Source organism: Chanodichthys erythropterus, chromosome 4 (assembly GCF_024489055.1).
Source record: "Chanodichthys erythropterus isolate Z2021 chromosome 4, ASM2448905v1, whole genome shotgun sequence".
NCBI classification, from domain to species: Eukaryota; Metazoa; Chordata; class Actinopteri; order Cypriniformes; family Xenocyprididae; genus Chanodichthys; species Chanodichthys erythropterus.
The window spans coordinates 37,806,962-38,095,319 of record NC_090224.1 but is presented as its reverse complement, the minus strand read 5'-3'; the positions used below and the strand labels follow the sequence as shown (position 1 = coordinate 38,095,319).

General features: G+C 39.3%; 14 protein-coding genes and 1 pseudogene across 17 annotated transcripts; 9 read left to right on the top strand and 6 right to left on the bottom strand.

Moving 5' to 3' along the window:
* Positions 1-13,612: 13,612 nt before the first annotated feature.
* On the top strand, positions 13,613-14,749 carry LOC137019440 (5-hydroxytryptamine receptor 1E). Its single transcript, XM_067384900.1, has one exon. The coding sequence runs from the start codon at positions 13,613-13,615 to the stop codon at positions 14,747-14,749; it is 1,137 nt and encodes a 378-aa protein (XP_067241001.1).
* A 4,884-nt stretch (positions 14,750-19,633) lies between these two features.
* znf292b (zinc finger protein 292b) lies at positions 19,634-37,551 on the top strand. The gene is made up of 8 exons (XM_067384888.1): positions 19,634-19,801; positions 27,800-27,954; positions 28,051-28,129; positions 28,305-28,440; positions 28,576-28,778; positions 29,031-29,167; positions 29,333-29,474; positions 29,565-37,551. Exons 1-8 carry the CDS (start codon positions 19,640-19,642, stop codon positions 36,531-36,533), a joined length of 7,983 nt encoding a protein of 2,660 aa, XP_067240989.1. The 5' UTR covers positions 19,634-19,639; the 3' UTR covers positions 36,534-37,551.
* A 787-nt stretch (positions 37,552-38,338) lies between these two features.
* gjb7 (gap junction protein beta 7) lies at positions 38,339-39,808 on the bottom strand. Its single transcript, XM_067384903.1, has one exon. It carries the CDS (start codon positions 39,806-39,808, stop codon positions 39,029-39,031), a length of 780 nt encoding a protein of 259 aa, XP_067241004.1. The 3' UTR covers positions 38,339-39,028.
* A 5,669-nt stretch (positions 39,809-45,477) lies between these two features.
* smim8 (small integral membrane protein 8) lies at positions 45,478-47,667 on the top strand. Its single transcript, XM_067384907.1, has 2 exons — positions 45,478-45,712; positions 47,317-47,667. The coding sequence occupies exons 1-2, from the start codon at positions 45,557-45,559 to the stop codon at positions 47,473-47,475; spliced, it is 315 nt and encodes a 104-aa protein (XP_067241008.1). The 5' UTR covers positions 45,478-45,556; the 3' UTR covers positions 47,476-47,667.
* Positions 47,668-52,829: 5,162 nt separating this feature from the next.
* LOC137019431 (uncharacterized) lies at positions 52,830-77,365 on the top strand. Its single transcript, XM_067384889.1, has 23 exons — positions 52,830-52,956; positions 53,463-53,537; positions 53,613-53,736; positions 55,278-55,377; positions 57,022-57,144; positions 59,496-59,612; positions 60,388-60,548; positions 62,362-62,508; positions 62,586-62,688; positions 62,835-62,963; positions 64,247-64,432; positions 64,516-64,772; positions 65,499-66,416; positions 66,505-66,598; positions 67,204-67,311; positions 67,849-69,264; positions 71,296-71,418; positions 71,678-71,806; positions 72,957-73,149; positions 74,451-74,575; positions 74,899-75,089; positions 76,153-76,286; positions 76,363-77,365. The coding sequence occupies exons 1-23, from the start codon at positions 52,911-52,913 to the stop codon at positions 76,593-76,595; spliced, it is 5,232 nt and encodes a 1,743-aa protein (XP_067240990.1). The 5' UTR covers positions 52,830-52,910; the 3' UTR covers positions 76,596-77,365.
* Positions 77,366-78,737: 1,372 nt separating this feature from the next.
* On the top strand, positions 78,738-85,242 carry rpf2 (ribosome production factor 2 homolog). Its single transcript, XM_067384902.1, has 10 exons — positions 78,738-78,814; positions 79,126-79,258; positions 79,340-79,377; positions 81,811-81,850; positions 81,937-82,018; positions 82,104-82,180; positions 82,257-82,356; positions 83,319-83,421; positions 83,495-83,639; positions 84,876-85,242. The coding sequence occupies exons 1-10, from the start codon at positions 78,792-78,794 to the stop codon at positions 85,056-85,058; spliced, it is 924 nt and encodes a 307-aa protein (XP_067241003.1). The 5' UTR covers positions 78,738-78,791; the 3' UTR covers positions 85,059-85,242.
* A 1,365-nt stretch (positions 85,243-86,607) lies between these two features.
* On the bottom strand, positions 86,608-88,042 carry LOC137019446 (fatty acid-binding protein, brain-like). The gene is made up of 4 exons (XM_067384906.1): positions 87,970-88,042; positions 87,624-87,796; positions 87,338-87,439; positions 86,608-86,658 (listed from the first exon to the last, which is right to left on the bottom strand). The coding sequence occupies exons 1-4, from the start codon at positions 88,040-88,042 to the stop codon at positions 86,608-86,610; spliced, it is 399 nt and encodes a 132-aa protein (XP_067241007.1).
* A 5,003-nt stretch (positions 88,043-93,045) lies between these two features.
* Positions 93,046-126,018, top strand: LOC137019435 (NACHT, LRR and PYD domains-containing protein 3-like; annotated as a pseudogene).
* On the top strand, positions 93,049-168,078 carry LOC137019433 (NACHT, LRR and PYD domains-containing protein 3-like). Of its 3 annotated transcripts, none has more exons than XM_067384893.1 (9): positions 93,049-93,161; positions 144,913-145,070; positions 145,979-148,231; positions 157,964-158,137; positions 158,241-158,414; positions 158,513-158,680; positions 160,139-160,309; positions 160,389-160,435; positions 166,124-168,078. In XM_067384893.1, the coding sequence occupies exons 2-9, from the start codon at positions 144,934-144,936 to the stop codon at positions 166,660-166,662; spliced, it is 3,663 nt and encodes a 1,220-aa protein (XP_067240994.1). In that variant the 5' UTR covers positions 93,049-93,161; positions 144,913-144,933; the 3' UTR covers positions 166,663-168,078. The 3 variants fall into 3 exon arrangements, with proteins under 3 accessions (XP_067240994.1, XP_067240993.1, XP_067240995.1); XM_067384892.1 differs by lacking the exon at positions 93,049-93,161 and adding an exon at positions 135,680-135,784; XM_067384894.1 differs by lacking the exon at positions 93,049-93,161 and adding an exon at positions 135,680-135,784 and having other exon boundaries at positions 160,189-160,309; positions 166,124-166,264.
* A 1,125-nt stretch (positions 168,079-169,203) lies between these two features.
* Positions 169,204-206,224, top strand: slc16a10 (solute carrier family 16 member 10). Its single transcript, XM_067384899.1, has 6 exons — positions 169,204-169,681; positions 189,742-189,886; positions 192,011-192,440; positions 199,243-199,386; positions 200,173-200,401; positions 203,702-206,224. Exons 1-6 carry the CDS (start codon positions 169,396-169,398, stop codon positions 203,926-203,928), a joined length of 1,461 nt encoding a protein of 486 aa, XP_067241000.1. The 5' UTR covers positions 169,204-169,395; the 3' UTR covers positions 203,929-206,224.
* A 1,757-nt stretch (positions 206,225-207,981) lies between these two features.
* On the bottom strand, positions 207,982-219,316 carry LOC137019441 (serine/threonine-protein phosphatase PP1-beta catalytic subunit-like). Its single transcript, XM_067384901.1, has 8 exons — positions 219,176-219,316; positions 217,074-217,205; positions 215,768-215,998; positions 214,307-214,411; positions 214,146-214,217; positions 213,925-214,076; positions 213,616-213,750; positions 207,982-210,348 (listed from the first exon to the last, which is right to left on the bottom strand). The coding sequence occupies exons 1-8, from the start codon at positions 219,225-219,227 to the stop codon at positions 210,244-210,246; spliced, it is 984 nt and encodes a 327-aa protein (XP_067241002.1). The 5' UTR covers positions 219,228-219,316; the 3' UTR covers positions 207,982-210,243.
* ypel5 (yippee-like 5) lies at positions 218,269-225,001 on the top strand. 2 transcript variants are annotated; one of them, XM_067384905.1, is made up of 3 exons: positions 218,269-218,367; positions 223,319-223,475; positions 223,594-225,001. In XM_067384905.1, the coding sequence occupies exons 2-3, from the start codon at positions 223,335-223,337 to the stop codon at positions 223,816-223,818; spliced, it is 366 nt and encodes a 121-aa protein (XP_067241006.1). In that variant the 5' UTR covers positions 218,269-218,367; positions 223,319-223,334; the 3' UTR covers positions 223,819-225,001. The 2 variants fall into 2 exon arrangements, with proteins under 2 accessions (XP_067241006.1, XP_067241005.1); XM_067384904.1 differs by lacking the exon at positions 218,269-218,367 and adding an exon at positions 221,423-221,577.
* A 5,349-nt stretch (positions 225,002-230,350) lies between these two features.
* Positions 230,351-240,678, bottom strand: LOC137019438 (BTB/POZ domain-containing protein 9-like). The gene is made up of 11 exons (XM_067384898.1): positions 240,540-240,678; positions 240,206-240,400; positions 238,319-238,682; positions 236,975-237,242; positions 236,632-236,851; positions 236,394-236,513; positions 234,796-234,905; positions 234,517-234,706; positions 233,875-233,982; positions 231,114-231,192; positions 230,351-231,031 (listed from the first exon to the last, which is right to left on the bottom strand). Exons 2-11 carry the CDS (start codon positions 240,391-240,393, stop codon positions 230,978-230,980), a joined length of 1,701 nt encoding a protein of 566 aa, XP_067240999.1. The 5' UTR covers positions 240,394-240,400; positions 240,540-240,678; the 3' UTR covers positions 230,351-230,977.
* A 9,023-nt stretch (positions 240,679-249,701) lies between these two features.
* On the bottom strand, positions 249,702-257,265 carry olfcb1 (olfactory receptor C family, b1). The gene is made up of 6 exons (XM_067384896.1): positions 257,069-257,265; positions 256,492-256,783; positions 253,009-253,764; positions 252,405-252,608; positions 252,194-252,311; positions 249,702-250,848 (listed from the first exon to the last, which is right to left on the bottom strand). The coding sequence occupies exons 1-6, from the start codon at positions 257,263-257,265 to the stop codon at positions 249,710-249,712; spliced, it is 2,706 nt and encodes a 901-aa protein (XP_067240997.1). The 3' UTR covers positions 249,702-249,709.
* Positions 257,266-276,916: 19,651 nt separating this feature from the next.
* LOC137018318 (G-protein coupled receptor family C group 6 member A-like) lies at positions 276,917-286,104 on the bottom strand. The gene is made up of 8 exons (XM_067382921.1): positions 285,908-286,104; positions 285,328-285,619; positions 283,376-284,131; positions 282,767-282,970; positions 282,554-282,671; positions 280,431-281,444; positions 277,981-278,325; positions 276,917-277,896 (listed from the first exon to the last, which is right to left on the bottom strand). The coding sequence occupies exons 1-8, from the start codon at positions 286,102-286,104 to the stop codon at positions 276,917-276,919; spliced, it is 3,906 nt and encodes a 1,301-aa protein (XP_067239022.1).
* Positions 286,105-288,358: the final 2,254 nt, after the last annotated feature.

Here is a 288,358-nt window from a genome sequence, read left to right as displayed (position 1 = left end):
ACGTCTAGGGTTGCAAATTTCCTGGAATTTTCAAAGCTGGAAACTTTCCATGGGAATTAACGGGAATATATGGGAATTAATGGGAATATACGGGAATTAACGGGAATTAATGGGAATAAACAGAGAATTCGCAAAATTCCTGGTTAGCCTATGACAGGGTACTTAAATGTAGTTGAAAAGAACATCTTGCAGCATAATTTTGGTTAAAACAACCATATTTAATATAATTTTAGTTGAATTTTTACCCTGAGATTCACACAGCACACTACTTACTGCAGGGCCATTGAGGCCACGCCCCCTGCATGCACTGTGCATTCTCCCAGTCCATAGCATGCACATTTGATCAAAAATACAGAAACTGTAATATTGTCAAACATAACTACAATTTAAAATAATGGTTTTCTATTTTGATATACATAAAAATATAATTTATTTCTGTGATGCAAAGCTACAAGTTCAGCATTATTTCTCCAGTCTTCAATGATCCTTCAGAAATCTTTATGATATGATGATCTGATCCTTTGTTATCAATGTTGGAAACATTGGTGCTGCTTAATTCTTTTATAACCTGTGATACTTTTTTTTAGGATTCTTTGAATAAAAATTTAAAGAACAGCATTTATTTAAAATAGAAATCTTTTGTAACAATATACATTACCGTTCAAAATTTGGGGGACAGTAATTTTTTTTTTCTTTTTTTGAAAGAATTTAATACTTTTATTCAGCAAGGATGTGGGAAATGGTTAAATAAAAGTGATATTAAAGTGATATTGTTAGAAAAGATTTCTATTTTGAATAAATTCCATTCTTTTTAACTTTTTATTAAAAAGTGAATCCTGAAAATAGTATTACAGGCTCCAAAAAATATTCAGCAGCACAACTGTTTCCAACAATGATAATAACGGAGTATCAAATCAGCATATTAGAATGATTTCTGAAGGATCATGTGACATTGAAATAAATAACACACAGTTGTTGCAATAAAAATATATTTATTTTACATATTTACTGAATTAGAATTAATTGAATGCGAAAAATAAATAACTTATGTTATGACCAAACAAAATGTTTATATTTGTTTTTATATGATACTTTTTATGTAAATATTATACATTTATATAAATTTCCTAAAATTTCCAATTAATTCCCATAAATTCCCGTAAATTCCCATAAATTCCCATAAATTCCTGTTAAGTTTCCAAATTGGAATATTTCCAAAATTCCTCAGGTTAAGTTCCCTGTGGAAAGTTTCCGGAAATTTACCGGAAACTTTCCACCCCTTTGCAACCCTATATACGTCACTCTCAGTTGCTCCGGCTGCTTTGAAGCGTGTCTGGTGTGGGAGTGCCAGAGGTTAGTTGTCACAACGAGTGAGATGAGATTGACATGGAGCCGCTAAATCTCCAAACTCCGGAGAAAAATCAAATGCAGAACAGAGGAGAGTCTGCTGGAGAAAAGAAAACGCAACAGAGCTTGTAATAAAACAAGAATCAACATAAGCTTGGCTTTTCGGAGATGGCGAGAACTGAGGGATTTGAAATGCTGTAAAAGCGACATGGAGATGATGGTGTCTAGGTTAATGTTAGAGCAGGTATGTAAAGTGGCTAATGTTAGGCTACTTACATGTTTCAAATTATAAGCCATGTTTGAGGTTGATGAATGATAGGCAAACATTTGGCTTTCCTGCCCAACATAATTACCACATGGACCAGCTGTGGACCAGGAGTCGCTTTCTGTGGAGTTTTTTTCTTTTCTTTTTTTCGACTAAGTAAAATTTAGTTGACTAAGCCTTTTCTCATTGACTAATATTTGGTCAACTGTAGAGGCAGCCCTGGTAACAATCACAAGACTCGGACGTGCCTTGAGGTGTAAAGTACTTGACTTGCCAACTTTTACTCTCTACTTGACTACGTTTTTGAGCAAGTAAATGTACTTTTTACTCCAATACATTTGTGATAAGTAATGCAATTACAAATTACATTTTTCATGGCACCTAACTTTTTCTGCAGCAGTTTGTTACCAATATAAAGAAGCGATATCACCATCTAAGGTCATTGAAGCTACTATATCTTTTGCATTTTTCCTTTACTCACCCAAAACTTGTCAACAAGGATACTTTACGTGAATGTGAGCGCATTAGCAGGTAGTTGCTGATCGCAGTTGTTTGATTTATTAGATGAGGAATTGACTGCAGCTGCTGATGAGGCTCAAACCAACACATACAGTAGACTTTGACTTTTTAATTTTACTTAAAGGGTTAGTTCACCCAAAAATGAAAATTATGTCATTAATTACTCACCCTCATGCCGTTTTAAACCTGTAAGAACTTTGTTAATCTTCTGAACACAAATTAAGATATTTTTGATGAAATCCAAATGCTCAGTGAGGCCTGCATAGCCAGCAATGACATTTCCTCTCTCAAGATCCATTAATGTACTAAAAACACATTTAAATCAGTTCATGTGAGTACAGTGGTTCAATATTAATATTATAAAGTGACAAGAATATTTTTGGTGCGCCAAAAAAATAACCAAAATAATAACTTATTTAGTGATGGCCGATTTCAAAATACTGCTTCATAAAGCATCGGAGCGTTATGAATCAGCATGTCAAATCTGCTGTTCGGAGCACCAAAGTCACGTGATTTCAGTTGTTTGGCGGTTTGACACACGATCCGAATCATGATTCATACACTGATTCATTTATGGTCCGAAGCTTCCTGAAGCAGTGTTTTGGAATCGGCCATCACTAAATAAGTAGTTATTTAGTTTTTTTGGAGCACCAAAAATATTTTTGTCACTTTATAATATTAATATTGAACCACTGTACTCACATGACCTGATTTAAATGTGTTTTTAGTACATTAATGGATCTTGAGAGAGGAAATGTCATTGCTCCCTATGCAAGCCTCGTTGAGCCATCGGATTTCAACTAAAATATCTTAATTTGTGTTCCGAAGATTAACGAACGTCTTACGGGTGTGAAACCGCATGAGGGTAAGTGATAAATGACAGAATTTTCTTTTGGAAAATGGGTGAACTAACCCTTTAACATTGTTTTATTTATCCACTATATTGACAAGACCTTTTTGAAGGATATTGGTTTACTTATGGCCTTTCTGTGCACTTGACCTCAACTGAGACTTGAGAGTTTGTAAACGTTTAAAAGGTTGTTGTGTCGACCTTGATTTATTGCAACATTGAGGTGTTTCAGTTTTATTTTGATTTTAGAAAATAAACTTGATTTCTCATTTTACAAATCAATTGTTTCTTCTTTTCACTGGTATATTGGAATTGTGCACATCATTTTTGATGTAAGGTATCAGTACTTTTACTCAAGTATGGTTTTCAGCTACTCTTTACACCTCTGCTTCCTACCGCCACATATTTCAAATTTCCTGAGGGAAACTCATGCGGAGGACAGGAAGTTGTGATATGTTAGACCACAGGTCTTCAAACCTACTTTTTGGGGCTCGCTGCCCTGCAAAGTTTATATCCATCCTGCATTACCTTGTGATTTTCAAGCAATCCTGAAGAGCTTGATCAGCTGTTTCAGGTGTGTTTGATTAGGGTTGGCGCTCTGCAGGACGGTGAGCCTCCAGGAGCACGGCTGAAGACTCAGCATTCCCATTCATCTCAAGGCAGCAGGATGTTGATGTGAATCTTTGCTTCATGGCCACTCAGAACTGTAAATACCATTTCAGAACAAAAAGCTCAAAGTTATGATGGTTGTCATGGTGCAGTTCATGACCACGACATTGTAAGAACCCAGTTTGCTTTCATCACTTTGGGGTTGATACAGTCTATTAATATTAAAGTTTGATTGGTTTCTCTTCTTTAGAAACATCAATGAGGCTGAACATGGCTCGAGGTGAAGAGGTTTGTTGTTGGTTACAGCAAACAACAAGTATGACTCTTCCTCACACACAACTATCTAAATTAATTTAATGAGTCATACAGATAATTGATGAGATTATTTTAATTTGTTGGTGAACTTGTCGAACCACACACTCATTCTACTCTAAAGCTTTGACAAGGTCAAGAACAACCACCAATCCTAATTTACAGTTATACTTCTGAAACTGATGAACACAGTGAAGTTAATCATATCAAATAAAATGAAAAATACATTGATTTAAACATTTCAAGTATGATTCTTAAAGGGTTAGTTCACCCAAAAATGAAAATAATGGTATTTATTACTCACCCTCATGCCGTTCCACACCTGTAAGACCTTCGTTCATCTTCAGAACTCAAATTAAGATATTATAGTTGAAATTCGATGGCTCAGTAAAGGCTGCATAGCCAGCAATGACATTTCCTCTCTCAAGATCCATTAATGTACTAAAAACATATTTAAATCATATTTAAATTTTTGGTGCGCCAAAAAAAACAAAATAACAACTTGTAAAGTGATGACCGATTTCAAAACACTGTTTCAGGAAGCATTGGAGCACAAATTAATCAGTGTGTCGAATTAGCGGTTCGGAGTGCCAGAGTCACGTGATTTCAGCAGTTTGGCGGTTTGACACACGCGATCTGAATCATGATTCGACACAAAAGATTCATAACGCTCCGAAGCTTCATGAAGCAGTGTTTTGAAATCGGCCATCACTAAATAAGTCGTTTTTTTTTTTTTTTTCACTGTACTCACATGAACTGATTTAAAAATTTGTGTTCCGAAGATGAACGAAGGTCTTACGGGTGTGGAACAACATGAGGGTGAGTAATAAATGACATTATTTTCATTTTTGGGCAAACTAACCCTTTAAAACCTCTAAACTGAACACAACAGCAGAACTGAATAGAAGGAGAATCTGATCAGTCACAAACACTTTTACTTCAGATAAGTTTTGAGCTTCATCTGTTTCGTGAGAGATAAAAAAAAAAAAAATAGTGGTAACCTGCAATTGTTACCTTATAAAGAGATTTTTTGCTAAATAATGTTTTTGACTTGAATACAACCAGTTCATTTTAATGTTATCATTTTTAGGTTATCATTTTCATTCAGTGTAGTTTCCTGATGATCCCTGGAGGAGATTCACAATGTTATAATGACAGACCTAAAATCATCTAAAATCACTTTCTGTAAGTAAGTCTGTCCCGAATCATTTGAGATTTACATAAGTCATAGGGTGAGCTTCACAAATACCGTCAAGAACCTTGTCATTTTTTTACCCCAAAATGGAGAAAAAGATATGATAACTTATATTTTTCTAACAGAAAATGAATCATCATGATTTGTTGAACTGAATTTGAATTGTTCAATTAATTTAAATAAAAGAAAATTACCAGTAACCTGACATTCAATATATTATAGTAATTGCAATTTAATGAGAATCATCAATTTTCTATTGATTTTGAGGTGAAATATCACTCACACATGTTTTCAACTGGAATTAATTTCCCTTACAAACGGCTTACTTTATTAACATAAAATGAGTGGTGCTCATGAATGTATGATTGTGTTTCTGTCTTTGTCCCCACCAAGTGGATGAATGAAGAACCTCCAGTTATGGATCTTCTTCAGGAGCTTCAGGGGCCTTGACAATCTGAAAGATGTTGATTATCATGATGTTACGAGGTTATGACCCCAGCACGTCAGTGACACAACAGAGTTTCCAAAGCTCATTCCCACTGTCATCGCGCCACTGTGAAGCCAGACAAACACCATGCCGTTTGATAGACGAGTGCATGACAAATTAAGATGTTAGAGATGATGAAAAGGGGGGTCTAGTTTAATGTGTCTGGGAAAAAAAAGTTTCAAGAGCATAAGCCAAGGTCTTAGAAATGTACTCTTTGTATTCATGCCAGATTCTTTTATTTAGTATTTTTTGAGGGGAAAAAAAGATCTTGATCTCAGTCATTATTTCAAACATATTCTTCAAAGTTTTTTTTTTTTTAAATAAATATCATGATTCATAAATTCTTTAGACATTTTGGCTTCAAGCCCCACATATACTGTACCAAAACAGAAAACATATCAGTATTCAAGTCATTGTCTGTATGAATAGCATTTTAATATGTTTTAATAAATGTATTCAAATATTACAAATGCATTTAAATAGACAAATACAGACCCAAATACCAATCAACTTATGAAACTGCAGCTTCGGAATGTATGTTTGATCTATAGAGCCAAGCCCAAGTCTCTGTCCTGGACCCCCAAGGCCTCCCATGCTTTCCGACAACTCGGCAAAGCATTTATATCTGCCCCACTTCCCATCCATTCTGACCCCAACAAGCTTTTTGTGGTTGGAGTAGACGCTTCAACTAATCATGTCTTATCTCTGCAGCAGGGAAAACCCCATCCATATGCCTTTTTTCTCCTGAAAACTTTCCCCAACAGCAGGAAAGATCTATCGGCCAAAAAGCTCATTCTGAAAGAGTGGTGGCATTGCCTGGAGGGGCCCCATCATTCTTTCTTGGTATTGACAGACCATCAGAATCTCAAGAACATTCATGAAGCCCATGGACTTAATCCTCACCAAGCATTTTGGCGACTCTTTTTCACCCGCTTCAATTTCATCATCTTGTGTCCAGGGGCCAAGAACATCAAGGCTGATGTTTGTCTCGTCTCCATTCCTTCTGAAACCCAAGATGAGCCTATTCTGCCACCTAAAATCATCTTTAGTCTCATACAATGGTTCCTGGATGATCGTCTAACGCAGGCCAATGCCACCGAACCTGCCCAATTGGGCCATCCCGCCTATAAGACTTATGTCGTACTTTGCAACGACTTGTACACTTTTGAATCTGTTCCCCCCCTCAGTGGGCACATGCCACCCAGAAACCAATAGGACCCTTTGGCTTCTGCAGGATTGCTTCTGGTGGCCACAAATGGACAAGGATGTCACATGGTTCATCCAAGGATGCCAGGAGTGTGCCATGTCCAAGACCCAACAACACCTACCATCCAGGGCAGCATTTCCCAAAAGCATCGTAAGCCTAAGTTGATCGTAGCTCCATTGGTTTCAATGCAGCTACGATCAACTTAAGCTTACGATGCTTTTGGGAAACGCTGCCCAGGATGGTAGGTGGGTGTTGACTTTATCACAGATCTTCCACCCTCAGTGGGAGTCATTGTCAATTGATTTTCCAAAGCCTGCAAACTAATCCTTCTCAAAAGCTTACCCACCACTATGGAGACCACTGAACTATTGATCAATCATGTATCTCAGATAGGGGTTCCCAGTTCATCTCCCATGTCTGGAAAGCCTTCCTTAAACTCCTGGGTGTGACTGTCAGCCTCTTGTAGGGTTACCATCCACCAAGCAATGGGTAGATGGAACAAAAGATACAGGAAATCATCCACTTCCTACTAACCTCCTGCAATCACCACCAGAACCGATGGAGCTGATTCTTGTCCTTGTCCACTCCCAACACCTCTGCCCCGGTCTGCCAAGCCCATGCCTCCACCTCAGTCACACCCGCCTGCAGCTCCATTGAGACCCTCCAGGCCTTCTGCATTTCGGCTCCGCCTTAATCTCCAACTCCACTGTCTCCACCTTAGTCAGTCGTATTGCTGGCTCCGCCTGGCCTCTCTAGCATGGCTCCTCCCTCCCTCAGCTCCACTGTGGACCTTCATGTCCTACTCCTACCTGGAGGGTCTCTGGTCCCTCCTGTTTCTGCCCCAGCTCCTCCCACCTTCATCCCTGGTTGTTGTCTCCTTGGTGTCTTTCTCTTTCTCAGAGTCCCCTCTCTCCCTCGCTCTTCAGTTTGTACTGTTTTGGAGGATGTGCTTTCTCAGTCATGTTTAGTTTCTGTCTTAGTTTTAATCAGAGTTTTCATTGTCTCTGTTTTGCCTGAGTTCTAGTCTATGATTCGTTGTCATAGTCTCTAATTAGTCCACACCTAGTCTCAGCCTCAGACGTCACGTCCATGGATCGTTGGCTGAGCGTCTGATGCATATGGCACACTTAACTGGAAACACTTCAGGATTTCAGGTAGGAAGTTGTCATCTGGTTGATTGAGTTCTATAGGATGTCTGTGACACGTGTGTGTCACATTATTTAACTGTCCTCCTGGAAACAAATGCCTTGAAGCCAAACCCCCTTATGGAAAAAAAAAAAAATACCATCATGTTTACAGCTGTAACAATGAGCTCTTACCTGGATCAACTAAATGTTGAATTTTGATGTTGAGTATGTGACATTTGTAGCTCCACTGTTGCAGTAAACTTGCACAACGTTCTTAAATTAATAATTTATTAGATGCACGCCGGTCTGACTTTGACTTTACATTTCACGACCCTAAACATGACACGGAACAAAACGAACTGTGATTGGTTGGGTTACATGTCAGTCAAACATCCTCTTGGGTGGTGCTTGGCCAATGAAAGCTGTGATAGAGTCCAGAACTTCTGCCATCAGTCTGAAGGTCTGGCTAGGCGAGACTAGTCCACACCTGTTCCATGTTCTGTTGATTACCTTCCTCGTGTATTTAAGCCCTTAGTTCTCCTCTGTTCATTGCCTCTCTTTGAAGTTATGTTGGTATGTGTAGTGCCGTTCGAGTTCTCTGTTTATTTCACAAGTTCATTTGCCCATATAAACTTTAAGCTATTAAGATTAAATGTATTTGGTTTGCTGTCTGCAGTAGAGGGGCTCGGGGGAGCAGCTTCAACTCGAGCTTAGATTTAACCCCCAGTGGGACTACTAAAGCTTGGAAGTTGAGTCTGGTAGGAAGATGTGTAAATTATGTTGTGGAGTCGGGAAGGTGGATGGATGCCAAAACAGCTGATGACAGAGCAGCAGCCACTTATATGGTCTGGCAGGTAGTTGAAAGATTAGATGGGTTCACTCCTCCCAAAATTATGTTTAGGAACTTCACTAAAAGTAGCTTGTAATCTATCATTCTCCGTTATGCTTCGTTCTTTGGATTATATACACAGCCAGCCTATGACAGCAGCTATTTTTATTTTTCTGACTCCAGCAGTGGCCAGTTACGTGACTTACTTTAGCAGCACTTGCACAGGGATTCTAGTTTAGTCTATACAGGTCTTTTAATCCTTAATAAATATATAAGTTTGTTGTTGTTGGAGATAGGAAGTACATAATACTATAGCAAAATTGAGCTGGATTTTATAGCACAGTTACATGTAGCAAGATGGGAAATCTCCCTAATGTATATACTACTGCAGGGTCGACAAATTAGGGATAATCACTGACTCTGACTTCGATTTTCATGTGTGAAATCCAGTGAAACTAACCGAGTGCACATTTAAATCATTAAACCTTTAATGAAGCTTATTCTTTCACCAGTAATTCCCACTGCAGCATTTCCTGGGATCTGTAATTGTCTCACCTTGTTCACCCCTCGTGAGTTTGCATCCCTGGGCTTCACTTAGGGACGTGCAGACAGATGGGCTCTCAGGCCCGCGTGTGACGACAGCCTCTTTAGAAATATCCCAACAACTGCATGTAATGAGTCAGCCTACGCAAACACGCCTCGCACGTATAAGGTGGATGAACGCTGCTCATGAAGAGCGTCAGAAGTGATTGTGTTATTGTGATGCTTGAACCTTTTCTGAATGATTTCAGAGCTGCCTCTGACCTCTAGGGACTGGCCAAACTGTCAATCAAACCTGTGCAATTACAGGCTGCTGTTGTGTGATTGCACATTCATGTCTTTATCATTAGTGTGATTGCACTGGAACCTGGAGGAGACACGAAACCTGTAGAAAGACTCAGTCTTCTAAAAACACTTGTGTGTTTGTGTGTGAGAGTGAACATGTAAACTGTCTTGGGGGAGAGGAAGGGAATGGCAGGACTGGGTGAGTTTATTAACACCACGTTTAACACTCTCTTAGTTTTTAATTCTTTAGTACTGCTGATTCTCCAGATGGGGGGGAAGTCATGTACAATAGCAGAGGATGATTTGCTAATTAACTATTTTATTTGTTGCACACTTTGACAAGACTAAGAAATGTAAATAATTTCAATTTGTTGGTGTGATTACAATGAGTTAACAGTAGTTTTATTAAGGTCAATGGATCCCAATTAGCATCTTCTGTGATTATGTGTCTGTTTGAGAGATGATTGATGAAGATTCAGTCATGAAGCAGGGATTGGTACTTGGTCCAGTGTTGCTTTTCTTCTGGTATCTATCTTTGATAAATTCGGAGTGTCTTAACACTTAGATTCTGATGCCATCCAAACTTTATTTCCATTAACCCTTCAGAACCTGAAGCTAAAATAGGTTTAGTTTTTTTTTTTACTGTAAAATTCGAACACAATATGCTATGTTCAAGTGCATGGTGTCACTCAGGAGACTTTTTTTCATACACATATACACATGCACACACGCATGCTAAGATGCGTGAAAGAGTCGTGCTCAGCCTCCTTCCAAGTCTCATGAAAAATCATCCTTCTGCTGCGTAGTCCTTCTTCAGAATGTTTATTATTATTATTATTTTATGCAATCTAAAACTCTAATCTATATCTCTCAGTTTAAAACCTTCCTTCCTGTTCCCCCCGAAGCTGCTGTCATTTGCGGATGGAAAGAATGAAATCATAAGCAATTGCTGAAAAGTGCATTCTGAAATTTGAAACTGTGATTCATATATTCGTAACATTTGGCCTAGATTACTGTAATTCACTTTATTACAGTGTCTCTCACTCATTCCTCTCTCACTTACAGTTGGTACCAACACTGTTGGAGGTTAACATGAGTTACGTAATCAGATTACTTTTTCAAGCAACGAGTAAAATAATGCAGTAATGCAAATATGCAATAATTAAATGTTTGGCATTTCTAAGGATTTTTAGAAGGCAGACTGAAATGGTGAAAGGGTTTGTTTAACATTAGCAACACATTATTAGCTGTTGATAACGTAGTCAAGCAAAAGACTAATCATATTAATTACTGTTATGTGTCCGACATACATAAAACACATTACCATTCTGATACATCGTACAAGCCTGTATAATTTGTTCTTCTTCTTCTTCTTCTTCTACAAAATCAAACCAATATTTCCACTTGCCATTTTGTAGCATTTACTACATTTGACTGTGTGAATCAGGTGATCCGACCTGCTGTGATTGAGTGGAGGCAGAGACTAATTTGCATGTTCATGTATCGGCGCATACCAAATCAAGCAAGGGTGTAGTGTTAGAATCAAGCTATTTTAAGGCATGAAGGGGAAAAAAATGTTAAAATATGTCATTTTGATCATCAAAGATTAGTTTTAAGGGATAGAAGTGGGACTTTAAGAGAAAGAATAACTATCATGTTACACCTGTTTTAATTTCCCTGGCTCCCTGGTAAGTATAGAATTGTATAATAAATATTTGAGACAGACAGTTGTGGCTGAGACAAAGAAAATACAACAATAACAAAAACTGTTTTAAAATTATTAATAACACTCACAAATTGAAACCATCATTGTTCAGTCAAAAAATTATGGGGCAAAGCTGCTTATGTTTAGTTTTCAAAAACTTAAAAGAGTCTCTGTTATGTGTGTAAGCTTTTGCGGTCATCATTGTGCGAAAGAGTAGAAACTATTGTGTATGTTGCTTCTCTCAGTGAGTAATAGCTCTGCTAATACCAGTGACCAATAGTGGCCTACTTGTTCATTAAATTCACATCTTAAAATGGTCATATTTAGCATATGAGCATGTGCTGTGTTTTATCAGAGGCAGATTAATTGGTTCCCTCTTTGATCTGAATATGAACCAATTTGCACAAATGTGTTATGTTGATGCATGAGTTTGATTGTGTGTATGTGCTCTGTGGAAAATGTCTTTTTCCTCTAAATAACCGCATTAAAATAAATGCGTTCTCCATGGCTGACTTTGCCCTTGAGACACAAAACCTGCATTAAATTCACTTCATTCTGTTCTGTTTGTACCCGTGGGGCTGCAGGTCAGAACGGCTGTGACTAGAGAAAAGAAAGACCAAGCAGAGGCATAAATTCTTTTGCCATCAATGCTGAACACTATAGAGGACATGGACAAACGCCATCATCAATATTTCTTTCACAAAATCACTTCATCATTATTCAGATCACTGCTGGAATGGTTTGTGTTTGTTAATTGTCATTAGTATAACATGCTGGGGTGTTTCCCAAAAGCATCATTAGCCAACAATGATCGCAAGTTCCATTGAATTGTGTTTGTAACGACGGACCATAGTTGGCTTTGGGAAATGTACCCCTGATAGTTAATGTGATGAACTACACCTGTGGTTGATATCTTATTGTCTAATGTAATGAAGTTCAGACAAATGTGACATAAGTTCACTGATTTTCAACCAGCTTTGTATTTTTAGAAAATCAATAATATGGGTATGTAGACAAACAATATGTACTCTTTCTCCATGTTACGTGCAACCAGATAACCCCATTTATTTTTCAGCAAAACTCTGGCGGATGACGTAAAACGCATCATTTTGCATCATTCAGTGGACTTTTGACAGCTCCAGAGCTTTTAAGGGGCGTTACGTTGCATTCACATGGGGCGTCTGACGGAGGGCATGTCTGACAGCCAATCACATTACTTTCCGGTGTTGGCTAGCATCAGCGCTATGGTATTTGCATAAGGGGATCTGATTGGCTGACGCTTGAAAAGTTGAACATTTTCAACTTCTGCCACGAGCAACACCAGTGACACAAAACCCACGATTCAGTTTGGTAACGCATGACGTCACCCATTCAAAGTAAATGAGAAGCGCTAATGCCGTCACCCATGTGAATACACTGTTATGGGTATTGAAGTTTCTGGCCAAAGGCAGTACCTCAGCCCTTTTTTCTTATGCTAAAAATTCACATTTCGACTGCATAAACTCACATTTCGATTTGCATAAACAGCCAAATTTTAGTAAAAGCCCATCTTGCCAGTGGTCTCCCTATAAGTGAACAATTTCAGAGGCCACTGTGTATGTGTAACCCCTCTACCCAGGATCTACTCGCCCCGCTCTGCGTGGGCCTCGGACGCTCTAACAAGGAGGCTAAAGGCTGCAACCCCTAATGTCAGTCACTAGAGCATCTCTTGAGATCAGAGAAGTGAGGTTTAGGGGGGTGGGTGTAATGGAGGCCAGCTATTAGTCGCTGTGCGAGGAAACCTCACTCCTCTGACATCAAGAGATGCTCTAGTGACTGACGTTAGGGGTTGCAGCCTTTAGCCTCTTTGTTAGAGCATCCAACTCCAACGCCGGAGTCCCAGGTTTGAGGCCCACACACAGCAGGGCAAGTAGGACCTGGGTGAGGGGTTACATTGGTGCCGTGACCCGGATAGGAGTGAGATTTGGGTGGTAGGTGTAATGGAGGCCAGCCAGTAGTCGCTGTGCAAGTAAACCTCACTCCTTTGATCTCAAGAGATGCTCTAGTGACTGACATTAGGGGTTGCGACCTTAGAGCATCCGACTCCCATGCCGGAGACCCAGGTTCGAGGCCCACGCCGAGTGGGGCGATTAGGACCTCGTGAGGGGTTACACATGCTCTGGAAATGTTTAAGCCATTATTTATTAAAAAAATGTCAAGCAACTGAAAAAAGCCATGTGAACTCATCATCTGCTTGTGTGTTTGACAGGACGCCACTGATCCAGCGCAGAAGTCTTCGGTGCTTTAGTCCTGGAGTGGGGATTCTCCGGTCTGACGGAGTGACTCCAGCTGCAGGATGGAAATGGAGCGCTACCTGGGAGAAAGCGCCGGTGCTCTGGCCAACAGCACCAACACCACTGCCACACCAAGAGCGGCATTTAGCATCGAGGTGTTGTCGGAGCGACTAGCCGTGGTGGCTCTGCTGGCGTTGCTGACGCTGCTGACGGCCGTGGTGAACGGCGCAGTCATCGCCGCCATCTGCACCACAAAGAAGCTCCACCTGCCAGCAAACTACCTCATCTGCTCACTGGCTATCACTGACTTCCTGGTGGCCGTGCTAGTCATGCCCATCAGCATCCTGTACATCACCACCGAGACGTGGTTGCTGGGGCCGTTCGTGTGCGAGGCGTGGCTGAGCGTCGACATGACCTGCTGCACCTGCTCCATCCTGCACCTGTGCGTGATCGCACTGGACCGCTACTGGGCCATCACTAAAGCCATCGAGTACGCCCGCAAGAGGACAGCCCGGCGCGCCGCCGTCATGGTGGTCATCGTGTGGGTGATTTCCATCTTCATCTCCATACCGCCTCTGTTCTGGAGGCAACGCGGGGATGGCAGCGGCCCGCAGCAGTGCATCATCGAGCATGACCACGTGGGCTACACCATCTACTCCACGTTTGGTGCTTTCTACATCCCCATGACTCTGATACTCATCCTGTACTCACGCATCTACAGCGCCGCCAAGACGCTGTACCAGAAGCGTGGCTCTTCGCGGCACCTCAGCAGCCGCAGCACTGACAGCCAGAACTCTGTGAACCACTGCCGGGTCACGCACGCCTTCTGCCTCTCGGATGTGTCCACCTCTGACCCCACTGTGGAATTCGACCGGAACAACATAGCCGTTCGCGTACCACCGTTCGATATGGACGCGGCGGAGCAGGACGAGAGAAATCAGATCTGTACGTCTCGGGAGAGGAAGGCGGCGCGGATTTTGGGCCTCATCCTGGGAGCCTTCATCCTGTGCTGGCTGCCGTTCTTCATGAAAGAGCTGCTGGTGGGCTTGATGTTGCTGAACCCCTCGCCTCACGTGTCGGATGCGCTCACCTGGCTGGGCTACGTCAACTCACTCATTAATCCGCTACTGTACACCAGCTTCAACGAGGACTTTAAACAAGCTTTCAAGAGACTGATCAGGCGTAAGGAGCACACATAGACAGGCGGCTGCTTCAATGTGATCGAAACATTCTGGATTCGTACGTCTAACATTCTAGCAGGAATACGGAAAGCACACATGATGCAGTGTCCTTGGGAAGAGCTGATTACATTGTTTTAATAAAATCCAATGAAAAACCACTGTCTGCTTTTCTAGCACATCATCATTTGATTAATGAGCAACAGCATGGAATGGTTTGACAAGCACAGTGGTCTTTCCTGTACACCGTACTAACAGGGAGTAAGGATGGGGCACATCCAAAGGGCTCATTTTGTGTGTGCGTTTTTTATGTATCCAATAATCTCTAGGTCATTTTTTCATGGTCATTTCATTGTCTCAGTCTTGGAAGCTTTTGATTGGTCAAATCTGTGTAGTGTAACATGAGACATCAACATTACAATCTCTTTTCCAGGAAGAGAGAGACAAATAATAGTACTGTCATATACTGCTCTGAGACTTTAGGTTGAAGATCCAAGCTTTATTGAGGATAATCCATAATCGCAATCAATAAAACATGCATAAGGTCAAAACCACGAGCAAACAGTCCAAACATAAAACAAGGTCCTAGACACAGGCAAATCCAGGGAGACAAGCAGAAGATAAAAACCAAGACACGTGGAACCAGGACAACACTCAGAAATGCAGTAGTGACCCATACAAGACTTCGCAATGAGTGAATGAACACAGGGTTAACAAGATGATGAGACACAAATGGATGTAATCAGGCATAATGAGTCCGGGCAATGGGTTGTGGGAAAAATAGTCCATGGTGAGATAGCCAAGACAGAAGGAGTGCCCTCTGGTGGAAATCAAGGGCACTCCAGTTGGTGGATGTAACAAGTAAACTTGAAACCCCTATGGAGCCTCACACAAGACATGCAGACAAAAATCTGTATATCATGGCCACAAATTAGCAATTCGTTCCCACAAATTACTAACACATCAACTTGTCTTACTAATTTGTTTCCTTGTTTTAAGTAAATCGTGCGCATGATGTAATAATTCTGTCCCTTGTTTTACCCACACAGCAGGAGACTCCTAGGCAGATCCGCATTTAAGTCGCATGACTGTCACATTCGTTTTGGCGCCGCCCAGAGGATCAGCTCCGCCTCCGGGCGGCGCCGTAAATTCTACTGTCAATCAACGAATCCTGAGCGGACCCATGTTGGATCTGCAGACACGCACGCACATTTACTGTAATGGTTGTATCAATTTGCAGGTCCGCCTTTGTTGCGGATCCATCACTGCGCGCATTACGGGTCCGTTCGCGGATACGTTCCGGAAGCCGCGATACCTCCGCGACCAATCCGCCATGGAATTCTTTTGCTGGAGGGTAGTTAAATTAAAATGACAGAACAAATTAGTTCAATGTGGCCACGATTTACTAACAATTAAGTTGTGGGAACGAATTCTTAATTCGTGGCCACAATTTGACTAAAACTATTGAACAAATTGTGGCCAAGATTGGCTAAAACGAGAGAACAAATTTGTGGCTGTGATATATTTGTCTGCATGTTATGTGCGAGGCTCTGAAAACCCAAGTATGTTAACCAAATTGATTTTTTTTAAGTTGATGAACTTTGACTTTAACTATTTGAGTTGCATGCAGATTTACTGTGTCTGTGTAACAAAACTAGACCAATGACCAATCAAAAATTGCCCAAAACTAGCACAATGACCCTGTCTTAATTATCAAGTCTCAAAATATGCCACTCCCACACCTGAAACACATATATTACAGCCACTTATACACAATTTAAACTCAAAAATCGCTATATAGTAGTAATTATAAAATATAATTTATTCAAAACGTCAAACCTTTAACCCACAGGAAAACAATCAACAATCTCGAAACGCATCGCCTCAGATACATTTCAAGACAGATCGAGTAATGTCTTCAACTGAAGGGGTGTTCAGTTCCCATCATGCACCACAGCTGAAATCAATATTTTTATATTATTGCAATGGTGTTGTCTGCTTTTGAGATGCTGTGCAGTGAAATTGGTCTGTTGGTTGATCTGCTGAGGCAAAGTCAGTAGTTTATGCACGTGTAAAAAAATTATCCACCTCAATTCAGTTGTTTTTTATATGCACATTTTTAGGATTTATGCACATCTTTGACATTTTTTTTATGCAATATGCAAAAATTCACATAAAAACAGGCGGAGAGAAACAAAGTCATTGTGGTTTGAGATTTGAAGGTCCTGAACACTACACTACAGGAAAAAAATGCAATTTTATGTCATCATCTCTTTTTTGTAGGGAGGTGGTACACTCAAAACAACATTCCTGTACCTGTCTATTGGTAGATAGATTTAATCAACTCAACAATAGATGGAAGATCACAGCCCTTCCCAACACTGAATTGTCATGACCTTAACACACTACAGACTTCAGTGTGCAACAGGATTGTTTGTGGACTGCAGTGTTCTTGACCTCCAACACATAAACCACAATGTCTTAGACAGCAGGCCACATAGTTACAACATGCTCGCTAAATTTGCATCCCATAACTCACAGAAACAACAACACCATTTCAATAACAGAAGCAATATAGCAGTCAATCAGTCATTCTCATTGTCCGTTTGAGCCGTGGTGCATGATGGGAATCGAGCTCTGCTCCCAAGACCATGTCAAGTGCAATCAAATTGTATGAGTTTGCTTATTCAGTATTTCAAGTTAAGTGCAGTTAACATGCTACAAGTTACAACATCTAAATCTAAAGATCTACTACTTAAAAGTTGAGTTTGTTAAATTAAAGAACTGGCTCTGTGATCCTGTGATCATCATCACAGAGAAAGCTGAGTTCATGGAAATTTAAAGAAACACTCTCATTAAACTCCAAATCAATAGAAATATCTAATGCTCATCAAGATTAATTGTTTTCAATCATTTGTATAATTTACACTAGTGTTTACAGTATACAGAGCAAGTAGTCCACAATATAAATTTACAAAACAAACATCCTGAAAAGCATCTCGTCCTGTTGATGAGACGCTGCCCCCCTGAGGCCCAGCGCTGTGGGGTCATCTGGTTTCTTAGAAAGCAGAGCTGAAGCATGGATATTTAAAGTTTGGAAGAATAAAGATTTTTAATGCAAAAAAATACTACACTAAAAATGTGAAATATTATTACAATTTAAAATATCCATTTTCTGTTGTACTATATTTTAAAATGTTTTTATTATAATGTTGAAAACAGTTTTTGCTGCATAATATTTTTGTGGAATGCATTTTGTTTCAGGAAATGTTTATGAATAGAAAGTTTAAAGAACTGCATATTAAATGGAATCTTTTGTAACATTATAAATGTCTTTACTGTCACTTTTGATTTAATGCATCCTTGCTGAATACAAGTATTAATTTCATTCTTATTTATTTAATCTTTTGAATGGTAGCCTCCTCAAAAATCTGAAGCAGCACAACTGTTTTCAACACTGATAATAATCATAAATGTTTCTTGAGCATCAAATCATCATATTAGAATGATTTCTGAAGGATCATGTGACACTGAAGACAAATGACAAATTATATTTTACAATATATTCACATAGAAATCAGCTGTTTTACATTGTAATAATATCTCACTGATTTTTACTTTAGTTTTGATCAAATAAATGCAGTCTTGGTGAGCAGAAGAGAGTTATTTCAAAAACATTAAAGAATCTACATGTTCAAAGCACACAGAGACGAAGCCACAACACTATAATTTTGATTTTTATGATTTCTTTAAAGATCTCTATTTACTGCGTTCTGCATATCTAAACACTTTAGCTGAAATATTAAGTATTACTGCATATTTAGACATTTTGATAAAACACAGCATTTCATAAGCAAAAGTCAAAGATAAGCTGGTCATTCTGACTATGCAGAATATGTTCATGATATGTCTTAATATATTGAATAAAGATAGAAATCACATTAGTTAAGTTTTCAAAAATGGACATAGAGGTGAATTTGAAATCATTTCTCTACTCGTGTTCATTTTTGTCAGCTACTAACCCAATGAAACGGATCATTTAGGTGTTTCTTCATTTTCCTTTTCTCTTAAATGTTTCAAAATAAAACATGTTGGGAATATTGTTTTCACTGATAATAATCCATCCTGTTAGTCTTTGTTAAAATCACTTTAAAACAGGTCCATAATGCCATCATCTTCCAAGAAGTCGCATCATTTTCATAGAAAATAGTCACACAGACATCAGTAAGTAATCTCAATGTATTTTATGAATTTTGTGCTTCGTGGTTTCAGTTGGTTTGTATCAAATGCTTCATCTTATTTGATTAAAATAAATCAAATCAGTTTGATCTTATCAAAATGCCATAACCCCATGACCGGGATACACTAATAAAGATACTTAAAAGTGTTTTCAGTTGTCATTGAGTGATTAATGTCCTATTTTAACATCATACAAGAGCTCAAATGATGTGGTTGAAATGGAAATAGGGACTTTTATCAGTTATAAAGGAAGTTTTTACACCTTCACAGCTACATAGACTTACAGCTATGAAGAACTGCTTTCTTCTTACATGATATGCATTTTTAAAATCACATATTATGGTGGGGAAAAACAATATAAAATATAAAATATAAAATCACCAGTGCCTAGTGGTTACACTAGTTTTCTCTCATTTTCCCAACTATTCAGTTTCAGATATTCTACTAAATTAATTCAGATGCATTCAACACAATAATGGACGGATCTAAGTCTAGACAACTTATTAAAATCGATTATTTTCCTGAAATGTGTCTGTACATTAATTAACTTGTAAGAAAAATGCTTGACCCGACTCGAGCGCAAGGTCATGTGACTTGCCCAGTACGTCAGCACGCACGGTGAAATGGCGTCACGTGACGCGCTGTGCGTACGCGGCGGAATTGGAAGTGAAGATGGCGGACGAGGAGGCCGAGCAGGACCGCAGCGAGCGGAGCGACCCTTCCAGCGCTTTAAACGCGCTCACAACGCGACTGGAGGACATAGCAGCGGCTCTGAAAAACAGCCAGGAGTCTCCCGACGAGCGTGCGTCACAGTACTGCTATGAGTTCTGTCAGGTGAGCGCAGATTGTCCCGTAATTCTGCGTGTGGCACAACAATGTTTAGCTGCACTCATAAACACTCACACACACCGACAGTAGTGCAGTAATCCCGCTGCTGACTATGCTCGACGAATTTAGACACAGCTTTGCTATCCTAACGTGTTCATAGAGGGTCTGTTAGTTATTCGGCGTCGTTTTTGTGGCTCAATCAGTGCCTGTGTGCATCAGGCGCAGGACTGTAAACAAGCACGCAGCGCGCGCACAACTGCAGAACCAGAGCCTGATCTTCATCGCCATCATCTGTAGCCACTGCACATCATCATCAATAACCCTGAACAGTATTATAAATCACTGCACATCATTATCAATAACCCAGAACAGCATTATAATCAACTTCTCATAATCCTACACTGTTCCTGCACAACATCATGTCACACCCAGGACATCATCATTATCATTATAATGTATTATTAACAGCACATATCACCAAAATATGTAATTAATGCCAATCACTGCATTATTAAATGAACTGCAGTAAGATTATGGTGATGTGCAGTGAGTGTCAGATTACAGTGACAGACCCTCTATAATCTTGCAGCATTTCATTGTCATCATGATCTATAATGATGTGCATTGATGATTATAATGTGCAGCGGCATTTTAATCTGTCACTCACCATAATCTGTCAATGTATAATTATATGCAGATTATGCATCATCATGTGACCAACATAAACAATTAATTACTAGCTGCACATCACCATCTACCTTGTCACCATAACTTAAAGGATTAGTTCACTTCAGAATTAAAATTTCCTGATAATTTACTCATATCGTCCAAGATGTTTGTCTTTCTAAAGTGGAAAAGAAATGAAGGTTTTTGATGAAAACATTCCAGGATTGTTCTCCTTATAGTGGACTTCACTGGGGTTCAACGGGTTGAAGGTCCAAATGTCAGTTTCAGTGCAGCTTCAAAGAGCTCTACATGATCCCAGACGAGGAATAAGAGTCTAATCTAGAGAAACCATCACTCATTTTATAGCAAAAATAAAAATTATATACTTTTTAACCACAAATGCTCATCTTGCACTGTTCTGTGATGCGCCACACATGACGTAATCACGTTGGTAGGGTCAGGCGTGACGTAGGCGGACGTACCGATAGTCTTTGACATTCACTTTGTAAACACTAAGTCAAATGGCCTTTACTAAAAAAAGGTAAAACAACGATGTCGGACAATTTTGAAGTTGAGTTTTTCACCCTTTCCAACATGATTACGTCATGTGTGGCGCATCACAGAACAGTGCAAGATGAGCATTTGTGGTTAAAAAGTATATAATTTTTATTTTTGCTATTAAATGTCCGATGGTTTCTCTAGATAAGACTCTTATTCCTCGTCTGGGATCATGTCGAGCTCTTTGAAGCTGCACTGAAACTGACATTTGGACCTTCAACCCGTTGAACCCCAGTGAAGTCCACTATATGGAGAAAAATCCTGAAATGTTTTCCTCAAAAACCTTCATTTCTTTTCCACTGAAGAAAGAAAGACATGAACATCTTGGATGACACGGGGGTGAGTAAATATCAGGAAATTTTAATTCTGAACTAATCCTTTGACAAAAGAAGTTAAGTTCACTTACTGTTTGCCTGTAAAGCTCTTCCTGAGTCGTAAGTTATATTCTGGTTTTCCTGCGTTCAGTGTGTCTCAGCCTCTGCAGTGAGTCGTTGCTCCTGTTTTTGCTCTGAAGGTCCACTGACCTATATTTCTGTTTCCCGATGATATATAGATGTCAGTGTGTTGAAAGACCGTAATGTGGCTCATGTTCTCTTAACTCGGGGTAAGCGTGTAAAGTGCTGATTAAGCTGCTGTTGAAGAAGCTGAACTGTTACAGCAGATGCTTTCTAGACTAACACAAGTCTACTAACACATAACCTCTGTTTGCACTCATTCATTTACCGATCCGATCCCAGATTTTGCATATCGGCCAGTATTGATCGCGTTTCATTGCTGTTTTGTGTCTTGATCAGTGTATTATATCTCCCTGTGTGGAACTGATGATCACTCGTTAGGTGTTTAACAAAGACTACTGCATTATATATAAGGTTGAACACATTATGATAAATATACAATATAGTCATACTCTAATTGTGATTTATGGTGTAATTGTCTTTTATTATTCAGTACTCATTTCACTTACTGTATAAACTCAAGCATCTTTTATTCATGCTTAACTTGTAATCACAGTGAAATGGGTCTGTATGATGTCCTTAAAGGCTTTGAAAGCATTAATATTTGAATGCTTAAAATACTGTATATATACACAGTACAGTCCAAAAGTTTGGAACCACTAAGATTTTTAATGTTTTTAAAAGAAGTTTTGTCTGCTCACCAAGGCTACATTTATTTAATTAAAAATACAGTAAAAAACAGTAATATTGTGAAATATTATTACAATTTAAAATAACTGTGTACTATTTAAATATATTTGACAAAGTAATTTATTCCTGTGATCAAAGCTGAATTTTCAGCATCGTTACTCCAGTCTTCAGTGTCACATGATCCTTCAGAAATCATTCTAATATGCTGATCTGCTGCTCAATAAACATTTATGATTATTTTCAATGTTGAAAACAGTGTACTTTTTTTTTTTCAGGATTCCTTGATGAATAGAAAGTTCAAAAGAACAGCATTTATCTGAAACACAAAGCTTCTGTAGCATTATACACTACCGTTCAAAAGTTTGGGGTCAGGAAGAATTTTAATTTTTATTTTTTTGAAAAGAAATTAAAGAAATGAATACTATTATTCAGCAAGGATGCATTAAATCAATCAAAAGTGGCAGTAAAGACATTTATAATGTTACAAAAGATTAGATTTCAGATAAACACTGTTCTTTTGAACTTTCTATTCATCAAATAATCCTGAAAAAAAATATTGAACACACAAATTTTGTACAATTGTACACATTAAATGTTTCTTGAGCAGCAGATCAGCATATTAAAATGATTTCTGAAGGATCATGTGACACTGAAGACTGGAGTAACGATGCTGAAAATTCAGCTTTGCATCACAGGAATAAATTACTTTGTCAAATATATTCAAATAGAAAAGTTATTTTAAATTGTAGTAATATTTCACAATATTACTGTTTTTTACTGTATTTTTAATTAAATAAATGTAGCCTTGGTGAGCAGACGAAACTTCTTTTAAAAACATTAAAAATCTTAGTGGTTCCAAACTTTTGGACTGGACTGTATATATTATAGTTATTAGTTGTTCTCTTTGCGGTCAGCTTTAGTATTGGTCCATTGTGGATTCATTAGTGTTTGCTGTTGGTGTTTTTAACACTTGATACTCCAGGTGAATAGGGTTTTAAAAAAGTTAATACCATATTCCCTAGTTGATTTTTACATATTACATTAAGCATTGCATACATTATGCATTTTCTAATTAAATATGCACAAATATACAATTGCAGAAGTTATCTGAATCACTCCATAAATCAGAAAATAGTCAATAGACAGAAAAAAAAACATTTCACCATGTTTTTAGGAATAAAATGCAAATAGATAAAGAGCATTCAAACTAACACTTAAGTGTATTTTTTTTCAAGTCTGAAACAACACATAATAAAAAGCCAAATAGCCCAAAATCTCAATATTGACCAGTGCATAAAACAGTGTTTTTAGCTGTAGTGCCTTAACTCAAACACCTCGCGGCCATTACATCTCTGATTTCAAAACAGGCAGGATTGATTGTGTTTCAGAAATAAATGCAGCAGTGTCTGCTTGGGTCTTACTAAGATCTCCAACCCCTGATGATGACCTTTGACCTTTAGAGTCAGATCACACTCTTGATGAGACGTGTGTATATGTACTAGAGAAAGACACTGGGGTTTAGGCATGTTTGTGTAGTTTTAAAGCGTAGCAGCAGTGGTTTAATGCTCTCAGAACCAGAGCCTAAAACTAACTTTCTGCCACACCAGCCAGTGACTTAAAGGATTAGTTCACTTTCAGATGAAAATTAGCCCAAGCTTTACTCACCCTCAAGCCATCCTATGTGTATATGACTTTCTTCTTTCTGACAAAGACAATCGGAGAAATATTAATAAATATCCTGACGCATCCGAGCTTTATAATGGCAGTATGCTTTACCAAATGAGTATGAGCTGAAGAAAGTGTCTCCATCCACATCCATCCATCATAAACATATCCCACACGGCTCCGGGGGGTTAATAAAGGCCTTCTGAAGTGAAGCGATGCACTTGTGTTAAAAAAAAAAAAAAAAAAAAAAAAAAAATGGGGGATATGTTTATGATGGATGGAGACACTTTCTTCAGCTCATACTCATTTGGTAACGCATTACTGCCATTATAAAGCTTGAATCCGTCAGGATATTAATATTTCTTCCATTGTCTTCGTCAGAAAGAAGAAAGTCATATACACCTAGGATGGCTTGAGGGTGAGTAAAGATTGGGCTAATTTTCACTTCAAAGTGAACTAATCCTTTAAGAAAGTTTACCAGCCAAAACTATTTTTTACCAGTCATGAAACATTTTAGATACTAAAATTCTAAATCCTCTTCTCCAATTTCGATACCAAGGCTAAAACTGCTAGCTTTACTTGTATAATTTTAGTAACTAGGGCTGTCAAACGATTAATCGCATACAAAATAAAAGTTTGAGTTTGCATAATATGTGTGAGTAATGTGTGTAAATATGTATATATAAATACACACAAATTAATGTATATATTTAAGAGAAATATGTTATTTATGTAAAAAGTATTTATATATAATTATATAAAAATATAAATGATACATATACTTGTGTAATATTCCTCAAATATATACATGGATGTGTTTGTATTTATATATACATAATAATTACACGCAGTACACCCACATATATTAGACAAACATTTAATCGTGATTAATCGTTTGACAACCCTAATTAGTAATCTACATTTTTAAAGACAAGTAAACAATCAGTAATAAAATAAAAACAAATAATCAAATTATTGCACAAATAAATATAATACAATAAAGATATAATGTAAATAAAGTGCTTTTCAGGCAGGTCTAACAGTAGTTTTCAGGTACAGAAATGTAAAGTACTTTTCACTATTCTTGCAGATTGTGTAACTTTAATCATCATGTCTTTTAGTTCTGGTGACATTTTCTAATCTTCTATTCACTCTTCAAGACAGCATAATGCAATAAGTACATAAGCATGTAACATTTTTACAATTTCAGTATGAACTTGATACGAAAGTACTGGTACCTGTGACAGCACTAGACATAAAAACATTTGTCTGATGAATGTTTACTAAAATAAAAAGAGTGCAGAAAGAACGACGCAAATTACCCTAATGCACGTTATAAGTTGGTTGTGAATTTAATTAACGTTAATGACAGACAGCAGCAGGTTTATTAGGCTTTAAGAGCCAGATGTGACACATCCTATTTTCTCACAACTCTTTACATTTAACTTTTTAACTCATTTAAGATTGCTTGTGAGGATACTCGCCATTAACAATATCGCTTTGGCACATTTTCAAAACAGTCTAAACATTCTCTAAACTGTAAGCTCAATTGTCACAACTGTTCGCTGGAACATCAGAACTCCATCACATGTGGGCAAAATGTAGTTGCTCACCAAAACATTTCATTTATGCTTTTAAACCTAGTTTTTGTGTCAGTAAATTGGCCGATGCCACCAAAATACAGAGTTTTTGTTATTGTGTGAGGCACACCGGTCAAACATTTTGTTATATACAAATTGCATGCATTTTCTACTTTTTAGTTGACACTGTCTGTTTTCTGCACTATACAAGAATGTCAGTTTTGTCTGGCCGAATGCTCTTGTGTCTCACACAAGATACAGATTTCAGCAGCAAGTAAAAAATTACTAGGAAAAGTCAATACTGTAGTACTCAAAATGAAACTGGACATTTGGTCACACTTTATATTAGGTGTCCATAACTACTTATTGTATTCATATTGCATTGGAAAATAGTTGTGCTGCTATTGAGGTGGATACAGGTAAGGTTAGGGACCGGTTTGGTGGTATGGGTAGGTTTAAGGGAAGATCAACAGTGTAATTCTAGATTTAATTAGTTGTAATTGCATGTTTTTTTTTAAAATATAAGTACAATGTAAAACGTATGTAGTGAATTGTATTAAATTATTCAGTTAAATGTTAGTAAATAAAGACACCTAATATAAAGTGGAACCAAATGTTTTTATTTATATAGCACATATTTGTAGAAATGTGTTGCATGTAAACTGAAAATTCAGTTGCTTGTTCATTTTTACATATTTAATTGTGTCTTCCCCCTAACACCACACATTCTTACATATCTTGCTTTTCCACAACAAGCAACTGTGTATTTTTAGTTTATATGTATCCCATTTCTACTAAAAATAAACTGCTGTTGCTCTTTAGAGATTTAGACATTCCTGCATGTTCAAAGATGGTAGTGATTTTGCTGGACAAACTCCTTATAACCTACTGTATGCTTCCAAACTTTTGATTGATTGGTAAGATGGTGCGATTCATATTTCATTACAATGGCAGACCATTTGCCAATTTAGCAGACATTATAAACTTTCCATGGTATGAAAGACGTATACATGGATGTCTGTCAGATTTTGATAACTGAATGGATCATTTTGCATGTGGAGGCTCACACGATGAAACTTTTTAGAAAGTTGTGAAGAGTTTCCCAGTTTCACTGAGAATCAGTTTTGATTAACAAGTCATGTGCATTTAGATATTGTGCAAATTGTTGAAACACATGCAATTGCTTAAATTGGTAAGAATTTCAAATCTGATGTGAACAAGAAACTAACTGTTCAGAGATCTTATTGTTTTGAGAAAAAAAAAATTGGCACAAAGCGATTGAGAGAAACTATATTAAATATTTTTAATGCGCTAAACTGAAAATTAATTGCATTAACGTGATTTTAAGCTTTAAGTTTTAGAAAGGTCATGGAAATTTGTTTCACGGAAAGCCAGAAAATCCATCAATGGTGGGGAAAGGGTTAATTTACAGTGAATTTACGGTGAAGACTATTCAATTTCTGTACTGAAATACTACTGTTAAACCTATTTTAAAACTTTAATTTATATTTTTATTGTACTGTATTTATTTGTGAGACTGATTGTGATTTGATTGTTTATTGGCTGTTTGTAAATTCAATTCAAATTTTGAAATCAAACTTCCTTGTGCTGCGTTTTAAGAAATAAAAAAATAAAATTACACATTGTAAAGACACAAACATAGATTGAGCAAACATTGAGCAAACCTACAAGGGTGTAGGTGAGAGAATTGTAATTTTAAAAAAATCTTTAAAAAAAAATACATATTTTACATGCATCTATAGACTTTCATGTAACATTAGGTCATGAATATTTGCCTCAGAATTCATGGAAATTTATTGGTAAAAATGTGTATAAATCCTAAATTACACTTCCAAACAAGAAGAGTCATTGTGATAGTACTTGGTATCGAACCTTGAGAAATAATAAATGATGATAATGAATAAATAATAGTATTTTCATAGTTTAAACATTTGTTAATATTTTTTTATACACTTACAAATGCCTACAAATGACTGGTGAACAAAGAAGCAAATTTCAAACAATTGAAAGAGGATGCAAATAAAACTTTTGTGGTGCAATACTTTTATTTAACATGTAACATGTAGTAAGAAATACTACAGAAATTGAATAATCATTACGATAATAAAACTTTTATCAATGTTTTTGAAAAATAAACCTATAAAATGAATCTGATTGTTTCAAATAACCCAGTAAGAGTCAGTGTTTGCCGTATGCACAGCGTGAGTGAATGTACACCAATAAACAGAAGTGCTTGGGTATGCGTTACCCAAGCATATGAGATCAATCCGATACATGTAACATCAATGTAATATTGCATTTCGCATCAGCCAAAAGTGAACTTGACCATCCTAGTCAGAATGCATAAATCACTTTTGTGCTCTTTTCAGACATTGGTGGAGTATGCCAGTCTGTGGAGGATTGAGGAGGAGCCGTTACCAGTACTGGAGGTTTATATCAAGGCACTGCTGAGCTTTGCACAGGCGTCCCCGTACCTCTCTGCCCAGTGTGAAAAGGTGCCGGTTGTGCTTGAAAGGCTCTCACTGTGAGTATGCACTTAAGTGACTTTTTCTTCTCTTTCTCTTTTTCTGTTCGTTTTTACTTAAGTTTATTATGAGTATTTGTTGCCTTTCTTCTCTAGGAGTTGTGCAGAGCTGCTGATTTCTATGCCCCAGAATATCCCAGATGCATTGTGGGACAGGTTTAGGTCATCTGTCCAGGTATATTTAACAGGCTAAAGTTCTTAGTTACTAGTGTTTGCATTAATCAGCTTTGTTGTCTTCTACAGTAAAGTATCCAACTTGATAGTCAACAACAAATAAGACGCTTGCTGTTTGCAATGTAGGTTTTTTCTAAACTGTTAAGTTTATTTTGTGGGCTGTCATGTCTGTGTAGATCGCCCATCCTCTTCTGCAAGAGAAGGGAATCAGTCATCTCCTCATTCTAGCCACCATCGCACGAGAGCAAGGGGTCTGGACCAATCCTACATTGACGGGCATTCTCATAAATGACATGCCACCGCAAGAGAAAGGTTCTCCTCTTTACCCCATAAATTAATGTTTCTCTCTTTGTCAAGTATGACCTGACAACAGAACCAACGGTTTGGTAGAGTTAACCTGTTGACCTGTATTACACAAGCATTGTAAACTTTTTGTTTTCTCTCTAGTCCATGAGTTCCTCACCCTGGAAGGGCCAACACTTCTGAGGATGCGAGTGAAGCACCTGATCAAAGAGAGCTGTGTAGATCAGGCTGCATCGTTGGCCAAGGCCTGTGCTGAGTTCTCTGAATTTCAGGAGAAAGGACACTTTAAGCAGATGTACCTGGTTTGTTTGTGCACTGTTGCTCCACAGGAACTTGTAATGGAAGAGGTAAGATAGTGGACTGTTTACTGAAATTATACTTCTGTTTCTGCATTTTACCATTCCTGTTCAGATTTAACTTATGATAGTATTCAAGGATCATAAACCAAAGCTTAAATGACAGTTCAAATTTGTTAAAAAAAAGTGTGAAGTCGAACTTGAACTTGATTATTGTTGTCATAAGGCCTTTGGAGTAGATTTTAATAATTCCAAAGACAAATATAAAGTTTACATCTGCAATTTCTTTCCCTTCCCTTTCAGCTGTCAAAAGTGGACTGTCGTGATGCTTTAGAGATGATTTGTAACCTTGAGGCTGATGGTGATGAGAAAGCTGCATTTACATTGTGTTCTGGGTTTTTAACACGTCAAATTCTACAGGAGGATACCTACTGTGCTTGGTAAGTCACAAATGTGACCAATGCTAGTAAAATCAATGTAGAATTGGGAAATGACAAATAAGAATTTGCTTTAACCATGATAAATATGTTTTTTTTTTAAGAAGGACTTTTAATTTAAAGTGTTCTGTTTCTAAATAATTTGAGAAATATTGTGTTTTCTGGCAGGGAGTTGACTCTGTTCTGGGGAAAACTGCTCAAACGATTAGAGCCTTCAGATCAAGGCTTTTTGGACAGATGCCGTCAGATGTCATTTCTGTCTAAAACTGTGTTCCACCTACTCTTTTTCATCAAAGTCATCCAGTCAGAAGTGAGCCTTTTCTGTTTCTCACTTCATGCTGTTAATTTTAAACATGATCAAATGTTTTAAATACTAAATACTCATTTTCCAAATCCATAGATGGACAAAGTTGGACTTTCGACTTGTGTTGAGATCTGCATACGAGCTCTGCGATTGGAATCGTGCGAAGGAAGCACCAAGGCCACTGTCTGCAAAACCATTTCCTGCCTCTTACCCTCTGACCTGGAGGTCAAAAGGGCCTGCCAATTGACAGAGTTTCTTCTGGAGCCAACCGTGGACTCTTACTATGCAGTGGAAACTCTTTACAATGAGCCAGACCAGAAGCTAGACGAGGAAGACCTACCGGTACCAAACTCACTGCGCTGTGAGCTCCTTTTAGTCCTCAAAACCCAGTGGCCTTTTGATCCTGAGTTCTGGAACTGGAAGGCATTAAAACGCCACTGTTTAGGTCTTATGGGGGAGGAGGCCTCAATTGTGTCCTCCATTGATGAACTGAACGATGGTGACCTTGAGGGCTTAGGGGAAGACATCAGCATATTTAGTGAGGAGTTCAAGGATGTCTCACAGCGTTTTTTGGATACCACTAATGAACTAAATGAAATAGAAGATCAGAAGCAGAAAAACAGAGAGATGAAAAAGTTGAGAGAAAAAGGGTTTGTCTCAGCTAGGTTTAGAAACTGGCAGGCTTACATGCAATACTGTGTTTTATGTGATAAGGAGTTTCTTGGTCACCGAATTGTGCGTCATGCACAGACTCACTTCAAAGATGGACATTACAGCTGCCCGATATGTTTAGAGACATTTGAAACAAAAGAGACTCTTGAACCACATGTCGCATCACATGTTAAACTTTCTTGCAAAGAGCGCCTCGCTGCAATGAAGACTAGTAAGCAGTTAGCCAACCCCAAAACAGCTGCTCCTGTCATAGCTGCCCTGAAAGCTAAAAGCAGTGAAAATCAGGTGCGTAAGACCAAGACAAAAAATAACAGTGGTGGGCAATCCAACAAACTTAGTAATGGAGCTGCCAATGATTCTGATGGCTTAGACTTCAAAAATGGTTGTGAAGGGAATATTTGTCCAGTCCAGAGCTGCAGGAGGGGATTTAAATATTTCCGAAATCTTGTTGCCCATGTGAAAGATCATGGCGACAATGAGGAAGCGAAGTGCTTCCTTGAAATGCAGAACTCAAAAGTGGTGTGCCAGTATTGCCGTCGTCAGTTTGTCAGTGTTGATCACCTAAATGATCACCTCCAGGTGCACTGTGGCACCAAACCCTACATTTGCATACAGCTTAATTGCAAAGCCAGCTTTGACTCCAATGCCGAACTTATCGTACATAAGAAAGACCACCCAGTCTTCAAGGCTAAGTGTATGTTTCCGGGTTGCGGCAAGATTTTTTATGAAGCCTACAAACTGTATGACCATGAGGCACAGCATTATAAAACATTTACCTGCAAAGCACCAGACTGTGGTAAAGTGTTTCATTCGCAGTCTGAGTTAGACCTCCATGCAGAGGTCCATGTTGCAAAAGAGGAAGGCCAAGGCACTGACAGTCAAATTATTCAACCAGCAGAACCTCATCCAGACCACTCTGATCAAATGGATCAAGGCTCTGCTCAGCCTGGCTCTCTCTCAGTCACCCATTTGAATGACAACGGCACAGGGTCTCAAGTGGATCATCCATCTGGCATGCCGACTATAAAGCATTCTGTTGAAAAGATGCTAAATAGCGCTTTTACACTTTCTGCTCAAGAGTGTGCCCAATCTGGGACAAGTAAACCTGAACAACATCCCATCCATCAGCATATCCCTCAGATCAATAACCACCTGGGCCAGTCAGCTGTGGGCACTCACACGCCTCACTTAATTCAGCATAGACCGGAGGAATCTCTTTTGGAGGCCTTGATGAGTGATTCAGATCCTATGCCATCTACATCTTCATACCAGAGTGTATTAGAGGACTTTCTGCCTGTCCCACCAGCTGATGGTCAGCCGCAGACAGCTGATCCAGGTACTACTCCATTATACAACAATAACAATGGAGTATTTCGGCAGTACAGTCCTAATCCTTTAGCTCCGGTTCAAACATCATATCAGAACCTGTGTAGTAGCAACATGACCTCTCCAGCACAGACTTCCCACAGTACAACACCACTTGTCTCATTGGGTCAGATGCTTCCTCCTGTTTCTCAGACACTTCCTCTACAAATGGCTTCTGTACCAAATAATGGACAAGTATTGGAGAACAAATCTGTGAAAGCAGTAGATATGAATGTGAAAAACAAAGAGAGACACAAATGTCACTTTGAAACATGTACTCGAGACTATAGCTCTTACAGAAGTGTTACTAAGCACATGAGGGCTGTTCATCCTGAATTTTACACACAGTGGAAGCTAGCAAAGAAGAACAATGTTGCAATCCAATCCACACTCAGATCTGTTCCTGTAAACGGAACCCTCAATACAGTTGTGAATCCACAAGACCAGCTGGGCCAAAGAGTCACTGGCCCTGGTGTTCAGACACCGAATCCCCTTAGCCAGCCTTCTTCCTATCCAACCAACTGTGCAAACCCCAACTATCCTTCTGTCTCTTCTCAAGTCAATGCTTCCCCAAGGCATATCCGTACCAATGAAATGGACAATATATTAGATCCTATTGTTCTCTCTCAGCTTGGAAATGGTACAAATCAGCCTCAAATGGCAGCAGACCATGTGTGGGGCCCCAGGAACAATTCAGTACTCCAACAGCAAATATGTAATTCTCAATCAATAACCCAAAATATGAACACACTTCCTAGCAACCATTTTACTCGCATGAATGCAGCTTCTAGTGAGGATGGACAGCAGAGAGGTATGAGCTATACTACTCTACAACCGCAGAATAATACAGTTTACCCAGCACCAGCTCAAGCGGAATGCGTTCAAAAACTCAATGGCACCTCAGAAGAAAGTCTACATTCAGTTGGCAGTCTCAATCCACCCCAACAAGTCATGGGTCCTAATGTAGTGTTAGCCGTTAATTCTGTAGTAGAAACAAATTTGGGATCTGCTCAAATGTCCATGTTGCCCTCTTTCACTGACAGTTTGAACAATTCAGTTTCCAAAGAGTCTTCAGCAGATTACACGCAGCAAACAAAAGATAAATTCTCTGCAGTAACCAACACTCAGTGTGCGGTGAAGTCGGAGAGAGCTTTAGGTTTACCACTCCCTAACAATGAAACTCCCCCATCAAACACCAGTTCTCAAAGTTGTCAGAATAACAATGGAAATGTGTCCAGTGATAAAGGCAAAAAAAGAGTTAAACGAAGCAGCAGAACAAAATGGCCTGCAATTGTTAAAGATGGCAAGTTCATTTGCTGCAGATGTTATAGAGAATTCCCGAGTCCTAAATCTCTGGGAGGGCATTTGTCAAAACGGGCTCATTGCAAACCATTTGATGAAGCTGACCTGACAGCAGACCTCCCCAGCTCATTTCTTGATCTTCTTAACTCTCCTCATCCAACATCATCCTCATATTTCAACCTGCCACAGAATAAGGGCCCTCTTGATCCAAAACTATTCCCAAATGTCACTTATCCCCAAGCCAATGGCACCTACAATAGCAAAGACTCACAGTCGGGGGAAGTGTTAAAGCAAAGCACGTCAAATCTGTGTATGAGCTCTGGACAAGAACAGCAGACGGTTCCAAACCCCTGTGCTCCATATGCTCAGAGCAGTCGTATGTCAGAAACTAGTGTCATACAGCATACTGGTAGTGTCAAACATCAGCTACCAGCGAGTTATTCTGAGATGTCGAACACCCTGTTTAATGATGATGTCAGTGATCCTCTTCTTACTCAATTATTGGCTGATGACCAGTCTACATCCAGCCTGAATAGCGGTTCATCAGATCATGTCAATCAAATTCTTCAAGCTGAAACTTTAAACAAAATTAAAGAGCTCAAGGAAAAAACAACCGACAGTGCAAGTGACTTATCAAATGATGGACTTCTGGCAGCCATGGCAAGTCTTACTCAAAACCTTGTGTCTGAAAAGAGTGTCAAAGAAAGACTACGTGAGCAGATATTGGCTGGAGACCTTTACAAAAAAAGCAGTTTGCCTCGTGGATCAAGTGTTGACAGTTCCTACTCACAAATGTCTGTTGCAAGTCCTGACATTGGGGATTCACAGCATACCTCAAACTTGATTGAGAATGCACCTCAAAGTGAGCAACAACCTGTGGGAAATGCAGACAAGGTCCCTGTCGAGGCAGTTTCACAATTGAGTGACGTGAGGCCAGATGATGGTTTAATGCACACTGTTTCTTCTGTGTCTTCGGGAAGTGCCGTCAACGATCAGTCCAACAGTATGCCCATAACCGAGATGGATGAAGTGTTGGAACTCCAAAAAGCTCTTGAGAATCTTGACCTTGACAGAGAAATCAGTGAGGTTATCAAAACTGTAGCTTGCATCAATGAGGTTCCCAAAACTGTTACTGATCCTGCAATGAGTGTTGCACAGCCTAATAAGCCAGAGTCCAATGATTTACCCAAGGAGATACCAATTTATGTGAAGCCATTTGCATGCGAGACAAATGGTTGTAATTACAGTGCCATGACGAAAGATGCTCTTTTTAAACACCTTGTCAAGCTCCACAATTACACAGATAAAATGCTTAATCAAATGAAAGACCAGTTTAATGTCGCCCCTTTCAGGTGTCAAAAATGTTCCAAGGCCTTCACACGCAACTCCAATCTCAAAGCCCATTATATGTCAGTTCATAACTTTTCACAGGAAGAAATAAAGAGGATGAAAATCAGGCCTAAGCCCAATCCTAGGCTCCTGGATAGTGATGGAGGAAGCCCTTGTCCAGTGCCAGAATTCCCCAGTCCAGTTAAAATCACTCCATGCGTGGATGCACGTAAACAGCAGAGAGTTATTAAATGTACGTCAGTCTCCAAAACAGAAGGAAATGTCAAAATATTACATTGCATCACTCCATCGCTTGTCAAGCAATCTGTATTTGTACCTCAAGGCAAAAGTCCTGCACTGGGAACACAGACAGTAACTCCGATGCCTGTTCAGCCATCAGTGATTGTGTCTGGTCGTTCTTCAGTGACTCCAAGAATGGATCAGAACACGAATGGGTTTTCCCCAAAGTCCTCTGTTTTTGGTCAAACCCATGTGTCACCACTAAAAGAGATTCTGCCCATAGCCCCTTTTACCCAGAATCCTACAGCAGCAGTACAGACATTAAATCAGTCATTGGACAAAAAGCCGAAACCTACCAAGCCTCGAGTGGCAAAGCCAAAAGAATCTCCCAAAAAAACAAAAGAGAAAAAAGCAGAGGTGGATGACGCTTTTAGTCCTTATAGACCTTATCGTTGTGTTCACCAGGGCTGTGTGGCAGCTTTTACAATCCAACACAATTTGATCCTACATTATAAAGCTGTGCATCAGTCTGCTTTGCCTAAATTTGAGGTCAACATTCAAGATGAACAAAACGAAGAGGAGGTCGAGGACAAGGATAGAAATGAGGAGGGGGAAGACAAATTAGATGCAGACATAACGGAAGTGGATGAGTTCAGGTGTCAAGTCAAAGACTGTTCTTGCATTTTTCAGTCAGTTCCAGACTTACTCCAGCACTACCTTCAGCTCCACAAATTAACCCTTGAGAAAGCAGGAGCAATGATGTGCAGTATCAACCTGGGCAGGTTTCAATGTGATCAGCCAGACTGCTCAGAGACCTTCACTGCTTTCTGGAAATATATCAGCCATGTTGACAAAGAGCATAAAGAAACCAATCTCTCAAAAGTTGTCCCCGTGGAAGGGATGTTCAGATGTCCAGTGGATGGATGCGAATGCGCTTATAGCACACGGTCAAATCTACTGCGGCACACCATGAAGAAACACCAAGACCGGTACAAACGGCTGCTCATAAACCCACGAGAAGGTGGGAGTGGGGTTAAACTTGGTCGTCCCAGGAAGTATGAAATTGATGTTGTCGAGAAGGAAAACCGAGAGACTAACAAGAAACCCATTAAGAAGGTAGCTCTTAAGAAAGTAGGTCTTAAGAAGGAAGCTCTTAAGAAGGTAGCTCTTAAAAAGAGAAAAGCTAAAAAAAACAATTGGACCAAATATGGGAAACCCATTTTGAAAACGCAAGAAGAAGCCTCTGCCATGTGCACCAAACGGTTACAGCTGCAGTATGCTTGTATGATAAAGGGTTGCGAAACGGTGACCAGTTCTGAGCGAAATATCATGAAGCATTATCTTCAGCACGGGCTCCCAAAACAGTACCTTGAAGAACAGAGGAGCAACTTTATATACTGTAAAAAGATACCCCGGTCCAGATATAAGCGCATCGCTTCCAGAAGCGATGACACTGATAAGTCAGAGGAGAGCTCCATTGAGACGACTGAGAATGATGAAGTCGCTGAGCCCAGCCAGAGTGAATCAGAGTTCTCAAAGCCCACCTCTGAGAAAGAAAGCACAGAGGACGTTGATCTGTCTGATGCCAAGCCTTCTACAGACACATGCTCGGAGATATCAGTGGTGGTTAAACGACGGAGGGGACGTCCACGCAAGGGCCAGGGTGTAAAGAAGTGCTTCGGACCTAAAAGGATAACGAGATTGAGGACTGCAAGGAGTTCTGAAGTAAATTATGTGGACATGAACACCGATTCCATGTCCTCCACCACTACCATGACACAGGAAGATGTGTCTGGTCAAAATACACCACTAAGTTCGTTCAAGCCCATGGGTTTTGAGGTGTCCTTTCTTCAGTTTCTCCAGCAATCGAATACTTCCCAGAAGAGAAAGGCAACGGTACCTCTGAACGGAAATGCACATAAAAGATTGCAGACTGCTTTCCACCTAAAAACCGCGACAGTTGTGTGCAAAAGAGCTGATGCGCAATTGCACTCGAGAGAGGTCCTGAAACTTGTTGAATTTAAAAATCCCCAAAAGTTGACCTCACTAGGCAATGTCACTTTTGAGGTGCAAAAAGTTTTTTCTGGTGTCCTTGAAATTCTTCTTAAGCAGCTTCATGAATTGCGTCCCACAGTGATCCTTGAAAAACATAACTAGTGCACAGACCCTTGTGTCATGTTGTCTGAACTCAGGATAAGGTTGGTGAACTTGCTGCAAACCCGTGCCCAATCATTAGTTTTAACTGGAAGTTTGTCTATTCAGACATGAATGCTGAATGAATTGTTGCTTGTTAAGGAGCTGTGGGGATGTTCTATGATCTGAAAACACTACAGCCACTATCTTAAAGGTCCCTAGTGCGATGTTTATTACTTAACAGAACTGTGTATGTTAAGCTCACTTTATAGTTGCAGTAGATGATGAAATACCTCTAAAGCATGTATGTCCTTATGAAGCTGTTCAGCACATTTCTGTTGCCTTTGGAGTTGAATTTTTTTTTTTTCTTTTTGAGTATTGTATAGACTCGTACTTTTTAATATTCCATTGGACTCTTTTTCTATCCAGCTGAAAGTGAATCATTATCAATTCTGATGTTATGTAGTGCTGTGTATAATTCGTAACTGTTTTGGTCCTGTTTACCTTGTAAATCTGAAATTTGTCAATAATGTTGTGTGTGGCTCTTTGATCAACTACTGCCACCAGCAGTCTGTATGTTAATCAATAGCAACCAATTTAATACAGCTTGCGTTTTGTTACTCGGTGTTGGACTCGTCCTTAAAGGCACACTAACGGGATTTTGAGCTGTGATAATCTTATGTACAGATTAGGGTGGCCGATAATATAATGCTGTGTTCTTGTATACATGGTTGTGCTTAGAATTACAGGGACATTGTTGTAAACATGGTTTTTAAATTATGAATTTTTTAAATTTAAATTGTCTCATTATACAAGATTTAAGTCTCAGGTGTCCCCAGAATGTGTCTGCGAAGTTTCAGCTCAAAATAGCTCACACATCATTATTTATACCATGTTGTAAAGACCCGTTTATGAGTGCAAGCAAAGTTTTTTATGCATGTGCCTTTAAATGCAAATAAGCTGCTGCTCCCTGCCCTCTTTCTAACAAGACATCTGCTTGGTTTTGATTATTTATATTACGATCATGCTCACAGACAGTGCAGTTCTTCATCATGAATGTTTATTATTTCCATGCGTTTTAAAGCTATATCAGTTTAAACTTCTAATTTATAATTTTCTGAGTGCATGCATTTGAAGCACACGAACAGAAAGCTGGCTGTCAGTCGGCACATCTCATGAGTATTAAACTAACTTGTCTTTCACATTTTATTGTGCTTGTCAAATACACACTAAGTTATGTCAAAACACAAAGTTTACATAAACAGTCGGTTATGTCTGTGAATGTAAACAGTAGGGACAGAAATTGCATGTGTATATTAGATCTGTGGCGAATTCCCTTCAAAACTAATCCGGTGCATCTGCAGTGGCCCATATGACAAATAAATGAAGACCGTTTTGTTCACTCTTACATCCAACAACAAAACACCTCAATCGCTTACAAGACAATCTTGTTGCTACAGCTGCTCCAGTGTCAAGACAAAGGCGGACACTGTACAACTCGCTCAGGGCGGAAACTATGTTATGTCAGCATTCGTGGGTGGGACCTGCACAATGTGACATCAGATACAGAAAATGAAAATGGCTTGTTCAATGAGACTGTTGAGGTTTTATGGGGATTAAAAGAAAGGAATGGGTGGATTTTTATCATTATAGGGTGGTTATGTACACACTGCTGACCCATATTAAAACACCATCTAAAAGTGAATTTTGCATAATAGGTTTAAGTTGAACAGTTTAAACATACTCAACAGCGTTCTATATAAATTCTAAAAATGCCATGAGGGTTGTTTAGGGGATAGAAAATACAGTATGATTCGCTCCGTATAAAAGCAATGATATCATATAAAAACATAAATTGTTTATAATACATTGATAGATGAATATATTTTATAATCACACAGGGGTGAATGAGACTCTTCTGTATCAATCAGTCCATGTCTAATGGTTGTTTTTAGACTTTTTCCTAGTGACACACTTATCCACCATGATTATCCGACAAGGATGTTTATTTTAGACATATTAAATGAAACAGTACTTGTAAGTAAAGTCTAACCCAGTGCTTTTCATCTGGTATTGCATTAGACAGTACCACAATTGTTTATCATGCCAAAATATATTAACATTACCATGAGCTTTACAGGTCCAACAATATGCTAAATGAAAATAATAAATTATTTGATTCTCAGCACAAAACACTTGTTAAGAAACACACTTTTGCTTCAAATGAACTTGTATTTAATGCCTTCTGGCTTGTATGTTCTTTGACCTTGAGTAGCTTTGTTGATGGTTTGCGAGAATGAGGGCATGATGACGTCTGTCTAATTTGCCTAGATTCTACTCAAATGACAAGAAAGGTATATATAGTACAACAAAAGTATGGGAAGTGTTTTCTCATCCTCTTTAAAAGTTCATTCTATCATAGCTATACACATGACTATATGATAAGTTATTTGCATTTGTGCCTTCAGTGGGAAGTAACAGGTTTGGTAAGCATGAACAAGTCAAACAGTCCCAAGAGTTCATGCAGCAGCAAGCGTGAGGCTTTCCTTCCCAGCCGGAGCAGAATGAAGCCCTTCCTCCTTCGACACGGACAGCGGCTGTGGTGAGCCGAGAGTGAACGTGGAGGGAGGCCGGCTACATCTGTCGTGCACAGGAACGTACCTCTTACTGAAGCACTTCCAGCACTGTTTAGATATGATATACACCATCTCCACCACATTCAGCATAATACACAGTATAGACGTGCAGCCCATAATGTAAAGGAAGATTTTCTTTTCCGTGGCTTTTGCGATGTAGCAGTCCACGGTGTTGGGACAGGGGCTCTCTTCACACTGGAGCAACCGGGGAACGTGGAAGCCACTGTACAGAAAGTAGAAAGCCAGTAGAGTAGCCACCTCAAAGGTTGTTTTGAGGACCAGGCTCATGATGTAGGTGAAGAGCAGCCCTCCGTCGATGCTGCCTTTGTCCTGGTACAGCCTCCTCTTGTGCTTGCTCTCTCTGTGCTCCCTGTAAGCCACGTGCAGAGCCACGAGGAGTGAGGGAGTGGACACCATGATGAGCTGAATGGCCCATAAGCGCACTTGAGAGATAGGGAAGAAGTGGTCGAAGCAAACCTGCTCACAGCCCGGCTGCTGCGTGTTGCAGATGAAGTCTTTGAACTCGTCCTTCCACACCTGCTCTGCGGCGGCCACGAACACCAGGATGCGGAACACGAAGAGGATGGAGAGCCAAACCCGTCCGACGACAGTCGAGTACTTGTTTACCCCACTTAACACATTCTCCAGGAATCCCCAGTTCATGTTTCATCGGGCTGCTGCGGAATCAGAAGGAAACTAGGAGTTAAATCCCTTCCACTCACCATATACGGTTCTTTATTGGCATTGATGGTTTCATGAAGAACATCCATTGCACAAAAGGTTATTTATAGTGGAAAAAGATTATTAAAATGGCAATTTTAAGAACTGATAACTGAAAGGATTTTGGGGAACCCAAAAAAATGGTTCTTTAATGGGGGCTTTTGCACTGGAGGAACCTTTTCATAGTTCATTGGCTTAAGTTCTCTGATTTTGCCGTGTTCGCACTGCAGGAACTAGGAACGATTTTATTACTAGGAACTCCATTTGGGGGAACTAAATTAGCTCCTAATTCAGAGTAGGGTCTAAACCAGCACTATAGGAACTATCAATGACGTGACTGTAAGTTGATTGGACAAACGCATGTCAAACACCGGCACCCGGCATTTTAAAAAGTCGGTTTTTAGCATATGTAAATGACGCCACTGTTGGCGGCTTCAGAGTTCCTATTTCCGGTGTGAATGTAACCAGGAACATGGCCTGGGTGAGAAGTTAGTTCTCTGGGAACTATCCTTGTGGCTAGTTCCTTAAACTGAGTTAAATAGCCAGTGCGAAAGCCCCTAATGGCAAATCAGGAAAAAATTCATTCTAACTACATTTTCAAAAATTAAGGATCTTTAGTGACATTGATGGTTCCATGAACAACCCATCCATGGAAACTTTCCATTGCACAAAAGGATCTTTAAAGTGTAAAAAGATCATTCAAATGTTATTTTAAGAACTGATAACTGAAAGGATTTTGGGGATTATTGGCTGAAGTACCCTGATTTTGCCGTGTTCGTACCGCAGGAACTAGAAACAATTTTAGCTCTAGGAACTCCATTTGGATTAACTAAATTAGCTTCTAATTCAGAGTAGGGTCTAAACCAGCACTATAGGAACTATCAGTGTAAGTTGATTGGACAAACGCATGTCAAACACCGGTACCCGGTATTTTAAAAAGTCAGTTTTTAGCATATGTAAATGACGCCACTGTTGGCGGCTTCAGAGTTCCTATATCCGGTGCGAATGAAACCAGGAACATAGCCCAGGGGAGAAATTAATTCTCTGGGAACTATCCTAGTGGCTAGTTCCTTAAACTGAGTTAACTAGCCAGTGCGAAATCCCCTAATGGCAAATCAGGAAAAAAACTCAATCTAACTACATTTTCAAAAATAAAGGATCTTTAAACTTTCCATTGCAAAAATGTTCTTAATAGTGGAAAAAAAAAAATTAAATGTTATTTCAAGAACTAAGAACTGAAAGGTTCTTTGGGGAACCAAAAAATAATAATAATATTTTTTTTAATAGTAAACATTCTAACTACACTTTTAAATAAATGTTCATTATTCACATTGATGGTTTATAGAAAATATAAAAAATTAACATAGTATATATTTGATAGAAAATTTAACATTCTTGGAACATTGCACAAAAGGTTCTTTGGATTATTAAAATGTTTTTAAAATTTTTCCTTTACCAAAATGTTCACTGAAAGATTCTTTGGGGAACCAAAGACAGTTCTCTTCTATGGCATTGTTGCAAAAAAACCCTTTTAAACCTTTATTTTAGTGAATCATTAACTCGCAGTATGTTTAATGTCACATTTGCTTATGAGAGCAACTCTTCGACAGTTATCAAGTTATTCATGTTGCACACACTTTTTCAGAGGATCGTCAACCCAGCTGACAGGGAACGTTCTCAGATCTTTGGCTAACTTTCTGGCAAGGTTCTCTCAAAGTTATGAACAAAAATTCTCCCAGTAATGTTTATATATTTAAAAAAATGTTTCAGACAACATTCAAAAGTAACGTTCCTGTTTAAAGAATGATAAAATAGAATGTTCTCATAACCAAGAAAAAAAACATATTACATTTTAATACATAACATTAAAAGAAATGTTAGCAAAACAATCAATTTCAGAATCAGAATGAGCTTCTTTCACCAAGTATGCACAAGCATGTAAAATACTTACATTTTTAATATAATACGGAAGTACTTGCCTTTCATGTAGTCTGATTCCCTCGTACTACCCGTCGTCTCTGGCTCTGTGAATGCGAGAGCAGCTTCTCTATGCTATTTGATAGTCAAATACACCTGCCGTAGGTGCCCCACCTGTTTGGTTTCTATGGCAGGACTCTGAAGTCAGTGGAAACGCTCTGCCCAAACCAGCTGATAACCGTCCAATCAGAAGGCTTTGCTGCTGTTAGGTGTTGTGAGCCTCATAAGCTGTAGTGTTACCAGTGTAAACAGTCTCTGCAGGTTGAGTTCAGTGGAAACTGCTCAGGCTCTCCCACTCGTGTCCTTGACTGGCGCTCACAGTCTCCATGGGCACCGCGGCCTCTCCACGCTCCAAAGAGCAGCAAACGTTGGGTAACACTTCGATGGTCCAATTTAGACATTCTACTGACTATAAGTAACTTTGCAACTACATGTCAACTTATTCTAAACCTAAACCTAGTTGCAAATGTACTTATTGAGGAGCATCAAAATAAAGTCTTAGCAGATATTAAGCAGACAGTCTAATACTCTTATTATTAATAGTTGACATGTCGTAAGTTACTTATAGTTAGTATAATGTCTAAAGTGGACCATCAAAACAAAGTGTTACCAAACTTAAAGAATAGAGGTCAAAATCACTGTTTTCTCATTGTTCTGACTTTGTAAATCTGGACACAGCAGATGTTGAAATGAAACCAGGTAACACTTTAGTTTATGGTCCAATTCTCAATATTAATTAGTTGCTTATTAGCTTGCATATTGATATTGGCTGTTTATTAGTACTTACTTATAAAGCAGATATTAATGCATGAACATACCTATAACAACTACCTTACTATTAATACGCAGTAATTAGGAGTTTATTGAAGAAAAAGTCATATTTCAAATTTCTATATATCCTAATTATTGTTGATGTATTTCATTTTTCCAGGAGCTCATTGCTTCTACCTTAAAGTTAAATGCTAACAGTGTTTGTAAATTAATTGCACAAATTATTACATTATTTGCTAACTGCATTCTTCTTATATTTTAATTTTGACATGCATTCTCTGTAAAGCTGCTTTGAAACGATATGTATTGTGAAAAGCGCTATACAAATAAATGTGAATTGAATTAAATGTGAATCATAGTTAATAGTGAGAATTGGACCCTAATCTAAAGTGTGACCTCAAACCAATACCTGTTACCTGAATATTTTCAGCTAAAAATTGCCAGCAGATGATTTTACAGTGATTTGACAATTGGGTATAATGGTTTTTAGACTAATAATGAAGACTGATGATGAACCGTGTTCACACTTAAGCTCATCCATCTTCAGTGATGAATATTATAAAAACACATTAGCTACTATCGTTCACCCGAAATGAAGATCATCAATTACCTTCTCAAGTACTTGAGAAATGATTTGTCATATGACTACTTTGTACTTTTAAGTCTACACAATGTTGTAATGTCAATGTAACTAAGTAAAAGTACAGCTTTTAACAGAACGGATCCCCTTTAGTAGCTTGACTCAAATACTGTACATCTGTCATTGGTCTTATGATGGTCCTGTCGCAGCTCGAGTGAAGGTGTGTCTCTTGCTGTAGTTTATCTTTAACAGCTTGCACTGATGCAGACTGCAGATATCTGAGTAACACAATAGGTAACAGATGCAGTTTTAATGACAAACTGCAGGCATGAATTACTGATGAGCTCCGCAGCACGGATAGTGTTACCAGCGGAGAGACGAAATAACCTGTTTCGTGTGTGATTGTTACAGGTGTCAGAACAAGAACTGCCTGTTTACACTCCTAACTCATGTTCCTGCTTTAATTGTGAATGATTCATCAGCACACATTAATAGTGTTTGTCTTCATAATCCTTCATCAGATGCTGCAGACGTCATCAGTCTGTTTTTTTTTTATTTTTTATTCAGATTTATTTATTAGGATAAAAATCTTGAGAGGATATATATCACAATCATAAGGAATTGCAGTTATCAATTCATCAGTATACACAAACAATAAGAAAAAAGTGGAAGAAACGCACAGACATGAATGAAAACACTGCAGTAGTGTCTAAATAAACATTAATAATGATTGCTCAATACAATATAAACCTGAAGAATAAACAGTGACGCTTCACTGAAGAAGCTCAAACACACGCCTGATGAAATGGATCTAATGTCAACAAGAAAAATAATCAAGTCTATATGAGGTGTTAAACATAAAAGCTCTTTTGTCACTTGATATCTTGTCACAAGGGACAAATAAATGTAGAGCTGAGCAGACTTTATTATTTAAAGTGCAATGCTGTAAATAAATCTAATTAATGCATTGAAATATAAACTGAAACCAATTAGTGTGTCTTAAAAGCAGAGACGGCCATTTTAAGTCAAGACACATTCATTTATATATCAGATTAGAGCTGGATGATAATATAGTTTACATTTTGTGATGATAAACAATCAAGCAGTTCAGATTTGCTATATGTTATATATCAGCCTACATGAGAATACTGTATGTATGCAGATAAAGTTGAACATACATATCCTGGGAGATAATTATGTTAATATTTTACGACAAAAAAACAAAAAACAAATTGCTATACACAGTATATATTTCTTTATCTTAGTCTGCTGTATGTATGTGGATAAAGTTAATTATATATAATAAACAAATTATGCATATATATATATGCATATGCGTATGTATGCACAACTTTATATATAGAGATATTTAATAGTGCATTGCTTCTTTGTCAGACTATTGATGAAATGTCCAATAAAATGACAATATAAATATTTTTCTTAAGGGCATTTTCACAGTTGAACTCCATTTATTATTAAGTATTTATATTTATATAAATATATACATTTACACTGTTCAAAATTTATGCTGTGAAAAAATAACATTATAAATATGTGTAAAATACATTACGGTATTTTATTATTATTTCTTTCCTACTCACTATATTACTGTACTGTTTGATGTATTATGCATTTACATCAAGTTTATATTACTTTATTTTAGTATTTTTTTCCTTATTTATTTAATTACATTTTTTATTATTATTATTTTACTTTTTCTCTCTTTTTTTTTTTTTACATGTTTTTCTGTAAACTTTTTCACTGTTCTCTGAGAATGTGCGTGTGCTGAACACCAGAGGGCGCATCACTTCACACTCTCAAGTCTCAAAATATATTCTATACATGCTGCACATACTTTGTATTACACTCTATAATTGTGTACTGAATATTTGTTTTATTATTTATTTTATTTTAATTTAACTCATTTATTTCTGTTTTGGGGTTTGGGTGGAGTGAGTACAATACTTTCCCTAATATTCTTCTCCTGTATGTTTATCCTGTGAAAAATATCACTTCACACTCTTCGACACTAGAGGGCGCTGTGGTCCTCCTGCAGGTCAACCTGACCCACACGACTGACCCTCAGTGTCATGTGAAAAAATTCATTCATGAAAGACGTGTTCATTAATTTCAAATACAGGAAATAAAAAGAGTCGAGGCAACATGAAAGCCATATTATAATGTGCAGATAGTGTTCAAATGAGGACAGGCGACTCTAAAATAAAGTGACTTTAATACAGAACAGAAGGTGGCAGTAATGCAACAATTTGGATGGCAGCTCTCGTAAACCCTCAAAGAAGAAGAAGAAGTGTTTATGTTCAGCGTGTGTTTGACTGTAGATGGTCTGATTCTGTGAGGAGATCATGAGCCCCGCGCAGGACAGCAGCAGCAGCGGTAAAGGAGGCGCGCAGCAGCCGGCCAGCAGCTCCGCGGACTCGGGCTACAGGAGTCCCGGTCTCCGGGGGGTCACGACCACCTCACTGTTCCGAGCCGTCAACCCGGAGCTCTTCATCAAACCGGCGAGTGCTGCTCACACTCTTCTTCTTCTGCTCACACTCTTCTTCTGCATACAGTCGACAGTCATAATTATGAGGTTAAAGGGTTAGTTCACTCAAAAATTAAAATTTTGTCATCATTTACTCACCCTCATGTTGTTCCACACCTGTATACATTCCTTTCTCCTGCTGAACATAAAGGAAGATATTTTGAAGAATGTGGGAAACTGCACAGTTTTGGGACACCAATGACTTTCATAGCATTATTTTTCCTGCATTGGAAGTCAGTGGTGCCCCAAAGCAGCCTCTTTACAAACTTTATTCAAAATATCTTCCTTTATGTTCAGCAGAAGAAAGAAAGAAAGAATCATTAGTAAATGATGACACAATTTTCATTTTTGGGTGAACTATCCCTTTAAGAAGTCAAAATGATGACACTAAGTCAAAATTATCCCTTAAAAGACCAAATTATGATATTAAATGATGACTAAAAAAGTATGACAGTAATAATTTTGACTTTACCATAATTATGACTGAATTAATATGTCATAACTTCGGCTTTTGTCATAATTTATATAAAACTCATAATTATGACTTAGTATGTCATAACTTTGACTTTTTATCATTTCACACAATAAATATTAAAATGGTTTACTTTGTGTTTTGTTTTGTTTTAAAAAAATATGCTTTTTACAATAATAACAATGACATCAAAAGTTGAAATTATGATATTTTTAGGAGATGAAACGTTGAAATCATGATAGTAAATCGAAATTATAACTTAAACGCAATTAGGTTATTAAAAGTATTTTAATCTCTTAAAGGTGCCCTAGAATTAAAAATTGAATTTATCTTGGCATAGTTGAATAACAAGAGTTCAGTACATGGAAATGACGTACAGAGAGTCTCAAACTCCATTGTTTCCTCCTCCTTATGTAAATCTCATTTGTTTAAAAGACCTCTGAAGAACAGGCGAATCTCAACATAACACTGACTGTTACGTAACAGTCGGGATCATTAATATGTACGCCCCCAATATTTGCATATGCCAGCCCATGTTCAAGGCATTAGACAAGGGCAGCCAGTATTAACGTCTGGATCTGTGCACAGCTGAATCATCAGACTAGGCAAGCAAGCAAGAAGCCTTAGACACCTTAGACTTCTTTTGAAAAGACGTTCTACGGCACCTTTAATTATGATTTAGTTTGTCATAACTTTGACTTATGTTATAATTTAGATTTTTTAAATTCATAACTTTGTCTTAGTATGCCATAATAACTTCGACTTTTTATCATAATTTAGATTTTTGTCATGATTTACATTTTTTAAATCTTTTTTTATTGTGAAAATGACACTACAGCTCATGGACAAGAATAACTAAATTAATTTTCACACAAATACTGAAATGTTTTGCTCATTTTACCTTTTGTTTTTGTTTTAAAAACGTAATTAAACTCCCTGCTGAATTTTCATATTTCACGATTGTAAGGCTGAGATGAAAACATGATCAATACAGAAAAGACATCAGCATGAAACAAAAGTTTCCAGGAGAGATCCAGTGTCCCCGGATATAATCTCCGTGGACAGCGCTGCATCATTGATCAGTGACGCTCTTCTCGCTCCTGCAGAATAAAGCGGTGATGGCCGTGGGTCTGCTGAGCCTCACGCTGTGTGTGGGGTATCTGGGATATCTGCACGCCATCAGAGAGAGCGACCAGCAGCTGTACGAGGCCGTGGACAGTGACGGAGAGAGATACATGAGGAGGAAGACCTCCAGATGGGACTGACTTCATCATCATCATCATCATCATCATCACTGCACCTCAGATTAATCATCCAGGAATAATCATCATAGACATGAACTGAACATGTAGTGGAAGTCTTGCTGTGTGTGTGTGTGTGTGTGTGTGTGTGTGTGTGTGTGTGTGTGTGTGTGTGTGTGTGTGTGTGTGTGTGTGTGTGTGTGTGTGTGTTTTAAACATGCAATGTCATTTAATTAGTTTCATATTCTGCTTTATATTGCACAGTATAGTAATCTATCCATAATTACCAGACCAACACACAGTTACTGATTCCTGTTTGGGCAGGGCTGAAGCATACAGCTGGGTTAATATGCCACATTATGAGTTAAATTACATTCAGCTGATAAATGGGTCATATTAGTTGCAATCTTTCCTTAGTGAAACTTAAAACATGATTTTCAAATATTCACATATGTAAAAGCAGGGAGTAAAATAATATTTATGTATGAGAAAGTTAAACTTGACTAGTAATTATTTTAAAATCCATTGCTATCAGCTGCTGATTGTGTTGAACACTGAAGATTGAAGATTGTTCAATAAAATATTTTGTGAGACTGTTAATGTCAGTCATCTGATGTGAGTGAGTGATCAGCCTGATTTCCTTCATGACTCGATCTGACGTTCCTCCTCGTCTCTGCAAACACTGTCATGGTGGATGATGATCATCAGTGCTGTTAGTAAAGTCAGTCATCACTAGTTCTGACGCTCTTCGTGACGTGATCAAACCTCCTGCAGTAAGAGTTAAAGATCAGTTTGTGATTCTTCAGATCATGTTTGTTGTTGAGGAGAGAGTTGTTACTAAAGCCTTGTTCAGACTGTCCGTCCAAATAGAGTCTTTGTGCATATCCATTTACAATCCAATCATATTTAGCAAAAAAATGTTTTACCCATTTGTTTCATATGGAAGTTGTTTCTGCCAAAAAAAAAAAGAGTAATTGTGACATTTTATTTTAATTTTAGTTTATATCTCACAAAAAAGCTTTTTCTCACAATTCAGTTCATAACTGATTTATTCCTCAGAATTACCTTTTTATTTTTTATTCTGCATTTAAGATCAGATTCCAGTTGGATACACATACATGTGGATTTGTGTACTTAAATGTGCTCAGAGGATGTTTTGTTTTATACATTTTTGCAATATTACTTGAAACTGTCTTTAGTAACTGATAAAAGACTATATATTAGATGCACTGAAAGGAATATTATTAATATACATCATCTGTGCACGAGGTAGGGCCTTAAAAACATCAGCCAATCGGTTACGCGATGATTGGCCCTCTGGCTTGTCAATCACTGCCGTTCCTTGAGAGACGTGCGCTCCAGTAACTTTCCACACTCCACAGGCGCCGCATGCAATGTTTTATGTCAGGAGACAGGAGTAACAACTGCAGATTATGAGTTACCTGCGGTGAGTCCACTAACACGACACAGCGAATGCCGGTGGTAAACAAACACTCGTGCGCGAGTTTTGGGAGGCGTTCCTTTGAAACGAGCTGTGAAGGAGGGGGCTGTTCTTACGCATGCGCTCATTTCAAAAGCTCAGTAACAGTCGACAAAAACATCCTCTGTAATCACCTTTAAGTATCTTTTTTGGCTACTTTGTATTTGTACTGAGTATCAAAGATATTGGCAACTTTTACTCTCTACTTGACTACATTTTTGAACAAGTAAATGTACTTTTCACTCCAATACATTTGTGATGAGTAATGCAATTGCACATTACATTTTTCATGGCACCTAACTTTTTCTGCAGCACTTTATTTCTGCTATTGTGCATTTTGCCTTTACTCACCCAAAACTTGTCAACAAGGATACTTTATGTGAATGTGAGCGCATTAGCAGGTAGTTGCTGATCGCAGATGTTTGATTTATTAGATGAGGCACAAACCAGCACGTACAGTAGACTTTGACTATTTAATTTTACTTAACATTGTTTTATTTTTCCACTATATTGACAAGACCTTTTTGAAGGATATTGGTTTACTCATGGCCTTTCTGTGCACTTGAGCTCAACTGAGACTTGAGAGTTTGTAGACGTTTAAAAGGTTGTTGTGTCAACTTTGATTTATTGCAATATTGAGGTGTTCGGTTTTATTTTGATTTTAGAAAATAAACTTGATTTCTCATCTTACAAATCAATTGTTTCTTATTTTCACTGGAAGTCTCTGAGGACTTGTGCATCTCTGAGCGTACATTCAGCATGAGTAAAATACTTAGGTACTGTTAAAATCAGATACTTTAGGACTTTTACTCAAGTCGTTTTGGAACTACGTCATTTTCGATGTAAGGTATGCACCTAGATGCACCATTTAACAGCTGAAACCCTTCAGAGCAGTAAATCACAGAAGGACTCTTGTGAGTTTAGCACATTTCTTCATGAAACAAAAAAGTCCAAATCTTCATTCCAGAAGGAGGTGACTGACTGAAGTTATCTATTGTTTGTCTCTTGTAGCCAATGTCTCTCCAGAGGGAGGCAGTGTTGATCCTCACTCACTTCACTTTCAGATTTGGTCTCCATCTGGTCAACATCACAGAGATACAGATACACTTTTGACCACAGTGATGAGCACAGCCTTCATTATCAGTTTGTGATGCTGATTTTATTATTAATCATAATGTATTATTATTATTATTATCAGCAGCAGGCCAGAGGAAACCTGCAATTTGTGTTTGCAAAAAAACTTTTCAACTAACAGTTCTTGCAAGAAACATTTTTTCTTAGTGTGAAGAGCCCTTTTCACTGTAAATAATCTTTTGTGCAATGAAAGTTTACATGAATGTTGTAGTAGTAAAAACAAGGTTATATGTATCTGATTTTCTCTCTTGTTTCTCATCCACCATGGGAGAAGTTGATGCAATATGTTTGTCCTGATGTGTGATTAAATGCATAAATATATCCACAGGCTGATCAATGATGAACACGAATTGCAGCTTAAAACAAACTGATCCACCATCACAAGCACAACTGGAGCAGGACGTTTCTAAGTGGTGCATTTTTGCCTCAGATACAATTACAGTGTTTGAGGGCGGAGCAAAGCAGACACTGTTCACCAGCAGCCAATGAAGACCAGAGGATGACATTATGCAAATTAGCTACAAACCTATGTTGGTTTAGCAGGAACCATTACTGACGACTCGTTTCAGAATCACTTCTGCAGAACTCTGTTTATCTGCACTTTAATCTGTGAAACTGCAGAGCTTTTACATTCACAGGCAGCTCAGTTACTCACTGCATGAGAGGAATATTGTGAGAGCGCATTTCTGGTTTTGTGGAATGGATTTAAAATAATGTTTCTTTTTTATTGATTTTCACTTATTAACAAACAGACATATAATAACCACCACAGTTAGTCTCTCCAGCAAAGATCTGAAGATCTCTCAGTATCAGACTGACAGTGATGGAAGTCTAGAGTGAATCCACTCAATTAAATTGCATTTTCTTGAAGCTTATCACAGAGTAAAAACCTGTTAGCAGTTAAAACAGTGTCTTTTGGGGCATAAAATAATGTTTTAAGTTGAGACCATACATTACAGAAGTATCTCTGTTCTGTGAGGTTTGTCCATCTATCAGTCTGTGTTTCTCCATCTGAACAATGTCTGAACCGAATAATGGAAGTCGTCTTATTTGAGCTCATGGTCTCAGGAGGACAGCACAGGTCATGTGATTCTCACGTGATGCGGGAAGAACTTGTGGATGTCAGATCAACACATGATCGTCTGCAGATCCTTCTGAAGAACATTAGAAACCTTTAAACAGTTCAGCACTGACTGACGATTTATGATCAATTTCTAACCCCTTTGACACTAAGTTAAACTAATCATTCAAATATATATATATATGTACTATACCATTCAAAAGTTTGGTGTCAGTAAGAATTTTTATTTTTATTTTTTATTTTTTTTAAAGAAATTAATACTTTTATTCAGCAAGGATGCATTAAATCAACCAAAAGAGACATTACAAAATATTATATTTCAAATAAATGCTGTTTTTTTATCAATGAAACCTGAAAAAAAAAAAATATTGTAAGCAATAAATGTTTCTTGAGCAGCAGATCAGCATATTAGAATGATTTCTGAAGGATCATGTGACACTGAAGACTGGAGTAATGATGCTGAAAATTCAGCTTTGATCACAGTAACACATTGAATTTTACTATATATTCAAATAGAAAACAGCTGTTTTAAATTGTAATATATATATATATATATATATATATATATATATATACACACAATAGTAAGATATAAATACCTTTATATTTTTCATATAGGCCTACATACATTCAAATACACATACATCATTTAAACATATACACATTTACACATTGTTTACAATAATACTGAAACATAATCATTTAAAATGAAGTCATAGAAATCCTTTAAGAGCGAATTCTTCATTAATCCTGGTAGGAAATAAAACTTTGAATGTTCTGATGCTTTCAGAAACTCTAATGCTAAAATGTTCTGAATCTCGTCATACACCTGATATACTCTCAACACTTTATACTGACACGTTTAATGACACTTTAGTCACTTTATCATTGCCTGCACTAACTGTGAAATTGTTTTTATTATTCATATTGTGTGTTGTTTTTTTCTTATTTCATATGTATTGACTGTGCATTGTCTATTAGGTATTATTGTTATTGTTTATTTGTTATTGCTTTTGACGACTGCAGCATGAAACTGACACACTTCTGTGTGTTTTGACATGGTTTGTTCCCTGTAACAGGATCTGATGTGTTTCTGAAGAGCTGATTTTCCTGTTCTGTCTGATGCCTGTGACATGATGTGGTTATGAAGCCATCTTTCTGAACATTGTTGGGTCAAGTGTAAACATGAATTAGTTTTACCAAGAGGAAAGACACGCTTTTCTTCTTCACTAATCTTCTGTTTTAGGTCTGATGATAATTAAATGTTCAGTATGTTTCTTCAACAGTGTGTGTTTTAAGCACATACATGTCAATAAAGTTTGTTTGTAGTAAATGTTTTACTTGCTAATTTATTGCCCAATCTGTAAGATCAGAAAAAAAAATAATTTTGCCAACTTATGTACACACCTGTTTGGAAGATTAAGACAAGGAAATGTTCAAACACTTTTATTCAAAATTATATAATTTGTAAATAAATTAAGTATGCCAGATTTTTTTTGTTACAATTATAATAACAATGTTTCATTCATGTGTTTGTGGGCGTGTCTTCCCATCGCCCCGCCCACCAGCTGTACATTATAAATGAGGTCGGCTCGCGCCGGTTGCGCGGCTCCGGGTCACTCAGGCGTGTGATGCGCGCTGAATGGGCTCAACATGGCGGAAACTCTCGCACCTTCTCCGGCTCTTGCTGTCCCTCTATCCCGCTGCAGAATAACTTTGTTATAAAGTTTCCTGAAGGAGTTTTTTTGGAAACACTGGCGTCAGATGAGAGACCGTGAGACTCCGGTGAAGATGAACGGCGCACGCGCAGGTAACAACAAGTGCCGCGGCTCCTGTCGCGCTGATGAAGGCGGACTTCACGGTTTTCTCGCTGGATTGTAGTAATTAGAGCGCGTAATAAGCGTTTGTGTTAATTTGTGCCGCTAAACACAGTGTTTCGGCTCGTGTGCAGATCACCAGACCATCAGGATGGACAGAGTTATGTGGAAGAGCAATATAAACAATCATGCTTTGGTCAATAATAACGATAGAAGTCATATTTATGACATACTAAGTCATAATTGAGATTAAAACGTCGAAATTGAGACAAAGTTTGCATTATGACATTGCAAGTCATTAAAAAGTTGATATAATGGCTTTTTATGTGATTGCTTTTTGTTAATTTTATTATTTTTTATAAATTTCTCATAAATATGACTTGGCATGTCAACTTTTTGTCATAATTATGATTTACAAAAGCATGTTTTTTCATTCCTGTGTGGTGGGAATGGGATCATTGGGTATCGTCTGTGTGTCTGAAGTCAGCTGTTGTTTCAGGGGTCCCGGGCCCTCCTTCATCCCCGTCCCGGCCCGCAGAGCACGTGCTGGACTCCGGAGCGGTCGTGTTCCCCGGTAAGAGCCGGTGCGGTCCGTCTGTCCCTGTGGATCCACCGTGTGTCGTCTCATGATGGATGTGTGTGTCCACAGGTGTGTTTGACCAGCACGGCTGTCCTCTGGTCCTGTTCCCAGCGGAGGCGCAGAGTAAACTCTCAGAGGAGCTCAGCAGAGAGGAGGTGTCGCACTTCATACACTACTGTCTGCGTCTGCACAAGTACGAAACGCTCTCGAATGTTTACTCAATCCTGACATGTGACTCTCCTAGAAGTTTTTAAGAGTGTCCGAGCTGCTCTTTTCCATAAAACAAATGTATAATGATTTGTTCCGCCAAGCTCCATAAATGTCAAGTTCATTTGTCCCATTTAACCCTTGTGCGGTCTTTGTTTGGGAAGTCACATTCAGGGTCTTTGGGGTCTCCAGAGACCCCAGGCAACAAAATGTAATTTTGTAACAAAATTGTAATTTTACTGTTTATTAATGTTTTTATTCCACATTTGTGCAGTTTTTGGAGGATTTTTTCATATTTTTTACATTTATATAAATTAAGGTTTAAAATTTAGGTTTTTATACAAAAACGGATTATGTAAAATTCACTTTATAAAAGACCCACATTTCTAACTTTCATTCATGGGGATAACATGGATAATTGGACATGGTTTAGTGTAAGATTTTTGCCCATCTTTTGGAAAATTCAGTTTTAATAGTGAAATAAAATCACTTTTACCAGTAGATGGCAGCAGAGCTCCACTATGTGCTCTTTGACTGACTGAAAGACATCTTTTCACAAGTTTTTTTCCAGTTGGATTCATATCTAAAATATTATGAAATCACAATTATAACAGAAAACTTTTTTTGTAATAAAAAAATCAGTTTTTCAATATTGTTACATTAAGATGAGACCCCAGAATTCATCCTCAATCAACATTTTTGAAAAACTTATTTGTTTCAGTACAAAAAATGCCAAACTTTGGCAAAAAGTAATTTGTATTGTCGTAATTGTGATTTCATAATATTTAGATATGAATCCAACTGGAAAAAAAAACTTGTGAAAAGATGTCTTTCAGTCAGTCAAAGAGCACATAGTGGAGCTCTACTGCCATCTACTGGTAAAAGTGATTTTATTTCACTATTAAAACTGAATTTTCCAAAAGATGGGCAAAAATCTTACACTAAACCATGTCAAATTATCCATGTTATCTCCATGAATGAAAGTTAGAAATGTGGGTCTTTTATAAAGTGAATTTTACATAAGCTGTTTTTGTATAAAAACCTACTCAAATATTTTATTTATATAAATTTAGAAGGTATGATATATCCTCCAAAAACTGCACCAATATGAAGTAAAAACATTAAAAAACAGTAAATTTACATTTTGTTTTTAAAAAAAATATATTGTTACAAAATTACATTTTGTTGCCTGGGGTCTCTGGAGACCCAAAAGACCCTGAGTGTGTGTAGTCGAGTCAAAATGCTTTCCACAAAACACATTTTCAAAGCATCTTTACAAAAAATCATGATTATAGTGTTTATAATATCTTAATATATTCATGCCTTATTGTTGCATTTGGCAGGTTAGAGCTGTGCGATTTAAAATAAGTTTGAGCCAATATCCAAGCAGGATGGCACATGAGTTATACTAAAATTGATGCTTTTTTTTTCAGTGATTTGATCACTTTGACCTTTTGTGTTTGTGTCTCTTGATCTCCTCACACAGTGTTGTTTGTACATAAATGCTTATGTTGTTTCCTCTGACAGTATCCGAGGCGAGGACAGTCTGCTGTCTGTGGTGGTTGATCTGAGACAAGCCAGCCTCACCATCGCACGGTTTATCGCTGAAACGCTTCTGTTGTTGGAGGTATTCATTGCACTATTACGCATTCTGACTTTCCTATAATTAGTTTCATCTCTTCATGTCTGCAGGAGAAAATGACATTTTGTTGTTGCATTGGCAAGTGTCCTGTTATCAACCAGTTAAACCAGCTTCTTGCATTAACGTACTTCAATCTTTAATGCACATCAATCAGTCTGATGTGTTTGACAGTCACTAGATGTTTATTTAAAAGTGCAATATGTAAGATATTTGCAGTAAAATATCCAACAACACTAGGCCAGTGTTATATATTTTGTTCACTTGAGTACTTACAATATCCCAAATGTTTACATCTATTTGTAAATCGTGAGGAAAATTGCAATTTTAACCAAGGCTCCGGGACGTGTGAGGAGTCGCCTGTCAATGGAGTCATTCATTAACGGTGATTAATCGTTTGCAAAATAAAAGTCTGTTTACGTAATATATGTGTGTGTTCTGTGTATAATAATTATGTATATATAAATACACGCATACCTGTATATATTTAAGAAATATATGCATGTTTAAATAAATATATTAAATATTTATATATAATATATGTATTTATTTATATATATTTTATATTACATATATATAAATCTAACACTTTTCTTAAATGTATACATGTGTCTGTATTTATATATACATAATTATTATACACAGAACACATATTACGTAAACAGACTTTTATTTTGCAAACGATTAATCGCGATTAATCGTTGCACATCCCTGTTCCCGCGTTACCCTCGGTTTCCGGTTTTATTTTGTAGAAACCATGGAAACGCCAAAGAGGCTTAACTATATTACATGTTTTAATAGACAAGGGAACAACTGTTCGGTTATGTTTATAGACCGAAAACTAGTCGTTATATAGCTCAACACATTTAGTCTTTGTTGATAATGTCACGATTCAGTGCAGTTCAGTCCACAGTATCAGTCTCTTTTCTGCTGTCTGCACTACTGTAATCAAACACCTCTACTATACAACTTCTTTACTACATCTGCTATACTGAAATATTGAAGTGTTTGCAAAAAAAGGCAATTCACAGATCTTGTTGAATGGCTGTCGGTGAAGAAAGAAGCTTATTGTAACCAGATGTAGTTACTGCATCTGCCAGCAGGGCTGAACTGGTTTCTCCAGTGGTGTTCGTGTGTCATGAGACTGTGGAGTCCGTGATTTGTTTTGAAACATGACTGTAAATGAATCTTTTTAGCTCCGGGAGACGGAAAGATCATCTGTGAATAGTGTTTCCATCATTGACGTCAAACCTGGCGTGACACATCTTCTTGTGCCAAGATTTAACATGCAAGCATTATTGGAGCTACAGCGAAGAGCAAGAAGTTCAGTGAACTTAATTTCAGATTGACTTTGTTAGTCTAGGAGATCTGCTTTTGTGGAGGATTTATACGGATCCTCTTATTTGATTAAATGCTGGATTTTTTTTTTTTTGGTTAAACTCTTCCTCTGTGAGTGAAGCTGTAGTTTTGCCCTGGCGTTGAGCTGAAGATCACATGCCCGCTGTCGGTCACATGTCTGCTCTTATCTCATAATGGACACGGGATACTCACAACTCTGCTTTGAGACACAACACTGGTGAAAGGGACCAGAGAAACAGTGATTTCTGACATCTGTAATGTCTTGTGTTGTAGTTGGACAGGAGGATCATCCATTCTCTGTATGTTGTTCAACCGAAGAAGAAAGATGTGCAGAAGCAGCTGGGGAAACTCCTGACGCAGAGCGGGTCCAAGCAGCACAAACCCGTCCTCTTCAAAGTGAGTTCTGTGAGCTAGTGACCTTTACTCAAGGGTCAGTTCACTGAAATCACCTTCACACATACAGCAGTGATGAGGTGTTTCTGTAGGCTCCCATCACCCCGTTTCCCTCAAACACCCAATAGGATTTTTTCCATTTGGAAATAATCTGTGATATTCTTATTCTTATGCACATTTTGTTCTTTGGGACAATCTAAAAATAGGCTATAAACAAACTACACCACTGTCACATGACTTCAATGTCACTATCATTAAACTCTTTCAGTCTTTATTTAAAAATATTTTCCCTAAAAGCTTGAGTTAGTTTATGGACACAATGAGGCAAGATGAGTTTTCTTGTTCTGCGTGACGTTTAATGGTGTTTATAACCTCTACTTCCTTTTAGACGCTTGTTAACCACATTCTTCAAGATGAGTAAAAGCTTTTATTTTATGTCATGGAATAAAACATGAATTTTCGGTCCCACTTTATATTAGGTGCCCTTATCTACCATGTACTTGCATCAAAAAATAAGTACAATGTGGGTTAAGGTGTAAGGAATGGGTCAATAGTGTAATTATAAATGTAATTACAGAAATTAATTACAGATGTAATTACATGCAGGTGTTTTTTAAAATATTGTGTACATGCATGTTTTTACATTGTACTTATAAGTGCATTGTATCAAATGATTAATTTAAATGTAAGTACATAGTAGTTAAGGCCACTTAATATAAAGTGGGACCAAATTTTCTTTAAGCAACGACTTTATTTCAGGCATTAAAACACATTAAAAACTTTGACTTTGTGATGATTGAACCAAATGCTGCTGCTTTCTGGGTTTCCATCATCCATCATCATCATCCCTGCAGTGTTGTATGAACATAACTTATCAGTTAGGTGGAAAATAACTCTAGAGGAGAGCATATTTGAATAAATCTGTCATCAGTGAACAATCATATTTTGATGATCTTATTTACTTGAGTTCATGAATTGTTTATTTGCTAGAGTTCATTAATGTGAGTCATAGTTGAGTTTATACATGTGGTTGCCTTATGTGTGGTTTAAATGTTTGTATACATTTTGAGTTTTGAATGTTTATGAAAATCAGTATCATGTAACAGTTTGATCCCTGGTGTTATACAGATTGGGATTGTTTGCGGTGTAGTTTACAGCTGTGCTTCTCAACCTTTGACTCGAGGGCTCCTGTCCAACAAGACATAATTTTTATTAACTAATCATGATTTCTGAAGTCACAAGAACTGCACTGTTTTTGAGGGAGAAAATTCTTAAAGGATTAGTTCAGTTCAGAATTAAAATTTCCTGATAGTTTACTCACCCTCATGTCATCCAAGATGTTAATGTCTTTCTTTCTTCAGTCGAAAAGAAATGAAGGTTTTTGAGGAAAACATTCCAGGATTTTTCTCCATAGAGTGGACTTCACTGGGGTTCAACGGGTTGAAGGTCCAAATGTCAGTTTCAGTGCAGCTTCAAAGAGCTCGACATGATCCCAGACGAGGAATAAGAGTCTCATCTGGAGAAACCATCGGACATTTTCTAAAAAAAAATAAACATTTATATACTTTTTAACCACAAATGCTCATCTTGCACTGCTCTGTGATGCGCCACACATGACGAAATCATTTTGGAAAGGTCATGTGACGTAGGTGGAAGTACCGATCCAGTGTTTACAAAGCGAATGTCAACGACTAAGTCAAACGGCCTTTACAAAAAAATGAGAACTACATCGGGCGATTTTGAGGAGAAAATTATTATATATTTTTTTATTTCTGCCTACCTTTCCAACATGATTACATCATGCGTGGAGCATCACAGATCAGTGCAAGACGAGCATTTGTTTAAAAAGTGTATAATTTTTATTTTTGCTATAAAATGGCTGATGGTTTCTCTAGATAAGACTCTTACTCCTCGTCTGGGATCATGTAGAGCTCTTTGAAGCTGCACTGAAACTGACATTTGGACCTTCAACCCGTTGAACCCCAGTGAAGTCCACTATATGGAGAACAATCCTGGAATGTTTTCCTCAAAAACCTTCATTTCTTTTCCACTGAAGAAAGAAAGACATGAACATCTTGGATGACCTGAGGGTGAGTTAATTATCAGGAAATTAATTCTGAAGTGAACTAATCTATTAACTGTTCAAGCATTTTAGATTTTAGTTTACATGCAACATATTCATATATTAAAATAATGAACTATTACCAGATGAATCTATATTGAATCAAGAGCTTGTGAATCTGAATCATTATGAAATCTGCATCATTTCCCAGCCCTAAAGTCATAACTGTTTGTTTCTGCATTGCTACAGTTGGTTTTAACTCGAATGTCTTTGTTTTCTTGCATGTAAACAGCGCATTTTCCTCAAAGAGGTTTTTGAACTGTCCAACTACATCGACAGAAGCCAGTTACCGTCCAGTTTGGGTGGATACCTCATCTACTGCCATAAGAGCTGGGCCGCCTTCGTGAAGGTGTGTGTGTGTACACTGTATATGCAGAAATTTGCACATGAAATGCAGAAAGGGTTTTTATTAGAATCAGAAGATCATTAGCTCAACAAAAAAAACGAGTCTAATGAAAAGACCCCACCATCATAAGTGTGTGTGTGGCTAAAGGACTGTGAGGACTGATATCTGAATTCATGTGATGGCCTGTTTTTGTCCTCCTAGCCTTTTCAAATCTGAAACACCCAGACGTTGCATAATTGAGTTGTGTTTGTTCGTCATGTTTGATTCTCTGGCTCCGTCTTCAGCAGGATAGATCAGTCACGCCACAGCAAGGTCTCATGATCGGCCACGATGGCCTTAGATAACAGATGACCTACTCTTCACTTTCCCCAGATCCTCAGAGCTTCAGCTGTGTTTAGTATGTGCATGTTTAATGTGTGTGTGTGTGCGGTGACTCAGATGTGTTTCATTAGTCAGTGTATTCATGATTATCTCTATTGTGTGTCGCCCTGGAGAAGCTTCAGAGGACAATCATCTGAAGTCATTAGCAAGTGAAAGAGCTGCACACAGTGTCTCACGTGCTCGTCGCACAGCCGCTCTCATCCGCTCGTTCAGGGTTTGATAACTCCTTATAGATCTGATCCAGGCTTATTTGAGCCTTAACTTGACCTGAGAGCCGACATGCGCTCTTATATTTAAAGTTAATTGAGTAATATTACTAACAGTACTGTGAGATGAATCTCTGTATTAGATGAATCTGGTTTAGCAGCTTGATCTTGTTCTTGTCTCGTTTGTGCAGGAGATTGACACATTTGTGCAGGAGTTCCTGTTGGTGGTGAACAGACTGCCGTCCTGCATCTCGACTCTACAGTCGCTCTCAAAACTTCCTGTTCCTGCAGACTTTGAGCGGCTCCGAGAGTTTTGCTCCGTGAACGAGGGCCGTTTCCAGCAGCTGAGGAGGTACTGCTGTGTTTGGGCGTTTCAGTGGCTGAAGTTATAAATCTCCTGTACATACTGTTCGTTAAATCAGATTAGTGGTCAGTAGTTCTTGTAAATCCCTTAAAGATTGGATTTAAAAAAAAAAAAATCTCTAAGGAAATATCACCTGTTTTAAGGTCTATTCACCAAGAACGATAACTATAAAGATAAAGATATAGCTCTAAAAATCGCTCTCAATATAGCAGAAACGGCAGAATTCACATCACAGCTAAAACGATAACGACACATTTATCCAGCTGATAAAAACATTGACAGCCAATCAGAATCCATCCTGCATTTAAAATGACAGAGGCGCTTATAATAAACCAAACAAGATCATCCATTGGTGTGGACGCTAATATAGTTAACTTTATAGTGACCGTTCTTGGTGTGTACGAGCGTTTAGACCAGATGATTTCTGTGACAATCAAGGAATTTACTGTATAACATAGAATGTCACATAATTTGGCAATTTAATGAGATGCAAACATCTGGATGAATAAATCAAAAGTAGGAATGTACATGTAATTAAATGGGATTATGGACTGCAGTTTTTCCCAAACCGCGCAGTTATAAAAAGGGGGTCACGGCGAGGCTAACGCCAGCTTTACACACGCTCTGTTTGCAGTATGGAAACGCTTACTCATTATCTTGATTTCAAACCCAAAAGTTCATAAATGTTTTTCAGATTGACGATTCTCTTTGCACACAGTGCACTTACAAACTTTCATAGACATATTCATGTTTAAATGCATTCATTTTAAACAAAATATTCAATGCATTACTTCTAAATAGATTAAATGCAATTAATTTAAATCACAAACATTTTAAATTAAAACTTGACAAGCAGAGCTGACTTTTCGTTTGCATTTAAATCTTTATAAAAGAAATCCTGCGGGTCATAACGGTTTTTCAGCCTTTTTCACAAATGTATATTTATCTAAAGGTAATGCAAGTTGTGGTTTCCTTGCTTTACCCTGGGAAAAAATCCATATGTTGACTGTGAACCACAGTTTAATTGTGCATTTATGGTGAAATTTACTACATTTTTATGGTCAATCCATGTTTATTTATGCAAACAATGCTCTGTCACTAATTCAAACCATCGCTGCACTGCTGCAGATGCACCGCTCCTGGAATGCATTGCCGGATCATGTCTGTGTGCATGCTCTGACCTGATAACATAGGAATAATACGCACCTCATGCACGCTGCAAACAGAGTATGTGTGAGCCTGGTGTAAGGTATAGTGTACAGTCAGCAGATTATGCAAAAGAAACCTCTTCAGGGTGATACGAGACCCAACTGCATAACTATCCCGCTTGGTAAATAATTGAAGACAAAATATTATATATATATATAAGTTAAAATCACAAATATTTTAAATTAAAACTTAAAATTGACCAACTTTTTCTTTTGCTTTTAAATCTTTGTTTGTACAAGAATTGTTGTTACACCTTTCTCACAAATGTATGTTGTTTATCTAAATGTGATGCAAGTTGTAGTTTTCCTTGCTTTATCCTGGCTAAAAACCCATATGTTGACTGTAAAACGGTTTAATTATATGCATTTATGGTGAAATAAGTTTAGTGTCAATCCAAAAATTCAGCTTTGATCACATTTCTCTTTTTAATGGGAGGCCCGGGCAGAAGAAGTTTTGGGAGCCACTGCTATACTGCATCCAAAACCACAGACCCGTTTACTCCCAATACACGGCCTGTCTTTACACCATAATCCATCTCCAGTAGATGTTATAGCAGCATGTGTCTGCTGCTAATGTGTGCGTTTGTGTTTAGGGATCTTGGTTTAGATGACTTGTTGAAACATTGTGAGTGTTTGTTGGAGAAGCTGCGTTTCCCGGAGAATGAGCCCTGCTTTCATGCCATGGCTGGAACGGTCTTCTACACACACACCGCACTAGAGATGCTCCGCAACTACAACCGGTACATGTTCATGTAGCCTTTAGTGCTCCGAGATCTCCAGAAACACTCTCCATGTGCTGATGTTGTCTTTCTCTCAGGATAACAGCAGCGGTGGAGAAGGTGGAGTTGTTGTGGCAACAGGCCTTTTCCAAAGCCCACATCCAGCTGCAGGTGCTCCGTCTACAGCGAGAGGCTCAACAGGTCAGGAACACAGCCTATCATCACCTTCACTATCACTATCAAATCGGTCTTATTTTTGTTAATCTGTGTACAGATTTATTTAATTGCTCTGAGTCCGATTGTTTTGGGTCTTGTGAGGTTTTTGTCAGCTCGCGCTCTTCTCTCAGATCCAGGAGCAGATGGTGGCGCTGCACAGGCAGAAGGTGCAGCCGTACAGGACTGAAGTGGCTAAAGACGCCCACAGGGCTGAAGAGCTCCGGCTGCAGTTTGAGGCGTCAGTTTACACTCATGCCATGGTACGTAAAGGGATGTTAACGATTAATCCGCAATCAAACAGCAATGCATGACTAATAACTATGACTGGGATTGTCATATTAAATCTGGTTATAGTGAGAACTCCATTTTAATAAATCTTTGTGAATTCATTGGGGGTTTTTGCTGTTTTCAGCGCTTTGTTCCAGCAAGAGCATTCTGACAAGCATTGGTGACACGTTGGATTAGTCGTTATATTTGGTTAATTAATATAAGTGATCAATCACATCGACTCATTTTACAATCCCTTTATTTAGACCAATCCCTTCTCATTCATTTGGTGAGGAACATGGCATTTTGAGCAGCATTTGCACATCTTGTCATGCTGTTGACTTTAAGTCACTGCAGTAGATGCATATTGCAGTATTAAGGCTAATGATTAATCGATTAATTGATCGTTAATTTAAATGACGACAAAGTCCCTTTAAGGCAAGTCATTTCACTCTGCGACCATCTTTGAAACGCCTCTCGGGCATCCAAGTGCAGCTCCTATCTCTTTGAATGGGAAAACATCAAATTCTCCAAAGCTGCTTGCCAAGCTTTTGATTAAATTTCATATTTGAAATCAATGAAATCTGACAACTGTCTCAGAAATGTTTCTAAACACTTGAATAATGTATTTTTTCAGGCTGGATCAAGCTCATGCGCAGTCCTAAATGCCCGTCTCTTTTGGCTCACTTCGGAGGCTCTTTCTATAGGAACGGATCTTCTAATGGCCGCTGAAGTGACGTGATGGCTTTACCAATCGGCGATTGGCTCTTATTTAGAAGGCGGGACTTATTCCGCCATATTGCGTTGCACTTTTTCCCCATTCAAAACAATAGGAGTGATGTGTCTTGTTACTGCTATAGTCTTTGTTGACGATTTACAAATATTTATCCTTTTTTTTTTTTTTTTTTTTTTTTCCTTTTTGGTGCAAAAAACTTAATCTCCAGAAGCATGATATAAAATATCTGAAAATACATTTCATGACCTCTTTGAGATGAACGATTCATGTGGTCAGAGCTGAAGTCCCACTTCAATATCTGATGTATTCAATGAAATGACCGGCTAACCAGGCAGATGCAACAAGTTTCCATTGACACAAAGTTTGAAACGGCGGTCACATCTAATCAGAAGATTTGTTTAGTGACTGTTATGTAATTCTCTGTGGATAGGCTACCCAACACAGCAGCAAAGGGACAATCTATTAGTTTCAGTCTCGGTGGGATGGTGTTTGACTCCACATTTCTGTCTGACCAAATGTGTCAACTCCTCTTGTGAACAGGCACTAGTTCGTCGTGCTGAGGACATCATCCACACATTAGCAGAGACTGTTCCGATAACTGAGAGAAAGCCTGCGGAGCCGTGGCTGGATGATTTGGCAAGATTAAAGGAGAACCTCTTCTCTGCTGTTCAGCATCCATACCAGATCCTGAGGAGCGTGTCTGACTTCCATCACACCTGTAACAGAGTATGTGCTGTGCTGCCAGAGTCAAACAGCTGTAAATCAGTGGTTCTCAACATCTAAGTCAAATGTGTGGCTTTGCTTCTCAGTGCAAGAGCTGGTACGAGCGAGTGCTTGGCGAGAGCCTCCTGCAGGAGCTGCTGTGGACCGAACACTGTGAGGGGGTGAGCGAGGGCGGATCTTCCTCTGACCTGCGTTCAGGCTCGTCCACCTGGAGACGAGGAGTCCAGACCTTCCTCAGGAGAAATCCCTGTCCGGAGGTGCAGGAGCTGGTGAAGCTGGCACGTCTCTCTAACACTATAACTGACCCCAACCTTCAGCAGACGGGCACACAGCTGTCTCACAGGTGTGTACAAACAAAACGGTGTGCAACTTATTTTGCACAAAATTGGTTCTGTGGTATTGTTAGAACATTTGTTAGTACACGTGAATTGCTTGACAGGTCATTGTGGGCATGTGGCCTTGTTGAATGTGTGCTCTTGGGTTTCTGTGGTGGTAGCAAACCTTAGTGCTTAAGGGGGTGATGGTTACCCTTATTTCTGTGCTATTAAATCATGAAATTGATCATGAAAATGGCCAAATTACACTGTACACTTTCTCTTGCGAAAATGAGAGAAACCGCCTAAGGGCAGTTTAAGGGGAGGTAATACAAGATCCCCTTTCTGCGTCACAAGGGGAGTGAAACCGGAGCGGCTTGTTTTTTTACGTTTGCAGAGAAAGGCTTGCCAAAACAAAGTTACTGGGTTTTTTGGGTTTGTTACGTTCTGGGTTACTAGGTTTGCTGGGTTTGTAGATGCACCGGGGACCCGATTATAGCACTTAAACACAGAAAAGTCAGATTTTCATGATAGGTCCCCTTTAAAAGTGAGAATAGTTCCCCATACTTAAATGTTACCATAACTTCTTTTCAACACTGTAGTTCAGAGGACCCCAGAAATGCAAAAATGGTCCATTGTTTGAACCCTGTACCTGTATATTGACCCAGAAACTCATCCTACTTGGCAAAATCACAGCCACAGACTTGTTGAATGTGGATCTTCTGTTTGCATGATGTGTTCATGACTGTCCACAGATGCATGACTCTGAGGAGACTCTTGACCTCACCGGGTGCTGTTCCCCTTCATGACCTTCATCTTGCCCTCCAGTGGCAGTACGAGTACCTCAAGGGTCACCACAAGACCTCTGACATCACTTCCCTTGATGATCAGCACAATACCTGTAGTCTGCCTCCAGACTCTGTCCAACCGGCACTTGTTGTTTCTCCTTGTGATAGCTTGTGTGATTTGTCCAAGTGGCCTTCAGTTGGGGACTGTCATCAGCAGGCCTCGCCCAGCGGAGCCGCAGCCAAACCTCCGTCTCTCAGCTCCTTCGACTCTGGCTTTGATGGAGCAGGTAACAGTCATCTGGATAGCAGGAGCAGAAGGGATATTCTCCCTAGGTTTCTGGGAAACGGAGACTCTGCTTTCAAATCGAAACCCCTTCACGGTCAAATTCACGAGGAGAACATAGTGAGCGTGTCTGACTCTGAGGACCAGCGTGAAGAACTAGGGTTCGGCTTACAGCGGGACGCCACCCGGGCCAGTATTCAGATCGTTCCCAAAATAACCTCAGACTCTGTGAACCTGGAGATCAAAGTGAAGCGGTCGGCCACGCTACCCAAGAACCCCTGGCTGAGCCTCCCGATAGATGATCTGGAAAGCTCTTATACGGTTACCATTACGCCCAACTCCTCCAACCTGCGGAGGGACCCAAGGAGCCCCAGTCCCTCTCAACGCTCAGACTGGGCACGAGACCAGCCTACGCAGACGGACGGCAAACACCAGCAGAGTCACCAGAGCTTTGAGGAGTCGGAGCTGAATCCCCTAGGCAACGTCCTGTCCAGTACTTTAACGGATAATGAAGAGAAACCCAGCAGCACTGTGGATGGAGATCCTTCTCTTCTCTGGGACTCATTCGATCTGCACAACCTCAGACGGGACTCTTTTGAACGGTACGTTTTTTTTTTTTTTTTTTTTCTTCTAAAACGGTTTAATTGTAGTGTGGTTTCTATTAAGGACTTGTGTCCTCCTCTTGAGTAGGTTGGATGTGTCTCTCGGCGACTGGGTTCAGAGAGAGCAACAAGAGCTGAAGGAGGTGGAGGAGACGTTAGAGCGAACCGCTGAGATATTAGAGGTCAGTGTCTGTTCTGTGGAGTTCAGTACTCATGTCTCAAGGGCTCATTTACACGAAAATGAAAGTGTTTTACCGTTGCATTTTTCATGTACAGACTAAAACGCTGTCAGAACGATCCACGTTCACAAGGATCCACGAAAACGAGACAAACGCTGTATTCTGCTGCCAGGCCAGTAGATGGCGAAGTCACTTTGTAAAGAGAAACTACACGCCTATAGACTGAATACGTAATCGCATACGTATTACGTCACTGATACAGTTGTCGTCTCAGTGTAAACTACAAAAACGCAAACATGTGAAAACGATATAAAAAAACTTTGAAACCTGTTTTCGAAAGATTGCTTTTTCAGGCCCCCAAAACACTGTTGACGTGTAAATGAAAGGCCAAAATGCATATGTTTTTAGTTGAAAACGTCATATAAATGACCCCTTTGTACAAAAATGCTTTCTGATTTCAGCTTGATAACCTGAGATGTAAATTTTCTCAGTGCTTTGTGGTTAACAGCAAAAATCGGTGCTTTTCAACTTGCCCCACACTTCTCTGCTAATAAAACTGTGATATTGCAGGTGAAACTATTGACATGATTATAATATCTTGTTTTCAGGAGGAAGAGAATGTGCTTGCACAGGAAGTGGTCCTGGATGAGTTGTTGAGGTCAGAGGACCTACACAAACACTGGCCCTCATGGACTGAAGGACACCAGCACAGTATGGTGAGTCAAAAACGGTGTCATTTTGAAGGCTGCATCCTCATTTGTCGGCCACATACGTTATCGAGGCAATCTCATTTAAGAAAAGTTAGATTGCAAAGCAAGAAAGAAATTACAGTATTTTACACCTCATGAGGAATAAGTCAATTTTATTATGGTTACTTGTCTTAAGACATCACTGATGTATGCAGCCTTCAAATGTGACCTCCAGAGAATGCAGCATTCCAAATGAGACGCAGCTTGAGTCTCTCAGGGAGTTCAGGAGCAGGTGACCATTTGATTTCTGCATGTTGACTCCAAAGATTTATTCTAAAGAGAATGTTATTGCCTGAGAAGGACCAAACTTGGTCTGACTGACGGCAAATTTAGAACAGTTATAGGAAGGTGCTGTCAAAATAAGAGTCCCACTCATGACACATAAAAAAAACATGGGAATATGTTGATATATCGGCCAACCACAATTAATATGGAATATGACAGGACATTTGTGTGTGAGTAACTACGAAGTATGAATATTTGAAAATTTACTTCTTGTTCCAGATGTCCCCAAGAGATCTGGCTGAATCTGGCGTGATCGGATTGGATGATGTCCTTCAGAGTGAACTTGCTGCTTTGGACTCTGAGACTCTGAAAACCGGTGAAAGCGACACGGACACTCCAGGATTAGCCAATGAAAGTCCATCAATGAGTGCAAGGCCTGTGCAGCTGGACACTAGATGTCCTGAGGTAGACAACATGGGGATCCTTCAAGAGCTTAGAGATCTTCAAGTTCTTGAGGAGCAAATTAAGGAGGAGCAATTGAAACTGGAAGCACTACGCTGCACTGAGCCTGAGAGGCTTCAGTCGGAAGAACAGACGCTGGGTCATGTCACAACACGCAGCTCCTGTAGGGAGAGGAGGATGTTCCTGGCACAGCTAGAGAAGGAGAAACTGGAAGTGGAGATGATGGAGAGAAGCCTGAGCAGAGAGATGGAGAAAGCAGGAAAGGTGAGGAAGAGGTCAAGCAAAGGCCACAGAGTTGTCAAATGTTCAGTCTTGGAGAGAAACTCGAAGCTGAAAGATCTGGACGGCGAGTTGTTGAGGAACTGTAGGCTCCAGCAGCAGAGTCCTGAATCTGTTCATCATGATCCTCACCATACAGATGTGGAGAAGCCAGGTTCTTTTGTTTTAAACACAGAGGAGTGTAGCAGTGCAGTGCCTCCAAATCCAGCTGAAGAAGCCAGTCTTACAGACTCGAGTGTGACTCCTGAGCCTTTGAGTTCAACAAGCCAGTCTGTTCCTACCACAAGCTTGAGTGAGATTGAGATCGGAGCTCCTGCAGTGCCTGACTCTGTTCCCTGTGCTGAATCCCTTCAGGATGTCCAGTCTGGTCATGGAGAGCCATTTGTGTTGAGCAGTTTGTCTGGTACTCCTGATCAGAAACTGGAAGCCTCTGAAGGCCCAAACGTCCATCTTGAGCATCCAAAGGCTGAAACGTCTTCCTGCGACTGTCCAGACGGTGGTGATTCTGCTGCGGATCAAGTTGAGCTGGAGACTAGTGAAGCGCCCTCGACCCAGAAGAGCAGCGTCGTGAGAGATGCGTTTGATCCCGGAGGCGTCGTGATCGCTCCAGTGCCTGCACCGCGGAGGGCCTTTCCTCTCGACGACCAGCAGACACAACCATCAGCTTCTGAACAGGTGGAATCAGAGCTCTCCGCTGCTACCTTGCTATCTCAAGGCCAGCACATGCAGAACAATAACAACAACACCGCACTGGTGTGCATTGAAGAGACCCGAGAGATCTCCGGCTCCTCCAAGACCGCCCCAGAGACACGGGTGCTACCCTACCATGATGACAACTCCACGACTGGGCCGTATGTGGGCTGTGATGGTGTTTCCGATGACTGTGGAGGCTCCATGAGAACAGTCTGCAGATCTCCAATCAGCCAGCTGCAGCTGAACGCCTCCACTAGACAGGTGCAGAACAGAGTCTTGACTAAGGAAGCACTCTGCATTGGTTGATTGTAGGGGTGTGAAATTGTAATGTCTAATGTCAACTTCCCCAAATCAGTATATCATAGAGTATGTCACTCACTTTGAAAACACATTTTGACGGTGCAATTTTGCTGCGTGATGTAATCTAGTAGAATGCAGTTAGTATCAGCCGGAATTCAAGATATGGGGGCACAAATACCCTAAATGAGTTTTTGTCTTATTTATATTTGATATTGTTAAGGCATATCACACAAGCAAGAGTTTTTTTTTTTTTTCCCCAACATCAGCATTATTGCAAATAATCTTGATCTTGTTTTCAATTGACTCTTCGCCTGGAGTTTGTCGGACAAAATGGCAGATTCGGCGTTATGATTGGTTAGATCGCTTGTCAATCAAAGCAGTCAGGAGTTAGATTAACCTCTGTGGACTTGAACTTGAAAAATGGTGTGTATTTGTCTTTCTGCGTTTGAAACAACATTCCTTCTGATGTTCATTCATGTTTATTTGATGCTGTAAATGAACTAGTAGGAAGAGATGATCGGTTTACAAGCCGCTTGAGGTGAGGCGCTACAGCGATCTGTCACGACACATTAAAGGGCCACAAAACCGTTTTTATTGTTTGAATTTCTTAAATTACACAGTTTGAAAACTGGGACTTTGTTTAATATCATAAGTACGCTGCTCTGTCTTTTCTGTCGATGTGTTGTCAGTGTCCTCTTTGCTCCATGATGTATTTTACGCTGTGTGTGGTAAGGGGGGGCGGGTCTTTGCGAAGGGTCAATTGTTGTATAAAATCAAGTTAATATCTTAAGTTACACTTTAGACAATATTGTCAATATTGCCTTTTTCGCCAACATCTTTTCGAAATACAGCTGTGCATCTCCGAGCACCACACAGTGGTGTTTCATTTCTGAATCAGTGTTTTTGAACAAATTGATTCAATGATCCATTCATAAAGACAGTCGCTGCATCTGAAGTCACGTTCTGTATAGTAGGAGCTGCATTTTGTTTGAAACTTACTTTGCGACTGTTAAAGTATGTTATATTTGTTGTGAATATGGGTAGTATGGATAATATTTGGGCGTACTAAATCTGCCATATCACTGTCATGTGGCCTACGGGGTCAGTTGTGCAGTTTCACTGTCATCCACACAAATCTCCGCAGAAGTAGAAGGTCATCTGGCTACTTTGCACCTACTTTTTCAGAATATTATGTATTTAGACAAAACTACTCTGGCATACTGTTTTGGCTGCTATATTTGCAGCGAGTCACTTGCTTTAAATATTTTTAAATATTATCATTGCATTTTTTTTATGCAATTGTAATTGCAGTGTATATGCATCTAAATGCCACTTCGGATGCAGCGTCTGTGCCACTCCTGCAGTGCAAAAATGGATTTTGTTGATGCTCATTGGAAAGAGTGACGTATTTTTCTAATTAAATTTGATTAAATGTACGAATTTGACACAAGGATGATGCATGAATCTAATAAGGTTAGGAAAAAATGCCTTGTAAACCTCACCCCTTAATGGGAAAAGTTAATTTGTGACTGCAGTAACCAAAACACTGCACTGGATATGAAGAGTTTTGGGAGTTATCTGTTCATGTCAGTCCTAAAGCCTCAAGATACCAGCACAAAAGCACTTGCCAAAATATCTAATGACAATCCCAGAAAATATCCAGATATAATTTGTCAGTAACACACACCCCTATCTGACAGTGTAGTTGCACTCATTTACAGTAGAGCGTCATCAATATTTGAGGCTTTGAGGCTCCAGGCTCTAGTGAGCTGCTTAGTTAGAGGACGACAAAGCATTTGAGTAATGTAAGCCCACAATGCATTGGGACTTGCTGAGTATAGTTTAAAGATGCCAGGTATATATGTATTTGATGCTTCAGTTCAGTGAAGGTTCTCTGCGGTCACGGAGTATTTTGATCAGGCACAACTGCGTTTTCTCTTGATGCACTGAGTCTGTAGCAGTTGTTCTGGTTTCTTCCCCATTCTGAATTAGATGAGCGACTATAAGATGCCCATCGTGCTGGACACAGGGTCTGGTTTGATGAAGGCAGGGTTTGCAGACCAGGATCTTCCAACCACGGTGTTCCCGACGGTCATCGGCCATCCCAAATATGAGGTAGACTCTTTCTCTTACATACTTTGGTATATCCATACAATATAGCAAATCTCAGCTGCGTGATTGTTTGCATCACCGCAGAATTGAACTATATTATCATTCAGATCTAATCTGCTAAGATATTATAAACTTTAACATGATTTTTTTTTTAAGATGCTCTGAAATATTGTGTATTGTGGAAAACACTATACAAGTAAAACAGACTTTGACTAATTCGGCCTGTGTTCATGTTTCCTGTTCTGATGATCTTGTATTACAGGAAATAATGAACGGTAGTGTGGAGAGAGAGGTGTACATTGGACATGATGCGCAGCACATGAGAGGAGTGCTGACACTGAAATATCCCATCAGGAACGGCGTTGTACGCAACTGGGATGAGATGGAGATGGTAAGTACTCAAGGAGCTCCTCTGTGCTTGCCTTATGTAGGTGTTCCTGATGTCCTGCATGTTCATTTGGCCGTGAGGGCGAGAAGTTTAATGCACAGCAGGAACTTGGCTTGATTTTTAGTTTAAGTGCAGCTTCAACAAAGTTGCATTGGTCCTTCGACCAATGCATCAGAATGAAGCAAAGCCAGGGTCAGAAAAAGGGTGGAAAACTGGTCACATTACCAAAATTTAGTCAATTTTACAGATAAAAAAATCTGTCAATAGTGTATTGATGTATGAAGCACAGCTCAAGTCACTTTCAAACGAAGCAGCGCTGCGAAGTCACATGAAATTTTGCATTTGGGAATTTCACATCAGGTTCAGTTGGTCATTTGAAGGCTGCTTGGTTTGAACCTAACTTGAGCTGGGATTTATACATATCTACAGTGTTGAGAATGGGCAGTGGCGTTCACTCAAATGTGCGGCTTTCACTCTCTAACACCCTCTAGTGTGTTTGAAGGACGTTTACTGCTGTAGTTCACGTTAGCTGTATACATGCACATGGATAATCGGTTTATAATCAGACTGAAGCCTTTATGTAAACAACTAAACCAATCCCAGTTACACTTTGATCAGTTTGAAATGGTTGTAGACCTGAAATAATCCAATCAACAGGAAAAGCATGCAAATGCTTGAACAGTAATACCTTGTGCACATGTGCAGTGCCGTGATGTGCTTATGTTTTACATCACACAATGATTATTTACACCTCTCATCTTCTGAGCTGGTCAGTGAATGTGTTGTGCTGACGCACTCTGGTGAAGGTTTGTTTGTTTGTTTGTTTGTTTGTGAATCGGATTGCAGAGTTTAGGATTTTATAAACAGAACTTTCAGAATCTGAACTCAGATTGGATGCATTATGATTGAAAATTAGTGCATGTAAACATTAGAGCAGGTCAGATTGACTGAAGACTGGTCTGGTGTTTAAGTAAACATACAGGAAGTTGTTTCTGCCATTTAGTTTCCGTACAAGTTCCTCTCCTGTTGATCCAGAAGATTGACTGTGATGTACTGAAACATTCACAGCGCAAACGGTGCTCGTTTGAGAGAGAACATTCATTTTGGACTTGGATCCTGCTGTTTTCTAGTGTTTGTTGCTCTGTCTCTGTAGATCTGGCATCATGCGTTCCAGCAGCTGTCCGTGTGTCCCGAGGATCATCCGGTGCTGCTGACTGAAGCCGCCATGAACCCAGTGCAGAACCGGCAGCGGATGGTGGAGCTGATGTTCGAGGCCTTCAGCGTCCCGCTCACATTTGTGGCTCTGCAGGCTGTGCTGGCGCTCTACGCCTCGGGACGGACCACCGGTCAGTCAGTTCTGTCGCCTTTAGAGTGGCTTATTACTGTCATTTATGATGTAAAGGTTTTTCTTTTTTTGTTGTTGCACTCATTAGGATTTTTTTACTTTTTTTATACATTTTTATGCATTTGGCAGATGCTTTTATCCAAAGCGACTTACATTGCATTATACTATACATTTGTATTGGATTTCTCCTTTCCCCAGACATACAAACAAACACAGATACACAAGAATAAAACCACCAGTCATCCTTTAAGTGTAATCCAAGATCACTTTACATGAACGCTGCTTTCTCTCCATGTCACTGTTAATTTAAACTAAAATGTAAAAATTTCCTGCAAAGATTTTCAGCATTTTATTTCCAGTTGGCCAACACTGTATAAGGACATGCAGTTTGATGGGATTTGATGCTCCAGGTCTCCGAGAGTAGCGTAGAAATTATTCTTAACATGGTAAAACCTGACATTAAATAATAGTCAGGAAAATCAAGTTTCAGAAATTTTAATTAATACAAAATATTTGAAATATGCATGTTTTTGTTTACACTCATATTTGATGCATCAAGCTTTTGTGGCTCATGATATAGTGAGAATATGGAGGAAAAAATATAGCTCAGTTTTATTTGGAGGCCCAAACAGAGGAAAAATATGCAATTTTCTGCCAATTCTGATATTTATATGGGCAAAAAGTAAGATGAAATTCTGATGCTTGTAATGTAAATCAATTAAATCTTTATAACAATATAGCAGATACTTACATAAAATGCATATCAATCTCTGCTAATAATGTAAGATGATATTTAAATGCTTAGTTTTGATTAAAGCTCTAGTTTTAAAACGCATAATGCAATGCAATACAATGATTGAGAGATGAACAAAATAAACCTTCCTCAAAACCATGATGACCTTTTGATACTCCATTTTTCTTAAAAAAAAAAAAGTTAATTCAGTCCAGCTGAAATATTGCTGACAATATCAAAGTTATTCTTGCGTCTACTTGATAAAATCAGTGCAGATTTGACATCAGAAAGACATGTGAAGCATTGGCTGAAGGATGTTTGTACAATTATACTAAAAGACTTTTACTTGCCAAGTCTAAATGATCAGTCAGACAGAAGGACTGTGAGATTGCGTGACTGGTTTATCTGATCATGTTGATCTTTTAGAGCCCTTAGAAATTTTCTTAACCCTATAAAGCTAGTGTATCATATTTGAAAAGTCGTCTGAACCCTAATGAAGCATCATCTCTTGAAGTTCTTTTGATCGTCACACAGTAATATTGCAGTGATTGAGGCGTGTTTGTGTTCAGGTGTGGTGCTGGACTCCGGAGACGGTGTCAGTCACAGTGTTCCCGTGTTCGAGGGTTACTGTCTGCCTCACGCCGTTCAGCGCTTCAGCCTCGCCGGCGCCGACGTCACCCTGCAGCTGCAGAAGGTGCTCACGACACAAGACACATGAATATTAGTGTGTAATCACACTCCGACACCGTGCCAAAATCACTGACCGTGTTTAATTAGCTCTGCTTGGTGGCTTATTGTGATAATAGAATGAACATTTAAAAGATGTATATAAACATTTAAGTAAATTTGATTGTTAGAGGATCCATCTGTTTTTTTTTTTTCCAAATGTTCATCCGTCTTTAGTGTGTGGTGTTGCTGTTTGAGCATGAAAAAGGTTTCCAAAGTCCCTCCAGCAGGATTTCTTGGACTTAGAGGGTTTTAGTGTTTCAGGATGACTAAAGTGTGATTGTGTTGTAGCTGCTGCTGGAGCAGGGCGTGTGTATGCGGACGTCAGCGGAGCTGGAGATCGTGCGAGAGATGAAGGAGAGATGCTGCTGTGTGGCTCTGGATTATGAAGCCGAGCTGAAGAGCGCAGGAACGGCCTCCTCAGAAGTGCACTACACGCTCCCTGACGGACGGGTCGTCTCGCTGTCCTCCGAACACTTCCGGTAACTGATCCCACTTCTGCTGCAGGCTAAGTTCATGTTATCAGGGTTGTGTTGTGGTCAGGTGCTCTTATAATGACTACAGTTCACAGTCTGCCCAGAATCAAGAGTAACATAAGATTAAACTGGGAGTGAAAGTGCTTTTTTTATTTTTTTGACAATTTTTAGCACATTTACATATTAAAAATGCTGCTGTGAGTATATTGGGGGGCCTTATGCACATGTACGTCACATGACTTTAAAGGGTTAGTTCACCCAAAAATGAAAATTGTCATTAATTACTCACCCTCATGTCGTTCCACACCCGTAAAACCTTCATTCATCTTCAGAACACAAATTAAGATATTTTTGATGAAATTCGATGGCTCAGTGAGGCTTCCATAGGAAGCAATGACATTTCCTCTTTCAAGATCCATTAATGTACTAAAAACATATTTAAATCAGCTCATGTGAGTACAGTGGTTCAATATTAATATTATAAAGCCTCGAGAATATTTTTGGTGCACCAAAAAAACAAAATAACGACTTATTTAGTGATGGCCGATTCCAAAACACTGCTTCAGGAAGCTTCGGAGCGTTATGAATCTTTTGTGTCGAATCATGATTCAGATCGCATGTCAGACTGCTGAAATCACGTGACTTTGGCGCTCCGAACTGCTGATTCGACATGCCGATTCATAACGCTCCGAAGCTTCCTGAAGCAGTGTTTTGGAATCGGCCATCACTAAATAAGTCGTTATTTTGTTTTTTTGGTGCACCAAAAATATTCTCGTCACTTTATAATATTAATATTGAACCACTGTACTCACATGAGCTGATTTAAATGTTTTTAGTACATTAATGGATCTTGAGAGAGGAAATGTCATTGCTCCCTATGCAGGCCTCACTGAGCCATTGGATTTCATCAAAAATATCTTAATTTGTGTTCTGAAGATGAATGAAGGTTTTACGGGTGTGGAACGACATGAGGGTGAGTAATAAATGACAGAATTTTCATTTCTGGGTGAACTAACCCTTTAAATCTTTAGATTGACCCCCTCACGGTCTCGTATCATCACATATGCAGGGCTCCTGAAATCCTCTTCAGGCCGGAGCTGATTGGACGAGATCATTACGGGATGCACGAGAGCATCTTCAAGTCCGTTCTGCGGTCAGACATCGACCTCCGCCGCAGTTTTGTGGGAAACATCCTTCTGTCAGGTATGTGTTGGATGGATCACGGCTGCACTATCCAATCAGAACACAGGCATTCTAACATGTGACTGTGCTTGTGCAGGCGGGAACACGCTGCTGCCGGGCCTCCCTGAGCGTCTGCAGCAGGAGATCCGGCGCATGGTCCCTGCGGATCTGAGCGCGTGCGTGCGGGTCATCAGCCCGCTGGAGCGAGACTTCTCCGTGTGGAGCGGCGGAGCGGCGCTGGCCCTCATGCCCGACTTCGGCAGCGCCTGGATCAGTGCGGAGGAGTACGAGGAGTTCGGCCCACAGATCGTCTTCAGGAAGTGCTTCTGAGCTGATCTTAATGTGTTTTTAACTCTTTTAGACAGGGTTTTTGTTGTTTTTGGTGCTGTAGAGTCCACTGATAGTGCCAAGTGTTCATCCGAGACTCAATGTGTGAGTCCGTGTTTTAATATCTGCAGGTTTCCAAGAGGAAAAACAACTTTTTAAGCTCTTCACACTTATACTGGTTGTATCAATCAGACTGTATGTCTCTTCAACGCATTAATTATAATATAATCAATCATATCTAATATGTAAATTTATATGTGTGTGTGTGTTTAACATATGAGATATTAATATGACCTTTTCAGTGTTCTGGTGCTTTTCATGAGGCTGATGGTGCAACTTTTACATGTATGGATCCGGTTCCCATCGGGTCGGGCTGGACGTGATGAGCTTCAGTGACGCATCATTTCCTCCATATGCAGTTTCTCAACTTTTCTTCTGACACCTGTGTGTGTTTGTGTGTTTTTCTGAGCAGGATTGATTGCATGAATTTCACTTCACATCTTTTCTTTTATATTTTCACATGGTTTTGTTTGATCTGAGAGATGCATATGGATGGATTGTGCGTCCTGAAGGCTTCCCGTCAGTCTCTGGCTTCGTGGTGATTCTCGTCTGCAGTGTGCTGTTAATCTCTGTGAGGTTTGCTCTTGTTTACATGTTCATGAGCTGATCCAAATCCTGTCATGTGTTCAGCGTTTAATGCGCTGAATGTTGCTCAATGTATTTGTCTTGAATGCACATGATCCCTAGCCCTCGTTTGGCACCAGCGTCTGTTAACTGGGTAATGTCTGGACCTTTTTACAATAAATATTGCTTCTAAACAAGCTGCTTGTTTGTGTTTTGAATGTTTGTTGGTCTTTACTGCTGGCAAGTGATGGTAAAGCTCTAGATCTGATTCAAATGTCTGGAACATGTATGACTGGTTTGATGCTCAATGTCTTTTGGTGAATAAGCGCTGCAGTGCTGCCCTCTAGTGACTGAAGAATGCAACAATATCTGTGCCTGAAAATGACATATCTTTAGGAAAGTGTATGGAGTCAGATTAATGCCTAAATAAAGTTTTGCAAAACACAAAGAATTGAGCAATACATTTTTTTTCCTTTTGCAATTCTTTATTTTTGTTTGCAAAACATTTTTTTTATTGCTCAAACTTTATATTTGTGCAAAACTTTAAGGCATTAATTTGATTCCATAGTAAAGCATTAAAAAAAGGTTTAAAGGTACACTATGCAAGTTTAGCGCTCTAGCGGTCGTGGAAGAACATTACAGCCGGAGCTACTGCTTTCTTTGTCTGTGTTATGCAGGTGCTACTGTATTCATCCCACTCAGTCTAAAATAGTCAATATAAATATTTATTATAGGCGTACTGATTCAGGATAAGAGAAAAACATTGTTTGGAAGATGGATTCATAATGTACTTGCTCAAACTGAACAAAAGTTACATGGTGTACCTTGAACTAAATATTGGCCTGTATTCTGATTTGATGGTCTCAAATTTAAGTTTAAAATGGACCAAGATTTAAGGTAAACAAAAAATCAATTTAACTTATTATAAGCCCATATGAAAAAATGTTGTAAAAATATTTCCAAGTAAAATTTAAAAAATAATGCTGGCTTATACACTGTAGAATTTAAGTGAATGATCATGTAGGTAATTGCAATTAACAATTTATTTTTCGGTTTTACTCAGTGACACGTGATAGCCGGCATTTGAGGTAAAAGTTAAAATTAAGAAATTGCAAAATATACGTTTTCTGGTGATTATTGAGTAGCATCACTAAATAGCTTTACAAACAAAGTTTACATTCGTGTAATGACGTATTTCCTTTTAAAATATTACTATTGTGTTGTGTAAATTGTAAATGTAGCCTATACATCTGCTAACACTTGGTTTCAGTGTCAGTGTTTACTTTAGCGCACTAGAATATCGATGATTTCAAAGATAATAAATGGACTAAACGTTCAAGACTCGGATATTGATTTCATGGAGTCTACAGATAAGATAAGCCAACGTATCGGAGTTATTTCAACCTGAAAAGACCAATAAATGACGCTTTGTTTGATATGAAGATCAGAGCCATTAATGAAAAGCATAATAGAGACCTGTATTATGAAACTTCCTGCTTCACCGGAAGTTAGTATTGTTTGGCTGCTGGCTTCCCAGTTTCACGTGTTCCCATCACTGCAGACAGAGTTTTAACCATGACACATTCAGACGGGATCGTGTAAGTAATTTTATCAACACTTCACATTTACTGTTGTCGCTTTATTTAACCTCTTGTTTAGTCGCTGTTAGTGTGAGATCAGTATTGGTTGGACCTTTCGCTGGAGACACGTGAAACTAATATCGGACCGCAGTGCTTCAGCAGTTGAATGTTTTCTCACGGTTTCATATGGATATACATTATGTGGATGTGTGTTTGTGGATGGATGGTTGAGAGAGAAACCGTAGAAAAACAGAAGTCAATGGAAAGACCCAATAAACATATAAACACTAGACACACGTGACAGTGAGTTTGTGTGGATTGTTCCTCAGTAAGCCCAAGACGAGGCGCTCCAAACGCTTCCTGCAGAGCCGAGAGCCCAAACTGATCGAGAACCTGAAGAACAGCATGATCATTAAAGGAGGAAACACCAGCGAGACTCTCTCTCAGGCTCTGAAGGACGTGGTGAGTCAGTTAAGATCAGATCTTCCTCCTCCATCATCAGATGGATGAATGTTTCTCATCTGGTCTGTCTGTTGTTTTCAGTACGCGCTGAAGAAACCCAATGCTGTGCTGTACAAGAAGTAAGTAGAGTTTCAGTGTATTAAAGTGCAATTTTAATAGTTCCTAATGTTGTTTTGGAGTCTCCTAGAACAAGTTTACATTGATATATAAGCTTAAAAACACTTTATTCACTGCAGCATCAGCTCTTTTCTCTCAGTGTCTGAAACGCTTCGATCAAGGATTCGGTCTCTCTAAACCCCGCCTTTCTGAGAGCTGCTCTGCTCTGATTGGTCAGATGACCCAGTCTGTTATGATTGTTCTCCAACCATACTCCCATTACCTTGTCTTTGAGGGCGGGGCAAAGCTGTTCAGCAAATGGAAACCAGAGACTGACATTATGCAAATTAGTTACAGACTAACAGTTTCAGCAGGAAGTGAGACTGAATTACTGATGACTCAGAATAACTTCTTTTAGGAGACAAAAAGTAATTTTTTCTGCATTTTTAAACTCTGCAGAGCTTTTACAGTCACAATCAGCTACATTAAAGGTCATATCCAGTGGTGTAGTCTAGTTTTTTGTAGTGAGTATACTGTGATTTTCACAACCTCATACACCACCACACCCGCTAATGCATATAGTATGTATCTGATCTAGGCTACATGAAATTGAGGGCATTTTGAAAGACTATGTGTGTGTTATCAACATGTCAATTTATTATAATCAACATAAGACTTTAACAGCCAATGACATTAACAGCTCTGGACTGATTTTCTACTGTTTAGTGTCAATCCCCAAAATTCAAATTCAATTTACTTTATTGGCATGACATATTTCCAATGTCAATCACCATCTAACTCAGCCAGTTAAGATCTACATTTAGTCTTAGATGGTATATGAATATGGTCTCTGAATCATGAGTTTTATCAGCTGGCAAGTTTCAATGCACATTTAAGAGTTAAAGTTGCAACTATTATTACAAAATGCTGGATTAAAAACAACCCAAGTTGGGTTGAAAATGGACAAACTCAGCGATTGGGTTAAATGCTGGGTAGTTTTTATTTAACCCAACTATTGTGTAAAAATTGCTTTAATGCTTGCTTAAAATGGACCCAAAATATGTTGGGAATATAAGAAATTATTTAAAATATAATAATTAAACAAACATTTATTAAATAGTTTATTATTAAATGATCACCTTTTGATTATTATTGTTGCCTCTAGTAATTGTCTGATTTTTAATTTCCAACCAATTTTGGGTTCATTTTGGCCAGCCACAGTCATTTTTAAACAATAGTTGAGTTAAATAAAACTGCCCAGCACGTTGGGCAAACAACCCAAGTGCTGGGTTAAAACAACCCAATCGTTGGGTTTGTCCATTCTCAACCCAACTTGCTTTTAACCCAGCATTTTTAGAGTGTAACAATAATGGAAAGATGAGGATTATCAGTATGTCACAATATCACCCTGTTTGGACTGTTTTGCACCATTTCCTGCCAGTCTGTCATCATAGTTATGCATTTCAATTCACTAACTTGAAATTGGATTCAATATCAGTTATTTTGGATAGGCTATACTGTATATCAGGTCAGTATATGGCAAATTTCCAAAATATCTCAACTAATGCTGTAAAATATACATGGAAATCCGTTACTACATTAATATTGAAGGTTAAAATTAACTGATTTGCATACAAACTTAAACTACACTTAAGGATTTTTTTTTGTAATAATAAAGTTATAATAGCTTACTTTAAATTAATTTCTACTCCATTTCGTTTTTTGAAATATAAAACATTTAAATGGTGGCTGTCAACTTGACAGATTTATTCAAACATGCATTAGGCTATATATGCTTTTTAAGAATATTAAAAATTATAATGTAATATGGTGCATATATTTAGCTAAATGCTCCTCTCTAGAGTTCATTTTTCTAGCTGACTAATGAGTTTATGGTCACTGAATAAGTTTGTTCTGAGGTAATGTTAGCCTAAATGTGACATTACGTAACATTGTTTACAAGCTGTAACGTTTTTCCGCGGTTGAAACACTGATTACTCGAATACACTAAACATGATATGGATTTCATTAAGTTGTTCTGTATCTTTTATCATACCTTCAGAAGTTTATTCATGTTTATTTCGCGCTGTAACTGGTATTAAAGCGGAAGAGAGAACCAGTTCACGTGTGCTTCACGCTGCCACGTCTGTTGAACTGATGAGGCGATACAGCGGTCACGACATATTAAAGAGCGCCAAAACGGTATTTGTTTTTTTATTGCGTAGTAAAATGGGCAGAATTTGAAATATGAGACTTTGTTTCATGTCAAAAGCAACAAACCACAAATCTTATTGTGATTTATTGGATGGTTACGTATCCTCGTGCTTTTTAAGTGGGTATACGGAAATCCTTAACCTTTCCTAGTGGGTATACGGCGTATACCTGCGTATCACGTAGACTACACCACTGGTCATATCTGAAAAAGCATAAGTCTGATGATGATGTTGTCTCGACAGGAAGAACATGGTGCGGCCCTTCGAGGACTCCACGGCTCTGGTGAGCTCATGATTCACTCGTGTGACCGAAGTGTGTCTCGTATCGAAGCTTTCGCACGTAACATTCATATGTTTGCTTTCCTTCAGGAATTCTTCTCCAAGAAATCAGACTGTTCCCTGTTTCTGTTCGGCTCACACAACAAGAAGAGACCCAACAACCTCATATTTGGTGCGTGGCTTCAGTTAAACCTGAGATGTCAGTTTTCTTCATTAAAGGAAGTGTTTGTGTTGATGTTTGCTTGTGTCCTTCACAGGACGCATGTTTGACTTCCACGTGCTGGACATGTTTGAGCTGGGCATCGAGAAGTTTGTGTCTCTGAAAGACGTGAAGGTGAGCAGCAGTGGTGATGCGAGCGCCGTGTGACTCTAATCTGACTCTAAACTGAGCGTTTGTGTCCCATGTGCAGAATGACACGTGTCCTGTGGGCACCAAACCCATGCTGGTGTTTGCTGGAGAGCTGTTCGACACGGACCGTGAGCATCAGCGCTTGAAGAACGTGCTGACAGGTGATTCCCCCTCCAAACACACTATAGATCCAGCAGCATCATGACACTAAGATCAACAGATGGTGGCGCCAGATTTAGTAGCGCTGGAGGGATTTTTAATCTTAAAGTTAACTTAAATGGTTAGTTTACCTAATAATGGCATTTCTGTCATTAATTACTCCACACCCGTGGACCTCAAGACCTTTGTTCATCTTCAGAGCACAAAATAAGATATTTTTGATGAAATCTGAGATGTTTTTTTTTTTTATCCTTCATTGTAATGAAAGTACCACATTCAGGTTCCAGAAAAAGTCACGTGACTGCAGTGGTTCAACCTTGATGTTATGAAGAGACAATTTTTAACTTTTCATTCTAAAAAGTTCCTTTTACATTGCAGAGCTTACGTGTTTACGTCCAAATGCCGGCTCAGTATTGGCCAAAGCTGATCACGTGATCAGCACGATGCATGCATGTGATGCTGACGCAGGAGCCGGCCAATAATGAGTCGGCGTTCTGGTGATGAAGCTGGACGTAAACAACGTATGAGAATGACACAAAAGAGAAGAGATTGTTGAATAAAGTCATTATTTTTGAGTACAAAAAGTATTCTCGTCTCTTCATAACATGAAGGTTGAACCACTGCAGTCACATGACCGTTTTAACAATGTCTTTAGTTCCTTTCTGGACCTTGAAAGTGTTGATTTATAGATATTGAGTCATATAGTTCTCAGATTTCATCAAAAATATCTTAATTTGTGTTCTGAAGATGAACGAAGGTCTTACAGGTGTGGAACAACATGAGGGAGAGTAATTAATGACAGAAACTCATTTTGGGTTTAAAAACGTAATATAATCTAATTACAAGTATTGTTTGGAATCTAAGTTCTTGGGTTTTTAACGACATTAATGACAGAAGTTTCACGTGTGTTGTTGAGGAGAGTGAAGTGTGTCGTAACCGTCCTCTCTCTCTCTCTGTGTGTCAGATTTCTTCTGTGGACCCCGTGTGTCTGCGGTGCGTCTGGCCGGACTGGAGCACGTGCTTCACTTCACGGCGCTGGAGGGAAAGATCTACATGCGCAGCTACAGGTGAAACACACGACGCCTGCGGATCACTGCAGCGCACCAACCAAACACACGCTTCATATCAGTGTTTTTACAGAGTGTTGCTGAAGAAGTCCGGCTGCCGGACGCCCCGGATCGAGCTGGAGGAAATGGGACCTTCCTTTGACTTTGTGATGAGGAGAAGTCACATGGCCTCAGACGACCTGTACAGAACCGCTCACAAAAAGCCCAAAGGAGTGAAGGTACAACACACACACACACACGTTTGTTTTTGTGAATTGTGGGGACTTTCCATAGGCGTAATGGTTTTTATACTGTACAAACCGTATTTTCTCTCCCCCTACACCAACCCTACCCATAAACCTAAACATCACAGGAAACACGTTTACTTTCTCACAAAAACTCATTCTGTATGATTTATAAGCCTTTTGAAAAGTGGAGACATGGGTAATGTCCTCATAAATCACCCTCTCCTTGTAATACCTCTGTCATACCCATGTCATTATACACATTATACACAAAAACATGCCTACACACACACACTATCATCAGATCACCTCATAGATGAGCACTGCTTTTCTGTCTTGTGTCCCACCCGACCTCTGACCCCCAAACTGACCCTCACACAAACCTGTGCACATCTTTTGGTTAAAAACAATGACAATGATCTGGACCATTTATGAGGCGTTTTAACTAGAAAAGACACAAGTCCTTATGAGTCACTTATGAAATTTATGGTCATATCATTTTCACAATATTTAAAATGCAAAATCACTGAATCCTAAAATAATCATAAAAATATGGAATTTTGAATACAGTATAACAGAATGTGATGAAATGTGCACATTTTGGATTAATAAATCAAAAGTAGGGCTGTACACTTCAAATTATACAGAAGATTGTATTTCTCAAAAGTAATAATAATAAAATAAACTTTGTTTTTCAAGTAAAATTTTTAATTTTAACAGTAAACATCTGTGCAGCACTTTGTTTGACTAAAAATATAAGGAATTGTTCAATTTTAATTTGATTGCATTTTAAAATATTAAATTGTTACTGTTTTATGGCTTCATGTAATTACAATTTTTGATAATAAATTTGTATTAAATCCTAAATCTAGAACTTAAATTGAAACGGACACACAGCATTCTTGAAAAAAAAAAAAAAAACATTTCATATTAAAAAAATTAATAAATTGATTAGACATGCTTTTGATGACTAATATCATTATTAACATAAAATTAAATTAAATGTTAAATTATGCAAGTTTCATGATTTCAGTTAATTAATTTTTTTTTTTTTTTTTTTTTTTTTGGATTACTAAAATTTAAATTAACTGTTGAGATAGAATCCAGAATTAAAACAGAATCCAGAAGTTAATCAGATATGTGTCTGTATTAGTGCTGATCTGAGTACAGTACGAGCTCCAGATGTTTCTCCTGTGATAATCATGTGCTTCACCTCCATTTCACCTGCAGCCCAAGAAGAAGAAGAACATTTCCCATGATGCCTTCGGCACCAGGTTTGGCCGCTTACACATGCAGAAGCAGGACCTGAACAAACTACAGACACGCAAGATGAAGGGCCTGAGGAAGAGGAGAGGAGAGGAGCCGGCAGAGAGCGCGTCACCCAAAACACCCCGAACAGAGAGTGACGTCTGACACACTGACAGGACTGTGTTTGATACGAGACTTCAGACGCTTCAGACTTTCTCTACAGACCGTGTTTGTGTAGCATCAGTCTGCGTCAGACGGTCCATCATCCCGCACAAACACAATCACATGACCAGCTGCCGCTTCAACAGGAAATATAATGGAAATGTGATGCAATAAACAGATTTCTCCAGATCGTGTGTGTGTGTGTGTGTGTGTGTGTGTGTGTGTGTGTGTGTGTGTGTGTGTGTGTGTGTGTGTGTGTGTGTGTGTGTGTGTGTGTGTGTGTGTGTGTGTGTGTGTGTGTGTGTGTGTGTGTGTGTGTGTGTGTGTGTGTGTGTGTGTGTGTGTGTGTGTGTGTGTGTGTGTGTGTGTGTGTGTGTGTGTGGACTGTAACTCTGAGGTCCGATGTGAAGCACGACACATTCAAAAGCTTTGAAATATAAATTTTTCCATCACCTAGTCACAAAACATTCCCATGAGAAACTTTGCATTTGCTCAAAAAAGCGCTGAGCAAGAGTTTTATTTTCGTATGAAAATATCACACTGGTTTTGCAAGTGACTGCAGAGTTTCTTGGGGGAATGCAAATGTTTGAAATCATTGAAATATAGTTTTCTTCCATACATCATTTCCATTACATTAGTTTTGTGAATGGAAAGTTTCAATGCAGTGAACCACATTAATATTGAGTGACTTTGATATTAATGTATATTAACATTAATCAGACTGGATTATGTGTAATGAAACTACATGTAAACAAAGGTCTGTACAGTACCATACAGTTATAGAGCAAAAATTCAATAAATATTTGTTTGCTTTCTAAAGTTTCATGAGTTTATGGCACTAAATCAGAAAGTGTAAACTGACACTGATGGATGATGATAAATGATGTGAAACATCAGAACAGCTGCTGTGTAGAAATATTATCAGTGAAAGGAAAAACATGAATATCACATAGACTGATTACTTTGATTTGAATTATGTGCATTTATTAGCACTGCATGGAAGTGATGTCATTTATAAAAGAGCAATATAATCTTGAGTTAAGAAAAATTCAAGCAAACTGGGGATTGTTCAGAAATGACAGAAAATAATTTAAATATTCATGTCTCTATTTTTGTTTAAATGTATACAGTTTGTTTTAATCTAATGTAGTTTGATGTAGTTTTAAAATATAGTAGTCAACATTTGAAGTGGATCAAAAAATTCTTCAAAGTTGTCCTAAAACCTTCTTCTTCAGACAACTTTGATTAACTTTTTTGATCCACTTCAAATGCTGACTACTGTAGTTTAATATCGAAGGTTGCATTTCTGAATTATGTTTCAGAAATTGTGTGTGTGTAGCATACATATAATGCTATATGGTCTTGACTGAATAACAAAAATTAGGATGATGGAAACCTCAACAGCATAAGACAGAAGAATCCAGAATTAGTTTTGATCAAGTGTTTATTTCATTCAGTTTGACAGAAAGGCAGGCCTCAGAGACATTCTGCAACATTCAGATAAATCACAGCCACAGCGCCAAAGTAACAGTGAAACATCATCAGTTTGACATTATGCCTTTTCATATGTGCGGACAGACTGAACGCCCTCAAAGGTCAAGGTCTGGAAACAGCAAGATCAGGAGAGGAAATTTAGGAACATAAAATGTCATATATGTATATCATACACTGATCAGGCATAACATTTAACCACCTTCCTAATATTGTGTTGGTCCCTTTTTGCTGCCAAAACACCCCTGACCCGTCGATGTTGGCTCTTTCGGTGGTGGACAGGGGTCAGCATGGGCACCCTGACTGAACTGTGGCTATGCAGCTCCATACGTAACAAACTGATGTATTCTGACACCTTTCTATCAGAACCAGCATTAAATTCTTGAGCAATTTGAGCTACAGGAGCTCTTCTGTTGGATCGGACCACACGGGCCAGCCTTCAGTGAGCCTTGGCCGCCCATGATCCTGTCACCGGTGCACCACTGTTCCTTCCTACTGTTACTGACCACTGCAGACTGGGAACACCCCACAAGAGCTGCAGTTTTGGAGATGCTCTGATCCATTTGTCTAACCTTCACAATTTGGTCCTTGTCAAACTCGCTCAAATCCTTACGCTTGCCCATTTTTCCTGCTTCTAACATCAACTTTGAGAACAAAATGTTCACTTGCTGCCTAATATATCCACCCACTAACAGGTGCTGTGATGAAGAGATGATCAGTGTTATTCACTTCCTGTCATAATGTTATGCCTGATCGGTGTATAAATAAAATATAATAATAATGCTGCTTACAGTAATCATTTTACCATCCTTGATTTCTCTAACAATCTTTGTCTCCTTGTCGTCCCACCTCTGAATGTGAACAAGACTTTCTCCTTCCAAGGTTACAATGGACTGAAATGAGATGAAAATATGTGAGTCTGTTTTTTAGAAGTTTTATCATGATATACACACAAATTGTCATGTATGATCAAATTCATGCAGTGAAAACGAGACCTAACCTGCCAAAGTACCTTACATTACTTCATTAAACTGATGTCAGATATGCTGTAGACTCAGTAAATGAATAAACACAAACCTTTGCTTGTCTGTTATCTGCTGTGGTTTCATCAAACTCCTCTCCCAGTTTGAAAGAAATCTCAGTTTTTATGACGGAGCCCAGCGTCTTCAAGACAACTGTGTCACCTTCATGACTGATGACAATTGTGGGTTTGGCATCTTTGCCCATTTGCCTAATGGCAGAATCAATACCTGTAGGAACCAATATACCAAAAAAATCTGAAGCTATTACAGACAGAACAAAAGTGTTATTATTATAGCCTATAAATATCACAGAAATTTGACAAACACTATATGCACTACTGCACCTCACACATGCAAATATGTTACGAGGAATTCTGTCTTTCTGCAAAAAAATAACTTACCCAGTGCTTTCATGTATTCATCAAGGTTCTGGCTGTCAACCAGTGTCCAAGTTGCACAAAATGCATCAACCATGTTGAGAGTTTAAAGATCAAACACACAGTGGTTCTTGTACAGTCACAGAGTTCACTGTCTCCTAACTGTCTGTGGACGGCTAATTAATTCTGTCAGGGAGGCGGGGCTTTAGGGGAAGTTTGTGCCGATTGGATAGATTTTATTTACTGAATCTGTGATTTGTACATGGCGAGAAGTGACACTGTAATTTCCATAGTCAAATCCAATAAGTGGTCTGGGATTTTGCATTTGAGCAAATATTAAAATGTTAATAATGTCACAGATTAGTATTTTATTCATAGATTACCTTCTAACTAAACTAGATTATCATCTTGATTGCATCCGGAATAAGAAATAAAAAGGTAACACTTTCAGTAGTCCATATGTGTATAGTAGAATATAACATTTAATAAACAGCTCTGTAAAATGTTTTTATGTTTGAATGACATGATGCGTAACTATTTCTGAGCTGGCCATCTCTGTGGCATTTTTTGTAAGCAGATGCAATCATTTATTTTAGATACATACATTTACAAAGTTTTTTATCATTGCACACAAAAAAATTATGACTAAAACATAAACTCATTCAACATCACATCACAGTTCATTATGAGTACAGAGACATGCAAGAATTAATCTTGAGCCTCTGCCCCATTAATCTTAAATAGTAAAGTGCCCTTTCGGTCATATTGCAGTGCCCCAGAACTTGATTTTTGAGATGCGTTTTTTTATCTTGAGCGCTACATTTTTAGAGCGCTGTGTCATGTGCGAGATGCTACAAAAGACGCAAGATAGGAGCGCAATGGTTAAACACATCCGTCTAGCGCATTCACATAGAAAAAAACATTGGAAAAGTAGCATATTGTAATGGAAAAACACTTTCTGTGGCCCCTAATGCTGATGAATGCTTTAATCAAGACCTCTATATTTAGTTTTGAACATGAATAAGTGTCAAATGAGTTCTGAGACATGATGGTCCTCAACCAGTGAAATAGCCTATTTTCATTTCTCAAAGTCATAAAACTATTTTCGACAACATATAAAAATGTAGTAGAGTAACTTTATGAATAAAGGTCCTGAAAAACATTTAAAAGTCGTATCATCAAGTCGTCAGCACCCCTAGTTCCCACAGCAATGCTTTCTTGTGAGGTTGCTGCTTCAAACCCCCACTCCTCTGAGGCGGGGTACGGGCAGCCACACTGACCTTCTGACCCTCTCTCCAGCTAGGGCCGGTTACAGGGTCAGAAGAGGGGGATGAAGGACATTGACCACGGTGGGGGATGTATCGCTCAAATACTGCTGACTTCTTCTGAAACACCGTCTCAACAGCGGTAAAAATAGTCTGAAAGGCAAAACCGTGACATCAAGGAGAAATGCTTTTTCCTTCTCTTTAAACCCCAAAAAGTTAAGCCATAGATATCACTCCATGGAAACCATGGCCACCATAGTGGCCGATGACACGGGCCGCTTGCTTGGTGTAATGGTGGGCACGGAGGGCAAAGTCTGCAAGCTCCAGGGCTCTGTAAAAAGTGTTGCATTCCCACAAGAAACTTTGCATTTGGTTACAAAAGCACTTGAAAAACAGTGTTCCCCCCACCTCATATTATTTTCATATGAAAATATCACAGTGGTTTTGCAAGTGACTGCACATTTTCTTGGAGGAATGTAAGTGTTTTGTCAAAGAATGCAAAAGCATTGAAATTGTAACGAACCGCATGGAGACACGAAGGTTCAGGATGCAAATGCAGTATTTATTAAAAGGAATAATCCACAATCAAGTCCAAAAACAGGCAAATGGTCAAACACAGATGGGCAATCCAAACAAAGATATCCAGAACACAGGCAAACCGAACAAGGGAAAACACAATGAAATGCTTCCACCAAAACCACACTTCTGTATTCTTCAAAAAGCTTACGCTGGATGTCCTACACCTTCCCTATTCAATTTATGGAAAAAAACGAAACTGTCGCTGCATTCGTTCCATAAGTTGAATAGGGAAGGTGTAGGACATACAGCGTAAGCCTTTTGAAGAATACAGAAATGCGGTTTGGGCAGAAGTACGTTCAAGGCGATCATTTGTTTATATAAAGCATATACAGTTGAATTTTTTAGAAAATGAGACTCTTATTCCTCATCTGGTATCATTTAAAGCTCTTTGAAGCTGCACTGAAACTGTAATTTTGACCTTCAATCGTCTGGAGGCCAGTGAAGTCCACTATAAGGAGAATAATCCTGGAATGTTTTCATCAAAAACCTTAATTTCTTTTCAACTGAAGAAAGAAAGACATGAACATCTCGGATGACATGGGGGTGAGTAAATTATCAGGGAAATTTTTTTTGAAAGTGAACTAATCCTTTACATCTTTTCTGATTAATGAAACTCTTCCACAGACCCAGTTAGCTGGAGAGCATAGTCCAGGAACTCACTCATAAGATAAGCTTTGACTGCAGCGTGTTAGTCCTGGATGTGGTCCTCAAGTAAGCAGAGGAACAGAGGGGATATTTGCACAATATTTGCTTTTAAAGGGTTAGTTCACCCAAAAATGAATGTTCTGTCATTAATTACTCACCCTCATTCGTTCCACACCCGTAAAACTTTTGTTCATCTTTGGAACACAAAGAAGGTATTTTTGATGAAATTTGAGAGAATTCTGTTCCTCCATTGACAGCCTATGCAACTACCACTTTCAAGCCCCAGTAAGGAAGTAAAAACATCATTACAGTACTCCATGTGACTCCAGTGATTTAACCTCAGTTTTGAAGTGACGCAAGTGCTTTGTTTGTACAAAAAACATAATTTACCACTTTAATTACAAAATATTAATCTCCAACACACGTTCATGAGAGCACCACAACGCATGCGATGTCAGAGATGTTACACACACTCTATCATCAGATCATCTCATAGACTATCATTACTTTTCTGTCTTGTGTTAACCTGACCTCTGACCCTCAAACTGACCCTCACAGAAACCTTCGATTAAAGACAAACATCATCTGGACCTTAGTATCTTAGGAGTTACTTGTCATGATATTTATGGCCAAATGATTTCACAATATAAAAAAATGCAGACAGAATCACTGAATCCAGTGATGAAAATATGGAATTTGAATACAGTATAACACAGAATTAGATAGAATTTGTTCCTTTTGCAATATTAAAGGTGCCGTAGATCGTGTTTTCACAAGATGTAATATAAGTCTAAGGTGTCTCCTGAATGTGTCTGTGAAGTTTCAGCTCAAAATACCCCATAGATTTTTTTAATTCATTTTTTTAACTGCCTATTTTGGGGCATCATTAAATATGCGCCGATTCAGGCTGCGGCCCCTTTAAATCCTCGTGCTCCCTGCCCCCGGAGCTCGTGCTTGCCTTAAACATCATAGACAAAGTTCACACAGCTAATATAACCCTCAAAATGGATCTTTACAAAGTGTTTGTCATGCAGCATGTCTAATTGCATAAGTACAGTATTTATATGGATGTTTACATTTGATTCTGAATGAGTTTGATAGTGCTCCGTGGCTAAAGCTAACATTACACACTGTTGGAGAGATTTATAAAGAATGAAGTTGTGTTTATGAATTATACAGACTGCAAGTGTTTAAAAATGAAAACAGCGACGGCTCTTGTCTCCGTGAATACAGTAAGAAACTATGGTAACTGTAACCACATTTAACAGTACATTAGCAACATGTTAACTAAACATTTAGAAAGACAATTTACAAATATCACTAAAAATATCATGTTATCATGGATCATGTCAGTTATTATTGCTCCATCTGCCATTTTTCACTATTGTTCTTGCTTGCTTACCTAGTCTGATGATTCAGCTGTGCACAGATCCAGACGTTAATACTGGCTGCCCTTGTCTAATGCCTTGAACATGAGCTGGCATATGCAAATATTGGGAGTGTACATATTAATGATCCCGATAGTTACGTAACAGTCTGTGTTATGTTGAGAGTCACCTGTTCTTCGAGGGTCTTTTAAACAAATGAGATTTATATAAGAAGGAGGAAACAATGGAGTTTGAGACTCACTGTATGTCATTTCCATGTACTGAACTCTTGATATTCAACTATGCCAAGGTAAATTCAATTTTCCATTCTAGGGCACCTTTAAATCAAAAGCGGGTTTGTGTGACAGAGATATATTACTATTGTACAATAGAATACAAACCCGATTACAAAAATGTTGGGACACTATACAAATTGTGAATAAAAAGGAATGCAATAATTTACAAATCTCATAAACTTATATTTTATTCACAATAAAATATAGATAACATATCAAATGTTGAAAGTGAGACATTTTGAAATGTCTTGCCAAATATTGGCTCATTTTGGATTTCATGAGAGCTACACATTCCAAAAATGTTGGGACAGGTAGCAATAAGAGGCCGGGAAAGTTAAATGTACATATAGACCTTGATTAGCTGTTTCAGGAGTGTGTAATTGGGGTTGGAGCTAAACTTTGCAGGACAGTGGCCCTCCAGAAGCAGTTTTGGACACTCCTGCTCTAAATGTTTCGGGAAAAGTACATTTTTTACAGTCTATGTTCCAAAGCATCAAGTGTCGCAAAACAGCGCCATCTTGTGGTGGGTACATTTACAGCAGCCATAAACCTGAATGTTATCCATTAAACCCAAACAAAAGCCTGATGACGCTAAATGTGTTTAGTTTCTGATAACATTATTCACATATTAAAGTGTGAATTTACAAATAAAGATAAATGTAAGGTATGTAAATGTAAAAAATTATTGCTAAACCTTTAATTTAGACCATTGAATTGAAAGAAATTACAACAAAATGGAAGGAAGTGTAAAGAATTGAACAGAAATAGGGAATAAGCAGCTATAAGGCTTTAATGAAGTTTCTGCACTAACCAGTAGAATGTAATTAGAGATTTAGGAAGTCATTATGTCACACACTCCAGTACAGTAGGTGGCGCTAAACACACTTAACGATAGACTGAAACCCGACAGAAAACTAAAAGAAGAAGAAGGTTAATTTGTTGTTGTGAGGCCTCCTGCGCATGCGCGTTCTGCATTCTGAGGAAACGCCTGTGTGTCCAAACCAAACCGAAAGTAAAGACTTGATCCTTAAGAATGTGAAATCTGTCGTAAATATCACATTACGGTAAGTTTATCTATCTGCTTCTGATATCATGTCACATTATTGTTTTCTGCGTGCTATGCTAAATTTGAAGCTCAATATATGGAGTTATTATGTAAAGTGTCAAGTTCATCTTCAGAGGCCAGTTTCTTAAACAACCGCTAATTTAAGACCAGACTGATCAACTATCAGTTATTTAGGGCTAATCAGTCTTACTTTTCGGATTCAAGTGTCTCTGCACCGGCCTTGTTTATTTTCTCATATTAGTTGTGACATAAACCTAAAGTCTGTAAGCCTCCTGAAGTTTATTTCCAGGCCAGAAATGTTTATTTGAGAAGCTGTTTAGAGTATAATATCTCTAGAATTATTGCTGGACTCATTAGAATTTATATATTTTAGACTGAGAGCCTGCGTCTCAATATGCAACCTTTCCATCCTATTAGTAATTGATAACATTAGTAACGTTAATAATTTTCAGTATTTAGGGCGGGTAGGGTGGATAGTATGCACATTGGGATGCAGGGATTGATATAATATAATATCCAAAGTACTGACACCTGTTTCCCACATGAATACACTGAAACTACAGGGAGAACAACTATTAAACATTTGAAAAATTTAATACTGTAACTTGTTTACTAGTGCTTATGGATAAATACACAATGGATGGATGGAAACGCCAAGATGCACATAAATTCTAAAAATGTGCATAAAAAATGTATGTGTTCAACTGAATCTGATAAATGCTATATGAAAAAACGTGCATAAACTATGATGGAAACACTTTTACTGAATGAATTCCCATTTACAACACCCAATGTAAGTAATCGAACTGTCTGACACCCTCATGTCCCGGGTAACTTTAGAGGTTTAGTACAAATATGATATACAAATATAGGCTACAGGTCCATATATGCACAATTAATTATTTAAATATTGCAATCTCCATTCAACCACACACATGATCTTATTCATATATTACAAAGATTCTGCTGTCTGTTAAACCTTTAAAGTTACGATCATGCTGGAATATAATTTAAACCTGCTTTAACGCTGCCACTGATCCAGAGAGCACAGCGCTCATGTAAGCTATATGTCTGAAACAGCTTCACAAACAGTGTTTTCAGCTGACAGTATTGCTATTACTTCTGTTACAAACATACACAAAAAAATTATAGTCCGGATATAAACAGAGATGTTGCAGCAACTGCAATCAAAATGAGTAAATGACCTTTGAAACTAATGTTATGCAATGTTAAGCCTGTAGGTGGCGACCAGTGACTGTTAAAATGTATATGATGAAATTCTATCAAAAACTCTGAATGTAACAAGTTTATTTATCTCGTGTCACGAGATCTCGCGAGACTAAAATGTGACGAGATTTCTTGTCAAGGCGAAAAGTAGTCTTGTGATATTGCCATGACAGAGTGTTAGGATGATTAGGAAAGAATATGCCACCGCTACGTTTACATTACGCCTCCACTGTCGTTTTGCTTTGTATTTAAATAAAAAACATTTAATTCAGTTGGATAACGGTCACCGCCGCTCCATATTCACAGAGTTATGCGCGATCGCTGAAAGTGAAAGTAAACGCGAGCGCGCATTCAAACGCGATTTCAATACCCCGCATTTTGAAAGCGGCTCCCTGATGCATGCAAATATCTCCCAATATGAAAGCTATTTTAGGCTGGGCAGTGTAGTTGTAACCATCTCTTAGCTCTGTATCAAAGAAAAATGTTGGTTTTATTTGCACTTTGAATATTGAGAGAGTGCGATTATGGTTGCACTTATCGTAAAGTGTTACCATAAAAATGAATAACAGTTTTCTCTTAATCTTATTAAGCACAAACAATAAGGTTTCATTTGTTAACATTAGTTAATGCACTGTGAACTATCATGAACTAACAATGAATGACTATTTTTATTAACTAACATAAACAAAGATTAATAAATACTGTAGCAAATCTATTGCTCATTGTTAGTAGATGTTGATTAATGTTAATAAATGAAACCTTATTGTAAAGTGTTACCATTTTTATTTATACTGTTTTATTTCTATGATCAGTTTGTGGAAAGGAGTTCAGTTAGGAGGTCAAACATTGTAGAAGCTCATAAATCATGTACAGTAAGATCTGAAGAGACTGAAATCATACAGAAGAGAAGTCAGTCAGTTGAGTTTGTGGCAAAACCTTTTACAGTGCTTGAGTATTGTTGTCTTTTACTGCATATGATAATTCATACTCAGAAAGTAGAACTGAAATGACATTCATTATAAGATTAGTTAAAACATTTCAAATACACCTGCAGAATATTTTTTCTAATCATGTATATGCCATTGAGGATTGCTTAAAAATAGTGTGTAAAAATCTTGTCTCGTGAACTCAATCTCGAGTCTCGTCTCGTCTCGTCTCATGAGATACCTGTCTCGTCACACCCCTATTCATTTCAAATGATTTTTTTTACAAAATGAATTCATTTAAATAATTATAAAATTATTGTTTTATAAATATTTAAATATGCATCATAACATTTATACATTTATAAATCGACTCATTTATTACATTAAATAGAACATTTTGTTTGATTGTCTGTTTTGTATTCAGAATCATTGGATAACCGTGATCTCTATATATCTAAAAAATAGTAATATACAGAAAGTCATAAATTAAGCTTAAAAGAAAATATAAACTTAATAGGCTACTATTATCACTAATATTAAAATGTACAGTCTACAGTCTTTATGTAGCCTACATTATCAAGGATGTGGAGCAGTTATAATGCATTATAATGGAGGTTTCTGAAATGTTGTTTTATTTTAAATGTGGTGCTTCTCATCCAGTGTGTGAAGATCTGCAAACCATGTCCCTCTATCATAAAGTCTGTCGTTAAAATGATTCGGTATAATTCCCTCCCAGAAGCGCCTCAGACGATTTTGTTCACAAACACCAGGAATCTGAATGCAAGAGAACATGACAGTGTTTATTATTATGTTTGCACGCTCTGAGGCGCAAGTTATTTATTACACTGCGTTCCAAATTATTATGCAAGAGACAAATCAGTAAGATTTCTGTACAATAAACATTCAGATTTTAGTTTTTCTAAGAAAATGTTTGTTCGTTTATTTATCCATGTGTTTTTAGATACCCAGCTAACCAAAATACGTGACTGTTACGTAACTGCAACGTAATTTGGTGACCAAACTTTCGTCGTGGCGACGTAACTAGTTACGTCGTGGCAACCGGAAAAGTGAAAGGTGCCTATACGTCGCCACAACGTAACTTTGTGACGTTGCCAGTTAGTAACTGCGACGTCGTGGCAACGTTGTGTATCAATAGTTGTGTGTTGGTCATCAGTTGGTAATTCTTATATTTATTTATTTTTCTATGGGCGGACATGCAGTAGTTTAACCTAATTTATGTCCTCATTTGCCCAAACTAATGTAAAGGCTATTCCAACAGCTGTGAACGATGAATGCAGACTCGAAATGAATTCAATTCATTTATTTTGAAAAACACACAGAACATGAACAAAACTCCAAATAAAAATAATGAAATACACTCAAACTATAAATAAAAACATATAGCCTACAACGAAACATAAAATAAAAGCATTCAAGACGTTTTGCTCTCAGTATCATTAAAAACATATGCTATGCTAACGTAACATTTTGCTAACATATATTTCAGACGATCAAGGAAATCACAAAGGTAAAAATATTAACAAAAGTACTTAAAGTAGACTGTGGGTAATGTTACTTAACCAATCTGACGCAGTTGTTGAACTTTATTGCTATAAAACTGACGAGAAACACGGAGAAACGTCGACGCTGTCCTCTCCAGCAGCTTGAATGTTTTCCCGGTTGCCATGGCAACTCTAACGGCCACCTGCACTAACGTAAACATAACAATAAAAAAAGGTTTTGCGTCTTTCCAAAGTTAACTTTATACATTTTTATAAAAGCCATTTATTCGTTGTCACCTCGGAAAAATAAATTCTTCTCTCAGAAAAATTAACTTTACACTCTTATTAACATACTGTGGGCACGCGCGCACTACATTTGTGGAGGCGCGCGCTGTATGTCACGTCACTATATATAAAAAGCAGTCATCCATACTCTGATTTGGTGAAAAGAAACATTTTTTTTCTTAAGGGGACATTTCAGTCTTGTGTCTGACATTTAATTACACGTTTTATATTGCAAATTCTGGTAATAATAACATATAAAGAATGTGTAAATGATGGTAATGAAATTACGAGCACATGACGTTGCTGCTACGTTGCCAGTAAGTCATGGAATGACCATTATATTACGAATAGAGGACGTATCTGGAACGTCCTTGGTAATCTTGTAACGTTTGGAGAACGTACTGACGACGTTGTGATATGGTAATTTGATGGTAATATTATTACGGGCATACAACGTTGTAGTTACGTTACTAGTAAGTCATGGAATTACCAATATATCACGAATAGAGGACGTATCTGGAACGTTCTTGGTAATCTTATAACGTTAGGAGAACGTACTGACAACGTTGTGAGATGGTAATCTGAAGGTAATGAAATTACTGGCATGCGACGTCGTAGTTACGTTGTCAGTTAGTAAGTCATGACATTACCAAAAAGTACGAATACATTACGTAACTGTTACGTCGTGTGTTAGCTGGGTAACTGGTATCAATCTCAGACAAAATAATTCGCCAGATCTATGGAAATCCTACTTAGAGGTTGTTCCACATTATTAAGCAAGTCACAGTTCTCATGCAATATGGGGAGGAAGAAAGATTTTTCTGAAGATGAAAAGCATGAAATGGTGCAATGTTGTGCAAAAGGCATGAAAACAACTAATACTGTGTGAAACTGAATGGAGATTATCAAATTATCATAAGATTTGTGAGTGATTTAGAGCACAGCAGAACTCGGTCAGATAAAGGCTTATTGAGGAAAGTTCCTGTCAAAAACATTAATTGTATTAAAAGAGCGGCTATAAAAAAAGCCAGTGTTGAGCAGCAAACAGGTATTTTAAGCTGCTGGTGTCTCTGGAGTCTCAAGAAGCTCTCCATGCTGGCTGGCAGTTGTGCGTAAAGATGCATTTCAGCCACTCCAAACTAAACCTCACAAAGAGAAACATTTACAGTGGGTTTAGAAATACATGAAGACTCATTTTTAAATAGTTTTATTCACTGACTAATGCCGTACTACAATGGATGGTCTAAATGGATGGATTTCTGGATGGTTGGTGAATGCCACCACGTTCCAACAAGACTGTGACGTCAGCAAGGAGCTGGTGGGTGATGATTTGGGCTGGAATACTGGGAAGTGAGATGGAGGGTATTTAAATGACTTTTGCAAGATATGTGGAGTTCATAACTGGCCCTTTTCAGCTATGGTATAAAAACGAGGATAGTGCATAGTACACTGCACTATTTGTACAATGCACTATGCACTATCCCATTCTGCAAAAAAAACACCACAGCAGTAAAACTGTTTGAAAATGTATTTCTAAACCCACTGTAAATGTTTCTCTTTGTTAGATTTGGTTAGTGGTGTCTAAAATGCATCTTTACGCACAACTGCCAGCCAGCATGGTGAAGTTCTCAAGACTCCAGAGACACCAGCAGCTTCAAATACCTGTTTGCTGCTCAACACTGGCTTTTTTAATAGCTGCCCTTTTAATACAATACATTTTTTTGATAGGAACTTTCATTAATAAGCCTTTATCTGACCGAGTTCTGCTGTGCTCTAATCACTCACAAATCTTATGATAATTTGATAATCTCCATTCAGTTTCACACAATATTAGTTGTTATTATGTCAATTGCATAATAATTTGGAACGCAGTGTATATAAGAAAGTTATTTTTTACAGTGGACTATACTGCAGCTACTTCCATTTTTCTTAGAGATATTTAGTGTTTATCAGGAAGTGAGGATTTTGCTCTCTTCGACTCACTGGATGGAAACGCTGCTTTATTCGTAAATGTTTTATGCAATATTCCAAATTTGTGCAGAAGTTAAATTTGAAACTTTGGATGGAAACAGCCAGTGAGGTCAGACAGTGACGTTGGTTAATGGGGTCTGGATCACTGATCCAGTTCATGTCAGAGTGGTTCAGTGGGTTCAGATCTGGTTCTTCCACAGTCAGTAAACCATTACTTTATGGACATCATAAGAAAATGATCCTCCAGAAACTGAAGCTACAAAGTCTGAAGCATTAAATTCTCCAGAATGTCACTGTTTGTGTAGAATTAAGATTTGTTTTCACTGGAATTACTGGAATAGTTCAAACATTATGTGTGATTTGTTCTCTGTGTTTCAATATGCAGGTCTGAAGTCAGTTTCTCATTATGGAGAACAAGAGATCTTCATCTCCAGAACCCAGCTGTGTGTCTATGAAGAGTGACGGATCAATGTTTCTGCCTCCGGTATTCAGTGATGGAGCAGTGACCTCTGACCCCAGGTGAGACACAAAATTACAGATTAATTTGTTAATCCAGGAATGTAATAATTTATAAACGATTGGACAGATTTCTTAGTGTGATTAAAAATAAGTATAGTATGCATGTGCAGCACACATGGTGCTCATGATAGTGTTTTCAGAACAGCTTAATATCATATTATGAAACAGTAAAGTATCATGAAAACGTCTCGGGTTACAGATGTAACCCTGGTTCCCTGAGTAAGGGAACGAGACGCTGCGTGAAACGCATTGGGAACCTTCTGTGTGATATCGTCATTGAAGCACTCCTGTATCCAACCAATCGTGTAACGAGACGTCAGAGACGGGTGACGTCACGGACCAGGAAACTATAAAGCATGCCCGGATGCAGAGAACACTAGCTTCTGTGGTAAATCTGAAGCAAGCACTCGCAAGCATGCAGGGGTACGGCAAGAGACGCAGCGTCTCGTTCCCTTACTCAGGGAACCAGGGTTACATCTGTAACCCGAGACGTTCCCTTTCGTGGGAACTATCGACGCTGCGTGAAACGCATTGGGAACGCAATCCCAACTGTGCCGTACTTCAAGTGCTTGTTCATGTTAGCTCGAAAGTACGGAGGAGCCCGGAGTGGAGCCCACATCAAGGTTAGAATATCTGATAAATGTATGCTGGCTTGACCATCCAGCTGCGTCACAAACGTCACTCATAGGGACGCCAGACATCAAAGCTCTTGACGCTGCCATACCCCTTGTGGAATGAGCACGGACATTAAATGGAGAGGCCTGTCCGGACGCTTTGTATGCTAGTGAGATGGCCTCGACCACCCACTTACTCATTCTCTGCTTGGACGCCGGTCCGCCTTTATTAGGGGAGCCGTAACAGACAAACAGTTGCTCTGTTTTCCGCCACAGGGCAGCTCTGTGGACGTATGCATCCAAAGCCCTAACTGGGCAGAGCAGATTCAGTTTTTCCTGATCCGAGGATGTAAATGGAGGAGGATGGAAGGCTTGAAGCACAATAGGACCCGGGACATTGGTGGGGACCTTTGGCACATAGCCCGGTCTAGCATGAAGAAATGCTCTCACCATTCCAGGAGCGAACTCCAGATACGAGGGGGCCACTGAAAGGGCCTGAAGATCTCCAATTCTTCTCAGAGAAGTAATAGCAAGCAAAAATATAGTCTTTAAAGTTAGAAACTTTATAGACACCTCCTCCAGTGGTTCAAAGGGAGCCTCGGCTAACCCTTGTAGAACCACTGATAAGTCCCAAGCCGGGGTCCTTGTGCACACTGGAGGCCTCAACCTCAGTGTACCACGGAGGAAGCGTGACACGAGGGGGTCTCGACCCACCGAGGAATCCCCCCCAACATGGTAGGCTGATATAGCCGCAACATAAACCTTCAAGGTTGAGTAAGATAGGCCTTCCGAGAATTTTTCTTGGAGAAAGCATAGCACAGAGCTTATAAGAGCATGAACAGGGTCTATTTCATGTTGTCTACACCAAGTAGAGAATAGATTCCATTTGTAGGAATAAAGCTTCCTCGTGGAGGGAGCCCTGGAGCTAAGTATGGTCTCAACAACCTCAGTTGAGAGACCAGCCTCTATGAACCTGGCCCCCTCAGAGGCCAGGCCCACCGTTTCCATAGTTCTGGACGGGGATGTATTATCGTGCCGCCCGCCTGAGATAGAAGATCTGGCCTTAAGGGAAGCTCCATTGGAGAGCCCTCTATCATGGACACCAAGTCCGAGAACCATATTCGGGTCGGCCAGTACGGGGCCACCAGTATTAGGCTGACCCCTTCCTGGCGTACTTTCTCCAGGACTCGTGGGAGCAGAGCGAACGGGGGAAAAGCATACAGACGTAGCTTCGGCCACGTCTGTACCATGGCATCCAGACCCAGGGGTGCTGGATGCGTGAGGGAGTACCAGAGCGGACACTGGGTTGACTCTCCCGAAGCAAACAGGTCTACTTGTGCCTGACCAAAGTTTTTCCAAATGAGATCCACCACTTCTGGATGGAGTCTCCACTCCCCGGGCCTCGGCCCCTGCCTCGACAGGGCGTCTGCCCCCACATTCTGACTCCCGGGGATATAAGCTGCCTTCAACAAAAGCAGCTTCCCCTGAGACCACAGGAGGATCCGACGGGCCAAGTAATTTAGTTGGCGAGACCGTAGACCCCCCATATGATTTATATAAGAGACCACTGACATATTGTCTGTGTGGACCAGGACATGGTGGTCTCTCAGGTCTGGGAGAAAGTGTTTTAGTGCTAGAAACACCGCCATCATCTCCAGCCGATTTATATGCCAGGAAAGATGATGGTCTTCCCAAAGACCTTGGGCTGAGCGACCGTTCATGAAGCGTCTGTCGTAAGCATTGCGCGACGACCAGAGGCTCCCAACGCGGGACCCTGGGACAGGAACCAGGGGTCTTTCCACACGGTTAGAGCACGAAGGCATCGCCGTGTGACTTTGATCATTCGAAAAGGGTTCCCCCTCGGGGAAAACCCCCTGGTCCTGAGCCACCACTGTAGGGGTCTCATGTGCAGGAGGCCAAAGGGAATTATGTTGGACGCAGCTGCCATTAGACCCAACAGTTTCTGAAACTGTTTCACAGTGAGAGACTGGCCTAACTTCACCCCTTTTACGGTTGACAGAACAGAGCTCACACGGGCAGGAGTCAGACGTGCCTGCATTGTTGTGGAGTCCCACATAACACCTAGATAATTGGTGGTCTGAGCCGGTATCAGTACACTCTTCTTGGCATTAAGCCTCAGCCCAAGCCTTTTCATGTGAGACAGAACAACATCTCGATGTTGAACTGCTTGTTGCTCTGAGCGAGCTAGAATCAACCAATCGTCGATGTAATTCAGTATGCGAATGCCCTGGAGTCTCAAGGGAGCCAGGGCTGCATCCACGCACTTCGTGAATGTGCGGGGTGATAATGATAGGCCAAACGGAAGAACCTTGTATTGGTAAGCTTCGCCCCCGAAAGCAAACCTGAGGAACTTCCAGTGAGAAGGATGGATGGACACATGAAAGTATGCATCTTTCAAGTCTATCGTCACAAACCAGTCCTCGGACCTGATTTGGGGAATGATCTGTTTGAGTGTAAGCATCTTGAATTTTAGTTTTTGTACAGACCGATTTAGCACACGTAAATCTATGATAGGACGAAGTCCTCCATCCTTCTTTGGAACTATGAAGTAACGGCTGTAAAAGCCTGACAGCTTGCTGGGAGGAGGAACCCTTTCTATAGCTCCTTTCTGCAAAAGTGTCATGACTTCCTGTTCCATAACCAGAGACTGCTCGGGGGTCACCACTGTGGGAAGGACCCCGTTGAATCTGGGCGGGCGAGACCCGAACTGTATTTTGTAACCTTTTTCTATCATGAGCAGCACCCAATTTGATATATTCGGTAGAGTTTTCCATTCTTCTAGAAAATCTACTAAGGGAACCAGCCTCTCGAGACTGGTCTCTGGTGTTTTTTGAGCACTTGGCTCGGCGCTCTGAAACGGCACGCCGGCAGAGGTCAGCCGAATCAAGTGACAACTGTCCTTCCTCGGAAGGTCGGCGGGGACCTGACGCACACTGGATGATAGATATGGCGAGGTCCCCGGAGGGCGCTGGAGGGAAGCGGGTGTCAGATGTGTTAACACCAGGCTTCCTCCAGACGGGGGCCGCCCTCCTGGGTCCTGACCCACAGATATCAGGACCGCTTTTTAGAAGCCTTCCGCGCCACAATGACGGCCCGCAGGTCCGTCTTGCAGTGGGAAGGCTTCTGTTGTGCGGCTCGCCCCTGTCCCCAGAATGTACGTGGGGGAGCACGGGCGGCCACACTTATTTTCTGTTGCGCTCTGTGGTGCGCTGAGGAGCTCGTTGCGGGCCGAGACTGCTCCCGTTCAACAGTCTCGGCGGGGACTTTAGACCGGCAGGGGAAGAACCTCTGAAACGCCGCAGATTGTTTCCTGGTCTCCTGGAACCTCTCGAAGAGGCCCGCAGGAGACAGCGGCGCATCCATAAGGGCAGCTGTGTCTCTGTCCCTTATGTCAGATAGGTTCAGCCACAAGTGCCTCTCCGTGGCCACCAGGGCTGCCATAGAACGGCCCACCTCTTTGGCCGTCTCCTTAGTGGCACAGAGAGCCAGGTCTGTCGCCGTGCGCAGTTCCTGGATGCACTCAAATGTGGCCTCCCCGCTGGTATCAATTTCCCCCAGCAGGTCGGCTTGGTAAGCCTGCAGCAGCGCCATGGTATGGAGACACGCTGCTGCCTGACCTGCCGCCGCATAAGCTTTGCCCACCAAGTTAGATGTAGTTTTAAGGGGCTTGGTGGGCAGCGTCGGTGCTTTCAGGGACGATGCCGACTCAGGCGAGAGATAGCCCGCGAGCGTCTCTTCAACCCGGGGCATCGCCGCATAACCATGCTGTTTCAGCCCCACGATGTTACTGTAGACCGAAGTCTGGGGGCTGAACACTCAATGTTGTACTGGTCTATTCCAGGATCTAGACACCTCGGTGTGTAGATCCGGGAAGAACGGTAAGCACCGACGTTGGGGTAGTGAATGCGCGGGGAGAAAGCGGTCATCAAGCTTGCTTTTCTGTTTTAAGTCTCCCCGCTCTGCTTCCGGCCAGCTGATATTTAATTTGGCTACAGCTCTGGTCACTACCCCTAAGAGCTCCTCATGTGCGGGGGAAGAGGATGGCGGTCCCTCTTCCCCTGCGTCGACGCTCATCACATCAACATCCTCAGATGAAGATAGATGAAGCACCGATGTCTCTCCCTGAGGGGAAGAAACCGCTGGGCGTGCTTCCACCGCGGCAGGAGAGACATTGGGTCTGGCAGCTAAAGGGAGAGATAGGGCGGAGCCCGTCTCAGCCCCCGCTCCGGGTGACCCGATCCGCGGGGAACACCGACCGAGGCACCCTCTTTCTTATCAAAGAGTGCCCGGCGAGATCTCAACACTCTAAGGGTGAGCTTTTCACAGTGCACGCAGACAGCTCCCTCGAGAGCTGCCTGCGCGTGCTCAACCCCCAGGCAAACTGTGTGTCCCCGTCAGGAATGAACCGAGTGCAGGGAGACGCACACTTCCTGAACCGTTTGCCTTCCGCCATTTTATATATATATATATATATATATATATATATATATATATATATATATATATATATATATATATATATATATATATAATCGTGTCTTTTATTGTGTATATGTATAGTGTTGTGGAACTCTTGTCCTCAGACAAAGAGACAACAAACAAACACTAAATCAAACACTACATAGGACGCACAAACAGCGGTAACAATATACACTAGTGTTGCTGAAACTCTTGTCCTCAGACAAAGAGTGAAATCAGAGATGATAATAAGACAGACAAACACTAAATAAGACACACGGGATAACATGGAGCGCTTGCTGAAGATAGCAGAAGCTAGTGTTCTCTGCATCCGGGCATGCTTTATAGTTTCCTGGTCCGTGACGTCACCCGTCTCTGACGTCTCGTTACACGATTGGTTGGATACAGGAGTGCTTCAATGACAATATCACGCAGAAGGTTCCCAATGCGTTTCACGCAGCGTCGATAGTTCCCACGAAAGGGAACCTTGTTTTGTAGTAAATGCTGCTTATGGATGGCTCGATACCACAATTGCGGCTTCAGTATGGTATCAAAATCTAATAATGTAATATCGTTATAAAATCAATACCATGTGTGGTCTGAATTTCTGTGCAGGATTGTGAGTATTGCGCATAGTTTTACTCATTCAGCAGGTTTCACATTTATAATGCGGGAAATTACTGCAAACATTAATTAGTAAATTAATCAACGTAGATGATCACATCAAATCAGCCATTTGAAAACTTTTTGTGAGAAATAATTTCACAAGCAGAGTGAATGAATCAGAAGAGCTGAATCTCCTCTCTCACTCTCTCTCTCTCTCTCTCTCTCTCTCTCTCTCTCTCTCTCACAATGAGCAAATGGCTTCTGTCTTCAAATGACATCACGTCTGAACTATAAGAGAGCTGCACGCTGTGCTACAACACTTTCACTTGTGAATCGGCAGCTGAGGGGAATGTTGCCCACATCTTTTTAAGCCATGCCAATATATACATGCAAGCGATTATATATCATTCAATTAACTTGTAAACTGAGACTGAAATGTAAGACATTAATTATACAGAAAATACAAGATTGACATCTGTATTGACTTACTATGTGAGTAAATACTATTCTATTTATACATTTAAATCCTTTACTTTACATACTTTTTAATCTGTTCTTTTTGTCATTTTTGTAGTTTCAGCAGAGAGGATAGAGATGATCAGACTGGAGATTCTCCTCAACCAATGAATGATGAACTACAGAGAGTCAAAGACCGACACAAAACCAGCATGAAGAACAAGTATGAGAGATTATTTGAGGGAATGAAACTCCCAAGAGAATGAAACCCTCCTGAACAGGATCTACACACAGCTCTACATCATAGAAGGAGAGAGTGAAGGAGTGAATGAAGAACATGAGGTTTTACAGATGGAGAAAACAGCCAGAACACAACACTCACAAGACACTCCAATCTACTGCAATGACATCTTTAAAGCCTCATCTGAACAAGGATGTGAGGAGAAACACCACATCAAGAATGTTCTTACTAAAGGAATCGCTGGAATCGGAAAAACTGTCTCTGTGCAGAAGTTCATTCTGGACTGGGCCGAGGGAAAAGCCAATCAGGATGTAGATTTCATGTTTGTGCTTCCATTTCGAGAGCTGAACTTGATCCAAGATCATCAGTACAGTCTTCACAGACTTCTGCTGGACTTTCATCCTGAACTTCAAGATCTGGACTCAAAGATTTATGAGCAGTGTAAAGTTGTGTTCATCTTTGATGGTCTGGATGAAAGCAGAATCACACTGTTTTCAGATGATCAGGAAGTTTCTGATGTGACTGAGACTTCATCAGTAGGTATGTTGATGTCAAACCTCATGAAGGGAGAGTTGCTTCCCTCTGCTCTCATCTGGATCACCTCCAGACCAGCAGCAGCCAATCAGATCCCCTCCAAATACATCAACCGTCTGACAGAGATTCAGGGATTCAATGAGCCTCAGAAGGGGGAATATTTCAGGAAGAGAATTTGTGATGAACATCGAGCCAGCAGAATCATCTCACACATCAGAAGAGCAAGAAGCCTCCACATCATGTGCCACATACCCGTCTTCTGCTGGATCTCATCCACTGTGCTTCAGAAGCTCCTGAAAGAAGATCTGAGTGCAGAAATCCCTCAAACTCTGACTGAAATGTACATCCACTTCCTGTTGATTCAGATCAACATGAGGAATCAGAAGTATGAAGAGAGAGATCCAGAGAAACTCCAGCGGTCCAACAGAGAAGTGATTGTGAAACTTGCTAAAGTGGCTTTCAATCAGCTGATGAAAGGCAATGTGATGTTCTATGAGGAGGACCTGAGAGATAGCGGCATAGACATCACTGACGCCTCAGTGTATTCTGGGATTTGCACTGAGATCTTTAAGGAGGAATCTGTGATTCATCAGAAGAAAGTCTACAGCTTCATTCATCTGAGCGTTCAGGAGTTTCTTGCTGCTTTCTATGTGTTTTACTCACATATGGTCAAGAACAAGAAACCACTGTATAAATTCAGATTTTACAGATCTGATAAAAAGTCTCTGCATTGGTTACTAACAGCAGCAGCAAATAAAGAGTCTCTGTATGATCCACAAACATCAGCAGTTGTTAAAGACCCTCTGTATGATCTACTAACATCAGCAGTAGATAAAGCTCTTGAGAGCAAGAATGGACAGCTGGATCTGTTCCTGCGGTTCCTGCTGGGCGTCTCACTGGAGTCCAATCAGAGACTCTTACAGGATCTACTGACACACAGAGAGAAAAGCTCAGAGAACATCAGGAGAACCACACAGCACATTCAAAAGAAGATCAAAGATAAGGAGGATTTTCTTAATCTCTCAGCTGATCAATCCATCAATCTGTTCCTCTGTCTGCTGGAAGTGAAAGATCAGACTCTGTCCAGAGAGATTCAGGAGTTTGTGAAATCAGATAAACACTCAAAGAAGAAACTCTCTCCGTCTCACTGCTCAACACTCGCCTACATGCTTCAGATATCAGAGGAGCCACTGGATGAGCTGAACCCCATGAAATTCAACACATCAGATGAGGGGAGAAGAAGACTGATACAAGCTGTGATCAACTGCAGAAAAGCTCTGTGAGTGTTAATTATTATCAAATGAACAATCATGTTTAATAGTTAGTCTAGCACCATTTCCTAAATAAGAGATTTTCTCCTAAATAACAAGCGTACCCCCGGTTTCACAGACAAGGCTTAAACTAGTCCTAGACTAAAATGCATGTTTGAGTTGTTTTAACTGAAAGTAATTTGCCCTGATATATCTTGATATATGTCCATGCCGTTGTTTTGTCTCAAGACGCACACCAGTAATTAGGGATACACCGACAGGATTTTTGGGGCCAATACTGATTTTAACAAACATTTACTGGCCGATTCCAATACAGATATTTGTCACTTCCTCTCTTATTTGAAATTTTGTCATCAAAATAGATAGTATTTTGATCATGTTTTAAATCAGCAAAGTTAAAAACACCTGCATTAAATTATATTTGCAGGTTTATTGCTGCATCATCAAATAATTTCTAATGAACATGGATTGGATCTATTTAACATTCAGCAGGCTTACATAAATACAACAGAACAGAGATACATATGAAATAAACAGTGTTTTTAGGTAGGTTTAACAGTTTTCAGGTACATTAAGGAAAACAAATGTAAAATATAACTGCATTATCTCCTTTACTAAGACTGTTATTTTGATGGGTGTTCTAGTCTACGGAGCTATAAGTGTAATGGAGAGCATACAGTTCTTCAGAGATATTTTGCAGATTTAAAGTTTGTCAGTTTATTTAGCACCCCCCAAAAAGGCATAAGATCTGTTTTTGTTTACTGTTAGTTGTAATAAATGTTTTGTGTAATTTGCTGTATGTTGATGATAATGCAATGGAGAGAGAGAGAGTTTCATGTGCACTTCTTGTGCTCTGTGTTGTTTAGCTCTTGTGGTGATGGTTTTTAAAGGTTCATATTTTATAGTATAGGCCCAAATAAGTATCAACAGATATTTAAAATTTATTAACCCCCACATTGTGTTAATCTGTGTAATTGCGAGTGAAAATAGGTTCAAATTAAGACTCACTGTGTGTGTGTATATATATATATATATATATATATATATATATATATATACCAAGCAGAGAAGTGAACATTCATTGCTTAAATTGAGCACATAAATAATAGATCAACATAACATCTGTTTTAGTAAAAATAAATAAATAATCTTGCATATACAATAAATGCAAATATGTATTTTTTCAGCATTGCAAGGTTTCTATTGTACACACAAAAAATATGGCCAGGGAGTGTAGGCTAAACACACTTTTGGGTTTATCTGATGTTTTACTGAAATACAGTGAATTATCACTTGTGTAAAAAATCCAGTTTGTGCTTATCCACTGATCCTAATAGAAATATGAAAAAACCTAACTACTAGAAAATATATGAGCCTATAGAAAATATCTCTCCTTTGCAATGTCATAATTCCATGCAGTCCTAAAAGTGGCACTGCTGGATAAAATAATAAATATAATAGCCTATTGTATTTATTATTTTATCCAGCAGCGGATTAACCGTTATAGTAATTTTGACTTCTCTTGATGTAATCCTGGATCTATATATATCGTGGCCACGAATTTAGAATTCGTTCCCCAGATTTAGCAGTATATTACACGGCTACTGGAGACGCTGTACCAAGCATAAAGTAACTTCATCTAACGTCTTAAGTTCATCAAAACATTAGCTCGTAACTGAAATTGCCATGTTAGCACTTAATATTTATGCAGTACAGTCAAACAGCGTAGATCATTCATAAAATCGTATCTAAAGGAATGCGCATGTTCATGCCTCAAGCGTCTACATCAATAAGCAGGGGTGTATAAAGTACTCGAAAACCATACTTGAGTAAAAGTATAGATATCTGACCAGAAAATGACTTTGGTAGAAGTTAAAGTCACTGTTTAGAATGTTACTTGAGTAAAAGTTTTAAAGTATGTGATATTTTTGTACTTGAAGGTGCCCTAGAACTTTTTTTAAAAAGATGTAATATAACTCTAAGGTGTCCCCTGAATATGTCTGTGAAGTTTCAGCTTAAAATACCCCATAGATTTTTTTTAATTCATTTTTTTTAACTGCCTATTTTGGGGCATCATTATAAATGAGCCGATTCAGGGCTACTGGCCCTTTAATTCTCGTGCTCCACGCCCACAGAGCTCGCGCTTGCCTTGAACAGGGCATAAACAAAGTTTACACAGCTAATATAACCCTCAAATGGATCTTTACAAAGTGTTTGTCATGCATGCGGCATGCATGCTTCGGATTATGTGAGTATTGTATACTGTTATATTGTTTACATTTGATTCTGAATTAATTTGAGGCTGTGCTCCGTGGCTAACGGCTAATGCTACACTGTTGGAGAGATTTATAAAGAATGAAGTTGTGTTTATGCATCATACAGACTGCAAGTGTTTATAAATGAAAATAGCGACGGCTCTTGTCTCCGTGAATACAGTAAGAAGCGATGGTAACTTTAACCACATTTAACAGTACTTTAGCAACATGCTAACGAAACATTTAGAAAGACAACTTACAAATATCACTAAAAATATCATAATATCATGGATCATGTCAGTTATTATTGCTCCATCTGCCATTTTTCGCTATTGTTCTTGCTTGCTTACCTAGTCTGATGATTCAGCTGTGCAGATCCAGACGTTACTGGCTGCCCTTGTGTAATGCCTTTCATAATGTTGGGAACATGGGCTGGCATATGCAAATATTGGGGCGTACACCCCGACTGTTACGTAACAGTCGGTGTTATGTTGAGATTCGCCTGTTCTTCGGAGGTCTTTTAAACAAATGAGATTTATATAAGAAGGAGGAAACAATGGAGTTTGAGACTCACTGTATGTCATTTCCATGTACTGAACTCTTGTTATTTGACTATGCCAAGATAAATTCAAATTTTCATTCGAGGGCACCTTTAAGTACAAAAAGTATTTTTCTGATATTAAACGTACTTAAGTATTGAAAGTAAAGTACAAGTAAATGTAAAATACAAAAGGAGCAAAAAAAATTTATTAAAAATTGTTCTATACACTGTTTGAGCAGCAAGATTTTTTTCATTTTTAACTTTCTTACATTTTGTTTCGTTGAATTAAAAAAAATGGCTAAATTTTTATTGTAAATTTTAAATATAAAAAATACTAACATATTAATTATACATTGATCGTTCATGTTAATTTATAGTGCATTATAACTAATGTAAGATACAACTTTAAAATGTTAAAATGTAAATTATGAAATTAAAATGAACAGTACTTTTATTAACCTTATTTAATGTTACAAATGGACTCTTATTGTAAAGTGTTACCATTTCATATAAATCCAAACCGCCATGCTTAAAAATTGCCATCTTTACACACAAAGGCATAGCATGGGTCTATTATATGTATACTCTCACACATTATTTGCCTCTATTTTACAAAACTTGATGATTATCTAATCAAAATATGTGTTACGGTGCCGATAAAAAAAGAATTGAAATTGAATACATTTCTGATTTGTTATGTTTCTGTCGCTGCATGATGAGAATATAGTTTAAACATACAACTTCGATGGATAATGAAAGCATAACAGCAAACAAATGGATATAAACTGATGCAAATGAATGGTACAATCGTGACATTAAACAGTTGGTGTTTTTGTCACATTGTTTTAACCGCTTGAGGTACTTCTAATGTTAGCATCCTCTCAGCCTCAACGGCAAACATACTGCTGTTTTCCACTAATGCAGCATCTACTTAACAAACTAATTACTTTGTAATGATATTAAAACGTGTACTGTAGTGTACACTGTATAACATACCGTTTGGTTGTCCCAGTTTTTGAAGTGTCCCGGTCTGTGCAGCACACAACCTCATGTCACATGTCAAAACAAAATCTAGGGGGCATCAGTGATAGTTTTTATTCCACCTCTAGAGGTCGCTCTCGTACTGTATAATGACAGCGCACTCTTATGAAAGTAAATCAGTAGCAAAACCCGAGAGTTTGCTGATTTGAATGTGAGAACTTGTTGGATTAATATTTGTAAATTGAAATTTACACTCACAGCCCTGATATGAAAAGCTGAATGTTTCGATTTGCACACGCAGACAACAATCAAAACACCCGTGTAGTGTTGTAGTACTCGAGATCAGTCTTGGTCTCGAGACCACTTTTTAAAGGTCTTGGTCTAGTCTCGGAATCGACCGTATTTTTACTCGGTCTCGTCTCGGTCTCGGACGAAGAGGACTCGGGATTTCATTTCAAGACCTGTCAAGACCAAAACGTACGGCATATCACGAAATTATTTGTTAACATCGTTACTGTGATTAGACATTAATCTTCTGACTAAGAGCTTGACTCGTGTCTAATTTTAAATGTTTTTAGTTTTTACTCCCCTCCCCGCGCCGCGTCGTGCTGCCAACCCCCACATCGCATCACACACACACGCGCGCGCTCCACACGTGAATGCGGGAGACAGCATGGGATGGATCCATCTAGGGCTTTTTTCTTTTTCATTTATCATCGCCAGACAGCAGTTGTCTTTTCCCGGGCATAGTTGTCACAAGTTCTCAGCCAGCAGCGCGTGCGGGAATGAATGGCGTGTCGTGGAAGGAGGGCTGCTGAACTCGTATAAAATAGTATTTATTTATTTATTTTTTATTCAGTAAATATATTTTTGATAGGGAAGCTGTGCACAAACAGGAATATTTATTCATTTATTAAAAAAAAAAAAAAAAAAACTCTGGGAAAAAAAGGTGCTTTCTCTCGAGGAAGAAAAAGGGCAGAGGTTCAAGCCCCCTTTTATGTCTATGTGTGCACGTGCCTGCACATATGTAACTATTAATCTGCAACTACAACTTCGTAACACGGGTGTTTTGATTGTTGTCTGCGTGTGCAAATCGAAACATTCAGCTTTTCACATCAGGGCTGTGAGTGTAAATTTCAATTTACAAATACAAATATTAATCCAACAAGTTCTCACATTCAAATCAGCAACCTCTCGGGTTTCACTACTGATTTACTTTCATACACTCTTCTCAGCTGGTCTAGCAACGGACTAAACCAATAAAATGAAATTAACCGCGGTTGTGCGAGCACTTGTTTGCACATGCTTGCTTGCAGTCTGTGTTCTTCTGACTTTATTTTGTAGTAAGTAACGAAAATTACAGATTCTCCTCAAAAAATACTTAAGTACTGTAACGAAGTATTATTACTTCGTTACATTACACCACTGCCAATAAGCTCTGCTGTATTAACCAGTGAAATTGGGTGTAGGTGGAGCGACACGTGTCACCCCACCCCAGTCATCCAGACTGCACTCTGGGGTTACTCCTCAGATGGGGTTCGTACTTTTTCGGCCTTCACTGCACGCCAGGGACCACTCCGCCATTGTTGAGAGTAGGGCTGGGCGATATGATCAAAATCTTATATTGTGATATATCACGATAACGATATGTATCACGATAGTTATTTTTGCTTTAAATAAGATTTTTTTTATCAAAATGTTCCATTAAAAAAGCTTACTGAAGACAAATTAATTGTGATAAAGAAAGAGCAAAGAAAACAAACTACAATAGAACAAAGACGAAATAGACATGAAAAAACTTAAAGTACTAGAAAATGTATAAAGTAATCAAAGATATAAAAACAATGCATAGTCTTTACTGTGTAAATTAAATATACATTTATTCTTATTAAAGTTACAAAAGCAAGCAGTGAGAGAAATACTTTTGTTGTTTGATTAGCATTAGGGCTAGTTCACCCAAAAAGGAAAATTTTGTCATTATTTACTCACCCTCAAGTTATTCCAAATCTGTATACATTTCTTTCTTCTGATGAACAGAAAGGAAGATATTGTAAAGATTAGGGGAATCTGAACAGTTCTGGGGCACCATTGACTTCCATAGTATTTTTTTTTTTCCTACTATGGTGGTCAATGGTGCCCCAAAGCAGCCTTGTTACAAACTTTCTTCCAAATATCTTCCTTTGTGTTCAGCAGAAGAAAGAATCTCATATAGGTTTGGAATAACTTGAGGGTGGATAAATGATGACAGAATTTTTTTATTTTTGGGTGAACTATCCCTTTAATAATGACAGCAGGCAAATTTGGATGCTGTCCCTTTAAGACTGACTGCATCGATCCATTAACTCAAGCCTTCTCTTTCTCAACTGTACCTTCACTTAAGACATAAATGGCTCTGTTTACTTATAAATACGTGGTCACTTTGGCACGTAGGTATGTGTATTTAACCATTCAAGACCAACTAGGCGTCAAAAAGCACTCAGTTCAGTCCTCACACGCTCTATGAGTCTCTTAGGCTGCGTTTGCACTGACACAAAATCCGATTTTTTGCTCACATCTGACACAGATCGGAATTAGTTGCACACTTGTAAACACAAAAATACGCACGAGATCTGTTCCTCATTGATGTCACTACACAGTTCTGAGCGAGTCTCTGCAGGGGTTCGAATTAACCTGAACTAGTGCAAAGCTTAACCTCTGCTACAAGATCTGTTTTTTTTCCGCATCAGATCTAAGCCATTTCCAAATGTGGTTTTAAATCAGATATATATCCGATATCTGGACATGCAACCTACGTCTAAACACACATAGCCTATCTGATTCTCATTGGAATTCTAAGCCACCACAAGGCGAGGGCGGCACGTTTGCTCACTAAAAGGTAGCTTTAATGTTGTATTATCCAGCAGACGTGTCTGTATGCACTCGCACTAAAATTCGCAGCTGTATTATTGGGGGGGGGGACTTTTTATTTCTATCTATGTTTTCCTTGAAAGAAATTGCATGCCCACACATTCAGCAGCTGAATTTCAACCTCTGCCCGGTAAATTTAAAAGAGACTGCTGTGTTTTTTTTTTTTGTTTTTTTTTTTAATAAACCAAAGCTTTACTGGGTAGGCTGCTCTCTCTCTCTTGTGTGCGCTCTTTCCTTTGCTCGCTCTCTTATTATCATTCAGTCAAATAAATGTAATCTTACCTGCTATTTTATTTCCCTTCAGAATTCTAGATTTGTAGATAGATCTGCGAATGTAGATAGCCTAAAATAACAAACACAAATGACCTTTCTTTTCCAGTCTATATTTGTTCAGTCAGATTTCTTCTGAAGTGAATGTAAACACATTGGATATGGTCAAAAGATCAGATCTGTGTATTAAAACTTGCAATGCAAATGCAGTCTCAGACAGCGCTGGGAAACAGTCTCTCGGAGAGCGCTTGCATATGATGAATTGAGTTGTCTTTCGTTGCTTATTGCACTTAAATGGTTAAAAACCACTTGATTTTTAAACTGCAGTGCTTAAAAACCCATGCAAATTATAAGTTTCGTGACTGCACAGCATAGCAACCACACGCAACGATCGTCCAAAATCTCTTTCAGTTGACAAATTTCCACCAGCTAATCATGTCTACCAGTATATTGGCCACCCTTACTTATTGTGCTTAAGTTACACTTTAACATCGAGCATGTCTCTAATTCGCGATTGCCTTCTGAGAGAGGCAGGTTTCATGCACGCACTTTGGCAGTGTGCCTTTTCAGAATATATTGCGCTTATAACTCTTTTAACATCAAGCACTCCCGCTCTTTAAATTCTCATTCATGCATTTCATCACTCTAAAGTGTCAATAGTGCAATATATTTACATACTACGATATATGCAATATAGCAAAATCTCTAACGATAGACATTTTATTTCGTGGTAACTAGCCCTAGACGAGAGCCAGACAAGCAAGTTTGTGAGGCCTGGAACACTGTTAAAATTATACTTTTCTTCAGTTAAATTAAATAAACCTTTACATTTACATAACAGTCTACATTACACGTGAAAGTTTCAAAAGTTATTTTGTCAAGAATAGTGTACAATCTTTTGTTATTTACTTTTGTTATTAACATTAAAGTGCAGACAGCAGCACTAGGATTATGCAACAAGACTGTGGCGACCAGGGCGGGCGAGAGCCGTGAGGGAACGGCGCGAGGCTGGTGGCGCGAGAGTTAACGAGCTACACCTGGGAGGCGCACCGGCCTTGAGTCTCTCACGGAGGAGCTCCGGGAGCATAAAAGGAGGAGCGACGACCGTGGAGGACGAGAGAGGACCAGGCCTGGACTTTATGTTATGTTTTATTATGTTTGTGTGGCCGGCAGACGTCCGCGAGGGTCTGTCGGCATTACTTTCGTTTTGTTCTTTGATATTATTGAATTAAATTTTTGTTGAACGTTCGCCGGTTCCCGCCTCCTTCTTCCCACATCTACTGACCTCGTTACATTGGTGCCGAAATCCGGGAGGAAGGAGGGACATGCTGTCGAAGAGCCCTCGCTGCTGAGGGGGATCGCGGTGCTGCGGAGTTCGGGCAGCGCGGGAGTGTGTGTAGACCGCGAGAGGCTGCCCGAGGCGGTGGTGCTGGAGCCTTGTGAAAGGTGGGACGGAGACCCGGATGCCGTGCTCCTGGGACGAGGTGGGGTGGCTGCCGTCCTGGACCTGGAGGGAGCGGAGGAGTCGCCGCCGTCCGCTGTGGGCCGGAGCCTGCTGCCGTCCGCCATGAAGGGGAGGAGCAGGGGACGGGGGACTCGCTGCCGGCTGCCCTCAGCCGGAGGAGCCATCGCCGGCCGCCAGGAGGCGGTCGAGGATCGGGCAATCCACCGAGCATCCAGTGCCACCGCATGGCACCGCGAGAAAGAGCCTCTTGGCAGGCTGAGGACCGAGCGGCAGTGTGTCGGGGAACCGGACCAAGAATTTTTTTTTTTTTTTTTTAACGTTCAACAAAAGTTTAATTCAAAATAAACAAAGAACAAAACGAAAGTAATGCCGACAGACCCTCGCGGACGTCTGCCGGCCACACAAACATAATAAAACATAACATAAAGTCCAGGCCTGGTCCTCTCTCGTCCTCCACGGTCGTCGCTCCTCCTTTTATGCTCCCGGAGCTCCTCCGTGAGAGACTCAAGGCCGGTGCGCCTCCCAGGTGTAGCTCGTTAACTCTCGTGCCACCGGTCTCGCGCCGTTCCCTCACAGCTCTCGCCCGCCCTGGTTGCCACAAAGACATTATACAGCTAATCAATAGATCATTGCGGTTAATCGATAAACCATCGGTTTGTTATATCTGCCTTTTTCCTGCTATAGCCGATATGCCAATGGTTGTAAATTGAGCAAAAAAACGGCCGATAAATAGCAGCGACCGATGCATCTTGTTACATAACTACCCATCTAGGGCTGGGGAGCCAGTAACAAAATAAGAAAAAAAAATAAGTGAAAATAACTAAAGAAAGAAAATCTTGGAGAGAGAACCAGGGCAATCCAACCTCCCGTCCCACAATCAACACAAACACCAATTCAAATTAGGTTCTCAAAATATTAACAAAGGTATTGGAAATAAAACTTCGGTGGAGGGCTAGGCCAAAATAACAAACAAAACGCAAACTAACTAACCCAATAATTTTATAAATTACCTAGACAAAGATAATCCACAAATAAAATACATAAAACTTCCCTCTCTCCCTACCTAGCCATAACCAGGAGAAAAAGAGAAGTACAAACAAAAATGGCACCCTCCCCCTACATTACCTTAAAGCAAAAAGAACGTAAAAGGTTAACAAACCTAGACAACGTAAAACATAAACAGAATCAAAAGATATTAAACAATTTTAATTCTCTCTCTATTAAAGAGCACACCTGAATTATAATACTGAGTTCACTTACTCATATACAATAAATCAGAAATCTAACAACAAATGAGTCTGGGCAACAGGAAGAAGTATTTGCCCTGGCAGAAGGAAGTCTCTCTCTCTTCTCCACAAATCCACCACATCTTAAATTCCCACTCCTTCCCGTCAACATCCAGTCACATACACATACACATTGAATACGTCTTTGGACATAACAATCCCTACCAGTAATGTTTTTTTTTTTTTTCTAAGGCACGTTCATAAAAGCTACTTAGATGCCCTAATTGAACTAAGATCTGATCCTGGCTTAGTCTAAGACCTGTCTGTGAAACCAGCTGCCAGTTGCATAAACCACTTAGACTAGTCTTAAAAGTAGTTCAAACTAGTTCTTAAGACACAGTCTTAATATAGTGACTAAGTTTATGCAACTGGCCCCAGGGCTTAGAGTCTTAAAGGGGTCTTGACATGCTTTTTCATTATTTTATTGTGTTCTTTGAGGCTCACTTATTATGCTTTGAGCAAAAACTTTACTAAAAACAGTCATATATTTGCACAACATGATGATTTTCCAGTCTCAGTCTGATTATTGTCAGTAAATGTCTGCTGTTGTGATCCTCTAACATCATTGTATCTATCTTTGTCTCCTCACTACTCACCGCTGCTGGACACTTACAAAACTGATCAGGTACAGTACTGCAGGCATTCAGATGCAGTCAGTGAATCTCAGAGGAGTCTCTCAGATTCATAATCCAAAACTCAGATTTTTATATCTTCAGAAAAGCATTGCTACATTTTTCAGTGTTTAAATATCTGAAGCACAGCAGTAAGGCTGCCTTCTAATAGTTGACCAAACCTTAATCGATGAAAAGAGCCTCGGTCAACCAAATTTTAATTGGTCGGTTAGTTGCAAAGAAAACTCTGCATGAAGTAGCAAAGTCACACAGACTGTGACGGACAGATTGTTAACACAGCTGGTCTTTGTGGTATATTACTATTAGGGCTGGAACAATAAATCGTTGAATTTTTTTTGATCGTTATGAGATTTTCTGAATCCAACTGCAATTCTCTCTCAAATTGATTCTGAACTTAGTTTTTAACAGCAGATGGAACTATGCGCTTTAGAAACAGCTGTAGTCTGCTCTCTTCCAATTCATTACACACACCACTTGAACCTTCTATAAAATAATCATTCATAAAGTTTGAAGAGAATTACAAGGTTGTTTGCAGTGGGCTGTTTACATTAATATCGTGTCATAAAAGCATTCTGAGGTGCAAGTACTTTATTCTCAGACTCAGCCAAACGCATGAGCGATCATCTTCGTCAGCATTTAAGCGTGTGGTTAAAAAGTAGCCTAGAGAAAAGAAAATGTGATTCGATTCATCAGACCAGGCCACCTTCTTCCATTGCTCCATGGTCTAGTTCTGATATTCACGTGTCCACTGTTGACTTTTTCGGCGGTGGGCAGGGGTCAGCATGGGCACCCTGACTGGTCTGCAGATATGCAGCCCCATACGCAACAAACTGATGCACTGTGTATTCTGACACCTTTCTATCAGAACCAGCATTAACTTGAGCAATTTGAGCTACAGGAGCTCTTCTGTTGGATCGGATCACACGGGCCAGCCTTCGCTCCCCATTTCTATCAAATCCTCACTCAAATCCTTACGCTTGCCCATTTTTCCTGCTTCTAACACAATGTGAAAAGACAAAATATTCACTTGCTACCTAATATATCCCACCCACTAACAGGTGCGTGATGAAGAGATAATCAGTGTTATTCACTTCACCTGTCAGTGCTCATAATAATATGCCTGATCGGTGTATATAGTCTGTAGTACAATCTCTGGCGTTCAACGCTGTACCACAGACTCACTTGCAGAGCACATGTGAAGGATGTATTGTTGGAACTCAAGGAAAGTTCAAAGCCTATAATTTATATATAATAGTTTATCATTCAAATACATTGTGAATACAGAAACATTTGGATTTGTGCAGAATTGGGGAGGTTGGAAGGTGACGTGTTATTATTTTTCGTTACAGTTCTGTTCTGAATAGGCTACTGTTTGTAGGATTTATTGTCTATTGCTATGAGTTTATAGTTTATTTACATTTTGAACAAAATTCTTGGTTAACGGTTAACCAGTCAATTATGAGCATCCCTAATTAAAACTTTCCCATGCAGATGCTGTGCCTTTTCTCCACAATTCTCTCTCTATATGAGAGTGCTCTTCTGGCTGTAGCATGTTGTCTTGTCTTTTGTTTGAAAATAATAGTGGCCATGTTCTCTGGTGAAGCCTTGATTTTTGATGCATAGCTAGGTGTAAGGTAAAACAACCTGCATGTTTTTTTAATGTATAGCCCATTTTGATGTTGTTTTTTAGCAGCCCGTCTTAGCTTGTCAAAAATGTCTTTTTACTGTGGTAGTGCTAATAAACATTTAAACTAACATTGTTATATGCCTATATTAGTGTTTTATATATATGGATTGTATTGTAGACAAGTCAAGTGTTGATCTCAGATTGTAAATCGGTCAGACATGGCCAACTCATTGTCGGCTGCTGTGTCGTCACTTTAAAAAAACAGAAACTTTAATTTAACAAACAAAGTGCATAATGTTCATGTGTTTGTAGATGACCTGACTGTTGATGCGTGTGTTCTGCTCTCTTTCAGACTTGTTGGCTGTAATCTCTCTGTTCAGTGTTGTGAGAGTTTGTCATCAGCTCTTCAATCCTCAAACTGTGTTCTGAGAGAGCTGGACCTGAGTAACAGTGACCTGCAGGATTCAGGAATGAAGCTTCTTTCTGATGCACTGAAGAGTCCAAACTGTCAGCTGGAGATACTAAGGTATTTAAGAACATATAAGAGATCATTTACAGTGAGACGTCATAATGTTCATGTGTTTGTAGATGACCTGACTGTTGATGCGTGTGTTCTGCTCTCTTTCAGACTTGTTGGCTGTAATCTCTCTGTTCAGTGTTGTGTGAGTTTGTCATCAGCTCTTCAATCCTCAAACTGTGTTCTGAGAGAGCTGGACCTGAGTAACAGTGACCTGCAGGATTCAGGAATGAAGCTTCTTTCTGATGCACTGAAGAGTCCAAACTGTCAGCTGGAGATACTAAGGTATTTAAGAACATATAAGAGATAATTTACAGTGAGACGTCATAATGTTCATGTGTTTGTAGATGACCTGACTATTGATGCGTGTGTTCTGCTCTCTTTCAGACTTGTTGGCTGTAATCTCTCTGTTCAGTGTTGTGAGAGTTTGTCATCAGCTCTTCAATCCTCAAACTGTGTTCTGAGAGAGATGGACCTGAGTAACAATGACCTGCAGGATTCAGGAGTGAAGCTTCTTTCTGATGCACTGAAGAGTCCAAACTGTCAGCTGCAAATACTGAGGTGATTAAGAACATATAAAATCAAATTTACAGTCAGACTCTCATAATGTTGGTGTGTTTGTAGATGATCTGATTGTTGATGTGTGTGTTCTGCTCTCTTTCAGACTTGCTCTCTGTAATCTCACTGTTTATTGTTGTGAGAGTTTGTCATCAGCTCTTCAATCCTCAAACTGTGTCCTGAGAGAGCTGGACCTGAGTAACAATGACCTGCAGGATTCAGGAGTGAAGCTTCTTTCTGATGCACTGAAAAGTCCAAACTGTCAGCTGCAGATACTGAGGTATTTAAGAATATTTAAATGTCATAGTGGGTTGTAGTATTCAATCACATGACAAAGGAGATCTCCTCAGGAATCTTTAATGGAGTAATCCGAACAAGGAACAGGAGTATGTAGCTACTTCTCCCACACAAAATCATGTCAGAGGAGAGGACAGATGAAAGGGAGACACTTACAAAAATTTAGCTCATCAGTTTGACAGTTGTCTGTATTCTGTAAAAAACACTGTCTACACTGGAGGTGTAGACAGTGAAATTGTTTTTATAAATTATTTTTTTATAAATTATTTTTTAACAAAAAATTAAAAAAAAAAAATTAATTTGACTGATAGCATTATTTATTTTCAAAAAATTCTCCAGTTATTGTGGTAATACTGTTATTGTTTTTTTTTTTTATTATTATTATTTTAACCATGATAATCGTGTAGTGAAAATCTGACAGTTCTGCTGTGGCTTTGTTTGGAACTATTTTCATTGGTGAAATAAAGCAAAACCAGACAATATTGTGTCTAAAGCTCACAATATAAACTATTATTTATTGAACTGTTTAAAATATCATCTTATTTGCAATCATGCTTACATTCAGGAAAACCGCACTCTGCCCCTGTGATATTGCTCAACTATATCATGTGATAAAAATCACAAACATAACACACATCACAAATATAACAAAAACAAGAAATGCCCCTGTGTAACTTTTTTTTTCTAACTGCTTTCCATTAGGCAGCATAACATAGTGAATTCTTGGACTCTCAAGGCATGTTTTTGTTTGGTTAAATAATATACTTGATAACGTCAGATCGCACATTGTTAAAAAAAAAAAAAAAACACACACAGACAAACACAGTCCTAGCAGGGCACTCTTTATCAGTAGATTAATCAAAGCACATTTAAAACCTCAGCAAATTAAATATCACAGTTGCAGTTTCCAACCACCTATTTTTATGTGCATTTTAGGATATTGCATACAAAACTACTGGATGGAAATGCCAGTATGCACATAAATTTTAAAAATGTGCATAAAAAGCAAGCTCGTTTGAGTCAGAATTTTTTTATCTTACAAGAAAACATACATAAACTATGATGGAAACACATTTACTGAATACATTTCTTGATGCGCCTCAAAAAAAAAATCATGTGACTTTGCACAATGGGATGGCATAATTAGACTAACCAGCCGGCCGATCTTGTCATCAGAATCTGAAATGCTGTTTTGGTCATTCTGAAATGCTCAAGAAAAGTCTGTTGTTAAAGTGGTTTGGTATAATTACCTTTCAAAAGTGTCTTACATAACTGCATACTCAAAAAGCAGCAAGATAACACATTTAATATGTTTTTTTTCTGCACACACTAAGACGCAAGTAATTTATTATATATGAAAATTATTATATACAGTTATTGTTATCCTCATTAGTGATAAGATGCTATTTTAGCTGCATCTGAAAACCTAGGGCAGCAGGGTAACCAGTCAGCTACATATCAGGCATTGACTTGTAAGGCAGCATTTGTGCATGAAGGCACCTCACGAAACTGATTTCAGACAGACTTCTGAGGCAGCGTAATGCTGCGTTCACACCGAACGCGTCTGGGGCGCCAAATTCATGTCAGACGCGTCTAGTTGGACGCTTGAACATTTTGAAGTCAGACGCTTCAGACGCGCATCAAATTCGCTCTATTCGCGCGTCTAAACAAAGTGTGTTCAGAATTCGCGTCATGGGAGGGGCTTCCATCTCTTTCTGCACAGATCCTCTGAATAGAGTACCTCAGGGATGACGCATTTTTGTAGGCAAAACCCGGAAGTTAGCATTTTAGAGCTTCCTGTTCCAACGCCGTAAAGTCTATGGGTTTTTTGAATGGGTTTTTGCTAAATCGCCTGAAATAAGGTCTGTGGTTAACAAAGCCTCTAAATATATTCACGTTTTGATCTATGACATAAAACACACCAGTTATAACCCGCTTGTGATTTATTTTTAAACCTTTATTGTGTCTTAAAAACGGTGGTTGCTAACAAATTGCTAAAAGGGACTACTTCCTTTGGCGGGGACTTTAGACGTTTGGACAGCATTTCTCATGAAAAAGTGTATAAGTATTCATACACAGCACAGATCATAATCAGCGAGCATGTTTTTAAATAACGCTGTTTTTTAAATACAGTTTGAGGAAGCTTGGTGGTGACCGTTGATCCGCGACCATGGTGTGCTGTAGTCCATTTATAGCTTACTGTTAGCCTTTTATATCTGACAACTTTATTTAGGCTTCAAAATGTTGTATTAACTTGTAAAGATTATCTTGATAGACAAAACTTGTAAGTGTCATAACTCTTTGTTAAACAGAGCTTATTTTCTGCGATTTTCCAAAAGTCTATGGGAAAAATGCATAGGCTTTCAACCGAGGGAACCCGTGCGCCGCTAACTTCCAGGTTGGCCTACAAAAACGTGTCATCCCTGAGGTACTCTATAACATACACATCATACACATCATCTTGTCAGTTGGAAACTAGTAGCGAGCAGGTGGGCTATGATCAACGGCTAAAATCATGCAAAGCGTTTTACAACTAACCAGATTTTCCGATTTCTTCGCTTATCCTCTTCCAGGCAAGGTCCTTTTTATTCCTGTCTCGATAAAAAAATGATGACACATCATAGGTGGCCACACACAGACTATTATCTTTGTTCTGGTCTCCACCGCTGATCACGTAATAAACACGTTACCAAAGCAGAGTCCCTGATTGGTTAACGCGCCGTGAATTTTCGCCAAAGTTCAGATTTTTCAACTCGGGCGTCTAGGGCGTCAGACGCTCAATTCGCGCGTCAGACGTGTCAGGCGCGTGAATGCTCAATTCACGCCGCGCAATGCATTTACATTGACTGAACATGTAAATCAGACGCCCCAGATGTGTTTGGTGTGAAAGCAGCATAAGAGTTTAATGATCTACCGCAAACCAGCACAAGCTTTGGTGAGAACTAAACAATAATTTAATTACTATAGTAGGAATTTCTCACTAGAAATGACATCAAAAGTGGAAAATGTTGTTCAAAAATATTTATTTGTTATTATTTATTTGTTTGAGTGAGACAATTAAACAGCAATAACACAATTAGTGACAATAAATTCACAATATGAATGATATTCACTCTACTGTTGTGTGTTTTGTGGACGATGAGGCTGATTTGATCCATCTGTAGGTTGTCTGGCTGTATGGTGACAGAGGAAGGCTGTGGTTTTGTGTCTTCAGCTCTGAGTTCAAACCCCTCACACCTGAGAGAGCTGGATCTGAGCTACAATCACCCAGAAGATTCAGGAGTCAAACTGATGGACAAACTGAAGGATCCAAACTGCTCACTACAGATACTCAAGTGTGTCAAACACTGATACTGACATACTGAATGTGTGCATGATTCATATCTGCATTAATGTGTGCTTTTGTGTTTATAGTGTGGATCATGGAGGAGAGATCAGGATCATAGCAGTACTCCGAAAGTGTAGGTCTACACACACACACACACACACACACACACACACACATAAAACACACACACACGTTCGTTTTTGTGAATTGTGGGGACATTCCATAGGCGTAATGGTTTTTATACTGTACAAACTTTATTTTCTCTCCCCCTACACTACCCCTACCCCTAAACCTAACCATCACAGGAAACTGTGCACACTTTTACTTTCTCACAAAAACTCATTCTGTATGATTTATAAGCCTTTTGAGAAGTGGGGACATGGGGTAATGTCCTCATAAGTCACCTCTTTTTGTAATACCTATGTCATACTCATGTCATTATACACATTTGTGTCCTGATATGTCACAAAAACGAGCACACACACATTCTCACACACACATACACACGCATTCTCACACACATACAACACACACACACACACTTGAGTACACTACACACTAACACTCTCTCTCTCTCTCTCTTTCTCTCTCACACACAGAGACACACACACTTGTCTAGTGACTGTTGTTTTGATGTTATAGATGTTTCTCTCTTCTTGTGTACAGATGCCTGTGATCTCACATTGGATTCAAACACAGCAAACACTCGTCTCATTCTGTCTGGGAAGAACAGGAAGGTGACGTGTGTGAAAGAGAAGCAGCCGTATCCTGATCATCCAGAGAGATTTGATGGATTTATTCCTCAGGTTCTGTGTGGAGAGAGTCTGACTGGACGCTGTTACTGGGAGGCTGAATGGAGCGGAAGTGCTGAAATATCAGTGACATATAAAGGAATCAGGAGAAAAGGATGGAGTCGTGACTGTGAGTTTGGATCCAATGACAAATCCTGGAGTCTGTTCTTTTCTGAAAACAGATTCAGTGTCTGTCACAATAAGAACAGCACTAATATACCTGTCGTCCGTTCATCCTCTAATAGAGTAGGAGTGTATGTGGACGTGTCGGCCGGCACTCTTTCCTTCTACAGTGTCTCTGACACACACACACTCACACACTTACACACATTCAACACCACATTCACTGAACCCCTCTATGCTGGATTTAGGGTTTATGATCATTCTTCAGTGTCTCTGTGTCACGATCACCTGTGAGAGTGCCCTTCAGCCTCTAGAGGGCACTCCTTCCCGGACTCTCTGTTTCACCCATTTCATGAACTACATTTCCCATACATACTCCCCGGACTAATCACCATTTGTCATTGCACTCAGCTGTTTGTTATTTTGTCATTAGTGTCTGTGTATTTAATCTGAGTTGTTTCTGTCTGTTCTTGTGGTTCATTGTTTGATGTCACCCTTGGTCTGTTCCCTGGATTTTTTCCCTTGTTCTCCCGTTTTGGTTTGTAGTTTTCTCGTTTCTTGTTTTATTTTTGGACTGTTGTTTGGATGCTGACCCCTGCCTGTACTCTGGATTACGCCTTTTGGAATTGCCCTTAATAAACACCCTTTGCTGCACTTGGATCTACCTTTTGCCTTTCTGTTCCGTGACACTCTGTGTCAGATTAAATAACACACACACACACACACACACACACACACACACACACACACACACACACACACACTTGTAAATCCTCTTTCATGTGTAGTTGTTTATCTTCATCTAATTGTTTTGATAGTAATTCATTTTTTAGATTCAGAGCTAACCGTTCAGCTGCTGGTGGGGCTTAATAATTACCCGTCTGATGCTGCGAAATCAATCAATCGTTCAAGCTTTCGCAAATACTGTCTCATGCCCTTTACTTTTTAGGGTGTTAATTTCATATCGTTTTCTGGCTTCTGTCCTGTGCTTACTTTTTACTTAAATACATAATATTTGATATAATGTGTGGAATAATATTATTTTGCGGAGCGGGTCAGGATCGGGTGGACTGTGGGCAGAGGTGTCAAGTAACGAAGTACAAATACTTCGTTGCCTTACTTAAGTAGAAATTTCGGGTATCTATACTTTACTGGAGTAATTATTTTTCAGCTTACTTTTTACTTCTACTCCTTACATTTTCACGCAATTATCTGTACTTTCTACTCCTTACATTTTAAAAATAGCCTCGTTACTCTTCATTTCGGCTTGTTTTCATTCCGGCTTTAAAAAAAAATAAAATAAAAAAAAAATAAAATATCCAGATAAATCGCGCCATCCGGATAGAGTGAATTTGATTGTGGTTGGATGAGAAGATAAAACATATAACGTACCATTCTGACACCCTATTGGTTTGTACGTAATCCATCACACCTGCACATCAAATCACGTCACACTCCAGCAAGGAGGACTAAAATGTGCGTTCACGCGGCCTTGTAATTCCTGTAGTTACGAGATTCGAGCTTGTAAAACGCGTTCACGTCCTCGTAGAGATCGTAATTACAGCTTGTAAGCTGGGAGTTTTCTGAGAGCTCCCACATGTTCCACCTGACCGCTGTAGATTCATTTAGGTGTTGATAGTGGTGTCATGGAAACGCATAATTCCTAGTCCAAGGACCAAAAGGACGTGAACAGCTCCGAATATAACGTCACGTGTTGTCATGTCAAGATTCCGGTAAATACGAGGTGACGTGAACGCAGTCAGTGTTGGGGGCATTACTCATAAAAGATGATTTCTTATAAGTTATTATTTCTACACTACTGGCTCATTTAGGCTATCAAACGGGTGCTTTCTCTTCGTCCTCTGCAAATTAAGCTAGGTAACGTTAGTTCGATAGAGAGACGTTTAAATTGTATACCGGTTTTTAAAAATTTTTTTTTTTTTTTTTTTTTTTTTTTTTTTTAAGCGCGACCCTTTTATTTATGTGACACATAGTCATATACAACCATGTAACTAAACAAGCCAAAACGAATTAATTTAAAACGAAACTTAAGGTAAACCTGCATTGCTCTCATGGTATACCTCTCTCTTTCAGTGAAGTGGAGCAGTGCTCTTGCTGAATGGCACGGATTGCACTACAGACTATTGTACCTTTTATATGTTTTTTTTTTTTTAAACTGTATTTTATTTTTCATAACGAACAAGCTGCGATGTCACGTTTCCAGTGCTTTGTTGTGTGCGCGTGAGGCGCAGGCGCGATCAAACAGCTGTCTTTAAAGGGGACTTGCCTCGTCGTCATGGCAACGGTTCGTGAACAGGTCAGATTACGTCAGAGTTTGTTGGATGCTCAGACGACCAAACAAACGCCGATTAAAGGTGCCCTAGATTCAAAAATTGAATTTATCTTGGCATAGTTAAATAACAAGAGTTCAGTACATGGAAATGACATACAGTGAGTCTCAAAATCCATTGTTTCCTCCTTCTTATATAAATCTCATTTGTTTAAAAGACCTCCGAAGAACAGGCGAAGCTCAACATAACACCCACTGTCACGTAACAGTCGGGGTGTACGCCCCAATATTTGCATATGCCCGCCCATGTTCCCAACATTATGAAAGGCATTAGACAAGGGCAGGCATTAACGTCTGGAGCAGCACAACCGAACCATCAGACTAGGTAAGCGCGCAAGAACAACAGTGAAAAATGGCAGATGGAACAATAATAACTGACATGATTCATGATAACATCATATTTTTAGCGATATTTGTAAACTGTATTTCTAAATGTTTCGTTAGCATGTTGCTTATGTACTGTTAAATGTGGTTAAAGTTACCATCGTTTCTTACTGTATTCACGGAGACAAGAGCCGTCGTTATTTTAATTTTTAAACACTTGCAGTCTGTATGATGCATAAACACAACTTCATTCTTTATAAATCTCTCCAACAGTGTAGCATTAGCTGTTAGCCACGGAGCACAGCCTCAAATTCATTCAGAATGTAAACAATATAACAGTATACAATACTCACATAATCCGACGCATACATGCCGCATGCATGACGAACACTTTGTAAAGATCCATTTGAGGGTGTAAACTTTGTTTATGTACTGTTTAAGGCAAGCGCAAGCTTGGGGGCAGAGAGCATGAGAATTAAAGGGGCAGTAGCATAAATCGGCTCATATTTAATGATGCCCCAAAATAGGTAGTTACAAAAATTAATTAAAAAAAATCTGAGTATTTTGAGCTGAAACTTCACAGACACATTCAGGGGACACCTTAGACTTATATTACATCTTGTAAAAAAACATTTGATGGCACCTTTAAACATGTTCAGTCGGGTAAACAGACTCCGACCAACGCCAACACCTATCCAACAAACGCCAACAGAGAGTTTGCTGGCGTTTGTTGGTGCGGTGTGAACTGAAACAGCTGAAAACAGCTGGCAGGTGTTAATGTCAAGCCCTGATTGTTACTAAGCCTGCCCTGGGTACACCAAAACTACCCGCATTTTTCTTGTCCGTTGCCCTCACAAATTTCTGCAGTTAAGCTTGGATGTACATTTACATTCCAATAAAGGTTATTAATGCCTCTGAATTTTGACTTTTTGCACCATTAGAATACTTATAGGCAACTAGTCATGATATCTTCCACTCCATGAAACCCATGTTAATGGTCAGTAGTACACATATATGGTGCTTTAATGTATTTGCATTGTACTAAAATGCGTTCATTTTCAATGGACATATATGCGGCTGAAACGGGTAGCCTAGTGCATCCCAAATTTTTCAACATTAACATTTTAATATAACATTATGGTCATTATGGCCTTTAGAAAAATGTTTTTTTGAGGAGGTGGAGTACACAATAGGCCCCTGTGGCGCGGCCTAAGCTTTTGTCCTTAATGGCATTTTTTCCCCTACATTACTTTTACTTTTATACTTTAAGTAGTTTTGAAACCAGTACTTTTATACTTTTACTTGAGTAAAACGCTTGAGTTGATACTTCAACTTCTACAGAAGTATTTTTAAACCCTAGTATCTATACTTCTACTTGAGTAATGAATGTGAATACTTTTGACACCAGTGACTGTGGGTAAAACAGCCAAGACTATTGTGACTCATTTTGGTCCCCGCTGATAATCAGCTGCCAAATTCAGAGTGAATCCACTAAAATATATATTATATGACATTAAGGCTCATATTGGGCTATATGTTCTTTTAATTTATGGAGATCTCTAAGTGTCTGTGGCCGTGGTGTGATTTACACACATTTGGTCAAAATAGCCTGTACGGGCAGATCGTTCACATGATGTAGGCGAATGTTTTGTATTGTTACATGATGGATGTTCTCATCTTTTTTTCTGTTAATTATTATCACGTTGGGCCACGTGTCTTTTCTTGAATGCATCAAGTCAGAATGTCTAATGTTGGTTTGATTGCTTATATTACATGAGAAAATAAAGTTTCTGTCTACTTGATGTATGTTTTAAAAACATAATTCCACATACTGTATAAACACTTTTATAATAGCACACTTATCACAGGTTTTGTGAGTGGATAATGCAAATAAAAATCTTACACTGCTGAAAACATATGCCTTTGCATTTATTTTGGATGCTGTAGGTCAAAAACTATTAAGTCTGATTCATATAAAATATTTGTGTGATCTGGGGCCGTATTCACAAAACATCTTAAGGCTAAAAGTAGCTCCTAACTTGCTGATTTAGGAGAAACTCTTAAAAATAATGGGTGTGTCATCCTAATTTTAGGGCTCCTAAATTTTCACAAAGCATTTTTGCACTAAAACTAGCTCCTAAATCTGTGAAAGGTTAGGAGTAGTCAAGAGGACTCCTAAGTCACTAAAACCAAATCACAAACAGTCCTAATCCACCCAAAGACACTGTACACCATGAGACATAAACACAATACATATTTTGATTTATACATTTTAATCTAAGATAAGATGCCAAAAATAAATCTTTAATAAATAAATAATGTCCGATTACCTGTGGTGATTGTTTTCATGAGTTCACACAAAACAATCATTTATTTAGCATATTTGGCATGCTGTCTAAGGGGATCGAGGGCTCCAATCTTGGAATTTAGCCCAAACCCAGACTTCTGAGAGTGAGGAGCGGGGTGGCGGAGGGATGCATAAAACTGCCGAGGTAACTATAGGTGAGTCGGCTCTCGTCTGTGTATATATTCCTCCTCCTCGTGCTGATAAGATAGAGTGTTTCAATGTGTTCCTCCCAAACTTTGTTTATAAAACAATTTGTTGCTTGAAATGTGCAATCTCTCGAGATGCAAACATGTAAGAGGCTGACAATTAACTGAACATATACTTTTATTAATTAGTTATACTTTTATTTAATTAGTGACACTTAGCCTATTTTAAAACCTTTATTTGAATATGACATTTTTATTAAAAACCCTTTATTTTAAATATGGAAACATGATACCTCATTCTACAATATTTCTATGATTAATTTGAGAGAGACTCCTCCCCCATCAGCCAATCACTGTGGTCATAGTTAGTAAGAGTGATGATATCATCCATAGCAACGAGGTCAACCCCGCCCTTACTCTTAGCTTAAGACTTCTCTCTGTTCCTTAGTAAAAGTTGGTCTCAGCAGCTTTGTGAATAGGTTTTAAGAGAAAACTCTTAGCTAAGAACTTTTACTGCCATTTAGGAGAACTCTTAGTGGTAAGATAAAATATTTTGTGAATACGGCCCCATAAATAAATATGCATGTTGCTTCCCTGCTGGGGCATTTAACTTTTAAACACATGATATGATCTCTTTATTTAATGTTTAGAATATTTACAATGTTCTGTAGATTGTTAGATCCTCAAAGCTGCTCATATCATCATTAAACTGCTGGAGCATTGTTTCCATAACAGAGATATAGGGCCAGATTTACTAACCAGTTTGTGCCAGTGCAAACCCTCTTTTGCCATTAAAGGTGCTATAGAGGATGTTTTGTCTTATACATTTTTTCAATATTACTTGAAACTGTCTTTACTAACTGACAAAAGACTATTTATTAGGTGCACTGAAGGGAATAATATTAATATACATCATCTGTGCACGAGGTAGGGCCTTAAAAACATCAGCCACTCTCTGGCTTGTCAATCACTGCCGTGACGTTCCTTGTGAGAGACGAGCGCGGCTGCACACTCCAGTAACTTTCCACACTCCACAGGCGCTGCATGCAATGTTTTTGTCAGGAGACAGGAATAACAACTGCAGATTATGAGTTACCTGCGGTGAGTCCGACATAATGAATCCACGAACATGACACAGCGAATGCCGGTGGTAAACACTCATGTTCCAATACTCGTGCACGAGTTTTGGGAGGCGTTCCCTTGAAATGAGCTGTGAACGAGGAGGGTTGTTCTTACGCATGCGCTCATTTCAAAAACTCAGTAACAGTCTTTGGTTTCTCAGTCGACGAAAAGATCCTCTTTAGCACCTTTAATATACATCATCTGTGCACGAGGTAGGGCATTAAAACATTAAGCCAATCATTTACGCGATCATCGCATAAACGATTGGCCCTCTGGCTTGTCAATCACTGCCATTACGTTCCTTGTGAGAGACGTGCACGCTCCAGTAACTTTCCACACTCCACAGGCGCCGCATGCAGTGTTTTTGTCAGGAGACAGGAGTAACAACTGCAGATTATGAGTTACCTGCGGTGAGTCCAACATAATGAATCCACTAACACGACACAGCGAATGCCGGTGTTAAAAAAACACTCGTGTTCCAATACTCGTGCAAGAGTTTTTTGGAGGCATTCCCTCAAAATGAGTTGTGAAGGAGGGGGGTTGTTCTTACGCTCATTTTAAAAAACTCACTAACAGTCTTTGGTTTCTAACAGTCTTTGGAAAACATCCTCTATAGCACCTTTAAAAAACAAATTTATTTTATTTATTTGTGAATTTGATTAATTTTTGTGATTCTCTTTACATTTATTTCTGCATAAAAATCTATCACTACTCAACTACTCAACCTACTACTCAATACTACTAATACTACTCAAACGCATCTCAGGCTGTCAGTAGAGATCCAGACAGGAGCAGCATGACTGAGACTCACTCCGAGCCAACTCAAGACACCGCGCCGACGGACGCGCTGAATGCCGCGGACGCGCTGGAGGAGAAGCAGGAGAACAGTGGCTGTAAACTCTCGGAGAGCGAGGACAAAGCGCTGGTGGAGTTCAAGCCCCAGGAGGGCGGCTGGAGGTGGGTGGTGATGCTGGCCTCCATGTGGTGCAACGGCTCGGTGATCGGCATCCAGAATGCTGTGAACCTGACTAACGAACCAGGCTATAGCCAAGGATGTTATACAGTGCTCCTGGTGACCAAGAGCTTAAGTGCCTGAGGTGATAGGTGACGTCTGTGATGTCCACAGATCTTTACTCGACTCATTCAGCATAGCTGACCCGGGCAGAGCTGGCTAGAGAGACTGCAGCTCCACTGTGTCTACCAACAACTTCAAATAGGAAAAACTTTCAAAGCAAAAGCACAAGACGCAGCCAGTGGAATGGGGAAAAAAGCACAAGGTCTCAAGACGCGTTTTTTTAGAAATTGAACTTTTATTTTGAGCTCCACGTCACTGCAAAAGACGCGAGACACAACCCCAATGGTTAAACACATCCGTCTAGTGCATTCACAAAGAAAGACAATGGAAAAGTTGCACAGTAGAATGGAAAACTGGTTCTGTGTGAACGGCCCCTAATTCAGATGAATGCTTTTATCAAGACCTCTATGCTCAGTTTTTCACCGATGTCTGCGTTAACATGAATAAGTGTCAAATGAGTCCTCAACCAGCGTAGTCACATCACTCCATGTGGGCTTTTGAAAACGCCTATATTAATTTCTCAGTCATAAAACCATATTCATCAACATATATATATACAAAATAATAATCTTTAGAGTAATTTTAAGAACAAAGGTGGAAAATTAAAAAACATTTTGAAAAACGAAAACTGATTTTAAGTTGTGTCATCTTAAATTCCAATGTAGTGAATCAGCTGTCAGTAGGGGGAACTGCAGCATCCTCAGCTTCACTAGTTCTCTCAGCCATGCCTTATTAGGGGCCGTTCACATATTGTGTCTTTTGCACGCTCAAATTTGTTATTTCAAATGTAGGTGTGTTACAGGCACGCTCATAATGGAAGCGATACAGTCGCAACACGCATGTGGTGCGTTTTCCAGGTGCATCAAGATGAAAAATTCTCAACTTTTCAGAATGCTACAAGTGCACCGCAGGTCATATGACAAGAACCAACCAATCAGCTTCGGCCTTTCTGTAACCAAACATTGAAAGCTCAGCCGAACATCTGATCATAGCTGTACAGGGTGTTTTTTTTATCTCATCTCCATAAATATACCTAGTAGTAAAGCTAATGCAAGGACTATAAATCAATTTATCCTTTGCTGAAACTTCCTACTCCTCGTGGAGAGCGCAGTTCATGGTTGCATAGCAATGACAGATGCAACAGGAGCGCAAGCACTTTGGAAAGAAGGAGAAAGCGGCACTGTTGTGCTTTCCACGCGTTTTTAGACGCAACTTGGCTTAATTTTCGCCTCCCTAAACTTTTGAAACTCAACAGCGGTACCAAAAAGTCCAGAAGGCGTAACCGGGACATCAAGGAGAAATGCTTTTTACTTCTCCTTGAGTCCTGAAAGGTTAAGACATAGATATCACTCTGTGCCATAGAGTGGCTGAAGGTGTAACAGGGGGAACAGAGGGCAAAGTCTGCAAGCTCCAGGACTGCATCTGGAGACAGCTCCTCACCCTGATCAAGATCCTTCAATAAATTAGTTTGGGAAGCTTGCAACAAGGACATGGTGTGCAAAGAGCCTTGCCAAAAAGCTGAGATGTGGTCTGGCAGGGCTTTGATGGCAAGAACTGAGTCTTCCATGAGGATGTTTCACCAGGAGAGAGATATCTTCAATCTGGGTCATCTTCACATAACTGTGTTCATCCAGCCCCTTCACATTCAAATAATTCACTGCAGAACATGAGCCGAATACAGTTTCTCCCACAATCTCAACACCTCATCATGGAGATTGGGGAGAAACAGAAGGCTCACTGGAGTGGGACGTTTATGACCCGAGAGGAATCACTCATCCAATCAGCCTGAGATTCCTCCTTCTCTGCTGACCAATCCAGTTGAAGTCTTTCAGTAGCATGGGTCATAACGTGGACCAATTCCTCGTACAGTACATGGGGGTGAGGGAAGACACGGGCTCACTTAAAACTTCCATCTCAGCTCCCATCACATCAAGCTCCTCAGAACTACATCAGGCAAACAACATACTCTCTGCCAAATCAGAAGAAGTGTCAGAGCGGGCTTGTGGATTTGGCATGAGAGAAGCAGATCTAGCGAGTGAAGCTTGAGAAAGATCAAACTCATCTGTTAAATCCCACACAGACAGAGACGTTCACATGAACAACAGACAAACAGCTTCCTGAAGACAGAGAAGCTGATGACATGTTCTTCATGTGGCCTTATATAGCGTGTGGCATCACCTGACTGCAGTAGCACCACGCTTCAGAGGACTCATTTATAAAGTGTGCATACGCACAAATTCGATCTTAGAGTGTGTGTACGCTTAAATGCCAACGCTCATATTTATAGAAACGGTCTTTGATGTGGAAAAGTGCTCAGAACCACATCAGGGTCTGAGCAAACGTTCACACATTCAAACAGATTTCATAGGGCCCTAGATTTGACTCTGAAACATTTGCAAAAAGGCCTAATACTATTGAGTAGTACTAAGGGTTAAAGCTTTTCTCTAGAATGTCGCAAAACAGCGTCATCTTGTTGTGGGTAAATTTACAGCAGCCATAAACCTGAGTACGCAGCTCCGTTTATCCATTAAACAAACAAAAGCCTGATGACGCTAAATGTGTTTAGTTTCTGATCATATAATTCACATATTAAAGTGTGAATTTACAAATAAAGATAAATGTGAGGTATGTCAATGTAAAGAATTATTGCAAAAACCTTTAATTTATACAGAATTGATTTGAAGAAATTACAACAAAATGGAAGGAAGTGGAAAGAAATGAACAGAAATAGGGAATAAGCAGATGGAAGCAGCTATAAGACTTTAATGATGTTTCTGCACTAACCAGTAGAATGTAATTAGAGATTGAGGAAGTCATTATGTTACGCACTCCAGTACAGTAGGTGGCGCTAAACACACTTAATGATAGACTGAAACCCGCCAGAAAACTAAAAGAAGAAGAAAAGAGATGGACGGGGTTTATTTGTTGTTGACACCTGAGGCCTCCTGCGCATGCGCGTGCAGCATTATGAGGAAACGCCTGTGTCCAAACCGAAAGTAAAGACTCGATTTTTAAGAATGTAAAAACTGTCGTAAATACCACATTACGGTAAGTTTATCTATCTGCTTCTGATATCATGTTACATTATTGTTTTCTGCGTGCTATGCTAAATTTAAAGCTCAATATATGGAGTTATTATGTAAAGTGACAAGTTCATCTTCAGAAGCCATTTTCATAAATAACCGCACATTTAAGACTGATCAGCTGTCAATTACTTAAGGTTAATCAGTCTTACTTTTCGGATTCAAGTGTGTCTCTGCACCGGCCTTGTTTATATTTTATCAAACCTAAAGTCTGTAAGCCTCCTGAAGTCTTCTTTATTTGCAGGCCAGAAATGTTTTATCTGAGAAGCTGTTTAGAGTATGATATCTCTAGAATTATGATTGCTGGACTCATTAAAATTGATATATTTTAGACTGAGAGCCTGCATCTCAATATGCACACTATCCATCCTAAATAGTATGTGGCATAAGTAATTTTCAATACTTTTTAGGGCGGATAGGGTGGATAGTATGCACATTGGGATGCAGGGATTGATATAATATAATATTCAAAGTGCTGACACCTGTTTTCCACATAAAAATAAGAATGTGTTGAAATAATATGATTGAAGTGAAATTTGAGTCAGTGTGATTTAATTTTTTAATGAACTTGTTTGTTTAATGAATACATTGAAACTAGAGGGAGAGCAACTATTAAACATTTGAAAAATTTAATACTGTAATAACTTGTTTACTAGTGCTTCAACAACTAAAAATCAATAATGGATAAATAATCTTCAACAAATTTCAATAAGACACAAGAGCATATGTAGAGATGATTCTATTCACTTATGCGTATTTTGGTGTATCGCACAAAAACGATGGATGGAAACGCCAAGATGCACATAAATTCTAAAAATGTGCATAAAAAATGTATGTGTTCAACTGAATCTGATAAATGCTATATGAAAAAACGTGCATAAACTATGATGGAAACACTTTTACTGAAAGAATTCCCATTTACAACTCACAATCTAATAAGTAATCAAACTATCCGACACCATCATGCCGTTCCACACCCGTAAGACCTTCGTTCATCTTCAAACACAAATTAAGATATTTTTGATGAAATCCGAGAGGTTTCTGTCCTTCCATAGACAGCATACGCAACTGAAACTTTGACGCTTCAAAAAGTTCATAAAGAGATCAGAAAACTAATCCATGGATCACAGAAGTGGCGGGGCTGGTCCCGGGTAACTTTAGAGGTTTAGTACAAATATGATATACAAATATTGGCTACAGGTCCATATATGCACAATTAATTATTTAAATATTGCAATCTCCATTCAACCAGACACATGATCTTATTCATAAATTACAAAGATTCTGCTGTCTGTTAAACCTTTAAAGTTACGATCATGCTGGGATATAATTTAAACCTGCTTTAACGCTGCCACTGATCCAGAGAGCGCAGCGCTCATGTAAGCTATATGTCTGAAACAGCTTCACAAACAGTGTTTTCAGCTGACAGTATTGCTATTACTTCTGTTACAAACATACAAAAAAATGTTTGTAGTCCGGATATAAACAGAGATGTTGCAGCAACTGCAATCAAAAATATAGCTGCGAGCAGCGATGGCGGGCCCAAGCCCGGTGGCACCGCCACCCCGGTGGCTTCAGGGCAACTGTGCACAGCGGGCAATAGGCACTTAAAACGGTTAAACATCAAAGGACTATGTCAAATTCACTCCACATTTACTGCACCACAAGGTGCCGTTATAGAGCCCCTCCTCCCTGCCTATTTTCAAAGGATTACATGTGCCAAGTTTTAACATTATTCTGATGAATTTTGAAGCAAATCAGGTAAAAATAAGAGGGTGATCTCAATGTATGCTGAAAGTGACACATTTTCTGCTTCCAGTTGGTGGCGCTATGACTTTGAATCACAATAGTCAAATCCATGTGATCAGCCTTGTACAACGAAGACTAAGCCAAAGTTTCATCAAAATCAATTAATGTATGCAGAAGTTATAATACTTTGTTTCCCTTTTCTTGCCATAAATTCGTTGCCTCGCCACGGCCAAACCGTTTGAGATATCCAAAATCCGTTTGAAATTAAACAACTTCAATGTGTTCGCAACAAGTTAAAAAAAGCTTGGTTTAAATTTTATAAACCCTGTAGGAGTAGTAGTATAAAATTCATAGCCTGTTTTTTCAAAAAATTAACATTCAAACCAAAATAGCTGACTTCCTGTTGGTCGGAGCTAATGAATGTAAATTAGAAAATTGTCCGGCTTGATGAGAATAATATGTGTACCGAGTTTGGTGACTGTAGGAAAAACTAACCCCCCACTTTTGTCAAAAGGTGGCGCTACTGAGCCCCTCCACCACGCCCATTTCTATGGCTTTGTCCATGTCTACTGGTTGACAATATTGATGTGTGTGTCGAGTTTCATGCAATTTGAAGCATGTTAAGAGCCTCAAAAACACTCAAGAATATTATTACAGTTTGACCTGTTGCCATGGCAACAATATTTCAAATATCAAAAATCCTGTCATAGGTCTACATCTGCTGTGTATTGACATTACACTGATGAAGTTTGAAGCAAATCAGGTAAAAATAAGAGGGTGATCTCAAAACATTTCAAAAAGTGATACACTTCCTGCTGCCAGTTGGTGGCGCTATAACTTTGACTCACAATAGTCACATCCATGTGATCAGACTCCTATAACGAACGCACTCGTGAAGTTTCATAAAGATCAATATATGTATTAAGACGTTATAACACATTTCCTGTTTCCTTTTTCTCGCCATAAATTCCGTTGCCTCGCCACGGCCAAACCGTTCGAGATATCAAAAATCCCCTGGCAATTTTTAATCATCAGTGTCTTGACTTCATGCTGACCGAGTTTGGTGGCGATCGGATTAATCGTCTAGGAGGAGTATATCAAATTCCAGAGCATGCGTTTTTCAAACAACCCTTAATAGCTGACTTCCTGTTGGCGTGGCGATTAACTTAGAGCGCGAAAGTTGTTCGGCCCGATGAGGTCTATATGTGTACCGAGTTTCATACTAATACGTGCAAGCATGTTTAATATATGGACCAAATTTTCAGACTTTTTTCAAAGGGGCGCTGTCGAGCCCCCCTGCCACGCCCGGGTACCAGCCTCTCCGGCGTCCTAATGGCCGCGGATTCCAATGTGTGTGCCAATTTTCAAGAGTTTTTGAGCATGTTAAGGCCCCCAAAAAGCCCCGGAAGACGGAAAAAAAAAAAAAAAAAAAAATAATAATAATAACGAGCAGCGATGGCGGGCCCAAGCCCGGTGGCACCGCCACCCCGGTGGCTTCAGGGCAACTGTGCACAGCGGGCAATAGGCACTTAAAACGGTTAAACATCAAAGGACTATGTCAAATTCACTCCACATTTACTGCACTACAAGGTGCCGTTATAGAGCCCCTCCTCCCTGCCCATTTTCAAAGGATTACATGTGCCAAGTTTTAACATTATTCTGATGAATTTTGAAGCAAATCAGGTAAAAATAAGAGGGTGATCTCAATGTATGCTGAAAGTGACACATTTTCTGCTTCCAGTTGGTGGCGCTATGACTTTGAATCACAATACTCAAATCCATGTGATCAGCCTTGTACAACGAAGACTAAGCCAAAGTTTCATCAAAATCAATTAATGTATGCAGAAGTTATAACACTTTGTTTCCCTTTTCTTGCCATAAATTCGTTGCCTCGCCACGGCCAAACCGTTTGAGATATCCAAAATCCGTTTGCAATTAAACAACTTCAATGTGTTAGCAACAAGTTAAAAAAGCTTGGTGTAAATTGGATAAACCCTGTAGGAGTAGTAGTATAAAATTCATAGCCTGTTTTTTCAAAAAATTAACATTCAAACCAAAATAGCTGACTTCCTGTTGGTCGGAGCTAATGAATGTAAATTAGAAAATTGTCCGGCTTGATGAGAATAATATGTGTACCGAGTTTGGTGACTGTAGGAAAAACTAACACACCCACTTTTGTCAAAAGGTGGCGCTACTGAGCCCCTCCACCACGCCCATTTCTATGGCTTTGTCCATGTCTACTGGTTGACAATATTGATGTGTGTGTCGAGTTTCATGCAATTTGAAGCATGTTAAGAGCCTCAAAAACACTCAAGAATATTATTACAGTTTGACCTGTTGCCATGGCAACAATATTTCAAATATCAAAAATCCTGTCATAGGTCTACATCTGCTGTGTATTGACATTACACTGATGAAGTTTGAAGCAAATCAGGTAAAAATAAGAGGGTGATCTCAAAGCATTTTAAAAGTGATACACTTCTTGCTGCCATTTGGTTGCGCTATAACTTTGACTCACAATAGTTACATCCATGTGATCAGACTACTACAACCAACACACTCCTGAAGTTTCATAAACATCAATCAATGTATGCAGAAGTTATAACACATTTCCTGTTTCCCTTTTCTCGCCATAAATTAAGCAGTTGCCTCGCCACGGCCAAACCGTTTGAGATATCCAAAATCCGTTTGCAATTAAACAACTTCAATGTGTTCGCAACAAGTTAAAAAAAGCTTGGTGTAAATTGGATAAACCCTGTAGGAGTAGTAGTATAAAATTCATAGCCTGTTTTTTCAAAAAATTAACATTCAAACCAAAATAGCTGACTTCCTGTTGGTCGGAGCTAATGAATGTAAATTAGAAAATTGTCCGGCTTGATGAGAATAATATGTGTACCGAGTTTGGTGACTGTAGGAAAACTAACCCCCCCACTTTTGTCAAAAGGTGGCGCTACTGAGCCCCTCCACCACGCCCATTTCTATGGCTTTGTCCATGTCTACTGGTTGACAATATTGATGTGTGTGTCGAGTTTCATGCAATTTGAAGCATGTTAAGAGCCTCAAAAACACTCAAGAATATTATTACAGTTTGACCTGTTGCCATGGCAACAATATTTCAAATATCAAAAATCCTGTCATAGGTCTACATCTGCTGTGTATTGACATTACACTGATGAAGTTTGAAGCAAATCAGGTAAAAATAAGAGGGTGATCTCAAAACATTTCAAAAAGTGATACACTTCCTGCTGCCAGTTGGTGGCGCTATAACTTTGACTCACAATAGTCACATCCATGTGATCAGACTCCTATAACGAACACACTCGTGAAGTTTCATAAAGATCAATATATGTATTAAGACGTTATAACACATTTCCTGTTTCCTTTTCTCGCCATAAATTCGTTGCCTCGCCACGGCCAAACCGTTCGAGATATCAAAAATCCCCTGGCAATTTTTAATCATCAGTGTCTTGACTTCATGCTGACCGAGTTTGGTGGCGATCGGATTAATCGTCTAGGAGGAGTATATCAAATTCCAGAGCATGCGTTTTTCAAACAACCCTTAATAGCTGACTTCCTGTTGGCGTGGCGATTAACTTAGAGCGCGAAAGTTGTTCGGCCCGATGAGGTCTATATGTGTACCGAGTTTCATACTAATACGTGCAAGCATGTTTAATATATGGACCAAATTTTCAGACTTTTTTCAAGGGGGCGCTGTCGAGCCCCTGCCACGCCCGGGTACCAGTTTCTCCGGCGTCCTAATGGCCGCGGATTCCAATGTGTGTGCCAATTTTCAAGAGTTTTTGAGCATGTTAAGGCCCCCAAAAAGCCCCGGAAGACGGAAAAAAAAAAATAAAAAATAAAAAAATAAAATAAAAAATAAATAAATATAGCTGCGAGCAGCGATGGCGGGCCCAAGCCCGGTGGCACCGCCACCCCGGTGGCTTCAGGGCAACTGTGCACAGCGGGCAATAGGCACTTAAAACGGTTAAACATCAAAGGACTATGTCAAATTCACTCCACATTTACTGCACTACAAGGTGCCGCTATAGAGCCCCTCCTCCCTGCCCATTTTCAAAGGATTACATGTGCCAAGTTTTAACATTATTCTGATGAATTTTGAAGCAAATCAGGTAAAAATAAGAGGGTGATCTCAATGTATGCTGAAAGTGACACATTTTCTGCTTCCAGTTGGTGGCGCTATGACTTTGAATCACAATAGTCAAATCCATGTGATCAGCCTTGTACAACGAAGACTAAGCCAAAGTTTCATCAAAATCAATTAATGTATGCAGAAGTTATAACACTTTGTTTCCCTTTTCTTGCCATAAATTCGTTGCCCTCGCCACGGCCAAACCGTTTGAGATATCCAAAATCCGTTTGCAATTAAACAACTTCAATGTGTTAGCAACAAGTTAAAAAAAGCTTGGTGTAAATTGGATAAACCCTGTAGGAGTAGTAGTATAAAATTCATAGCCTGTTTTTTCAAATAATTAACATTCAAACCAAAATAGCTGACTTCCTGTTGGTCGGAGCTAATGAATGTAAATTAGAAAATTGTCCGGCTTGATGAGAATAATATGTGTACCGAGTTTGGTGACTGTAGGAAAAACTAACCCCCCCACTTTTGTCAAAAGGTGGCGCTACTGAGCCCCTCCACCACGCCCATTTCTATGGCTTTGTCCATGTCTACTGGTTGACAATATTGATGTGTGTGTCGAGTTTCATGCAATTTGAAGCATGTTAAGAGCCTCAAAAACACTCAAGAATATTATTACAGTTTGACCTGTTGCCATGGCAACAATATTTCAAATATCAAAAATCCTGTCATAGGTCTACATCTGCTGTGTATTGACATTACACTGATGAAGTTTGAAGCAAATCAGGTAAAAATAAGAGGGTGATCTCAAAGCATTTTAAATGTGATACACTTCTTGCTGCCATTTGGTGGCGCTATAACTTTGACTCACAATAGTTACATCCATGTGATCAGACTACTACAACCAACACACTCCTGAAGTTTCATAAACATCAATCAATGTATGCAGAAGTTATAACACATTTCCTGTTTCCCTTTTCTCGCCATAAATTCCAAGGTTCTCGCCACGGCCAAACCGTTTGAGATATCCAAAATCCGTTTGCAATTAAACAACTTCAATGTGTTCGCAACAAGTTAAAAAAGCTTGGTGTAAATTGGATAAACCCTGTAGGAGTAGTAGTATAAAATTCATAGCCTGTTTTTTCAAAAAATTAACATTCAAACCAAAATAGCTGACTTCCTGTTGGTCGGAGCTAATGAATGTAAATTAGAAAATTGTCCGGCTTGATGAGAATAATATGTGTACCGAGTTTGGTGACTGTAGGAAAAACTAACCCCCCACTTTTGTCAAAAGGTGGCGCTACTGAGCCCCTCCACCACGCCCATTTCTATGGCTTTGTCCATGTCTACTGGTTGACAATATTGATGTGTGTGTCGAGTTTCATGCAATTTGAAGCATGTTAAGAGCCTCAAAAACACTCAAGAATATTATTACAGTTTGACCTGTTGCCATGGCAACAATATTTCAAATATCAAAAATCCTGTCATAGGTCTACATCTGCTGTGTATTGACATTACACTGATGAAGTTTGAAGCAAATCAGGTAAAAATAAGAGGGTGATCTCAAAACATTTCAAAAAGTGATACACTTCCTGCTGCCAGTTGGTGGCGCTATAACTTTGACTCACAATAGTCACATCCATGTGATCAGACTCCTATAACGAACACACTCGTGAAGTTTCATAAAGATCAATATATGTATTAAGACGTTATAACACATTTCCTGTTTCCTTTTTCTCGCCATAAATTCGTTGCCCTCGCCACGGCCAAACCGTTCGAGATATCAAAAATCCCCTGGCAATTTTTAATCATCAGTGTCTTGACTTCATGCTGACCGAGTTTGGTGGCGATCGGATTAATCGTCTAGGAGGAGTATATCAAATTCCAGAGCATGCGTTTTTCAAACAACCCTTAATAGCTGACTTCCTGTTGGCGTGGCGATTAACTTAGAGCGCGAAAGTTGTTCGGCCCGATGAGGTCTATATGTGTACCGAGTTTCATACTAATACGTGCAAGCATGTTTAATATATGGACCAAATTTTCAGACTTTTTTTAAGGGGGCGCTGTCGAGCCCCCCTGCCACGCCCGGGTACCAGCCTCTCCGGCGTCCTAATGGCCGCGGATTCCAATGTGTGTGCCAATTTTCAAGAGTTTTTGAGCATGTTAAGGCCCCCAAAAAGCCCCGGAAGACGGAAAAAAAAAAAAAAAAAAAAAAAAAAAAAAAAATAATAATCCTTAGAAGAACAAGAGGGCCCTGCGCGAATTTTCGCTTGGGCCCTAATAATCCTTAGAAGAACAAGAGGGCCCTGCGCGAATTTTCGCTTGGGCCCTAATAATCCTTAGAAGAACAAGAGGGCCCTGCGCGAATTTTCGCTTGGGCCCTAATAATCCTTAGAAGAACAAGAGGGCCCTGCGCGCTTAATTCGCTTGGGCCCTAATGAGTAAATGACCTTTGAAACTAATGTTATGCAATGTTAAGCCTGTAGGTGGCGACCAGTGACTGTTAAAATGTAATGATGAAATTCTATCAAAAACTCTGAATGTAACAAGTTTATTAATTTCAAATGATTTTTTTTTACATAATGAATTCATTTAAATAATTATAAAATAATTGTTTTATAAATATTTAAATATGCATCATAACATTTATACATTTATAAATCGACTCATTTATAACATTAAATAGAAAATTTTGTTTGATTGTCTGTTTTGTATTCAGAATCATTATCGCAAGTTATTAATAAATAATCGCAAGTTATTTATTATATACAAAAATGATTAGATACAGTGGCTTCTACTGCAGCAACTTCCATTTTTCATAGAGATATTTAGCACCAGTTTATCAGGAAGTGAGGATTTTGCTCTCTTCGACTCACTGGATGGAAACGCTGCTTTATTTGTAAATGTTTTATACGACATTCCAAATTTGTGCAGAAGTTAAATTTGCAACTCTGGATGGAAACAGCCTGTGAGATCAGACAGTGATGTTGGGTAATGGGGTCTGAATCACTGATCAGTTCATCTCAGAGCGGTTCAGTGGGTTCAGATCTGGTTCTTCCACAGTCAGTAAACCATTACTTTATGGACATCATAAGAAAAAGATCCTCCAGAAACTGAAGCTACAACGTCTGAAGCATTAAATTCTCCAGAATGTCACTGTCTGTGTAGAATTAAGATTTAAATTCACTGGAATTACTGGAATAGTTCAAAAATTATGAATGATTTGATCTCTGTGTTTCCATATGCAGGTCTGAAGTCAGTTTCTCATTATGGAGAACAGAGAGAAGAGGAAGAGAAAGAGGAAGAGATCTTCATCTCCAGAACCCAGCTGTGTGTCTATGAAGAGTGACGGATCAATGTTTCTGCCTCCGGTATTCAGTGATGGAGCAGTGACCTCTGACCCCAGGTGAGACACAAAATTACAGATTAATTTGTTATTCCAGGAATGTAATAATTTATAAACGATTGGACAGATTTCTTAGTGTGATCATAAATAAATATAGTATGCATGTGCAGCACACATGGTGCTCATGAGTGTTTTCAGAACAGCTTAATATCATATTATGAAACAGTAAAGTATCATCAACCTTGTTTTGTAGTAAATGCTGCTTATGGATGGCTCAATACCACAATTGCGGCTTCAGTATGGTATCAAAATCTAATATTGTAGTATCGTTATAAAATCAATACCATATGTGGTCTGAATTTCTGTGCAGGATTGTGAGTATTGCGCATAATTTTACTCATTCAGCAGGTTTCACATTTATAATGCGGGAAATTACTGCAAACATTAATTAGTAAATTAATCAACGTAGATGATCACATTAAATCAGCTATTTGAAAACTTTTTGTGAGAAATAATTTCACAAGCAGAGTGAATGAATCAGAAGAGCTGCATCTCCTCTCTTTCTCTCACAATGAGCAAATGGCTTCTGGCTTCAAATGACATCATGTCTGAACTATAAGAGAGCTGTGCTACAACACTTTCACTTGTGTATCGGCAGCTGAGGGGAATGTTGGCCACATCTTTTTAAGCCATGCCAATTTAAACATGCAAGCGATTATATGTCATTCAATTAACTTGTAAACTGAGACTGAACTTGAATTTAGCGGTAATCAGGGAACCGGCTTTACTGACGAAATGCGCGTGAAAATCGCATGCGATATATCGCCCAGCCCTAACATTAATTATACAGAAAATACAAGATTGACATCTGTATTGACTTACTATGTGAGTAAATACTATTCCATTTATACATATAAATCCTTTACTTTACATACTTTTTTAATCTGTTCTTTTTGTCATTTTTGTAGTTTCATCAGAGTGGATAGAGATGATCAGACTGGAGATTCTCCTCAACCAATGAATGATGAACTACAGAGAGTCAAAGACCGACACAAAACCAGCATGAAGAACAAGTATGAGAGATTATTTGAGGGACTGAAGCTCCAAGAGAATGAAATCCTCCTGAACAGGATCTACACACAGCTCTACATCATAGAGGGAGAGAGTAAAGGAGTGAATAAACAACATGAGATTTTACAGATGGAGAAAACAGCCAGAACACAACACTCACAAGACACTCCAATCTACTGCAATGACATCTTTAAAGCCTCACCTGAACCAGGATGTGAGGAGAAACACCAGATCAAGACTGTTCTTACTAAAGGAATCGCTGGAATCGGAAAAACCGTCTCTGTGCAGAAGTTCATTCTGGACTGGGCCGAGGGAAAAGCCAATCAGGATGTAGATTTCATGTTTGTGCTTCCATTTCGAGAGCTGAACTTGATCCGAAATCATCAGTACAGTCTTCACAGTCTTCTGCTGGACTTTCATCCTGAATTTCAAGATCTGGACTCAAAGATTTATGAGCAGTGTAAAGTTGTGTTCATCTTTGATGGTCTGGATGAAAGCAGAATCACACTGTTTTCAGATGATGAGAAAGTTTCTGATGTGAGCGAGACTTCATCAGTGGGTGTGTTGATCTCAAAGCTCATGAAAGGAGATCTGCTTCCCTCTGCTCTCATCTGGATCACCTCCAGACCAGCAGCAGCCAATCAGATCCCCTCTGAATACATCAACCGTCTGACAGAGATTCAGGGATTCAATGAGCCTCAGAAGGGGGAATATTTCAGGAAGAGAATCAGTGACGAGCATCAAGCCAGCAGAATCATCTCACACATCAGGAGAGCACGAAGCCTCCACATCATGTGCCACATACCCGTCTTCTGCTGGATCTCATCCACTGTGCTTCAGAAGCTCCTGAATGAAGATCTGAGTGCAGAAATCCCTCAAACTCTGACTGAAATGTACATCCACTTCCTGCTGATTCAGATCAACATGAGGAATCAGAAGTATGAAGAGAGAGATCCAGAGAAACTCCTGCAGTCCAACAGAGAAGTGATTGTGAAACTTGCTGAAGTGGCTTTCAGTCAGCTGATGAAGGGCAATGTGATGTTCTATGAGGAGGACCTGAGAGAGAGCGGCATTGACATCACTGACGCCTCAGTGTATTCTGGGATTTGCACTGAGATCTTTAAGGAGGAATCTGTGATTCATCAGAAGAAAGTCTACAGCTTCATTCATCTGAGCGTTCATGAGTTTCTCGCTGCTTTCTATGTGTTTCACTGCTATTTAACGAAGAACATGAACCCACTTCAGCTTCTGGATACAAAATATAAACATTACCAGGAATATGACCCTGATTTAGATGAAATTGATTTTAACAATGAAAATAATAAAGACTCTCTGTATGATCTACTAACATCAGCAGTAGATAAAGACCCTCTGTATGATCCACAAACATCAGCAGTAGATAAAGACCCTCTGTATGATCTACTAACATCAGCAGTAGATAAAGACCCTCTGTATGATCCACAAACATCAGCAGTAGATAAAGACCCTCTGTATGATCCACAAACATCAACAGTAGATAAAGACCCTCTGTATGATCCACAAACATCAGCAGTTGTTAAAGACTCTCTGTATGATCTACTAACATCAGCAGTAGATAAAGACCCTCTGTATGATCCACAAACATCAACAGTAGATAAAGACCCTCTGTATGATCCACAAACATCAGCAGTTGTTAAAGACTCTCTGTATGATCTACTAACATCAGCAGTAGATAAAGCCCTTGAGAGCAAGAATGGACAGCTGGATCTGTTCCTGCGGTTCCTGCTGGGCGTCTCACTGGAGTCCAATCAGAGACTCTTACAGGATCTACTGACACGCACAGAGAAAAGCTCAGAGAACATCAGGAGAACCACAGAGTACATTCAAAAGAAGATCAAAGATGGACATGGACTCTCCGCTGATCAATCCATCAATCTGTTCCTCTGTCTGCTGGAAGTGAAAGATCAGACTCTGTCCAGAGAGATTCAGGAGTTTGTGAAATCAGATAAACACTCAAAGAAGAAACTCTCTCCTGCTCACTGCTCAACAATCGCCTACATGCTTCAGATATCAGAGGAGCCGCTGGATGAGCTGAACACCATGAAATTCAACACATCAGATGAGGGGAGAAGAAGACTGATACCAGCTGTGATCAACTGCAGAAAAGCTCTGTGAGTGTTAATCATTAACAAGTCAAGAATCATGTTTAATAATCAATCTAGTACCATTTCCTAAATTATTGATTTTCTCCTAAATAACAAGCGTACCCCCGGTTTCACAGACAAGGCTTAAGCTAGTCCTGGACTAAAATGCCTGTTTGAGCTATTTTAACTGAAAGTAACTTGCCTTATTTGATATTTCTAAAAATATATCAGTGTCATTGTTTTGTTTTAAGATGCACACCAGTAATTAGGGATACACCGATAGGATTTTTTGGGGCCAATTCTGATACAGATACGATATTTGTCACTTCCTCTCTTATTTGATTATTGTCATCAAAATAGATAGTATTTTAAATTATTTTAAATCAGCAAAGTTAAAAACATCTGCATTAAATTATACTTGCAGGTTTATTGCTGCATCATCAAATAATTTCTAATGAACATGGATTGGATCTATTTAACATTCAGCAGGCTTACATAAATACAACAGAACAGAGATAGATATGAAGTAAACAGTGTTTTTTAGGTAGGTTTAACAGTTGTCAGGTACATTGATAAGGAAAACAATGTAAAATCAAAGTCCCTTTAAGACAAGTCATTTCACTCGGCGGCCATCTTTGAAACGCCTCTCGGGCATCCTGGGCATCATGCAATCTCTTTGAATGGGGAAACATCAAATTCTCTAAAACTGTTGATTAAATTTCATATTTGAAATCACCAATGAAAACTAACAACAACCGGCTCATAAATTTAGTTTCTAAACGCTCGAATCATGACAAAAAAAAAAAAAATTTCAGGCTGGATCAAGCTAATGCGCATGCGCAGACCTAAATGTGCGTCTCTTTGGAGGCACGCGTCTGACTGTTTCTATAGAAACCGGTGATTCTAAAGACCGCTGAAGTGACGCAATGACTTTACCAGTAGGCGATTGGCTCATATTTAGAAGGCGCCGTATTGCGCGTTTCACTTTCTCCCATTCAGAACAATACGAGTGACACGTCTTGTGTTATTCTATAGTCTTTGGTAAAATAACTGCATATTCTTCACTGTATTAATTAAATACATATTAATCATTCTTTATTATAACAGACTTTATTATGATTAATCTTCTTTAATAATTAATCTCTTTTTGTATACATTTTAATATTTTTGTAAGTTTAAATATGATCTGCATTATCTCCTTTACTAAGACTCTTATTTTGACAGGTGTTCTATTCTAAGGTGTTATTCTATACGGTTTAATGAAAAGCAGAGCACGCAGTTATATATTAGATATTTTGCAGATTTAAAGTTGTCAGTTTATTAAGCACCCCCGAAAAGGCATAAGATCTGCATTTGTTTACTGTTAGTTGTAATAAGTGTTTTGTGTAATTCACTGTGTGTTGATGATAATCACTGTTGGGCAGTAACTGCGTTACTGTAACGCAGTTACTTTTGACAGTAACTAATACTGTAACGCATTACTTTTTAAATAAATCAACTTCGTTACCGTTACCAAATGGTGCATTGTCCGTTACTTTTTAAAATTAATTTTTGCCAACCACTGTAAACACGAAGACGCACTGTGGGCGTGTTTCCATTTATTCAAGTATGTGCGGCAGTCATGGCGAGTCAAGGCGAGAGCAAGACAAGTTTCTCAAAGTGGAAATATGCTCATTATTTCACTTTAAATGAGCATAAAGACAAAAACCTTTTAGTCAAATGTATGCTGTGTCTTGGTTCGACTTCAAAGGTCTTATCTACTGCGATAAACAGCCAGTGCTGCGTTAAGCCTTAGCGGGGCCCTGGGCTAACGAACACAATTGCTTCTTATTTATTAAATCCAGGCAATTGGTTGATGAAACATTAATTAAAATTAAGATACAATTTTTACAAAACGAAATTCACTTTAAAGAAAGGCTTTCCACAACACAAAACTTAATGAAGTGGTCAAATTCATGTCTGACTCACTCCACGTCTCCCGATATATTGCGCATCTTATGATGCATCTTACTCATGCTGTTCACTTTTCATAATCAAATAAATGAATTTAAAACATAACATAGGACTATTTAAACATAAACATGAAACTAAATTTTCTTTAATGGCTACCAACACGTATTGTACAGTACAGAGAAATGTCATTAGCAAGAGCGGATCATGAGTCACGAGTTGGATCAAGAATAATTTATTCTTAGACTTATATTTAATATTGGGGGCATTCAAGTTATTTGACACATTTTTTTTTTTTTTTTAAGGTAAAGCAGTAGTTACTTTCCCTGGTAATTAGTTACTTTTATAATGATGTAACTCAGTTACTAACTCCGTTACTATTTGTGAGAAGTTACTAGTAACTATAACTAATTACTTTTTTAAAGTAACGTGGCCAACACTGATGATAATGCAATGGAGAGAGAGGGAGTGAGTTTCACATGCACTTCTTGTGCTCTGTATTGTTTAGCTCTTATAGTGACTTTTTTGGAGTGAAAATGGACACATCAGTAAAGTTTTGGTCATCACTCAGATGGTTGTACCCCAGAGTGCAGTCTGGACGATGCGACACATTGTACCCACCCCAATTTCATTGGTTTGTAATACAGAAAATGGTATTGGTAGACACTTCGAGCGAGCCTGAGCATTGGCTTATACAGAAATATTAAGTGATAACTCTAACCGTATCTTATTATCCATTTAGTATTTTAGTTAGGATGTATTGGCTAATGTTTTTTGTACTTAAGACACAGAATAGATGAAGTTATTGTTTACAAACGAATGCTGACGGCACCTCCGGGCACTTCCTGCTGAATAGAGCCGTTTTACATTTAGCACTTCATTCATTTGACCTCTTCATGTTTCCTTATGTATTTAAATCAAGCGGCAACCTCCCACAGTTCCCTTTCGATACTTCACTCGTACTGCGTATGGGGAAAGGTCTCCTTTTTCCCCGTTACTGAAGCCTTTTTCAATAACGCAGTGTAACTGCAAGGGCTTTATTCGCGCGCTCTGTCGCCATAGGTCGTGCAGCTATGCCGCGCCGTCATTGGTTCAACAACTTGTCTATGAGTGAACCAATGACGGCGCGGCATAGCTGCACGACCTATGGCGACAGAGCGCGCGAATATTCCCGCCGAAATGGGCGAGGTTTAGGGCTATATAAGTGGGCGTTTCGCCATAGGATTTCAGTTCTCTCTCCTTCAGCGACGACTTCACATCGCTCCTCGCCGATCTCCGGCTGAAGGCTTCGCCGCCTCGAAGAAGCTCGCCTGGAAAGAAGCTCTCGCCGCCGTCGTAGAGGCTCCCACAGCGGACTTGCTGAGCTCGCCGAGGATAAAGCGCCGGTGCCCTCGTCGACTGCCGCCTCGAGTGCCGTCTCGAGCCGCCCGCCTCCCGCTTCCGGCCGCCTGCCAGCCCGTCTCCTGCCGCCATCCGGCGCGCCTAAAAGAGCGATTTTCCCGCGGTTTATTGCCACTCTAAAAGAGCTTCCAACAGCGGTTTTCACCTCTCTAGCGGCCCTCGCCGCTCTAAAAGAGCCCCTCAAACGCCGTTTTCACAGCGGCGGCGTTGTTACAAATGCCGCGCCACTCGTGTGGCACATGCAGAGCCCCTCTGCATGACGACGACGGACACGGTGAGTGCGTCGGCTGCCTGGGCAGACCCCATGCAGAGGCAGCGCTCACTGGGACCTCGTGTTCTCACTGTGAGAACATGAGTCTCGCCTCTCTGCGCTCATGAATCGCCTTCTTCAGTGAAGGCGATCTCGCCACTCGCACCCTCCCGTCTTCTTCCTCCCGCGAGCCGGCTAGGAAGAGACAGCGGGGCAGAGCGGCCCAGCGCACGGAGTTGGATGACGTCACGCCGGCTTCCCCGCGTGCCTCATCCTCTCCCCCGAGAGAGCAGTCCCCTGTCCTGTTGTCCCACCCTGAGCTGCGTCCCTCGGCAGATGCGAGCGACCTCATCTCTTTTGGTGGTTCTGAGGACGAGCCGCTTGATGACTTCATGTCTCTCGCGGCTTCTGAAACCGAAGGTTGGGCCGGTGATTCTGACCCACCCGCCTTTCCTCGCTGGAGCCAATTGACTGCAAGCCGGGTATGGATGCCGAGCTCTTCTGCATCCTCTCGAAAGCGGTAGAGGTTTTGGACCTCGAATGGGCTCCGCCAGAGGAGCCATCACGGAGCAGGCTCGATGAGTGGTTCCTGCCGGGTTCCCGCCAGGCCCCTCGTCAACGCGCCACACCGTTTTTCCCAGAGGTTCACAACGAGCTGACGAAGTCGTGGCGCGCCCCGTATTCTGCCGAAATAATCATTTGGTTTAAGCCATGTTTCAGTAAGGCAAATTACATCAAGACTATTATCTGTGATCATTTCATTTATAATAACCGCCTTAGGTGTCAGTGATCTAATGCTTAGTAGCCCTAGCTTTAGAAATAGTTTTTGTTCAGTAATTTTGCGAATTTCTGGTTTGATCATGATCAGGTTTTTTCCTAGATCCTTTATTTTTATTGTTAAACCTCACTATTCGGGGAATAGACACAGTTTCTATAGACTGTACTACACTCACATTTCTATCAATTAAGTGTGCAGAACACAGACTGTGATTTGAGGTTTGACTTACTAGTCATACGGTGCGAAGCGTCTTGGAGATGTTCTCCAACAGAAGATCAGCTCCGATGCTGCTGGGGTGCAGGCCATCAGCACGGAAGAGGCTAGGTTGCTCCCAGAAAAGATTCCAATTATTCATAAAGAGCAGCTTCTGTTCATTACACCAAGACATCAACCATTCATTTAAAGCAAATAATCTACTGAACCTTTCATGTCCTCGTCGGTACGTCGGAAGCGGTCCGGACACGATGATCCTCGTCGCGGGCGATGTGGCTCTTACTGTCTCGATCAGGCTCCTGAAGTCCTGCTTCAGCACCTCCGTCTGCCGCAGCCTGGTGTCGTTCACCCCCGCGTGCAGCACTACAGCTCCGATGGTCTCAGCACCATTGAGGATCGCAGGAACCTGTGTAGCAACATCAAGAACACGAGCACCAGGAAAACTGACTATCATAAAGTGACTATGCACCTTACCTTATGGCTGTGATAGCGTGTACGTTGCGGACGATGGAGTCTCCGATGACCACGGCTTCGCGTTCCGCCTCGCGAAGAGGGGAGAAGCGGTTCCGCGTCGAGACCTCGAAGACCGGGGGCGGCGGAGGAGGAGAGGTCCTGGTCCGAGGCCTGGCTCCCGCCTTCCGCTGCTGAAGCACCCAAGGTCACAGGTGAGACGGCGCCAGAGTGAATGAGGGCTGGGATGCACGCGTTCTGGGTGCTCGGGTCCTGCGCAGAGAAACACACGGCGTAGAGGAAGCAGGAGGGTTAATATCGCACTGCAGACTTACCGAGGGTTGGTGAGCGTCAGCACGGGATGATTCGAGTTCTGTCTGCCGCTCGTGTAGCTCGGCCTGCTTCTCGAGAAGGGTCCGGATCTGTCGCTCCATGTCCTCCAGTTCCAACTGCACCGCATGCAGCTCAAACGTATCCTCACCTGCACACAAAAGGTAGAGAAGCATCCGATACACTCGCCATTAGAATAGATGAACAATAATATAGTGAGAGAAGAGTACAAACGCTAGTGTGCCACGCCGCTATTGCTAACGGGCTAAAGGTAATAGCGAATGTTCGGGAAGTCGGATAAAACTACCGATATCAAGGCAATCCGAGTGTTTTTTTATATAAAATAATGTTGGGGATGTGTTCCCCTGCCGAAAAAGAAAGAGTGATAGGTTATAAGTTTGATTTTAAGAGACAAAATCAAGCAATTAGGAATCAGCTCGACGGAGCTCTAGCTCAAACAGCGTGGCAGCAACAAACAGGAAGTGACGTCTCATTCGACGTCATTGGACTAAGGCCCAATCCTGGCTTAGTCTAAGCCCTGTCTGTGAAACCAGTCCTAAAGGGGTCTTGACATGCCTTTTCATTATTTTAATGTGTTCTTTGAGGCTCACTTATTATGTTGGTAAAGTTTTTGCTCAAAAAACAGTCATATATTTGCACAAGATTATTTTCCAGTCTCAGTCTGATTCTTGTCAGTAAATGTCTGCTGTTGTGATTGTCTAACATCATTGCCTCTCTCCTCATCTTCTCACTACTCATCGCTGCTGGATGCTTATGAAACTGATCAGGTAAAGTAGGTGTTGAAGTGCTGTTCTGCAGGTGTTCAGATGCAATCAGTGAATCTCAGAGGAGTCTCTCAGATTCATAATTCAAAACTCAGATTTTTATATCTTCAGAAATGCATTGCTACATTTTTCAGTGTTTAAATATCTGAAACACAGCAGTAGGGCTGCCGCCTAATAGTCGACAAAACCTTAGTCGATGAAAAGAGCCTCGGTCAACCAAATTTGAATTGGTTGGTTAGTTGCAAAAAAACTAAAAAATCTGCATGAAGTGGCAAAGTCACACAGACTGACAGACAGATCGTTAACACAGCTGGTCTATGTGGTATATGATTATTAGGGCTGGGACAATAAATCATTGAATTGTGAATCAAAAAATGATTCTTGGTAGATTCTGAGATTTTCAGAATCCATTGCGATTCTCTCTCAGCTTCTGCTTTAGAAACAGCTGTAGTCTACTCTCTTCCAATTCATTACACACACCACTTGAACCTTCAATAAAATAATCATTCATAAAGTTCAAAAAGGTTGAAGAGAATTACAAGGGTGTTTGCAGTGGGCTGTTTGTTAATATTGCGTCATAAAAGCATTCTGGGGTGCAAGTACTTTATTCTCAGACTCAGACAAACGCACACGCATGTGGTTAAAAACTAGCCTAGAGAAATGAAAATGTGATTCATCAGACCAGGCCACCTTCTTCCATTGCACTGTGGTCCAGTTCTGATTCTCACATGTCCACTGTTGGCTCTTTCGGTGGTGGACAGGGGTCAGCATGAGCACCCTAACTAGTCTGCAGCTATGCAGCTCCGTACGCAACAAACTGATACACTGTGTATTCTGACACCTTTCTATCAGAACCAGCATTAACTTCTTGAGCAGTTTGAGCTACAGTAGCTCATCTGTTGGATCAGATCACACAGGCCAGTTTTCACTCACCACGTGCATCAAATCCTCACTGAAATCCTTACGCTTGCCCTTTTTTCCTGCTTCTGACACATCAACTTTGAGGACAAAAACATTCACTTGCTGCCTAATATATCCCACCCACTAACACAGTGTTTCCCAACCACATTCCTGGAGGCACACCAACACTGCACATTTTGCGTGTCTCCTTTGTCTGACACACCCATTTTAGGTCTTTGAGTCACTACTAATGAGCTGATAACCCTAATCAGGTGTGTTTAATTGAGGAGACATGCAAAATGTGCAGTGTTGTGCTGCGTCCCCAATTCGCATACTTCTACTACGCCCTAAAAGTATGTATTCTCTTTGTGAATAAAAAGTACATACTTTTGAGTGTGTAGCAAAATAGTAGACAAGCTTTGGGACATACTATCACATCGTACAATTGCGTCTTTGCTCTCTGTCACATCCTGTCACCATAAACTGGCCTGTCAATCATTTTACATACTCCACATTTCATTTAGTTAATTACCTACCGTATCGGAGAGAAATGCAGTAGCACATTGATCTGCAGTCGTGGGTCTTTCATGTGGAGAACTGTCCTCCATATTAAAGCATAATGATGCATTTAAAAGTTAATGGCCAATCGGTTCTTTATATAAAAGTCTACATTGGTATTGCAGATGAAATATAACACGGATAACATTAAATAAATATTTTCTATCAGGTTAAACTGATTATTAGTCACTCAAACCTCTCAGCGTCGATCGCGCATATCCGCCATGTTTTGTAGTTTAACACTTTTACTCGTGTTTGTAGTTCTGAACTGAATGTGGGCAATATTAGCCTCTATAGTGTGCAAGGATCCACACTTTGAAAATCTACTAGAAATAGTAGACCATCCGGGGACTTTTGGCATACTCTTTTCAACATACTATGCTTTGGGACACACTTATTTTAATCTCACATACTATTTAGGATGGATAGTATGGACATTGGGACACAGGGTAGGTGTGCCTCCAGGAACGTGGTTGGGAAACATTGCACTAACGGGTGCATGATGAAGAGATAATCAGTGTTATTCACTTCACCTGTCAGTGCTCATAGTGTTATATGCTGTGCTTTTTATCCACGATTCTGTAAGTGTTCTTCTGGCTGTAGCATGTTGTCTCACTTTTTGTTTGAAAATAATAATGGCCATGTTCTGTGGTGAAGCCTTGATTTTTGATACATAGCTAGGTGTAAGGTAAGACAACCTCCATGTTTTTTTTTTTATATATTTATTATTTTTTTAGCAGCCCACCTCAGCTTGTCAAAAATGGGCTTTTACTGTGGTAGTGCTAATAAATATTTAAACTAACATTGTTATATCCTTATATTAGTGTTTTATATATATGGATTTTAGGCAAGTCAAGTGTTGATCTGAGAGTCTAAATCGATCAGACGTGGTCAACTCATTGTCAGCCGCTGTGGTCGTCACTTTAAGAAAACAGAAACTTTAATTTAACAAACGAAGTGCTCAAAACAATTTTCTAAATCAACCTAATAAAGAATTGAAAATAATTACAACTACTTTGCCATTAAAAAGGAAACTGAACTATTTTATTGGCTGCAACAAAGGCTGTGTTGGGGGAGGATTAATAAAAACACAAGGGCTCCAGTCGGGGTTGGGCCAAGAATTCTGACAAGCTGTCAGACTCGGGCTGGGCTCGGGCCTGAGTGTTTCAGGCCAGGGCTGGGCTAAGGCCTAGATTTAAAGGTGCCATAGAATTGAAAATTGAATTTACCTTGGCATAGTTGAATAACAAGAGTTCAGTACACGGAAATGACATACAGCGAGTCTCAAATACCATTGTTTCCTCCTTATGTAAATCTCATTTGTTTAAAAGACCTCAGAAGAACAGGCAAATCTCAACATAACACCGACTGTTAAGCAACAGTCGGTGCACAGCTGAATCATCAGACGTTATACAGGTAAGTAAGCAAGGACAACAGCGAAAAATGGCAGATGGAGCAATAATAACTGACATGATCCATGATAACATAATATTTTTAGTGATATTTGTAAATTGTCTTTCTAAATGTTTTGTTAGCATGTTGCTAATGTACTGTTAAATGTGGTTAAAGTTACCATCGTTTCTTACTGTATTCACGGAGACTAGAGCTGTCTTTATTTTCATTATTAAACACTTGCGGTCTGTATAATTCATAAACACAACTTCATTCTTTATAAATCTCTCCAACAGTGTGTAATGTTAGCTTTAGCCCATTAGCCATGGCGCACAGCCTCAAACTCTTTCAGAATCAAATGTAAACATCCAAATAAATACTATACTTACATAATCGGTTATGCTGCATGACGAACACTTTGTAAAGATCCATTTTGAGGGTAATATTAGCTGTGTAAACTTTGTTTATGCAATGTATTATAGAGTCGCGAGCTTGGGGCAGGGAGCGCGAGCATTTAAAGAGGAAGCATGATGAATCGGCGCATATTTAATGATGCCCCAAAATAGGCAGTTAAAAAAATGAATTAAAAAAAACCTATGGGGTATTTTGAGCTGAAACTTCACAGACACATTCAGGGGACACCTTAGACTTATATTACATCTTGTGAAAAAGCATTCTATGGCACCTTTAAGGCCTGTGCAGAGTTCTATAGATGATCTGACTATTGATGTGTGTGTTCTGCTCTCTTTCAGTCTTTATCACTGTAATCTCAGTGTTCATTGCTGTGAGAGTTTGCCATCAGCTCTTCAATCCTCAAACTGTGTCCTGAGAGAGCTGGACCTGAGTTACAATGACCTGCAGGATTCAGCAATGAAGCTTGTTTCTGATGGACTGAAGAGTCCAAACTGTCAGCTGGAGATACTGAGGTATTTAAGAACATATAAGAGATCATTTACAGTGAGACGGTCGTAATGTTCATATGTTTGTAGATGATCTGACTGTTGATGTGTGTGTTCTGCTCTCTTCCAGACTTGCTCTCTGTAATCTCAGTGTTCATTGCTGTGAGAGTTTGTCATCAGCTCTTCAATCCTCAAACTGTGTTCTGAGAGAGCTGGACCTGAGTAACAATGACCTGCAGGATTCAGGAGTGAAGCTTCTTTCTGATGGACTAAAGAGTCCAAAATGTCAGTTGCAGATACTGAGGTAATTAAGAACATATAAAATCAAATTTACAGACAGACTCTCATAATGCTGATGTGTTTGTGGATCGTATTGTTGATGTGTTTTCTGCTCTCTTTCAGACTTGCTCTCTGTAATCTCACTGTTCATTGTTGTGAGAGTTTATCATCAGTACTTCAATCCTCAAACTGTGTCCTGAGAGAGCTGGACCTGAGTAACAATGACCTGCAGGATTCAGGAGTGAAGCCTCTTTCTGATGTACTGAAGAACTGTCAGCTGGAGATACTGAGGTATTTAAGAATATATAAGTGTCACGGTGGGTTGTAGTATTCAATTACGCAACAAAGGAGATCTCCTCAGGAATCTTTAATGCAGTAATCCGAACAAGAAACAGGAGTATGTAGTTACTTTCCACACAAAATCATGTCAGAGGAGAGGACAGATGAAAGGGAGACACTTACAAAAGTTAGCTCATCAGTGTGACAGTTGTCTGCATTCTGTAAAAAAACACTGTCTACACTGGACGTGGGCAGCACGACATGTCATGATCAAATAGAACCCATGTGATAAGTTGACAACAGTAACCCGAGCCCCCGTTTTATGTCTGACATACTCCACGCGCTTGCTCTGACAACAGGGCAAATAGGTTTTGAATGTTCACTTTGACATGTCCAATGTAGACAGAAGGACTGATAATAACAGGTTCTGTTTGCATTTGATGTGCATTTACACTCATTAAAATAATAATAATAATAATTTGACTGATAGCTTTATTTATTTTCAAAATATCTCCAGTTATTTATTTTGACCATGATAATCTTGCAGTCAAAATCTGATAAATGCACAACAGTTATGCTGTGGCTTTGTTTGAAACTATTTTTATTGGTGAAATGAAGCAAAACCAGAGAATATTGTGTCTAAAGCTCACAATATAAACTATTATTTATTGAACTGTTTAAAATAACATCTTATTTGCAATCATTTTTACATTCAGGAAAACCACACTCTGTCCATGTGATGTTGCTCAACTAGATCACATTATAAATATCACAAATATAACCCATATCACAAATATAACAAAAATAAGAAATTTCTCTGTATGACATTTTTTTCTAACTGCTTTCCATTAGGCAGCATAACGCAGTGAATGCTTGGACTCTCAAGGCATGTTTTTGTAAAGTAAATGATATACTTGATAATGTCAGATTGCACACTGTTAAAAAACACAGACAAACAGAGTCCTAGGAGAGAACTCTTTATCAGTAGATTAATCAAAGCACATTTAAAACCTCAGCAAATGAAATATCACAGTTGCTGTTTCCATCCACCTAATTTTATCTGCATTTTAGGATATTGCATATAAAACTGCTGGATGGAAATGCCAAGATGCACATAAATTCTAAAAATTTGCATAAAAAGCAAACTTGTTTGAGTCAGAATTTTTTATCTGACAAGAAAACATATAGTGCATAAACCTAACTTCCTACATTGAAATGTGTCCTCTGAAGGCAGCATTTTCCAGTTTTCGGACACAGCCTACATTTCTAAAGTGTGTTTAGAAATCACTGCTGATATATTTGATTGAGTTGATGATGTTTGAAAATCCAATGTGTTTAGATGTGGTTAATAGAAAATAAAGAACATATAAAGAACTAGTGTATAAGTTTACACTACATATGATATTCACTCAACTGTTGAGTGTGGATGTGTGTTTTGTGGATGATGAGGCTGATTTGATCCATCTGTAGGTTGTCTGGCTGTATGGTGACAGAGGAAGGCTGTTGTTTTGTGTCTTCAGCTCTGAGTTCAAACCCCTCACACCTGAGAGAGCTGGATCTGAGCTACAATCACCCAGGAGATTCAGGAGTCAAGCTGATGGACAAACTGAAGGATCCAAACTGTTCACTGCAGATACTCAAGTGTGTCAAACACTTATAGTGACATATTTAATGTGTGCATGATGCATCTCTACATTAATGTGTGCTTCTGTGTTTATAGTGTGGATCATGGAGGAGAGATGAGGATCACAGCAGGACTACTAAAGTGTAGGTCTACACTAGGGGTGCAACTGTTCAAATTGCTCATGGTTCAGTATGTATCACGGTTTTAGGGTCACAGTTTCGGTACGGTTCGGTATGTGCTATGTTCCGGGAAAATAGGACTATATTCTAAAAATAAAGAAAATAAGAACAAATAATCAAACTACAAGCAACATCACAAATAAATACAATAGAGCAAATATTCAAATAAAATAAGCGGTGCTTTTCAGGTTTTTCAGGTATCTTACAGTAGTTTTCAGGTACAGAAAATGGATAAAGTAAGCAAATATAAAATAACACTGCATATTATTTTCACCGTATTCAATAAATAAAGATTAATCATTATTGAAGTTACAAAAACTATTCAATCAAGAGCAGTAAGTGATTTATTTGTCATTTGTAGTTTGATTTAACATTAAAAATGCAGGCAGCAGGAATAGTTTTTTTTCTCCTTTAAAGGTACCCTTTTCAAAAGATGTAATATAAGTCTAAGGTGTCCCCTGAACGTGTCTGTGAAGATTCAGCTCAAAATACCCCATAGATTTTTTTTTAATTCATTTTTTTAACTGCCTATTTTGGGGCATCATTAGAAATGAGCCGATTAAGGGTGTGTGGCCCTTTAAATCTCGTGCTCAATGCCCACGAAGCTCGCGCTTGCCTTAAACAACATAAAAAAAAGTTCACACAGCTAATATAACCCTCAAAATGGATCTTTACAAAGTGTTCGTCATGCAGCATGTCTAATCGCGTAAGGACAGTGTTTATTTTGATGTTTACATTGATACTGAATGAGTTTGAGGCTATGTTCTGTGGCTAACGGCTAATGCTACTCTGTTGGAGAGATTTATAAAGAATGAAGTTGTGTTTATGAATTATACAGACTGCAAGTGTTTAAAATTGAAAATAGCGACGGCTCTTGTCTCCGTGAATACAGTAAGAAACAATGTAACTTTAACCACATTTAACAGTACATTAGCAACATGCTAACGAAACATTTAGAAAGACAATTTACAAATATCACTAAAAATATGTTATCATGAATCATGTCAGTTATTATTGGTCCATCTGCCATTTTTTGCTATTGTCCTTGCTTGCTTACCTAGTCTGTTGATTCAGCTGTGCACAGATCCAGATGTTCTGCCCTTGTCTAATGCCTTTCATAATGTTGGGAACATGGGCTGGCATATGCAAATATTGGGGTGTACACCCCGACTGTTACGCCTAGAAGGGCATGTTGACATGAATTTGTTCGCTGAAGTGCAAAACTTGAAAGAGAACTCAGTATTCGCACGCTGTCTGAAATAAGCGTGTGCACGCTTCGGATGAGCGTACACACAAATCTCCTCACAGCGCACGCGAATTCTCTTTCGCGTCTTGTTCTTAAATGTTTAAATCAGAAAGGCTTAAATGAGTTTAGTTTAAACACAGATAGCAATGTGTGCTGTTCAGGTTGTGCCTGCGCCCGCGCACTATCAACACCCGGGTGATGACAGTATAAGTGACTGGAGATTAGAGCATACGGCACTCGCATTGAATCAAGTTCACAAAGAGTGACTGTTTTGTTCATCCTTTTTGATGATCGCTGTTGTAATGTCTTGGGAATCCAGAATGCACATCCATCGACTGAAACTAGGGATGCTCATTTCGGTTAAATTTCTCGACCGACAACCGACGCTCGTTATCCGATTATTAACCGTTAGCTGATAAGATTATAATATTGTATAGCCTATATGATGATAATATGACATATATAGGCTATGACATTAAATAAAAAATACAATTGACGAGTGTCTGTGTGTTCCACGGGTTTATTTTAACATGCAAACAGCAGCATAGAACAGATAAACAACAGAACCTGGATTCACATTATCAAATTGTCACGCACCTGCAGTGTTTCTGACAACAGAAAAAAATAATTTAAATAAAAGGCATAAAATAAATAGGCCTACACTAAAATTATTTTTCACTTAAATGTTTAACAAATTAAGATGACAAACAACCGGTATTTTAGACATTTTTTCCATCAAATATAAATAGCAGGCCTACTGTACCTCAAGCATTGTTATTGTTATGACCACGGACGGTGCACGTGTGCACACCGAACGCATCTTTCCGCACTCATGGGCAATGGATTTTCTTTGAAAGGCTCGCACACGAGACTAAGCGGAATGCGGGAAATGAAGTATACCATGGCCCTAAATTGTAATGGACTGGAGCTCACGGTTCACATCGAGAGAAATGGGAACGCGGGGGCACCGCGATGCGACCGCAAAAGGCACTTTCACTTTCGTTATCAAAGTGCATGCCACTGATAAGCTTTGTATTATGCAGTATTACAGTAGCATACACATACCAATTAAACGCGCAGGTCTCCTCTCGTGCGTCCTCCCCACTGTGTCGCCGGTCGAAGCAATAATTTTCATTTCGCTTTTAGATATCTCTTTTATACATGCCATCAATGCTTTTAACTCAAAACAGTCCATAAACTACAAATCCTCACGAAAACTTCTGTCAAGCCAGCTCGCGCGTCAATCTGAGAGATCAGCCTCTTACCTTAAAGTGTCAAATTTCTCGGTTTCTGAATGGACGGTTTTGCTTGATTGACAAAAGCTAACGTTCGGGCACGATTTATATACCATCGACCTGTCCTAAAACATTAGCACGCTGTGATCGATTGCTTGGAGATCGCGTGTTTCTCTGTTCGAGAGCGCATTTCCTCTTCTTCACATCTGCAACAAAACAGTTGATTATTTAAGAACGAAAGCTCACAGAAACGTGAAAATGGTCTCATTTGAAAGAAAATATCCTAAGCTAAAAGATGATATATTGTGACTGATTGAAGCAGCCCTTATCAAAAGTGCGGGGGTCGATTTCTGTCTTTTCAAAACTGTCCCCCGTGCCAACGGCGCGACCCTTTCTATCGAAATGGTCAGTACTTATTTTCGCTCGCTTCATTTTGCTTGTTGCTTAGCGAAATATGTCTGGCACGTGTGAAACGCCCTGCGAGTTAACAAATAAGCATATATGTATATATAGCATATTTTTCTTTAACCATGCATCAAAAAAAAATTAAAAAAAAATTACCTGATTGTATTAATCGGTTAAAATTCTTACTTTCGGTTAACGGTTAAGCGGTCAATGTGAGCATCCCTAACTGAAACATACATTATCTGAATTCTGTATGTCTGTTTTCCACGTTGCCTTTTTAAACAAACTATAGTGGACTATAGATGCTTCGTCATTCGAGATGAACCGCGGTGCAAATGTTTCCTCATTAATGTACACACACCACCCCATATTGACAGAAAAACACAGAATTGTTGACATTTTTGCAGATTTATTAAAAAAGAAAAAACTGAAATATTACATGGTCCTAAGTATTCAGACCCTTTGCTGTGACACTCATATATTTAACTCAGGTGCTGTCCATTTCTTCTAATAATCCTTAAGATGGTTCTACACCTTCATTTGAGTCCAGCTGTGTTTGATTATACTGATTGGACTTGATTAGGAAAGCCACACACCTGTCTATATAAGACCTTACAGCTCACAGTGCATGTCAGAGCAAATGAGAATCATGAGGTCAAAGGAACTGCCTGAAGAGCTCAGAGACAGAATTGTGGCAAGGCACAGATCTGGCCAAGGTTACAAAAAAAAATTCTACGGCACTTAAGGTTCCTAAGAGCACATTGGCCTCCATAATCCTTAAATGGAAGACGTTTGGAACGACCAGAACCCTCCCTACAGCGGGAGATGGGAGAAAGTTGTAGAAAGTCAACCATCACTGCAGCCCTCCACCAGTCGGGGCTTTATGGCAGAGTGGCCCGACGGAAGCCTCTCCTCAGTGCAAGACACATGAAGGACAAGACACCATCTTGGAGTCCTTCAGGTGTCTTTTAGGTGTCCATGCAGGCTTTCATGTGTCTTGCACTGAGGAGAGGCTTCCGTCGGGCCACTCTGCCATAAAGCCCCGACTGGTGGAGCTCGAGGGCTGGGAGGAAAGCTCCGCCCACAATGCCACCACAAGGTTGAAACTGACTGACACTGGTAAATATTCTGAGGAACTAAAAGACATTTTTATAGCTGATTTAATAGATTTTTTCGGAGAGGTGACTTCCCATTCCCCTGATCTTCCTGTTTTTAATGAATCTCCTGAGCTCCCTGAGGACCATTCTCCAGCGTTCTCCAGTTCTCTTACGTCTCCTGAGTTCCCTGTCTGCCCACCCACCCAGCCTCCCTCTCCCGCCTCCTCCGTCACCCAGTTTGTCAGCCAGTTCCTCAGCCCCCACCATTTCTGCCCTTCAGCCGCTTGACATCTCCCTTATGCCAGGTGGGGATGTCAAGCATCTTCAGGTCCTCCACTCCATCTATTCAAGAGGATTCCCTGCCTCCACTTCCAGCCTCCATGCCCCCTGCTTCACCTCAGCCCGTCAACGCTTCGGTGTCGCCCTGGCTCCTCCCTCCCTCGGCTCCACCGGACACCATCGGCCATACGGCTTCTCCGGACTCCCTCGTCTTTCTGGCTCCGCCTTGGTCAGTCGTCCACCTGCCTGCACCTACGGCTCCGTCTGGCTCCTCCTTCCCTCCAGCTCCGCCTACATCCTCAGTCCCACCGGCTCAGCCTCTGGCCTCTGGATGTCCGCCTCCTCCTCGGACGTTCGTCACCATGGCTCCTCCTCGGTCTCGTCGGCTCTTCAGTTCCATCTGGGTCTCCAGCTGAATCTCCGTTGGTCGTCCCCAGGGTTTCATCTGCCCTCAAGCTGACTCCACCATGGCTCCTCCCACCTGCGACTTTACCCTGGGGCCTCGTCCTGGCTGGCTTCTGGGGTACCATCTGGCTCTTCCTGCTCCTGGCTTTCCCCTGGCTCCTCCCACCCTCCACTCCCCCTTGGACTTTTTCTCTGGACTTTGTTTTGTTTTACCGCCCCTCTTCTCCTCACCCTGCTCCAGAGCCCCCGCCCCCTCCTCCTCTGTTGGACTCCATACGGCGCGAGCACGCGCCTTCCCGGGAGGGGGCGAAATGTTACATGTCGTGTTTCTGTGACCTAGTTTTCCCCAGTCTGTTTCATTAGTTCATTTGTTCCACCTTTGTCTTGTTAATTATCCCATCACCTTGTTTAGCTCCCTTTGTTAGTCACATGTGTATGTATACCCTGTGTTCTTCTTCACTCCTTGTCCATTCTCATTGTTGTCTACACGTGTGAATGCTGTCGTAACCCTGTTTGGAATCTCCTGTCTCATTAAAGTATTGTTAATCGTCATCTTCGTCTTCGTCGTGCTTTGGTACACAGCACATGTAACAATAGCCATGGTCAATGCATATATTGCAGTATATTGAAAAATATAAGCACTAGTTTCCCATATATGGAAATGTATTATGTAATTTATCGCATTATATTTTACAGTATATTCCCATATAATTTTGTTACGTAAGGACACACACACACACACACACACACACACACACACACACACACACGGTTAGTTTGACGATTGACCGAACACCATTAAGACTATATATTACTATATTTAAAAAGTAATGTCTGTGCTCTCTTTAGCACAGTGATGGCCTCTTTGCTAAATACTCACACACACTCAAGTATACAGACACACAAACATGCTCACACACTCACACACACGTCTAGTGACTGTTGTTTTGTTGTGATAGTTTTTTTTCTCTGTTCTTGTGTTCAGATGCCTGTGATCTCACACTGGATCCAAACACAGCAAACACTCGTCTCATTCTGTCTGAGGAGAACAGGAAGTTGACGTTTGTGAAAGAGAAGCAGCTGTATCCTGATAATCCAGAGAGATTTGATGTAATTATTCCTCAGGTTCTGTGTGGAGAGAGTCTGACTGAACGCTGTTACTGGGAGGCTGAATGGAGCGGACGTGCTGAAATATCAGTGACATATAAAGGAATCAGCAGGAAAGGAGGGAGTCGTGACTGTGTGTTTGGATTCAATGACAAATCCTGGAGTCTGATCTGCTTTGAAAAAAGATTCACTGTTCTTCACAATAATAACAGGACTGATTTAGATTTTGTCCGTTCATCCTCTAATAGAGCAGGAGTGTATGTGGACGTGTCGGCCGGCACTCTGTCCTTCTACAGTGTCTCTGACACACACACACTCACACACTTACACACATTCAACACCACATTCACTGAACCCCTCTATGCTGGATTTAAGGTTTATGATGATTCTTCAGTGTCTCTGTGTCAGATTAAATAACAGACACACACAATTGTAAATCATCTTTCATGTGTAGTTGTTTAGCTTCACCTAATTGTTTTGATAGTAATTAATTTTTTAGATTCAGAGCTAGCCGTTCAGCTGCTGGTGGGGCTTATTAATTACCCGTCTGATGCTGCGAAAACCCTTCTGGTCAATCGTTCATGCTTGGTTTGGCAAATACTGTCTCATACCTTTACTTTTTAGGGTGTTACTTTCATATCATTTTCTTACTGCTGCCCCGTGCTTACTTAGCTTTTTACTTAAATACATAATATTTGATATAATGTGTGGAATAATATTAATTTGCGGAGTGGGTCTGAATCAATAGGCACGGGTGGACTGTGAGTCCAACAGCCAAGACTATTGTGACTCAGTTTGGTCCCCGCTGATAATCATCTGTTTTCAAACAGCCTCGAGCTTATTTGTGTTCACGCTCTGTAGTCTGAAGACTGTCAAAGGTTTCTAATTACTATGTGATTTGCAGCGTTGAGCACAGGGTTTGAGCTCTGCATCTGAAGTGATAGACAGCTTTAGTCTTCATAAAGAGAGCACTCTTTGCCTGCTTTCTGTATAGGCATTTTAAATAAAAGTTTTATTTTTCATGCTGCCAAAAGGACCAACGGCCACATATACACTGCAGATTTTCAGGAGAGAAAACCAAATGCATAGTGAATCAACTAAAATGTATATTATATGACATTAAGGCTCATATTGGGCTATATGTTCTTTTAATTTATGGAAAACTCTAAGTGTCTGTGGTTGTGATGTGATTTACACACATTTGTTCAAAATAGCCTGTATGGGCAGATCGTTCACATGATGTAGGAGAATGCTTTGTATTGTTTTTTTCTATTTATTATCATGTTGGACGTGTCTTTTTTCTTAAATGCATCAACTCAGAATGCCTAATGTTGGTTTGATTGCTTGTATACATGAGAAAATAAAGTTTGTCTACCTGATGTAGATTTGTGGGTGCATATGTTTTAAAAAAGCATAAGTATACACATACTGTATAAACAACGCTTTTTTAATAGCACTCTTAAACTGTTTATTACAAATAACATACTAAATGCTAAAAATGAATAAATGTAAATGGGGGAAAAAACTGTGTTTCATTTACAATCCTGTGAAAACCCCTTCTTCCTACTCTGTATAATCCCAAATCTGAGCCCAAATGTCCATCAGTGATGTAACTGTACGAGTCTCAGCATCACTGCAGCATCACAGGTTTTGTGAGTGGATAATGAAAATAAAAATCTTACAGTGCTGAAAAATACACCTTTGCATTTATTTTGGATTCTGTAGGTAAAACTATTAAGTCTGATTCATATAAAATATCATTTGTGTGATCATGTGTTTTAACCAATAAATAAATATGCATATTGCTTATCTGCTGGGCATTTCACTTTTAAATGCATTATATGATCTGATCTCTTTGGAATACAACCCCATCTATATCTTCTCTACAAACAAAGGAAATCATTTTGTAATACAGTTTATTTAATGTTTAAAGTATTTATAATGTTCTGTAGATTGTTAGATCCACAAAGCTGCTCATATCATAATTAAACTGCTGGAGCGTTGTTCCCATAACAGAGATATAGGGCCAGATTTACTAACAGTTTGCGCCAGTGCAAACCCTCTTTTGACATTAAAAAACTTTTGCAAATTTCTTTTTATTTATTTGTAAATCTAATACATTTTGAAGCTGCATTTATTTGTTGATCGCATTTTATTTATTTGTGAATTTGTTTAATTTTTGTGCATTTTGTTTACATTTATTTGTGCATAAAGATATATTTATCTGGAAATATACAACAGTTCCAACCCCATATTGGATGGTTGTGGTTTGCTATTGGTGGATCTCATGTGAGTGACAGGTCGCCCCGCCCTCGTCAAGAGGGAGGGGAAGTTATTACAAAATTACTCTTCATTTTTATTTCACTGTGACTTTGGAAAAAAGAAAAAAAAAATCATGGAGTGATACAAACAGTGAAAAGTGCTTCTATCAGTACACATGACTCAGCCAATCACATTAGAGACCTGGAACCAGTTGCATTTTTAATGAGCGTCAATAGAGAAAGATGATTTTGCAGCCTGATAGTTTATTTACAGCAGATGTTACCTGGACCAGGATAAGCAGCCAAACCCAGACCTCTTGATCATGATATCTGAGACATTGTTATTGTGCGATTTAATTATCTAACAGTGTGAATGCCAGTATTTTATTTTATTAATTGCTATCAGAACTCATTTGCATTTGTCAGTGTGAGTGTGCAGCACTTTAACAACACTAGAGCGCGCGCGAGTGACGCAGACTGATGTGCTCCAGCTGCAGGAGTTACTGGAGTCTGTTCAACACATTCAGTCTGAGTTCACAAACACACTCCTGTTGTTGTGCTGCAGATGATCATCAGCTCGATCTCTGTATTCAACACTGTGAATAAAGCATGTTCAGGAGAGTCACTGCGGCCAGATGCAGATGTTGCATTACTGCAGGTCCGTCATGCGCGTGTCAGTGCAGGACAGATGTGCTTCATCACAGCTTCTCCAGGAGGAGTCTTCATCTGATCGCTCTCGGGCGGTGGGTCTGTAGCCCCGCCTCCTGCAGCTCATCTATATTTATAGGTTATTGCTACAGTAGTCAGTCAGCCAGTGTAACAGTCATCTGCTTTCACACCGGACTCAAACGCATCTCAGGCTGTCAGTGGACATCCAGACAGGAGCAGCATGACTGAGACTCACTCCGAGCCGACTCAAGACGCCGCGCCGACGGACGCGCTGAACGCCGCGGACGCGCTGGAGGAGAAGCAGGAGAACGGCGGCTGTAAACTCTCGGAGAAAGCGCCGGAGGAGTTCGAGCCCCCGGAGGGCGGCTGGGGGTGGGTGGTGATGCTGGCCTCCATGTGGTGCAACGGCTCGGTGTTCGGCATCCAGAACGCGTTCGGGATCTTGTTCGTGGCGCTGCTGAAAGAGTTCGGCTCCGAGCACGACGACGACCTCCGCTTCAAAACAGGTAACAAAGCCATTTCCGTGATAGTAGCGCGAGCGCGTGCAGTTGTGCTGGAGATTCAGAAACTCCACGTGTTGGTGAAGAGACTCGAGCGCGCGCGGCGGAGCGCGTCACTGTGAAGTTCCCCTGACTCTGCTGAGACTGAGTGAAGCAGTCCATAAACAGACAGCTTTGACTGATTCACAAACAAACACTCAGACCGAAAGTGCAGTGTTTGGAAGCAAACCGGGGCTAGTTGTCACACTTTTACTGCAGTGAATGTTTCTCAGTTTTTGATAGTTCAGTTTTTGGTTACACTTCATTTTATAGTGTCATTATAACATATGTTACATGTAGTTACTATTGTAATAGCTATAAATTATGCATAATTACATGCAACCAAATCCTAAATCTATAAATACATGTAGTTAATTAATATTACTCAATACTTAAATGTATAATTACAGTGCCACAAAGACACCTTAAAATATAGAGTGTAACCCATTATTTTAAGGTGACTTTTATACATTGTAATTAATCAAATAAGTACTGAGTAATATTAACTACATGTATTTACTATAGGTTTAGGGTTACTTGTAATCATGCATAATGTATTGTTATTACAATAGTAAGTATGTGTAGTAACATGTAACTACGTCACCATAAAATAAAATGTTACCCAGTTTTTATATAAACACATAAACCTGGAAAAATACACTGTTTATTAAACACACACAATGTGACAACATGTCAAACAATAGGCCTGTATGATGATCTGTTATAGTCTGAACAGTAAAGCATTATGAAACATAAAACAACCCATGAAACTCATAAATGGTAATTTATGTTAAATGATTGTTTTGGCCACATCTGAAAATTTGGTCTGACTTGACATTATCTCTCGACACAACAGTCCAGCTATTCATTACAAATGTGCCTTCTTGTATTAATGTTTGTTAACTCTGAAAACACTGGAAAGCTGTGATGATATTGGTGATTTAGTTTGGAGGACAGATTCACAAACACTAGTTTTGACCAACATTTCGAAACCACTGCCAGAGAAACTTTAACAACAACGATTAGAGAACCTGTGTAACTGCTATTGAGAGATCGTTATTGAGGTGAATATAGTGAAATGAATCAAACTGCATCTAAATTGATGTGATTTGTTTGATCAAAGCTCGTTTGGCGGATCCTAGCAGAAGACATTGAGGTGGACGTGTCACTTTTCTCGATCACGTCACATCAGTGTTTCTGTCAATGATTTATCTCCCCTGCAGATCACTCATTTACTGCCGCTCTTCAGAGCTAAAGCGAACATATTCTCAGTTCTCAGGAAAGTGTTTAAAAGCATCTGCAGTGTGAAGGTTAACAGATGTCATATTATCCCCTACATCTGCACATATAGGGATGTTGTCATGTGTTTAAAGCAGTTATGTGCCTTCAAAGACTTTCAGATGATCCTGTATGAAAGTCTGTTTATAAGACGCATGAGTGCTGCAGTGCTGAAGCTCATCTACATCTGAACACTTACTACGCTCTCGACAGCTCAGCCCAAACAGATGCTGAGATGAAGAGCTGATGATGCTCTGAGAGCTCTACAGTCTTCATACGAACATTGAGATTATAATGAAGCTTGTTGTGGTCACAGAGCTCTCAGCTGAAGTGTGTGAAAGTCATTAACACAACAATAAGGTAAAGTTAGCTGTGAATCGTTCCTGTCATTGTGATCTTCTTTCACATTAGCAGTTGATTTGAACACTGCAGTCAGGAGTTTTGTCAGTCATACGGGTCGTCTCAGGACCATCTCAAGGTGTCATTAAAGGTTTCCTTCGTAATGCCGGGTACAGATTGCATCATCAGGTCCAGCTGTCCCTCGTCGCTCCACACACACATGCCAGCGCCGGTCAGAGGTCAGCTTCCACATCTGTTGTCTGACACAACGGTTGTTTGTACAAACTGTAAAATCATCAACTTTAAAGCTACATCCAACAAACCATAATGGTAACTCTCCAAAAACCCACATCATTAACAGAAACTTCTAAATTAACATAACAAAACATTAATCACTACTAAATCTCCCACTTAACATTAATTTAAAACATGTTTTATCATTTTCTCTCCCTTTCAAGTGCCATGATCAAAGCATGCTGGGAAATGGAAATCCCAGCCCAGTTTCAGTTAAACTTGTTCGTCTAAAATAAATAAGTTCATAAAACTCAAAACAATGAAACAGTTTGGTTTACTTAAAATATATAAATTCTGTGAACTCGAAAGAAAAAGTGCTAAATACTCATAAAAGTTAATTTAACTGAACTAATTTGTTTAATATAAGTTTGTCCTACTTAAACCAATTAATTATTTTGAGTGTTAGGGTTTACAGTGTTGGTAATATGAACGTTAAGGGAACATTCCATTTTCAAAGATTATGGGAACGTTACATTTGAATGTTCTTTGAACGTTCTAAAACAGCAACATTAAGTATTAGTGACATTTTAAAAGAACGTTTCAGAAACAAAACATTCCATGAACAATCTATAATGTTTTTGTGCTAACATTATTAAAGACCAGATAACTGAACAAATGTTGTAATAATGTTACTGCAAGAATGTTTGTTCATAACTGTTTACAGTGTCCTCATTACACATTACATGTAGTTACTATATTAATAACTGCATAATTATTACATGCTGCTAACCCTAAACCAAACCTAAACCCATCGTAAGTATATGCGGTTAATTATTATTACTCAGTACTATTACAATGTATAATTACACTGTAACAAGGACACCATAAAATAAAGCGTTACCCTGTTTTTTAGAATGAACTTTCAGCGAAAGTTCCATTTTATCATTTTGCAAACATTATGGCAGTGTTACTTTTGAATGTTCTCTGAACGTTCTGAAACTAGTTGTAACATTTAAAAAAAGTTTCAGAAATAAAATTTTCCATGAACGATGTATAAATGTGACCCATGCTGTCGCATGAGTCATGAGTTAGTAAAAATTAGTTAATTTTTTTTAAAACCTTCAAAATGATGTATTATATGTTGGAATTGGACAAAAAATAACTGAGCTACACCTGAAAAAGTCAATTTTGAGAAAAATGGAGTTCTGAGCGTTCCAAAACAACATAACCAAACGACCATATCTTAAAACCCCTATAGTGATAACACCAAATTTGATACACACAAAGTCAAAACCAAATATCTATAGGATACCACAGTTGTTTGATTAACATTAATGAAAGAAACAGCCTATATATTATCTAATATGTTATACATCAGATGTTTTTCTCCAACAGTTAACCAAACATCCACTTAAGACATAACAGATAAGCTAATGTTTGCATGAATACTCGCCAAGATATTTTGAAAAACTGTAATTCTGTGTACATCAGGATCACACGCTGTCTGAGGCGTCTTTGTGCATGCGCTTCGGATCTGTCAGTCAGCGCGAGTAAGATCGTTTTGTTTACATCAGCATGAGTTTTAAAATCACGTTTCATTGGTTCAGACTCATACCATTGAGAATTCGCTATGAATATTCACAAAGTTGGACTGCTGCGCTTTAATAACAAACTTGTGCTGAGAGGAAGCGCCAGTTGTCAAGAAGTGAGCAGAGAAAAATCACATTTTTCATGAACAAAGGATAATTGCTAGACGAGGTCTTAATTAACTAATTTTCTTGTGAAAACCTCAAATTAGACAAAAATCAACATTTTTCACTTGATCTGCCTGTGTGCTTTCCGATTCATTTTGCCAGCATGGGTCACAAATGGTTTTGTGCTAATGTTTTGCGAACATAAAGAACAGATAACTGCATGAATGTTCTTTAAACGTTACTGAAAGAACGTTTGTTCATAACTTGCCAGAACGTTCCCTGTTAGCTGGAATAAAGCAAATCTAAGCTGCGTTCTCCGCTCTAAGTGTGAATTTAAGATATTACAAACATCACAATTTTCTGCAAAGCTGCTTTGAAAAAGCTCTGTATGAATAAATTTGACCTTATTAGTCCCACTGATATACCTGAATGTTCAGAGTATTTCAAACTAAAACACTTACAAGACCTGCCGGAAACTTACTCTAGCGACCAGTCAGAAGACCTTAGCAACCACTCAGAGCACCTATCAATCTCGACATCCATTTAATCGCCTTCAAATCTACTGAAACTGCATGAGGCCTGTGTAAGCAGTGCAAGCAAGTCTTTGTTGATCCAGCGTTCAGCGTTTGTTTGTCTGGGCGAATGTTTCTTTTCTGAATGATCCTGATTTGACTGTGCATGTCCAGTAGAGCAGCTTTTCCTGCCGACATGTTCAATTATCCTAACGTTTGCAAACCCTGTTATGGGTTTCTCTGGGAAGCGTGTGCTGGGATTTGACCTACAGATGACTCGTGTAATGATGTTAGACATGCGCGACTGTTTCCTCCGTCTACCTGATTTGTGTCTCACTGTTTCGCAGGAGCTGCGGGACGTTCATTAGCAGGACAATCAGTGAGTCTAGTTGACCTGAGAGAACGTGACACGCCAGGTAGAGCAAGACAGACTTAGACTAATTAGTGCTGGTCATGTGACAGTGATCATTCTCACTCATCATGATTAGTTCTGGTGTGTGCGTGATTGATTCAGCCGGTTCAGTCTCAGTGCTAGTTGAGTGTGTTTTAAGGGCTGCACTCTCACTCATTTATAGTCAATTTACTATGAACTATGACTTTTGCCTCAATAATCTCCTAATTTACTGTTTATTAATAGTTAGTAATGTAGTTGTTATGTTTAGGTTATTGGGTAGGATTATGGGATGTAGAATTATGCTGAATAAGGCATTAAAATGTGCTTTATAAGTACTAATTAACAGCCAATATACTAGTTATATGCAAGCAAATAATCAACTAGTTAAAAGTTAGTATTGTTCCCCATACTAAAGTGTTACCGTACATTCTATAAAAAATAATTTAGAACAAGTATGCATAATAATAATTGTAACATATTCAAGACATTAGCGCAGACCAACTGAGAATGATTGCTTACCTGGAATAAACGATTATAAAGTATATGAAAAAAGAAGTAAAAATGCTTTATTTTAGTTAGCTTACAAGTTTAGTGCCCTATTTTAAAGTTTGGAATCATCTTTTAATGCCAAAGTTCAGGTGTCAAATTTTAAGTTTCATTTTCAGAAAGCATTCAGAGTTATAGTTTTAAACTTTCAGATTAACTTTTGTCTCATTTTTGTCTGTGAGGATATGGAAATTGGGCATGGCAACTGTGAATCTGCCATGTTCACTTATTATAAAGTCCCCCTGTAGTAAATACTTGTATCCCTTAAAACTCATCAGTTGCACTTTATTTTACAGTGTCATTGTTATACATGTTACATGTAGTTACTGTAACTATAATAACAATAAATTATGCATAATTGCATGCAACTAACCCTGAACCAAATCAAATCCTAATCCTAACCCTATAGTAAGTACATGTAGTTACTTAATATTACTCAGTAATTAAATATATAATTACAGTGTAACAAGGGCACCTTAAAATAAAGTGTAACCCTTTATTTTAAGGTGTCCATGTTACAGTGTAACTATACATTTAATACTGAGTAATAATAATTAACTACATGTACTTAATATACGTTTAGGGTTAGGATGAGGGCTTGGTTTAGGGTTAATTGCATGTACTGTAATTATGCATAATTTATAGTTAATACTAGAGTAACTACATGTAACATGTGTAACAATGACACTGTAAAATAAAGTGTTACTAACTCATATTTGATCCGCAAAATGGCATATTTAAATGTTTATTTTCTTTGAAAAAAAATCGTTATGCCTCAAAATAGCTTGAATGTAACTCTACACCCTTGCCTCATTTAGTATACAGGGATCTATGAATATGCAAATTAGCCCCTTCTCCAGTCACTCGCACAAGCTCAGAGATCCACTCGGTCAACTTACCATCTCAGTCTGCCTTTTAAAAATCAGTATCCTTAGAAACGCTTTGAACAACTCAGTGAATAAAGTTCATCATAACATCATAATATACACTTTTTTTTTTTTTTTTATATCAACAGAAAAATAAGGAAAAGCTGGCTTCTTGAGATCCGATCTCCTGCTTCAGAGCGGTCATAGTTAATGATATGCTAAACCCCGCCTACACGTTGACGTGATTGGTTACGAGGTAGTTTGTGACATCACAAACACCAGTGATTTTTCTTTTTTCATTGCAGATTTAAAGAGAAAATACTCTGCAATGGTGTTGACTGATGAATTTGAACATGATTTGTCTTAAAGTATATTAAAAACACCACATAGACATATAAACAACACTAAAAACTTGATTTTCACCTCAGGGAGACTTAATGTAATTAACTTATTATAAGTAGCTTATTAATATATCATAAATGAACAGTCACATGTTGCCGTTGTCTTAAGCAGAATACAGTACAGGCGTATTTGGGCTTGTTAGTTCCTGGCACTCATTGCGCAATAACATATGAGCGATCAATATCATTATTAGTGATGATTATGTTGTTCTGTGTGCTAGTGTTTCTAGATCTGTCACTGTAATCACACAGATGACATCATCACAGCATTCACCGGAAGAGAAAGTGATCGAGTATATGAGCGGTTGTGTGAACGGATGGTGTGAAATACAGTTATCAGTGCAGATGTGTTCATGTCTTGTGGTTTCTCCCTTCAGCCCTGTTGAGCGCAGATAAGAGCCTGTGCTGCTCAGTCGCTCTACTTAGAAGTGAAAACTGTCACAGCCTTCGAAGAAAGTGTCAGTAGACTGATATTGCTCACTTCATTCGCAGTCTGTCAAACATGAGTCATTTAATGTTTCCGAAGCCCTTTCTCTAGAAAGTCATGGATTTGCCGTAAAGTACAATGATGTCATTAATGGCAGTGGCCAACAGTAAGACTATAGATGATATCAACTAGTCTAGTACTAAAATCTTTCTTTTTTTGCATTACATTCAGTTTATTTGTTGAAGTTCAATCCAAATGGATAGTAAATTTATATGCAATTCATAAATTTGTAACATTTTACAACAAGGTTTTATTTATTATGTTTTAACTAACATGATCTAACAATGAGCAATACATTTGTTACAATATTTTATTAATCTTTGTTAATGTTACTTAAAGTCCCCCTGTGGTGAAAATCAAGTTTTTAATGTTGTTTATATGTCTATGTGGTGTTTTTAATATGCTTTAAGACAAACCATGTGTAAATTCATCATCAACACCATTGCAGAGTATTTTCTCTTTAAAACGGCAGTGAACTAAAGACGTGGTTTGATATCGCTGGTGTTTCTGACGTCACAAACTACTTTGTAACCAATCATGTCAATGTGTGGACGGGCTTTAGCATATCATTAACTATGACCGATCTGAAGCAGGAGCGTCTCAGTCATCCTGGTATATTTTTCTGTTGATTATGAAAAATCGGGTAGATTTAGCAATATAGCGGGTGTATGATGTATATTACGTTGTTACATGGTTTGTGTAACATTAGCAGCTAGTGTTGCACGATATACTGGTACTAGAAAGGTATCGCGATACCCTGCTTTTAAAAACAGTCCGGTTCTTCATTTTATTAGTACCGGCACTTTAAGTGCCAGCTGTATTTCCTAATGTACCACAGCAGGGGGCAGTGTGCGTGCAGCGCGCTGCTTCTAAAGCACATTATTGAGTGCGTGTTTATTTTTCTTAACTGCGCAACGGCTTTTACGGTGACGAAACGAGAGGTGTGGTTGCAAATACAGGTGCTCTTGCAGACCGTCCACAAAGTGTTGAGAAAGCAGATGCACGAAGCGAAATATGGCATTATTTTGCTTACAATGCCGACAGTCAGGGCAAGCCCACGGACACCACAAAGCCCGTCTGCAAAAGATGTTACAAAATAACGTAAGCGAAGGGAGCCAACGCATCCAACTTGGCAAAGCATCTTGCCGACAAACATCCCGATTTGTACAAACAAGATGCTTTGCCAAGTTGGATGCGTTGGCTCCCTTCGCTTGCGTTATTTTGTAACATCTTTTGCAGACGGGCTTTGTTTAAAGAGCAACAGGTTAGTGAATGTGATACCAGCATTATGTTTATGCTCTCAAACATTAAATGAGTGTAACAGCAAATAATTTACAATTTTATCGAGCATGAAAATAATAAACATTAAAAATAGTAAATCTAACTATCTTTACGGCAATGAAGCTCAAATCCAGAAGTATCAGCTGCACACTGGTGAAGAAAGAAGTTCTATCATATGTTATTTCCTGCTGTTTTAGGTTTTTGCCATAGTATCGTTTAAGTTTCGGTATCGTGATATTTAAGTTGGTTATCGTATCGAAGTCAAAATTTTGGTATCGTGACAACACTATTAGCAGCACATTATTAGCTGTTTGATAATGTAATCAAACAAAACGCTAATCATATTAATTACGTTATGTCTCCGATGTTGTAAAGAGCGATACCATTGTGCAGCATTGCGAGTGATTGGAGACGGGGCTAATTTGCATATTAATAGATCTCTGTATACAAAATGAGGCAAGGGTGTAGAGTTACATTCACTCTATTTAAAGGCATGACGATTTTTCTTAGGAAAAAACATTTAAATATGTCATTTTGATGAGCAAAGATGAGTTTAAAGGGATAAAATGATTGACTACAGGCAGACTTTAATAAAAATCCAGCTGTTCATTGTTTGTTCATGTTAGTTCACAGTGCATTACATATTGTTTTGAATTGTGTGTGATGGATAATTGTTGCATCTGTTTAAGAAAACAGTGCAACAGTGTTTTATCTCGAACAACTGCACAGATTGTTCATTATCTAGTTTATTATCTCGTTCGCCATTACTTTTTGAGATATTTTACGGTCAGCCCAAGAGTTGACCTTCACATCCTACTAAGGAAACTAGGTGTTTCAATCTAATCTCAAAGATGATCATTATTATTGAACTGCAATAGATTAACTTTCAGTAACTCCTGATATGTGTCAGAAACATCTGCTCTCTGTGCTGTGTGTGTTGTGCTCCACAGCAGTGACTGTTTGAGATGGATTGTTGTCAGGACTCTGACTGGACGTCTTTCTATTGACATTACCTTGAGAGACGTCCGTCTTTATGACTCTCAGCCTCATTTTATGCCGTGAACTCAATGCTTGCTCAGCGAACAAAAAATATGTTCTAAGAACACTTGAAAACAATGCTATTTCTTAAAGTTGTCTGAATGTTCCTTGGTTAGGAAACATTATATAATTTTGCAAACATTATTGGAATGTTGCTTTTGAATGTTCTGAAACAATTAACATTTAAAAACATTGGATAAACTTCCAACAAAAAAGTTCCATGAACACAGTTTTTGTGCTGACATTTTGAGAACATTATTATAGACCAGAAAAAATGTTCCAGCAACGGTCCTGGAGCAATGTTTATTCATAAACATTAACTAAAGTTCTGAGAAGGTTCCCTCTTAGATGGGTGGTCTTCTGAAATGTTTTCTTTTATCGAATTAGACAGCGTTTAGTTCTTCAGCACGTCACATCACACACTATCACCTCCTTCATAAACAGCGGCCTGTCATTCACGGGACTGGCCTTGGTGATATCGCAGTGAAGCAGGTGGAGTTAGTGATAGACGACACGTGCAGCTCTGCTCGATGCCGCACATGTGAGTTAATAGTCAACAGAGCATTTGATCTGTGTTGACACATGGTTTAGGTGAAGGTTCCTGACTGATAAACAGGTAGGGTAAACACAGGAACCGCGAGGAACGTCCTGTAGGAGCACCAATCGCTGCGACTCTAGAGAATGGCAACATCACCCTATAACTTCTGCGCTCTGTGGGAAAGTAGATCTGGCCAATGGCCTGCTGGAGCCCCACATCAGCTGCTCAGGGTGTTGATAAGGGCGAGGAAATGAGTTCAGCCAGATGTGTTTGAGGCCTGGATGAGATTCAGTGAGAAGGTTTACTCAAAATTCAGTGTCGAGTAAAGAAGCAGAGAACCTTAATTGTAGCTTGTCAAACACTGAAATATGACATACATGGGAAATTATGAAACTCAAGACTCGAAGTCTATTCAAAATTGCAGGCTTGTCTTCTAAATCATCCAAGGAGAATTCACTGTTTCATCATCTAGTTGAGTTTCATAATCAATCAGAATGTGAGAAAGAATGTTTTCGGCTGATAAAGCACTGAAAATAATTGTGAGAAACACATTTTATCCTCACAAGAGTTTGAGAACCAGACAACAAAAAGCCAGAGGCTATTCACACCAACTACAACATGCTTACATACAGTAGAGTCCAAAAGTTTGGAACCACTAAGATTATTAATGTTTTTAAAAGAAGTTTTGTCTGCTCACCAAGGCTACATTTATTTAATTAAAAATACAGTAAAAACAGTAATATTGTGAAATATTATTACAATTTAAAATAACTGTGTACTATTTAAATATATTTGACAAAGTAATTTATTCCTGTGATCAAAGCTGAATTTTCAGCATCATTACTCCAGTCTTCAGTGTCACATGATCCTTCAGAAATCATTCTAATATGCTGATCTGCTGCTCAATAAACATTTATGATTATTTTCAATGTTGAAAACAGTTGTGTACTTTTTTTTTTTCAGGATTCCTTGATGAATAGAAAGTTCAAAAGAACAGTGTTTATCTGAAATACAAAGCTTCTGTAGCATTATACACTACCGTTCAAAAGTTTGGGGTCAGGAAGAATTTTAATTATTTTTTTGAAAAGAAATTAAAGAAATGAATACTTTTATTCAGCAAGGATGCATTAAATCAATCAAAAGTGGCAGTAAAGACATTTATAATGTTACAAAAGATTAGATTTCAGATAAACACTGTTCTTTACAACTTTCTATTCATCAAATAATCCTGAAAAAAAAATTGTACACAAATATTTTGTACAATTGTACACATTAAATGTTTCTTGAGCAGCAGATCAGCATATTAGAATGATTTCTGAAGGATCATGTGACACTGAAGACTGGAGTAATGATGCTGAAAATTCAGCTTTGATCACAGGAATAAATTACTTTGTCAAATATATTCAAATAGAAAACAGTTATTTTAAATTGTAATAAAATTTCACAATATTACAGTTTTTTTTACTGTATTTTTGATTAAATAAATGTAGCGTTGGTGAGCAGATGAAACTTCTTTTAAAAACATTAAAAATCTCAGTGGTTCCAAACTTTTGGACTGTACAACAACATGCTTTTAATGGTTAGTTTTAGTAATTTGCACCTCAAATAGTCACTACAAGTCATGGGAAAAAAAATCAAAATTTTGTCTGCAGCTAAGTTTGAACATAAAAATATGTGGCTTGACCACTGACACAATAGAACTGATGGAAAGATTACACGTCTCACATATTTTATATGTTTTAGTCTCTGACAAGCAAGGTTCTCGGTTTCTACTAGAATCTTGAAATTGTTTTCGTAATTTTTGGTGAATTGCAAGGAAACCAATGGTGGTCAATTTGACCCCCAATTTTCAACACAACAGGATGGTAAATCACGACCAGAATGTATTATAGCAACAGCAGCCTGAGTATGAGCTCCTCGCTTTAGTGCGTTACAGCCAACTTCCTTGGCAAATGCGTAGATGACTGTAGCATGTACTGAAAACAGGGGACATGGAAACATAAGTTTTCTATATTATCTGTAAATCTTATGCCTCTTTGTAAATAAAGAACAGGTAGAGCGAGAATCCTTTCAAACCAGCAGCATTCCTGTCCCCACAATCACTTCCCTCTTTGCGCAACTGAAGCCACAGACTTCTCGTCTGAATGCCTCGAGGACTCAGAGTTTCAGAAGAACTGTACCTTGTGATGGGAATACATCTTCAGAGCCTGATATCATTTTTCATTCTTTTCTTTAGGGGTAAAAAAAAGTTAATGATAGCCAATGATAGTTCGAACACATTTTGCTTTGGCCTGATCTTGTTCAAAAATTTGCTTGTATATGTGAGCCTTTCCTCTGCTAGTGGCTCTTCATGTGGCCCATGCTAAACCCTCCAGCGCTGAAATTACCCATAATATTTCCCAGCTGTCTGCAGCAGTTTCCTTAAAGAATCCCACATAAGTCCTGCCAGTGCCGTCCTGCAGATGTACAGCAAATGTTCTAGTCAATTTTGCTAAGTCATCATGAGGAAAGTATCAGAACTGTCCAGGCAGCGTCCCGGAGCTCCTGAGGAAGAGGTTAGGAAGTGACCTGGAAAAATGGCAGACGGAAGGCTTCAGTAATGAGCATAAACCCCTCTGTGATCTTCAGGAAAAGCCTGAGGGCCAGCGGGATAAAGCCTGAGCCGCTCTGAAGCCCAGATGAGAGGATGAAACGGCATCATAAACCAGACTGATAGTGAGTCCACATGTCTGGCTTCTGTTAAAGCTTCACGCCGCTCTGTCTGTGTGTGTCGGTGCAATGAAACACCAGCACTGTGGTAAAAGTTTCTTCATGCTCTCCGAGAACCAGGACTTTCAGAAACTTGAGTTATACGGCCTGTAGATGTTTCTGTAAGTACAAACAGATGTGTTTATGCCAGTCTTTACTCGTTTCGTCAGGCTCGCTGAAGCTGAAACACTGCTTTGGCTGCAAATCTGCAGATACAATTTCCACCAGTTCCTACAGGAAGTTGAATTGGAATAACAGGCAGTGGAATGAACTGACATGGAGTGCAATGTTGCCCATTGTAATTTTAAAAACATCTTTGTTAAAGCTTGGTTAAAATTTTGAAGCAAAAAAAGTACAAAAAGACAAAATTACAAGATTGTATTCTAGAACTGCAATCCCATGAAGCATTGCAGATGACATAATCAAATTAAAAACAGAGATCTTCAAAACTATTGATTTATAGATGCTGAGTATATAAAGAGAAACAATATATTTACATATTATGCATTCAAACATTTAATTAGTTATAGAATAATTTCCACTATGGAGAAAATTAATGGGATTTTTACTCGAATATTGCACTCTGTACAGGTTATTCTGAGAATTCTAGGAAATTAAGTGTTCTTCCAACCTGGTCCAATAATTTTTTAAATATAAAGAAATTAAGTAGAATGTCTATATGTGATATATTTTATACAGATCTTTGGGTCTGTCTGTCTGTAAGAACTATAAAACCTTCGAATGTCAAACTTTAAACGGCTTTGTCAGTCCATCATTCACCATTTTGTCATGATGAATCTTCCGTTTCTAGTAATTAAGGACACATTTCATGTTAATTCTACTTCCTTAATTCAAAATTGAGAGTCAGTTGTGCACCAGTGTTTCTCGGGAGGCTCAGCAGGCAGGGCTCTCAAGATGTGTCTTTAAAAGTTGGACTATTTTTAACTTGAACATGCCATCTTAAAAACAGGATGCTCAAAATATCAAGGCGAGACGCAGCACAATGGTCAGAGTAGTCTGGCTGATAATTTTAGTGGATGAATTTTAAAGGAGCCTCAGCGCAGCAACACCACTACTATATCTAAACATTTATATTTAAGAAAAGCTCACTAATGAAGCTATTCGAAATTATATTCATTTTAGCTTGGTGTAACTGTAGGTCATAAACTATACAAGTACTAGGGCTCTAAGACAGAATCACAGAATTCAGCCACAAAAATGGGATATAATGAATAATGTGGAATGTCATGGAATTTGGCCAGATTTTGATGAATAAATCAAATAGACTTAATCAAATGGCAATATGGACTAATGTGTATGAATATTAAAGGGGATCTATAATGCCCCTTTTCACAAGATGTAATATAAGTCTCTGGTGTCTCCAGAATGTGTGTGTGTGAAGTTTCAGCTCAAAATCCCCCACAGATCATTTATTATAGCTTGTCAAATTTTCCCCTATTTGGGCGTGAGCAAAAACATGCCGTTTTTGTGTGTGTCCCTTTAAATGCAAATGAGCTGCTGCTCCCGCCCCCTTTCCACAAGAGGGTGGAGCTTTAACAGCTCAACAACAACAAAGCTGGAGAATCTCACACAGCCAAAATGAGGATTGTCAGTAACGGTGTTCAGCCTTACATTGTTCAAACCGGAGTCGACACTGATGGAGAGACTCAGGAAGAAGTTACAACTTTTAGACGTTTCTGAATGGTTAGTGGATAAATTGATGTAGTTGCTGTGGAGTTGATTCAACTCATCCACTAGCATGTGCCATCTTGTTAATATTTTGTGCAAAACCCGTATGGACGCCCACTATAGTGTACCTGTTTGCTAAACAGAGCCATACACACTTTATGATTGCTATCAAATGCTGTTAATGGTCTAATATTTTTTCCAAAATATTGCTTGGACAGAAACGCTCCTTTTTTAGCAATCGAGCTGGCCAGGGTCAACTTACAGGCTATCCAAGCTAAAGATACTCTAAATAGTGTTCAGTGCTCGTCTGTGCAGCCAATGACAGAGCAGTTAGCATGCTTTGCTTGAACTTTTGCCATGGCGTTAGAACTAGTACACTGTTTTAGCTTGTGAAACAAAATGGCATTTTGTTTTTTCACATGCTTGCAAAAATAGACTTGCCAAAAGAAAGTAACTGCGTTTTCACGTTTTCTGGGTTGGTAGATGCACAAGGGACTCAATTATAGCACTTAAACATGGAAAAAGTCAGATTTTCATGATATGTCCCCTTTACACAATTAAAATGAAATACTGGAAAAAAAGGAAAACAGAATTTGTGAAAAAATAAAAGGGATTTGAAGTGCCTTGTTCTATAAACATCACATGCCTGTTATCAAGAACACTGATTAACACACTCTGGACTTCATGATAACGTTCACAATCTTATCATCAAGTGTGATAATGTTCAACATCATGGCCATTAATAACAGTGTTTGTGAACCTGACATGGACCGTCACAGGTTCCTTCGGTTTCTTAGTGTTCGTGTTTGAGAATCTGATGCAGCACCTGTGTGTTCAGCGCATCATTTCCTGTCAGAAATCACAGTTACATTTACATTCCTCTCTAACTGGACAGTTTGAATAAGCAAACAGGAGATGGTGGGTTTTAATCTTGTAACGTTTAGACTCGCTGATCCAGAAAACAGAAGATAAGCCGGTTTATTGGTTGTAAATGCAGCGGCTGCTGAACTCTTGGCTCTGAGTCCAGTGAGTGTCACTGATGGATCTCATCAAACAGAGGACGGAAACAGGAAATGGAATGGATATCATTTTGCTCAAGCCTCTTCTACGTCAGGGACTCAAGTGTTTGGTTTGGTGCTTCTTGTTTGCGGGACTCAGGAAGTTGGTTTTCAGGAAGAGGAGAACATAACTCTGTGTGAGGAGACAGGGAAGGCCTCGTGCATCTCCAGTTTTTCTCTCTGCTTCCTCAATTTGATGTTTCCATGATCACGACTAAATACTGAACACAACATGCACTGCTGGACACGTTCACACTTAGCTCAGCGATGAAGGAGATGGGTGACAGCAGAACTCGAGTGACTTCCTGTACGGATGAAGTGTGTCATTTAGGTGCCAGAGACTCATTTTAATGTTCACTATCAGTACTGTGGGCATGTGTGTGAAAGAATGAAAGCCATTTAGAATGAAAAGAAATGCATAAAGACATGATTCAAGGCTTTAAATTTGCTCTGGTTGACACTAAAACAGGGTTAGTTCACCCAAAATCATCATTTAGTGTTGAGATTTAGTTTTAGGATCAACTCTTTCAAGTGTCAAAGTGGTAGTTATTACAATATCAGTAGTTTTTGTAAATGAACAATGCATATGTTTTCTCCATGTTACCTGCACACAAATATCCCCATATATTTGTAAGCAAATGTCTGCTGGATGATGTAAAAAGCATCGTTTTGCATCATCTAGTGTACTTTTCATGCTAAAAGGCAACAGATCAAAACTGCGTTTTTGTATCAATCGCATCGACAGACGTTCAAGAGTGCATTATGGATGTTGAAGTTTCTGACAAATGAGAAAACCAAAAGAAAAGCAGTTTTCTCTAGTCATGTATTTATTAATAAACCCATCTTGCCAGCTGTGAACTCCCCCTTTAAACCTGTGAGGACCCTAGTTTAGAAACAAAACAAAACAACAAAAAAACATACCAAAATCTGTTTAAAATACATTTATTTCATACGAAGTATACTTCAAACCCATTAACATATTTATTGACATATCATTACTTAAGACTTACTGTTACAAAATTATAAATAAACTCTATTTGGAGTATTTCTTTATTGCACATTTCTTAATATTATGCCTAAAAGGTGTTTTAATATCACTATTAATAAGGATTTTATGATCTTTATATAATATCAGCCTTTAAATGCATGATATTTAAAGTGTTTCTAAAGTATACTTGCAGTAGTTTGACTTTAGCACAATCAAATATACATCAGCATGTCTTTAGTTGGACCTTCTGCACAATTAAAGTACAAAATTAGTTGTTTCAATGTAGCAGACTTTAGATATATCAGTTTAGTATAGAAAAAGTACAATTGCAGGGTATTTTTATTCAGCACATAAATATGTAAATGTATTTGTAGTATACAAAGCACAAAATAAATGTATTTTCAAATACATTTTAGTATTTAGTATTTCACTAGTTGGTGTTGGAGAAGTGGACTGAATCCAGTTCACACAGTCATGATTAGATCCAGTGTGAACAGGAGTCACTCCTGATCGGTTGTCATTTGTTAGTAATAATTCATTGTAGTTATTGTCATTTCAGACACACCATGTTAATATTTCATAACATAGAGCTCAATAGAGCTTCAGTTGTATTTCAGCTGGAATATTCCTTTAATATCAGCAGTGCTTATGCAGTAGCATACTCCGAACTTAATCATAACGCTCAGTTGGTGTTTAAAAGACAATTCATATTCAGTAATATTATTTTTGCTGCACTGACACTATCAGATGAGAACAAAACTGAATAATGACACTGTTATCTTCTGCTTTATCTGAAACTGATCTTGTTTCATAATTGATTGACTTGTTATTGAACATTGGCAGTTATTGAACTGAATATTAAAGTGTTGTTGAAAGTAAATAGACTCTCCACCTGAGCTTCAGATGGCAGTGCCGTCCATCTATGAATGAGTCCAAACAGGCTGTGTGTGTTTGATCACGTCTGTCATCAGAGCTGATGTGTTTGTTTAAGACGCTGGCACACGGTACGGACTGTAGTTTGTTGGCAGGACACGAGCATGTTTTGTTTGCTGTGCTAACAGTGCGTTTCTTCCACCTGTTGAGTTTCTTCTCATATCATCAGGAAAGCTGACGGTCACCGGTGCGTAAGGAGTCGTCACAGACTCAAACACGACTAGCGCCGCTGTTCACACGATCCTCTACGCGTGAGGTCAGAGTCACAGATGGTGTAACTGAAACCAGGGTGGTTCAGGTCGAGGGTCACTTCAGTTCAACACGGAAATAAAGACACTCACTCCTTATGTCCTCTTATTCACTTGTTTGTGTGTTTGTTTGTTCTTTCGTTCATTTTTCTGTTCTTTTTTTTCGCTCCTTTTGTTAGGTTGTATTTTCTTTTTTGTTTGTTCTTTCTTTCTTTTATTGTTTTACTCTTTCTTTCTTTTATTTCATTTTTGTTTGTTATTTCTTTTGTTTGTTCGTTGGTTATTTTGTTCTTTCGGTTCTTTATTGTTTGTTTGTTTTCTTTCGTTTGTTTTTCTTTTTTGTTCTTTCATTCATTTTTCATTGTTCTTTTTGTTTGCTCATTCTTTTGTTAGTTTATACTTTCTTTTTTGTTCATTGTTTGTTCTTTGACTTTTCTTTTGTTTGTTTGTTCTTTCTTTTATTGATTTACTATTTCTGTCTTGCTTTTATTTCATTTTTGTTTGTTATTTCTTATTTGTTTGTTCGTTATTTTGTTCTTCTGTCTGTTTGTTCTTTATTGTGTGTTCTTTCTTTGTAGTTATTGTTTTCCTTCTTTTTGTTTGTTCATTCTTTTATTAGTTTGTACTTTTAGTACTTTTGTACATTCTTTTTATTAGTTTATTAGTTTGTACTTTTTCATTTGTTTGTTCTTCCTTTGTTTGTTTTTCCCTTCTTTTGTTAGTTTGTTCTTGCTTTCTTTTTTTAATTGTTTTACTATATCTGTCTTTTGTTTTTACATTTTTGTTTTCTCTCCTTCTTCTGTACTCATATGATGTCTTATTGTGGCACATCTTCACATGTTAATATCACACAACGGTGATGCCAAACACTGGTTTTTGTCTCATTACAAAATTTAATATATTCCTTTTTTTTTCTGAAAATGCACAAGCTTTTACATATGCAGACTCAGACTCTATCATGTGGCACAGTTTTGGTGAAATGCAGAATAAATCGAACATCTGCATGAATGTCATATATGGTATTCTTTAAGGAAGTTGGTGGATGTGTGTGTGTTTCTGTTGGAGAGAGAGACGTGCTCCAGAACTCTGATCATCATGTGATCATTCTTACTTCCCATGTGAAACTGCAGCATGAAGGGCATTAATAAATGTCAGAGGGTCACAGATCTGTGACCACAGGTAGTGCAGATAACAAAACATTTAATCATGTGTAGATTGTTAGTGTATTTAAATAAAATGCAAATTCATGACACCTGGTTCATGATAAAATGTTTCATAGTTGAATTAAGGACATTTCAGTTATTTTGTACAACAATTTTGCTCTCCATTTGATGTCTGATGTAAAATCTGGCTCCTGAAGTAAAAGCAGTACATTTCATGTCACAGAAATACAATGTATGTCTTTAGTTGTGGAGTGTTAAATTAAAGGAACACTCCACTTTTTTTTGAAAATAGGCTCATTTTCCAACTCCCCTAGAGTTAAACAGTTGAGTTTTACCGTTTTCGAATCCATTCAGCCGATCTCCGGTTCTGGCGGTACCACTTTTAGCATAGCTTAGCATAGTTCATTGAATCTGATTAGACCGTTAGCATCGCACTTAAAAATGACCAAAGAGTTTAGATATTGTTCCTATTTAAAACTTGACTCTTCTGTAGTTAAATCGTGTACTAAGACCGACGGAAAATGAAAAGTTGCGATTTTCTAGGCTGATATGGCTAGGAACTATATTCTCATTCTGGCGTAATGATCAAGGAACTTTGCTGCTGTTCCATGGCTGCAGCAGTGCAATGATATTTCGCAGCGCCCGTGAGCCCCTGCTTGCACAGGGAACATGCCTTGCAACCATGGAGACGTTTGTGAGAGACGCTGCGTAATATCATTGCAATGCTGCAGCCATGGAACGGCAGCAAAGTTCCTTGATTATTACGCCGGAATGAGAGTATAGTTCCTAGCCATATCAGCCTAGAAAATCGCAACTTTTCATTTTCCGTCGGTCTTAGTACACGATTTAACTACAGAAGAGTCAAGTTTTAAATAGGAACAATATCAAAACTCTTTGGTGAGTTTTAAGCGCGATGCTAACGGTCTAATCAGATTCAATGAACTATGCTAAGCTATGCTAAAAGTTGTTCCGCCAGAACCGGAGATCGGCTGAATGGATTCGAAAACGGTAAAACTCAACTGTTTAACTCTAGGGGAGTTGGAAAATGAGCCTATTTTCAAAAAAAGTGGAGTGTTCCTTTAAAGTTTCTGTGTCACCGTGTCTGCGTATTCAGAATTGTTATTGACCCTTAGACTCTTTCTCTTTCTACTGTTTTTTCTCTCTCTGTTTCTGTTTGCATTTGTTTGTGATTAAAAAGTGAGTGTGCCAAAATCCAATAGCACAATCTGCATAATCTTAACAATAAATCACAGTAGGGTCATAAATCTCTATATAATTATTTTGAGATGGAAATTCTAAAGCTCATTTTGTATAATCAAGTGAATGAAATGCTTTACAAATAAAGAACACTTCATCCCAACTCATTTATTTTCCTGTTTTATTTGGATTTTAATGGACACTGACACATTTGATTAGATACGGTCATGTTTTATGTGCCGACTGCATTGCTGGTGTATTGATTTGCATGTAAAGCAACATTTTATAATGAGCCAGTGATTATCACATATGTAAATGCATTTAAAAGTATCTAATGGAAGTTTCATTAACTCAGTCTAATGTCTGATTGATCTGTGTTTTGTGTGTGTGTGCAGCATGGGTCGGCTCTCTCTCGATGGGCATGATCTTCTTCTGCTCTCCGATCGTCAGCGTGTTCACCGATCTGCTCGGGTGCCGGATCACGGCTGTTGGAGGGGCTGCGGTGGCGGTCGTGGGACTTTTGGCCAGTTCCTTCGTCACGTAAGTATATTATATTTCATTTTATTTTTTAAATTTGTTGCTAAGCAGTTACATTGTATTGTACTTGACATGTAACTAGTAGATGGTAAGTGACTATCCTTCATTGCCTAGTGTACTTATTGCTAGTGCTCAGCACTATAAACTGGATGAGGGCAGGGATTTTCTTCAGTTGCACTGACCCATCTGTTTTCCACATTCTACTATCCTTCCTGGATGATTTTGTTTTCAGTAGCTATGTTTATATGGACACATTTTGTTTTAATCAAAATGAAAAATTCTGAATGATGAATCCAAACATACCAGTGTTTACACGAACGCTAAATAATGTCACATATATCAAATGCTTCAAAGCAGATTTGATCTTTTATATTTTGCAAATGCATGAATATACAGAGTTTCCCATTAACCATCATCCTGCCATTGCTTCTTATCTTTGTTTTAAAAAGCAGACATAATATGTATCAATTGAGGATGAGCAAATGTTTAGCTTCTATTTATCAAGCAGTAAAAACGCCCCTTCCAGTGCACAAAAAATGCATCTGTGGAAACAAGGACTGGTGGGACAAACATTGGTTTAGGTCGAGGGTCAACTGCAGTTCAACACGGAAATAAAGACAACTTAGGGTTACTTACTCCTTATGTCCTCTTAATCACTTGTTTGTTTGTTTGTTTGTTATTCTGTTTGTTCTTTATATTGTTTGGTCTTTCATTCATTTTTCTGTTCTTTTTGTTCGCTCCTTTTGTTAGTTTGTACTTTCATTTTTGTTTGTTCTTCCTTTGTTTGTGTTCATTCTTTTTTGTTTGTTTGTTCCTTCTTTCTTTTATTGTTTTACTCTTTGTCTTTCATTTTTATTTGTTATTTCTTTTGTTTGTTTGTTCATTATTTTGTTCTTTCGGTTCTTTATTGTTTGTTTCTTTTTTGTCTTTTTTTCTTTCATTCATTTTTCTGTTCTTTTTGTTTGCTCATTCTTTTGTTAGTTTGTACTTTCTTTTGTTCATTGTTTGTTCTTTGTTTGTCCCTTCTTTTGTTTGTTTATTCTTTCTTTCTTTTATTGTTTTACTATTTCAGTCTTGCTTTTATTTCATTTTTGTTTGTTATTTCTTATTTGTTTGTTTGTTATTTTGTTTTTCTCTTTGTTCTTTATTGTTTGTTTGTGTTTTCGTTCATTTGTTTTTCTTTTTTTCTCTTCTTTTCCTCTGTGGATGAGAGTCTGAAACAAGGACTGGTGGGACAAACATTGTCCTGCAGCACTTCAAAGACACTGAGTGGAACTTTAGACTGACATGTTAGACATTGGGCACTATGTCCAACAACAACAAGAACAGCTTGTTCTGTTCGTCATACATCATTACGCCATTTCTATATCATTGCACATGTGCAGAACTTTCCAGTTTCAGTTTTCAATCCGATCCACTGTTTACATGTCCTGTTGAACAGATTAGAAAAGATTTAAACCATCCCTTATACCAGGAGTGTCCAGACTCAGTCCTGGAGGGCCACTGTCCTGCAGAGTCCAGCTCCAAAACATCTGCCTGTGAGTTTCTAGTATGCCTAGTTAGACCTTGATTAGCTGGTTCAGGTGTGTTTAATTAGGGTTGGAGCTAAACTCTACAGGACAGTGGCCCTCCAGGACTGAGTTTGGACACCCCTGTCTTATACAATCCCAATGAAATTTCAATCAGATTTGGCCAAATCATTCCGACTGACACAGCTACTTGACTTGACTTTAACCTGATACCTTGGGGTACAACAAGGCTATGTACTAGGCCCTACTTCCCTTCCCTTCCCTTCCCTTCCCTTCCCTTCCCTTCCCTTCCCTTCCCTTCCCTTCCCTTCCCTTCCCTTCCCTTCCCTTCCCTTCCCTTCCCTTCCCTTCCCTTCCCTTTCCTTCCCTTCCCTTCCCTTCCCTTCCCTTCCCTTCCCTTCCCTTCCCTCCCCTTCCCTTCCCTCCCCTCCCCTCCCCTCCCCTTCCCTTCCCATTCCCCTCCCCTCCCCTTCCAATTCCCTTCCCCTTCCATTCCCTTACGTTCCGCTACATTCCGTTATATCCCTTGACCCATTCTAAACACTTGACTCAGGTGCCTTTCTTACAATGCAGTCTTATAGTCATTCTCTGTCTGCAGGTCTCTCGGGCCATTATACTTCACCTATGGCATAGTCTTTGCATGCGGCTGCAGTTTTGCATATCAGCCGAGTCTGGTGATCCTGGGTCACTACTTCAAGCGGAGATTGGGCCTGGTGAATGGCATTGTGACGGCGGGCAGCAGCGTCTTCACCATCACGCTCCCGTATATGCTGTCAGGCCTACTGGAACGCATAGGGCTCTACCACACACTGCGTGTGCTGGCCATCTTCATGTTCATCCTCATGCTGGCAGGACTCACCTACAGACCCCTCCTTCCCAAACCCGTCAGCAGCAGCAAGTCAGGCAGCCGCTGTCCTGCGCCCAACAAGGTGTTTAACGTACACATCTGGAGGTCTCTTGGATACCGCATATGGGCCTTTGGGATCCCTGCGGCCTTGTACGGATACTTTGTGCCTTATGTTCATCTGGTAAGTGTGTTGAATTACTCTATTCTGCCTTTGACTTCATAACGTCACTAGCTGCGATTCAGAGTTGAGTTTCAGGAACGTCTTCTGTGGAATGTTATGGATAGCTCACACACGCTTTCATCATATCTCATGCTGTTTCCAATCCATATGACTTTAGCCTGGAATACACTACGCCACTTTCGTACAGGTTTTTACCTTGATTTATAGTCTGGACGGGTCAACGGTAGTTGTCACAAGAGCCAGTCTGCAGATTTGAGTTGACAGATCACATAGTGTATGATTGACACAGACTCTTATTTTTAGTTTCAGGCTCTGTTTTCACCTTGTATTAAGATGGATTTGGTCAATTAGATCACAAGTGTAAGACTCTAAATACTGGTGTAAACAAGGTGTAAAACGTTTTAAGCTTTTGTCCACTTCCAGAGGTAGTCAAAAACGCATTAGACCAGATTGCTTTCGTAGTGGAAACCCTCATGTGGTCGGATGTGTTCGAACAGCTGCTAAAGACCACCTACTTTCCGCCTACTGACCAAATGTGCAAACAATATGGGAAGCGCACAAGTCAGACGGGATTTCAACTTTGTCGGCTGAAGACTCAAGTTTGGTTTTAAAGAGGAAAAACGTACCAAGCACAATGTTCTCTCACCATTCCTGATTTCTAACACACACTCACATCATTCGCTGGTCTTGCGGCTATCAGAGCAGAAATGAAAGCGGTGTTTTCAGAATGACTTTAAAGTCTGGTAGTGTATGATAACCTAAATGTTTTTAATCTGTAACCATTTACAAAGTCAGCAATAGTATGAAGTTGGGATGTCCTGAGCCAGTCTCAAGTATCGGAATCGGGTCCAATTAAACATTACATTATTGCTATTAGCTATCCTAAAGGCCTGTACACACCGGGACGGATATCGTGTGCAATTATCGTCAACGTTTAACGCCTCGTGACTAAACAAAGGGCGCCAATGAGAGTGTGCACACCGACGCGAAAATCGCCAGATGTAAGAGTGTCATTTTTTAAAAAACGCTTCGGGTTCGCTTTTTTGGTTTGACGTGCTGCGTTAAAAACTGGCAGACCAATGAGATTTGCGCTTTTGTTCACATGCCTGAAGATGCTGAAGTTACAGTAAAACACGACTTGGTGGCGCTCATGCACAAAACGGTCTTGCCTAGCACACATTGATACCAAGTCGATGGAGAGAAAGTAAGTAGACGAGGAAGACCCCTACAAACTATCCCTTCGTCTCAATCAGCTCCCTAGCTTCCTAGGTCGTATAAATGAATGTAGCCGACTCCCTGATCAGTGCCCTGACTACTGAACTAGGGAGCTGATTGAGACGCACGATCTGCCAGTTCCTGGCCACACCAATAGATGTGTATTATTTCTGTATTTTTACTGTTACTGTATAGTTGAGAATGTCTATTTCATAAATATGTTTATTTGCACTACTGTTACTGTCATTGTGACTTATACTTTATATCTGCATTTTTATCTTCTTCAACTTTATTAATATCATAAATATGTTTATTTGCACTACCGTTAAGCACAAGCGCCATATACTGTCAGGGAGTGAATTTGCACGTTCACTCTGTGCATCACCAGTGAAAATCGCTTGGGTACGAACACAAAAAACGTCAACGAAAAACGCTGACGATAAGTGCATGCGATATTTATTCCAGTGTGTACAGGCCTTAAGCCTGATCCTTTATTTTATGTCAGCTATCACAGGTGTCGCACAATAGGTGGCAGTATACACCTTCAGTTGGGTTTGCCAACCTCCATTTAAAGGAAAAGAAGAAGCTCAAACGTTCAAGCTTCCGTATTTAGTGTATTTGATGTGCACGCTTGTAACGAATCACTCGAAAGTCATTTATTTACTCTGTATTTTTGTCTTCCGTCAGACTATCTGACATAGGGCACAATAAACTTGAACAGAACCCTAACTTTAACTGAAGCATGCAAGCTTCTTCAGAAAGCATCATAGCAGCAGTTCATATGACTTTATTCTCAGTCTAATGAATCTGCATGTGTGGGGAACAGATTGCAAAATGTCTTGTCTAATGAAGTTTGAGATGTTGACAGTGAATGAACCAAAGCTCACTGAGATGTCAGCAGAGTATCAGTGCGGTTCAGCCGTGCGCTGGACTCCTGCGTGGATGGATGTTTGTGCTGTGAGGTTTATTGAAATAAAAGGTCAATTTGATCTGAGGAGAGCGGGGTGTAGCTCTACATAAACATCAGCTCTGTTATTACAGTATCTGCAGACGTGTTTTGCGCAGGTTAAGTTGCCCTGCAGATTGTGGATGATGGGCAGCACTGAAAGGGAAAGAGCTTGTTTATCTGCGGAGAGCCGGGAAATGGTCAGTTATGTTCACCTCTTCCAGGGTGGAGGATCCCGCTGGGTTAGCGGCAGACAAACATACATCTCAGCGTGCCATTGTCATCTGACAGAGGCCGAGGAGCACACTTGAACTGTTCACGTCAAAACAAAAACATGATCCTCAGGGTTAGAGGGCACAGCGCCTCGATGGCCCCGGGTGTTGTTTTGAAGGTTCTTCAGTAAGTCCTCACAGCGATCTCTGCTTCAGCACACGTCACTGCAGATCTGGGCTCCATCAACACCTCACTGTGTTTTCTTTATATGTTTTCTGTTGACATTGACTCTTGTAGTCGTGGCAAAGTGGTTAGCATACAAGCTCTGAGGCTCTCATACGTGAGTGATTTGAGTTCAAATCTCTTCCCTTGTGACAAAGTACACTTTAGCATACTGTTAAAAAGAGCTTTGTATTGAATTTTAAATCTTATGCTATTTTAAAGGTCTCTTACAATAAATTTACATGCATCCAAGGCCCAAAAACACTTTAATTTTCTCATAATATCCGCTGCAGCATCAGCTCTTTTCTCTCAAAAGAGAAACGGTTTCTGAAACGGTTTGATCAAGGATTCGGTCTCTCTAAACCCCGCCTTTCTGAGAGCTGCTCTGCTCTGATTGGTCAGATGGCCCAGTCTGCTGTGGAAACCAAACGCTCATTAGCATACCTGAATCTCAGCTCTTGATTCACAGTGATTTGAACAGGAACGATGGTGTCAGTTTTACCGTATCAATCTCATCAAAGTGGATTTGCTTTGGCAGCAGAAAACAGCGTCTTCTCGACATGAACAACACGAACCAAACTCTTCCAGTCTCAGACACAACTATTGACGGCGGGGCAAAGAGACACTGTTCAGCCAATAAACACCATAGGCTGTCATGCAAATTACTTAAAAATGTTCAGCAGGAAGTAAAACTGGGATTATGAAATACACTTTATTTTTACTTGCGACTCATTTCAGGCAGTTCAGAATCACTTCTGTCTTTTTAGGAGACAAAAACTTGATCTGCGAAACTTTGTAGACCTTTAACATTCACAAACAGCTGTATTACTACATGAAAGATCATATCTGAAAAAGCATCATTTAAATACTTTTTCTTTTTCTCACCCTACAGCCTTCCTCTGTCTGTCTAAAATTAACATGTTTGATATACCAAACTCTTCATGTGCAACTTATCAACAAACTAAATGAAGATGCCTTGAGTCTGTGGCAGTCTATAGGGAAGTGAAATTTGGCACACAGATAGAGGACAGTCTGGACATTAACCACAGTGAGTTTGGAGTCACTATAGCGCCACCAACAGCTGAAAGTTAGAAACAAATTGTTCTGATTTCCCTCCGATTCCTTCGCTCATGCCAAGTTGAAAGCACCCTATTATGTTTTTTTTAAGCCTACTTTTTCAAACTCCTCCTTGGTCATTTGTCCAGTTTTCATTCAGATCCACCCAGTTCATCATCAGTGTAATTGGCACCACAATGGCATGACTAACTTTCATTGGCGAACACACAAAAATAAATCAGCTGCGGTGATTTCACTTGTCCTGCAGACTCCGCAGACATTTTGTTGGGACACTTTATCTTTTCTCAGCAGTGCAGTGGGTGTAGATGAGGGATCCTGAGACCTCTGGTCTTGTGATCCGCTCAAGCACTGACAGATGCTGACTGTGTCACGACGTTGCATTTCTCAACCTGCTGAGGTAAGCAGTCATGCACAGAAGATTTAAGAAATGCAAACGAGCACTTTTAGCAGTCAGAGTCCGTCCTTTATTCTTTTATGATCCTGATCCAGCAGATAACGCCCAGCAGTTCATCTGCGGTCACACATGAGCTATCATCATCATTCACATTTCAACAAGCACACTGTGAAACTCCTTGGACTTGTTTCACATCTGTGACAGATGGACTCGTAACAGATCTTTCCTGAACCACTGATGTTTTTTTCCCCTTAGAAAGACATCCTGTCAGTTTAATACACTTTTATTAACCCACTCAGTCTATTCATAATGAAAGCATCCAAATTGTAATCTAATAATATGTAAACAATATGATTTACACACTAACTCCAGCACAATCTGCTTATTTTTAAATGCTCAAGACCTGAATCTCACAGTCACACAGTGTTTTTCGCTTGACATTTGCACAAAATTGAGTGTTTCTCAGCTTTTGGACCCCCTCAGTGCTCTCTCTGACCCGCTGTCAGTCCCAGAGGTCGTTCTCACAGCAGATCGCACATACTGTGATGGGGATAACATAGGCCTACTGTTTGCAGGACTTGGTCGCAAAATGAACTCAGAGTCGAACACAGCAGATGATGTTCAGACTGCCAGGCTTTATGCTGTTGTTCTTTTTTTTAAATGAGTGAATGAGTGTGTGTGTGTGTGTGTGTGTGTGTGTGTGTGTGTGTTGCTCTGGTGGGTGGGCCGCTCCTCTCTCAGCCTTCAGATTGGTTCGTTTCTGGGGGAGGACTCAAACGCCCAGGACCCCCACACCACATCTGCCTCATGTGTTTCACATCCTCCTTTTCTGTATTAATTGTGCACCTCTGGATCTGATCTACTGTGTGTGTGTGTGTGTGTGTGTGTGTGTGTGTGTGTGTGTGTGTGTGTGTGTGTGTGTGTGTGTGTGTGTGTGTGTGTGTGTGGACTAGAGGGCGTGCAGAAGTGAATATGAATAATGGGCATTCATGATAAATGACTGGGTGTTGTGTGCTCCCTCTCCCTCTCTCTCTCTCTCTCTCTCACACACACACACACACACACACACAAGTTTGTTTAGCTATCTCCTACACTAACCCTACCCCTAAACAGAAAACTATTATATTATGCAATGTCTGCATTTTTAATAAAATTTAGGCTTGCACTTTATTTTACAGTATGTGCACTTACATGTACTTACAGGTAACTTAAGGTAAGTACATGGGTTAAGGTTGGGTTTAGGGGTAGGTTCAGAGTTAGTACCTAGTTATTACCCAGTTATTACAATTATTATCATAAGTACATAGTAAGTACATGGGGAACAGGACTGTAAAATAAAGTGCTACCAAATGTAGTATTTTTAAGCAATTTTAAATATGAGGACTCATAAAATGTCCTCATATTTCATGTTTAAATCGTAATACCAGTGTAACACCCATGTCATTATACAAATTTGTGTCCTTATAAATCACAAAAACAAGCACACACACACACACACTTGTATATGTGGTTTATGGGGACTCTCCATAGGCACTTTTATACTGTACAAACTGTACATTCTCTCCCCCTACACTACCCCTAATCCTAACCCTACCCATCACAGGAAACTGTCTGCATTATTTGAATAAAAAAAAACACAGTTTAGTATGTATTTTTTAAGCCATTTGGTTTACGAGGACACAGGAAATGTTTACGTTGTAATACCCATGTTACCCATTATACACATTTGTGTTCTCATAAACCATATATACAAGAACACACACACACACACACACATTGAGTTGCGCAGGAAGCGGGTTCAGGTGTCTGTTTGTGCTGTAACAGAACAGTCCCTTAAACAGGCCCCTTTTCCTGCCTGTTCATTCCAAGTGAATTCCTGTATGTCACACACATACACACACACACACACATACTGAGTTTCCATGTTTCATGAGGACATTCCATAGGCTTAATGATTTTTATAATATACTGTATATTTTAAATACTGTATAATATACAAACTGTATATTTTGTCCCCCTACACTAACCCTACCTTACTTTCTTTTTCCAAACACTTAATTTAGTATGATTTATAAGCTGTTTTAGGGAATACCAGGTACACACACACACACACACACACACACACACAGTTATTGCTGTAAGTCTGCTTGAGAAATACAACTTCTCCAGGAATGTTATTTCAAAATGCACCACCAACGTTTTACAACATTTTTTACACTTACAAACGATACAAGTGTGATTCTTCAAGCAGAGATGCTTCTGAAATCCTGCAAAATCAAACTTCATCTGTTCAATCATTCATCACAGGTCCAGAAATAAAGATCAGATCAAATATCAGACTGTAGAGTGTGATGATGTGCAGTCAGACAGTGACTCAGATGAATTCATTAATAGTGACGTGAATGTTCGTTGGCAGTTTTCTGCGTCCCTCCACCACCCCGACTCGCTCTCAGCTGGTTCCTATCACAGACAGGGATACGGGGGAGTACTCTGGGTTGGAGCCACATTCCGAACTTGGAGCCTCCCCTCGGACAGCACGCCACATACTGCGTTACAGATGTGTTACAGTCTTACAGTAACATCAGTCATGTCTGCGCTGTTACTCACTGTCTGTAGGAAACTTAATGGCCAAATGAATATTTTATTTAACGATTAAGCTTCTGTAATTTTAATGCAGATGTGTTCACGCTGCACATCATTGACCATTCTCTGTGTGTGTGTGTGTTCACTATCAGATGAAGCATGTAGAGGAGCGCTTTGGAGTGGAGGCTAACAAAGAGGTTCTGCTCATGTGTATCGGCATCACGTCTGGAGTGGGTCGTCTCATCTTCGGCAGAGTGGCGGACTATGTGCCCGGAGTCAACAAAATCTTCCTGCAGGTGAGAGACTGATTCAGCACAACTGTCACTGTCCGGACCTTCCCATTCGCACAAACACTCGCTCGATGCGCTGACGGTTCAGTAAGTCAGTCAGATAATGATTCACTCAGTAGCTGAATCATTTGATCATCAAATCAATTGATCTCCATATCCATTTACATATATATATCTTCCAAGGGGTTTTTTCCCTCCTAGGACTTTTTTCCCAGTGCTAGCACGCTGGGTTTTTCTCCTAGGGGGTTTTTTCCACCCCTGGAAGTCAGCCGACATTGGCTTAATGTAGCACCATCTTGTATATGTTACATATTGCCACGCTTGTTTGTACAGTTTTAACCACTTCCCTTTTTTTCTGTGCTTCTAATATGTAAAGCTGCTTTGAAACGATTACCAATTGTAAAAGCGCTAAATAAATAAATTTGACTTGACTTGACTTGACTGAATCAAACCTGTATCTGCTGAGATCTTTTGAAATGATTCATTCAGTAGAACCGGTTCATAAGAGTCATTTTCTTTCTGAATCAGACTCCACAGCTCGGGTTTGTTTTTGCATAAACATGCAATCACTGCAGTAAACATGCTTTCAAATATAAAAATACAAACAGCAATGCATTTGCTCACTGAATTTGAGAACTTTTTTCATATTTCTGACATGGTATGAGCGAACCATCATACTTTTCTAACCCTGGTTAGTGCATTAACTATCAGTTTTTAAGTTGTCCTTCCCTCTCATGGCGGCTCAAATACAGCACGTCCTGCTCGGCTCTGACCGCTGCTGTGTTCCTCCAGGTGTCTTCGTTCATGGTGATCGGCGTGATGTCCATGATGATTCCTCTGTGTCATGTGTTCGGCGGGCTGATCGCCGTGTGTCTGCTCATGGGCCTGTTCGACGGCTGCTTCATCTGCATCATGGCTCCCATCGCTTTTGAGTTGGTCGGCTCCCAAAACGTGTCGCAGGCCATCGGCTTCCTTCTGGGCATGATGTCCATCCCCATGACCGTCGGGCCGCCCATTGCAGGTAATGTGTGCCCTGAACTCTGAAGCTGCTGTGAATCGATCTAGATCAGGGGCGCCCAATCCTGTTTACAACATGACGTGAACGCACCTCAGCACACCTGTCTGTGATTCAGGAGATCTTCATTAGTTGCTTCAGGTGTTTGATCAGAGCTGAACTTCAGGAAGTTAGATCTTCAGGAGCAGGATTGGGCACGTCTGATCTAGAGAAATACAGGTGACTTGACTAAACTGAAGTGTGATCACCATCTGCCACCTGTTGGCTGGAGTAGGTACTGCATCACTGTGTCAGCTCAGGTGACACAAGACATATTTACATTTATGCATTAATAGAGACTACTGGTACAATAACTTTACAAATAAAATGCCAGTTAAACACGTTAATTAAGTGAGTTTCTTAACTTTAAAAAGTTACTTGAGGTCATTTGAGGGCAAAAATCTCTGTGTCAAAAAGCTTGGGAGAGCAGACTTAAGTTTGGTCTCATTTTAAAGAAGACCTATGACAGATAATTGTTGAAGTGAAAATGGTTAAAAAAGTGAAACAAAAAAGTTATAGAGGTTTAAGTTTATGATTTATGAGCAATTTAAAATATAAATATAAATATATATATTATAAAACATGTTGAAATAAAACATTTATTACACACATACAAACCACACTCTGACATCCACGCCAACACAATTATAGCTGCATAATTTATTCAGTGCTCAACAAAATGCAGAAGCAGAAAACAGGAAAAAAGTATTTGCTTTATAGGCCAAACTTGAGAAAATGGCGCCATCTGGTAAAAAATATTAAAGCTTTTTTAATTTTGAAGCCTTACCAACAGAATGAAAGCCTGTATCAAAGACTGCATCATGTTGTAGTTAAAAGGCCCTTGATTTAAATGTGCAGTTTTAATGTGTTTCAAAGAGGACATTTTTGTCCTGAATGTAACTATTTTGTCACTAGTGTGGAATTGATTTATTAAAGGAAACGAGGATGAAATTAAAATTCCAATAAAAATACATACGTCAATTTATGCAGTTAGCATTAATTCAAGGACATTTTTGACACTTTTTCAATTTTGTTTTTTATCACTTTCCCTGAGGATGTGCAAGGTTTAAACACACACACACACATTAAAAAAAAGAAAAAAAAAAAAAGAATTCTGTGTATGTTTTGGACTTAGACATTTAACTACAACTCTTCCTTTTTTCATTATACAAGTGTGTCATTATCTACAAATGTATAAAACTGATCTGAGATCAGGTAAAAATCATATATATATATATGGTGATGGATGCTTGAAGCTTCGACTCCTTTACAAATCTTTTGTTTTGAATCAGTGGTTCTACCAAACTGCCAAAGTCACGTGATTTCAGTTAGAGGCTTCTATATGTCAAAACTGTTTCAAACTGTTTCGAAATGTCAGTGGTTCACCACTAAGGGGCGATGATCTCTGTGAACACATCAACCAGTGTCTGTGCATGATTTTTACCTGATCTCAGATCAGTTTTATACATTTGTAGATACTGACACACTTGTATAATAAAAAGGAAGTGTTGTAGTTAAAAGTCTCTGGGCTTAATGTTTTTAGATGATTTAATAGATTACATTTTAAATAAATCATTTGCAGTTGGTTTGAAAAAGGAGTTTTTATGCATGTTTTGGATGAGTTTTCATTGCATTTAAACTGTTTTGACCAGCAGGGGTCATCTTGAATTAGTGAATCATTCTGCAAAGTAATGGGCTATATGTACGGAGCGTTCTGTGGAACTTCCGCATTAATATTAGCCAGCTTGAAAACTTCCGGTGAGATGTCATTTGCTGGTGTGTTGAGCATCAGTAGTGTAATACTTAGTTTATAATCAGATTATAGTCACTTAAATAGTCAGGCATAGCATTAATTTAGTTATTCAAACATAAGACAGCATAAAAATATAAATAAATAAAGACGTACCTTATTGTTCCTCCTCGGCTAAATTTAATTCGACCATCAGTTTTCACACTTTTATGTGAAAAAAAGCTTCAAAAATTAAATATTTATTGTACACTTTAGTTAGATTCATTGAATAAAATGTGAGTTTTCACAAGTGTGCTGAAATCATTAGTGCTGCACTGACTGACAGCTGCTGTGATTATGAAGGGAGCGCGGTGATCGCTTTCTGTGTCATTCATTCACAAGAAAAGTTATTGTTTTTCATGAGATTTTGTGAGGATTTCATACTTCACATTGACAAAATGTATTTTTAAACCTAGTTATTTTATAATGTTTAATATTTAGTCAAAAACTAAGTTAAAAACGAGGAAATGGCTGATACACGTGCAAATAAATGCTACTTTGCCGCCACCTGCTGGTTAACGTGGTAATTATTGTCTTTTTTATTTTTTAATAGTTTTAATTTAATTTTTTTTTTATTTTGTTTTTTATCAAATGTTGAATTTTCTACATTTTTAAACGCTCGGTTTTACAAACGGGGACAATCTCAGAAGGATGAACAAATAATGTTTGTGGTCGTCACATTGAAAATAACATTTGAAGTGCTGGGGAAAAATGTTTGTGCGTGTCTAATTACAGACACAGCGTTTTTAAATGGTCCCAATAGCTTTGTCTTTATTGCAATCAATAAAACTGCTTTATTGGCAAATTAGGTAAATGTGATGACTGCATTAAAATATGAATTAAAAAGTCAACCATTGATGGTTTTGTGTCGATGTACAGCGAGCAGGGTTGGGCAAAAATACATCAAAATGTATTTTAAAATAAAATACCAAATACCTTAATTTTAAGTGTATCAAAATAAACTACAAAATACAGCAGCCACAACATGTATCAAAAAACTACTGTATTTTTGTATTTTAAAAATACTAAAAAATACTTTTACAAGGGAGCTTGATATTTCTTCGCAAACCTTCCATCAATTGGCCAATTTGATCGATCCCTACACCATTACACTGACTCAGATGATTAAGTAAACAATGTTTGATAGCACCAGCTTTTTTTCTGCCCGAGTCATGCAATAAATCTGACATATAGCCACAGAGATTGGCAAACCATTGAAGTGTCGAAACAGACATAATGAAGCCTCGCTGACTGAAATCACATGACGAAGCGTGTTTCGAAAGCCCCTATCAGTAGTGGCAACCACAACTGCCAATTTTTAGTCTTAATTTCACTGATTTTAAAACGTGCAACAGAACACAGATGTCTCAAAGCGCCTTTTCAAAAGCTGAACTGGTTTCACTCAGACACTCATGTGCTCAAATGGCCAATGATTTCATCGAGCTGACCTTGTCGTCTGTCTGTGATTCTGTACCCAGGGTTCCTGAGAGACCGTCTGGGCGACTATAACGTGGCGTTTTACCTGGCTGGCATTCCTCCGCTCATCGGCGGGGCCGTGCTGTGTGTGATCCCGTGGGTGGAGGCCCGGAGGAAGAGGAAAGAGGCCGAAGCCGCGGCCGAAACCACAGAGAAGATGCTGGAGCACAAGATCGGCGCACAGGACGACAAGGACGCCAAGACCGAAGACCCTGAATCTGTCATCTGAGGAACCTGTGGGTCATTCACTGCACAGAGACTGACAGACGTGTGTGTGAGCGAGTGTGTGTTCAGAGGGTTCATGTGATTTTATATCCCTGCAGGAACTGCCATCAAACAGGGCTTCTACGTGAATGTGATTCTTGAGCTATGCATCTTTCAGAAAGTTTCCTATAATATTTTTGTACTGAACTTTTAGGGTTTAAAAGGGAAATGGTGTAACATGAACAATCATTCATGAAGAAGGGAAGCCCTGAAACCTTCATCCTGAGAGGAGATTCATAGGATCTAATCTAATATAATCTAGCTTGTTTTACATCAGACTATAATATTAATGATATCGTTTTAAATGGGAAAGTCAGCCATATGTATTCATTTCTTCCTGTTCTGGAAAGATTTGAAGGATGTTTTTGCAGATGAGCGCTTTATAAGAGATGCCATGAGTTATATGCAATTATCTAAGATATATTTCTAATAACATTGAGGAAACTTTGATGTGAAGTGCAGATAGAAATGATCATACAAGCAAAGTGAGTCTGTTAAAGTGCCTTGTTTTGGTCTGATGAAGGTGTCGAAGCGTCCCAGCGTTCTCCTTGAGCGAAGAGTGTTTTATGGCATCTGTGTTTGATCATTTACATGTGCATATATAAGCATATTAGTATTGAAATGAACTGGGATTGTTTTCTATGCAGTGAAGCTGAAATGTTTTTTTTTTTTTTATCAGTGCTATAAAATCTGTAGTGTCCATTGGTTAGATTGAGCCAAACTGCCATTTTGATCTCAGAGTTTTCCACATTTACTGCCATCGAGGCCTTGACTGAAAAATGAAGCACGTATGCAGAATCATTTTATCGCTTTTGAGTATGAATGTCCTCTGATTCCTAGTCACAGACGTGACACATATGGCAGCGTGTTTCCTCAGGACAGTCGTCAGATGATCAGATGATCAGTCCGTTGATCCATAGGAGTATTAATCTGGTCATGTGATCTACCTCAATTGACATCAGTCTTCAAATGTTTCTCTGAGGATCATAAACTCAGCTTCACCAAATGCTTGTGTAACTTCTCACGTATCCCATGTTTCTTTTGTATTTTTATGAGTATTATTACTTGTGTTTCACAAATGAATTGCAACATCCTTTATTAGTGCCTTGACAATATGATTATTGGACAGATGAACAGGTTCCAATGCATTTCATTAATTTCAGTAGAAAACAAAATTAGTATTTCACAGGGCAAAGCTTGATCTTTTCTGACACTCAGTAGCGATAGGCGTCTCTTAACTTCAGTGGTTTATTCAATTCTCTTTGGTTTGAAAACATTTCCATGTTTTTGGGGAAAATGATCTCTTTTTTTACTTTTTGTACATGGTCTTTTTTTGTATATATTTTTTTAATTTATACTGTTCATGTAAATCATTGTTGCACACCAAACCAGAAAAGGCTCTGCTTCATGTAACCTCATATTTTGTAGTATAAATATGGACTGGTTTTGATGAGAGCTGCAGTGATTTACTCAGGGTAATACTACATGTAAAATAACTTGTAAAGTTTCTCCAGGCCTCAGCTAAACACCAAATATACTGACTACAGTTCTTGAAAACCATCTATTTGTGATTGTAACATTTAAAAAAATACATTTACTGAATAAATACCAAAGGAAATATGGTTGCACTTTATTTTATAGTATGTGCACTTACAGTGTTATTGTAATGACTACACCGAGTTCATAGTATCTACATGACTGAACAGGACTGTAAAATAAAGTGCTACCAAAAATAGTTTTTAAAAAAACTTTTAGTCTTATGAAAACATTTCTCTGTGTATAATCTCAATGCAGATGGTTGAATATATATGTTATGATTCTACAGTTTCATTTTAGTCACCTTGATCTGATAACTTGCATGATTTTATCTTGTCATATTTTGTTGTATGTACAGCAACTTGGTATAAATAAATACGACAATAAAGAAAACATTTATTAATTTTATTAATGAACTGTTTGTATTGTTAGTAAAGGTTTTCAGAAAATTACTTTTCAGATAATCATTTTTTTCTTTTAATAAAGGGGTGGTTGTTCATGATTTCACTTTTTTAACTTTAGTTAGTGTGTAATGTTGCTGTTTGAGCATAAACAAGTTACGACGTTCAAAGTTCAATGCTAAGGGAAATATTTTCTTTTACAGAAATCACTTTTTAAGGACTACAACAAACGGCTGGTAGGGACTACAATGAGCTTCTTCCATCACTAAAATTTACATAAACCCCCATGTTTTTGCTCACACCCAAATAGAGCTTAGATTCTCTGCCCGAGCCCGGACTCGACCCGGCCTGCCAGCGTCCTCGGCCGGGTCAGGTCGGGCCCTTGATAAAGCATGTCACGTGTCATGCGCAGCGTCTCGTCCACTCGCACTCGCAGTCTCTTTCAGATCCATTTACGATTCAATTATTTCTGAATAAACAAACAACACAGTTTACATGCTTCTTCCTTGTCGTATTATTCATTAAGATAATAATTAATACATGCACGCACAATTATGAACTTGATAAATGTTACAGATATGTTTTACTATGCACAAACAAATGCTTTTCAACTTACATGTGCAAAATTCAGAATTAAATGAATGTGCTGCAATTTGTACAAAAAAAGAGAGTCTGTAGTAGCCTATGTGTTTTAGCCATTAAATGAGCACATTTAGTTTCAAGTTTAAGTTTTGTTTTGAAGAAAGATTTTCTTTAAGGTGAATTTCATTTAGTATAAATTGTATCTTAATTTTAATACATTTTTCATCAACCAATTGCCTGGATTTAATACATAAAAAGCAATATAGCAGACAATATAATAATGACATGGAGGCGCCGGCGCGCCGCGGTCACTTAGACCATTTGAAACTCGTAACACACGCTGTCACCGAATTTACAAATGCACATCTTGCTTGTTGCTCACACACATATTATGTTGAAATAACAATATGTTGAAGTAACATTATTAATAATAATTAATCTTTAAGAATATTTGATTGAATGCTGAATGTTGTGCTTGTTCAATTTAATAAAATTAAAACTTTAATTATGATAATTAAAATAATTGAATATTTAATATTGAGTGGACAATTTTTGCTCATTTATTAATAGTATTTATATAATATATATATATATATATAACTGCGCAGCTCCCCCCGTAGCCTAAATGATCTAGCACAGCAGCACCTGCGTTAAAAAAAAATCTGGCGCCGCCCCTGGTTATAATAAAATGGTCGGGTTTAAATCGGGCTCGGGCTCATAATTACAGTGAACGTGTTGGCCCGGGCTCGGGTAGGGTCGGGCTTGATTTGTTGGGCCTGATCTAAGCTCTACACCCAAAAGCTATAATAAATGATCTGTGGGGTATTTTGAGCTGAAACTTCACAGACACATTCTGGAGACACCAGAGACTTATATTACATCTTGTGAAAGGAGCATTATATGTCTGCTTTAATGGCGTCTCAAATTAGCGAGTCACATTAGGAGTCAGAGTAAGGGAATTTCTGTATATAAAAACCTTGTATTGCTTGCAGTATAGACCTTATTTTCCAGAGAAACATGCGCGCCGCCATCTTTAGAATATTGTATTTGAACTTCCGTTTTCGCGGAAGCCCTGTATATTTCTATGGCATCGCTGTTGAAGAATAATTAGCTGGTGAAGTGGATTTACGTGTTGTAGAGTTAACAAAAGTTATCATGAGCATTGTAATGTTTAAAGCGGGTGTCTTAACAAATGTCAGTAGAACGTGAGGATTTTAAAATGAGCAGTTCATTCATAAATACATAAGATCGCTGTGGAAATACAAGCCGGAAGTCAAAAGACAACGAGCGCAGCGCTGAAAAGGGGCGGGGCTACATAAGGTCTATAGATTGTTTCAAATGAACAATGAATACTCTTGAGTAATGCTGTAGCGTTGTGATTATTTCCAGAGATGAGGCATGAGACAGAGCTTGAGTTCAAATGGATTGTTAATTCCCTATAATTTCAAAAGCTATACGCTGGATAACTTTTCCTTACAAAACAGAATCTAACTCAGTAACTCGTCAAAACCTCCCCATTAACCGCACCGCTTCTTAAAACTACCCGTATACTCCTATAGACAGCAACATGATGTCGGCCCAGATCCGGCCCACATCTGGTACGTGTGAAGCGGGGTTTAGAACGATAATACCCCGGGGGTTAACAGCCCCTCTGTGTGATCAAATCTTAATGAATAAAGTCATTGTGTTGTGTATCTGATGGCACCAGTGTTTCCTTCTTGATGATTGGTGGCACATATAAACTCAGTTTCTGCTGTTCTAGCAATCACATCCACCTTAGTTTACAGGATTGTAAATAATACCATTCCTATAAAAACTAAGACTAATAAGTGCATTGTGCAGATCCCAAGAAAAAAAAAAAAAACACTCAAATGACAAAACACTTCATGGTTTTATTTTTTTTAAGTTTTGTTTTGAAGATAACAGGAATGTCATCACAAAATTTTGGTTTCCCTGCCACTTGCTTTGGCAAATTTCTCACTGAAATAATTGTTAAAAGATGCAATAAAATATTCACAGGTCATTTCTTAAGACTGTTTCCATCTAATTTGCTCAAATTAAAATCTAAGCAAGTACCAGTGAGACGGACGGCTCTCCGGTCCTCTTCACAGAATCAACAGCACAATACCATTTATTACAATTAACTCTTTCCTCGCCAATGACGGAATTTTCCCGCTTTCTGTGTTTTCACTGATATACAGTAGGGGGTGCTATTATGCATTTTCTGAAAGAGTTCTGAATCTCAGGATCAAAACACAGGCAAAGAAGCAGAAACAAGAGATAAAAGCATCGCTTATGCACACTGAAAAAAAGTGATTTTCTCAGCTTTTTGTTCAATATGTTGCTTTTTATTAAACAACCACATTGTTGATAAAAAAGAATCCATGATGCTAGAATAAAACGTTTTGTTTAAAAGCAGATGCTCTGTTCTTTCTTTTGATATACTACATGTTCATGCGACAAAATATTCTGGGGTGTTGTGAAAATGATCAAAAATGCTGGTGTTGGCTGGCAACTTTTTTAAAACACGCTGGCGGGGAAAGAGTTAAAAGAATGTGAAACAACTCTCAAAACTCATTTTGAAAATGTCAAAAATATTTGCTGCCTTTGAGTTTGAATGAAATTGTAGGTAAATATTACTTCACTAGAAAGTCTAATAAAAGCCTTAAAGAAGCTGTAACACAAAATACTTTCAAAAGCATGTTATTTTTGCCTTTACAAGTTAATGTGGATCGCAAACGGTTAGTATCAGTTTGCAGAAAGGGCGTTTATAACTGAGAGCACATCAGACAATGACTCTTAAACCCAAACCGAAGGCAGACTGCAGGAAACACTCCTATAGAATAAGATATTACTGCTGTCACAGAGTCCAGTTTGACCCTCACACACTCTGAACACACAAAGGATTACACAGCAAAACAGATCAAATACACGGGTTTTCATGCCAACAATTTCAACTGAATCAGTCTGTAGTGTTTAATGTACACTACTGAGCTTTTGTGCCAAAAGTGAATCAAAAATATTTGAATTAATTCATGAACGTTGTTACATTAGATACAAAATATTAAAGCCAGTGTCACTGACAGGAAATAAAGACACACAAATAAACACACTGTACAATGTGTGTTGTGTTTGAACTGATTAATCAATAGATGTGGACAGTGTTGGTTAGTTAGTGGATGATGTTGTTATTGTGTTATTGTGATTCTCTACATCTGTGTGAACTTGAGCAGAACTGACTTCATACATTCACTAAAATCACCAGCTGACTCTTCAAACATCATGAAGAAATGTGATGTCAGTGAAGATCCTGCAGATACAGACACTCGATCTGATGAATCACATTCACACAAGTGTAAAGTGTGTAAATTATTTAGCTGCAGTTATATTCATTTTACTTATTAGCAGACTGATGAGATCTGCCTGATCACTGTTGTTCAAGAATAAAAGTGACTTCAGGTGGGAATGTCCCAGTGTGCCTCTGATGAAAGGATATGTACAGGAAACAGGTAACATTCACACCCCTCACAATCTCCAAACGCACACACGTCATATTTGTCTCTGAAGCACAGTCCAGATTGTGCAATATATGAAAGTACTGGACAACACACAGCCAGATAATATCAATAATTAACAGAAACGCCTACAAAACAAGCAAATCGAGAGCGACGAGCGGCGACAATGTGTGTGTTTGTGTGTGTGTGTGAGAGAGAGAGAACAGCTGGATGTGTGCAGGGGCTTCTGGGAGGACGTCCCACGCCTCACCTCTTCTTAGGGGCCGGAGCTGTGCGCGGCGGGGTGACGGGCCGCCCTGAACTCACCCCTCCATACTGGTACTTCGCCTTCTTCTCAGACGGCTTCAGGATCTGCATCACACACACACACATGCACAGACACACAGACAGTGAGGGCGTGTCTTCATTGTGGAGGCCGAGTCTTACACTATCTCGATCTCTCCTGATTTGGGCCATTTCAGTATGCAATCCTACATGAGATACAGGTCTGATGACCTTATATCTCATATCTGAATAGAGCATTGCAGGGATGACATGTTTCTGTAGGCCAAAACCCAGAAACCAGTTGCATTTGAGCACTTTTAGTTCAATCGTCCTGAAAACAACGTGTTTGTAGGAGCCATTTGTTTCAGTTTATATAGTTTTTCTTTTACGCCACTAGAGGGCGCTCAATGTATTTATGTTGTCTAATCACTAACGCAAGGTGAGGGCACGAAGAAGGTCAAACAAACTTTTTGACCGTCGTCATCGTATGGGACTTGAAGTTTGTTTTCTTTTTTTTGTTTGTTGCTGTTTGAATTGAATTGAATTGAAGTGACAATAAACGGATTGGAATATTCAACTTTAATTTTTATGGTATGGACATTTTATCTATTCAAGAGCAAAACGCGTCAAAAACAAAGATCTTTAAAAGTGGACAATCGTGCGCCTACAACAAAAGTCAAAAAGTTTGACCGTATGAAAGCAGCGGCTAGATTCTGAAAGCTGTTTGTGGATTTGAATGCATTTTTGGTTAAATGCCTGAAATAAGGTCTGTGGTGAACACAAGCTCAATATATTTTCACGTTTTATTCTACAACATAAATGACATCAGTAACGTCAGTACATCGCTTTCACAGCTTGTGTTTATAAACACACTCTTGCAAGCTCTTCTAACTCAAGCTTTAAAGGTGCTAAAGAGGATGTTTTGTTTTATACAATTTTGCAATATTACTTGAAACTGTCTTTACTAACTGATAAAAGACTATTTATTAGGTGCACTGAAAGGAATATTATTAATATACATCATCTGTGCACGAGGTAGAGCCTTAAAAACATCAGCCAATCGTTTATGTGATCATCGCGTAAACGATTGGCCCTCTGGCTTGTCAATCACTGACATGACGTTCCTTGTGAGAGACGAGCGCGGCTGCGCGCTCCAGTAACTTTCCACACTCCACAGGCGCCGCATGCAATGTTTTTGTCAGGAGACAGGAGTAACAACTGCAGATTATGAGTTACCTGCGGTGAGTCCGACATAATGAATCCACTAACACGACACAGCGAATGCCGGTGGTAAACACTCGTGCACGAGTTTTGGGAGGCGTTCCCTCGAAACAAGCTGTGAAGGAGGGGGTTGTTCTTACGCATGCGTTCATTTAAAAAACTCACTAACAAGTCTCTGGCCCCATTTACACTGCACGGTTCAAGTGACCCAATTCCGATTTTTTCCTCCCATGTGGCACAGATCGGATATGAGTCACGACCGTGTAAGCAGGAAAAAAGCGCATTGATTCCAGATCGGTTTCAGGCCTCATTCATATGTGGTTATAAATCAGATATGAATCGGATACATGCGTTTGCACCTGCAGTGTAAGCGGACAGATCGGATATTCCCCTGTAAATGCGAAAAATTGAAAAGTGAGGGTTTTGTAACATTTCGCAGTACAGACATACCTATAACAAACGGAGCGTCTCTAGTTGACTGTCAGATTATTCATTTCATTTGTTTGTGTTAAATAAAAGGCGATCTGACGTTGAAATGTGTTGCTCTTGAAATCACACTGAGGGCTCGTTGCCGCTGTTATCCGTGATGACGGCTCGTGCACAGATGCGCGCTTCAGTCCAGTTGTGGAGACTAACTATTCGTTCCATTAAAACCACAAAATAAAAAGCAAGCAAACTTGCAGCTGCCCTTGATATACAATCACTGATTAACACATTGGTTTTAATGACAAAAAAAAAGCTGTGAATATTTACCAATAACCGAGTATAATTCAACTCGCACGCTGCAGCGGAGCTGCGTACATATACTGCCATGAAAAAAATTGTATTATTTTTATGTAGGGATGTAACTATTGCATTAAAAGGGTTTCTATATGAATTCATGTCAATAAATAAAGCTCAATGTACCATTGAAATTTATTTGTGATGTCATATAGGCTATTTTTGGTACATTTCGCCAAGTGCAGTGTAAAAAGGAGACATCCGATACAGGTCAGTTTTAAAAGAAATGTAAGCACGTCGTCCAAAAAAATCGGATATGGTGAAAAGATCGGATCTGTGCATTAAGACTTGCAGTGTAAATGCGGCCTTTGGTTTCTCAGTCGATGAAAAGATCCTCTTTAGCACCTTTAAGGGAAAACGTTCTTAAAGGGACACCAAAAATTAAAATTATCCCATGATTTACTCACCCTTAAGACATCCTAGGTGTATATGATCTTCTTTCAGACAAACACAATCAGAATTATTTAAAAAAATATCCTTACTCTTACAAGCTTTATAATGGCAGTGAAGCTAGCTATTATAGTTAATAAAGTTTTAAATATGGATATTTTTCTTACAAAAACACATTGCTTCGCTTCAGAAGGCCTTCATTAACCCCCTGGGGCCGTATGGATTATATTTATAATGGATGGATGCATGCATTTTTTTTTTTTTTTGGGATGGGGGTGGACTTCAAAACACACCCCCTGTTCACTCCCATTATAAAGCTTGATAGAGCCAGGATATTTTTAATTATATCTCCAATTGTGTTCATCTGAAAGAAGATAGTCATATACATTTAGGATGGCTTGAGGGTGAGTAAATCATGAGATAATGTTCATTTTTGGGTGAACTATCCCTTTAAATTAAGACTGAAAGAGTTGTTGAAGCTTAATGATGGTGACATTAAAGTCATGTGACTGTAGTGTAGTCTGTTTATAGCAAACATTCAGCGTTTTACTTCTGACGATTGAATACAGGCTTCAAATTTTCATTTGCGAAGATTATCATGATGAACCAAACATGTAAGGATCATAAGCTTTTGTTTGTCACAGAGATTATTTTCTGCATTAATCCAAAAGCCAACGGAAAAATCCTACTGGGGTTTTGTTGAGGGAACCAGAGTGACATGAACTTACAATACTCCCTCATCACTACTGAATATGTGACCTTTATACCATTCTAGATCGACAGTCATCACGATTCTGTGCTGATGTGAGTAAATCCAATGACTTTACATACGGTGGTCACTTGGTTAATGTGGAATATAGTCGCAAAGATAGTTTGTGGAGAGAAAGTGAGGTGTTATGAAGCATTACAGTGAAAGATATCTGAGCACTGAGGTCTGACTGTCATGAAGGGTCTGTGTGTCACCTGGAAAGAGCACATGAGGGACTCATCCACACTCATCATGCCGCCAGCGTTATCAAACTCGCCGCAGTAGTTGGGTGCCGAGAACAGCGTCACGAGCTGCCGCTTAGCAAAGAACTCATATCCGTCTTCAACCACCTGACAGGGCAAAGCATGCAAAAGAACAGATACTGTAAAAACTATAGGTCTGGAAGGTGGAAAATACAGCCGATCAGCGATCAATCACCCATTAGTAATCTGTAAAACTGATATATTTTGGTTGACCTCCAGTAAAAACATAGCATTGCCATTAAAAGCAGAATCTTTGGTCACCTGGTGAGCTCTGCAGATGAGGTCCAGGTCATGACGGTTGAGGAACTTGCTGACCACGTCGGCTCCAAACGTGAAAGACACGCCCCTGTCGTTCTCACCCCAGCCCTGGACGTCTTTATCCGGGTCTGACCACAGCAGGTCACACAGCAGGCCTGAAACACACAGACATGAGCCATGCATCACACACACACTTCATGTGACTGTCTGCTGACGAACAGCACCTGTGTCGGGCACGTCAGTCGGCCTCATGATGCGCCGGATCTGCTCCATGGACTGCAGGTCTGGAGAGAGGCCTGTGGGAAGAGCAGAGCACAAACACGTCAAGACATCTGAAGACGATGAGGATCACTCTTCATAGTGAGGTGAAAACATGAAAACACACCTCCATGACAGCAAAAGATCTTCTCGTCGATAATGGCGGCGATGGGCAGACAGTTGAAGCAGTCGGTAAAAGTCTTCCAAAGTTTGATATTAAACCTGCGCTTACCTATAAAGACACAAAGACAGATGACAATTTTTGCTGAGCACTGTTTCTACAATCTTAAAAATAAATGTTTCAAGAGGGGATTTTCACAGCGATGCCACAGACAGAAGAACCATTTTTGGTTCCTTTCAGTGTACAGTTCTTAAAAGAACATTTTAATAATCTAAAGAACATTCAATGCTAATAATGAACATTTTCTTTTATATTTTTAATATAAATGCCCCCAAATTATGCCCTTTGTCAAAGTCTTGATGTTGTTTTTGTGCTCTACTAGAACAGGTTTTCATTCTTGAATGTTCATTATTTTCCTCATATTTTTTCCTCATATTTGTTGCAGCTCCTCTCTTCCCAGGCTGCGTTCCACTTTGTGAAGTGGACGAGGAAATCTTATATGGACAGACCCTCGCTCCCTCGATTTTAACCGAGCGAGTCTACTTCATATGTACACTTCAGGCAGATCCATAACCCACAATGCAACACGATTATGACGTCACCGCATATCGCGTTTAATTTACTCCACCACAAACAACTCTATGATATATTAATTATTTTTTTAAACATTTAAAACACACATACAGTACAGTCCAAAAGTTTGGAACCACTAAGATTTTTAATGTTTTTAAAAGAAGTTTCGTCTGCTCACCAAGGCTACATTTATTTAATTAAAAATACAGTAAAAACAGTAATATTGTGAAATATTATTACAATTTAAAATAACTGTGTACTATTTAAATATATTTGACAAAGTAATTTATTCCTGTGATGCAAAGCTAAATTTTCAGCATCGTTACTCCAGTCTTCAGTGTCACATGATCCTTGATGTGAAGAAAACTACAATGGAGGCGTTTCAGGGAGTTCAGAAACACTGACAGTGATATAGAGAAGTACTCCTGCTGGAGGGACTTTGGAAACCTTTTTCATGCTCAAACAGCGACATTACACATCAAAGAAAGATAAACATGGGAAAAAGCAGGATAGGTGCTCTTTAAAGACAAAAGAAAAAGCATTTTTTTCCTCTGAAATACATCAAAATCATCTGAATTAATCTCATGGAACAGGCCGTGTGTGTATTTGTGACATATCAGGACACAAATGTGTATAATGACATGGGTATGACATAGGTATTACAAGAAGAAGTGACTTGTGAGGACATTACCCCATGTCCCCATTTTTAAAAAGGCTTATAAATCACACAGAATGAGTTTTTGTGAGAAAGTAAAAGTGTGCACAGTTTCCTGTGATGGGTAGGTTTAGGGGTAGGGGGATAGAAAATACAGTATAAAAACCATTACGCCTATGCAATGTCCCCACAATTCACAAAAACAAACGTGTGTGGTGGATGATGTGAGAGGCTCTTACACTCGTCATAAAACCCATAGATGCGGTTGATGGAGGCACATTCGTGGTTGCCGCGGAGCAGGAAGAAGTTCTCGGGGTATTTGATCTTGTACGCCAGCAGGAGGCAGATGGTCTCCAGCGACTGCTTTCCTCGGTCCACATAGTCTCCCAGGAACAGATAGTTGGCTTCCGGAGGGAAACCGCCATACTCGAAGAGCCGCAGCAGGTCTGTGTACTGACCGTGGATGTCACCTGATGAACAGGAGGATGAAGAACACAGAGGAAAGGGGCGTCAGAGAACATTTGCTGGCAAAAAGGTCCATTGTCTATTGTCAATAATGTAGTGATCAATGAAGCACGACTCGTACTGAAGTCACTTTCAAACCAAGCAGCTTTCTGTTTATCAACAGTGAATTCATATGACTGATGCTTTATTTTGATGCTCCCAACAGACATTCTACACACTAACTTTGCAACTTCATGTCAACTTATTGTACTAACCTGAACATTGAACATTAGAGGTAAAAAAATTATATAAATACTGTTTGGTTTCTCGCACAAACCGATCGTTTCGTGTCTTAGGACATCAGTGTGTCGTCACGAGCCGCAGGGTTTCATTTGAATTTGTCTGTGCATGTTTTTTTGACTCTTATAGACGAAGTTCCCACTGACACGCATTATACGACTGACAGACTGCAACAGTTGGAGTTAAAAATCATCATTTGTGTTCGACTGAAGAAACAAAGTCACCTACATCTCGGATGCCCTGGGGGTAAGCAGATACACATCACATTTTCATTTTTGGGTGAACTATCCCTTTAATGATACTAAAATAACACTGGTTAGTGGATGATGCTGCTGGATAATGTGATTCTCTACAGCTAAGAGAAAAGCATTTGTTTGATATTCTATATGCAACAACATTCATATTTTACATGTTGCTTAAGTGTGCAAAAATGTTTTGAAATATTTTAGGAGCTAATGTCTTGCACTGATATTAGCATCCAGATGTTTAACTCTTTTGTAATTCTTATTGCTGAATAAGGTGTTTTTACTGTAATTAATACCTTTATTATGTAACAACACCGAGTGAGACTGTCAGATTAAAGCAATGAGAAATGAAGAAATCTCTGTCACTAAAAATAGGCTTCATTTTCTGTCAGCAGCATTTGGTTTGTCCTAATCACTCATTTCTTGAAGTGTAACAGTGATCATGACCGGTTTAATGAGACTCATCCTGTGTGTGTCCTGTGCTGTGATAAGAGTGTAGTGACTCCATCCTGTAACTTTAAAACATTTGACATGTTTCCGCATGCAGCAGACAGACCGCAGATCTTGAGCGGCGCCTCCAGCTCCAGCAGGATGGGCTGACTGAGGAAGATCTCACGGGATTTGATGCACAGCCCTCGCACCTCCGCCTCCGTCATCTGCACCACCTTCCCAGGACGACATCCTCGCACTGCACACACACACACGTTGGTAAATCTATTATTATGAGGATTCAAACCTACCGATCACAGAAAACTTTCTGCATTTTTCAATTTTTAATAGAAAATGGTTCAGTATGTTTATTTAGCAATTTGAATTATAAGGATATTGGCATATCCTAATAATGTAGGAGGCGTGGCCTGATGGCGTGTTTACTGTCACGAGGGCGGGGCAACCCGTCACTCACATGAGATCCACCAATAGCAAACCACAACCATCCAATGGACAAAATCAAACCACACCCTACATTTCTTTCTTGTTCCGGGAGCCGATTCACTCGGATATACGGAACAATCAGTGATGCCGGTTTTCCCGCAGAATTGAGCTACTTTAAAGGATTAGTCCAGTTTCAAATAAATTTTTCCTGATAATTTACTCACCTCCATGTCATCCAAGATGTTCATGTCTTTCTTTCTTCAGTCGAAAAGAAATGAAGGTTTTTGATGAAATCATTCCAGGATTTTTCTCCATATAGTGGACTTCAATGGCGTCCAAACGGTTGAAGGTCAAAATTACAATTTCAGTGCAGCTTCAAATAGCTTTAAATGATACCAGACGAGGAATAAGAGTCTTATTTAGAGAAACCATTGGTCATTTTCTAAAAAAATACAACTGTATATGCTTTATAAACACAAATGATTGCCTTGCACATGCTTCCACTTTCTGTATTCTTCAAAAAGCTTACACTGCATGTCCTACGCCTTCCCTATTCTATTTACGGAACGAACGCAGTTTCGCTTTTTATGCAAGTAGAATAGGGAAGGCGTGTAATTTTGACCTTCAACCGTTTGGACGCCATTGAATAGGGCTGCACGATTAATCGCATGCTATTCTCACGCGCATTTCGTCAGTAAAGCCGGTTCCCTGATTACCGCTAAATCGCCATCACCTGTTTTTAAACGGAGCGCCTTTTAATAGACGGAGCCGTAGTTCACAGACAAGCCACGCAATATCGCGTTCATTATCGCAGGCGATTCATCTTCATATGCGCGTGAGAATAGCATGCGATTAATCGTGCAGCCCTACCATTGAAGTCCACTATAAGGAGAATAATCCTGGAATGTTTTCATCAAAAACCTTCATTTCTTTTCAACTGAAGAAAGAAAGACATGAACATCTTGGATGACATGAAGGTGAGTAAATTATCAGAAAGTGAACTAATCCTTTAACACTGTTGCTGCGGGTTGTTCTTCATGTCTGCAGGTTGAAGCGAGCCCAAATAACATGATATTTAGCCCCTGGAATGCAAATTTTACTAGAAGAACCCCGTCAAAAAGCGTATTTTAACCCCCTGAACCCAATATTTACCAGGGGACCGGGACCCCCATGAAAACCCTGGGCACAACAGGGAAGAAAAGTCTAGTGCAACTTGCCTTTCATGCACACTTTAACCAGAAATGATGCAACAAGTTTCCAGCAACAAGTAATGTGTGTGTCCACACAGAAAGAGAAAATGTTGCACAGCCAATGACAACACACATGATGCTCAACATCAGTCACGTGGATAAGGATATTAACTGATTGATATGCGAGCACAAAACGATCAAAAACATCACCGAATTTCATGTCATACGTGTAGAATATGTATACTGCAAAAATAAATGATAAACACAACATTAAATAAATAAAACAATTGGAAAATTAATTTTCATACAACTATTTGATGATGGTTTCAGATTAATATCAACAAACTAAAAGCAGAAAGGCATCAGCACGCATTAATCTAAAACCTCTAACAAAAATCATTTTGATGAATCATAAAAGCAGAAAAACTCAAAGTGACGGAGACAGCAGAGATATAAACACAGGCAGCTGTCGGTCGACTGACAGAGAATAACACGCCTGACTGAAACCAGAACTCCTCCGCGGCGCGAGCGACACACGAGCCTCGAACACTGCCGGCTCAGAGCCGCCTGATGCGCGCTCCTGGAGCTGCTTTACCTTCCAGCAGTCTGGAGATGATGCTGTCCACGTTCAGATCCCCCTCCGCCATTTTCCTGCAGTCATTCCCGCGAATGAGGTGTTCGATCAGCTGTTTCAGAGTCGACTCCGACTCCTGCCGTAGGAGTTGATGGAATCGACTCCTCGACTCAATCATGATCAATATTGCAGTCGTGAAATTATTTCCCCCCGACATGAAGCCTTAGATTCCCTTATTAAAGCAGCATACTTTTAGCATTTGTCCAAATTAGAGATGATATTACATTGATATTGCCAATACTTAATTTTAGTGAGATGAAATTCACGAGAAACGTGGTCGAATATGTCAGAATTAAAAAACGACAAAGAAGTGTTCATCATTAATTAATTAATCTTATTATAACGAGACGCTTGGACAGGTTTAGATAAAAATACAAAAATATATTTTTTATGTTTATTCTTGACATGAGTTTATGATTTATAATTAGTTTAACGATTATGAACATATTGTGTTAAGTTAACCATGGAAAACCAAATAAATATTTATCATCATGAAACGTCAAAGCTGGCACGTAATTACAATGTAAAGTTACTATGGCTGCTATTTTATTTATTTCTCAGGTAAGTTGTAGAATAAAAGTAGTTTCTGAATCCATATTACTTCATGCTCTTCACTCTTTCTTGCTGATCTGGTGAATGAGTGAAAGCGAGTGATTTCGGACACAGCAACAGATTCAACAACAAAGGTCGAGTTCAGAATTGAAGAATCGACTCTTTCGGAGTCGACTCCCCATCACTATGGAGAGTGATCACTTTTGGGTCTTTTCCTCGCACAAATCATTATTTTGGCTTCTGAACACTTGGAATAAGTTTACTGGTGTGTTTGTTTTTAATTGAGTTGAGCTCAAACATGTCTAAATAGTGTAGATAAAATAAATGAATAAATAAAACAAATGTAAATAAAATTACTCTTGCTGATTAAATTGAAAATCATACTCCAACTTGTCATGGCAAAATATGCTTTATACCAGAACAAAATTCATTTCCACAATCGGAATATATCATATAATTCATGATACAGTTAACAAGTTTGTGAATATTTTGAATAAAAAAAGAAAAAGAAAATAAATGCAGTACATATCTGTCACTATTATGCAATACATGCAATACATATTGCCAATTATTATGTTCTAAAATAATGGTCACCTTAAAAAACTCACACAGGGACTCAGCTAGAATATAGAGGCCCTAGATCAGGGCTCTTCAAGTAGTTTCATTTGAGGGCCAGATTATCAAATCAAAAAGTTGAGGTGGGCCGGAGGGTCTCTGATTTTATTAATTATTAGGCTTAATTGAAAATATTCCAGTGAGACCTGGTAACCACAGGTAAAAAAAAATGCATGGCTACTCACTACCACTGTCAAATGATATTATATTATATGATATGTAATATAGGCCTATAAAAAATGCCCAAACACATAATACACCTTAACAAATTCATGAATTATATTCCCCTACCCACCTACTAAATATTGCAATATAAATGGCTATAACATAGTTTTCAATATAAATATTCCACATTTCCACAAACCATGCTAATTTACTACAGTTCATTCATGGTAAATGTTTGTAAGGGTGGTGATTTTGGTATTTAAAAGTCTTATCTTCATTCATGGCACGTTTCCCCTGTTTTCCTCATCAGTATGGTTGGGAATGTTGAGGCTGTTTCATCTGATTTAAAACTAGTTTAGTCATCGAGTGATTTAGTTTGTAACCGAGAGGTGTGTGTCGAATTAAAACGCTAATCTCACTTGATGTCGCAACGCCGTACAGCTGCATGCGCCACTGCGGCCACGATATCCAACCAAATTTAGCCGCACCGCCAGGAAAAGAGGAGGAGGGAGATTGGGGTGCCGCGGGCCAGATTTGGCCCACGGGCCGCCAGTTGACTAGCCCTGCCCTAGAACATAAAAGTGGTGGGGACATGTCCCACCCACAAATTATGCCTATGGTCTTAACACAATTAAAAATATCCCCATAATATTTTATTATAATAATTATTATAATATTTTATTATTTTTTTTATACATATCAAGAATTTGATTTCTGTGAGCGGTGGTCATTTTTTATTCAAATAATATTATAAATAATATTGTTACTGGTAAAAATTAATTCCTGATATTATCATTTTAACTAGTAAAAATGGAATTGTCGATATCTATAATTCATGTTCTACAAATGAATAAATGTTAAAACGGCTTGCCATACATCATCAGTGCCCGTGATATGCGCATGCGCAGGACAAAACCGGATGTTGACATTCTTCTCGCATGACACTGACAAAGAAGACAGAAAGAGAGATACATTACAAAGCCAAGACAAGTTATCTTCCTAAAACTTCGTGTTTCAACTGGCAGGAAGCGGTGAGATTACGTGCAGACACCGGCTGATTCTGTGTATTTTCTGTGTGAAGTGATTGTTTGGTCAGTGATGTTCAGCGCTGCGTTTATCAAAAGAATCATGGAGACCCGCTGTCCACCAGTGCTGACGATGCGTTTGGGAAACGCGTTACATCAGACTGACGACCAGTAGTACATTTTGTAATGTCTGTCTGTCCATTTAACACACTTCGATCAATGATCATCAGCTCGGTAGCAGAGAAAATGAACTGAGCGTGACTGACAGGAGAGACTGTCAAGTTTTTAATATTACACTTCATTGTTAATGCTTATAATAATTCAAAGTAAATAGTTCATTAAAACAATAGCATGTAGCTTTACATAGTTTTGAATTGAAGTTTGCATGAACCAGAAAGTTCTTCAGTATTGTGATAGGCGAGTGAAACGACTTCTAGAACGAAAAAAGTCTCAAAATGGACTATTCTGTTTTTATAGAGCGACATCTCTTCTCTGATGACGAGGGCGGGGCAACCTGTCACTCACATCATGAGATCAACCAATACACCACAACCATCCAATCAATTCCCTGCAGACAAATTCAAGCTCCGCCCTACATTTGTTCTTGTTTGCGAAGCGTTTCACTGTGATATACTGCACAATAGAGGAGAAAAGACTAGCACAACTCTAAGAGGAGACAGGCAGGTTGCTGGATGACTGGCATTATTGCCCCGCCCTCAGGCCACTGCACACATCATCAGAGAAGAGATGTTGCCGGGGGGAGGATTTAATGTTTTTGATTAAAGATTACAAGAGCGCATGCTTGTTTTAAAGTAATGATGTGAACGATTACTTAAAGTATTACTACACTTTTAAATACAATTTTCCTGATAATTTACTCAACCTCATGTCATCCAAGATGTTCATGTCTTTCTTTCTTCAGTCAAAAAGAAATGAAGGTTTTTGATGAAATCATTCCAGGATTATTCTCCTTATAGTGGACTTCACTGGCCTCCAAATGGTTGAAGGTCAAAATTACAGTTTCAGTGCAGATTAAAAGAGCTTTAAAACGATACCAGACGAGGAATAAGAGTCTTATCTAGTAAAACCATCTGTCATTTTCGAAAAAAATACAACTGTATATGCTTTATAAACACAAGTGATCGCCTTGCACATGCTTCCGCTTTCCGTATTCTTCAAAAAGCTCACGCTGTATGTCCTACGCCTTCCCTATTCAACTTACGGAACGAACGTTTCGCCAGTTTCGTTTTTTTCCCGTAAGTAGAATAGGGAATGCATAGGACATACAGAGTAAACTTTTTGAAGAATATGTAAGTGCGGTTTTGGCGGAAGCACGTGCAAGGTGATCATTTGTTTATATAAAGCAAATACAGTTATATTTTTTTCGAAAATGACCGATCCTTTTGCTAGATAAAACTCTTATTCCTCGTCTGGTATCGTTTAAAGCTCTTTGAAGCTGCACTGAAACTGTAATTTTGACCTTCAACCGTTTGGAGGCCAGTGAAGTCCACTATAAGGAGAAAAATCCTGGAATGATTTCATCAAAAACCTTCATTTCTTTTCCACTGAAGAAAGAAAGACATGAACATCTTGGATGACATGAGGGCGAGTAAATGATCAGGAACATTTTATTTAAAAGTGAACTAATCCTTTAATTTAAAACAAACACTGCCATAGTACATACAAAAAGAAGAATTTTTATCATCACTTTAAGTAAACATTGTATTTTTTTGTATTTGTTTCTCAGTGTTTGGAGTGCTGCGATGGGTCGAATCTTCCTGGATCACATTGGAGGGACGCGTCTGTTCTCCTGCGCCAACTGTGACACGATTCTGACCAACCGCTCCGAGCTCATCTCCACACGCTTCACTGGAGCCACCGGACGCGCCTTCCTCTTCAACAAGGTCACGTTCAGACAAACATGACTAAACCTGTATCTCCACAGCTAAACCTCAGCTGCTCATCAGGTCTGTCAGAGGTGATCTTTCAGCATGACTGAATGAGCTTGTCTTCGTCTCTCAGGTGGTGAACCTGCAGTACAGCGAGGTGCAGGACCGCGTGATGCTGACCGGCAGACACATGGTGAGGGACGTCAGCTGTAAGAACTGCAACAGTAAGCTGGGCTGGATCTACGAGTTCGCCACCGAGGACAGCCAGCGCTACAAGGAGGGCCGCGTGATCCTGGAGCGGGCGCTGGTGCGGGAGATCGAGGGCTTCGAGGAGCACGTGCCGTCAGACGCCTCCTGATCCACTGACACGTGTCACAGTTACTCTCCCAGCCGGCCTTACGAGCTCCAGCCCTGAACACTGGGGTCAGAAACGCTGAGGAGACGTCTGGACATTTCACAGCAGCTCCTCAATGCCTGCGCCGCAGAGACCAGTGACACGCTGGAGTGTTTCCACACATCATACTGCAGCCTTTCCACAAGATGGAGCCATTGAGTGTCACTTACAGACATGCTGCGGGGTTATTATATACAGCGTTCCTCATGTCATGTGCACGGCTCCACAATTATAAACTAAAACCATAAAAAAATATTTTTGTTAATTAAAACAAAAATTAAAATAAAATGAAAAAGTATGTAAAAAACATATTTTACTTCAAGTTGCAAAAGAAAGCTTTTCTCATTTTTATTTAGCGTGTACTAAAAAATAACTAAAACAGAAAAAAGAACTTTAGACATGTTTAAAAAAGACACAACAAAATTAATAAAACTTTAACTAAAATGAAAACAAAAAATATATACAATTTCAAAATATTTATAAAAACTGTTATATTTTTACCATATAACTGAGCCAGATGCCTGCCACCCGTGACTGAGGTTTTGCACATTTCACTTCATAGTTCAGAATATTTTCTTTTTTTCTTTAGTAAATATATTCTCTTTATTGATTTGATCTCTATAAACTTGTTTTAATGCTGATTTAGTGTTAGTGACTTCATTTAATCAAGTAATGTGCAGATCACACCTGAATTATTTACAGATCTGCCAATCCTGTTCTGATCTCAAACTTATTTTTGTGAGAAAGTACAAAATATGCATTAAAGAAAAAACTCTGTAAGAAACTTGAATGTAATTATTTTCCACAAATGAATGGTTTAGAATGAATTCCTTATCATTTATTGCTGAATCAATAAATTCAGGAATAAATGTTGAAAAATATAAGATGTGATCCCTCTGGGTCATTTGTGTTTGTTTGTTTGTTTGTTTGTTTGTTTGTTTGTTTGTTTGTTTTCTCCTCAGGTTCAGTCCTCCGTATGAAACAGTGAGACACAAACCTTAAACTTATTTAGTATTCTAAGTTTTACTGTGTTTTAATAAGACCAGAAATCACTCGTCACATATTCAATACAACCAGAAAGACTGTCCAATCCTGTTTCTTCAACTTTAACATACAATAAAAAAATGCAAATAAATTAATTCCTACAACCAGGTTTAATGTGATTGCAAGTTTGCAACAACATCTGTCATCTCCAAAATGCTTATAGATCATTAAATAGCACCTTAATGTTATACATATCCTAATTATACAGAATACATTTGTCGACAATATGATTTTTCTAAAGAGATGCAAAACACATTGCAAGGTACATAACTCTTTGGATTATACCTACTTTGAAACTGGTTTATGGCATAATGTAGAGGGAATTTGTGCTATTTATAATTTTGTGTCTGTTTATCACATCGTAGGTATACTTATTTTAGTATGAAAGTAATGAAACAGAAGTTGTGCTCATATTTTCTTCTCCGTATATCCGAGTGAAAATGCTTCTCAAACAAGAACAAATGTAGGGCGGGGCTTTATTTTGTCTGCAGGGAATTGATTGGATGGTTGTGGTTTGCTATTGGTGGATTTCATGTGAGTGACAGGTTGCCCCGCCCTCGTCATCAGAGAAGAGATGTTGCTGCAAGAGATGTTCTGATTCAAGATTGCAATAATGATGTGCACCGGTAAATAATTTAGAATAAATTGCAATATTCCATAAAAAATAAGAATTGTCCATTTTGATTTCATGGTGACTTTATAGGTTTATAGCATATACTGACTAAATACGGAGTATCTCTTCATGATCACAGCGCTGGTTATCTCGTGCACACCATGAGGTTGTAGGGGAACCGAACACTTTAGATAACATTTTAGAGGGTTTATCATTAAGGGCACCCAGAGGACTTTTCCGTGCTGATGGCCTGCACCCCAGCAGCATCGGAGCTGATCTTCTGTCAGAGAACATCTCCAAGACGCTTCGCACCATATGACTAGTAAGTCAAACCTCAAATCACAGCCTGTGTTCTGCCCACTTCATTGATAGAAATGTGAGTGTAGTACAGTCTATAGAAACTGTGTCTATTCCCCGAATAGTGAGGTTTAACAATAAAAATAAAGGATCTAGAAAAAACCTAATCGTGATCAAACCAGATTTTTGTAAAATTACTGAACAAAAACAATCTCTAAAACTAGGGCTACTAAACATTAGATCGCTGACACCTAAGGCAGTTATCATAAATGAAATTATCACGGATAAAAGTCTTGATGTAATTTGCCTTACTGAAACATGGCTTAAAGCAAATGATTATTTTGGTCTTAATGAGTCTTGTCCTCCTGGCTACCGTTATAAAAATAAATGCCGCCTGATTGGCCGTGGCGGTGGTGTAGCAACAATCTATAGAGAGATAATGTTACTCAGAGAACAAACTACAGGTTTAATTCATTTGAAATTCTTATGCTAAATGTTACACTCTCAGATATAAGTAAAAAGTCGCTACTATCTCTTGCTACCATTTATAGACCTCCAGGGCCTTATGCTGATTTCCTAAAAGAGTTTGCAGACTTTCTCTCAGACCTATTGGTCAACGTTGATAAAGCGCTGATTGTTGGAGATTTTAACATTCATGTAGACAATACAAATGATACGTTAGGGGCTGCGTTTACAGATTTACTAAACTCATTTGGGGTCGAACAAAACGTCACTGGACCCACTCACCGTCTTAATCATACTCTAGATTTAATTATATCACATGGAATAAATCCTACTGATATAGAAATTCTACCGCAAAGTGATGACGTCTCTGATCACTACCTTGTAACATGCGTACTGCATACTGATGATATTTGTCAAATTGCGCCACGATATCGACTAGGCAGAACAATTCTCCCGACAACTATAGATAAATTCACAAATAATCTGCCTGATCTGTCTCAGCTGCTCATCGTACCCAAACACGCAAATGATCTTGAGGAAATGACTAGCAGTATGTGCACCATTTTTACTAGTACATTAGATACTGTTGCACCGATGAGATTAAAAAAGGTTAGAGAGAAAAGACTGTTCCATGGTACAACAGTATTACTCGCGCTATGAAAAGAGAAACTCGTAATCTAGAACGCAAATGGAGACAAACTCGTTTAGAGGTCTTCAGAATCGCATGGAAAGACAGTTCATCCCGCTATAGAAAGACTCTAAAAGCAGCCAGGGCTGAGCATCTTCGCAAACTTATAGAGAATAACCAAAACAATCCACGGTTCTTATTTAGTACAGTAGCTAGATTAACAAATAAACAGATATCACCAGAACAAAATGTTTCATTACAGTTTAGTAGTGATGACTTTATGAATTTCTTTAATGAAAAAATCGAAAGTATCAGAAATAAAATTGTAAATGTACAACCTTTGACAGATTTTTATGATTCAGCCTCAATTATCGCCCCTCAAGAACAGTTGCAGTGCTTTACAACTATAGGACAGGAAGAGCTAAATAAACTTATTACTGCGTCTAAACCAACAACATGTTTATTAGATCCAATACCCACTAAACTACTGAAAGAACTGTTACCTGTAGCAGAAGAACCTCTTCTCAATATTATCAACTCGTCTTTATCTCTAGGTCACGTCCCACGATCGTTCAAGCTAGCAGTTATTAAGCCTCTCATTAAGAAACCACAATTAGATCCAAACGTATTAGCAAATTACAGACCCATCTCAAATCTTCCATTTATGTCTAAAATACTAGAAAAAGTAGTGTCGGTCCAATTGTGCTCCTTCTTGCAAAAAAACTCTATCTATGAAAAATTCTAGTCAGGATTCAGGTCTCATCATAGCACAGAAACTGCGCTCGTTAAAATTACAAACGACTTGCTTCTAGCTTCTGACCAAGGCTGTGTCTCAATACTAGTGTTACTTGATCTCAGTGCTGCGTTTGACACTATAGATCATATAATACTCTTAGATCGACTACAATATTACACTGGTATTCAGGGACAGGCATTACGGTGGTTTAAGTCGTACCTATCAGACCGTCACAATTTTGTTTATATAAACGGGGAAAAATCTAAGATAACGATAGTAAACTATGGAGTGCCGCAAGGATCTGTGTTAGGCCCTCTGCTATTTTCAATTTACATGCTGCCACTCGGCAATATTATAAGAAAACATGGAATTAGTTTCCACTGCTATGCCGATGATACTCAGTTATATATTTCATCACGACCAGATGAAATCTCTAAATTATCCAAACTGACAGAGTGTGTTAAAGAATTAAAACATTGGATGACTAGTAATTTTCTTCTATTAAATTCAGATAAGACTGAAGTATTACTTATTGGACCAAAAACCTGTACACAGAATCTCTCAGACTACAATTCTGCATTTAGAAGGATGTACTGTTACTCCATCCTCGACAGTTAAAGACCTGGGTGTTATATTAGACAGCAACTTGTCCTTTGAAAATCATATTTCATATGTTACAAAAACAGCCTTCTTTCACCTCAGAAACATTGCTAAAATACGGAATATGTTATCTATTTCTGATGCAGAAAAGTTAGTTCATGCTTTCATGACGTCTCGACTAGATTACTGTAATGCATTATTAGCTGGTTGTCCTGCTTCCTCAATAAACAAGCTACAATTAGTACAAAATGCAGCTGCTAGAGTTCTTACCAGGTCAAGAAAATATGATCATATAACACCAATCTTATCATCTCTACACTGGTTACCTATTAAGTTCCGTATCGATTATAAAGTATTGCTAATGACCTATAAGGCTCTAAATGGTTTAGCTCCTGTGTACTTAACCGATCTTCTATCGCCCTACAATCCTTCACGCTCTCTAAGGTCACAAAACTCTGGACTTCTGGTTGTACCTAGGATAGCTAAGTCCACTAAAGGAGGGAGAGCGTTTTCACATTTGGCTCCTAAACTCTGGAATAGCCTTCCTGATAATGTTAGGGGCTCAGACTCGCTCACCCAGTTCAAATCTAGATTAAAGGCGCATCTCTTTAGCCAAGCATTCACATAATGCATCTCATACCAGATCAACTGCACATGACTATCTTTGCTTAAAGTTATGAACAGCAGCTACGCTAATTATTCTCCTTTTGCTTTTCTGTTTTACCTCGGGACACCCGCCCTGAGGTGACTAGAGAGGACATCAGCTTCAGTTTGGATCCAGCCTCTTAAGAAGACCTCAGATGACCATCACCTGTGAAGAGACGGCGCCAGCTCCTGCGAGGACTTCAGAAGACGCAATCATCTGGATCAACATTCACATTGCACAATCTCTATATCCTAATTTATTGTTAATGTAATTCATTTTCCAGGAGCTCTTTGCTTCTACCTTCAGTTAACAGTGATTGTAATTAATTACCTAAAGTATATTATTTGCTAACTACATTCTTTAAATTGTAATGTTGACATCCATTTTCTGTAAAGCTGCTTTGAAATGATATGTATCGTGAAAAGCGCTATACAAATAAATTTGAATTGAATTGAATTGAATTGACTTCATGAAGCTGGAAGTAGGGCGGGTGGGAAGCAGGCGGAGCCCTAGATTGGAACCATTATTTTATTACTGTTTCCAAAGATAGCCTCTCTTACACTCCTCACACTTTACAGTATAGGTGTCACATAACCTACAACAGAGCACCAAAAAGTACCATGGTGTTTTGGACATGAACCAGATTTGCATGAAAATATATGCAGAACTACCATGCAGTTCACCACATCAGTTCATCTCCGCACAGCGAGTTTTCATATTCAATACATCATCCGTTTGACAATCAATTCCCCAATGGAACTTCCTGCCTCTTTCAGTCAGATGATGCAACAGCTGAGCAATTTCAGCAAAACCCTTTATAAAGTGACGGTAATAGGAGTCCAGTCCTTCGAAAATAAATTTCATGTAGAAAGTTTCTTCACATTGGCATCATACAACTTCCTAGAGACTTGTTCCAAGCACCCAAGATGTTCTTGAAATGTTTCACCAAAGACAATGATGTAATTGAGGTATAGCCTACCAAACACAAAGTCCACAGATGGGGTTTCAACAACCAGATGCATTTACACTTGTCCAGTTTCATTTGGAATGTGGTTCGAGTGATCAGATTTACATCCATCTCAAGAGCGCTTCAGAGGCACACTCTCCATCCCAGTGGTTCCCAACCTTTAGACCTTGAAGCCCACATATCGTATCCAATGAGGTTTTTATCCGCTCGTTTTGATTGTTTGGAGCATTGATAGAGATCATCTATGAAAAGTTTTTTTTGTGCATCCACATTTGACCTCGAAGAATTGCATCTCCTTTTGATCTCTGATACTCCCATGGACTCCAGGTTGGGAAGCACTGCTCTGTCTGATCAGAGAAAACACATCACCATGTGTAAATGGTCCCTCATTCTTAGTGAATCTGCTCTAAAGTCTTCAGTCGATTCATGACTACAGTTATAGTTACTCGCCAAATTCAAACCATAACTCAGTGTGTGTTTTTTGGAAATCAACACTTTATTGATGAGTGAGTTCAGCAGATACAAACCGAGAGAAATATGCACCGCTTCAGTCTATTTACAGCCTTACAAAATGTGCACCTGTAGTGTCTGTAGAGTCACGACCAGCATCAGATCAAACACAGACACGCTGGAAGACTACTGGAAGAGCCGAGGACCAACTATCAATCTATTTCTAGGGCCATTATCACCGCACGTAAAAAAGTTGAGGAAAAAGTCTAGAAATACAACACTGAGCAGAACAGAATATCAATTATACTTTGATTCAAATAGGATCAAATACAATGTGTATTTAATATGTTAGGATGAATCATATTAAAACTCAACGGAATAAGTGTTTCGGTACGCTACCATTCCTACAGCGCAACAGAATATATTATAGGAGAAAACATTTTCTTGAATAAATACGTTTTATGATGCTTCAGATCAACTGACATTTACAATATCAAGAAAATTATCTACTAATAAATAACACTTAAAATTAACAAATCAACCAATAAAATCTGGGCAATACAAATGAAACATTAGCTGATAGCTTATTGAGAAGTCGAAGCTGTGCTGACGGTCAGGATTAGACGGTCCTGATCCAGTGTGCAGTTCAGCACCGCTGACGGGTACGAGGTCTGATGTCACGGGCTGCCCTCCAGCTGTGATGGACACTCGAAGTGCACACAGTGAAACACCTGAGGAATCATGGGAAGAGGTCAGGTCAGGGAGAAACCAGCGCTTTGATTCTCTGGGCTGTTATTCAGCTCACGCTCTCACCTCATTGGCCGTGTTGTGAGTTCCCACGATCCGAATGAACGCCGCTGCGTGTTTGTCGAACGAGAGCGTCTGCCAGGATCTGATGATCACACAGATGATGTCACATTAAACATCCTCTACACACATTAATGCAGAATTACAGAAAATTGTCTTTAGTGATGCACCAAAATGAAAATTTAACTCTTTATATAAAACATAAAAAAGTTTTAAATAAATAGTTTTTATATCATCTTTTTAATGATATAATTGTTTCTAATCCAATTCATTGTTGAAACAAACATTTCAATGGTTTAAATTTAATTAAAATTTTCTTAACGGATTCATTCAAACATACATTAATGAAGACAACATTTAATATAGTGCATATTTTTATCAAAATGCTCCTCTCTAGAGTTGTTTTTACAGCTAACTATCAAGTTTAAGGTCATTAAATGGCATTTCTGACCTTTCCAACATGATTACGTAATGCGTGGAGCATCGCAGAGCAGTGCAAGATGAGCATTTGTGGTTAAAAAATGTGTATAATTTTTTTTTTTAGAAAATGATCGATGGTTTCTCTAGATAAGACTCTTATTCCTTGTCTGGGATCATGTAGAGCTCTTTGAAGCTGCACTGAAACTGACATTTGGACCTTCAACCCGTTGAACCCCAGTGAAGTCCACTATATGGAGAAAAATCCTGGAATGTTTTCCTCAAAAACCTTCATTTCTTTTCGACTGAAGAAAAAAAGACATGAACATCTTGGATGACATGAGGGTGAACTAATCATTTAAGAATCCACCGATTATCCATGAAAAGCGAGAGATTGATATGGTTGACCCAGTCTTTTATGGCCCGTTCACACCAAGAATGATAACTATGAAGAGAACGATAAAGATTTAGTTCTAAAAATTGTTCTAAATATCAAAGAACAGCCCTGTCCACACCACACCTATAACGATAACAACATAGAGGAACGATATCATTGGGATCACTTTCAGAACGATTTTTTCCCAGCTGTTGAACAATAAAACCCTGACAGCCAATCAGAATCCATTCTAATTTAAAGGCTCACGCATTTTGATCATTTAAAAAGTTAATTGCAGAGGTCCAGAAAAATCCACCACTGTTTCACAAGTCAAACCCCTTTTCAAGGATACTTTAAAGAAAATGGATATGGAAAACAATCAATCAGTCATACCCTTGGAATAAATGTTGAGAAGTGATTATGTGAGGCTAGCAAACAGTGTAAAATAAAATGACCTCAGTTATTCAGCGCTAGTTGTCTTACATCCTTTGAAGTTGCAGTGAAAAAGACAGGGTGCTGTTTTGATTCCACTATATTGACTTTGGCAGCTAAATTTACTCTTAGATTAGATCGATTACAGTAGCTATTCACTCGAAACATAGCGTGCTGAGGACATCTGCTGGATAAAGCCGTGTAAATACAACAAGAACAGCAAAAACATGTTGTACACACTTTAAAGGTGCCATAGAACGTCTTTTTAAAAGATGTAATATAAGTCTAAGGTGTGCCCTGAATGTGTCTGTGAAGTTTCAGCTCAAAATACCCCATCGATTTTTTTTTATTCATTTTTTTAATTGCCTATTTTGGGGCATCATTAAATATGCGCCAATTCAGGCTTTGGCCCCTTTAAATCTCATACTCCCCGCCCCGGAGCTCGCACTTGCCTTAACCAGCATAAACAAAGTTCACACAGCTAATATAACCCTCAAAATGGATCTTTACAAAGTGTTCGTCATGCAGCATGTCTAATCGCGTAAGTATGGTATTTATTTGGATGTTTACATTTGATTCTGAATGAGTTTGAGGCTATGCTCCGTGGCTAAAGCTAACATTACACACTGTTGGAGTGATTTATAAAGAATGAAGTTGTGTTTATGAATTATACAGACTGCAAGTGTTTAAAAATGACAAGTCTTGTCTCTGTGAATACAGTAAGAAACGATGGTAACTTTAACCACATTTAACAGTACATTAGCAACATGCTAACGAAACATTTAGAAAGACAATTTACAAATATCACTAAAAATATCATGATATCATGGATCATGTCAGTTATTATTGCTCCATCTGCCATTTTCTCTATTGTTCTTGCTTGCTTACCTAGTCTGATGATTCAGCTGTGCACAGATCCAGACGTTAATACTGGCTTGTCTAATGCCTTGAACATGGGCTGGCATATGCAAATATTGGGGGCGTACATATTAATGATCCCGACTGTTACGTAACAGTCGGTGTTATGTTGAGATTCGCCTGTTCTTCGGAGGTCTTTTAAACAAATGAGATTTACACAAGAAGGAGGAAACAATGGAGTTTGAGACTCACTGTATGTCATTTCCATGTACTGAACTCTTGTTATTCAACTATGCCAAGATAAATTCAATTTTTAATTCTAGGGCACCTTTAAAAAAACGCAGCGTGTGAGCTTAGAATAAACAGACCGTTATCATTCATTGGTGTGGACGCAAATATACTTATCTTTATAGTTATCATTCTTGGTGTGAACGGGCCTTTAGCGTCCACACGGCTGACATGTTGTTTGCAGAAAACAGATAATGACACAGTCAAAACACAGTATTGAAGAAACACTAATTAAACATCACCGGTCAATGGTTTCTGTCCTTTTTGGTGCATCACTACTTATTTACATTTTCTGTCTTATCTTTGTTAGGTAAGCGATCTGAGAGTGAGTCCAAATGAATCTGCAGTATGAGTGTGTGTTCTTGAGCAGAGGATGACAGAAGAGATGCTGCTCACCGACAGGACAGTTTTGTGCGGTCCACCACTTTAGTCCACTGCTGCTGGTTAGTAGACACCTCGATGTAGTAACTGTACGAGCGTTCGTCACAGTCCCACAGCAACAGCCTGAAACAAACAAGAAACACTGACAAAATAAAAAAAATAAAAAAACACTTTCCACCAAATATTGGTCATGTTTTTTTTCCATTTATTATACCTTGTGCTTAGACATTCCTGTAATGAATAAAAATGAACATATTTAACTGAACTGCACAGTGGATCAATAACTGAGAAGTGAATGTACCGAAGTGAGCTGATGACATAGGGCTGAATGACACACACACACACACACACACAGGTTTGTTTTGCTATCAAAGTGAGGACTCTCCATAGGTGTAATGGTTTTTATACTGTACAAACTCTGCCCCTAAACCTGCCCATCACAGAAAACATTCTGCATTTTTTACATTTTTAATAAAACATTGTTTAGTATGTTTTTAAAACTATTTTAAATATGAGGACTTATGAAATGTCCTCATATTTCATACTTACGTTGTAATACCAGTGTAATACCCATGTCATTATACAAATATGTGTCCTCATAAATCACAAAAACACACACACTGTCTCACACACACTCTCACATACACACAGTCGTACCGCAGTGAGCTGATGATGTAGGGCTGGGCCAGCTGAATGACGATGGCTCCGGAGCCCAGCTGATGACACGTGTATCCCGAGTCCCAGTCGTAGTTGCGCGTGTCTCCGTTCAGGAGGGCGTTTCTGCAGCGACTCACGCCCTCGATCACGCTAGCACACGCGGAGATGGTGGCCACGTTTTCACTGGGCACTACAGACACGAGCAGGACAATCCATTCATTCAAATATCACAAACTCAACGGCTACAGATTAAATCTCAGCACTGGCACCAAGACTTACCCAGCAGGCCTTTCTCCAGAGTGAACGGACGGTTGGTGAACATGCACTCGAAGGCCACCAGATGGAAGACTTTATTGACGGTGTTGTGTGTTCCTACGATCCGCACGTACCTGAGACATGAAGACCACCGTTAAATACAGCTGCTGCAGGAAACACAACGCTCTCATCGTGATGCTGACGGTAGAGTCCGTGACTGACAGCATGTGCAGCTGTTCATTTGTTGACAGCTTTTTAAATCAGTAATATGAATCAAAACTTAATCAAAGTTAGTGCTGGACTGTATTACAAAATTAACAATAATGACTTGTTTTGAGAATGTTTAGTAATTATGAAAAATCAAAGGAATAATAGCTGTGCTTCATCACACACCAGTGTTATTTTACTATTTTGAATTAGATTTTTATTTTCACATTTTCTGTTTTCACTTTAATTTTAAGTTTTAGTAATTTTTGTGTGTTTTTGTCATTATTTAAAATATGTCCATGTAGTTTTTATTAATTTTTATTTAGTTTGGGTTTATTTAGTTTAGTACATCAAGTTAAACTAAACAGACATGTGAAATGTTGCACTGACAGCTGGCTGAAATATACATATTTTATTAAAGTTTAACTTTTTTAATATACATTTAATTTTTTTCAGCAAAGGGTTATTTTGTTTCAGGTTTTTTATAAACCTTTTAACGATTTTTTTAGTATTAGTTTTAGTCAACAATAATAACCTTGTTACACACTTTTTTTATTTAATCGACATGAAATACTGTATATTAATGACATACAAGAAAGGAAGAGAACAACTGATAGAAAAAAAACTTAAGTCTTGTTTTTTTATGTAATTTCCAGATGACATGTACCAGAGGAGCAGGAATCCAGTCACATGACCTGTCTTGAGAACTAATGACTCCAGACTCAACTTGGATTGAACTGCATGACTCAATGACTCAATAACAACTGTAATTAAAACATATCTTTTTAATTATTGTGCCAATAATTGATGAACAACAGGCAAAAGTCTTCATGAATGCATCCCCCTGCAGAAGCGCAGTAAAATACACTAGATAGAAGAGAATATCCCAAGATCACTTCTTCTGGATATAAACACTTGGAAACTGACCATATTCATAACAAGAGATCTGCTGTATGCATAACTCACAAAGCCAAGATATCAACCTCTAACTTCATTCACCCCCTCAGAAAGGAAAGCTATGTAAGCTAACCTGCTATATATAGGTTATAGATAATTTAACTAATAATATCTAGATAGAATAATGTTCACAGCACACTTTTGTATACAAATTAATGTTTTCAGATGAAGCTTAAGGCTGTCAATATATTAAAATGATTATTAACTATTGCCTCTTCAAATAATAGAACTTTATATGTCCCTCTCTGTAATAATGGAAAACAATATGCAGAATTATTAATGATATCACAGTGTTTATTAGTGATGAGTTCTCTTTTTATGTTTATAGCATGAAGGTAAAGCAATATTTGTATTGGTTCACCAGGTTCATGTGATGACCAGTTCTGACACCTGAAAATGTCAGTTCATGGCCAGAATAATCTGAACTGTGGTCAAGAAGACCTTGATCAATGCTTTACCTGCAGACACGAGGAGAGAAGAACAGATTCTGCCAGGAGCGGCACAGGAACTTGGAGTGATCCACCACTCGAACCCAATCCAGCTCATCCATGGACACCTCGATGTAATACGAGTACGAGCTGCAGGACAGGAAGACGACGAAGAACTCAATAACATACAACAAGCTTTCAAACAAAACCAAGCAAAACCTTGATGATGACCAAGCACACTCTGGTGTGAGATCTTCAGGAATCTCACCGGCTGTCTCGGTCCCACAGGAGGATGCGGATGTGGTTGATGATGAAGGCCTGGCCGAGTTTGATCTGGATCCCGGCGCGTCCGTCCTCCTCTATGGGGTGTCTGGAAAAGCCGTGGTCCAGGTCGTAGTTCTGCGTGTCTCCGTCGAGTAGCGCTGACTTCAGCTCGCCTTTGACCACCTGAGCGCCGTACTTCATGGTGGCGATGTTCTCCTCGGGAACTGCACACACACACACGTCATCACTGTCACACAGCGGCTCCAGAACACTTTTACACATTTTAGAGATCACATTTTTCCTCTTGGAAACTCTCGTTGTGAGTTTGTTGAAAACCTCAGACTTACTCAGCATGCCGCGGTAGTTCAGGTCCATGTCTCGGCTTTCGGAGCGCGTCTTGATGGCGTCCAGAAGGTCATCTGGACTGACCAGACCCGAGGGACGCACCACGTTCAGCATCTCCGTCAGCGTCATGAGCGGCAGACGCACCGCTGACATCACTTCCTGTGTGGCCGGCCCTTCGCCATTCTGCCGACACCAGCGAGACAAAGCCTGGAAAATCTCCCGCTCGCTGGCTGCGAAAGAGTCTCTCTGAACGACCGTCAGCAGAGCCGCCTGTGGGGAAAAATAAAATAATCACATTTAAACTGGGTAACGCTGTGTCCTAACCAGACATGACACCATAAAATGAATCTTTTCCATGTTAATCAGAGCTTTTGTCCTAACAGCATCATCTCAGGTACTGATCGTGTGCTTCATTTAATGCTAAAAGATTTTAATGCGAGTCTGAATGTCATTTTGCGTGACCTATATAGCCATACTGAAAACAATGGATAATTCAACTCAGCAATAAGAACATTTAAACTAAAGATTGTTTCAGTCACTCAGTATGTACTTTTAATAATTTTAAAGTGGAATAATATTTATGAATTTGTTTATTGTGAGTGCACTGCACCTGCAGAGACTCCGCCCACATGCTCTTCTGATTGGCTATAATTTTTGATTGATTTGGTTGCGAGTGCAGTGTTCTTATAGAGACTCCGCCCACACTCTCTTCTGATTGGCTGTGATTTCTGATCGATTTGGTTGCATAATTTGTTTTGAATAATTGTAATATTTTTTCAATAAGAAATTGCATAAAGAATGTGACGCACTTCTGAATAATATTTAATGAGAAAATAATGTTCATATGTGATATTGTCAATATCTGATTTTATTTGCTATTATGCTTTAAACATTTTTACTGTGTGAAGTGAACTATTGGTAAGATGACAAAACTGATATTTCATTATTAGTTAACTAGTAGCCCACATGGCCTTGATTTGATCACTACATTTTAATGACCGATTAAGGCTAGACACACCACAGGTAAATAAGGTGAAAAATTAACTGATAGATATCGCCATAACCAGTTCATTAATCACAGACAACTGTTCAGTATTACAAGTTGAAATTTTATATATGAATATGCAAATGAGGCATTATCTAATTAAATATGTCCTAATTTGCATACAGAAATCTGAAAATTTGCTTAAGCCATGTTCAAAATTCTTTTCATTTTGTTGAGTTAAAGGTTTTTTACAGAGTAACCATGTCACTCCTCCTGAAAATGTGTATGTTTGATTGTACTGATGTTGGTGTCACTGTGTGAAAGTAATAAGATCATTCCCTCATGTCCTGGATTGCGCTACCTTAGACAGCGTCATGAACCCGTCTGACAGCAGGACGTCCGGAGCGTGCCGGTCCATGTAGCAGCAGCAGGCGGCGGAGAGGGCGCTCAGCGAGTACAGAGTGGCCACGTCGAACACCAGACACACGTTCTGCGTGTTGAGCACCGTCCGCAGGAACTCGGAGGTGGAGTCCTCCAGCAGCTGCAGGCCGTAGCGGTTGGCCAGGCCCAGGAAGTCCAGCAGAACATCCTCACGTGCGGAGCTGAGACTGGCTCTGCCCGTGTACAGATACTGCAGCAGCATCCCGAAGGCTTCGGCACGCGTGTCCTCCAAACACACCTCGGCCTGCGGCTGGGACTCCTTCATCCCACCGTACAGAAGAGCCCTGAGGAAAATATAAAATGAAATAAATAAGAAGATCCCGAACACTGATAGCAGACTTGGGTGAACAGAATCTAATCTTAATGAACTACTTTGAAAAGTTTGAAAGAAATTCTATGTTGGCTTGTCTTAAAAATTCGTTTTAAAATTAAAAATCTAATTAAATTTGAAGTTAAAGGTGCAATATGTAAAATTGTATATTCAAAACAAAGGCGTAGCTTGATGACGCCAAGTTTGAGCGTGGAATCTTGGGACATGTGGTCTTCACCTCAATGGACGGTGGAATAGAATAGGGATAGGACTCGGGAAGAAATCATGTTCATGGATGTGATTATTAACGTTACTGTAGTATGAAGCAGAGCAGGAGCGAGTGTTGTGGAGCTGAACGAGGAGCTGGAGCGATTGATCAACACGCCTCACGAGCAGCGGGTCTTTTATTATGACACAGTCGCCGGCGCCGCTTCCACTTTTCCATTCATGAGTATGAGGTAACGCAGCTCTGTTTATTATATTAGATACATTTGAGTGTGTTGAAAATGATGTTATAATGTTACTCTGTGCGTTCGCTCGGCGGCTGCTGTGAGACACTGTTACACACTGCAGTAAGATAGATCGATTTTACAATATCATATATAATGCTGGATGGCTTGTGTTGATAAATGGCATGCAACTAAGTTTAAAACGTATTGTATGATGGAGAAAATTAAATATTACTATTAATAAAAATAAAGCTGCATCTGATTATGCTATGTTAGCTACTTCACAAAATAGTGTTTTTCTCTGAGGCATGGTAAAGCATGGTACTCGTAAAAAATAAAGAAGATTAGATTTAAACAATAAGACTAAACGTGTTGAGCTATATAACAACAATTCGTTTTCTGTCTATAAATATATCAAAACAGTTGTTCCCTTGTCTATTAAAACGTAATATTTTAAAGCGTCTTTGGTGTTTTCATGGTTTCTACAAAATAAAACCGGAAGCCGAGGGTAACGCGGGTATGACGCAATTGACAGGCGACTCCTCACACGTCCCGGAGCCTTGGTTGAAATCACAATTTTCTCATGATTTACAAATAGTTGGAAACATTTAGGATATTGTAAGTACTCAAGTGAACTAAATATGTAACACTGGCCTAGTGGATTTTGGATATTTTACTGCAAAATTCTTACATATTGCACCTCTAAGTCAGAACAGATGTTCTGGTGTTTGCTTAAGTGTTGCTAGGTGGTTATTACATTTTGGCTGGGTCCTAGACTGTTGCTGGGGTGTTGCTATATGGTTGCTAGGGTGTTCATAAATAAAAGAACACTTCTCTAATGATATACTCTAACGAGCTTGAGACATTTACAATCTTTTTGAGGTGTTTAATAGAGTGTCTCGGTGCTCTGGATAGTGTTATTAATTCTGTTAGTAGTTTTTAATTATGTTTTAACAGTAATTATGTTTTAACAGTCAGGTGTGTTGATGAGGGAGAGCTGGGGTCCAGCACAGGTGCTATATAGAAGAGCTGCTATAAAGAACTCTACCTGAAATAGTGGCATCGTGCCGCGAGAATGACGCGATGCGCAGGAAAGCGCTTTTGCTCTACGAGGAAGGTGACGTCACTGTACTCCTGTCCCGACACCAGCGAGCCCAGCTGCTCGGACAGCAGGTGCACGTGATCGATCTCCGACACGGAGGGCAGCGGCCGCAGAGGGTGACTGTTGCTGCTCATCGCGCATCTGAGGAGGAGAGTGAGCGCGACGCGTCAGTACACTGACATGAACACACTCACACACACGTCACATATGCCATCATCACACACACTGATCACATCATCGATCGATAACAGTGTCCGTGAGGGAGCTGATGATCACATACCAGCAGCAGATTCAGTAGAGCTCCAGGTTATAGTCACAGTGGAATCGCAGCGAATACTGTTTATCTAATTTAAAAAAAACGCTGCTATTTTGATGCTGGACATCTTGTGGAGCGACACTGGCCGATATGAGCGTGACCCGGATGTTGATGTGTGTTGCCAGAAGCGGAACGCACAGCAGCGCCCTCTGGGAGCGGTCCTCCCTTGAAATCGGGTCTCTATTATCAACTATCAGTTGAATATACCAAGTGCTTTTGATCGATATTAATTTAAAATGTGTATAGCTTACTATATAGTGCATAATAAGCTAAATAAGCTATCAGGCTAATCGGGTATCTGTATGCTAGCACATAAATAATAGAGGGTATGCATTGACGTCACTTTCCCGCCGGAATACACCCCCTCAGCCGGACTGAGTGGCAAAAGAGTGCTGCATTACTGGATTTAATAGAGGAAACTGTGAAAACGTGAGTAAAACAAACGATTATCAGTTTAAACTAACGGTTGGACTCAATATAGTGTTCCTTACAATTTACCAAAGATCCATGGATACTGACATGCAGCCTGGAATCGTGTTTCCTGACATTTATATGTGCCTGATTTCGACGCCGGGGAAATACATAAAACAAATTTACCTGTGAACACTTTATATAACATAGGTAGGCTAGGTCTAAATCTGGGTGATCACTTATATCAGTGTTATGTCATCATATTGTCCAGCCCTAACACTTTTATAGTTTTTGTCAGTGTTTATTTAAAAACATCCAATTATGTAGAATATAAGATGGTAAATTTAATTAAGGAGTTGTCAATACAATATAACAATACAATATATGATTTTACCTCAAAATTCATTCAAAAGATGATAACTGCAAACCTACGTTTTGCTGCCTGGAGTCCAGTTGTTTAATTGCAGCAATCCATTGCTTCTCTTTTCTGTAGATTTCAGCAGTCTGTAAAAATATACCTCAGATTTTTGTCAGATCTATTTGTATTTTGTACAGTCAGTCGCAAAGCTCTTTCCCATTTTAGATGTGTTTTGTGTGTTTTTCACGGCATTCACGCTGAAATTCACGCAGTCTTTTGCCACTCAATGGGTCTAACCGCAGTCACAACGGCTGACGGTGACATCACGTGCATACCCTCTATACATTAATGGTCATTATAACATAGTACACAAATAGCATTTATCATGATTTTGTAGGAATTGTAATCAGGCATTTTAGAGAGTGCCTATTAAAAGTAATTTTAGCCAATGAGATCTGTGGGGTCCCAACAGAGGCCCGATTTTGAGGAGGACCTGATTTGTCACCACATCATCAATTACTTTTTCTGTTCAGGGTTTTTTTCAGTGGTATCAGTTCAGTATTTAGATATTTAAGTCCGGTATCATGACAGCACTGATGATAGTGATGGTGTTGGAGAAAATGTCATGGACTGTATATTTTACCATGAAGTAAATACACTTGAGCTGTGTGAAAAAGCCTGTGGGTTGGAGACAGGGAAGTGTGCTCATTAAAACACTGTTTTGAGCTTATGTGTATTTCAGAAAGAAAAATAAAAACATGTATAATATGAACATTTTACAGCTGAGGTGATTCAGGAGTTAAGTAGACTTCAAATAATGCCCTTCCATTTTGTTGCCAGTTCAAGCCCCGATATAGGTACTCACGGTGAACCGCTTTGTTTTTGGTGCAGGTAAAAATAAGTTTATACAGAGCCCATGCAAGAAAAAAAATTTAATCGTGCGCATGACTTACTAATTCATTCCCTTGATTTACTAAACTGTGCACACGATTAACTATTTTGTTCCCTCGATTTATAAATCATGCGCATGACAGATGTTCACTAGCAAAAGGTTGCTTCTCTAAAAAGAAGCGTGTTTCTCACTGTTGTCCATTAGGAGGCGTTGTTTAATTTCTAATGTCGGTCAGAGCGCGTCTCTTCCATAATACCTCTTACACTGTACTGATCAGCACCAAACAAACAGATTTAATAAAATACCATAGTGGCTATATAGTTTCCATGAAAAATGTACAGGGTAGGCAGATCCCTCTATTTAAAGCTGTTTCAGAACATATACACCAATCAGGCATAACATCATGAGCACTGACAGGTGAAGTGAATAACACTGATCATCTCTTCATCATGGCACCAGTTAGTGGGTGGATATACAGTAGTCAACATTTAAAGTGGATCAAAAAAGTTAATCAAAGTTGTTCTAAGAACTAAGTTGTCCTAAGAAGAAGGTTTTAGGACAACTTTGATGAACGGCTTTGATACACTTCAAATGTTGACTACTGTATTAGGCAGCAAGTGAACATTTTGTCCTCAAAGTTGATGTGTTAGAAGCAGAAAAAATGGGTTAGCGTAAGGATTTGAGTGAATTTGACAAGGAACAAACAAGATACAAGATACAGGTTTAAAATGACATATAAATAATGAATTCATGTTCAACTTCAATAACTCCTCTGAAATCTCTTACCAACAGCTATAGTAAACTGACTCTTTATTTCATGACCAAACTCGAGTCACTCCTGTCAGCCTATGACTCTGGATTACTAATACAGCTGCGTTACTGAGACACTGCAGAAGGGTGCGTGTTTAAAACAGTCTTTATTTTTAGGATCAGATCACATTTGAAATGAAATTCATGCAGAAATCTCAAGGGCTCAGGCATCTTCCACACAAATAGACTATGACTACAATGTACCACAAATTCACAAAATAATTGTAAGAGGATATGTATGAGACACACTGTAAAATGATATTCAAGATTAAATATTTCTAACAGGTAGTAAGTCACAATAACAGGCTCCTGATAAATAAAGATGGGAGTATGATAGGAGCCTGATTTCTGGTGAATAGATTACAGGATATAAGAAGAAATCTGAAATGCCTTCTCTTTTTTGTTACGTATCAAAACCAATAGAAAGATCATGCTATAAAAAGAGAAGTAACAGATTAACAGACAAACAAATATACAAAGACAGGTGTTATTTTCAGACTTCTAAGCTCTTTTAAGCATTGTGGTGTTGATGTTTGTGTGGAAATGTTTCCCGATATATATCCAAGATCTCAGGAGAGAGAAAAGGCCTTAATCCAGCTCATCTTTAATCTTCTCGCCCACGTTCAGATCAGCAGGGAATGGCTCTGAACCACTGCCGTCCACTCTCAGTGTCCTGAAAGAACACACAAAGAAACATATAGGAAAACTCAAGAAAGGAGTCACAAAGCTAGCTCTAAACAGCCTTAAAATTTCAAGATTTACCCTAAAGGGTACAAGAGCTTTTCACTGAGGCAGAACCCTTGAAAGTACAACTTTGTGACATGTTTTTGCAGCGGCACATTTGGGGATTAGGTGCCTTGCTCAAGGGCATTTTAGTTGCGGGTAATGTGAGTGGAAGAGAGTGCTGTTCATCCACTCACCTACATTTTCTGCCGTTACTGAGACTCAATCCTGCAACCTTCGGGTTACAAGTTCAACTCTCTAACCATTAGGCCGCAACTAGTACCTTAGAATGTTAATAAATACTTTTAAGGTAAAATTATGAACCTTTAGGGGTAAATAAGTTAATAAGATGTCCCTTTAAGGGTTCTTCCCCAGTGACAAGCTGTTTTTTCTGCAAGTGTTTAGTTAGACAGATGGTTATCTGTTGTGAATGTAGGCCATCAGGACAGGTGAGTCAGTAGATCTCGCAGCTCATACAGGTGCACAGATGCTCATCCACAGGGATTATGCTGAGCCTCTCTCAGATTAACACAGCTGATGAGATTAACATGAACAGCGTTCTCCAGCCCTCCAGACTCAAAACCCCCTGTTTCAGCTCTTTCAGTCATGTAAGACTCCTGGGCTGTCAGAGAAATATGTGAGAAGTGTTTTTCACTTTCTTTATGAACTTCCCCATCTACATTATTTTTCTTGATATGTCAGTCTGTTTTTTTTGTTTGTTTGTTTTTCACGTTAATCCTCAGAAAGCAGAACTGTCTTTATGACCTCAGTTATGAAGAATGTGCAATCATAACAGATTTTCCAGTTACTCTGGTTTTCTGCAGGGTTTACCCCTTGACTGACATCACATTTAAATGAAGTTTAAAAATTAAAGTTAAATAGTTTATGCAATATCATTCTTTTTTTATTGCTCAGAGACCTTTGAAATATTAAAGGTGTCAGAAAAAGAAATCTACAAAAAGTCATCATACTTTCATAACAGATCATTGACCATGAATATGAATACAAATGCCAATTATTGCATTCAATTCAATATGACAGTTCAGTTAGAATTATTTTAAGTCATCTGGTGCTTTAAAATGCTAAAAGACACCAAAGTTCAGTTATTGTATGAACATTAATAGTTGGAGTATCTGCCAAGAAGTACAGTTGTGCAGCTACAGTAACTGTGGGCTGTTTACAGCTATCAGAAAACATGGTAAATGAATGACTATTTTATGTTCACAGAAAACCAGAAATCACTGCAAATCACACAATAATCACAGAACAATAAACATCTTTGTTGAGTTGTTTCCATGACACATTTTGTTCTATAAATGTAAATTGTTTCTGAAGCACTTTAGGTACACTAATGTGGTTTACACAGCTGCAGTATAGCAAACACATTAATTTCTTATAAACGTTTGAAGGCACACGCTGTTTACATATGGTACATGCAAATTCTTGACATTGTAGGCAGTAATGAGGTGATGAAATCAGTTGGCAAAACAGTAGGAATTTTTACAATTACAAAAATGGTTTCTCTTTCTGGGGTAAACCAGTTCGACAACCAGTTCTGATGCCTGCTTTCTTACACTCCCATGTGTATCTGTGTAAGTGCTCAGTAAACAACATGTCTGTTGAGGGCGTGAACACAATGGCCAATCAGTAGTCAGAATCCCCTCAACAACACTCAAAATGCTAAGGGGAAATGCAGGTATTGTTACATTTTTAAAATTTCAGTACCGATTTGGTACCGAACCAAAAACAAAACCACAATCATGTTGATGAAGACAGATCAGGTCAGGTCTGTCATCTTCCACCTGTTTTGCATTGAGTGCATCTGTTTTGTCTTTTTGTAGGTCACCCAGTGCAATAAATCTTTGAACTATTCAGATTATTATTAACTATTATTAATTATAATTATATTAACTATTCTTTCAACTATTCCTTTATTTTATCATAGATTAGTTCTATTTATTTAAGGAGCAGTTGCAGCCTAATGGTTAGAGAGACAAACTTGTATCCTGAAGATCGCAGCTTTGAGGCTCAGTACAGGCAGGAAAACTCTCATTACCCACAACTGAGGTGCCCTTGAGCAAGGCACCAAACCCCCAATCGCTCCCCAGGTGACACAGCAAAAATGGCTGCCTATTGTTCTGGGTGTATATTCAATACTCATTACTGCATGTACATCACTTCACTTATATTGTATCACAATGAATGATGCTGGAAGATACTCACCCCTCACTGGTCAAAGGTGTGATGTCACTGCCAAGACCCTGTTGTGATTTGCCATTAGGCAATGACTGTTGCTGCTCACTGTGGGATGACCTATGATCCGACGGACTGCGTCCCATAAAAGAGGTTTGAAGGCGAGGTCTCCCTCTGGCAGGTTCTCCCCATGGCCGAGGCAATGTAGATGTACATGAAGGTGTCCATGTATGAGGGAGTGATTGGTTCTCTTGACAGAACACGGCCCGAGCTTCAAAATATGATTGTGACCCAGAAATACTAGAGGCGGTTGATGTTGTGGATGGAGTCCACCTCCCATTAGGAGGGCAAGTTGTGGATGGTGGACTTGGCACTGGGTGGTGCAGAGTGGGACAGGAGGGTGGAAGCCGTGTCCTTGAGACAGGTGGAGTCGTTGGTGGAAAACCTTTGGAGTGCATAGTTGCAGTCTCGCCCTCATTGTGGTTCTTGCATCCTTGATGAGGCACGGAACCTTGCAAACCTGTCTCAGCAGACTGAGCAGTTGAGAAGCTCATGGTGCCTCTCTGCATGTTAGCCCTGTTGGAGGAAACAGTTTCTCTGTGCGGTAAAGTGCGAAATCGCTGCCCTCTGCACTGTGAATCATGAGCACCCTCCTCAGCGGGCAACCCTACGCCGCTTTCAAATGTGTTGTCCATGAGCATTTCTGGGGGTGGAGGGGGGAGGCTGTCTATATCCAGATTTTCAGGTTTGTCAGCCAGTCTGGGCTCATGTGAATGGATGCTACTGTTGATATTCCTACTGGTGGTAAGTGCTCCTCTGCTGTTCTCCAGCAGTGGGAGAGTGCATTTCTTGCTGCCCCTAACTCTTACTGGTCTTTGGTCTAAAGGACTTTGTCTTGAATTATCCTCTACCCCTTGGCTAAAAGTATTAATGAGCCTCTTGACAGCATTTCGCCCAGGTGGTTCTGGAGTAAACTTTGGAGGAGAGCCTGGTGGTACTGCCCTAAAAGGCCCTTTGCTGCCATACTGGAGGCCATAGTACCTTGCTGAGCACTGTCCTCCTGATGAACCTTTTCTAATCTTTGTCCGTACACGGCCTCCATGAACAAGATCATCTGGAAAATTATTTTTTCTCCTCCAGTGAGGTGTTTGCATGTTCCTCGAGTTACCTTGTTCCTCATTAGGATCTGATTCTTCCGCTTTGCTACACAAACACTCAGCGGATTGTGAACGCTTTGGTCGTCTTAAGTGGCGGTGTTTTAGTTTCAGCTGAAGGGTATTGTCTGCTGTTTTTGGTCGTCTGATTTTCCTTTTCAAGTTACTGGTCTTGACTTGTTCTTGGTTTTGAAGACCACCCTGATCTTGTGGAAAGCTGGAATTTGCTTCAAAAGAACCTGTTCTCCTTGTCTTGTCAGTCAACCTCCCTAGCTCATCTTTACCACTGACGTCATCCTCAAGTTCTGCATCCTCATCATCTTCATCATCATTGTCATCATCATCCTCATCATCATTGTCTGTACCTTCCTCATTGGCATTAAGGAGCTGCTGATCTGGAGAGCAAGTGGTGGTAAAGGCAGATGTTTTTCCAGTGTTTGCTCCTGATCCCAAGCTCCCTCTATTTCGACGGAAGTGCTCCAAGCCATTCTGACACTCATTGTCCGCACCTATGCCGCTGTCCTCACTGTGCAGTGCAGAATCCTCTGGACCTGGTTTCCTGAGGGCAGCAGCTTCCACACGAGACAAAACCTGCTTCAGGCGCTCCTCGGCCACATGCTTAGCCAGCAGCTTCTCTCCTAAGACCTGAGACAGGGACCCAAAGTAGTCAGCTAGCTCCTGTAAGGCTGAGTCACCCAGGCATTTCACAGAGTCTCCCACTGAGATCATTTTAACTGTGGAGTGAAGAAGCATTTGCTGCAGCAGTTCGGAAGGAAGCTGGTTCAGGTCATTGCTTGGCTTGGTTGTAGGTGGATAGTCTTTAAGTAAAGCAGGCCACTTCATGTTGTGTCCATGTTCCCTCAGCAGCTGCTCGCCTTCAGCGGCCATTTCCTCCAAAGCCTGGTTGATCTCTTCATAGTGCAAGACTACTGTAGCTACTGTGGTCTGTACAGAGAGCTGGGTCTGAGCAGCCTGGCTTAAGAGTCCTAAAAGAGACTCATATTTGGATATGCTGGGGTTTAGGTATGCGTAGGCTGCCTGGTGCGCTTTCAATATGAACTCTGCCTTTGACTGCAAACAGGAATTTTTTCTCAGTCTCTGTTTCCTCTGCTTCCTTCGCTTTCCTTGCTTATCTTTTGTCCGTATCACTTCTATTACTTCTTTTTGGTTTTCTAAGAGGCCCTCTTGTACACCTTGTCCATCCTGAGAATGGACAACATCTAGCGTCTTCTCAGTGGCATTTTCTTTGACTGCCACAGTGGCATCACAATCTACATCATCTACTGAGGATCTCTTACCTTGAATGTTTTTTGCATTTTCTTGTATCTCTGTTGCTGCTAGTCCTTCTGAAGCAGTGTTTATCTCTGCTTTGATTTGAAGTTGTACCCCATTAGAGGGCAGGTCAGCATTTTTCTCGCTTTCTGATGATCCAGGCAGCAAAGCTTTTTTGCTGAAGAGTTGACCTTTAGAGGGGGAGCACCCCATGTTGATGGGAGAATCCTGGTCCTTTTCTTTTGATCAGTTTTATCGACTGCAGATTGAAAGTGGTATGTCAGAAAACCTCAACTTGGTTCTTGTTTACGCACCATACCAGTTGTCTTCTGTTGTCCTTCACTGTCCCTGACCACAATTTCTCTACTTATTACTGCTGACCAGTTGGTGTTTTGTATGCCATAGAGCCTAAGACTGAAGAACAGTATTGAATCTTCCAGTCCTTCCCACACACATGATCACGCTACAGGAATAAAGCGCATGCTTAAGACCATAAGCTCATCTCACTAATCACATACCCTGCTGGTTACCTTGTCTTCTTTTATTTTTACCCCTGGTTAATTCTGATTGAATTAACATTATGCAGCATATGCATTATAATCAAAATCTATAGTAAAAATTTTCAGTGACTTCAGTTTTTTTCTACAGTGGTAACAAGTTTTCATAAAAAAAACTGCTTTTTCGTTTCTGTGAAATTGAACAACAACCAGCAGCACTTGGTGAATTAAGTTCATTGTGGCTTGAGGTCGGAGTATTTATAGATGTTTACTTCTGACTAAAATCCTCCCTGATGTCTGCAATCTGCTGGCAAAGGATTTAAACATGGCAAAATGATCCACAAGAATCACAAACAGTGACAGACACTGATAATGGTATTAAAGTTCAAAGCTCAAATCATTTTTTATTGTTTATTAAATGTACAGTTTTTACAATATGCAAAAGAACAGTACAGAAAGAGGTGTGTAATTTCTGTGCCATGGGCCAGAGGTAACAACAGTTTGGTTCGTTATTTTTAGGATTACACACTTCATTAAATTTAGTACATTAATATGTTGTTACATTTAGTACATTAATATGTAAATGTTTAAATTAAAAATAAATGTATAAATTTATACATTACAGCAAAAATCATTAAATCATCCTTTTAGCAACTTTCATCATGAGTTGCTAAGTGGTTACATACAGTACTGAGTTATTTACAATGAATGCAAGATGAAAATCCAGTTTACAGTATGTAAGAAAGAAGATTAACTTTTCTGGCCAAGGAAAGATTTGTTTGTTGCAGTAATTTCTAGAAGGATGCAAGACAACACTCCTATTTTTATTTCGTACTGTGTCTTTGCCTCAGCTGGACATGGCGGGACACTGTGGAATCTATACTGCCTCTATCTATATTAAAAAAATCCTCAGTCTTTATAGTACTGGAAACATCTTTATGGATCGCACTGATCTCTATCACAAATGGTCCTACACCAGGGGAGTTGATGCCTGTGTCTGGAGTGTTTCGGCCCCCATGAAATATGTTAATGTCAGAGGCAGCATCATCTTTAATGCCTCCAGATAACCTCCCCATGATCAATGCCCTTGAGTTCTCGGACAGTTCCCACAGGACTATATAGCACTTTGGGACAAAATGACAAAATATTATGCCATAGTTGGAAACCAGGATGGCTGAAGCCTGAACAATGTGCCGCTGTTCGGTCTTGTTTCTTTCAATATAAATAGGAATAAAGCAAAGCCAAACAAACAGATGAATCAACATGCTGAATATGATGACGCCAGTCTCGTTGAAATCATGTGGGACTTTTCTACCCTTGAATGCAAGAAAGAAACAAATGAAGGCTAATAGAGCTATGTAACCATGCATCACCCCAAAACCTATAATGGAGCCCTCATCGCAGACAACATATTTATCGAGGCCACTTCCAGGCCACTTTATATCTGGTACAGGAGACTTTCCCAAAGTCATCCATAACAACAGGATGAGTCCTTGAGCACCCGTAAGCAGGACCAAATTTATAACAGGCTTGTAGAGCTTTTTAAGCTGGTGCTGCTTGTCCGGATCAAAGGCCATGAAAGCCAAGAAAGTGCGGTAGGCTTTAACCAGGATGCATGAAACGCACAGGGTGAAGCCGAGACCGTACAAGGCCTGCTGTGCCCTGCAATGATGCACAGTTGGCCTGCCGATAAACATGATTACGCTGACAAAGCTGGCTGTCAGCCCCAGTAACATGAAACAAGACATTGTATTGTCAGCTTTTTTGATGACTGTGGTGTATCTGTGCACACTGAAAATGATGAATGAGGTGAACACCAGAGCCAAGCCTATTGCTGTAGCCACTAACAGAGCTATGGGATAACTATTACTCCAAGCCAGATATATCTCTAGGTATTCCTCGCATTTACTTGACCCGTTAAGAGACCACTTTCCGTCTGGACATTTTAGGCATTTGGGGAGATCTGAAAAAGAAATTGCATGTGTAGAGTCATTAAATTTGAATTTGGAAAGCACAATATCTATTGTTATCAGCCCTTACAAGCCTTTATTATTGGTATATTGGAAGCAGGCTTGTTACCCATCTCTCTGATTGTGATTTGCCAATGGTGTTTTATCTGTAACTAATAACTCTAAATGCTTAATGGATGGTTGTGTTGGTCTGGTGAGGTGAGGTGCTGTACTAGTTTCACATGTCTCATCCTTCCAAAATTTCTTTCTTCTCCCTTAATAAAATCATCTACACTGTGATATTTAGGGTGCGTTCACACTTGGCATATTTTTTTCGATAAAAATTAAATTTGGTTTGGCCACCAAGGTTTGGATGGCAGCGTTCACATATGCTTCTAAATGGACTCTGGTACGGTTTGAATGGTATATGAACACAACATGGACCAAAGACATGTAAACAAACCCAAAACAGAAATAAGAGACCCTATAAAAGGACAGTTCTGGATGTTCGGTAAGTTCTCTCTCAAAATAGACAATATTTCATAAATGCCAACCAATCAGATTGTGAATGTGTCCTTGTGCCTTTAGGTTCGGTATCTTTTCATTTGGTGACTGATAAGTGAATCAGGACTAAATGTTTTTTTGTTTTTGTTTTTTTGGTCAGGACCAAACGAACCAAGCAAAACAAACTACAAGTGTGAACACACCATTAATGTTCATCTATTAATCGATCTGATAAGTAGTGTGATAATGTGCAGCTTTGTGTTGAGTTTTTTGTTTCTTTTTCTGTTCCAGGTTTCAAAAGTACTCAACAGTTATCCATCTACTGTATATTAACAACTATTTTGATGCCTAATTTTACTTGAACATAAAGCTGAGAAAATGATGTTCAATGATGTTTTGATTTATATGCTGTTGAATGTTTGATGATCATGTTATTATTTTACATGTGTAACACCAATGCTTAGATCATTTGTTTCTGCTTCTTCTTCACATGTGTTTTGATCCAGAGATTCTGTACTCTTTCAGAAGATGTAATAGCGCCCCCTACCATATAACAGTGAAAACACCAATTGCTGGAAAATTCTGTCACTGGTGGGGAAGGAGTTAAAATAATTGGCTTGTTGACAAGAAATACCTCTGGGTGTGACATACTGCAGTGAAAAACTGAAATGCAGTTACTATACATTTTGTCACAACTGAATTTTGATTGATGGGTTTGGCTTAACTATGCTCAATAATGTCAATAATAATAAAATCTGAAGACAGTGTTCCAGTGTTGCTGGTTTCTGCTATTTATGGTCAGATACCCTGTATCAAAAATTTTCTAGTGAATTCTGTGAATGAATTCTGATTTACCATATCCATCAGTATATTTTCCTTCAGGACATTCAACGCAGTTGTAGCAGCAGGAGATCTTTGACTGGTTCTTCGCATAACCAGGCATGCAAGAATTTGAGCACTTGGACAAGGGCAGCTGGAGGGGAAAAAAACACATCTCAATGATTGTCAGTTGTTTTCTTGTTGTGGTGGTGGATAAAATAGCTATAGTAGAGACAGACCAACTCACGCTGTTATTTATCGACTGGTATTGACTGAAGATCTCCACGTCTCCTTTATTCAATAGGAATTTTCCCACAACTTCAATAATTCGTTCATCACCATTTTCCTTCCACATAATGAGGTCGTAACCATCCACAAAGTCACCGTGTTCATCAAAGAAATATCTATTGCCATCGAGTGTGAAATTCACACTGCGCATACTTTCCACTAGCTGCAAAAAAGGGTAAATGTTCTTGAGATTTAATAATTTATTACACTGTAGTTCATGTTTGTTAAATGCTTGTTACAAAAACACTGGAGAACACGTGGCCAATTTACGACAGGCTCCAGTTCAACTGGCTGAGAACAGGTTATACAGCAGATGTTATCATGCAGCCTCATTTATTTATTTTAATTTTACATATGATGTACATGTACGTTTTTTCATCCACTCATGAACCCCCACTTGGGAAACCCTGAACTAGGTTAACAATAATTTATACATATACTAATGCATTTTTACCTTAATTTTGCCAGCAGTTTTAACAAAAAACATCAATGTATTGCGAACGAACAACATTTAATAATAACCGTTAACCTTGATTAATAAATGTCATGTATAGAGATCTCACCTTCCAGGGTGGGAAGTTGGTCTCTCCGGAGCAGGCGGTCTCGTCGCACTTCAGGAGTGTCCTGAGCCCATGCGCTATAGCATATATGGCCACCCTCTCTCCGTAGGCCTCCCTGTGGTCCACTGCGTAAAGAATGTCATCTACGGTGCAGTTCGAGGGCCACAGCGAGCAGTTCAGTCTCTGCTGCTTGTACTCTTCTATGTAGTCATTTCTTGCTCCTGGCGTTGGCCTGAGGTTTCTCAAGTAGTCTTCAAACCCTGGTATATTTCCCATGGTAAAGGAAAAGCCAAATATTTTACCCACTTTGTTTATGTCGTTCATCTTTGTTAAGGGCCGGTATAAGGACCAGGCGTCACTCGCAATCCAGACTCTGCTTGTGTTGGTCTGGATCATCTCCTTGAAAAGCTTCTCCACCAGCTGCGGCTTCAGAATGAGCAGCACCACCTTGGCAGAAGACTCTCTTATGGTCTTGGCAGCATCTTTGATGTACTTTTCGATGTCAACGTGGTCTAAGTAGTGTGGTACCATTTTCTCAAAGTCAGCACATATTTTTCCCGCTGACTCTTCCACAAAGCTGTGGTAGGCCGCTCTACCGTAGTCATCATCTCCATACACGACACCAACCCAGTTCCATGAGAAATGAGATATGAGCTTGACCAGCGCCTGAGCTTGGTAGACGTCACTCGGAATCACGCGCATGAAAGACGGATACCGCAGTTTGTCACTCAGAACTGGCGCAGAGGACTGGGTGCTGACCTGTTGACAGATAAAGATAGTTGCTTAACACTGTGTCCTAAACAGATGCAATGCTGTGACATGATAAAAGGCATCTTTTCCATGTTAATCAGAGTTTGTCTTAGCAAGCTACAAGTTTTTTTTATCCCTGCAATGTGGTGACTGAAACAACAACGTACATTATGACAATGATAATCTCAGGTGCTGATTATGTGCTTTATTTAATGTTAAAAAATATATTGTGAGTTAGGATATTATTTTGTTTGTACGGAAGAGGATTGGGGCCAAGCAATAATAAAAAAATAAAACCATCTCGAGATTAAAGTTGTTAAATTTCGAGAAAAAACTCGTTAAATTTCGAGAAAAAAGTCGAGATAAAATGTTGAGAATAAACTCGTTAAATTACAAGAAAAAAGTTGTTAAATTACGAGAACAAATTTGTTAAATTATGAGAAAAATGTTGTTAAATTTCAAGAAAAAAGTCGAGATAAAATGTTGAGAATAAACTCATTAAATTATGAGAAAAAAGTCGTTAAATTACGAGAACAAATTCGTTAAATTACGAATTTGTTCTCATAATTTAATTACTTTTTTCTCGTAATTTAATGACTTTATTGTCATAATTTAATGAGTTTATTCTCAACATTTTATCTCGACTTTTTTCTCGAAATGTAATTACATTTTTCTCATAATTTAACGAATGTGTTCTCGTAATTTAACGAATTTGTTCTCGTAATTTAAAGACCTTTATCTTGTAATTTAATGACTTTATTCTCAACATTTTATCTCTACTTTTTTCTCTAAATTTAACGAGTTTTTTCTCTAAATTTAACAACTTTAATCTCAAGATGGTTTTATTTTTTTTGTTATTGCTTGGCCCTAATCCTCTTCCGTATGTTTGCCTTTTATAGCCATGCTGAAACAACATAATTCACATCAAAGCTTGAAAATAAATAAATGTAAACAAGAACATTGGAACTGTAAGCAAACAAGTATTTTATGACAAAGTCTGTTTCAGTCACTCAGTATGTATTTTTAATAATGTTAAAATGGTGTAATATTTATGAATTTGATTGTGAATTGATCCATTTGGTTGCCAGACCAGTGTGTTTGCAGAGAGACTCTGCTCACACTCTCTTCTGATTGGCTGTGATTTTCTATTGATTTGGTTGTGAGTGCAGTGCTCTTGCAGAGAGACTCCGCCCACACGCTCTTCTGATTGGATGTGATCTTGGATTGATTTGGTTGTGAGCGCAGTGTGCTTATAGAGAGACTCCGCCCACACGCTCTTCTGATTGGATGTGATCTTGGAATGATTTGGTTGTGAGTGCAGTGCGATTGTAGAGAGACTCCACCCACACGCTCTTCTGATTGGATGTGATCTTGGAATGATTTGGTTGTGAGTGCAGTGCGATTGTAGAGAGACTCCACCCACGAGCTCTTCTGATTAGCTATGATTTTCTATTGATTTGGTTGCCAGTGCAGTGAGACTCCTCCCACATGCTGTTCTGATTGGCTTTGATTTTAATTGATTTGGTTGCGACTGCAGTGCGCTTGCAGAGAGACTCCATCCACATGCTCTTCTGATTGGCTGTGTTTTTTGATTGATTTTTTTTTGTGTCTCATCATATTATGTCCATTACAAAAGATTACTGCAGATTTTACATGTAGAAAAATGCATTTTTTTGGACACGAAAAAACGGCAATATCGCAGTATAGCTGCAATACAACTGCAGTTTTAATGCTGTTGAACTACTTCAAAGTACTTTTCAATGTACAGTTGTACTGTGATTATACTTCATTATACTGCAAATCTATGGTTGTGCTTAATTATACTAAAGTTATACTACTTTTTACTGCAGTTTATTGTAAGGGAAATTCAACAGACCAACAAAAAGCTGCTTGGTTTAAAAAGTGTTTTCATTGTGAGCTATGCTCATACATCGCTACGCTACTGACAATAGACCTGTTTTTACCGATGTGTCTGCACCTTTAGTCAGTTATAATGAAAGCATGACAGGTTTACTGTCTAGAGTTACAGAAAGTTTTACTGGTCTTAAAGCAACAGCTCACCCAAAACTGACAATTCTGTTATCAGAGGGAGACTTTGTTCAGCTTGTCAAGCTCCAAATATGGCTTCTGTGCTATATTACACGTTTTCTAAAGCCATGCTAGCTTTGTGTGATGGATGGACCAACATTTGTTTACAACAAGAGTTTATCACTGGTAATCTTTCCAGTTTTGAATCTACACAAGGGGATTCTTGCAATGATGCCATAGAAGAGCCATTTTTTGTTTCCCAAAGAAACCTTTTAGTGATCATTTCTTAAAAGAAACAATTTTTGCTTTGTATGAAGATTCTTCTCATTTAAAAAACAATGAAATTTTGTGGAATTTTCAGGTTTCATTGGTGTTAAAGGTTCTTTATGGAACCATCAAGCAAAGATTTGCCAAAGCATCAGATCACATGACTTCAGAATTCATGGAAAATAGCATGCAAGTCATAAGGACTACAGTTTTGTTACGTTTAATTGCTTTAATTGTCCTTTCAGGGAACTCTTTGTTCTTCTTGGAGTTTTATAGGCTATGAACTGTTGTTGTTTCGAAAAAAGCAGCATGAAGATTCTTCCCAGAAGAAATAAATAGATTTGGAACATGAGTGCAAGTAAAAGATGACAGAACTGACATTATTTGGTGAATTATTCATGCAAACTCTGGCTTTAATGAGGTGCAGAGTTAAGAAATTACCTGAGGACACAGGTAGAGGCTGAGGAGCTTGGCAATAGCGATGGATAACTCTGAGTATCTTTCTCCCAGAAGAGCTTTCACTGGCGGACGAAAGTCTGAGTAGTCTGAAAGGGCCGGCAGAGAGTCGTTGATCGCCAGTAAATGTTCCACACAGTGCAGTGCTTTGGTGGGAGATGCACAGGGATCACAGACTTTATATCCCAGCTTAATCCCCGGAAGCAACCTGGAGTTATTGATTTCTTCAATTGTAAAGATGGCACCCAGCGATTGCAGAAATGTGACCAGATCAAAACTGGCAAAAAGAGAAAGACACTTCTTATTTTTAATTACTTAGGTGACCAGCCGTGAGATTATTTATTATTAATTATAATAATAATAGTACAAGGATCCCACAACAATTTAAAAACAAAAATGCATTGTTAACAAATGAGATTTTAATGACATTTTGACCACTGAACTTGTCAATACTTTCCATTTCAGAAATCTGATCACCTTAGTATTAATAAGTATCCAAAAGATCAGTTTTTTTTTAATGTCAGCAGCATTTAAAACATGAGAAAGCCTTCCGGATACTCACTCAGTACAGACGAATGGCTCAGGTCTAGTTCGCTTATGAAGATTGATTACTTTTGAATGTATTGAGTTAAAAATTGCGATGTTAACGTCTCCTTCCATGTACGCTCCGCACAGGGAGCTGGGAATGTCGCAATGGACCCACAATCCCAGGCTCAGCATCATCACGGCCAGCACACAAACCTCAAGACAGGACTTCATGGCTGTGAATGTATGGAGCATCATGTCAAGGATCTATTTATTGTAAAACTGGTTCTGCTTTTTGGGTGACGTGAACATAAGGGCTGGCTTTGGAGGTGAACTGAGGTGTCTGAACGTTACCTCTTTACCAGAGAAGTGGAGAAATTCACCTGCTCCACCACATTTCTGTAGCCTGTGATGGAATGTGGACTCTTTCTGGAAGTTACAGTAACAGTTGTTTTCATTTTATTTGAGATGGCAAGAAATGATGGCAGAACCAAGAAGAGCTGAGACTTCAGGATTGGGTGGTTTAGCGGGTCTGGAGGTGAAACACTCCAACATCAGCTGTGATAAATCAACAGTCACGTTGTTAATGTGCATTAAGAGTAGATACTGTACATGGGAACATACGTCTGCTTCTAGATGTCAGCAGCAGCGCTAAGAAAAGTGAATTGGGAAATGAAAACCAACCAACTGAAGTAATAGCTATAAAAAGGAGCAGTGAGAATAAAATGGAAAGGGTTTTAGACATACACACATGATCCTCTGCATGAACACAAATACATGTGATATTAATACAGTATAATTTCCTACATATTCATATTGACCTTATATGCCATTTAATCTCTCCTAATTAGTGAGATATTGCTTTCCAATATCTGCTACCACACTAAACCAGTCATTACCATTTTTGCCTTTCTGACTTCTGCAGTTTTTTTTTTTTTTTTTTTATGTGGTTTCACCCCAAGTCATGTTATATATTGTCAACTATAACCGGACCATTTAAAAATGATAAATGTACATGAATCTCAGGTCATTGCTCACATTGGATCTTATTCACTAATAACTGCATACACTATTCATATTTATACACACATTTGAACTTCTGTGTACGCACATGAATTGATGAAAATTCAAGCATTAATTACTCACCCTCATGTTGTTCTACACCCGTAAGTCCTTCGTTCATCTTTTGAACACAAATTAAGATATTTTTGATAAAATCCGATGGCTCGGTGAAGCCTGCATCGTCAGCAATAACACTCCCTTTTCAATGCCCATGAAGCTTCAAAGCTTTACGAATCTTTTGTTTCGAAACAGTGGTTCAGAGAGCCAAAATCCCATGATTTCAGTAAATGAGGCTTTGTTTATGTCATAAGTGTTTTGAAACAACAATAGTTCACGTGACTTTGGCAGTTTGATATGCGCTCCGAACCACTGATTCAAAACAAATAATTAATTAAGCTTTGAAGCTTCATGAAGCACTGTTTTAAATTCGCCCATCACTAGATATTGTTTAATAAAGTCGCTATTTTGTTATTTTTGGCCCACAAAAAGTATTCTCGTCGCTTTATAATATTAAGGTTGAACCATTGTAGTCACATGACTGTTTTATATATGTTTTTAGTAGCTTTCTGGGCATTGAAAAACGGAGTGTTATTGCTGGCTATGCAGGCCTCACTGAGGAATCAGATTTTATCAAAAATATCTTAATTTGTGTTCTGAAGATGAACGAAGGTCTTACGGGTGTAGAACAGCATGAGGGTGAGTAATTAATGACAGAATTTACATTTTTGGCTGAACTAACCCTTTAAGGCCCGTTCACACCAAGAACTACTATAAAGATAACAATGAAGATATATTTCTAAAAATAACCACAGGTAACAATAACGATATAGAGAAATTATATCATTGGGATCTCTTTCAGAACAATTTTTTTTCCAGCTGTTGATCAATCAAACAAACACTGACAGCCAATCAGAATCCATTCTAATTCAAGGTCTCGCGCATTTAAAATGGCAGACGACATTGCGGAGAAGTTAATCACAGAGGTCCAGAAAAATCCACCGCTGTGTGACAAGTCAAACCTATTTTCAAGGACACTTTAAAGAAAATAGATATATGGAAAACAATTGGTCATATGCTAGGAATAAATGCTGAGAAGTATTAACAATGAGATTATTATGGCTAGCTAACAGTGCACACAAAATTACCTCAGGTATCCAGCACTAGTTCGACAACATTGTCTTGTTTCCATTGAAGTTGCAGTGAAAAAGAACAGGTGTTGTTTTTATTCCACTATATTGACTTCACTGTCTAAATTCACTGTTAGATTAGATCGATTACACTAGCTATTCACTCGAAACATAGCATGTTGAGGACATCTGCTAGTTAAAGCCGTGTAAATGCAACAAGAACAGCAAAAACATGTTGTACACACTTTGAAACAGCAATGCATGAGATTATAATAAACAGACCGTTATCATTTGTTGGTGTGGACGCAAATATAGATATTGTTATAGTTATCTTTATAATTATCATTCTTGGTGTGAACGGGCCTTTAACCTCGTTCTAATGTTCATGAATTCAGAGTATTCTAAATGAGCGACTGCATGGCAAGGTTAGTAATTTACATAAAACACGCCCACACCATGTCCATATAAGGGCAATCCACACACTCTTTGCTTTCATCACTCTCAAAAAGCGAGATCTTCAAGCATTGCCAAGAGTGGCATCCTCAAAACAAGTTCAAACACAATAAACACCTTTTAAACAAACATTACAGACCTCTGATTAGCTGCGGATCTGTGTCTTTATGCCGAGTTACCTTGCAGCTTGAGCTATGATGCAAATTTTTTTTTTTTTTTACTTTTTTACTGATAGGCCTATATATGGTGAAATATATCTTATTTAAGATTTATATCTTTGTTTAAAATTTCATCTTAACATGTTTATAAGGCCACCAAGAGTATGTAATTTTTGCATAGATGTTCCTACATTTTTTGTAATTTAGAATAAATTTTATAACAAAATTTAATGGTGAATCATGGTTTGTTAGTGAAAACATTCATACGCAAATTTCACACACTAATTTGAGCCTACACATGCTTAGTGAATGAGACCCATTGTTGTGTGAGTTTACATCTCTGTGAGTGACAGGAGAAGACATTTTCAATGAGAGATTCCTCTCACATGATCTCATTATGATATTATACTGACTGAATCTGAACTGAGTTATGCTATACAGACAAAATTAAAGATCTGCTCATGATTCTGAACCTGAAACACTGAATATGGACACAATAAAATAATAATGACTACAGGTTTGTGTCCTTGTCCTGAAACACTTAGATGAATATCCCAGAGAAGCCAAATCATTTGATAAAGACAGACACATGAAAAATGTTTCACAACTTGTGTCCAACTTTTGTGTATTAATCAAAAAATTAATTAATCTTTATGATAGACTTTTGTTATTGAAATCTTCATTGTGCCTGATAGTAACTTATAGTATAGTAAAAAAAAAAATAAATAAACATTAATATTTCAGATATTGTTGTTCAGATGTGTGTTCTCATCTGTTTGTGTTTGGACTGGGTTCAGGAATGGGATTTTATTTTCTTCAGGTTCTTTAAACCAGAAAAAAGAGAATGTAGTAAAACTGGATATACTTGATACTAATTATAGTGCACACCTACTAATCTTTTTTTTTTTTTTTTTTTTCTTGCATCAAGTCAGGCATGTGAGAGAAAAATACTTTCACTCTATTTGAAAAAGTAATATTGTGAAATATAACCATCTTTGTTCAAGTATAATGAAGCCGCTCGAGATGCAGCGTAGCATTCAGACATGATGCACAGAGATAAAATATGTTAGCCTACACAATTCAAATATGACATTCAGAGGTACAAAAAATATTAAAATATGTGAAATAAAGTGTACTATACAGTGTCAGTTTGCAGTATGTGAACAGAATGCTACAAAATCCTAGAATGTGTTTTATTTTGCACATGTTTTCAGTGTGTTCATGTCACAGCAATAATGTACAGGACAGCGTCAGGTTCACATTAACTCAGCAGTGGGAACTTCCCTATAATACTCTACAACTATAGCAGTTAACAACTGTAAGTTGTGTTTAACAAACTGCTTATTACAAGAATCAATAAAAACTGCCAGTGCAGAAGCAGCAGAGAGACAGAGATCCTGCCGGTCTTCATGAGTTTACATGAGCGCTGCCTCTTTATAAAGAACATATCAGTATCAAGTGAAACGAAGCCCTCTAGTGTTCACACTGATGAAGAATAGACAAACAAATGAGTTTATTACTCTCTATTAGTTATTCTATTCACTGAGTTACTATTACTACTAACTAAAAACAAAACAAAACAAAAAAAAACACTGACAATATGTTATTGAGATTGCGTTCGAACGTTACTGTGAGAAGGAGATGCTGATCGAAGGCTCGTTCCACACAAGAGTGAGCAACCGCATCCACAGTGGCTGTTAGTGAAGGCCACATGGGATCAGGGTCAGTGTGATTGCCAAGTAAGACGTGTTCCTGGAGGGAAATGATAAGGCTAGTGTAGAAGCACCTAACCCTTGTTTTAAACCTAAACTTGAAATTAAAGGGTTAGTTCACCCAAAAATGAAAATTATCCCATAATTTTCAAAAAATGAATCTCATTTGATTGGGTGAGCCAGCCGTCAATCTCAGTGGGCCAGTGCCACCCTTATATAGCCTCACCATTGGTCCACACAATCCTCCATTCCTTAGAGTAAAAAACAAGCTTGATTAAAGGATTAGTTCACTTTCAAATGAAAATTAGCCCAAGCTTTACTCACCCTCAAGCCATCCTAGATGTATATGACTTTTTTCTTTCTGATGAACACAATCAGAGTTATATTAATAAATATCACGACACATCTGAGCTTTATAATGGCAGTGAACAGGGTTCACAAGTATGAGCTGAAGATAGTCCTTCCATCCACATCCATCCATCATAAACGTACTCCACATGGCTCTGGAAGGTTAATAAAGGCCTTCTGAACAGAAGCGATGCGTTTATGTGAAGAAAAATATCCATATTTAACAAGTTATGAAGTAAAATATCCAGCTTCCGCAAGACTGCCTTCCTTATTCAACTGATGAAGAAAGTGTAAAACTTGCAGTTCAAAAAGCTTATGCTACGTCCTACGCCTTCCCTATTCAGCTTACAGAAAAAGCTTAACTGACGTGATGCCAGTTTACACTTTCTTCTTAACTTGAATAAGGAAGGCTAGATATTTTACTTCATAACTTAAATATGGATATATTTTTTTTTTTACACAAATGCATTGCAAATGCAAGGCCTTTATTAACCCCCCAAAGCCGTATTAAAATGCACAGTGAAAAATAAAACTGCCAGAAAATTATCCATTAAGTTTTCAGACATTTCCTTTAACCATAAAACACAACACAATGTAATGTGTAATTCAAAATTAGTGTAAAACATCTGTGAAAGTCAAAATGGGAAATTCTTTACAGTACATTGGGCCCTACTTTACTCAGAGAGTGAGATCATTATGTGAACATTTGTGATCAGTGAGGACGATTGATCCTGAAGGTAACTGCAGTGGAGCTGTTTGAAGCTGCACTGAAACTGACATTTGGACCTTCAACCCGCTGAACCCCAGTGAAGTCCACTATATGGAGAAAAATCCTGCAATGTTTTCCTCAAAAACCTTCATTTCATTTTGACTGAAGAAAGAAAGACATGAACATCTTGGATGACATGAGGGTGAGTAAATTATCAGGAAATTTTAATTCTGAAGTCAACTAAACCTTTAACTATCAACTCTCAATTTGCCTCTTCAACTGATAGAACTTTAATGTCAAATATGTCCCTCTCTGTAATAATGGAAAACAATATACAGAATTGTTAATGATATCACAGTGTTTATTAGTGATGAGTTCTCTTTTTATATTTATAGCATATGATGGTAAAGCAATATCTGCAGTAATGGATTGGTCAGAGTTCGCCCAGGTTCACATGATGACCAGTGATTTGACACATGAAAATCCAGAATAATCTGAACTGTGGTCAGGAAGACCATGATCAATGCTTTACCTGCAGACACGAGGAGAGAAGAACAGATTCTGCCAGGAGCGGCACAGGAACTTGGAGTGATCCACCACTCGAACCCAATCCAGCACGTCCATGGACACCTCGATGTAATATGAGTACAAGCTGCAAGACAGGAAGAAGGTGAAGAACTCAATAACATACAACAAGCTTTCAAACAAAATAAAGCAAAACCTTGATGATGACCAAGCACACTCTGGTGTGAGATCTTCAGGAATCTCACCGGCTGTCTCGGTCCCACAGGAGGATGCGGATGTGGTTGATGATGAAGGCCTGGCCGAGTTTGATCTGGATCCCGGCGCGTCCGTCCTCCTCTATGGGGTGTCTGGAAAAGCCGTGGTCCAGGTCGTAGTTCTGCGTGTCTCCGTTGAGTAGCGTCGACTTCAGCTCGCCTTTGACCACCTGAGCGCCGTACTTCATGGTGGCGATGTTCTCCTCGGGAACTGCACACACACACACACGTCATTACTGTCACCCAGCGGCTCCAGAACACTTATACATATTTTAGAGATCATGAGCAGTGAACATAACATGAATCTTCAGTGTTTGTAGTTTTATCTCCCAGTTGCCTCTTGGATCGGAGCTGTTTTGAGTTTGATGAAAACCTCAGACTTACTCAGCATTCCCCGGTAGTTCAGGTCCATGTCTCAGCTTTTGGAGCGCGTCTTGATTTCGTCCAGAAAGTAATCTGGAATGACCAGACCCGAGGAACACACCGCTGACATCACTTCCTGTGTGGCCGTCCCTTCACCATTCTGAGACCATTCCGAGACAAAGCCTGGAAAATCTCCCACTCGCTGTCTGCGAAAGTGTCTCTCTGAACGACAGTCAGCAGAGCCGCCTGTGGGGGATAAAATAAAATAATCACATTTAAACAGGATAATACTAGCCACGTTTCCAAATTACAGATTTGCGCAAAATGTTAGCGATATTTTCTAAATGTCGATAAAAAACTATTTCAACATGACAGCATTTCCATTAACCGATGTTATGCGACTAAAACTCTTGCGATGAGCCATTTTCCTCTCACAATAAGTCATTTTCCAAAACATATTTCTATCTGACAGCTTTATTTTGAGTGTAATATTTGCCCACGGCTTCTAGAAGCCCTTCTCCTTCATATATGATTCCCTGGATGCTTTTCAATACTCCATTGGATGCTTCCTCATTTCTTCGCTCCTCTATCCTCCAGCCTGTGACCTGGAAAACGATCAAAGAAAATCTCAAAGGCCATGCACCGCGAGGAGGTGAGGAACGAGGCATGAGGAAGCTTCCTGAGGATTTGCTGCAAGGATGCACAAGTGCATAGAGATCTACTATTAGTTTCTCAAACTTTAAGGGTTCCCAGATCCCTCTAGGCTCGAGCGCAGCTGATGACGCTCTGAAGTGGCCATCAAGAATATTCCAATATTCAAATAAGATTTCCTCCGATCACCCAGTCCTCGTTTTCTTTTCTTGCATCTTCCTGTTGCATCTATGGGGTGAAGCTGAGGCGCGAGAAAAGAGATGCATAAATAAGAAAAGAGAAGCACCTCCTGTCTCGTCTTCTGTACAAACATACCCTGCTATCTTTAAAGAATGATGATGTGACTGTACATCAGGTGACCTGTAAATGTGAAAAAACTGTTTCCATTGCACTTTTGCGAAATATTCCTTTTTCAAATTGCCTAAAAAACCACCTGGGAGTTTTTGCGAAATTGACGTGTTTGCATTGTTGGATCAATTTGCATAATTTAGGGTAATGGAAACGCAGCTACTGTGTCCTAAAGAGACTGGACTGATGAAAAAAGGCGCTTTTCCATGTTAATCAGAGTTTTTGTCCCAACAACATCATCTCAGGCACTAATTATGTGCTTTATTTAATGTTTAATTTAATGCAAGTTTGAATATCATTTTGTGTGACCTTAATAACCGTACTGAAACAACAATGGATTCAACTCAGATTCTTGAAATAAATTAACTGCGAACAAGTGTATTCTATGACAAAGACAGTTTCAATATGTAACTCAGTATGTATCTTTAATGTTACATTATATGAAATATTTCTCTTTGATTGGCTGTGATTTCTGCTTGATTTGGTTGCAAGTGCAGTGTGCTTTCAGAGAGACTCCGCCCACATGCTCTTTTGATTGGCTGTGATTTTGGATTGATTTGGTTGCGAGTGCAGTGTCTAGCAGAGAGACTCCGCCCACACACTCTTTTGATTGGCTGTGATTTTGGATGGATTTGGTTGCAAGTGCAGTGTGCTTTCAGAGAGACTCCGCCCACACGCTCTTCTGATTGGCTGTGATTTCTGCTTGATTTGGTTGCGAGTGCAGTGACTAGCAGAGAGACTCCACCCACACGCTCTTCTGATTGGCTGTGATTTCTGCTTGATTTGGTTGCAAGTGCAGTGACTAGCAGAGAGACTCCACCCACACGCTCTTTTGATTGGCTGTGATTTCTGCTTGATTTGGTTGCGAGTGCAGTGTCTAGCAGAGAGACTCCGCCCACACGCTCTTCTGATTGGCTGTGATTTCTGCTTGATTTGGTTGCAAGTGCAGTGTGCTTTCAGAGAGACTCCACCCACACACACTCTTCTGATTGGCTGTGATTTTGGATTGATTTGGTTGTGAGTGCAGTGTCTAGCAGAGAGACTCCGCCCACACGCTCTTCTGATTGGCTGTGATTTCTGCTTGATTTAGTTGCAAGTGCAGTGTGCTTTCAGAGAGACTCCGCCCTCACGCTCTTTTGATTGGCTGTGATTTCTGCTTGATTTGGTTGCGAGTGCAGTGTGCTTTCAGAGAGATTCCGCCCACACACGCTCTTCTGATTGGCTGTGATATTGGATTGCTTTGGTTGCGAGGGACAGTTTCTTTGCAGAGAGACATATCATCAGCAGCAGCTCGTGCTCTTTCTGCAGATCTCCACCGCCTGATTCAGTATCGCTCCGGATTATAATCTCAGTGGAATCGCAGCGAATACTGTGGATCTAATTAAAAACCGCTGCTATGTTGTTGCTGAGCATCTTGTAGAGCAACACTCGCCGATATGAACGTGATCCGGATATTGAGTGTGATTTTATCTTGTCAAGCTCAATTTCTGAGTGTGTTGAGTAGGGATGAACCGATCCACTTTTTTCACTTCTGATACTGATTATGATACCTGGGATTCAGTATCGGCCAATACCAGTCCGATATTCAAGCAATAATAAAAAAAGTGCTGAATCACCTAATAAACTGTATGCCTCACTGTGTGAAAGATGGGATCATTCTTTTGTGCAAGGTATCAGGCTTGACTTAAACATTACTTTCCTAACTTTGTGAAAAAAATAACTGTAGTAGTGTTAAAGTTCGTGTGTGGGAAGGAAGCGGTCGGGGACGGCGAACAACTGCTGACTGAGCTTTTATTGAGAACAAAGTTCAACAGAAAGACTGTGCAACGCACAACGACAACAACACAACTAATCCACAAAGGGCTTCACTCCAAGATTCGGTAGACACAATCCACAAGGGCTTCACTCCATGCAACGTGCTGTGCCTCAGTCAGCAGCTCCCCTCTCTCTCACACACTCCTGCTTCTCACGGCGTCTTAACCTGTCTCCGCGCCAATCACTAGAACGAGAAACAGGTGTTCGTGATTTGCATTCAACTCACTCACTTACCAAGCGTCTCCCGCTATTCTCTCCGGTTGCAGACCTCGCTGAACCACGCCCCCCTCGCCACATACCCCCACCGCCCGACTCAGGCCGGGGAGCCGTCCGGCTTGCAGCCCCCCCCCCCCCCCTCCATTTCTGGAGAGGAAATCGGCCACAGCCATCTGAACACCCGGCCTGTGGACCACCTTGAACTTAAAAGGCTGTAGAGCCAGATACCAACGAGTGATCCGCGCATTGGTATCGTTCATGCGGTGGAGCCACTGCAGGGGAGCGTGGTCTGAACAGAGAGTGAATTCCCGTCCCAGGAGATAATAGCGGAGGGTGAGGACGGCCCACCTAATAGCCAAACACTCTTTTTTCTACGGTACTGTACTTAGCTTCTCTCTTAGAGAGCTTACGGCTAATGTACAGCACCGGCCGCTCCTCACCCTCTATCTCCTGGGACAGGACAGCACCCAGCCCCCTGTCCGACACGTCAGTCTGCAACAGAAAAGGGAGAGAAAAGTCAGGAGAGTGAAGCAATGGCCCGACACATAGAGCAGCCTTCACCTGGGTAAAGGCCTGCTGGCACAGCTCCGTCCACTGGACCGTATCTGGTGCATCCTTTTTAGTTAGATCAGTCAACGAGCTGGTGAGGGCCGAATAATTAGGTACAAACCTTCTATAATATCCTGCCAGCCCGAGGAACTGTCTAACCTCCTTTTTGGTTAATCTGATCAGTCTCGCCTACCTGCACTCGCGCCTGCTTACCCCGCGTTCTCTTTTTCCAAGAGGCATCCGAGCATAAACATCCCAATAATTGACTGAACGCAGGCCAATTTGTTCCCAAAATTATCGGATGCCAGAGTTGCGGGTTAACTGCAACCTCCACACTATGCTTTTGTCCCCTGAATTTAATTATGATGGGCATTACAGGATATTTCACCACATCCCCGTGCACACACCGAACCCCAACCATGCGGCCTGTATCCAATGCCCCGGATGAAATCATGCTTTGATGGACAGAGGTTTGGTTACAGCCCGAGTCCACCAAAGCCTGATAGGTAACCCCCTTGATACTCACAGGTATTTGGTACTCACCAGCTTGACCAGGGGCAGCCTGTGGATGGTCGGGGACCCGGATCATCGTCCCAACTTCCATAACCGGACATTTATCCACAAAATGATCCGGGTCCCCACACCGCCAACAAGCCGGCCCAGACCTTCCCGCCGCTCCTGTGGCAGTGAGTGGGTTAAATGGCTGACGTGGAGAAAGGGGAGAAGCAGGAGTGGGGTCCGTCCCGGCAGCAGGGAGTCCCGCCCCCCTGGGTCCATAGAACCAGATCCACGTCGCTTCCCTCAGCCAGCAACCATTTGCGGCACGAGTCCCGGAGCTGTTGGGCCATCACGAAGGGCCGGCCGGACTCACCCAGGTCGAGGGAACGGAAGCGTTGACGGTGTTGTTCCGGGGTCCGGCCAACCCGCTGGATGATGGCCCGCCGTAGGTCGTCGTAGACCAGGAGGTTCTGGACTGGCAGCTGCTGTGCCGCCACCTGTGATTCACCCGAGAGGAGCGGGACCAACCTCATAGACCACTGGTCCCGCGGCCATTCACTCGCTTCGGCGGACCTCTCAAAGAGCTCGAGAAAAACTTCTGGATCGTCCAGTGGGCCCATCTTATTTAGGGGCAGGTGGACAGGCACAGCTGGCTGCCTGCAGGGCTCCCGAGGAACCTCCCAGTCAATCCAGCTCCGGAACGCCTCGCGGTCCTCCTGCTGGGTCTGGAGGATGGCTTGGAAGCACCGCTCCTGGTCTTGGCGCAGATCCAGCAGGGCCTCATGTTGCTCTTGGTGCAGGACCACGAGGGACGCGATGACGTCCGCAAATGGGGTGGAGGACGATGTCTGCATGGCGGCGTACTCCCGTCTTCCTTCCCGGGTTTCGGCACCAGTGTAGTAGTGTTAAAGTTCGTGTGTGGGAAGGAAGCGGTCGGGGACGGCGAACAACTGCTGACTGAGCTTTTATTGAGAACAAAGTTCAACAGAAAGACTGTGCAACGCACAACGACAACAACACAAATAATCCACAAAGGGCTTCACTCCAAGATTCGGTAGACACAATCCACAAGGGCTTCACTCCATGCAACGCGCTGTGCCTCAGTCAGCAGTTCCCCTCTCTCTCACACACTCCTGCTTCTCACGGCGTCTTAACCTGTCTCCGCGCCAATCACTAGAACGAGAAACAGGTGTTCGTGATTTGCATTCAACTCACTCACTTACCAAGCGTCTCCCGCTATTCTCTCCGGTTGCAGACCTCGCTGAACCATGCCCCCCTCGCCACAATAACAAACAGACACAAATGTAATGAATGGTTTATTAAATAATTGTGCATCAGTGCATCAACTGTAAATAAACCAATAGCTTCACTAGCTTGGTAGAATCAGGAAAATCCAGGAATCCAGCTGGAATCAAGAAAACAGGAATCCAGCTGACTCCTTCATCCATGACTCATGGCTTGTTTTTCTTAGCAGAGTTTTATTTAATGAGGCAGCAACATATGATAGATAGGACAGAACAAAAAATGCTATTAAAAATCTTTCATTGCACAACAGTATTATAATATGAACTGCTCCCATACAGAGCTTATGCGCATCCTGTGTGCAGAATGATGCGCTTGAAGCATCATGGAGTCACAGCGCGCAGCGGCAGCGCTCCACATTGAAAAGTTAAACGTATAAAGTGAAGATATATTGATGTGTTTTGTGTTACCGGTATCGTTGACAACAGATGAAGTATAATAATAGAAACATTTTTAATGTTTTTGTCCCTTTTGTGGAGCTTAACAATAACACAGAATAGTACACGCACAATATCGGATTTGGATCGGTCCCATTCGGCCGATACCCGATCCGGCAAAAATGGCAGTATCGGAGCCAATAGCTGTGTGAACAAGTCTGTGGGTTGGAGGACAGGGAAGTGTGCTCATTAAAACTATTTTGGGCTTATAAGTGGACTTCAGAAAGAAAAAGAAAAACATGTATAATATGAACATTTTATAGCTGAGGTGATTCAGGAGTTAAGTAGACTTCAAATAATGCCCTTCCATTTCGCTGCCAGTTCAAGCCCCGATAAAGGTACTCACGGTGAACTGCTTTGTTTTTCGTGCAGGTAAAAAATAAGTTTGAAATACCTGAGCAGTGGTAAACTGTGTGTGAACATTGATGCTGCGGGAGCAAAGTTTAGATGATTATGTAAATATCTGCTGCACGCTATCCTCTATAATAGCACAACAAACACACACAAAATGTCAATGTATAAAAGTATATCAGGGCCTTTAAGCTGATTGAGATAAATGGAAATGTTCACAGATAGAGACTACTCTTGATTTCAGCAGCAGGTTGCTTCTCTAAACAGAAGTGTGTTTCTCCCTGTTGTCCATTAGGAGGCATTGTTTAGTTTCTAGTGTCCGTCAGAGCTTGTCTCTTCCATAATACCCCTTACTGATCAGCACAAAACAAACAGACTTAATAGAATACCATAGTGGCTAAATAGTTTCCATGAAAAATGTACAGGATAGGCAGATCCCTCTATTTAAAGCTGTTTTATATCATGTACACACGTTCAGGCATAACATTATGAGCATTGACAGGTGAAGTGAATAACACTGATTATCTCTTCATCACGGCACCTGTTAGTGGGTGGATATATTAGGCAGCAAGTGAACATTTTGTCCTCAAATTTGATGTGTTAGAAGCAGGAAAAATGAGCAAGCATAAGGATTTGAGCAAGTTTGACAAGGGCCAAATTGTGATGGCTAGACGACTGGGTCTGAGCATCTCCAAAACTGCAGCTCTTGTGGGTTGTTCCCAGTCTGCAGTGGTCAGTATCTATCAAAATTGGTCTAAGGAAGGAACAGTGGTGAACCAGCGACAGGGTCATGGGTGGCCAAGATTCAGTGAAGGCTGGCCCGTATGGTCTGATTTAACAGACGAGCTACGGTAGCTCAAATTGCTCAAGAAGTTAATGGTGCTTCTGATAAAATTGTGTCAGAATACAAAGTGCATCACAGTTTGTTGCGTATGGAGCTGCATAGCTGCAGACTAGTCAGGGTGCCCATGCTGACTCCTGTCCACTGCTGAAAGCACCAACAGTGGGCATGTGAGCATCAGAACTGGACCACAAAGCAATGAAGGAAAGGTGGCCTGGTCTGATGAATCACGTTTTCTATTACAACACATGGATGGCCGGGTGCGTGTGTGTTGCTTACTTGGGGAACACATGGCACCAGGATGCACTATGGGAAGAAGGCAAGCCGGCGTAGGCAGTGTGATGCTTTGGGCAATGTTCTGCTGGGAAACCTTGGGTCCTGCCAGCCATGTGGATGTTACTTTGAAGCGTACCACCTACCTAAGACCTTGTACACCCTTTCATGCAAATGGTATTCCCTAGTGGCTGTGGCCTCTTTCAGCAGGATAATGCTCCTGCCACAAAGCAAAAATGGTTCAGAAATGGTTTGAGGAGCACAAAAATGAATTTGAGGTAATGACTTGGCCTCCAAATTCCCCAGATCCCAGTCCAATTGAGCATCTGTGGGATGTGTTGAACAAACAAATCCGATCCATGGAGGCCCCACCTTGCAACTTACAGGACTTAAAGCATCTGCTGCTAACATCTTAGTGCCAGATATCACAGCACACCTTCAGGGGTCTAGTGGAGTCCATGCCTCGACAGGTCAGGACTGTTTTGCCAGCAAAAGGGGGACCAACACAATATTAGGAAGGTGGTCATAATGTTATGCCTGATCGGTGTATTATGGCATATTGCTCTTGCTGGTGTTGCACAGTTTGCAGTTTGCATGTGCGTGTATAAAGTTCAACTTTAGTTTCAGCTGTCCAGACTGTGGAGCTCCAGTGGTGCTGTGGAACAGTACAGGTGTTGTTCCTCATATCTAAGATGGGCAGCAGTTTAACAGGCTGTTGCAAAGAGATTACGTCTGTGGTGTTTCTTACAGGGGTCCCACACTTGTGGTCACTCTGAGCTCTATGCAAATGATTCATATGAAGATTCTTCAGATTCTCATTTTGTGTCATACAGAACAAACAAGACAAAGGTTTAAAGCGACGTTTTCATGCTCAACTTCAATAACTTCTCTGAATATCTTACCAACAGCTATAGTAAACTGTGACTTTTTATGTCATGATCAAACTCGAGTGACTCCTGTCAGCCTATGATTTACATGACTCTGGATTATTAAAACAGCTGCATTACTGAGACACTGCAGAAGGGTGCGTGTTTAAAACAGTCTTTATTTTTAGGATCTACTTTAAAAAAGTAATTAGTAATAGTTACTAGTTACTTCTCACAAATAGTAACGGAGTTAGTAACTGAGTTACATCATTATAAAAGTAACTAATTACCAGGGAAAGTAACTATTGCGTTACTTAAAAAAATTTTAAAATGTCAAATAACTTGAATGCCCCCATTATTAAATATAAGTCTAAGAATAAATAATTCTTGATCCGACTCGTGACTCATGATCCGCTCTTGCTTATGACATTTCTCTGTACTGTCATTAAAGAAAATGTAGTTTCATATATATGTTTAAATAGTCCTATGTTATGTTTTAAATTCATTTACTTGATTATGAAAAGTGAACAGCATGAGTAAGATGCATCATAAGATGCGCAATATATAGTCATAGTCATGGAGTGGGTCAGACATGATTTTTACCACTTCATTAAGTTTTGTTTTATAGAAAGCCTTTCTTTAAATTTAATTTCGTTTTGTATTAATTGTATCTTAATTTTAATCAATGTTTCATCAACCAATTGCCTGGATTTAATAAATAAGAAGCAAATATAGCAGGCAATATAATCCTGGCAGGCGCGGGCGCGATCACTGGCGCGTGAACTGGAGCGCATCTTATTGGCTAAATGAACCGAAACTCAGCGTATAGGCTGCTTGCCTCGCAGACATGAGAAATATATCTATAGAAGACTTGAAATATCTACTTTAAAACGAAATAATTAAAAACGAAAATAGTCTACTCTGATTATGTAATCTGAATGAAATGTGCATTCTCTCACTAGGCGCGTCAGTACATGCGGAGATGATGAGAGTCAGCAATGTCAACTTCATCTTTGCAGCCGACACTGATTCAGAAAACATTACTTTATTAATAAACAATTAAAATGTCTCCTTGCTGTTTTTTTTGTCATATTCATAATCATTACTTTTGCCGGTTCTTTGTGGCAAGCTTTATGCGTGCGCTTGAATGCTATATAGCCTATATTACATAAACGCTCATTATTAGTTTATTCTCTCCAGTATTTAAGAAATTAAATTAATATAAATGTGATTAGTCAACTAATGGCTTAAATGAACAACTACTAGTCGACTAGAAAACTTATTTCACATATTTTCGATCCAGCATGTCACATGTTTATCGCAGTAGATAGGACCTTCGAACCAGAAAGACACAGCTTACATTTGACTAAAAGGTTTTTGTCTTTATGCTCAACTAAAGTGAAATAATGAGCATATTTCCACTTTGAGAAACTCGTCTTCCTGATAAATAAGGATGGGATTATGATAGGAGCCTGATTTCTGGTGAAGCGATTACAGGATATAAGAAGAAATCTGAAATGCCTTTCCATTTTGTTACGTATCAAAAGCAATAGAAAGATCATGCTACAAAAAGAGAAGTAAACACAAGCTTAAATAACAGATTAACAGAAAAACAAATATACACATGGGTGTATTTTCAGACTTCTAAGCACTTTTAAGCATTGTGGTGTTCATGTTTATATGGAAATGTTTCCAGATATATATCCAAGATCTCAGGAGAGAGAAAAGGCCTTAATCCAGCTCATCTGTAATCTCCTCGCCCACTAACCCACTGTGTGTGTTCAGATCAGCAGGGAATGCCTCTGAACTGCTGCCGTCCGCTCTCAGTGTCCTGGGAGAAAACACAAAGAAACATATATAAGAAAACTCAAGAAAGGAGTCACAAACCAAGCTCTGTTAGAAACAATGTCAAAGCCTTTTCTGAAAGTTTACAAATCTTTTAAACAGCTATGAAATTTCAAAATGTGCAAAAATGTAACCTTTAAGGGTACACAAGCTTGTCACTGAGGCAAAACCTGTAAAATTACAACTTTGTGACACGTTTTTTGCAGCGGCACAATGGGGGTTAGGTGCCTTACTCAAGGACACTTTGGTTGTGGGTAATGAGAGTGCTGTCCATTCACACCCACCTACATTTCCTGGTGGTAATGAGACTCGAACCTGCAACCTTCGTGTTACAAATTTAAGTCTCTAACCATTAGGCCACAACTGCCCCCAGGACTTGATAGCTTATATACCCCCAAAAAAGGTGAATTCTAGTTCCTCAGAGTATTTTATGCCTTTAAGGAACTATTATGATCTTTTAGGGGTGAATAAGGTAATAAGTCCCTTTAAGGGTTCTTCTCCAGTGACAAGCTGTTTCTTTTTCACGTTAATTCTCAGAAAGCAGAACTGTCTTCATGACCTCAGTTATGAAGAATGTGCAATCATAACAGATTTTCCAGTTCCTCTGGTTTTCTGCTGGGTTTTCCTCTTGACTGACATCACATTTAAATGGTTTAAATATTGAAGTTTAAAAGTTTATGCAAGATCATTCTTTGTTATTGCTCAGAGAATTTTGAGGGTGTCAGACAAAGAAATTATCAATTCTACAAAATGTCATCATACTTTCATGACAGGTCATTGTCCATGAATATGAATACAAATGCCAATTATTGCATTCAATTCACTGTGACCATTTCAGTTGGTAGTTTTAAGCCATAAGAGCATCTGGTGCTGTAAGATGCTAAAAGACACCCATGTTTAGTTAATGTTAATGTACGAACATTAATAGTTGGAGTATCTGCCAAGAAGTAACAGTTGTGTGACTGCAGTAACTGTGGACTGTTTACAGTTACTAGAAAACATTGTAAACTGGCATGAATGACTATGTTCACAGAAAACCAGAAATCACTGCGAATCACACAATAATCACAGAACAATAAACATCTATGTTGAGTTGTTTCCATGACACATTTTGTTCTATACATGCAATTGTTTCTGAAGCACTTTAGGTACACTAATATGGTTTACACAGCTGCGGTATGGCAAACACATGGCACAAGTTGTGTACTTACGGTACATGGTTACAGCAAATTCTTGACATTGCAGGCAGTAATGAGGTGATCAAATCAGTTGTATGGCAAAACAGTAGGTATATTTACAATTACAAAAATGTTTTCTTTTTCTGGGGCAAACCAGTTCAACAACCAGTTCTGATACTCCCGTGTGTATCTGTGTAAACACTCAATAAACAACATTTTTGTTGAGGGGTTGAACACAATAGCCAATCAGAGATATTTTAAGTTAGTCAGAATCTCCTCAACAGTGCTCAAAATGCTAGGGGGAAATGCTGGTATTGTCATTTTTTTTTTTTTTTTTTTAAATTTCAGTACCGATTTGGGACCGAACCACTACTTTTGACAACCCTAATACTAACTATAGCTACACTAAACAAAACCATAATCATGTTGATGAAGACAGATCAGGTCAGTCACCTTCCACCTGTTTTGCATTGAGTGCATCTGCTTTGTCTTTTTGTAGGTCACCCATTGTACTAAACCCTTGAACTAATCAGACCTTTATTGTATCATATATTTGCTATATATATATTTATTTAAGGGGCCTAATTTGTTAGAGATTCAGACTTGTAACCTGAAGGTTGTGGGATCGAGTTTTAGTACCTGGAAATATACCACTCTCGTTACCTACAACTGAGCCTTTGAGCAAGGAACTGAACCCCCAACTGCTCCCTGGGCACCGCAGCAAAAATGGCTGCCCACTGCTCTAGGTGTGTGTTCAATACTCACTACTGTGTGTGTGCTTTTGGATGGGTGAAATGCAGAGCACAAATTCCAAGTATGGCACACTTTCACTTATATTGTATCACAAGGAATGATGCTGGAAGATACTCACCCCTCACTGGTCAAATGTGTGATGTCACTGCCAAGACCCTGTTGTGATTTGCCATTAGGCAATGACTGTTGCTGCTCACTGTGGGATGACCTATGACCCGACGGACTGCGTCCCATAAAAGAGGTTTGAAGGCGAGGTCTCCCTTTGGCAGGTTCTCTCCATGGCCGAGGCAATGTAGATGTACATGAAGGTGTCCATGTATGAGGGAGTGATTGGTTCTCTTGACAGAACACGGCCCGAGATTCAAAATATGATTGTGACCCAGAAATACTAGAGGTGGTTGATGTTGTGTATGGAGTCCACCTCCCACTAAAGGGACAGGTTGTGGATGGAGGACTTGGCACTGGGTGGTGCAGAGTGGGACAGGAGGGTGGAAGCCGTGTCCTCAAGACAGGTGGAATCGTTGGTGGAAAACCTTTGGAGTGCATAGTTGCAGTCTCGCCCTCATTGTGGTTCTTGCATTCTTGATGAGGCACGGAACCTTGCAAACCTGTCTCAGCAGACTGAGTAGTTGAGAAGCTCATGGAGCCTCATGCATGTTTTCCCTGTTGGAGGAAACAGTCTCTCTTTGCATTAAAGTGTGGAGTTGTTGCCTTCTGCACTGTGAATCATGAGCCCCCTCCTCAGCGGGCAACCCTACGCCGCTTTCAAATGTGTTGTCCATGAGCATTTCTGGGGGTGGAGATCGAAGGCTGTCTATATCCAGATTTTCAGGTTTGTCAGCCAGTCTGGGCTCATGCGGATGGATGCTACTGTTGATATTCCTACTGGTGGTAAGTGCTCCTCTGCTGTTCTCCAGCAGTGGGAGAGTGCCCCTTGTTGCCCCTAACTCTTACTGGTCTTTGGTCTAAAGGACTTTGTCTTGAATTATCCTCCACCCCTTGGCTAAAAGTATTAATGAGTCTCTTGACAGCATTTCGCCCAGGTGGTTCTGGAGTAAACTCTGGAGGAGAGCTTGGTGGTATTGCCCTAAAAGGCCCTTTGCTGCCATACTGGAGGCCATAGTACCTTGCTGAGCACTGTCCTCCTGATGAACCTTTTCTAATCTTTGTCCGTACATGGCCTCCATGAACAAGATCATCTGGAAAATTATTTTTTCTCCTCCAGTGAGGTGTTTGCATGTTCCTCAAGTTTCAATGTTCCTCATTAGGAACTGATTCTTCTGCTTTGCTACACAAACACCCGGAGGATTGCGAGCGCTTTGGTTGTCTTAAGTGGCGGTGTTTTAGTTTCAGCTGAAGGGTATTGTCTGCTGTTTTTGGTCGTCTGATTTTCCTTTTCAAGTTACTGGTCTTGACTTGATCTTGGTTTTGAAGACCACCCTGATCTTGTGGAAAGCTGGATTTTGCTTCAAAAGAACCACACATTGTTCTCCTTGTCTTGTCAGTCAACCTCCCTGGCTCACCTTTACCACTGACATCATCCTCAAGTTCTGCATCCTCATCATCGTCATCATCATTGTCATCATCATCCTCATCATCATTGTCTGTACCTTCCTCATTGGCATTAAGGAGCTGCTGATCTGGAGAGCAAGTGGTGGTAAGGACAGATGTTTTTCCAGTGTTTGCTCCTGATCCCAAGCTCCCTCTATTTCGAAGGAAGCGCTCCAAGCCATTCTGACACTCATTGTCTGCACCTATGCCGCTGTCCTCACTGTGCAGTGCAGAATCCTCTGGACCTGGTTTCCTGAGGGCAGCAGCTTCCACATGAGACAAAACCTGCTTCAGGCGCTCCTCGGCCACATGCTTAGCCAGCAGCTTCTCTCCTAAGACCTGAGACAGGGACCCAAAGTAGTCAGCTAGTTCTTTTAAGGCTGAGTCACCTAGGCATTTCACAGAGTCTCCCACTGAGATCATTTTAACTGTGGAGTGAAGAAGCATTTGCTGCAGCAGTTCAGAAGGAAGCTGGTTCAGGTCATTGCTTGGTTTGGTTGTAGGTGGATAGTCTTTAAGTAAAGCGGGCCACTTCATGTTGTGTCCATGTTCCCTCAGCAGTTGCTCGCCTTCAGCGGCCATTTCCTCCAAAGCCTGGTTGATCTCTTCATAGTGCAAGACTACTGTAGCTACTGTGGTCTGTACAGAGAGCTGGGTCTGAGCAGCCTGGCTTAAGAGCCCTATAAGAGACTCATATTTGGATATGCTGGGGTTTATATGAATAGGCTGCCTGGTGCGCTTTCAATATGAACTCTGCCTTTGACTGCAGGAATTTTTTCTCAGTCTCTGTTTCCTCTGCTTCCTCCACTTTCCTTGCTTATCTTTTGTCCGTATCTCCTCTATTCCTTCTTTTTGGTTTTCTAAGAGGCCCTCTTGTGCACCTTGTCCATCCTGAGAATGGACCACGTCTAGCATCTTCTCAGTAGCATCTTCTTTGACTGCCACAGTGGCATCACAATCTACATCATCTACTGAGGATTTCTTACCTTGAATGTTTTTTGCATTTTCTTGTATCTCTGTTGCTGCTTGTCCTTCTGAAGCAGTGTTTATCTCTTTTTTGATTTGAAGTTCTGCCCCATCAGAGGGCAGGTCAGCATTTTTCTTGCTTTCTGGTGAACCAGAAAGCAAAGCTTTTTTACTGAATAGTTGACCTTTAGAGGGGGAGCACCCCATGTTGTTGGGAGAATCCTGTTCCTTTTCTTTTGATCAGTTTTATCAACTGCAGATTGAAAGTGGTGTGCCAGAAAACCTCAACTTGGTTCTTGTTTACGCACCATACCAGTTGTCTTCTGTTGTCCTTCACTGTCCTTGTCCACAATTTCTCTACTTATTATCACTGACCATTTGGTGTTTTGTATGTGAGCCCAAGACTGAAGAACAGGATTGAAGCTTCCAGTCCTTCAATCTTAAAGGTGCCCTAGATTGTTTTTTTACAAGATGTAATATAAGTCCTAGGTGTCCCCTGAATGTGTCTGTGAAGTTTCAGCTCAAAATACCCCATAGATTTTTTTTAATTAATTTTTTTAGCTGCCTATTTTGGGGCATCATTAACTAGGCACTGATTTTTTCAGCACGGCCCCTTTAAGAGATGCGTTCCCTCTGCCCCACGAGCTCTCGACTATATATACATCGCATAAACAAAGTTTACACAGCTAATATAACCCTCAAATGGATCTTTACAAGATGTTCGTCATGCATGCTGTATGCATGCTTCGAATTATGTGAGTAAAGTATTTATTTAGATGGTTACGTTTGATTTTGTGTGAGTTTGAGGCTATGCTCTGTGGCTAAAGCTAACATTACACACTGTTGGAGAGATTTATAAAGAATGAAGTTGTGTTTATGCATTATACAGACTGCAAGTGTTTAAAAAATGAAAATGGCAACGACTCTCGTCTCCGTGAATACAGTAAGAAACGATGGTAACTTTAACCACATTTAACAGTACATTAGCAACATGCTAATGAAACATTTAGAAAGACAATTTACAAATATCACTAAAAATATCATGATATCATGGATCATGTCAGTTATTATTGCTCCATCTGCCATTTTTCGCTGTTGTTCTTGCTTGCTTACCTTGTCTGTGCACAGATCCAGCCGTTAATACTGCCTTTCCTTGTCTAATGCGTCGAATGGGCTGGCATTATGCAAATATTGGGGTCATACATATTAATGATCCCGACTGTTACGTAACAGTCGGTGTTATGTTGAGATCCGAGTGTTTTCCGGAAGTCTTTTAAACAAATGAGATTTACATAAGAAGTAGGAAACAATGGAGTTTGAAACTCAATGTATGTCTTTTCCATGTACTGAACTCTTGTTATTCAACTATGCTGAGGTAAATTCAAATTCTGATTCTAGGGCACCTTTAAGTGACTTCAGTTTTTTTTTCTACAGTGGTAAGAGTTTTCATTAAAAAAAAAAAAAAAAAAAAAAAAACGGTTTAAGTGACTGTTTCAATTTCGTTTCTGTGAAATTGAACAACAACCAACAGTAGCACATGGTGAATTAAGTTCAGTGTGACTTGAGGTTGGAGTATTTATAGATGTTTACTTCTGACTGAAATCCTCCCTGGATTTCTGCCTGTGATGTCCGCAATCTGCTGGCAAAGGATTTAAACGGGGAAAAATGATCCACAAGAATCACAAACAGTGGCAGACACTGATAATGTCATTAAAGTTCAAAGCTCAAATCATTTTTATTGTTTATTAAATGTACAGTTTTTACAATATGCAAAAGAACAGAACAGAAAGAGGTGTGTAATTTCTGTGCCATAGGCCAGAGGTAACAACAGTTTGGTTCGTTATTCTTAGGATTACACACTTCACCATTACATTTAGTACATTAATATGTAAATGTTTAAATTAAAAATAAATGTATAAAAACTTACAGCAAAAATCATTAAATCACCATTTTAGCAACTTTCATCATGAGTTGCTAAGTTGCTCACATACTGTATTGAGATATTTACAATGAATGCAAGATGAAAATCCAGTTTATGTAAGAAAGAAGATTAACTTTTCTGGCCAAGGAAAGATTTGTTTGTTGCAGTAATTGCTAGAAGGCGGCAAGACAACACTCTTATTTTTATTTCGTACTGTGTCTTTGCCTCAGCTGGACATGGCGGGACACTGTGGTATCTATATGTCTCTATCCATATTAAAAAAATCCTCAGTCTTTATAGTACTGGAAACATCTTTATGAATCGTACTGATCTCTATCACAAATGGTCCTACACTAGGGGAGATGATGCCGGAGTCTGGAGTGTTTCGGCCCCCATGAAATATGTTAATGTCAGAGGCTGCATCATCTTTAATGCCTCCAGCTAACCTCCCCATGATCGATGCCCTTGAGTGCTCAGATAGTTCCCACAGGACTATGTAGCACTTTGGGACAAAATGACAAAATAATATGCCATAGTTGGAAACCAGGATGGCTGAAGCCTGAACAACGTGCCGCTGTTCGGTCTTGTTTCTTTCAATATAAATAGGAATAAAGCAAAGCCAAACAAACAGATGAATCAACATGCTGAATATGATGATGCCAGTCTCGTTGAAATCATGTGGTACTTTTCTACCCTTGAACGCAAGAAAGAAACAAATGAAGGCCAATAGAGCTATGTAACCATGCATCACCCCAAAACCTATAATGGAGCCCTCATCGCAGACAACATATTTTTCTAGGCCAGTTCCAGGCCACTTTATATCTGGTACAGGAGACTTTCCCAAAGTCATCCATAACAACAGGATGAGTCCTTGAGCACCCGTAAGCAGGACCAAATTTATAACAGGCTTGTAGAGTTTTTTAAGCTGATGCTGCTTGTCCGGATCAAAGGCCATGAAAGCCAGGAAAGTGCGGTAGGCTTTAACCAGGATGCAAGAAACACACAGGGTGAAGCCGAGACCGTACAAGGCCTGCTGTGCCCTGCAATGATGCACAGTTGGCCTGCCGATAAACATGATTACGCTGACAAAGCTGACCGTCAGCCCCAGTAACATGAAACAAGACATTGTATTGTCAGCTTTTTTGATGACTGTGGTGTATCTGTGCACACTGAAAATGATGAATGAGGTGAACACCAGAGCCAAGCCTATTGCTGTAGCCACTAACAGAGCTATGGGATAACTATTACTCCAAGCCAGATATATCTCTAGGTATTCCTCGCATTTACTTGACCCGTTAAGAGACCACTTGTTGTCTGGACATTTTAGGCATTCGGGGAGATCTGAAAAAGAAATTGCATGTATAGAGTCATCAAATTTGAATTTGGAAAGCACAATATATATATATATAGCTATTAGCCCTAACAAGCTTTTTTTTTTTTTGGTATATTGGAAGCAGCTAATATCAGGGCTCGTTACCCATCTCTCTGATTGTGATTTGCCAATGGTGTTTTATCTGTAACTAATGACTCTAAACTGTTTAATGGATGGCATATTTTTTTCTATTAAAATGAAATTTGGTGCACACCAAGGTTCAGATGGCAGCGTTCACATATGCTTCTAAATGAAGTCTGGTATGGTTTGAATGATATATGAACAAACCAAATGGTTTTTAACCAATGGTAAACAAACCAAAAACAGAAAGAAGAGACCCTAAAAAGGACAGTTCTAGATGTTTGATAAGTTCTGTCTCAAAATAGGCAATATGTCATATATATGCCAACCAATCAGATTGTGAACGTGTCCTTGTGCCTTTTTAGGTTCGGTTTCTTTTGGTTTGGTGAGCGATAAGTGGATCAGGACTAAATGTTTTTTTTTTTTTTGGTCAGGACCAAACAAACCAAGCAAATCTACTGTATATTAACAACTATTTTGATGCCTAATTTTACTTGAACATAAAGTTGAGAAATTGATGTTCAACATTTCATTCAGTAATGTTAGGCTGTTTTGATTTATATGCTGTTGAATGTTTGATGATCACGTTATTATTTTACATGTGTAAAAGCAATGCTTCAATCATTTGTTTCTGCTTCTTCTTCACATGTGTTTTGATCCGGAAATTCTTTACTCTTTCAGGAGATGTAATAGCGCCCCCTAAAATATAACAGTGAAAACACGGATTGCTGGAAAATTCTGTCACTGGTGGGGAAGGAGTTAAAATAATTGGCTTGTTGACAAGAAATACCTCTGGGTGTGACATACTGCTGTGAAAAACTCAAAAGACCGTAACTACACATTTTGTCACAACTGAATTTTGATTGATGGGTTTGGCTTAACTATGCTCAATAATGTCAATAATAATAAAATCTGAAGACAGTTCCAGTGTTGCTGGTTTCTGCTATTTATGATCAGATAATTTTCTAGTGAATTCTGTGAATGAATTCTGATTTACCATATCCATAAGTATATTTTCCTTCAGGACATTCAACGCAGTTGTAGCAGCAGGAGATCTTTGACTGGTTCTTCGCATAACCAGGCATGCAAGAATTTGAGCACTTGGACAAGGGCAGCTGGAGGGGAAAAAACGACACATATCAATGATTGTCAGTTGTTTTCTTGTTGTGGTGGTGGATAAAATAGCTAGAGTAGAGACGGCACAACTCACGCTGTTATTTATCGACTGGTATTGACTGAAGATCTCCACGTCTCCTTTTTTCAATAGGAATTTTCCCACAACTTCAATAATTCGTTCATCACCATTTTCCTTCCACATTATGAGGTCGTAACCATCCACAAAGTCACCGTGTTCATCAAAGAAATATCTATTGCCATCGAGTGTGAAATTCACACTGCGCATACTTTCCACTAGCTGCAAAAAAGAGTAAATGTTCTTGAGATTTAATAATTTATTACACTGTTGTTCATGCTTGTTAAATGCTTGTTACAAAAACACTGGCGAACACGTGGCCAATTTACAACAGGCTCCAGTTCAACTGGCTGAGAACAGGTTATACAGTGGATGTTATCATGCAGCCTAATTTATTTATTTTAATTTTACATCTGATGTGCATGTACGTTTTTTCATCCACTCATGAACCCCCACTTGGGAAACCCTGATCTAGTTTAACAAAGATTTTTACATATACTAATGCATTTTTTACCATAATTTTGCCAACAGTTTTAACAAAAAGCATCAGTTCATGTATTGCGAATGAACAACAGTTAACAATATCCATTAACCTTGACTAATAAATGTCATGTATAGAGATCTCACCTTCCAGGGTGGGAAGTTGGTCTCTCCGGAGCAGGCGGTCTCGTCGCACTTCAGGAGTGTCCTGAGCCCATGCGCTATAGCATATATGGCCACCCTCTCTCCGTAGGCCTCCCTGTGGTCCACTGCGTACAGAATGTCATCTACGGTGCAGTTCGAGGGCCACAGCGAGCAGTTCAGTCTCTGCTGCTTGTACTCTTCTATGTAGTCATTTCTTGCTCCTGCCGTTGGCCTGAGGTTTCTCAAGTAGTCTTCAAACCCTGGTATATTTCCCATGGTAAAGGAAAAGCCAAATATTTTACCCACTTTGTTTATGTCGTTCATCTTTGTTAAGGGCCGGTATAAGGACCAGGCGTCACTTGCAATCCAGACTCTGCTTGTGTTGGTCTGGATCATCTCCTTGAAAAGCTTCTCCACCAGCTGCGGCTTCAGAATGAGCAGCACCACCTTGGCAGAAGACTCTCTTATGGTCTTGGCAGCATCTTTGATGTACTTTTCAATGTCGACGTGGTCCAAGTAGTGTGGTACCACTTTCTCAAAATTAGCACATATTTTTCCCGCTGACTCTTGCACGAAGCTTTGGTAGGCCGCTCTACCGTAGTCATCATCTCCATACACGACACCAACCCAGTTCCATGAGAAATGAGATATGAGCCTGACCAGCGCCTGAGCTTGGTAGATGTCACTCGGAATCACACGCATGAAGGACGGATACCGCAGTTTGTCACTCAGAACTGGCGCAGAGGATTGGGTGCTGACCTGTTGACAGATAAAGATTGTGGCTTAACACTGTGTCCTAAACAAATGCGATGCTGTGACATGATAAAAGGTGTCTATTCCATGTTATTAACTGTTTGTCTTAACAAGCTACAAGTTTTTTTTTATCCCTGCACTGTCGTGACTGAAACAACAACGTACTTATGGCAATGATAATCTCAGGTGCTGATTATGTGCCTTATGTAATGTTAAAAAATGTATTGTAAGTTTGGATATTATTTTATTTGCCTTTTAAAGCCATACTGAAACAACATAATTCACCTCAGACCTTGAAAATAAATAAATGTAAACAAGAATGTTGGAAGTGTAAGCAAACAAGTATTGTTGTTACAAGTATGTTTCAGTTACTCAGTATTAAATTAATTAATTTAATTAATAATGTTAAAATGGTGTAATATTTATGAATTTGATTGTGAATTGATCTATTTAGTTGTGAGTTCAGTGCACTTGCAGAGAGACTCTGCCCACACGCTCTTCTGATTCGCTGTAATTTTCGACTGATTTGGGTCATAAGTGCAGAGAGACTCCGCCCACATGCTCTTCTGATTGGCTCTGATTTTGGATTGATTTGGTTGCAAGTGCAGAGAGACTCCGCCCACACATTCTTTTGTTTGGCTGTGATTTTTGATTTTTTTTTTTTGTGTCTTATCATGATGTGTCCCTTACAAAAGATTACTGCAGATTTTACATATAGAAATATGCATGTTTTTGGACACACAAAAAAATGCAATATCGCAGTATAGCTGCAATACGACTGCAGTTTTCCTGCTGTTGAACTTCAATGTATTGCAGTTGTACTGTGATTATACTTCACTATACTGCAAATCTATGGTTGTGCTTAATTATACTAAAGTTATACTAGGCCTACTTTTTACTTTTAAGCAAAGGTTTGAAAATCAAGCAAAGATTTGCCAAAGCATGACTTCAGTCATAAGGACTACAGTTTTGATATGTTTATAATGCTTTAATTGTCCTTTCAGGGCATTCTTTGTTCTTCTTGGAGTTTGATAGGCTATGAACTTTTGTTGTTTGGAAAAAAGCGGCATAAAGATTCTCCACAGAAGAAATAAATAGACTGAGACCACATGAGTGCAAGTAAAAGATGGCAGAACTAACATTATTTGGTGAATTATTCATGTAAACTCTGGCTTTAATGAGGTACAGAGTTAAGAAATTACCTGAGGACACAGGTAAAGGCTGAGGAGCTTGGCAATAGCGATGGATAACTCTGAGTATCTTTCTCCCAGAAAAGCTTTCACTGGCGGGCGAAAGTCTGAGTAGTCTGAAAGGGCCGGCAGAGAGTCGTTAATCGCCAGTAAATGTTCCACACAGTGCAGTGCTTTGGTGGGAGATGCACAGGGATCACAGATTTCATATCCCAGCTTAATCCCCGGAAGAAGCGTGGAGTTATTGATTTCTTCAATTGCAAAGATGGCACTCAGCGTTTGTTGAAATGTGACCAGATCAAAACTGGCAAAAAGAGAAACATAGTTCTTAGTATTAATTACTTAATTGACCAGCTGTGAGATTATTTATTATTAATTATAATAATAATAGTACATGGATCTCACAACAACAAAAAAAATGCATTGTTTTTTAATTCTCAGATGATAACAAATGAGATTTCAGTGACCACTGAACTTGTCAATACTTTCCATTTTGGAAATCTGATCACCTTAGTATTAGTAAGTATCCAAATGATCAGTTTTTTGGTGTCAGCAGCATTTAAAAATATGAGAAAGCCTTGCGGATACTCACTCAGTACAGATGAATGGCTGAGGTCTAGTTCGCTTATGAAGGTTGATTACTTTTGAGTGAATCGAGCTCAAAATTGCAATGTTAACGTCTCCTTCCATGTACGCTCCGCACAGGGAGCTGGGAATGTCACAACGGACCCACAATCCCAGGCTCAGCATCATCACGGCCAGCACACAAACCTCAAGATGGGACTTCATGGCTGTGAATGTATGGAGCATCATGTCAAGGATCTATTTATTGTAAAACTGGTTCTGCTTTTTGGGTGACGTGAACATAAGGGCTGGCTTTGGAGGTGAACTGAGGTGTCTGAACGTTACCTCTTTACCAGGGAAGTGGAGAAATTCACCTGCTCCACCACATTTCTGTAACCCGTGATGGAATGTGGACTCTTTCTGGAAGTTACAGTAACAGTTGTTTTCATTTTAATCGAGATGGCAAGAAGTGATGGCAGAACCATTAAGAGCTGAGATTTCAGGATTGGGTGGTTTAGCGAGTCTGGAGGTGAAACACTCCAACATCAGCTGTGATAAATCAACAGTCACACTGTTAATGTGCATTAAGAGTAGATACTGTACATGGGAACATGTGTCCGCTTCTAGATGTCAGCAGCAGCGCTAAGAAAAGTGAATTGCGAAATGAAAACCAACCAACTGAAGCAATAACTATAAAAAGGAGCAGTGAGAATAAAATGGAAAGAGGTTTTAGGCACACACATGTGATGCTTTGCATGAAAACGAATACATGTGATCTTAATACAGTATAATGCCCTACATATTGACCTTATATGCCATTGAATCTCTCCTAAATAGTGAGATGTTGCTTTCCAATATCTGCTACCACACTAAACACTAAACCAGTCATTACCATTTTTGCTTTTCTGACTTCTGCAGGTTTTTTTGTGGTGTCACCCCGACTCATGTTATATATTGTCAGCCATAACCAGACATTTTTAAAAAGGATAAATGTACATGCATCTTAGGTCATTGCTCACATTGGGTCTCATTCACTAATAACTGAGAACACGATTCATATTTATATGCATTTGAACTTCTCACGAAAACTTTCTGCCTAATTCACAACATATGTGTATGCACCTGAATTGATGAAAATACAATCATTAATTACTCACCCTCATGTTGTTCTACACCCGTAAGACCTTCGTTCATCTTTTGAACACAAATTAAGATATTTTTGATAAAATCCGATGGCTCAGTGAAGCCTGCATCGTCAGCAATAACACACCGTTTTCAATGTCCATGAAGCTTCAAAGCTTTACGAATCTTTTGTTTCGAATCAGTGGTTCAGAGCGCTAAAATCTCATGATTTCAGTAAATGAGGCTTTGTTACGTCATAAATGTTTTGAAACTTCAATAGTTCACATGACTTTGGCAGTTTGATACACGCTCCGAACCACTGATTCAAAACAAATGATTCATTAAGCTTTGAAGCTTCATGAAGCAGTGTTTTGAAATCGCCCATCACTAGATATTGTTTAATAAAGTAGCTATTTTGTTTTTTTTGGCACACAAAAAGTATTCTCGTCACTTTATAATATTAAGGCTGAACCACTGTAGTCACATGACTGTTTTAAATATGTTTTTAGTAGCTTTCTGGGCATTGAAAAAGGGAGTGTTATTGCTGGCTATGCAACCCTTACTGAGCCATCAGATTTAATCAAAAATACTTAATTTGTGTTCTGAAGATTCCAAGGTTAGTCATTTACATAAAACACGCCCACACCGTGTCCATATAAGGGCATTCCACACACCCTTTGCTTTCATCACTCTCAAACAGCGAGATCTTCGAGCATTGCCAAGAGTGGCATCCTCAAAACAAGTTCAAACACAATAAACACCTTTTATACAGACATTACAGACCTCTGATTAGCTGTACATATGCAGATCATGCCGAGTTACCTTGCAGCTTGAGCTATGATGCACTTTTTCATTTTTTATTTTTATTTTTTACTGATAGGCCTATATATGATGAAATATAACCTATTGTGTCCATCTTTTGTGTATTCATCAAAAGATTCAATTTGGGAACATTATGATCTTTATGATAGACTTTTGTCATTGAAATCCTCAGTGTGCCTCTAAAGATGTATTTTACAAATCTATTTCAACACAGATTGTCTATATTCTCATTAATATTCACATGAACTTATAGTATAGTAATAAAAACATTAATATTTCAGATAGAGATGTGTGTTCTCATCTGTTTGTCTTTGGACTGGGTTCAGGAATGGGATTTTTTTCTTCATGTTCTATAAACCAGAAAAAAAGAGAATGTAGTAAAACTGGATATACTTGATACTAATCGTGCACGTTTAATCTGTTTGTTTTTTTTATCTGTATCTTGCATCATGTCAGGAATAAATACTTTCACTCTATTTGACAAATTATTTTCATCAGCTTCTGTGAAATATAACTATCTTAGTTCAAGTAGAAT

Bases quoted from the DNA above. Each gene is read 5' to 3' on its own strand.
- rpf2 (XM_067384902.1), top strand. From the start codon at position 78,792: ATGACACATTCAGACGGGATCGT. The intron at 79,259-79,339 runs GTGAGTCAGTTA...TGTTGTTTTCAG, and splicing joins CTCAGGCTCTGAAGGACGTG to TACGCGCTGAAGAAACCCAA. The intron at 82,019-82,103 runs GTGCGTGGCTTC...TGTCCTTCACAG, and splicing joins ACCCAACAACCTCATATTTG to GACGCATGTTTGACTTCCAC.
- ypel5 (XM_067384905.1), top strand. From the start codon at position 223,335: ATGGGTCGAATCTTCCTGGATCACATTGGAGGGACGCGTCTGTTCTCC. The intron at 223,476-223,593 runs GTCACGTTCAGA...TTCGTCTCTCAG, and splicing joins GCGCCTTCCTCTTCAACAAG to GTGGTGAACCTGCAGTACAG.
- LOC137019433 (XM_067384893.1), top strand. From the start codon at position 144,934: ATGGAGAACAGAGAGAAGAGGAAGAGAAAGAGGAAGAGATCTTCATCT. The intron at 158,415-158,512 runs GTAATTAAGAAC...GCTCTCTTTCAG, and splicing joins TGTCAGTTGCAGATACTGAG to ACTTGCTCTCTGTAATCTCA. The intron at 160,310-160,388 runs GTGTGTCAAACA...CTGTGTTTATAG, and splicing joins TGTTCACTGCAGATACTCAA to TGTGGATCATGGAGGAGAGA.
- smim8 (XM_067384907.1), top strand. From the start codon at position 45,557: ATGAGCCCCGCGCAGGACAGCAGCAGCAGCGGTAAAGGAGGCGCGCAG. The intron at 45,713-47,316 runs GCGAGTGCTGCT...TCGCTCCTGCAG, and splicing joins CGGAGCTCTTCATCAAACCG to AATAAAGCGGTGATGGCCGT.
- LOC137019438 (XM_067384898.1), bottom strand. From the start codon at position 240,393: ATGAGCAGCAACAGTCACCCTCTGCGGCCGCTGCCCTCCGTGTCGGAG. The intron at 234,906-236,393 runs GTAAAGCATTGA...TTCATGTCTCAG, and splicing joins TTCTCTCCTCGTGTCTGCAG to GTACGTGCGGATCGTAGGAA. The intron at 234,707-234,795 runs GTAAGTCTTGGT...TCGTGTCTGTAG, and splicing joins TCTGGAGAAAGGCCTGCTGG to TGCCCAGTGAAAACGTGGCC.
- olfcb1 (XM_067384896.1), bottom strand. From the start codon at position 257,265: ATGAAGTCCTGTCTTGAGGTTTGTGTGCTGGCCGTGATGATGCTGAGC. The intron at 253,765-256,491 runs GTAATTTCTTAA...ATCTGTCAACAG, and splicing joins GCCTCTACCTGTGTCCTCAG to GTCAGCACCCAGTCCTCTGC. The intron at 252,609-253,008 runs GTGAGATCTCTA...CCTTTTTTGCAG, and splicing joins CCAACTTCCCACCCTGGAAG to CTAGTGGAAAGTATGCGCAG.
- LOC137019441 (XM_067384901.1), bottom strand. From the start codon at position 219,227: ATGGCGGAGGGGGATCTGAACGTGGACAGCATCATCTCCAGACTGCTG. The intron at 217,206-219,175 runs GTAAAGCAGCTC...GTGTGTGTGCAG, and splicing joins CATCTCCAGACTGCTGGAAG to TGCGAGGATGTCGTCCTGGG. The intron at 215,999-217,073 runs GTCTGTCTGCTG...CCTGTTCATCAG, and splicing joins GGCGCCGCTCAAGATCTGCG to GTGACATCCACGGTCAGTAC.
- LOC137018318 (XM_067382921.1), bottom strand. From the start codon at position 286,104: ATGAAGTCCCATCTTGAGGTTTGTGTGCTGGCCGTGATGATGCTGAGC. The intron at 278,326-280,430 runs GTACGATTCATA...CTGGTTCACCAG, and splicing joins ACCATTTGTGATAGAGATCA to AAAGCAAGAAAAATGCTGAC. The intron at 277,897-277,980 runs GTCAAAGGCAGA...AGTCTCTTATAG, and splicing joins ACTGAGAAAAAATTCCTGCA to GGCTCTTAAGCCAGGCTGCT.
- LOC137019431 (XM_067384889.1), top strand. From the start codon at position 52,911: ATGAGAGACCGTGAGACTCCGGTGAAGATGAACGGCGCACGCGCAG. The intron at 52,957-53,462 runs GTAACAACAAGT...CTGTTGTTTCAG, and splicing joins GATGAACGGCGCACGCGCAG to GGGTCCCGGGCCCTCCTTCA. The intron at 75,090-76,152 runs GTAACTGATCCC...TCACATATGCAG, and splicing joins CTGTCCTCCGAACACTTCCG to GGCTCCTGAAATCCTCTTCA.
- znf292b (XM_067384888.1), top strand. From the start codon at position 19,640: ATGGCGGACGAGGAGGCCGAGCAGGACCGCAGCGAGCGGAGCGACCCT. The intron at 28,779-29,030 runs GTAAGATAGTGG...CTTCCCTTTCAG, and splicing joins AGGAACTTGTAATGGAAGAG to CTGTCAAAAGTGGACTGTCG. The intron at 29,475-29,564 runs GTGAGCCTTTTC...CCAAATCCATAG, and splicing joins TCAAAGTCATCCAGTCAGAA to ATGGACAAAGTTGGACTTTC.
- LOC137019446 (XM_067384906.1), bottom strand. From the start codon at position 88,042: ATGGTTGATGCATTTTGTGCAACTTGGACACTGGTTGACAGCCAGAAC. The intron at 87,797-87,969 runs GTAAGTTATTTT...TGGTTCCTACAG, and splicing joins TGAATACATGAAAGCACTGG to GTATTGATTCTGCCATTAGG. The intron at 87,440-87,623 runs GTTTGTGTTTAT...ATCTCATTTCAG, and splicing joins CAGATAACAGACAAGCAAAG to TCCATTGTAACCTTGGAAGG.
- LOC137019440 (XM_067384900.1), top strand. From the start codon at position 13,613: ATGGAAATGGAGCGCTACCTGGGAGAAAGCGCCGGTGCTCTGGCCAAC.
- gjb7 (XM_067384903.1), bottom strand. From the start codon at position 39,808: ATGAACTGGGGATTCCTGGAGAATGTGTTAAGTGGGGTAAACAAGTAC.
- slc16a10 (XM_067384899.1), top strand. From the start codon at position 169,396: ATGACTGAGACTCACTCCGAGCCGACTCAAGACGCCGCGCCGACGGAC. The intron at 189,887-192,010 runs GTAAGTATATTA...CTCTGTCTGCAG, and splicing joins TTGGCCAGTTCCTTCGTCAC to GTCTCTCGGGCCATTATACT. The intron at 199,387-200,172 runs GTGAGAGACTGA...GTGTTCCTCCAG, and splicing joins TCAACAAAATCTTCCTGCAG to GTGTCTTCGTTCATGGTGAT.